Source organism: Papilio machaon, chromosome 24, assembly GCF_912999745.1.
Source record: "Papilio machaon chromosome 24, ilPapMach1.1, whole genome shotgun sequence".
Taxonomy (NCBI): domain Eukaryota; kingdom Metazoa; phylum Arthropoda; class Insecta; order Lepidoptera; family Papilionidae; genus Papilio; species Papilio machaon.
The window spans coordinates 3493625-3725369 of NC_060009.1; the positions used below are offsets into that span (position 1 = coordinate 3493625).

The following is a 231745-nucleotide window of genomic DNA, read 5'->3' on the forward strand; positions in this document are numbered from 1 at the left end:
TGTAAAATAAAACTTTGCAATATTGTGGCAAACATACAATAATTAAGAAACAAATAAGAAATTTATGAATCTCTGGGGAAAAATACGAATTGACTGACTAACTTCAAATTGATAAACTCAACTGGGCTATTATTGATATTACCCTGTAAATGATATGTCTTTCTTGCTCGATAAATGCGTAATAAATCAACTGAATTCAACCGAGAAAAAAAATTACAGTGGTAGATCCCGCAACAACAATATTTGTTGGGTGCACGAATAGTCCTCGCTCAGTGAAATACCACGACCACACAGAAGACAGACGTGAAGTGGAAGCAATTTCGCGTTTCATCTGATGAGTGTGGTACCGAAAGCCTAATGTTAGTCCTCTTTCCCTTCCCACCCTTTTCTTATTAGGAAAGGATAGGAAGAGGAAGTGGATTTGGCGGAAGAGAGGACACATAGGAAGGAGAAATATCATCTTTCTGTGCGTCCCCTTCTCTATTAATTAAAGGTAGGCAACGCATCTGCATTCGCGGATGTCTATGAGCAACGGTCGCCTCGCTATTTCGGCGAATCCAGGTGGCCGTTTGCTCGTTTGCCACCTTATGATATAAAAAAAAACTTAAAGTTGATTAGATTTTACAACAGTGATTTTTCTACGCATCCCCACACGAAGTAGGTACGTGCGAAAATTACAAGTAATCAAGTTTGTGATAATTACAGGGAAAATGTTCAATCAATTTCAACATGATACTGTACAGCAATCAGTTTGTATGGGCGCTATAAAATACCAGAGCTTCATGTTAACCTGTTTAGTTGATGAAGTGTACTTATACTTGTAAATTAACTACACTCGGCGTCAAAAAAATCGCACATCCGAAAAAAATAATTTAAATACTATTTTAACACAACAGGCCAATGGCAATGTTGTGGTTTGAGGGTATCATTCGAAAGGTAATTTCATTAGCTTTCAGGAATTTTAATTAAATTTTACTTTTATAACGAGACGAAAAAGAAATTAAAGAAAAAGACAGGGTATGTACAAATTTGCAAATTAATAATTTAAAAAAAAAACTTAATAAATACAAAAAAAAAAAAAAAAAAAAAAAAAAAAAAAAAAAAAAAAAAAAAAAGTTCTTAAAACCTAGTGTTACCCCCCCTTGCCTTGATAACGGCTTCCATGCGATCTTTCATGGACCTTACAAGGGTCGCAACAGCCTCTTGGGGTATTTGTTCCCACTCTTCAAGTACCGCATCTTGGAGCTCTTGAAGAGTGGTTGGAGCTGGATCTCGAGCTCGCACGCGCCGTTTTAGGTCATCCCAGAGATGTTCTATTGGGTTAAGGTCTGGACTTCGTGCTGGCCAATGCATAACAGGGATATCGACCTCTTGTAAATAATCCCGTACAATAGCCGCGGTGTGGCAACGAGCATTATCATGCATTAACATGAATCCATCACCGATATAACCAGCATACGGGACCACATGTTCCTCCAGGATATCAGTAATGTACCGACCAGCATTTAATGACTCTTGCCCACGGCCACCCCGAGTCCGGGAAACGCACACAAGTTCCGTTTTCCCGTCGACGGAAATGCCGCCCCAAAACATACACGAGCCACCCCCGTATTCGACGGATTCTTCGAAGCAGGGTTGTGTGAACCTCTCCCCCCTGTCTTCTGTAGACCCTTCTACGTCTGTCATTGCAGAAGAGACAGACCCTCGTCTCATCAGAGATGAGTACGGTCCGCCACTGTTCTAGAGTCCACTCGCAATGATTGCGAGCAAACTCTAGGCGATCTCTGCGATGCTGTGCACCAGTCTGCTGAAAACGTTGGAACACCCGTCGAACTGAAAAACGGGACAGGTTCAACTGTCGAGCAATGTCACACTGCCGCATCCCCGACTGCAATAGGGCAATCACTTGAGCGGCTTCTTCAGAGCTGGTGTCCATCTTAACTTGTTCTTACTTGGGTAACTTGTTCACGTGTGTTCACTGCAAAGTCTAAATTACGACTGACCCATATTTCATCCAGATCGACCCTTTTATACCCTTTTTAGGTGGTGTAACTAGCGTCCTTACTAACGAGCATTTGACAATGTTTATTTTTGACGCTCTATAATGATAAATGTTTTAATGATTTCATGATTTTTTTATCAAAAATGAAAAGCTATTCACAAACCCATTTCAAACATACCAATATTTTTATAAATATAATTCGTTTCTAGCCATTACAGCCATTTTTCGCGCAAACTCAAGAGAGGTGCGATTTTTGTGACGCTGAGTGTAGTACTGAGTTAGATTACTGAAAAGTCGGTATTTTTAAGAAAAAAATATATTGATAATTTCAATTTGAATTACCTACTTATACCTAAAGTAACTAATTAGAATTGTCACAGTCGTCTCTCTCTCTCTCTCTCTCTCTCTCTCTAGAGTCGGTCTGACTACGATCCTCAGGTATGAGGATACCTGAGGATCGTGGTCAGCATCAGAATTACAGTCGTCTCTAGTCTAGTATAAACTACGGCACTGATTATAAAACTGGTTTTTACTAAAAAAAAATCTTCAATTTAAAAAGAAGTTCTTTTGTTATTGTTACAATTGAAAAAATATGAAATTGGTATTTTTTTTATTAAACCTGAACCAACCAGTCTTTTAGTGTCATATTCCCATGTTAAAACTACACTAAGAAATTCACGAAAAGACTCGTGAGTTTCCATACAGGTTAGTCTATACAATAGATTTTTACTGACTATTCGTATGAGAAACATTAAATCTCTTTCGTCTATCAGCCCTAAACAAATCAATTTTGCCACACACAATGACACCTACCACAAATAACAACACCCTATAGTTAAGGCGCGATCTATTTGGTCTAAATCATTAACGGAAGTGAATCCCACTACCGCATTATACCGCATGTCTGCGCTTTCGTCCATTAAACATTAACTTTTGAAGCACCGGAATACACGGAATAATTGCAATCGCGTTATGATAATCTAATTCAATACTTTAGTTACGTACTTTTATATAGACTTTGGAAAGTTTTTGAAAACAGTTTAGAGGAGTATCTATCTTTTAACTTTTTGAAAATAATAATAGTATCCACTCATGCCCTTGAGAAAAATCCTGAGAAATTGTGGCGGTTAAAGCTTTTCATTTTACGTGTAGGTATAGGTACTTACCTCACCCTCGCGCTTGTTACGTAGAAAACATTTAAATGCAAAGGTTTACCTGAGTGAAACCAATGAAAAATATGACTTATACAATCTTAATTTTATATTTTCTATTATCCAATCACTTTTGCAATAGTTAGAATTTAAAAATAAGTTTTTTGAATATAGTTATATTAATCATAGTTCAGGGTTGAATGCGTTGTCCGCAACACGAGTGTGTCAACGGACGATAGTCATAATTTCGGGTGCAGTCATTATAACACGTCTCAATTTAGTTTTAACACATAAATTGTAATAAGTAGGAGCGGCGGATGCGGGTGGCCAGGAATTATCGCCTTACATTACTGAAACACGTGGTCATATGTCCAATTTAAGTTTTTTTATCTAATTTTCGAGGTAAAAATCACCTGTTCTTTATCAAAATATGTTTTTAAAGTTAACTACTAACGACTTTATAGAGATTTATGTTAATATAGCAAAGCTCGCTGCACAGCTTCGCTATCAATTGACGTGTGTGAATTAAATTTTAACTGTCATTTAAATTGTAGGTAGGTATATAGTTCTCAATTTTGTCTACACACGTGTACTGTGTCATTTATCAAACATTTCGATAGCATATCAATAGCTTATTTTAAAGCCAAACTTAACTATAAACTAAATATTTTAATGTCCTACAGGAGAGCAGTCATTAACTAAAGTTTCCACGTACTAAATCTGCACTAATGAATCCCTCACTCTCAGACCAAAATCTCTGTATAAAGAATGTCTTCATCCCTGTCAATATCTTTGACAAAACAGAGATGACAATATGTTTTAAACGGAGATTTCGGTCTCATAAACCCACGGTTAATCTCTCACGGACTCTGAGTGGGGCATGTGACTTTAGGTTTATGCCAAAAACAATTACTATTACATCTTCATCAAGAAGCGTTAATTTCGCCCGTTTTTTCTCGTTTTCCATCTAAGGGCGGAAACAAACATCCCGTGGGCGTGTGACGTCATTTGCGAGTGTCCGGGATCAATTCCCTACTGGGTGATTACGTCACGTCTCTATTTGTGATCAACACGTAAGGTGTGTGGTCTATAATAGGTGCTTATTATTTGGGTTATTTTTTGTCGTGCGGTTTGTGGTTTTGATGATATTTTCGTGGATTTAAAAAAACAAAAGTGTGTTCTTGTTGCTTATAATTTTACTGTATAGAGTCGAAATTTACATAGGTTTAACTGAAATGTTTAATTGTTTGGTTGTACTACTTAACCTATTATGGGGAAGGACAAAAATGCAATGCGTGTTCAATGAATTAAAAAAATAAAATAGACAATTTAACAAATAAAATGAGATATAATATCGCCATTATCTCAAAGTTTATTATCCATTTTAAATGATAATCAAAGTAGAGACGTTGATTTTGAAAGGTTTCAATTTAACAACGATATAATGATTAACAATAAAGAAATTTTCTACGTTATATTAAAAAATGCAAATAACTTACATTTGCACTGCGTTTAATACTTATTGAATTTTATTAAATCCTCTTAATTAGTTTACTGTAACAACTGTCCAATAAATAAAGTTATAATTTCATACAAAATAACATAAACAAAACAAAAAATAAATAAAAACAAAATGGCATAGTTAATGGGATCATAACAATTTCAACATATCTATGGAAACCCTAAATTGTCAATGGCGGCGCCGGAAATAGACGATGATTGGTAGATCGCGGCGCGGGAAAGCGCGCAATATGGCGTCAGTTCCGGTCGTAATATTTAATGGGAAATAGTACCGACACTAATAACAGATTAGTTCGCTAATAGCCGATCACAATTGTTTTTTTGATGTGAAACATCTATAGGATCACTTGTAAACCGAATCGTTGAGTTGGCGACGCTTGCCGTGGCGACGGGTCGCCAAGCTATACTGAGGTATACATATATATATTTTATGTGTTTAGTTTAATAATATTGAATATTATTTTTATTATTATTATTATCATTATTATCATTAATATCTAATATCATTATTATCATTAATATCATTAATATCTTTAATATAATTAATAACATTAATATAATTAATGTCATTATTATCATTAATTTCATTATTATCATTATTTTCATTAATATAATTAATGTCATTTTTATCATTATTTTCACTATTTTCATTATTATAATTTTTATCATTATTATCATTATTATCATTAATGTCATTTTTATCATTTTTATCATTATTATCATTTTTACCATTATTATCATTTTTATCATTAATGTAATTTTTATCACTATTATAATTTTTATCATTAATGTCATTATTATCATTAATGTCATTTTTATCATTATTATCATTAATGTCATTTTTATCATTTTTATCATTAATGTAATTTTTATCACTATTATCATTTTTATCATTATTATCATTTTTATCATTAATGTCATTTTTATCATTTTTATCATTAATGTCATTTTTATCATTTTTATCATTAATGTCATTTTTATCATTATTATAATTTTTATCATTAATGTCATTTTTATCATTATTATAATTTTTATCATTAATGTCATTTTTATCATTATTATAATTTTTATCATTAATGTAATTTTTATCACTATTATAATTTTTATCATTAATGTCATTTTTATCATTAATGTCATTTTTATCATTAATGTAATTTTTATCACTATTATAATTTTTATCATTAATGTCATTTTTATCATTAATGTCATTTTTATCATTATTTTCATTATTTTCATTATTATCATTTTTATCATTAATGTCATTTTTATCATTATTATCATTTTTTAATTATTATCATTTTTATCATTAATGTCATTTTTATCATTTTTATCATTATTATAATTTTTATCATTAATGTAATTTTTATCACTATTATAATTTTTATCATTAATGTCATTTTTATCATTTTTATCATTAATGTCATTTTTATCATTAATGTCATTTTTATCATTATTTTCATTATTATTATTTTTATCATTAATGTCATTTTTACCATTATTATCATTTTTATCATTAATGTCATTTTTATCATTTTTATCATTAATGTCATTTTTATCATTATTATAATTTTTATCATTAATGTCATTTTTACCATTATTATCATTTTTATCATTAATGTCATTTTTATCATTTTTATCATTAATGTCATTTTTATCATTTTTATCATTAATGTCATTTTTATCATTTTTATCATTAATGTCATTTTTATCATTATTATAATTTTTATCATTAATGTCATTTTTGTCATTATTATCATTTTTATCATTATTTTCAATATTATCATTATTATCATTTTTATCATTATTATCATTAATGTCATTTTTATCATTTTTATAATTATTATCATTTTTACCATTATTATCATTTTTATCATTAATGTCAATTTTATCATTATTATAATTTTTATCATTAATGTCATTTTTATCATTATTATAATTTTTATCATTAATGTCATTATTTTTATCATTAATGTAATTTTTATCACTATTATAATTTTTATCATTAATGTCATTTTTATCATTTTTATAATTTTTATCATTAATGTCATTTTTATCATTTTTATCACTAACGTCATATTTATCATTATTTTCATTATTATCATTTTTATCATTAATGTCATTTTTATAATTATTATCATTATCATTATCCTCATCTTCATCGTCATCGTCATTGTCATTGTCATCGTCATCGTCATCGTCATCGTCATCATCATCGTCATCGTTATCATTATCATTATCATCATTATTATTTCTTTTATATTAATTCTGTCTCCGCCTGGCTGGTTTTTATATGAAAGATAAAGTAAATAAATAATGGTAAAATATAAACTATATAAATATATTATTATTATTATTATTTATTTAATATTTTATGCATATTACTTGTACACGATGTTTTTTTCTACAACTGTAATTATACAACTTTTTATAATTCTAAATGGCCTGTTATTTTACACACAACCTCATTCCACAGATTATAATCAGATATTATATTTGATTAATTAAGGTTATTAAATGAGTAGCAATTGCCTTTTAGCATATCTCCGTTTCTCAAGACGCATCAAAACCTTAATTACACATGTAAAAACCTCGAAAATATTGATGTGTGATATATACAACTTTTTGGTTTAATGTTTATTATTTTTAGTACTGGCCGTGACTAAGGTATACATGTATATATTTTATGAATAGTTGAGTGAACGGTGTAGCTTCTCACTCAGTTCGACGTTGTTGATTATTACGGTACACATAACCTGCGTTTTATTAAAATTTTGATGTGAAATTTTTTATATTATATTTATTAATTAATTATATTCATATTAATCATATTAGTAATTATATAAATTATATTAAGATTAATAATTATATAAATTATATTAATATTATCTTCAATTAATTATTTTTTATAATTCATGAATGAATGAAGGTATATATATATATATATATATATATATATATATATATATATATATATATATATATATAATTTTAATATTATTTAATATTATTAATTATTATTATTATTATTAATTATTATTATTATTATTATTCATTCATTCATTCATTCATTCATTCATTCATTCGTTCATTCATTCCTGCATTCATTCATTCCTTCATTCCTTCCTTCATTCATTCATTCATTCATTCACTCATTCCTGCATTCATTTATTCCTTCATTCCTTCATTCCTTCCTTCATTCATTCATGCATTCCTTCATTCATTCATTCATTCCTTCATTCATTCATTCATTTGTAATTTATTTATTTATTTAATATTTTATGCATATTACTTGTACACACGATGTTTCACATCTGCCAGGCGTCCCGTGACGGCTCACGTTTTTTTTTTGTTGTATTTAATAGTTTTACGCAATAGATAACTAATATTTACTTTTAATAATAAAACATAAAAGATTGTGACTGATAGGCAATAGCAATTTTTTACGTTTTTTACTGTAATCGGTACTTGGTCGGGCTACTTTTCTATTGACTATTTCATCGTTTATAAATAAAACTTGGTGACGCCTGCGACTCCGTCCGCGCGGAATAAAAAAAACTTCTTTCGTAGCCTATGTGTTCTTCCAAACTATGTTCTACATCAATGCTAAATTTCAGCAAGATCCGTTGAGACGTTCCGGAGATACCTTGAAACAAACATCCATCCATCCATCCAAACATTAGCATTTATGATATTAGTAAGATTAACACATACATACCTCTACATAATATGAAGCAGATTAATTAAAACATTTTAAAAATATTTTATAGCTATAGTAAATCACGTTTCTAATTAACTCATTTCTGTTCTAAATAAAAATCACATTTTTTAAACGTTTTAATAATCAAAAGTAAGCACCACTTCGCGGTTTATTTTGACTATAGAAAAAAGGACTAGGCAGAGTCGTCGTTGTACTAAATAAATTCTGCTACTTTTCGTGGGTGTCGAGGTAAAGATTACAATCACACAGTTATGTCTTTATAGACGCATATAGACGCAAAATTTTACACATATACACAAAAAAAGAACACACAACAAGCGACTTTAGAACTTATTGTTTTCTTTTATATGACAGAGGGTTAGAGGGGAATACGCTCTTGACAGATCCTGTATCTTAAAAGTCAAAGTTTTTTAAAAAGCTATATTGCCACTAGCAGTAATTGTTTTATGCTAATTAATATGGGACATAAATTAATATGAAAAAACACTTAAATTTTTGAAAAAAGAAACTTTTATAGTAAATTAAAATATATTAATAATAATAAATTAAAGTAAGTAGACGATTTTAAGATTAAGTAATTTTAAGACATTAATATGCGCATTAGGTAACTAATTCGTTTAATTACAATTAAATATATGAAAAATAGGTTGAATAGGAATATAATAGTAGGTAAGTTCGTATTTGAAATTGTGGTAAATGGAAATGTCTTACAGAAAATAAACATTGTAACCTATAATAGGTACCTAAGTACATATTTATACAGTATGTACTAAAAAAATTGAGGAAATTCCAATAGTTATAGTATACAGGTACCTACTATATAATTTTATTCCATAATTTTCAGAAAATTTCAAAATTTCTGATAAAATTAAAAATATAATGATGACTGCCACCGCCAAATTTTAGGTTGTTAGTTTACAAAATATCGGGTTCTAGTATTAAACGTATCGTTTCCTTTGCTTTTAGAAACAAACAATAAATGAAAATGCAATGAAAGCTTTGGTGAGAAAGTAAACATAAGGCTTCACCCACCAAACAAGGGGATGATAAATCTAATCACCGAGCCTTGGTCATCAATGACTAACTTTATCATATTTTGCCGCTATTGTTAAAGTACTCCTTTATTAACACATTTTCGGAAAATTTATGAAAGAATGCTTGAAAAAAAAAATCACAAATTATAAGTGATCCAATTTAATAGGTCATATTTGATATCTATTAATTTTAGCTTCTTTATATCCAGATGACCTGCTTAAAACATCGATTATAGTGAATGAATCGATTCGGAATTCAAACATATGCGGAACGGAATTTTTCTTTAGATTTTTTTGTAACATCCTAAGTGTTTAAAAATATAAAGAGTTCAGAAACGCAAAATCGTATCAACGTTCGTTTGACATGATCACAATGTGTAGGTTCCTAATCGAAATTTGAAAAAAGGTAAGCAATTGTGCAGTTCTTAATTCAAAAAAATAAATAAAATTTTATGCCCGCCATCACAAGGTTACGTTGTGTGATTTTGATGAAGTGTCAAATGTGACATATTAAAATGGCCCACCTACTTAAAACATTTTCTAGGTAATTTCTGTTACACTAAAAATCATACACCGTGAAGTTGCACCAAAAGTAAATAACCACAAAATGGCTGACATTCCTAAAGGCATGCACTAATTACATATATTTAAAATAATTCGTATTTTAAAATCTAATCCAATTGAATAAAGTCACAAATACATTTTCAAGTCTGTGAAATGTTGTTAACATAGAAATGAGGGTGACTTTAACTATAGGGGGTGAGAGACGATTTGTAGTTTTTTCTAAAAGGTTTTGTACTATGAAGTAGTAGGTATACCTACCTACTTACTAAAATATTGTTAAGTGAATTATTAAATAAGTTTCTATTAGTAAAACAATGTATTAATTAAACAGTTCCTTGGTGTACTCTATCTTTTATAATATCCTTTAAAAAATAACCAATGAAAAATGCTTTTTACATTAGTTGGTAAATTCCTAAAAAAAATCCTTCAAATTATTATTCAAAATAAAAACCTAAATTCTTTCGATAAATATATCGCACAGGTCCATACCTTCATAATTTTAATAAACTCTATTCAAAATAGTCGAATTCTAATTAATTGATGCGAAAATCAGACGATAATTTACAGACAGACATTTAATCGGTTTAACGCCTCCCACGTCTCGTCGAGCCTTGGCAATTAACTGATGAACTATAAATGAAGGAAAGTGGTACTTCTTGCGGTGACAAACATCGCTCGTAGCGCAGCTAACTGTTGTAGCGCCGTACTTAGACCTGGCGTCTTCATCCCGGTAATTAAACGAAACCCCCGCGACCCCTGTCAGACCCCCCGCCGCCGGCCGGTGCAGAGCTAAATTAATCACACCACGAATCTCGCCCCCCAATCGAGAGGGCCGGATTAAAAAGTTTTATTGGACCGTACGGTGTGACAGGCGGCCGCGCCCCACGTTCCGTCGTCGACCAATCCCCGCCATACCCCCGCACGAGACTGCCTTCCCATTGGTCCATGTTTAAATTTGGAACGCCCTCGAGAGACGCCCGCGGCGTCAACCGTCGCGTCACGTCAGTCGACCGAGACGCGTCGAGTCGTTAGCCGTGTATTGAGTGAACCGCGACCTCCGATAGCGTTGTGACTTTATTGTGATGGATGTGAACTGAACCATGGAAGAGGAGTCGATGTCCGGGCACAGCTGTTCCGAGGACGATATCAGCGTGGGCCGCCCCTCGCCGGCGCCGTCGCGCTCGCCGTCACCTCAAGATTACTTCAGGCCGCTGAAGCGCTTGAAGATGGCTTCGGAGCCGGTGGAGGAGCGACGGGGGGAGGGCGTGAAGAGTTTCTCTATTCTGGACATTTTGTCTCACAGTCCTAGGACTCCGCCTCGTATAGTGCGTCCATGGGACGCGTCTGGTTTGGAGCGGTTGCAGCGGTTGCAGCGGCTAGCGGGCGCGGCACTGCTGGACGGCGAACGGTGGCGGCTGGCAGCGCTGGGCTTGCTGCGGCCACGTGAACCAGACTGTGATTCCGCCTCGGAGCGCTCCTCATCCGCCTCCGACTGCTGCTCGGAGCCGCGCCGACCGCACACCTCCACCGCACCGCACACGCCGCTCGACGCGCTATTCCACATGACCAGCAAAACATTCGAAGCCAACAGTACTGACAACGGAGGTAAGTTCTCACTTGGTTATGTTATTATAAGTTGTTAAGCCTCGTTGAAGCACTATTCAGTTTTTAGGTATCTAATGTTTCTTATTGACCGGAAGAGTTTGTGTCCTTAGTAACGAATATCAAAGTTGAAAATGTGATCAAAGTGGAAGATAAATTAAAAAAAAAATCTAGTATAAAAGCAACATAATGATGAATGTGATGGTTAGTATGAGAGGAAGGTTAATACCAATTTTTAGCTACTCTATAAATTCTATTATTCTCCATCTATCTTATCCTACAAAATATTCTATTTTCACTTATCTTTAAGCAAAAATAAGGAATACAGGACGTATTAGTAAGCTAAATTTTTTTAAACCTTTGTAACCATCTTTTTAAGATATGAATTAGGCATCTAACTAAAATATCTTTAAATATACATATGAAGTATATTGCATACAAAAATATGCGATAATATTGTAGAAAAGTAGGCCTAACATATGTTAATTTGCACTTTGAATTACAATCTTATAAGAAACCCTTTCATCTTGCAAATCATTTTGCAATTTTAGTTCCTTAAAGCTAGACTCTATTACCGAGAAATCCAAACATTACCACGAAGTGAATTAAAAAAAAACAAGAAAAACTTAACATATTTCAAAGTATATTATGTTACAAAGTAAACGGAAATTCATACTTCGAATTCGAACTTCCTAATCATCAAGATTTTTACTGCTGAAACAGTTCAAAAACATTAATTTATTTTAATAATGCCATTTAATAATAAAATTGTTTTTGATTTTGTGTATGTTTGTAATTCGTAGACCGACCACTGAACGTGTTCCTTTGATGTGGCTGCGAGAGGAAGAAAAGATATTTGTAAAGAAAAGTGATTTGTTTGTTTCTTTGTATGGAATAAATAGGCTTCGTTACTACTGAATCAATTTGAAAAATTATTTCACTGTTGGGAAGCTACTCTAACCCGGGAGACATAGGCTACATTTATTACTAGATTTAATTTTAATTCCGTGCGGACGAAGTCGCAGGCAACTACTAGTAAAAAATGTTTTATGCATTTGTTTCGGTGGTGAAAACCTACAACTTTATGAAAAAACCAAAACTTTGATATCCGTTGGCGCCAGTTAATGATGTTCGCTTGTTTGATTTTCGAAGACGTTTTGTTTGTTCCATCATTAGCGGACAACTTTGACTATAGAAAAATGGATTAGGCAGAATTGATTTTGCATTAAATTTTGCCACTTTTCGCGGAGGGTGAGGTAAAGTTGACAATCATACAGGAGCATAATTTGCTGACATACCTATATTAAAACGATTTTATAAAAGCATACTGAATTAAAAATTAACACACTTAGACAAAACAAGCATTTTTATTTGACCGAGTGGAATGCTTGTGCTTGACCGGTCCTGTCTCTTAAAAGTCAAAGGTGGACATGGAGCAATTTAGTGCTCCTCGCAAATCAAATGTTTTTGTTGATGATACGATGATGTTTAGTTCTTGATAGCTCAGTGGTTAAGCTATCTTATATGAAAACTATTTATTGTTCAATTCCATGTTGCATTGAAATTCTGCGGTTACGCACTTGTGAAAATATGTAATATAGTCAAACCTGGATAAGCGAAAGACCATGGTACCGCGATATTTTTCTCGCTTTTTCTCTCTTACCCGAGTTTCTCGTTTATGGAGGTCGACCGTCGGGACCGGTGCCTCGCTTACAGAGGTTTTTCGCAAGACGCTTATCCAGTTCCAGTTACCAAGTTCGACCTACCTATGTACATATATAATGTGTGAAGTATTGCTTTTACGAGTATGACCTGTAAGTTAAATATTACCAATAAAATTGTATTGTATTGTACTGCAATATACTAATCGCTTGTGTTATTTAAACTCTAATCAGATCAAAAAAATTGTAAATTAATGATAATTAATGACTGAAAACTTTTAAATTGTAAAATTGAAGTAAAAGGTTCTTGTCATTAATTCCGTCCGATTAAGAAGAAGAAAAAAATAAATTATGTAATCTTATGGCCAAGTGGAATTGCAGTTAGGTCACTAATTGCTGCTCATCGAAATTACATAATTTATATATATATAAGAAAGTCGTGTTAGTTACACTATTTATAACTCAAGATCGGTCGAAATGATTTAGCTGAAAATTGATGGGGAGGTAGCTAAAACTAGGAGACGGATACCTATAGGAACGTTTTTATCTTGTGTGCATTTTTTTTATTCCGCGCGGACGGAGTCGCAGGTAAAGCTAGTTTTAAATACAATTTGTTAAAGCAATAAACTATAATTGACGAATGACAACGATTGTAGCTACTCAATCAATGTAATAAAGGATCACTTTATAAAACAAAGAAAACATCTGACATTAAATTCAAGATGGCTGACGTTGATCAGTATCATAATCGATATTCGTAATCGAAGACAAAGACATATTAACAGAGATAATGCTCGCTCGTATTCAGAAATTGATGATTAAGTTGTGATTACAGAGCGGCGTCGGACATAATTGAAAGATTTTTGTGAAGCGCCATCTGCGTTGCGCGCGCTGTCATTAAAATGCCCGCCATTTTTTTCTCGTGTCATCGGCGATTTTGATATCGATGAGTATCGATAAAATTATATAACATTATATAGATATTTTTACAAGTACAACGATGCGTGATAAATTATAATTCAATTTTTATTACTTGGACTATAATTTCGACCACCCATGTCGGTGGTCTTTATTTTAAAGTCTATATGTATGTAAAGTTCATACGGAAATACCACTATAATTATTTCTAACTTGCGAAATGATCATTAATATAAAATCTTTCTAAACGTTGTCTCCACCTACTATAGAATGTCTTTGCGTAATTATTAAACATCGTGGGAAAATGTCTATTTATATAGTTGCTATAGCAAATTAACCATTTGTAAATGAACCGTTTGAGCAATCATTTAAACATTTAGAAGTGGTTATTATAATTTAATAGAACCTTTAAACATTTTATAAACCTAATTTAAACGGAGTCTGCAAAAAAGCTATTGTGACTGGCACAATAGAGAAAGAAGACATCAACGTTTAACAATAGCCGTTCCAAATTTGAAGTTACGTCAAAAGGCGGTACCTAATCTATGGCGCATATGTCATAGATTAAAGTATTACAACCAGAACATTCGTCATTGACAGCAAGGCACAAGACCGGTTGATTGAGGAAGTCATTTCTTGTGTTTCTAAACGGAAATAATATATTTTTTCCAACATCCCCCTGTATACACCGCGGGGCATTAGATATTATTGTTGTGGATATCTCTATCATTATTATACGTACATTAGATAAATGAGCGGGGTTTTATATGGACATTTATATCACGATATAATTACGAGAATATGAAAACGTCATTTCCACCGGCAAATTAATACGTCTTTTAATTACAACTAGATGACATGTAATATTATAGTTTATGAATAAAAGTATAAATTGTTTTACTTCATAAAAATATCAATAATGATTTAATATTTAATTAAAAGAAATTTAAGTAAAATCAAATATGTACAAATTAAATAGTAAAAATAACAAGAAGTAACTTGCTTACACATGGAGAATATAATACAACAGATTATAAAAAAAACAACTAGTATATCTTAGATATTTTATGTAATTATGCTGTGTTCATCATGGTATCATATCATTTTAGCAAAACACGGTACAGAAACCAAGGTTACCATAATATTAATCTGTCACAATAATTTCTAGTTGAATATGACATTAAGTTCAGTTAATTCTGATTTTATCTGTGTAATGATTGTACGTGTAATTTATACAGTCTGTGGCACATACAATGTAAGTGACATTAAATATTTTACAAAGAATTGAATCATTGATGGAAACAATGATAGAAATCTCTTTAAATACAGGCAGAAGTCATTTCCTCGTAAATTATTGTTGATATGTTCTAAGAATATGTAGCATATTACGCAACGTCCTTAAATTTATTAATTTATTTATTAGAAATATATATGAAATAGCCTGGACTGTAATGCCTTTTTTGCCATTAGTCCTCAAAATCAGCGCTGGCATACAACTGGCTTAATGTAAACACTAACTGGCTTCAGTGTTGTTTAAAGATTTTTGTGTCAGTTAGACCAAAATAAGTTTTCGCCATCTAAAATATAAAAATTTTCTCATTATTCCTTGCTTCACTATGAAGTTATACGAGCGCGAGGAGCGTTTCAATTCACGCTGAGAATTATTACATTTTATTACCCCACAAATTATTCCTATACAACCTCCTGTGGGGTCCGCAAAGGTGTCAGTCCCAACGCCTTATATTACCCCTGTTATGAAAAAAAAATGGAAAAAAAACGGCGGCAAAAAGCCACCGCCGCTATTATGCCGCATACACACTGAGCTTTTACACGTATAAAGTGAGTTTTTGAACGAATTCGCTGACTAATTGATTGTGAATAGGGTTCTTTATTTAATTGGATATCTATAGGGGAGTTCTCTTCATTGGTTCCCGACTTTTTTTACGGTAAATAATTTAAAACGGTAGATAATGATTTTTTTTAACATTAGTATGTACTATAAGTTTTATGTCAGAGTGAATGTTGAAATGTTTATTTTAGACATTAATACTAACCTTAAAGCGTTTGACAACTATGTTTTTTAAACCTTCAGTTATTGGGTATTAACAGATAAATACGAAAAAAGCGAAAATTTTGTTGATATTTTTAATGAAAATAAGCGAATGAATTAACGTGAAATTTGACACATTAAAAGTAAATGTAGAGAAGAAGTAGGTAGTGAAGGCTAATAAAACATTATGAATTATGGTTGAATAAATTGAAAAATGTATTATAAATGTAAAATTAATACAAATATACGATTACATTCATAAAATTATGGCTTGATTTTCGAACTTCTTGCTCAAAAATATTTTAATGTCCTTTAATACGAAATAGCAATTTGAAGTAGCAAGGTGTCACTCTTGCATCTTGCATCCTTTTCATTTCCAAATCATAAGAAAAGGAACAAGTTACACATTAATTTAATTATAATACTATCCGGACATAATCATTGGATCCTATCGCCTCCATCTGTGATGGCTTGAAGATGGCTTTATTATACGTTCGACTTACAATGCTGCAAGCTTTGGATCGTGATACAAAAGCTTTGGAAAAAAAAGATAAAGAGAGCATTTATTTTAAGTGTTAAAGTCCAAACTAAAATGTATGTTTTAAATATTTTTTATAAATATTACATCTGTGTTAAAAGTTTGTTAAATGTATATGTTTGTCATATATACAAGAAAATTTAAGACATTTAAATTCAGAAAAATTAAGCATTACATGTTCTATAACTTTTTAAAAACAAAAAGAAAACCATAATTAGAGTACAATAATATTCGTCTTAATATATGTTTATTTAAAAATGTATTTAAAAACCCGATTGCACATGTTGTAGGCGTGTAGATAATGCATTACGGCAGAAGCCCCATTATTTAATAACGTCGAATTAGTCCGGACACCCTGGAGCGGAATTATTGGCCTGTTTTTGTAAATAAACCGCCGGCCTTTGTAAAAAAAGATTCTGTTATTTTGACCCAATCGAAGTAAAGAGTTTCATCTTAATAGATCTATGAGAGACGTAACTCTTTTCGTCAAAATGGTTGATCTTAGAGTTAAATGACATTGCAATAATCTTCGAGTTTGTTCCAAAGTTTGATTAAAAGCCGTGTAAGTAATCTTTTATGGAGCTAAAGCTTTCATTTTGTATTCGTATGTTTTATTTCATTTAAATATTTCATTAAGAGCAAGTGCGATTTAAGTATATTTGAACATTTTGATCTGAGTCGATGCAGTAAAGAGGACCGTTCATTGGTAAAATTTTAGTAGACTCTTAGAGTAGATTTCTTGGACGGATCTTGATGAAATTTGTCACTGATGTAGAGCATAGTCAGGAAGAACACATAGGCTACTTAATAAGTTTTTTTAAACAGCGCGAACAGAGTATCGAGCGACAGCTAGTTGTATATATAGTTGTTTTATAAGTCCCTTGTCTGTTGAGAGAATCAACCAACTAGTAAATATTACCTATTACTCTTAGTAATTACTTTTAAGTCTGGAAATTTGTTCTATCTTCAAGAATTGAATTAAATTATCAAAAACATAATTATCAATGAACACATCAAAGACAGTGATACGTTACTTTCGATGATACTGTTTTCAGAGAGTAATTTAAAAACAAAAAAAGACGAAAACAAAAGAACTATTAAACATAAGACATTTCAAGGGCTGTCCCTAGATATTGATTCAGATAACATATCCCCAACCAATTGATTAATTCAATTTTTTTGCTTTTAAATTGTCTGTTGGAAATAATTGTGTACCCCTACCACGGTTTGTCGGTTTTTGTAGACAGATGTGTTTCTTTATAATTGATAGGTTGCATTTGAAATGGGGAGGTTTCATCAGCTTTTATATATAAAGTTAATATAAAGATGGTACTTAGATAAGAAATGCATTTGTTTTTTCTGTTCCTAAAACGTATGTATTAAGCGGTTGATACATCTCCAGTTAGTGAATGGCGAAATTTCTTTTTATATCGTAAGTTTCTAATAACAAATTGTTGTATAAATATATCGTCATCTGTCTCATTATCTATGTCAAAACAGAGAGAAAAATATGTTTTAGAAGAGGATTTTGGTCTCAGAAACCCAAGGTTAATCATTTAAGAAGTTAATTGTAAATTTGAAACTCTTGAGAAGTCGAAACTCTTGTATAAGTATTCACTTTGAGAAATCTGAGATAGCTTATTTTAACAGGTGTTCAACTTAATTGAAACGTATGGATACAATTAATGAAAATGAACATATATTAGGACATTAAATTATGATGTAAATTTTAATAATTAAAATTAAATTAAACGATATAAAATAGTTTCCACTAATCGAAACGTCATTTGCAAAAATTTTGTTCCACATCCGGTTGTTGCGAATAATAATTATTGTTTTTATTATATTCATATTATGTTATGAATAATAAATAAATTGCTTATCAGCTGCTGTTTTCTATAAAATTTGTAAAAATTATTATTTCAATGGGAACACATTTCGAACATATTGCGAAACAATTATGATAATCCAATAAAGTACATCACAAAGGAACTGACTAAAAATTGCGTCTTTTGCAAGTGATTGTATCTCAAAATAAACGCAGTCACGACTTTTTCGTATTTTTTTATTGTAACACGCGATTTCATTCAGTCAAAATATAAAGTCCAAAAATTATTTTTTGAATTGGTTTCGAAAATTATTTCATATTAACATGACAAGGATGGGATGGAGTTATAAAGATATTAAAGAAGAATAAAGATTGTATGAAATATCAATAATAAGTATTGTGCGGTATCGACAGTATAGATTAAGAAATCGTATCATATCTAGGTCAAAACTTAACTAATTACTTATAATTATAGGCTTTTTGATTTATATTCTGTTAAAAATGAAAGGATATTTTTTTATAAATAAAAGACTTTAATAAATAACTTAAAGAACTGAATTGAGAAGTTCATAAAAATCAGCGCTGGCATGCAACTGGCATAATGTAAACACTAACTGGTGTCATTGTGGCCAAAACAGTCGTTGCCAGGCCAGCACTACTGTCCTACTGTACTGGTATAATGAAAACCAGGCACAAATCTAATTATTGACTATAGTGTCTATAATAAGAACTAGGTTTCCCTTGTAGTTTAATAAAAAAAACAAGAGCAACGTCGCAAATAAATGTTAGTAGACTTATTTGTAGGTTAGGTTGTTTTTTTACGCTAAGTTTAAAAGTTATAAAGTAATCTATTAACTTACAATTTCTTACGCGCTATAATTCGAGATAACGTTTAGAAAACAAAGTGAAAACTATTTAATTGAATTATGTTTACATTTTACTAGAACGCACGATAACCACGTCGAGTACTTATCGCTGATTGGTCCGTTTGAATTAAGAACAATGGCGGACGGTTGACATGTCATAGAGCAAAAAAAATTCAAATTTTATGAGATTTATTTGCACAAAGAATAAACTTTTCATATTTAGAAATGTCTGTTCAAAATGTAGAGATATGATTTATAAATGGTTTTTTTTAATTGAAAGATTTTGATAGGTTTTTGATATCTATAAAATTAAATAATAGAATAATATACATTAAACAGTTATAATATTTTGAAAAGTTATCGTGCGTCAAATGAGCGCTACATTAAAAAAGTAATTTACATTGACAGTAAGTCACGAAGACTTACTTTGTAAGAGGCAGCGAACTTTAACAACGTTTAAAATTACTCTGACAAACACAAAAGACGGTTGTGAAATCTGTTTCGGGTGTATTACAACGGTTAAGAGCTTGATGCGGTATGTTAATGTTTTGGTAAAAGGGTGTTTCAAAACGTCTACATTTACTCAGCAATGACAAAATGGAAAATAAAATAGGGATGGAAATAAAAGAATATTATTAGTAACCTATATTTGGCCAAAGGAAGTATGGATGTATTGTGTGAAAGACGATATACGTAAGAAGGTGGTAAATTCAGATATGACGGCAGATACAGATGTATGGAGGAGTAGTACATATTGTGCCGACTCTCCATGGGGATAAGGGCAGGTTGATGATTTGCTAATGGCGCAGTGGTTAGGTGCTTCACTGAACCGGATCAAAACCTATATGTCTAGGTTCCGTTCCTTTTTCGAATTTCATCTGTACATTTTTCCGACATTCTTACAGTGAAGGCAAACATCATGCAACTTGCACATATCTGCGAGACGAAGAAATTAACGATATGTGTGAAGTCAACCAACCCGCACTGGGCTAGCGTGGTTGACTATGGCCTTTTCAGTTCTAACTTGAGTAGGCTAAGAGCCGCCTAGTAAGAGCATGCATGAGCTGACAAGTGACGAATAAACTCAAAACCCTGTACTACCCTGTACTTACTAGCTTTATCCCTGACTAACAGAGGCACCGTATACAGTCAAACCGTGCAATGTCGATACGAACCATTAGTAAAGAAAGTAAATAAATAGTTATGTAATTGATATAAAATATATGAAATCACTTAATATCTTCCAGAAGATACTAATTCATCAAATGTTACATAATTTGAATCAAATATAATGGAGTCTGTTATATGATATTGTAGTAGTTGTAAATTATATATCCAACACAATTATTTACTATGACTTTAAAAGCAAATAACTATTTATTTTAAAGCATCAAGACAAGCGTAATGTACAATAGGTACGTATTAATATCACATTTGAATATAATAAATATATGAAGTACCTACACCAGTCTACTAATTCATGTAGCATGCAACACACCTCGAATAGCTATAATTCAAATCAATGAGCTATTTGTGTCAATAATAAATCGCTAAAACTCGTCTAGAAATAGCCAAGCGTATCCATTATTCGTTGTTGAGTTGTACATTCAGCTGCTGAAGTGTTTTCTGTTACGATATATTGAGTGCGACAAAGTTTTCCGGCCCGGTGAAGCACTGTTATCGTGATTAATTCTGTCAAATATGTCAAGCACACTTTAAGTCAAACATTTCTAGCAGGGTGACAGAGGCGCTACTATTGCGGTTAGTCTTGTCACAAAGTACGACAAAAAAGTTGTGAAACTCTTATGACATTGGCCGGAGTGGCGCTAGTTGTCACAACTTAGTTTAACATTTATGCCCATCGGGTCAAATATCCTTGTCGATCTATAGGCATAGAAAATGACTCACAATGACAGTTACAGTCCAACAATGATCTTGTAGAACTTTATTTGATATTGACAAAGGGCGCCAATGTGTAATTACGTTTTATTTATACCCACCCACTTATGTTCCACTAGACAGGTTTTAAGCGGTGGTATTTTGTGCCTATTTGATTTTTGCTCTTGTGGCACTGGCAGTACCCGTTGGTAACGGTATTAGAAATTTGAAGTAATTATAGATATAGAATTAGCCGACAGTAACTTCAACTGGAGTTTTTGAGTCGGAACGAAGGGAAAGCTTTTCCAAGCAACAACCTATCCAGCGCATATCTTTACAGATCAGTGGGGTCAGATATGTTTGTCGGATTATAACATTTCCGAACGCGATTGTACTTTCGTCTTGACAGAAGCAAGCTTCAATCAATACGCAACAAAATGGCTCCTTTGTAAACGAAGACATCATATTGATTTGAAAGTCATGTAGTGATCGGAAAGCCACTTAAGTTTTTTTTATATCTCAAATTGAATGTAAAGAATTTGGTAGATGATGACAATGCTTGTATTAAATAATGTTATCTCTATGTCATTCAAACAGAATGAAAGGGACAAAAATATAATTTATTGGAACGAAGTTCCTTATCGCGCGTTGTGAAAGGGGGCTAGACGGAAAAATTCTTACGAAAAGTTGTCACGACACTTTTTGCTATATCACCATGGCAACGACGTGACAATATATAACGAAAATTCATAGAAATAAAATGTACTTCTTGTGAAGACTTAAGTTTTTTATGCATAGAATAAACATTGGTTCCTTCACTAATTAATTGAAAGGAACTTCGTTCCATCCGGGTGTCCCTTGACACCTCTCAAGTTTTTTTTTTTCAATTTTAACATACTACTTTTTTGAAAATTATGTTGATTTGTTTAATTAAAAATTTATTCTACTGTTTCTAAACATTTCATTTCAGTCTTAAAAAACAACCAAACTCTTGAACTGCTTAACCGTTTGATTTAAATAAATTCGATAGTGACCATCGAAAGCTTTTGAAATCGTTGCTCCTAAAACTGCCTTCAGCGCTCCCCCTATTTCCATTAATATCAAAGCGTCAATACAGTAGCAAATAAAACAGCCGATTTACGGTCGAAACCTATAATTAATCCTTAAAATCGATCCAAAGATTATTTTTACTTTATATCGGAACGTATACAAAAATGGACCAATTAAACTTTAAACGAAATATCTACTTTTAAAATCATTATTGCGATCTTTATTGCAACACTCATTAGGGTAGATTTTTAGAAAATCTTCACTAAGCACGCCCTTAGTGGCCGATCAGTAACTCTAAGGGAGGTAGTTAAATCAGATAATATTAAAGCAACTGAATTAAAAATTATAGGAATTGATAAAATATCTTAGTAAATCAAAAATCGAGATTGATTATTGGCATCGGCGGTTAGTCGATGGTTGCTGGTCTTAATATAGCCCCCATTGTAATCCAAGTTGACTAATCACTGAGCCGGGGGCGACGTAATGAGCAGTAATAGACCGGCTTTAATTAAACGCGACTGCCATTCTCTGATTGAATTTGACGTACGACTAACCGCCATTTTGTTTCTATGTTACGCTCTTTTGCTCCTGTATTTGATGTATTTCCACGGCCTGTAGCCTTATTAAAGTATATTGTTATATTGTTAACGTTTTTTTTTAAGAGAATGGGATAGCAGTATGATTTAATAGGTTTTTCCAGAAACTATGGTAATGCATTATCTAATACGACCAGTAAAAAATCAAATCTTTTAACATGATAAAAACCAAAAAATAGCACAAATGATGGTCTTAAAAATAATTTAAATCATCATTTCACTTAAAAACATGTCAAAGTGATTTGGTTTGCATTAACGGTGCTTGTTATGTCTATAAATAGCGGTAACCACTTGGCATCAGCAACATTATCTTTTGCCATAAAAATTAAATTACACCTTAATCTTTCAGTTACAGCCAAAAAATATCTATGCCAATCGATACTCTATAATCAAAGTCGTCTAATAAAATTAAAACGCCATCTATCGTTTTTTTAAAGACATTCTGTATGCAATAATCAGGTTAATGCCTCACAATTAGTTCCAACACGAGATGCGACCACCGGCGGCGAATAACATGTGCTCTCTTAAACCGGTTCCAATTGAACTCAATCCGCTCAATAAAAAAGGCATCTCAAAAGACCGCATCTGGTAAAATCTTTTGTAGTCTTTCTTGTAAGAAAAGGGCTACATGATTCATAATGAAATTACTAAAGTGCTATACTGTAGACCGCACTCAGATTTATAATAAAATGGAGAATCATTCGAGAGAGAGAACTCTCACTTAGGGAAGTTGTTACCATATTAAATCAACACTAAGAGACGGCGTTAGAGGCCGCGGACACACTCTGCGTAAAATTTTCGTTTAAAAAAAAAACAGTTTGGAAGGTCTAGAATGAAATCACGACTTTTCTTCTTCTTCTTTCTTAATAATTCAACCTTACTAACATTATAAATGCGAATATTTAGATGGATGTCTGTTTGAAGGTATCTCCAGAACAGTTGTGTGAATTTCGCTGAAATTTGGCATAGATGTAGAACATACTCTGGGTAGAACACATAGGCTACATAAGTTTCTTTTTAATTCCGCGCGGAAGGAGTCGCGGGCAACAGCTAGTATTAATTAAAAGAAAAATTATATTTTTAATTTAAATAACAAACAATTATATTTATAACAATGAGAAATATTCGATTCGTCAAGGTCCTTATAGTTTATGATGTAATGACCGTAATTTGTAGTATGAACTTTGATTTTTGCGAAATAAAAACAATTAACTCGAATACTCTGTGGTTTGATTTTTATAAACGTCCACAGAGTAATTAGGACGACGCTCCTTCTCACCTGTAGCTACTCTATGCAAGTCTAAAAGTGGTAAAGAGGCAAAGAAAGTTATTGGCAGTTTGTTAGACTACCATTTTTGAATTTTATATTTATTTAAAAGTTTTTTTTCCTTAAATGAACCTACAGAAGGAACAAACTCCGTCTTAAATGGAGAAACCGTATTAATTCTTGATCAACGCCTGACAACAATTAATTAAACTAGGTAGTAACATTGCTATAATAATAGGTACTTGATCTTGATTATGCTAAATAGAAGGATTCCCTCAGTCGAGTCTCAACTTCGAATCCTCCATAGCAAGGCTAGTTAGTACCGCACGCAACTGTAGTCGTAATTTTTCTTAAGTAGATGATTACTAGCTTTTACCGTCGTTTGTAGAAATATACAAGGAAGATATAATAATAGTGTTCTTATTTTAAATTACCTCTTAGCTAAGTAGCTTCATGAGAACCGATACTTTAGCAGTTTCAATATTTCTAATGATAAATACAACCTTTGCTATGTTCTTGTGATCGATGCTTATTAACACACTCCGAAAGCCTACTATTTTACTATTATAAATGCGAATGTTTGGATGGATGGATATTTGTTAGAAGGTATCTTCAGAACGGCTGCATGGATTACGATGAAATTTGGTAATGTAGAACAAAACACATAGGTTTCTAATTCAGTTTTGTTTTTATTTCACGCAGACGGAGTCGCGAGCTACAGCTAGTGCTGTCATAGTATAGTGTCCATATTATAATTTGTTATGTTAAATAATAAGTTTCAACGTATAACAGTTCTGTGGTAATTATGTAGTTCTTTGTGTAGTTTTTTTTAAATTAATTAATATAATAATAGATAGCTACTGTATAACGCATAACTCAGTCAAATGGAACCGATAAACTACGCATGATTTTTATGTTATGGCGTGGCAAATCAAATAACATACCAACAACAAAAATTGGCAATAATAACTGGTATCCACTGCCGAAAAATTAATCGAAAAAAAAATTGCTATCTTCTATTCTGTATGTAATATACTGAGATAACAACATGTTTTTGTTAGTGTAAACTCTCGAATTAATAAAATCGCGAATGTCGATGATCGCTAATTTGTCGGTCGCCATATTTTTTTAATATTCAAGGATAAATAAATAATTGAATTAAGGCAAATTTGTAACATAATCGTTCCGACGATTTAGCAATAAATGACTGGCCAATTATAATATTGTTGATTAGGCAAGGTGTTGTTAAATCTTTGTTACAAAGGACAATCTGCCTTAAATGTTTCTTTATAATTAAGTTAATAATCTAGACCGTATTTAGTAATGGTTTTAATTGCCTTAATAGTTAGACATGTGTTATTTTATTGCAACATGACGAGTTGAATGTTGTATTTTATACTTTGATTTTTATTTTTATGTTTTTTTTATTATTAAGCAGACAGCTAATTTTAACAGATCTTAATTTTAGAAACTTTGTTTATAACATACCATTATTTTACTTTGTATTATTGATATTAATTTTGAAGTTATTTAAATTTGTACTGAAAACAAGGTTTTGATACACTTATTATGTGGAAATTATTAGTCATAATTAGATTCTAACATATAAAGTCTTTAATAGGTTATAAAAAAATCAGAACTAAATTATTTATGGGAAAAATCAAGACATTGTCTATGGGCACCCTACGGGAAAGATTAAGCCATTTGATCGAGGCCCGAGGATCGATGGTATCGCGCGGTTGTTGTCTTCGTTTTGTGAGGCCAATCTTATTTTGACGCAACACAACCTCTCATTACAAATTAGAAGCGCCTTGCCTTCTAAACGGTGCCTTAATATGCCTTCAATATGAACACATTCTATTCGAACTTTTACAGCCTAATAATATTTTGAATATAATTGCATTGTTCTAAAATATATATTCTTTCATGTTAAGAAAAAATAGATATAATTGAAATATTTATTCTTGATATCCTGTCAAACAATAACGAGGGAATATTTATTTATAAACTAGCTGTCGCCCACGACTCCGTCCGCTTAGTAATAAACAACTTAATTAGATAGCCTAGGTTTTCTTCCAAAATAAGTTCTGCATCTATGGCCAATTTCAGCGAGACCCCTTAAACCGTTGTAAAGATGCCTTCTAACAAACATCCATCCATACATCCATGTAAACATTAGTATTTATAATATTAGTAAGATGGAATGATATCCGAACTTCGTTTCGGTCGAACCTACTGTTCGTTTTTTCTGGATTAAAAAGTTAAAATTATCTTCCAAATAAATGGAAAATATGTATATAGTGGACTTTCTTAAAGCCTTTAAGGACAATAAAAGTAATCACATTTCATAAAAATTATCAAAATACGCCAATTGTTTTAAGAAACCAGCCTCTATAAGTCGCAAGCCTACAAACTATTGAGTCTACCATTTTATAACTTATTCATTTATACTAATTTATACCTTATTCCGTTGTATTATAGATGTAAGCAGATGCATAAAGGTTGTTTTATCGCTGTATAGAGATGGTGCGAGGCGTAAGAAATTGGTCTTAACGTCAGCACTTCACCGACGGCGGTAACTTAGCGCAGCGTATGCGGCGGGCCCTTTGTGGCTTAAATCTAAGTTATATGCTCTTTGAAGCACCTTTGGTTACGCTGGGGCATACAAAATAAATCAGTTAACTCCCCCGCTATATTGCGTATTGGAATCAATTCCGCCGTGTAGGTTTTATATATTGTGTAAATGCATAAAATAGAAGAAAAATAGAAATTTGCAATAAGCATCATAGCTACGCTGCACCGCGACGTCTCTTTCTGTTACAATAAAAGTATTCAATTGCAAACTATTTTTCTTTTTTGAAGTTGTTTAGGCTAACGTCCATCAGCTAACTTCGTACCGATAGAGCAAGAAACTTTTAATGCAACATAAGTGAGATCTACCTCACTCATTACTTCAAATACATTTTCAGTAGGTTTTCCAACACATCCGCGTGTGGTCCAGCCAGCATCATAGATGTATTTCAATAATCCACAATAGCGAATATCAGACATCAGTGCGGTGTTGTGTAGTGTAGAGGTGTACTAAGTGATCTCACAACAAAGGCTTTAGTAATTGCCGAGAGCCGCGCGGATCTCGCGGTGAAATTAATCAATCCGGCGCGAGTGCCTGCCTAATATAAACGTTGCAGTGTCGGCGCGCTTTGATCCCGGCAAGGCCTCCAATTAGCGCGCGCGCCGACGCCTTTGGCGCTCACCGCCCGCTTTGTACTCACCGCAGCTATCTCTCTCACTCATCTCTTCTCTCTGTCACAAGCTAAGCCTTTTTTAATAGGTTTTTTCATTGAGGTACTATGAACCCTTTAAATGCAAGGTCTATCGTTACATTTGTGATATAGCATGCAATTTTCCTACTTGAACTATTTCATTAGTTTAAGGAAACCTACTTAAATGTTTTCATGATTAAAGTAAAGATGTTGTGGTCTATACAATTTTAAATACAACTATATTTTAAGTAAGATAATTTACTAAAAATCAACACTTCTGTTTGAGTGAAAAGTAACTTTCATTTCAAATTGGGACAAAACCACAAAGCTCTCATATTATATATCATTTTATAATACTCGCAAAAATTGAAAATCCTTCCGAACCTCATAATGCCCACACTCAAACCAATAAATCTCAACAATACGATTCACTTTTATTTTGCATTAAATAAAACTAAATTATATCAGCCCTTTGGATCGTCCGGTAGCCGACGGATAATATTGTAATCGGTAACGAAAATGAATTTAAAAAAAAACAATAAAAAGTAAAAAAAAGGTAGAGTAAAAAAGGTCGGAAATATCAAAGAGTCGGCAGTCACGTACAGTGTTATGACTAACAGCGGGTGCTTCGGACGCTTCTTGGAGATATTAACGAATTATAATACAATTTTCAGATCTTAGACAAGATTTGAATATTAAAAAAAAATTGTTTCTATGATTTTAGAATGAAATGAAAAAAAAAAACAAAAAAAAATACGTGCTCTTTTTAAATGTCAACTATCTTGAATTTCGGATATGAAGAAATTACACATAAAAGTACATTTCAAAAGTTTTTTCATATTTACAGTTAAATTCTGCGTTACTCGAAGTGTCACAAAAAATGATTATTTTGCCAACATCTTTAGATTACATTGAATTGATAAAAAATCAAAAATCATGTATTTTATTCTAATATCAACAAATTGAAAGATATGTTAAGGTATTTTCCGTAGTTCACTAAAGTGCCAACTACGTTATTTGAGCATATTAATTAGAATAGTTAATTTTTCTTAAACGATAAATCAACCTCGTCCATAACTGGGTATCAATCGCCTTCCCACAAATAACCCAACTTCTGAATGAAACACAAAAAGTCATTGAGAGAGACATTCCGGCGTGTGATTAAGGCACGAGCGTTGTAGACACCGACCGCCAAAGAAGTAACTATAATTATATCCTCAACAGGACATCAAAATATGAATCTAATTTCATAACGTACTAAAAGTGAAGTAATAAGGGCAATTGAGTCGTCACCTTAATCTGTTTTTTTGTTATAAGGCTTTGTCGTAGGATATTTTATTTTTAATAGCGCGTATTTTTTTTTGTTAAGTAACTATTATTAAGAAATAAGTTAGATAAAAGTAGGTAGTTTCATATTTTAAGTTTTAATATTAAAAGGTTGACGTATGTAACTTTAAGTAACAAGATATATGATTGTTTTTAATATGGTTCACTAGATACATCTTTTTTTTATATTTGAAGAATGTATTTTATTATTTAAAGTGGTCTTATATGGCAATACAATAAAAAATTCGTTTGAAATACTAAATATATCCTTGTAATGTACAACGCGTGGTCACTGTCGTCGGACTATTTTCTTTATGTTCAAGAAGCTGTACACAAATTGTCTGTGGTCGACACAAATATAATATTTATATAAGATTTTTATAAAGCAAACTATTTTATTATTGTCTATAGTATGAAGACTTGATGCTTGTAAAATATTTTACTTTAACCTTTAAACGGGATTTTGGTCTCAGAAACCAATGGTTAGTGAATCATGGTATCATAGTGAATCAAAATCATAGTAGAACTAATAAGTAAAATTTCACATTATGATTACATTTTAACCCGTTATTTTCACTTGCACTAAAATTCCCGACACATGACAAAACTAGCTTCCGACATTCCGATATCCGACACAACACAAAGCAGTGGAGAAGCGCATCGCCTTTGTAAAACGCCGACGCTATTAAAGTGCGATTAAGCTGGCCCCCGAGACGACCCGGCTCCCACTTTCGATTTTACAACTGTCTAAAATTGAACCCGCCCTATTCCGTCTCTTAACATAGACAATACTGCACTTGTCTCGTTTTAACATAACCATAATGGAAGAGAGAGAAAGATATGGTCAAATATTGTTAATGAACACAGTAATTCCAGAATACTTTTACAGCTTTCTTTAAACATGGATTTCCACAAGAAACAGCTGTACAAAAGCATAATGCTTTCTCTATTTTTCCAAAGAGAATGAGTGGGAGGGCAATATTTTTTGCACAGGTGTATCGGCATAAGAAACCCGAGGTTATTATCGAATTTATTTGTAAAACATGAAAGCGAGAAAAAAAAAACAATTTAAGAAACGGAACGTGTTCCATATTTGAAAATTGGCGCCAAATAAACTAATTACAATTATAGTCATTGAACTTAAAATATAATTTAAAAAAGATAAATATTAATTGGGAGGTGACCTTAATTCCTTTACTTTTTAGGAAAATTAGCATAATATAATATACCTTCAATCAACAACTCTAATTGAAAATATAACCTAAATGTAGGATAGAAACGATAAGGAGATCGATTTCTGAGTATTGGAACAGAAACTTATTTTCCATACTTATTAATATTACTCACAATATTTGTCACAAATAGTGCAAAATAAACGCTACAAAAAGGTCACTACACTCAATTCTCTTTCATTGATACAAACATTACAATTTTTAAACAAAAAAAGACTTTGCTGCATTGAATTTAGAGCTGTATTAGAATGCCGTTTGTTTTATCGACGACCTCGTAAAGTAATTGAAACTGCGAATACTGGGGTTGTCAGTGGCATGCAAATTTAAAACACACGAACGATACTGAACTTCAACCGGTCAATAACCAGTTGATTGTTTTATAACTGCGGGTTTCCATTGTGTAAAAACATGCCTCTTTTTTATGAACAGACTAGCGGTCGCCCGCGACTTCGTCAGCACAAAATTAATTATTAAATTATTTACACGCGTGCATCAGCTACCTTCCCGTCCAAGTCCCGTCAAAATCGCTGCAGTCGTCCTGGACTACTCGGGATAAACGCGGCCTTGCGGATAGACAGACAGACAGCCAAAAATGTTAAAAAATCGTTTTTTTTATATTACGTGTAGACGCTCCAATTTTATTACTATGTATAGATTTGTTTTAATACAAGTTGTCATTACTTTGTATAATTCTTGTAATACAATCGTAAAATAGATGAAGTATGTTAAATAGTAAAAACCTTTTTTGTATGTAAATCAAGAGGTCACCTCGTGCAGTTTTTGTAATTTAACTACGTTGTAGTACATAATATGAATTTAAATTAAAACGTGTATCCAGATAATCCAGACATTTTTATTCTTTAATTATTTACACATTTACTAAATAGAGTAGTAATAACTAAAAAAAAAAGCAGTTATAGTTATACTCGTATAATTGTAGCACAGTTAAGTAGGTAATTATGATTAGGTCCTAAAGTTTGTTAAACCACTAATCAAATTGGGTTATTTAACTTGTCAAATCTATGTAAACATGTTGAAAAAAACTTTTTTCTTTATTTCTAGTCTGAATAAAGCGTGTGGATTTACAATTTTTATGCATAAAATTGTGTAGACCAGTAATATTCAAATTTCTTCTCGTAGATCAATTTCTTATTTATTAGATCATATCTCTGCATAATCTTACTAATATTAAAAATGCGATTGTATAAATGGATGGATGGATGTTTGTTATAAGATATGTCTAGAACCGTTGCATAGATTTCGCTGAAATTTAGCATAATGTTGAATGTAGAAGAACACATGGGTGACTAATTAAGTTTTTTTTTCTTTGAGTCGCGGGTGACAGCTATTACGTATGTACCACGCTAACCTTTTGCGTCACAATCTCCATCACTGGCGCTACTTTCAACCTTCCTCTAATATACCACACTTTTTATTCAATTTACATATTAAGTTGTAATGTTAATGAGTTGTACCTAATGGCAAAATGTCAATACTGTATTAGGCATGAACACTTCGCTGCGGGCGACAAACTGCGTGCAATATTTGCGTCACTTAAACGTGTAGTTTAGCACTACTCGATTGTATGTCTAATTAGATTGTTATTGTTATAGATTAATTTCAAATTTTATCATTATAAGAAATGACTAACACGTCCAGTGCCATCATTTTTGAATTAACTTCAACCAGAAATCGGTGGCATTTAAAGTTTTATTCACACCTTTTAAATTACTTACATGACATAGTTAGTTATATTACCTATTAGAGTTTTTATTTTTAAACCTTAATTAAATGAAAAAGTTGATGTTATTGAATTGAAATGACACGAGAATATTATCTACCTATATATAAATACATAGTACCGATTTCTCGATGATTGAAGAAAATAAAAGTGTTTTAATTCGCACACTAACCGTGACATAGTACCTATGGCAATTACATCGTTAGCTATATAATAGCTTCGGGTCTCGTATCTTGATTTTCAATTACAAGATTATGTCTGTATCAGTTTAATTTAAACTATTCTGTTACTATAATCTTAAGTCAATAGAAATAAGGATCAAATTCCAATAAACTTTCATTGAAGTCTTCTTAATTCGTCAATTTTAAGGTCTACTTCGTACCAATTCTAAGAATGTCATAATTATAATGCACAGATATAACGGGCTTTATAAATATCGTTTAAGATATTCATATAAGGAAATTAAAAACTGATAGGAATTATTATATTAATCATATTTTAATAATTTAACAACATAAGTATCAAGAAGGGTAAGTCTACCTATATACTTAAACATTTATGATAATAATTGGGTTGACGTAGTTTTACTAGTTTAGACCTGTCTAAATTCGAACACAATTCATTTAAATTCAAACTTTAATAGGATTCTTTTGTCAAAGAGTTTGTATAGGAAGGAGTCAAAAACGTTTATTTATAAATTTTACACTTATTAATGATAACCTCAAGTCAACAGCCAAGTTTGTTCCTTATAATAGAATATCATTAATTGAAGTAAAACATACGGAGAGACGGATAACGAGCTTCCTACAATACATTCAAAAACTACCAATTATCATACACGTTGTTTTTAGCTTTATATTGTAGCCAACAGTGCGACTTTTTAAATTTAATTAATTGAAGTGTTTGAAGCAAAATCCGTGCCAAGATGTCGTAAATTATCGTCTAATAAAAACTTAATTATGTAAATTAATAAGTCCAAAGAATTAATGGCCTGCGGTATAGAGTAGTGTGCGCACAGAACTGATATTAGCAAGTGATTGATATAAAATTTATATTGGACGTGATCGAAATATGCGCACTTCGATGATTGCTAATTATTAAGAGACCGTAATATAAATAGTGTAAGACAGAATTTATTATCATCTATTTTCGCTAAGGAAAATTGTATAATTATAAAAATTAATACAGCAGCTTATAAATTTTAGCGCTAAGAATATTAAGATTTTGTTTAGGTTTTTCAAATAGAACAATTATTATCAAGTTAATATTAATATTGATTACTTCATATACACTTAATTTCAGTGTAAAACGAACATCGTTCTTCAAACACCTACAAATATGTTACATTGATAATGGTCTTCCAATTAAAATTGAAACATGCGGTAAGCGATTAATATAAAAGGTAACTATGAGGCGATATTCTAAAATTATCCCATTACAAATGAACGAATCGCCACATCAAATACAATTAAAAATGAATTACTTTAACGTTTCTACGTCAAAGTAATTGGTCGATTACCGAAGCTCGAAGCGATACACGATACCTCTGATTCGGTAACTACTCTGTGGCAGACAGTTATTTTGATAGTAAGAGTAAAGAACTGCGTGGGATATAACTTGTGGTTTAACAAAATCCCCAAATTAAGTATCAAACCCTTTTTATATTAAACTTTTAAGCCTGACAATTGGGTCAGAATTGAAAATGTAATTTCAAGGACGCGTCATATTAAGGACAAGTTTGTTACACGAGAGAAAAGAAAGATACTTATGTAAGTTCATCTCGCTCTTGAAATTGATAAAGCAACAGAGTATGAACCTTACACTAAAGAGCCATTTATCTTTTATATAAACTACCTATTTCTCTTATCGCTGATTTCTGAGACCAAAATCACTTTATAAAACATATTGTTATCTATGTTTTGTTAAAGATAATGAGAGGGATGTCTTTTTCGCACAAAAACACCAATGGATTACATTTTTCCTTCTCCTACCACAACTAATTGTTCTCGAAAACACACCACAAATTCGAGTTGTGAAATGCATATTAACAGTGGGCAATAACAGGGTACAATCGTGTGAACAGCAATAGAAATCACTACCATGTTATGTGTACAACTTAATTAGTAAAAATTAGGTATTTAGTAAGCTAATTACATATTATAATGGTTTCAAATGATGCCAACAAAGATAATACGTGGAAAATATTTCTATTAAAGTTATAAAGACAATATGTAAGGACATTGGTAGGGGAAATTAACGTATGTGAAAATACGATTGTGAATTTTCTACATTACACGTTGAAAAAATTGCATTACATTTATGAGGTTATAAGTTCCCACGAATTAGTTGTAGTGTTACCAGTATAAAAAAGATTTAATAACCAACCAGAAACAAGCTTATAATAATCTAGATTTAATATCTCTAATGTTGTTGAAACATGATAATTACAGAAAAACTAGCTGTCGCCCGCGACTCCGTCCGCGCGCAGTTAAAAAAAATGAAAAATAGATGTAGGCCGATTCTCAGACCTACTGAATATGCTCACAAAATTTCATGAGAATCGGTCAAGCCGTTTCGGAGGAGTACGGTGACGAAAACTGTGACACGAGAATTTTATATATTAGATGTAAATTAAAAAAAAACTAATTATAAACAAAACATCCATGCAAATAGATAAACAACAGCAGATAAAAATGACATACAAAAAAATTTTGACCCAGACATAAAAAAAAAAATTTTTCCTAAGACAATGAGAGGAACTCCACCATCTCCGTAAATAATAAGTATTAAAATTAAACAAAAATCCATATTAACTTATCTCAACTTATAACATTCGTTGCCCCTTAAGGTACACAAGTAAAGTACAAGCCAAACATCTCGAGTTACCAATTACAAGTGTAACGAGCAACAAAGTATCTATTCTAAAATCATTAACCTGAGTTTAAGGATGCGAACCGTGCGAGGGTTATGCATGATTGTGTTACAGCTTCGCTTGAAAATTTAAATAAATATAGCTAAGGTTACTAGTTGATAGAAAAGCTTTTTAGTATTTGACTTTAAGCGGAACAAATAGACAATCAAATAAAAATGTTTTTTGGTAAACATTGGATTGTAGTTTATTTTTGGAAAGGGTAACAGTTTAATGGTCAAGATTTTAGTGTAAACATTTTACATATTATTAATCTTCTATTTTGCAATAGCTAACTAATAATAATTTAACTTAAATACTAACTAACTCAGAGTTATTAAGTGGTAAAGCGCTTCTTATAACCATTTGACGCAGACGAACACACTTCCTTTCCAGTATAAGGTGTACTGTAGATTTTAAATTAACTGGATAGAACATTGTCAACAAACATAAACAACCCTTGTAAAAAAAAGTTGTGAAAACGACCACCATCTGTTAACCGAATTGAAACATATTAAAAAAATTATATAATAGTAGGACAACGCAAAAAATTATTTATTTAAGATGTATGAGTTACGCAATCTGTGTGGTCGTCTTTTGTTAACGATATTCTATTGTTTCAAAATAAATACAAGACGGGTAAAGTATCTTTTGAAGGAATTGACAAATATAAAGTACTTCCGTTAGTTTATTTACTAAACCTCGTTGATTGCCACACTTACCGTTGGTTTCTGAGACGAAAGTCTCTGTATAAAACATACCATCATCCTTGTTTATCTTTGACAATTAACAATGTATTTTGAAAGGGGATTATGGTCTTAGAAACCCAGGATTAGTGATTTAAAGACTACATAAACAGTACCTTAGTGTAGAATTAGATTCAATTAATTTTAAAGAAGGTAATTTTGTAGGTTTAAGTACCTATAGTAGAGTCGTCATAGTTTTAAAAAATAAACATTAAAAAAAAATTTACTTGGTACAAAATACAACAAGTTGATAATTCTACATTCTACGTATAATATTTAAAAGATCGATCCAATCAAGAATATTAGTAATTTAAATGTTAATTAACTGTCAATGACAAAATCAAATGATCATAAATTAGCCGTTATGAATATATCACATTATACGGACGAGTGAAATCTGTCATCGATTAATAAATCGAATAAATTATCGATATCGACATAGCAACATCCTTTATATCAGATTTGGAATATATTTACTTTCCTTTATTAAACTTCTCTAATCATTATAATTTAACTACATAGTTGTGTACTAACTCAAATCACTAGTTTGTTAATAACAGATGTTAAGGTATTATTTTTACTATTATTTCCTGTTTTCTCCATTTTTTGTTAATTGTGAATTGAAGACTTGAATAAAATAAACTAAACAAGCGGACTTTCCACTGCGGAAACACTCCTACAAAAACATAAAATTATCAACTCTTTCGTTCTTGTTGTAAGAAGGGAAATTTGTACGGATGTAATATAATAATTTAATTACTGTAGTAAAATTCGGTATATTTTACAAGAATATCTACAGACGTAGTTAAGATATATATTATTTGAAACCCTTAATAAATAAGTACGTTCTACCATTGCAACATGTATTGCATTCTTCAATCAATTCGTTTGTGGCAGGCGCGGTTCTGATACGAGCCTAAATGCAAAATACGATTTACCCGGCACTAAATCAATAATGGTACATTAAACGTCGATCGAGGAGCGTATGAGTACACTTACCGCAAAAGGTTCTTATCTAAACTCCACTTAGTAACATGTCATAATATTGAAACATGCCCCGGGCCTGTTTAATGTTCCCGGCCTTAGCGTCTTGTCAAAATATTGGCGCCAACTCGAGTACGGGAATACAAAAAACATGGCCGCCACTTTTTCTTTTTTTTTTTTAAAGTCACACACGCGAAATTCAAGGAGCTTGGTTTTTTTAAATAATTAGACATGCATATTATATCTTTTTAAATGATCAACGCTTTATAACCTTAAATAGCTCGAAAGTTGTGAGCCACTGTCACTCCGGAAATAGACGCAAAATTAAAATCAGTGATTTTCATAAAGTTACATAACGAACATCGTCGCGTCAATATATTTAGATATTATTTGAAGGAATTGTTTATATTATTCGTAGCTAGTTTTTCAAGAAGTTTCTATTTATGTTTACAAGACAGGTAATTAGCCTCGGGAATAGTACGTCAATTACTGCGAGCTTCGGAGCTCCACAGATTTGATTCTTCACTTGATTTCTCCAGATTTATTGCCTCACTAATTAGGCCCGGAGCGGCCCTGCCGCTACATAATTTAATTTTAACGCTAGCAATTAGTTAATAACCGTCCCCGTTCATTACGAGCTACCTAATTTCGCTCTGTCATTGTTTTGTTTTACTAAAAGATCATCTCCGTGAATAAATTGGAAATGAATTTCTTCCGAATCATTTTGTATGCGTAGGGTAAAACAAACGTTCATTTCGTTAACGTCGACTCACCGTCGATTGCATTCAATTTTTTTTCGAATTCAGAACATTCGCCGGCGCCATCTCTGTCGCTAATGAAGATTTCGTATGCAGCCGTCCTTTTTTGTCAGCCATGTTCTGTTTGTTTTTGAATCACCATCAATTATTAGCCAGTTTTAAATTAGCCGCTGGCAACACCGGGCAGCTGCCGTCTCGCTCTTGTGTTTACATTGTGTATGTGCGTCCTTGTCACTTTCGTGTCGCTTGAGTTTGTTTTTGTGCGTGACGCGCCACGCCCCCAGTTCTTTGGATCGCAGGCGGCTTATTTGACCGGTAGGTAGTAGCGACTCGTTATCTCTTCTTTTTTCCGTCAGTGTGTCCAGTCTAATATTTGTGTAGGATGAAGAAAAAGCCAATTTGTAGACTGGGACACACTTGCTCGCGTTTATTACTCTACTAATTATAACAGTCTATTTACATTCTTGTGCAACGTAGAAGCGACGTAGTATTGGGTATTTACATAATGTACCTACACATGTGTAAAATTAACACATTAACGTTATCAAAGACAAAGAATTTATAGTAGACACAGTAAATTCCACGTTTTATTACAAATCGGGCAGTAGCATCTACTTTAACACTTACCAAACTCATAGCAATGCATTTAATACGTTGAATGTTTCTCAATAGCAAAATTCTACATTTTGTCGTATCCATACATTGTTTTATTTTAATTAAACGAAAGTACAATTTCCGTAGTTAAATACACTTATAAATAAGTATGAGCAGTATGGTAATCTTAGAATAACTTTAAATATCGTTTATTAGGAATACAAAATGTTTTATTGTTTGTTTTGTATTAAATAACCAATAAGACGGAACTGATTTTGAAATACTTTGACGAACAGAAAACTCTTCTACCATCGTATAATCTCGTATATTTATTTAGTCTCCTAAGCGAGGCCGGGGCAAGACGCTAGTTTCTTGTAAATATTAAACAGGTACAAGTCAGATATTATTGTTCTAGTTTATGCTGTTTTCCGTTGAAATACTACCACTAATGAGGCATAGTTCGTAATTATGGTGATTTGTTGTTAGGTGGCGTGTGCGACGTCTGTCGTCACGCGACCTATGTCGCCTCTTTGGACTATTTCCATGGTAATCGGACATCGTCTAAAAAATTCTGACAATTGAAGTGGCCAGTACTAAAATATTTTTGGTTATCTTAATGGACACGAAAAATGTTTCGGTGGCACTAAATAAGTAATTTCGTTTCGAATGTTGGATATTTAGTAAAAAAAAAATAAGGTAGTGGTGTAATGTGTTGATTAGAGGTAAAAATATATTATACCGCTATACAGTTAATTAAAAAAAGAAGAATGAATATATATTTATCGTCCGATACCTACCTTATATAACATGAGATAACAATAAAATTACATTTTTATAATGTAACCGATATATTATAAATCGATGATTAATATCAATTCATGTTCTATACTTGGTGGTCCTCACTTTCAAATTTAAACTTATAATAAACAATAGATTAATCTGTATTCAAATATTTGTATAAACATAAATTAAAAACTACTTGAATAGAGTACCTACATCTATAAGTAATTTACTAAACGTTCTTTGTGCAAATTTCTTTTGTGGCTGAATGATTGATGGACTGTTGCCTTTTCTACTTAGTAAAAACTTTGTTAAACCACAGACAATTTCTATTATAACGGTTAACGGTAGTTGTTTAGCTAATATTAATCCGTCGTAATTAAATTAGAAGGCATTTGCTTGAATTAATTTTAATCCCCTAAACTACGGTTGAATAAATTTTAATTTTGAGGTTATAATTTTTTTTAACAATTCCATTCACGCGTACAATATAACTGTGTTAAATTAAACATGCATTAAATAAAGTTATAAACAACAAACACCTGCGGACTAAAGCATCTACATATCAATTAGCATGAAAATATATTTAACGGGTGTTTTTAGTTTGTAAATTTAAATAAGACATTTTCTATACTATCAGTTATGTATTGACACGTGAACTTATTGAAAACATGTCGTATTCAATTAAGGTTCTTTAATTAAATGAAAATTTAATGGGTTATTTTGATACTCTTATTTAATAGCGTTAGTTCAGTGTTTTTTTTATATCAAAAGATGGCAAACGAAGCGGTCACCTGAAAAGTGTCAGTATGTTTATTGATTTTGTTCATGTTTCATGTCCAATTTGTGCAAGACGAGAAAGCAAATTGTTTAATACAAATCTAAGCTAAAACCAGATATTTAAAAAAAACTACAATATAATTATATAATTTAACATAACCCAATGGCGTAACAAATAAAAACTAATTAAGATTGCCCAATTCTAATTAGAAATAAAATTTAAAAAGACAAAAAAAACTAAAAAGATTCGTTCAGCCAGTGTTAACATAATATTGGTTTAGAGAATTAATGGAGTCAAACAATGTTAGTAATTTGTTGCTAATGTTTTATTATACTTTGCGAAGGGGAAGAGATTCGCCACGCTACCGGATTACACACATCGACAAATTTAATTTGGTACAAGACGCACCTGAAATAATGGGGTTGTGACTTGTAAAATAAACTTTGATATGATTTATTTATCGGAACTAGTATAAAATTTTATCATTTTTGATAGTGATAAAAATTATTTAATTTCCTTTCGCATTAATTTTATCTCTAGTTTTTATTCAGTTACTGCATTAACTATACCTAAGTTCTAACGAAATAAGTATGTGAAGTCATATTATCATTTGTTTCATTCACTTTGAAAAACAGATTAATATCGTGTTCTTTTACAACTTTTTCGACACTGGCAACTTACGGTATAGCGAACCAAAGATTAAGTCTTTATTCTTTGTGTACAAAAGAGTTGACACAAATTGTCAGTCTGCAATACCATATAAACACAAATTTTAAAACATAAATGTACTTCTGTTGTTAATTTAATTACCACGCAGAATAATACATGTCCCCGTCTAAAGTAGTAGTAGTAGAATTAAACCAATAAAAAAACAAACTAAAAATTCCGAACAATAAAGAGTAGTGTACCGCGTAAAGAATTATCTCTTTTATTAGGGCAAACCAAAGAAATGTGTTTACAGCAATAAAAGGAGCAATATGTCGGCGTAGTGGCTCGGAAAATGACAAAATAACAGTGTTGCCAACACAATGCCGCGATTGTCCGCGAGCGTTCGCGCGTCTAAATGTCATGTAGGGGTGATATCAAATTATTTTTGGCAAAAAATGTGATTTTACATTGTTCAATGTGATTATTTTCTCAAATTTTATATCAATTGATGGATTTGGTTGAATTATAAACATATTTAAAAAAGAAACATGTGAATCAATTACGAAAAAATAGATTAACAAAAATTTTTAAAATTTACTAATTTTATTAAATCTAAATAGTAAAGTACATCTAACTATAGTTTAATTTAAATGTTAAAGCATGTACATTTGAAATGCGTGCGCGGTCAATTAAAAGAAAACGTTTAAAAAGTATTGTCTGTCTAAACATTTATTTAAGTACTTAGTCAAGAGCAGTCAGCGTGAATTCAAAGAGGGAGATAAATCGACGTGCATGTGAAAAAAGCACAAAATGACGCTAATTAAACAGCGGTAGTGGAAATGCGCCAAAGATTTGTACCAAGATGAGTTTAAATCTGGTACTTTAGATGTGATGGCAGATTGTTGAGCCACTAAAACATTTAATATTCCCGTTAAAATCGTACAAAATACGCTCATTGTAAATCTGTTCCTTGACATACGATCCACAGATTAATAAATATAATTTGGAGTCTGAAGAACCAAGAAAACAATTAAGCATTATGTTAAACCATGATAGGTCTAGTCGGTTATAAAATGCAGAACAAAATATGAACAGCAGATAGTCGTTCAAGGGAAAATTCAAGAATAACGAAGTGTGACACGAAGTACAACCTGGCTAAGGAACCTGATGGTTTGGAATGATCAGTAGTTCGCTGTTCAGAGCCGCGGTTGCGAGTTTGACTACCAATTGAGATGATCAGCGACCTTCGCAAGGAGCACTTTAACAAGACGGTTCTGTGAGAACTACTGGTTTAAAATTATTTACAATTCTGTATGGAAAAAATCCTGATCTACTGTTGTTGAATCTCGTATAGTGTTACTACTATCGCTATGAAACGGAATCCACTTGTGAACATAAAAAATCTCGATTTTAAAAAATAATTTCAATAAATCATGTTATTAAACAACCGTGTAATTGTAGAGTGGGTACTACATAATTTTGTATAGGTATGTATATGTGTATATAAGTAGCGTGTACATAAGTAACGCCTCTCAGTCCACGCTCTGCTGAGTTTATGCTAAATCATGATAAATATCAAAATAAAGATGTCGGAAAAGTTCCTTATATTTCAAGACATGTATATTTCAAATTCTATCTGAAGTTTTTTATAACATTTAAAATGGTAGACATATTGTTAGTTGTTTATAGTTTATTTACGTGTGCGATACCAATTTTTTTAAATCAAATAAATAGTTATACAATATTATTTCATTGCCTTATTAAAAGAATACTAAATTATTACTCGACACTTTATCAAATATGGATAGGTATATTATGTAAATGCAAATTTTACTTACGTTTTAATCTTTTACACATGAAAATACACCAGAACCACTTCCTCTCACGATATTTATTATAACTCTTTATTCCTCTATTTTCCTTAAAGCCAGAAAGACACAACCAGTTTAAAAAAACAATCCATTGGAAATTGGAACGCAATGTGACTGAGCATTACGAATCAAGAGAAATGACAACTGATGAAGTTGCGTTCCATTTTCAAATTGTCACAGCCAGCATCGCACAGCGCGGGAATAATCGTTGCGTCCCGCCGGGATTTAAATCGATTCTCTTCTAGCCTAAACATCGATATTTCTTTAAACTCAGATAGACAATTGGTCTCATAATTAAAACCGAAACAATGTAATCACTCTGAATCTTTAAATTTAGTTTTTTTTTTGTTTTAATTATGACCAGACTTTTTCTTTAAAAAAATACATCCGACGGCTGATTTTATTGATTATTTATATGTGTTCAAAATACATAATATCTACGAAATTAGATAGATTTTCATTTTAAATTATTGTTGCTTTAAAACATTTGAACAATGTCAAGTAACTACATGATAAATATGATTCAACAAGATGATTTCTTATACAAAAATATGCGAGACAAATGTTCGATATGTAGTTATCATAGTTATGTCCAATCAAACAAACGAGTTCTTAGAATTGTATAAACAGAGGCACGCGCTCTTCACTGAGCTTAATAGCCTATTCGAGTGGACAATAACAAGGTTTTTTATAGCGTCCGGACGCAAGGTGTTGTTCGCAGTTGTCAATGCGTTATACTCGCTACTAAACGGCTACCGTCGATTCATACAACAAAAAAAGAACCTTTTAATGACAGCAAGCGTAAACCAAACGTTATTTAACTGTCAAAAAATAATTTATAGATCGACAAAGTTATGTGTTACAGTGGGCATAAGTAAAATTACAAATGATGATAGCTCCTGTTAATATCAAAAGTGTTACAAGATCCTTGTCGTACTATAACTGTCTTGTTAGTTTTTCTTTTACGTATTTTTTACAGAAATAACTTTACTATATTGTACTATAAACATGAATTCTATGGCAAAAAATAGGTACAAGCATTTTATTACTTTTTATACACTTAAGTACATCATCCAATCAAATATTTAAATCCAATGAGTTGCCTTTTACATATTGGCTACATTGTTTATTTACAAATGGATTCATTAAAAAAGTATTTAATACCACCGTGTAAACAGTTGCAAGTGTTGTTTAATTACGTACAATCTGCAGTTACCGCGTACGGTAATGACAATGCAATGTTTGTATGCCGACGTCAAATACAAACTAATAATTAAAGTTACATTGTTGCCAATTTAATGCTGACCACCGACGAGCAAAAAGAATGGCAACACAGTAGAATTAATAAAAACGACGATTTCCTTTAGCATTTGTTTATGATGACTGACATTTTGTATTCATCAGGGTGGTATTAAATTATAACTTAGAATTAAAAATAACTCACGCTTATCTAACTGTCACTTTAACATTTATTTTGACGGCTGTCAATTGTAGAAGTTGGTTTCCAAGCTAATAAAATAAATGACGACATAAAATAATTCACAATAAACATTTTGACTGATCAAGTGTAAAGTGAGTGTTCAGTACCTAAGTAGTTTTTCAGTTGTAATAAGAATCAAGTCCATTAGATATTCCACTCAACCGACAACCTGTTAAGCAGTCACGAAAATAGATTACAGCAAAGGCGAGACATCAATGTTAAATCGAATCAATTTGTCGAGATTCCCGCTTGAGGTCGCCCCAATCGGAGTGACAGTTATGACGTGGCGGGCTGCGGGCTAGCGGACTGACGGGCGTGTCTGGGATTGTCCCCGGGCTTCATTTGTCGAACCATTTGCTCTGCGGAATGCGGTGTCATCAGTGGGGAACGGAGCGTGAAATAGAATACGCCCCTACAGTGACAACCCTCGGGTGCCCATCCCCCGTGGACCCCTTAACGTGTTAACGAAAATTCCTCGCATCCACTCGATTAAATATAAGGTTCATGTATTCAAAGAGGCATCGCAAATTACGTAAACGTATATAATTGTAAAAACAATTATGACTTTGTTAAAAATAAAATGCAAATTGCAAATTGAATTAATTCTGCATCTGTTAACAATTCATTTCACATATAACAAAGTAACAAAAGACTTTTTTTTACGATTAACATAAATAAACAAAAATATTGTTTATTCTTTAAAAATTATCATTTTTGGGAAGTTCATCCACAATCAAGGGACTATTACTTGAGCAATCGCCTTAGTCGAACATATAATATACAGAATTAGTGTCTCAGGAACCCGTATGTTCTGTACATGTCCTTTAATTTTCTGAAGAACACTTTTTAAAATATGTAAATATTATTAATAGCCAGTATTCTATGATACTTTTTACATATTTAACTTAAAACACTTACACTAAAACTAGATTGATGTCAATAAAATAATCAGTACACGTCCATAAATTTCAATGTCCCGTTTTCAATCAGTTCAATGTTAGTCTTGGTGTGATTGTAACAAATTGAAAACTCAGTCGAGTGGAGGTGTCCTTTCTAAATCGTCACCCTAATCCTACCGGGGGCGATTTGTTTGCTAAAGGGATCTCGCGGCTTTAGCGACATCTGTACGTGACCCCCAACACAATAAGGTAAGCGTTAACTCGTAATTCGAGAACAGATTTAACTTTAAAAAAATTCTATTTGGACTCCTTTTTTTTAAATTCTAATTTTTTTCTATGGTAGGAGTAAGGAATATTATGTTTGGATAAGAGTTAAAAGCCTCTACAGCTACGGTTACTGTTGAAACTAGGTTTACTTTAGAGTTGCCTTTTTAAGTTAGGGATATCATGTGTTATGGGCAATTTAACACCTTAGCTGCGGCAAGTAAAATCTTAAACCTTCGCCTGGTGCGGCGGCGGGCCAAAGTGTGCCCCCAATGATTTTTCCGCCAGTGCGTGGCAGGCCTTTCTCGACCCACCAGCATAAGGTTAGATTAAATCGCTATAACTTTGCGAAAACATAATATAGGTGTGTACTTTTTGGACTGTTAGAAAAACCTTGAACCCACCTTCTTTAGAGTTGATTCGCCCCGGGATCTGCCAAACAGGAAATGAGAAATGAACCAGGGAAAGTGGCGGGTCGATATCGACCAGCACCGCACTAGAAAGTATTTTTAGTAGTGATGGGGAAGACAAAAATAAGGAGATATCGAAAATAAAATAGAATTGTAGAAAAGAAATGAAAAATAGTTTATTTAATTATTTATTTATGCTTGTCTTTAAAACATTTCGCACAAAGATTTTGTGTGCACATCCTATTTTTTATTTTTCTTGAAGGAAAATATCTATTTTTTTCTTGAAGGAAAATATCTATTTTTTTTCTTGAAGGAAAATATTTCCTCACTGCTGTCCCTATCACTTTTATCTGCCTCGCGAATTAGTTTATTTTCCAAAATTTGTATTTTTCTTTTGTTTCCTGCCATCGTGCGTCGTTAATTTTACGAAAAGAAAAAACGCGACGTACAGTTCAGTGAGATTGCTCAACACTAACTAGCGAAGCGGGGCGCTCCGTGCGGTATCGGGTCGCCAACCGCCTGTTGGGACGGCGGGCCGCGATAGACCCCTGCCGCACCGAGTTGATATTTTTCACCGTCAGTGCGTGGTAGGCCGATAAAGGCCTGCCGTGATTTTTTATGAGATAATCGTTCCGCACCAGTGAGAGGGACATAGTTTTCTTCGTCCGCACCAGCTGAAATTCCGCGGCAGGTCGATCTAGGCCTGATCCGCAGTGAACGTGTTAATATCGTACAGCCACACCTTACGTTCATCATCATTAGAGCGGTCATAGCATTCCCGGCATCATCGTCGTCAGTCGGCTAGTAGCGCGAACTATCATGGCGGCCTAATGTGGCGGGAAACGCATACGTCTCAATTAGTGACGCGCGATAACAAATGGCCGACCGGGAGCGGGATAACGGCATGGGCGCGCCTCGCAAACTATGCTTTTTATTTAAATCCTAAATGATAAATATTAGTAAAAATATAGAGCAATGTAAATTTATGAGTATACTACATTTGTTAAGACCTTTGTTTTAGTTCGTAATAATCTACTATAATACCAAAGGCGAGCATCTTTCTTAAATTTATTGTTTAATTCTAAACTTTATCTTCTATGAAATTCGAATTCTAAGATGTTAAAGTCAATTTAGAATAGACTGCATATCAATAAAATAATTCATTAATATGTTAATAGCTAATATATTTTTTGCTAAGACCACACATCAAGTCGAAATGCCACCCTAGTTAAAACCCATACTTCTCTCACCACGACATCTGCGACTGGCAACAAATTACAAAGTTTACAATGCCGATCCAACATTTTTGGCAAAACTCAAGTGTCATTTTATTTTACGCCTTCAAGAAAAAAAAACTTAGAACAACCTCATAAACACTGGCCGAAAATTGTTACCATTCTGCATTGGCGTTTGACATTTGTTGCTTTGGTGACCTGCTGTCAAAAGTACAACGTCTACGGTATTGGCAAAATTATCTAAGACTCTTATGCACTAGACAATACAGTTTAAATTCGATTACCTCGTCGTTTTTTATGTGTTTAAAGTGTATTTGTTTTGGCGGGGAAGTGATGGTACTAATATATCTGTCAGTGGGGCGTTTTGTTGCGGGCCCCAATGACAACATGTGCAGTGATTTGTTTCGACCGCACACAAAAATGTGGTGCTCTTAATATTGTTATTAGCCGACGATATATTTGTCGCACTTTTAAAATACTTCATTGCTTTTTTTATGTCGTAAAACTATTAGAGTGAAATGGAGTGGTCTCTTGAACGTATTTTTTTTAGTTTAAATTCAAATTGTCAAACTCCTTAGCTGTATAAAGCATAGCACAAGATAAATATGTTTTAAACGGAGATTTTGGTCTCAATAACCCACGGTTAGTCACACAGTTCTCTGTATATAAAGATATATGTCAACTAAAAGTAACAAAAGGTTCACAGTTTTCCCAATTATCTTTCATCAAATAAATAACCATTTACATTATCTCATTTTACTACAACTAATTGAAGTTAGTTAAAACGTGTTTAATTGATATGAACATTTTAAATTAATATAGTTCCGTTTACTTGTTATACCAAAATTTTCGTAAGAAATTTTAATATACATCCGTATTAAAATGGTTCAGTCAAATTAACACAGCTAGTCAATAAATCTAAATGAAGTATCACAGAGCGAGCAGTTAATACAAATTACACTATTAAAAGATCGTCTCTCATTCACTATAAATATCCGTCGGGCGCTCCCTTCGTAGCCACAGTCATATGTCTTTATTCCGTCTAATAACAATTTGGGCAATTATGTGACAAAAGGGAAGTGTTTTCGTCGCGCACATTTCTCAGGGCTTTGCTCCCCCGGGGAAGTCTGCCCACATTATTGCCTCTATCGTGATTTATTTAAAGCTTTGCTACTAGATTTCGCACCGTTTATTCTGCTGTTACTGTTAATATTGGAAGAATATACATTCTTACTTTTACAATTTAGATGTAAGTTTTTTGTGATAAATGACATAAAATCAATCTTTTTAGTTACTAAATAATTAAAATGTAGAGTAACTTGCTACAAAAAAAAATTGTGAAAATACTTGGCGAGGCTGACAGCTTAACCTAACAAATGCATGTCAAAAAAATTGTAAAAAAAGTCGTGTTCACACTCTGGTGAAAAAAGTGTAACTCGTAAAATTCTATTTTGGAATAAAAATAATTTAGATATATGGGAGATTGTAGCAACTAAGTGCTGCTGAATCTGTTCATAATTTAAAGTACAGTCACCATTATTCTAGCTTTTAGAGTTACCAATAGAGGACTGGCACGTACAGTCACGAAAACAAATGTGTTCGGCACACCGCGTGGTTGGAACACGCAAATTGCTTTTGAATTCGATTTATGTCCCGCTGTTTGTGAAATCCTCTAAACAGATTATGTTAATTCCGTTTTTTATTATCCTTCAAAATAACGATTCTATTAAATTACCATCCATATCCATATAAGTAGCCATAAATAACACATATTGTCTCTCGCATTTAGGTACTGTAAAAAACCCTGGCAACCTACGGTAAGAAAAGTATGTTTTGTTAACAAAAAAGAAACCAACTAAATACGAAAGATATAGTACGTTAATATGGAGAAGTGCATAAAGCAATTTTTAATCATTAATACAAAAAATCTTTGATTACAAATTATGTTCGAATTTCGATCAATGGGCGACCACTACTTTTATTAAATTAACTAAGTTAATTTTTAATAAATTAAATTAAACAAACTATGAACAAATAATGTTTTCGTACTTTAATATTAACTAGTGCAGTTTATTTGTAAAACGTGCTATGAATATAAAAGACAAGGTAATTAATTATTTTAAAACAAGAGAACGCATAGACAATAAATTAATTGTTATGAAGAAAACGTGCGAAGTCGGTAGTTATCATAAATTAATATCATTTGCATGACAGCGTCATTGTTAATTATTGCTTCTGTGGTCATAAAATTGACAATTTAAGTACCTTGATTACAAGAACTGCAAAGTTTGTAAATAAGTTAATTAATAACTACAACTTACTTTTAGCCCTAGGTACTGACAAGAGGGTAATTTTTTGTAAAAATAAAATAAAAAAGGTACTGACAAGAGGGTAATTTGTTAAGAGCATTAAATAGTGTGTAATTATATAATTTATTGCAAACCTAAAGATATTTTCTACAATGACTCCCTTAAGTCTCGAAGTAACCAAGAATGTAATATCAAATAACGTAATAATATTAGAAGAAAGCCTTTTTAAGCGACACAAAAATCTTTTATTCTATAAATCACTAGCTGTCGCCCGCGACTCCGTCCGCGCGCAGTTAAAAAAAAATAGATGTTAGCCGATTCTCAGACCTACTGAATATGCTCTCAAAATTTCATGAGAATCGGTCAAGCCGTTTCGGAGGAGTACCTACGGGAACGAAAACTGTGACACGAGAATTTTATATATTAGATTTAGTTGGTTCGGTTATCTCAAATTAATATGAATTGGATCACGTTCATATCAAATGACTTTCACGATTTCCATTCTTACTTTACATTTTTTCTTTGACAAAGTTTTCAGTCCTCTGGCTATTTTATTCTATCTTGTTATCACATATTATTAAATATACAAGTATTTAAAATGCAATCGAAACAATCTCGGAAATAATAAATATACACATAAAACAAAACGACATCTCAAGTGGCATCTTAAAATGGATTCAAACGGTTTGTTGTGACTACTTGGAAGTGAAGAGGCATAAAAAGTTATCAGCCGCACCATATTCAAAGGCGGCGGCGAAAACTCAATGTATACCTCTCTCAACGATAGATATTAAATACTATTTTCATAAAACAATTGAAAATCTATCCAAAAAGGCTGACTGACACGATAAAGATTTTTTCGCTTATCCCTTAAAGGTCTAAAGGCCTTTTCCTTAAGCCGAATAATTAAGCATTCGAAAATTGACTTGTTTTTTTTTTTTAAATTATAAGTTCTTATTTTAAAAAGGAAAGAACAAAAACTTTACTGCCAAACGATTTGACTCCGAACATTATCGCGGCGCCAAACGCTGACATTTTATTTTTTGTGTCTAATAACGTAAGCTTCTAAAATATTGAAGAGCAAAATTCTATGCCATTTATTTTCGTAGTTAACTAATCGTTAATAACTGCCTTATTCATTAAAATACCAAACAAGAAAAACTGTGGCGCCTAAATATAGTTTTGGCGCCAAAACGCATGACATTTTTGTTTTTTCTCCTCTATGACATTTCGGACGTTGTATAAGAATAGTAGGGAACAGAGTTATAAAAACGCACGGTCATAGACAAAAAGGTTGCACGCGTGAAGTATTGCAGTTAGTGCAGAGTCCGTAACGTAGCGACCGATCTTTATCCATAATGATAAAGATCGTCCTAAATAAAACCTACTGTTTATACCACTATAGCAATTTAGTACAGTGCAACAAATTTATCTGGCCCGGTGAGCTGTTATCGCGTTTAGTTCTGTCAGAAAATATGTAAAACCTACTTACGAACATGAAAAGACAGCTACAATACAATAAGCTTTTGACACTTTTCTGACATTGTCAGGAGGTGCTAATGAGGTATTGTATTTTAATTTCACCTTAGCCCACCAGATCAGAAAAAAATGTCGGTCAATAGACACATCTTGATTTCAAAAAGACCGAATTTTGATCTCGTAAACACACTAATCATAAAACTTAAACACATAAAATTATAACAGAAGTTTTAAACTTAAATCTAATCAAAAGCAATTACTGGCCAATTAAATCTTATTGTGTCTCTATTGTTCTGTAATTGTACAGAGGCATAATCGTATCTAAATAATGACAATATAAAGTCAGTACAAAAGCGCCTACGCAGTACAACAATGTTGGATATTTCATACCACTAATTACGTGATATTGTACGATACCGGTTTAACTGGCTTAAATAGACTTGCATAATCGTGACAATACATTTATAAGTCTTATTTGTTATAATTTGTAACATAAATATATATTTTCTTTCCTTCAAGACCTTTCACACTTGGAGGAATACCTCTTGTCGGTTAAAAAGTAACCTATACATAATACTTTGGACCAGTACAATCTTAGTTGTTCTTTAAAAACATCAATATGTTCGTATAAAAAGGCCATACTACTTCATTGCTTCGTCCCGTCAAATGGGAACATGATATCAAATTCTCAGATCAACCACAGATAAAATAAAAACCTCAAACAGTGCGGTGCAATTTCACTGATAAAAAAGTCTACTCCCACTGATCGGTTAACGGGGCGTAAAACCAGAAGTTACGTGCTGATTGCTATTGACCGAATATTTCAGTGTGAATTACTAGATTTGCCCGTGAGAATGTGGTCGAGACAGAGTTTTTTTTTTTTTATTCAATATCTATATCACCTTTTCCCACAGGCTGCCAGTAACCTATCTGTAAGCCTTTGGATTTTTAATTTAAGGAAATTGATAAAGTAACGTAAGTTTTTCCTACACTGAAAATAATAGTCCCTTAGTGTCAATAAGCATAAATGAGCTCTAAATATACAGAATAAAAAATTGAACATGCACCAAAGAAATACGGATCTACCTAATATAACAATACAATAACAAAATATTTCATGGAATCCATTGCTATTAAGACTTCAATTATCATGTGTATAACAAGCTTTTCGCGCCAAAACACTGAGCTGTCAAATTGACAGCACCAGTTTTGGCGCAAGTATGAATTGAATCATCGGACAATGATGGCCGGTTGGGTTTGTTGAGGTTGCGTTCACGTATTGACCGTGGATAATTGTTCGGTGAAGGAACTGGCTTTATTCTTTTTAACAAGAAATGTAAGCCTTTTGTTTTCATTTTAACATTCTTAAAGTTTATTATTTTTTGCAAAATGAATACATTGTTGGAAATTTTTTAAAATAATGAAATTAATCAATTAATACCTAAATAATAAATTATTCAGAAGGACTAGTGAGAATGTGCGTAACTTCACTCTCGGAAGGTTTTATAGGTTATTTTTTTCGGAAGTGAATATGCTGTGAAAACAGTTGGCCATTGCCGCAAGCTAACGCAGAGTCTTTCAAATTTACATAAATTACGATTACAATATTCCAAATTTAAAAATGAAAAAAAAACAAGTCCAACCGGATACTTATCCCTAATTAAGGAGCATAAACAGAAACATTGTCACGGGCCATTATGCGGCGGCTTCTCAAAGTGTTGCCAGCGCGCAGACACACGAGCGCCCTTTGTAAATAGGCCGTGGTGCCAACCGAGCCGTTCAGTCGCGACTGAGAACGTTTGTTTTGATAACACCGCGCTCACGTTTTTTTTCCAAAATACTCTATTTGGTACTTGTCATATGTATGAAGTACCTACAGGGCTGTCAACATGCTGTCAAATAATTATTTGGTTTTGACAACCCTATCGTGTTAGAAGTCACAAATGTACTCTCACAGTCCTCGTGTTTAATTGGAACAAAGGGTTAGACAAACCTTAGTGCAGATATTTACAACTATGTGTTACCATCCTTCGTATGAAGATAAACTACATACGATTTAATGTACCAATGATTTTATTCTCAATAAAAGAATTAAAAAATACTCTACTAACTACTCGCCATAAAAACAAAACGAAAGTTATTACATTAATACAATCAGTTTCATCAAACATAACTAAAGAATTACAGTCATTATTACAAACCTATTCTTATGAACGTAATCAAATAGGCATTCGCATTTTAGTTTCGTATCAATTTTTCGGTCGGTCGACACTCTGTTATTAGTTCTTGTAATGACTACAAATGGTTGAAGTTTGCATATGTAATCATATCAATTGTATTTATCTATGTTCATTATCGAATACAACAATAAATACATTTGTTTCCTAATAATCATAAACAGAAGTTTGTAAATTACTTTCGTCAAAATGTGTTCTTAACTTTTCTATATTTAACTTTAATATCACGGATTTATATCAATTCATTATCTTCTTAATATGTCTTAATGTGTCTTTACAAGACCATAAGTTTGTTACACCTGTTTTATATCAATCAATAATTAATTTTGCTAAATATAGTATCAGTAGGTAGGTACCTACTTTACGAAGTATTGAGATGTATAACTATAGAATCACCTGTGCGCATCAAATGTTTTTAAATACGTGATTAACTAGAACGATTAAAAAAATCAATAGTCAACACGTAAGCTCGCTTTCGCTACGCATTTTTTCCGCCAAACTTTCAATAGACCCGTACGATCTAAGAAAAGAATGTTTTTCTACAAAATTCCATCAATTTAAGCTCCGTAACGAGGTATCCGAAACGTGTCAGGATATTCAATTTGTACTTGTTAGAGACCTGTCCACGTTCATTGTTCGAGACGCACGCACTAAATTACGTTTTGATGCGGTCCCTACACGTACAAGAATTTCTAAAAAAAGGACGTGTGATTCTAAATATTTTAAATCCGAAAAAACAAAAATGCGGGATAAACGTATCTTTACGACTTTATAACTATTATACTCAGACAGCTTAAAATACATGTAGCTCAGAAGGTTATGCATAGACTAAAAATTTGGACCCAAACGACGAAAATGGCTACATCTCATTGTGATTCTTCGTCACATGAAACAATTTCCATTGATGTCACTATTCTCCCACTTTTTCTAAAATCTTCATCCTTTGTGTGCCAAGGAATATGATTGATTTAAGTACTTGTTCTAGAAATAATGTCATTTACTTGTTGTAATTTTATGAATCCTATTTGTTTTAATGAAAATATCTTCATTATTTAAATAATATCTATGATTTTACTTAGCATCTGCTTTAATTGACCACATTCAAAAACATCCTCTTTTGTATTCAAATGAAAAGTACTGGGACAACATAAAACGCGTGATACGTGCGTATCGATCGGAAGACAGGCCCCGCCATTCCATTGACTAAACAGAGCTCAACACTGCCGAGTAACGAGATTCTAGAAATATCGATTTTATTCAACTCTACTTAAGTCAATTCACATTAACACAATTAATGGCTTCTGTGAATTTTATTGTTCCAAAGCATTTTTCAATTGAAGTAATTTTGACTAGACTGAAAGACCTTTTTAAACAAAAATCCTTTTGAGACGACGAAGTTATAGCAATTTACGAGTAAAATTAGGGTCCCTAACAAACGTCATTACAACGAACAAAATTGCCAGCATTGAAAATTTCGAATTCAATACGGTGCGACGACATTTAAATTGTTCTCGTTATTAATATGTCGTTAGAATAATAAAATCTAATGCGATTTAGGCAACACTGTCGCTTGTCAGGTGCGATAACTCCGAGCGTTGCTGATTCGTTATTTTTTGCTGGCTCTTAACGATGTCTTTTGCCTTTTTTTAGCATTTTGCGTGCTTCATACGGTCCTAATTGAGGTACAGATTCGCTAAGGATGCGATTAGGTCATGATTAATACAGCTGTTTTGCCGTTTTGATGCCTTAGGTATTTAAATCGTATATTATAAATTGTTCTCCTTTGTTAATTTTGACTTCTTCGAAAATAAGCATGACGGCCAACGAATGGAATTTAAATTATAATTAATGAAATATATTTTTTTATGATTCACGATTAAATTTGTGTGAAAATAAACGATTGGACAACATTTGCTAGATGTAACAATTGCATTTGACACATAAACATTGTTGCCATCTTCCATAAAAATCATTGCCATCAGGGAAAATGTCAAAAATGAATCATTTTGTAACACATAAACACAACAAAAGCATTTATTATTTCGTGACCAATTGCATATTAATAAAATCGATATGTGAAATACCATAACAAAGAGTTGCATAGGCAGTTTAAATTAACGACAGCGATTTAACTGCGATGGGTGATATTTTAATGTATGAGGCTAACCGCACCCGCTAAGTGCTCGGTCAGTTATCTTCATATGTTCCAGGACGCTCTTTTTAAAAAATTAACATTGCTAGCAGTCACGTTAAAACTTTAAAAATCTAGAGACTAATTTGTGTGACATTTGAATGTCATCTTGTTAAGGGTTAATAATTATGAATCCATTCAATCAATTAATTAAAAATTATACTATCTTGATTAAACAAGCTTTAGTATTATTCAACGCCGTAAATTCAAATAAATATGTCGATTTGTAATCTGAGTTAACAGTTTGACAGACGACAACAATCCATGAAAGGATAAGGAGCTTTAAAAAAATCATTAAAAATTATAACTTCTACATAATACTGTTTGAATAATTTAGTCATTTATGAAACTAAATGAGTTCTATTTTACAATAGTAATGTTAAAAGTTATAACTGAAAACATATTCTTATCGTATAGGAAAAACAATAAAGTTGGAAACGGTTACGTAAACTAAAGCGTTAACTGTAGCCATAAAATAAAACATTAACAAGTTAATTTCAAGAAAACAATTAACTGAACACAATTTTGTTTGGAAATTATGTGCAGATAATGAATATATAGGGCAACAATGAGTTCGTTCCGAAACCACTGCAAAGATTGTGAGAATACTTAAATATGAACCAGAGGACACAGCACCGATAGTAAAAATATTAATCAGCTTAAATGACATTTTTCCCTTGTACTGTATAATGACATTAGACATTTTAAAATTTTACATTAGGCATTTTAGAATTTCTATTCATTGTTAAACAAGGATATCTGGTCCGATTAGAGAGGCGCTGCTATCGCTTAGTCCTGTCAGAAAATATATAAAACGTACAAGGGCATAAAAAAAGTAATGAGATTGAATGTGGATGGCCATAAAGGTAGAGGAAGACCAAAGAAAGTATGGATGGATTGTGTGAAAGAGGATATGCGTAAGAAGGGGGTAAATTCAGATATGACGGCTGATAGAGATGTATGGAGGAGTAGTACATACTGTGCCGACCCTCCATAGGGATAAGGGCAGGTTGATGATGTACAAGGGCATAGAAAATGGCATAAAAATAATGACAAAACAGGTACCGTACAAAAATGACTTGTGACACTTCTTTGACATTAACAGGAGGGCGCTAGGGAGCTATGATTTGTGCCCATTGTGTCAAATATCTTTTTAGTCTATAGAACAATAATAATAAATCAAAATTAAAGCAATATTTAGTTTAGTGACGAATTATAATTACTGACTAATTTCCAACAATGTGTACAACGATTATATTTTTCTTTCAAAGCTTTTAAGAACGGCCCGTATATTATTGAAAGCTCGTTAAAATGTTACGATTGCTGGGTGTGTTTTTATAGTATATTTTATGGCGGGAGAGTTACATTTTAGCGCTGCGGGCTCTTTATTACGGTGTCATAGACTCGAATAATGTTTTAGTGCCTGATAACGAGTCGAAAGTCGGTTCCCCGCCTCTATATACAACACTAATATACTTTATGTCTGTCTATGGTCACTCGATACTACTGTTACGAATAAATTATCATGTTATTGATATGAAATATAGAAAATTCCTAAAATTAAATATTGCTTCATAAATGTGACAATTAGAGAGTTGACAACATCTGTCAATTCAAGTGACATTGCAGTCAAAACCCAAAGCTATGTTAATATTGATATACTATGTATGGTACAACACTAGTTTAAAATGTGACTAAACAAATGTTTTTTAAATTTAGTAAAAGCATTATACGATCAATTCTATCCTCAACGATTTTTAAAAGTGACAAAAATAATAACTTTTGAAAATAAGAGCTTACCAGCTCTGCTCTCTTTTGTTTCCTTTAATTAAAATGTTTTGCTGTTTTTTTAATTATTTCCTACAATGCTATTTTGTTAACAACGTCCTTTGTCATTAGCGATAAATGAAAACTCATTTATTTAGGCTAATGGTTTTGTAGTAACCTGTGCTACATTTTAACATTGTTAATTACTGCAGACTTTAAAATTTCGTTGAATAAAATTAAAAAATCAAAATATTTTTTGCACAACCTTTTCGTACTTACCTACTTAATTTTCCAGATTTTAGATTCGTATTCAATAAAATCATGCACTTTTTCTGTCTAGTCAAATATACAACAATTTGAAGGAAATGTTACTATTATATTAAAAATAATTATTTTTTAATTTGTTTCAGATGGTCAGTCAAATCACCTTAACTTATTCAACTCGAGGCCGCAGCCGAAAAAGAAACGAAAATCGAGAACAGCATTTACTAATCACCAGATATTCGAACTGGAGAAACGATTCCTATATCAGAAATACCTATCTCCCGCGGATAGGGACGAAATAGCCAGCTCTCTCGGCCTATCCAACGCACAAGTCATAACGTGGTTCCAAAACCGACGAGCAAAGTTGAAACGAGATATGGAGGAATTAAAAAAGGACGTCGAGAGCGCTAAAGTCCTATCTGCACATAAAACCTTTTTGGAGAACGTAACAGATTTGGGTATATTGAAGAAGAAAGCAATGAGTATAGGTGCAAGCGAGGAAGCCGCGACCAATCTTGTGGTGAACGCGTCCAAATGAAACGAGGCAGCGCGCTCGATCGCACCCGACAGCTACGATCGAAGCGTGCTCGATTTTTAAATCGATAAAGACTATAAAACGAGTGATCGATTTTAAAACAACAGACTCGAGTGGCGTTATAACTTAAAAAGTTTACCGATACTGGCAGGCATTAAAAAAGAACTAAGTATTAAAAGTGTAAATTGTTTAGTAATTAGTCACGTGTATAATACGTTATAATTTTACCTGAAGTTATCTATCAAGTGAATTTTAGAGAAATAAATATTTAAAGTATTTTCAATTTAAATAGTGACATTAGATGTTTTTATCTTCACTAGTTTAGTCTCGCGTACTTCACTATTTAAAACGTTATAAATAACTATTTGTAAACGTCGACGAAACCGTTGTCGCAACGGAAAATATTTAGAACTGCTAAATATTCATTGCAACAGATATATTGTAAATAAGTCGATATTTTGTACAAATGAGAATGCTTCTTTCGAAATATAAATGTGATAGTTGATTGTATTATTTAAGTACTTATTACATTATAGAAATATTTTAAATTATTTATTACCGTAGCGCTATCACTGATATACGAAACGCAAAAAAACAGCTATAAATTTATAAATAACTATTAACCAGTTAAATGCTATTAGCGTACCATAGTGCAATATAGATACATATCTTTGATTATCAGTGGTAATGCTATTTCTCGAATTATCTTGTAAATATTATAATTGTATAGATTGCTTAGTTATAGAGTATTTTAAAATGTCATTCATATATTTTAACATATCTTACCGTTTCTTCTACTGAATAACCCATGCGGAAAAACATGTTGTCGTCCCTATAATTCGCTCTGTTTTCTTTCAGATGTAGTCGACAGTGAAAACGGTTAATGTGCTATTTATAGTACTAGTGATGTTACATAAATTGAATTAGTAAGAATACTAATTGTGAAATATGTTTAAATGTGTATTTTTACTAATTATCAAATGCAGTAGATAAATGTTAGTAACTTTTCTATTTTAGATTAAAAGCAAGCCTAGAGCAATTGCAATAAACTTTCTGTACTTAATATTGTATTTATATAGAACCTTTAGATAAAAAAAATAAACGTATTTTATTTATAATGTCTTTATTATAAAATATTTATCAACTGACTACTTTTCTTGGTTTTAAATTCTGTATTGCATTCAACTTTAAAATATTGTAAACTCTGCAAAGTTAACAAGATAGTGTTATTATAACTACAACTTTGATTAAAGTAAAACTATGACTTTTTGGACTATTAAATAAAATACATAGAAAAAAGAAAAGATGTAGCGAGATTTATAAAGCACCTTATATTTTTACCGTCTCTTGGTGTGGGGGGATGTAACATAGTTAAGACAGATTCGTAGACCTGTGGCGCCCCCTTCTGTTCAATGTCCTGGGACCTTACGTCAGTATTGTAGATACTCTTAAATGAGATTATTTAAGGTTCTAAGTAAAATTTAAAAGGCAAATCATCAATCTCAATTATACAAATATGTCAAATATTAACTTGATAATATTTCGAGTTGTTCAATTATAATAAACGTGTTATGAAAATCATCTAAGGTTTTTAAAAATTTTACTTTTACAAATATTAATTATACTTTCTCCGTATCCGTATAAATTTAAAACTTGTTAAACAATTAGTAAGTAGTCAGTCTCTCTTCTATGTATGTATTTAAAAATAATATTTCTTTTTAAACCTATTGTCAAAGAAATGTGTGCATTTTTCAGGGCAAACTTAATACAACCTAAATTGGGTAGGCACTTGGAGGGGTCCATGGGGACAAGTCTGACAACAAACAATTATCTTAGAATATACTTATATAAGACCAATATTGACACATTCAATCAAAAAAGATTTTGATTAATTGAAGTGAAAATAATAAAAACTTAATCACGATTTATGAGGAGATGCTATAAAATAATGAAACTATAGTGCAATAAACACAAATGTTGATGATTATCAGTGTACCTAATATTTGATTATATTTCTGTATTATTTGTTTTTATCTTGGAAAAATAATACATTTTATTTCTCTGTCATAAACAACATTATTGGCAGGATTTTTTGCTGTCATCGCTAAGATGATTTCATTATCTGTATATTTTATTGTTTTGAATGTGTCAACATTGGTTTAATGTCAAACGTTCCTACTAAGCTGCAGTTACTTATGTATAATGTTAACAACACTCAATGTGTGCTTCAGCAAATACTGTGAATATTGATTAGTGTAAATAAATAATTACGTGTTCTTTAATAGTTGTTTTTGTATTTCTTTACCCCAGATCACAACTGTACTGATATATACTAGTATTTCTTACATTCTCTTTGTTAATATAGAGACAAGAATATTAGTCGCGCGCAGAAGGATTGCCGATAACTTCGCCTTCCTTTTATACCGTTCTGGTCTTTTCAGTATCTTCATTTAATGCGTGACGTCATGAGGCCATCGGCAAAGCTTATCTGGGCCGGTGAGAGAGGCTATCGCAGTTAGTTCCAAAAATATATAAATCCTTCATAAGCGAACATAAGTCAAGGATTTTGAGACATTTTTTTGACATTGACGTTAGTAAGCTGTCATGATTTAGTTTGACTTGACGGGGTCAAATGACTTTGTCGGTCCATTTATATTAAAACAAGTGACACTGTATTCAAAGCACAGTATTAAAATAATTTCTTTTAACTTAATCTAAACTAGCGGTCGCCCGCGACTTCTGAAGTCCAGAGGTAAACAAAACCCAAAAAAAACTTTATGAGACATTGCTACAATAAAAAAAAAATTGTAACAAGTACAGGCGATGTGTAGTTTATTTTTAGTTTAAGTATCAATCAATAGTCAAGACTAAAACATCAAGAATCATCAAAGACCACACCGATCTAATCGTTTACTTCAAATATCTAGTAAATTAAGCGGAATTAAAATAATCGAATAGCAGAGTAATGAAATGTGGTTTCGAATACTGTAATCGATTCGCTACACATCGATTCTGGCTGTACGAGTGTTGCCTTTGTTTGAATTACAAACGAGAATTGATGACGACGTCGCGTGCCGAACGCATACAGGTTTGTTGCATAGATAATTTTATAATTTTACATATTAAAAAAATATAAAAACACTATTGGGTACGAAAGACAATAGTTAATGTTGTTTTCGATTTTGCATACCTTATCCGTCGTTGTTAAAGTCAAGCTAAGCAAAAATGGTCTACTATCAACTAACCGTCCAATTCCTCGGGCGAAACAGACGTCCCAAAACGTTTGCAATTAAAAAAAGTTTCCGAAAAATCAAGCACAAATATAACTTCACAATTCTATCTGCCAAGGAAATCTTCAATTAACGCGTGCGCAGATTTTTTGTTTTAAATGTTGGACCGCACTTTAAATCCCCGATGTTAAATTACGTAAACAATCCCATTCTTAATTGTTAAAACTGTACGAGAATTTGTTACGGACACGAGTTTGTTATTCTATAATTGGTCGCCCGATAGATTCTAAGTCCATTGTACATAGAACTTATATTCAATACACGATAGATACTACAGGTGGGTTAATATAAGCTGGTTGTGTAGACACGCAGTGTTTCGGCCACTTTTAAATATTCATTGAATGCCGATAAAACGTTAAATATGGTCAGTGTCTTTAGTCGACGTGATGATCCGTAAACAATTAGTAATTGCTTTAATAAAGTCCAAATATAAATTGCTTCTTTCATTTGTATAGCGTACTTCGTAATATTTATTATCCGAATTAATTGAATACCGGAAATGGATTAAGTAGACGAATTAGGCAAAAACGTAAATAAAATAGTTAAAATCCCACGCCCTTAACCCAAAGGGATAAGTACAAATAGCAGATTTCTATTAACTCACCTTTTCCTCTATCACTTTTCACTTCCACTCTCACTGAAGAACCTCTATTAATTGGTTCCATTTAATCTTACTTTTTAATTGTACCAGATGTTGACGGCAAAAGTACCATGTATAATAAATGTAATTTAATTTACGTTATAATTACAGCATTATATCAAAATTATATGGCAAGATATAAATACTCCATCGTAGCAATTTCACAACATTTAAGAAACCAGTAGCACATTAAATAGTAACCGCAAAGAAATTATACTGGCAGTCGATAAACAAAAGAAAAACATACATTGCTTACGAAAACCGATAATAGCATAGCCGTAAGCTGTTAATTACTGTTGCCTTATGTTAAAAATAAATTAAAAAGTTGGCTTCATATTGATTTGTATACATGGAAAGTTTTAATTCAATGGTTCATCATTTCGTCCGTTTCATACCAAATGAATATAGTAATTTTGAGTTCGGCACGTGTTATGCGTTGGTTTATACGAACAATTTTAGTATGCCGCGGGCAATGGTATACATCCTTTCTACGGTTGCCATTTCAAATTCGGCGGCTAATAACTGCCAGTGTTTTACAATGGCTGAATTAAAAACAGTTGTTGAACTCGAATGTACCAAAATAATAACCGAGTACAGTCGTGATGTATAATTATTCAACATTTGTTTTCGGAACCGAGGGCGCTTGTGTGGTGTTGCTAGATGTAATTATTGCTATAAAATATTTAATGCAACTAATTGATATGTGTTGTAATTTAAAAGATTGATACAATATCTATTGAAACAACTAATTAATTTTTTTATGTAATAACGTAGGTAATTTATACTAAAATTATAAAAATAAAAGATTTAATTGTTTGTTTGTTTGCATTGAATAGGCTCAGAAACTACTGAACATATATTTAAAATAATCACAATTGGAAAGCTACACTTAACCCGGGTGACATGGGTTTTACCAGATTTTTTTCTTATCTTTTTTTCGGACAGTCTGGTAATAAAATATAATTTTAAATTAATGTTCTTGAAGGAACGAATGGAGAAATATTTTAGTAATTTAAAAATATCTGTTGCTCATGTTTTTCAATACAAATCTCCTTGTGACTTTTCAATTTCCAATTTGAAATAGAATAATAATAATAATACTTTATTTAAACAAAAAACACTTATACATATTACATCAGTTGTTGGAGCATCCTTTTAAGTATAGAATACTTGTAGCAGGCATGACCATTAAGAAAAAAATTTACACAAAACCTTTACCTATATTTAATAATAAAATTGGAATGACTGTACACATGATGCGTTTGTATAGCTGATAAAGAAAAACCAATTTTTAAAATTTCTGTTGGTCTATTTATCTGCACCTCTGTAGTCCCGCAAGGACGCATTTTTTCCGGGTAAACTCCAAAACGACTGGACCTATTTCGACGGGCCTTGCACGGGAATTTATCTATTGCATGCCGATATTTTTAATTCTGCGCTGACGAAGTTGCGGGCGACCACTAGCTAGTTTATATTAAAACAAAACTATCAAAACTAATTTCGTTTAATCGCATCATTCACAAACCTTCACAACAGCCGTTACATAATTTAGGAACTGAATCTGTCATTATCTGTGGCGTCATTTTGTTTATAATTAAACTGTCATTATAATTAATTTCGACGCGCGCGCGCCGCCCTGGGCGCTGACAGTTGCAGTCGTATTTTTTTTAATCTGCATTTATAAATTTTAAGTCGTACCGTCATTTGATCACTATCATTTCTTGGTTGAAAGTTTGAATAGACATTATCGTTGAATATGTACCTTCCCAATGGCAAATATTACCAGACATTGTAATATCTAAACATCTGACAATTCTTTCAACAAGGATGATTCGTGGACAATTAAAAATTAATATTCTCGACGAAAATTTGGCCACACACCGCTTTTGAAGTACACTCCATATAAATGTCCATTTCAATAGCCATTTTCGCATGTCGAATGTCGATGAACGTAACGCCAATTTAATATCACTCCCGCAATTCATCCTTTTGAATCCCAAATGGCGTTTACGGTAAAGTTTTTTCTCACATTAACCTACCCCTGCGGCAAAGAATTGACCCAAAAATCCAGCCTCCATACTGTAACGAATTAACAAGAGAATTTGGCTGAATGATGAATCGTCATTTCCCTTACGACTGCACTAAAAAAAACAAATACCGACTTTATAACTATTAAAATAGATTCATTTTTAGTCTGCGTTCGAAATTTGCAAATGACATGTCTTTTGAAAGTTGCAAAGAAAATAAACAGGGCTGTCTATGGTTAGTAATTCGGCACAATGACAATTTGATGTGGAGCGAACACGTAACAATGGTTGATAATGAAGTGGTTTTGTCGTGTTTTAGAGCTTTAACGGCGAGTGTGGGTATATTAAGGTACAATTATGTTATAAATGGGGGTTTATTGGACGATTAGCGGCAACGGATCGCTGTGGCGTACGCTGTTGTGAAACTCGCTTTACGAAATCTGTAAAAGTACACTCATCATCACTATCAATATAAAGTCTCATGCTTTGTTTTTTTTTTCTTATTATCTAAATTTGCTTTTTTAAGATCATCACGAATTAGATTTGGATTGAATGTCTTTAATTTGTTATCTAATACATCCTGCCATAGTTTTACCAGTTGATAAATAATCACGCAGCGTAGGATTTGATGATAAACCGGTCACAAAAGGTAGATAATAAATAAATAAAGCAAGTAGACATTTCAAAATATGACCTTGAGTTCATGTTATAAATTTATAGGTTTAAAAGCATGTATCCGTTAAAATTCTTTTCATATTTTGTAATCACTTTTGTTCGTATATGTACCATAAATGATTGTAATAAGTAATAACGTCGTAATAAATTTATGAAAGGAAACGTTTGACGCTACGAGAGACATATTATAATGTCCTAATTGTAATCACATTATTACTTCGGCGATTTACTGGCAAGTATTTCAGTTTGACATTCACTCTTGAACTTAGATATCTATCACATACCGTGGGTTTCCGAGACCAAAATAGCTGTATAAAACATATCGTCATCACTGTTATTATTTTTGACAAAACCGAGATCCATACCCATTTCGGTCTCAGTAACCCACAGATAGAAATGTATCAAAGTGTAAACATTCAAGTTCCAGACAACTTAGTGATTGCCGCAGTAAGTAGCCTCTACAAAAGTTGATCAGGGACATTTGTAGACTATCATGGTTAATTTAAATGTAACCAAAATTTAATTGACATATAGATGACTCTTAGATTGTTTGGTACCGATTTAAAAAAATGTGTTTTTTTACGCAGGTATAGGCAGTACATGTAGATGAAAATTCAAAATTGGAACCAATAAAAAAAAATGTATCATCCTCTGGCTTTATGAGTAAAATACCTTTGCCCTGACATAAGAGGCGGATGTTTTAAAAAGATTTCATTCTATTTACAACTATCAATTTAACGTCACATCGGCTCGTGTATCTCGTACATGTCCGTGATCCCGTGCCGCTTAACAAGGCCCCGAATTATAAAACAAATCAAAGACACCGCTGTATTATTGCCACGGCTCGTTTGCGCCTCTCAATCACACGCGTCCGATCCGACGAGGGATCTTGTCGCATTAAATAATCGCCTCAAATAGGTGCATATCAATTGATTCGTGAGATAAGCACTAATGAGCCAGGGTTCCTTTTGATACCACGTCTATCAAGCGACAGATTTGTATTGCAACTGTTTTTACCTGTACATTCAATTATTTTCAATCTTATTTCAATGTAATAAGGACCCAATATTTTATTTTGAGTTATAACAGTAAGTTTGTAAAACAATAAGCCGATAATAAAATTACTCGGATCTTTTTAACGTCTTTCCCGACATTCGGCTTACATATTACTTTCGGCCACACAGTCTTTTGACATGTATGAAAGCGTGCAATAATATCCCTAATATCAATGCAGTAGGAATCAATTTTATATTTATACATTAACTAGCTGTCGCCCGAGACTCCGTCCGCGTCATAAAAAAATTGTTAAGTAGCCTATATGTCCTTTCAGACTATGTGCTAGATATGTGTCAAATTTCATCAAGGTTTGTTGAGCCGTTCCGGAGATACCTTCTAACAAACATCCATGCATCCATTCATCCATCTAAACTTTCGCATTTATAATATTACTAGCTGTCGTGTCGCCCGCGACTCTGTCCACGCGGCTTTAAAAAAATAGTAGTTAATTAGTATCCTATGTGTTATTCCAAACTATGTTCTATATCTTTACCAAATTTAAATTAAATCAAGATCCGTTAAGCCGTTCTGGAAATACCTTTAAAGAAACAACCATCCACCTAAACATACGCATTTATAATATTAGTAAGAATCAGTAAGATACATACAAACAAGTGACCCTGTGACCCTTAGAGTTCAGAGCTAAATTCAAAAGGGGATTACAAGATTACTAGCAACTGTAATCCTTTTTGAAATAGCAGTTAAATATAAAGACACATCCGATATAAAGACGCGATTACACATTTAGAAAAAAATATATAACGTTATAATAATGTAGCAATGCTTTATAGCCACAAGAAGAGGATGTTTAGAGCAATTAAAACATTTCTAGTTTATTAGACCGAGTACGTCTTATAAAGATAAGAAAACAGTGGTTCTCAAAGTCGAATTGTAGCTTTTTAATATGTAAAAGATAAAAATTAAAAATCATCCGTAACGTATTACTTTTACTCTAGAAATTTTACTATGAATGTGAATGTTTAGATGGATGGATGGATGGATATTCGTTATCTCAAAAAAACTTAACGGAATGAAATTTGTCGTAGATGTAGAATATAATCTGGAAGAACACCTATGTGTTCCTATTTGTGTTGTAGCCTATGCTACTAATCTTTTTTTTATTTCGAGAGACGCGGGCGATAGCTAGTATACTATAAATAAAAGAAATTTTTCAAATAACATTATAAAAACATTATACATAAATAATAATAATAAAGCTTTAATAATTCCTTATAATTTATAAGTTTTACATAGAATACCTACTTATAAAACATTTCATTTTAAATATCGTACATGTGCTATTGCTAAACAGAAAATTAATAACAGTGACTAAACATTATGCCAATATACATAAATATTTTCCTTTAAAAATTAAAAAGAGCTACCATAAATGTAACATTAGATTAGTATATATTATTGATTTACTTTGTTATTAAATACTACAAAATATGGAGAGTCAAAAAAGTTTGAGTACCACTGTCATTGAAAGACTGCGTTCTATCAAATTTTAGTCAGCAGAATCAGTTAGTCCACCGCCCAGCGATGGATTAACAAACAAAAGTCCACATCAAAGGAAGACATAAAATTACGATTATGATATTCCTTTTGATATTAATTACGAGAGCATGTCGAGCTCTGGTCTTTGATAATCGTAAATCATCGCCAGCTTCATGCGATCCTGGTACTGCGTTGTTTTAATGCGATCACCAGTTTCGCTATTTTTAATTCTTTGAGTTCGCACTGTTGAAAACAAAGAGTTATGTTTTCGTATTTAAATTATCCAGCAGGTAATTGTGAAAAAAAAACATAACATTTATCTGCAGTGCAAACTGGTCAACATTTACAAATGTACGAATAGGAAATCTTATTTTTATGACTTTGTCAAATAAAAATGATTGAGTTTTATCTAAATCGGTTTTGATTTTTAGGTATATAAATAAGTTGTCATAGTTCCAATAACGTACTAACAGATGTCTTATTTACAAATTCTTGTGATCATTGCTATTTCCAAATGTTTTTAACAATTTGTGTAAAAACATTCACAATAAAATATAAACTCACGACTATCAGTTAATGAATGAATAAACACAAGTAGTTTTCCATCATTACGATGTCCATTGCTGGTAGTGTATCACAAAAAGAAATAATAAAAAATTATAATTACATTGAGGAGGTTACTTGGCGCCAACACTTAATCTATAGTCGTCTAGTAAGCTGATTGATTCCCATGGTGGTTGCTAGAATTTTTGCAGTTGGAAGACTATTAGTGAGGAACATCCTGACACTTTTTATTATAAGTGGTAAAGAAGCGGAAATAGCGAAGTGAACATTACTCATAGACATTTGCAACATTATAAAAGGTTGCAGATATGTTGAGTTACCTTTAATGGACAGAGGATGGGACGCACAAAAATTTCCCTTCATTCCTCCACAAAATTCAAATCCCGTTCTCATAATTTCCTTATAAGAAAATAATTTAAAGAGGTCCAGGGCCGACGTTAGGATAGGGCGCGCTGGATAGAAAGGGGAGTCACAGGTTTGCGAATTGTAGGTTTCACACAATCATGTTAAATCCCCAGGCATTGTAAAAAAGACAGCACCATTGAGATCTCGCCCAGGGTGTCAGTAGAGCTAGAATCATTACTGAAGAGGTCTTTCCAATCTAAGAGGACCGAAATTACTTCAGTTAAAACAATGGCATACATACATGTATTGCATATATTGCTTGGTAGGTATATGAAAAATACAATATCTATAAATATTTTAAATAATATACACTACTTACATTGGTGATAAGTGTGTAGGCAGACATCCCGATACGCAAATCACTGTCTTGTTGATTTAATAATTAATACCGTCAGCTTGCCACCGAAATAGCCCCTCCTAAAATTTAATACGTATTAAACATTATGCACACATAAAACATAAACAATTATACGACCAGGCTCACAGTGAATTGATCCTAATTATGTCGAAATAGGCGTTAATAGGACACGTAATGGCTGACTTTACGACCCTCAAGGTGCCGCCAAAGAGCGTTCCGTTGTTTTTATTGACCCCCTTTTTTCCATCTCTCTCACACGAGCTAAGTTTTTGGGCAAACATCTCGATTCAGATATCTCGATACTTCAATTTGAACCTCTCTGTTTTATCCTCCGCGGCGGATAATGTAAGTTCTGTTTGCTTTATTTGTGTATTACGACTTATATACGCTTTCCTACCGGATGCTAACTTTAAAAGATTCGATATCACACACTTCTTTAAATTTTGGTAATTAGTAACGGACGTCGAGTTAAAAAAAACGAACATCTATGTATTTTTCGAAGTTTCATTATAGAAGAAGCAAGTGAATTGGTACTTTATAAAAATTACTAGCTGCCGCCCGCGACTCCTTCCGCGCAGAATAAAAAAAAAAACATAATAGGTAGCCTATGTGTTCTTCCAGAAATATCGCTTAACATACCCAAGTCGGGGAGCATCGGTGGCTCAAGGGTTAAGTACTTGACTTGTAATCTGGACGTCCTGGGTTTGAATCCCGCCATGTACCTTGTGTTTTTCGATTTTCGATTCACATATGTACATTTATCCAACGTTCTTACAATGAAGCAAAACATCATGATGCAATCTGCACATATCTGCGAAGAAATTCAAAGATGTGTGTAAAGTCAACCAACCCGCAATGTGCCAGCGTGGTTGACTATGGCCTAGTCACCCCTAACTTGGGGTAGGCTCCGAGTCCCTCAGTGGGGACGTATAATGAGCTGATGATGATACCCAAGTCATACGCTTTTCATATTTATATATTCATGCCATAAATACCTCTTAAAAAGACCTAATATGTTATTTTTCAGTTATAGTTACACTCTGAACTCGTTATATAATAAACAATTACCCATCCCCTTCCTATTCTTTACAATATTGTAAAGGATGGGAAGGGGATGATGATTTGTTGGAGGAGGGGTCGGCTAGGAAGAGGAAATATTCTATTTCTGTGCGTCCCCTTCTCCGTTGATTAGGCAACGCATCATAGAAAGCGGTCGATTCGGCGAATTCTGATGACCGCTTGCTGGTTTGCCACCTTGTTATATAAAAAAAAACCATATCAACTAAATATATAGGTAGACCTTAGTACATTTAAAATATCTATTTAATCAAACAAGCCAGTAGATAGCCTGTTATGACCACCATCAGACTATATCCTAAGAAAATGAATCTGTCAGATAGCTTTTAACCAAACCGAGGCGTCCCAAAGAATAGGTACAATTCCACTATAATTTATAGCGCAGTCGAAGCGAGCTATAACACTATAATAGCCTTTCAGACACCAGGCGAGAGAGAGGGACGGAGTCATCGGAGTGAAGGAGAAAGGCGACCAGAAGCGCCGCTTCACGTCAAAATACGTGCTTCATTCGTTTTATTGCTTTGTAGTGTTGAGAAAGTAAAAGTCGATATCGATGTTTTTGTGAAAATCAGGCTAACTGTCTTTTCTTAGGATTTTCTCCCTTTTGGTAGGTCGCTGTGTATCCAGTTACATTGGTCGCGTTTTATAGATCTATAAAATAAGGCCTATACATTTATTTTATTCGTATTTTAAATTGTTTTTTTTGTCTTAATTAATTTTATTTTATCTATCTTTCATTCAAATTGAGGAAAGTAACCTATTCGTTAGTAAAATACATAGAGTAAGTAACTATGTTCGTCAGATCACAGTAGCCGTTAGTGAACGTTACCTATAAATTTATAACAATCCAAAATTAAGAAGTTAATTTTATCGACATTAATTAATCGATAGCCCTCAGTTGGCGTGGCGCAGCGCAACTTCGAGGGCGGCACCGCGGCAACATCAAAGGAGGCCACCTCTTTGATGTGGCCGGCGGCGCGCGCCTCCAAACGCCGTAAGCGACAAATCCATACGTCATCCCGCTGTCATTATAACGCCTCACAATCGCGCCGGGAATGTGGAATTATTAATGAGACAATATAAATTGACAAGGCGCTTTAATACCGATTACTTGATCTCGAATATTGACGGAACCATGAGCCGTGTGTCACTCGACTTGCTGCTTCAAATGTCACTAATACAAAGTGGTGACATCAATTAGGAACTAATAGTCAATGACACACACATCTGATGTGATTGGATATATCAATTTAAATAGTAAGGACTACGAGAACTCGGGTCATAAGTTGCAAATCAGTTGCTTGGATTTGCAACATAAATGACTTTCGGTAGAAGTAAGGAAATTTTAGCTAAGGAGCTACGAGTGGGTAACCCTTAAAAATTGTAAAGGCCTTGTCAATGTCAAAAACTGTCATTAGATCGTTGTGGGATTATAATGAGATATTATAATTTAGTGTAACTTATGCCTATCGGGTTTATCGATCTTTTGAGGCATCAACTGACTCAATAATATATAAAAGTACTGAACATAGAAACTTGAAATGTTGCACAGAAAATCTTACTAATATAAATGCGAACGTTAAGATGAATGGATGGATGTTTTTGAAGGTATCTCCGGAACGGCTGAACTGATCTTGATGAAATTTGGTACAGATATAGAACATAGTCTGGAAAAACATATAGGCTTATTAAGTTTTTTTTTAATTCCTTGCAGACAGAGTCGCGGGCGACAGCTAGTAATATATAAAACTTGAAATGTTGCACAGATAATATACCAAATATTTCGGAAATTAATACCAACGAAGTTGCGGGTGTCAGCAATGATACGAAGTCTACTGTATGGACTAATTCGCAAAGAACGAAGGAAAAACATAATAACGTAGGTATATATTGTCAAGTATTATGGACACTTGGGTATCTAAAACAAATATTGTGGTGTAAATTGGCAAACAGACATTTTTTTAAGAATTAATTTCAGAATTTACTGGAATTTACTTAACCCTCTTGAAATTATTCACTCTAGTAGACAATTTATGCTATATTTTTTATGACTTTAACACTATCAAACGATACACAAACTATGGTATTTCGTAAAGGAAGTTATTCGTCAGTTATAACACGGTTCAACCAGTTAAACGTAAAGATAACATCTAAAAAGGTAAATATAAAGATGAGATGCAAGACACAAACGTTAGTGTTTTGTTTATGTCTGTTGCCGTGTGTTTCCACTATCATAAAACATTTATTAAAACATTGTTGTGACTGTTTTTTTAGAGAGAATGAGCGGGATGACGATATGTTTTTTTACACGTGTTTCGGCAGTGAAAATAACAACGAATGGTCGCTCATTAGGTTATTCTGAAGTGTTATCGCAGTAACAATAGTTGGAACCAATCTTGAAAGGGAACAAAAAGGTAATTACAGGTTGCTTCGTGCGCATTGTTGCTCAGGATAATTTGGGGTAACCCTGTACATATCACCGAGGTAATACCTATGCTCTCTTTAATACTGTGGCTTCAATTACAAAGACTTTGAAATTGCATTTAAATGTTGCAATACTTTTTAGCTTTTAGTTGTGCCTGATTCTTACAATTTCACGATTCAGAATTCCCACAAAATCTGTGTGGGATTTGGCGTTTGTATGTTTATAAAATTTAGTGTATCATTTCAAATGGGATATTATGGTATAAATGTTGTTGTAAGTAATCCAACATAATCAATGATTGCAAGGTATTTGCCATGGAATTGGTGCTTTATAGAGCTACAAAAATTCACCTTTTTAAAAATTACGTTAATTAGTTCCAAGACCAATTTCTAAGTAGGTATACCTAAGGAATTACATCTGTTATGAATCAGTTTTCTTTTAGCATAAATATGCATAACGACAACATATACGAGTAGTATGTTTCAACTACATGGGTGAGGCTAACGCAAACTCCCTAACACATATGTAATGATTAATTATAATAAACAATTACGGTATTAAAATTTTTACATAACCTAATGAAAAATACTGTGAAAATTTTGGTGATTTATTTACACAAGCCGACTTGACTTGCCTTCACTAAATTTGTATGTGTATTTAGTTTGATGTCGTTTAAAATATTAAATTACCATCCCCTGGGTGTCGTTTGTAGCAATTGATAATAAAACAAAACTAATGGCTATATTCGTTGATATAAACTTTATTTACTTAGATATTTTAGAAGCGTTTAGTAAAACTAATTATCACAAATTGGTCGAAATACAACCATAAATGTTAAAAAGATTTTGTAATTTTCGATTAAAATAGTTTTATACTTCTTCACGTTTTTAAATATGTCAAATTCCATGTTCATTCGTTCGCCCAATTTCCTTAAAAAGGCGTATAATATTTCCGCTTCATGTATTTGAAAACAGATATTAACGAATATCAGAAACGTTTTTATTAGAAACTAGCTTTTTCCCGCGACTCCGTCCGCGCAGAATAAAAAAAAAAAAAAAGAGAAAACGGGGTAAAAATTATCCTATGTCCTATTCCTGGTTCTAAGCTACCTGCCCACCAATTTTCAGTCAAATCGATTCAGCCGTTCTTGAGTTATAAATGGTGTAACTAACACAACTTTCTTTTATATATATAGATACTCTAATAAGAGCACAAGATTTACTTGTTTATAAAATTATAAGCTTTAGCACGCGACTTCCTCCGCGCGACATTAAAAAAATGTCTAGTGCTTTTCTACCTAAATAAATGCATATGGCCTATGTTACTCAGTGATATTGTAACTGTCTAATGGCAATTTTTTTGTAATCGGTTGTAGTTTTTGAATTAAATTGTTATATACAAAAATGCGATTTTTTTTTTCTTTTTAATACCTATTAGTTAAGATAAAATTAATCAACCCTGTTCATAACGTAAAAGATTTTTTTTTTGTGATAATATCCGAGAACGAACCAAACACCTTAAATAACTTTACATTACATTGCCACATTAAAGCTAATTTAATGGTTACTTATGCAATCCCTTAGTGTAATTTCACATACTGAATACACAATAAAGTATCTTAATTAGTGACCATTTAAAACTTTTTTTTTTAATTGTATAAGGTGGTAGACGAGAAATTAACCACTAAGTAAGCCAGTAAATAAGTTAAAGGACATAATTTCCAGATCAAAATACTTTTAATGTGTTTCGATTTAGATGCTAGACAACAGTTGTCCGGACGTAAGGTCTGGTCCGGCGGCCACTCCCCGCTAAGCCGCCAACACGGGCAATTAGCGATCATTTATCTTCGCGCCTCTGTCAAAACTGTGTCGTCCACATACAAAACATTTTACTAAAGCCCGCCATAATTACGGACCTCTTGATTAATTCGAACTGCGGTTGAGCTGAGGTCTTTGTGTGTCAAATTCGGGACTCTTTAACGTGTGAATTAGACGATTTTTCTTGATGATAAAGGTTGACGGATGGAAAATGCACCTTTGTTGTTAATTATGCACGGTTATCTGTTAAATTTATTTAATTATAGCGTCTTGTAGAGGTCGCTGGTGTCGGATGTTGCCTTTTTCGTTGATTGATGAGTTACTCGCGTTAGCAGACCCGTCCGTTTGTGGCTTATAAATCTATCATTATTACACCTACCGCAAAAAGTTTTTGTAGTCTATTGCAAAAGAAACTCTAATATCGGATTCGAATGCTTGTTACTACAAGACTTTATCGTTCGAGTTAAAATCCCAGTAGTGTTGTGTTAAATTGGTACAAAACAGTTAAATGTGTGACCATGGATTTTCTTCCGAAAAAGGTTTGTCACTGACCTCTATATATGGACTGGTTATTAGACGTAGTAATGTGCCTATTTGATTTTCGCCATATTAGCGCTGATGGTAGCGGTCTGTAGTGGTGGTGTGCATTCTAAGTAATAATATAGAAATAATTAACTGTCACGTAACATCAACGGACGTGTTTAAATCGGAACGAAGCAAAAGCTGACATTTCTAAGCAATCGCCTTTCAATTTATATAGATCAGTTGTCTACAGTTCATTTCCTATAAGAAAAATACTTGAGTAATTTTGTTTTGCAATCTGCAGAACTTTGTTTGCAATTCGTTTGCAATTCTAATAATAAATACAATCATAACCAGAAGTTTACAACCGATTTTTATTTAGTTAAGAGACGCAAAAAATCTAACGTAAAGTAACAAGTTCATTAATTTATAAAAATGTGAATTAACTTTTCAACGAATTAAGAACCAAACACTAATAATTACATTAAAATTAACGCAAAAAAAATTGACAAAAAAAATCACAACTCATTCCGACATCTTTAATATTTAAACGTCCTTAAACATTAGAACTGTAGGCAAAGATCATTTTAAATGGTAACACTGTTATCATATTCGCGATCGTGGGAACCTTATCTGCACTTTACTGCATCGTAATATCCGAGATCGCTTCATGACTCAGCAGTATATCTATTAACCAAATACCAATTTAACTTGACCCGTCTTGAAACTTTCGGCTCAGTGGTGTATAGCTCATTTATAATCGGACGTATTACATCTAATGAGTAGTTAGGTTTTCTCCTCTGAGTGAACGTGTCATAGATAATTCGATTTAATGGCGGGTGCCTGTTAATTATCGAATTAGGAACGACCCTTGGATGACTTTAGTCTATAGTTTCTTTTATGAGGAAATTATTCACATATTATATAAAAATTTTACAATTTTATTATTAAAATTTTCGCTAACTATGACGAATAAATAAGACTATGAAATTAAGATTTGTGTTTACATAGCAAGTGGGTACAAGTGCTTAAAAAGCGAAACGCAACAGAAGCGCGCCTTATGCATAAAAGGGCCAAGAACGGAATAATGAAATTCAGATAGTACAAGTGGAGACATATGCTAAGTCTATATTTACATTTATAGTAGAGAAATCTAGCATCTAATCCTAACTTTAAATTGTACCCTTAAAAAAAACGAATCAATCCGAGATGATCTGTCGGACGAAGCGGTCACTCATTTATAAACAATACGTCAGTGACGTAAGCTTCTTTAGCGGCACAGATTTATTGCTAGTGATGTTCCAATTTGAAAAAATTAATCGATTGACATCTAAAATTTCATTAAATTAAACTCGTACCTTATGTTTATTCGCATGTATGCTGGTTGTTGAAATTCAAGACTAAATTTAAAAAGCTAATAAAAATAGTGACCATTTTTTGATGTAATTAACGAGGATCAATTTGTGATTTTATTATGCTATATTATTAACATACCTATGTAATTAACTTAACCCCAAATATGTATTTCTTATAACTTACATTACTACGACCTATGATATCTTCCACGTTACAATTAATGACAGTGGGTACTATTATTACAAGAAACTATCGATATCGATACTTAAATTAACTCAATTAAAAACATCGAAATGTTACACCTCGCATCACTAGCGGCCATTTCCGACACAACTTGATTCAACCCGTTCAAGTTACTACAAACATCTTACAACCATCTCTTTCACACCAGCATCGGGTATCGCGCTCGCACGTCGGCGTGCCTTTGTGACGCGCGCGGCGCCTTTGATGTCGCCAAGCCCCGCCCACAGTCCCTCACCCGCGCCCACAGCGCCCCCCCGTGCCAGCCCGTTGTTAATTCGTCACAAGATAATGACAATGCTTTTTAATTACCATCGGAAACGACGGATTGCTGAATATATTTGCTCGTAAGTTGTTCTGCTAAGCGTCTATTAAGTTAATTAGGTTGGTTTTATACTTAATGAATGTAACTATTAAAGATTTTTATGTGTTTTTTATTCGTTTTTAATAGTTTCAAGTTTAGGCGCCATGATACGTCCTTTTAATTATTTTATAAATATTATACTTTTAAAAATTCAATAATGCATCTCCACTGACTTAATTAATTTTTACACAACATGATATGATAATCATATACTATACAAGTTAATTGTGTTGTGTAAATTCTTAAGGATGTCATTTTTAACCTTTTGCAAGCGATAAAGGCATTTAGATAGCATTTTGTTTACAATTTCCAATAAGAAAGAATTCAAAAACATTGGTTGAAGTTTTAATCAAATGTGATTTTGGTTTACCTGATTCGAACTTATATTTGATTAAATATATGTGTCTGATATGTTAACATACGTAGTGGGCCGATTCGACCGAACGATGCATTCTACACTCGCGCTTACGTAATTACAGGCGGCGACTTCAAAGGGGCCGCCGCGAAGAGCGGTTTCTTTGTAGTCTAATAAACGAGCTTTGATCCCTTTACCAAAACATACCGTATTGTGAAGAAATAAAATAGGTTTTAGTTTGATCTTTCAAAGTTACCTTAACACCTTAGAAGAGTAAAGGGTCATATCGGTTAGGGATTTTGCCACGGATATGTCAAAAAGAGATTTTATTGCGTCTCTAAATGAGGGACCGCACGGAGAGCGAACGAATTGGGTCGTTCAGAGTGCGCCGAGCTTCGGACGCTGTTTTACATTGATTTAAACAGGGTTATGATTATACGCGCAACTTGTGTGAGCATCGGTAGTTGTATGAGCAAAATTACTTTCGGCTTGACGACTTACGAAAACTTAGAATAAACTCACCAAAGACATATTTTACACTTAAGTTCCGGTATTTGAGTAAAAAAGTATTTACACACACATGCCCAAAAAGACTTTGTTATCACAGTTTTTTCAAATACGATTTACGATTAACATTGATTGAAACATTTGTTTAGGTTTTTTTTTTCAAAAGACAAAGGTATTCAAGTTTTTCGGCTTGTATTTGTTTTAGTATTCCTAAGTATCGCGTGCAGAATAAAAATGCGTGTTACGTTCGATCAATTTTTTTTTTTAAATTGACGGTGCACCGGTAAATACGATCGCCGCACACGGAGAGCTCATTATGGCCTTAAAATCACATCGGCCAATTGGCTGGATGATATTACGCGGGAAAAATTTATTATTTTCTTTTAAATATGGTAACTAACAGCTTAATTTCTGACTGATTCTTGTTAACTAAATATTTTAGGTATATTTGTTTTTGATCCTGATATAAATTGCATAATTTGTATATTTTTCAATTCTACAAACATTAAACAATCTCACTTTTATCATGTTATATGGTAATAATAATTATAGTTTCGTATGGTTCAAGTAAGTTTTATGACTAGTAAGGTATAAGAATGAACGATTGAAGAACGGACGATTTTGACAAATACCAACAATCAAATCGAGGTTTATAATTTTCATCGCAAGTAAAACTTGCGTACCTAATAATATTTGTATCGATAAACTTTAGGTAGGTATATTATCATAAAATTAAAGTCTTAATTAAAGGCAGACCTCATACGATATAGAGATAGCTTTAGAACAAATTACTATCCAATCCCGCGCATGCTCACTCAAATAATAGATCATTGTTTGGACCATAGTGATGTATCGAGAAGTTATCGATACTTCTTATCGTTACAAGACAGGAATTACTTAGAAAAAAAATTTGGTGATCTCAAATAGAATTCCAGCTTTGTGTCTGTCGCGACCTACCTTATTGATCTCTTGTAACAGTTTCTCTACTCGGTGCGGCTCTCAGCGACTTACAACGTACTAACCTACTGTTGTACTATTGCTTGGCAACAGAGAGATAATATAGCTACGCTACTGCGAAGCATTTTCCACTACGACATTAGTAAAAATCAACGCTTATGTTTTGTTTATGTCATAAGACATATAAACACGCATTTTTTCTATATTATAAGGTGGTAAACGAGCACGCGGCCGACTGAATACATAGAAATGGCGAAGCAACCGCTGTCCATAGACATGCGCACATGCAGATACCTTGCATACCTTTAATCGATGGAGGATGAGATTCACATATAGAGAATATTCCCTTTTTAAATGCGACCTCTTCTCTATCGAATATTTCCTTATAAAGAAAAGATGGGAAAGACGACTAAAATTAGGCCTCCGGAACACAGAGTCATCATACGGAACGAGGAACGACTTCCACTTCAAGCTAGTCTTCTGTGTGGTCGCGGGATTGCACCGGGCGAGCCGACCCATTTGTGCAACAGATATTGTCGACGTCTACCACTGTTGTGATAGCTAATTGTTAACAACTAGCATAGCTGTGTTGTGTGTGTGTGTGTGCTAGTTGTAGTAACTGTTCTGTGTCATTATCTGTTCACCCTTTACTATAAGGATGTTCGTGTTATCGATATCATGTACATCACTAGCAGTCATTATTGCAGACGGCCGGCCACCCAGCGCGGCTCCATCTTACTCCCACACACGTCGACTGTAACGAGAACTAACAGGGAAAAGCGAATCGACGCCGTATAAAGTACTTACGGATTAATGTAATACATAATTAATAATACTAGACATAAAATTATATGTAAAATAAACCTATAATAGGTAATTTAAAAGCTATAGTTGAACATTTTAGTCCACAAGTTGCAAGTTTAAATTTTCTTTAAATACTGCATTTTTTCGATCTACCATAGACAGACATAATAAAAAAAGTTCCCTAATTTGTAGGACAAGTAGCGCCATCTATTGCAAATAAATATAAATAATGTGACCATTAATATGAAAAAATATTAAGTATGTTTGTTTTTGTTTAACTACATAAAAATAGTCTTTTTAACCGACTTCAAAAAGCAGGAGGTTCTTAATTTGTCTGTATGTTTTTTTAATTCTATAAGCAATGGAAATTTAGATATTTAGTTACAATGAAAAAGCTTACTTAAGTTTAGACTGTAAAGATACGGCTAGACTTCAAAGAATACTCGTAATAAATCGACACCCGCTACGCATAATCGCTGGCGACCGTATTAAAATTGCATTAATTCCGCACACATTCGATATATCGATGTTGTTAACAATTAATCATACGGAGAAGCGGCGAATAATCGGTACGATATCGAAGGCTTGCTTTTGCCTTTTTTTTGTTTTTTTAATGCGCTAAAGTCAAAACAAAATTAGATTTTGATTAGTAGCAACGGTAAATCGTTTCTCACTCTTTTCCCTACGAAGGATCGCTATGTGCTTATCCATACATTTCTATCAGCCGCCATATCTAAATTCACTCCCTTTTTACGTCTTTCCTTTTTTGCACAATCCATCCATCCTTTTTTCGATTTTCCTCTACCTATGTGTGTGCCTGAGACTTAATTTTGGTTCTCTTTCCCTTCCCACCCTTTTTTTTTATAAAGAATGGGTGGTAAGGTGAAGGATTTGAGGGAGAAGGGTACGCATAGGAAGGGGAAACATTCCCTTTCTGTGCCTTTTCATCTTTGGTGTCTATACGCAGCCGTCACTTCGGCGAATTCAGATGATCGCTTGCTTATTGCCATCTTGTAATATGTAAAAAACAATGTTTCTAATCATGGTTCGATGAATACTGATTTCCTTCAGTTATTCTGTTAGTATTTTTTATGAAAACTGCAGTTAAATTGCTAGTAAACTGTCAGCCTAAGCTTTTCCAGAGTGGCAAGACTTTCGCACGCTTTCATCCAAGTTGCGACCTCTGGCGACTGTAATGCGCGGTCACGTTGTCCGCGCGATCAATCATACGTGTCACGTCGTATCAAATTATTGATGGTGAGATTTTTGTTGTCCCGTTAAAATGTTTAGCGCTTGCCCTCGATTACGTTCTCAATCGCGTCACGCTCTGACATATAGTCTTTAAACGTGGGATTTCATTGCCAAAACATATGTGTAAAAAAGCATCTCTGTTTTTCAAAGACAATGAGAGAAATCACTATTATTTTTAATATTATTTTAATCAAAGAAAACCCACATAAACAATAGAAAATCATTAACATTCTGAACCGTTGATTAGTCAGATCTTTAGTGGAGAATGGAGATCTAATATAGTAGAAATTTAATTGTAAATGTGGAAGCATAGGTACATCCGTAGAAGTAAGCTCAGGATGGATTGCGTAAAAGGTAAGATGATTAAGAGTCACTCCTTTATGGAGTCTGAAATGTCGAATGATAAATTAATCACTGGACGCAGGCCATCATAATTTTTTTTTATATTTGTATTATAAATAAGACATTGTTTAAATCTAATTAATTAATTTATTATTGTCGTTTCAACGCCGTTGTATCAAGATTTAAGTATAAGATTATAAATTATTACATAAGTATCAAAATAATTAATTAAAAATATATTATAAAATGATATTTTTTCTGAAAAACATGATAAACATTTCCCATGCATATGAGCAAGAAAGCATCTTGCATCTCTCTCTAATCTTCGGGCGGGGCTTACCCGCGCTTGGCCCACGTATTTAGACCTCTATGTGAGGTCCCGATGGTAATTTATTAACCGGGGCCCCACAAATACTGACTTTCGAAACGCACCATCCATTTCCAACTGATGGCTATATGAAATTATAAGACCTTTTTACCGATACTTTCGTATAACGGTGCGAATTCATGCTAATTAAGACATCACGATGTAGTACTGCTATTAAAGTGAATTGATGGTATTCCATTAATTCATTTGAAAATATCGGCATATATGAAATTGGTTTATTATTTTTAATTCTTAGATCAATAATAATTGATATAAAATATTGATCGAACATTTGTTTTTGGATTTTATGGTTTAAAGTTTATTCTAATTCGAGGCGCTTTTTAATGAAACATTAATTACTGTTTATTATATTATATTTTATATGCTGATTGTTTTCTAAAAAGGTACATAATGCAGGGGTTGATTAATTAATAATTTACTAAAGTAAAAAAGACCTAAAATTATGACTAATCTTATTAGCAATTGAATGTAAATTCAAACGCTACAAAAGAACCTTTTTTAAATATGTGTTTAGGTTTCTACCGTGAGATGGCATATCAGTCGAAAAATAACCGAAAAAGAATCTCAATTGTAATGACTTCTACTCAACATTAGATGGCGCCATCTGGTTATTTTGGCAGACATGCAAATTGAAAAGATTTTCCGGCATTCGATATAAACTGTAAGATAAAGCTTGCCAACACATTCACAAGTCCTAAGTGCGTGAGTTCGTTTACACTTATACTATATAACTAAAAAAAGTTATTAAAACTGTTTTTCTTTCATCTTTGAAATATAAGTTTCCGTTGACGTCGACCGTTGAATTGACAATGACATTGACAGGAAACAAATAATGGTGTTTTAGAGTTTAGAGTAGTATTGAGTAGTATTTGGTATTTGCATTCATTTAATATTATTGATTTAGCTCTCCGTTTAAAAAGTGTAAAACTTGAGGTTCATTGAAACGAAGTGAAATTTAATAATGAATAACCAAATGATAGAAAAAATAAATAAAATAAATAACAACGAGTGCCCAGAATTCACGTTTGATAATCCTTTATTAGATCGAAATGTTACTAACGCATTATCAAAGAGTTTTATTAAATTACTCGATGTGTTAAAAAATCCTAACAGCAATAGCAACCTTCGACTCTCTGTTCTAGAGGTTATTAGAAAAAGTTGTCAAACTGAACCGAGAGATCATTTAAAAATTGATGATAATTTAACAGAAATAATTTCACAATTTCATTGCTCTAATTTGGAACAAAAAACTGCATCAGAGGCAAAAGAAAAAGTGGAAAAGACTTTGGACGCATTTTTACTTCGTAGAATAGAAAACTGTGAAATATCAGCTAAATATGAATCTAAATTAAATCCAGATGTTATCCAATCATTGATCAATCTCAAGCAAGATGGTATTTATGACATACTTTCTAAAGATGTCATAAATTGGAATGTAAAAGATTCCAAACAAAGATGTATTTTGAAAGAAATGTTTTTAAATAATCAAATAACTGATGAAATAAAACTATTGGATGATATTTTCATTAAAATGGCACCAGAAATAGAAAGATTGTTTCTAGAAATTGCCCATTGTTTAATAGAAAATACAACTGATATAGAGACTTTATTTTATAATGATGTAAAAATAAAGCAACTTATTAAAACATGTTCAATTTCTCCAAAAGGCTTTCAAATATGCTGTGCAATTTTAAACTTTATCTTTATAACAAGCAATTATAATTCCAATATACAAAGATTTATTGCAATGTTTGTAAATCACATCAAATTAAACATTACAAATAATTCTTTTTATTCATTATATCCAGTTCATGTAAACCACATTGTCTTACTTTTAGATTTGAACGACGATAACTTATCATCCTCCATAAGAAATATGTTTGTCAAAGAAACTGTTAAGTATTTAAAAATGTTACATAACAATGATGAAAGTAGTTTAATAATGTTGCTATCTCATTTTCCGAGATGGTTTGATTTTATTTTGATTATGAAAATTGTAGAAATTAAATCATAAAAACATAAGACTTTTTGATAATTATTTGCATTACTATCTGGGTATGACTCCAAATAAAATTAACCACTTTTAATTTATGGGTTTTACAAGGAATTAATATTTGGTTAGAGATATAAGTAGAATAATCAACCCACACTGGGCCAGCATGGTTGACTATAGCTTAGTCACCCCTACTTTAGGATAGGCTCTGATCCCCACAGTGGGGATGTATAGTGAGCTGATGATAAGAGTTTTTTTTTTTTTTTGTTGACGCGGGCAATGCATTTACGCACTTCGCCGTCCGTGCTGCGGGGGCAGCAGGGACGGTTTCGTGTGGGACTCGCCGGCCGCAGAAGGCGACCGGAATACCCACTAAACCCCGCGGTGTTCTCCTTCGCCTGACCGGGCCGTGGCATCTACGTTAGTTTATCCACGACCCGGCTAGGGGAGCCCCTTGGTAGGGGCTCGACACGTGTAGGGAGGGGCTGTTTTTAACACCCCCTCCCATCACCCTATGATGCCCTCCCTCGGAACACAGGAGAGAGGGCATCCGCCACATTCGGCGCAGCAGGCCCCCCGGCCTGCCGCGCGTGGCCACCTCAAATTGGTTGAAGGGCCGCGGCGTACCTCGTACGCCGGCGGCCCCTCGCTGGGGCCCTGCGGGGCGGCAGCGTTTCGCTGGCGCGTTCCCGTTCCCGCAGGGCTTCTCTCTTGGCCGCCATCACCTCGCGTGCAAACGAGGCGATGGCGGCCCAGCTCTGCTCGCTGTCGGCCATCGATCTAGCTGATGATAAGATAGGTCATTTGAACTTGTCCATGTTTTTGATTAGCATATATGTATAGATGCCAGAATCTATGTTTTCTGTTATTTCAAATTTTGATCTATTTTTACCTATAAATATTTACTATATTATATATTATAAAACAGTAATTGAGAAATAAAACGCTGAAAGTAACTTTATGCGTGTAATCGGGCAGTAATTCGCCTTAATTAATTTTACAGTAAACGTAATCTAATCTAAATGTTTTTTTTTTTTGTGACTGAGTAGTCACTGTTTGCCTTGAGGAGGCATTTACAGTTTCACCGGGCTTGAGGTGGCCGGGCGCAGATGGCGCTTAGCCTAAACCTCGTTTAAGAGTAACTGGGCTCGAGGGCTCCCTCAGGAGCCTCGGCTCGGGCTGTTACTTCGTTATTATTACCGGATTGGGAGGTCACCGAGCTCTTAGGTCGCTTCGGTGGACGCTCCATGGAGTGACTGGGCGCAAGGGCCCCCGAGAGGGGACCTCGGCTTGGGCTGTCACTCATTACGCGTTTAGCATTCCGATTCAAGGGTGCCCGAGAGGGCCGAACCTCGGCTTGATCGGTTGCTATTATCTGATTGCTATTATTAATACAGCTAACATTACTACCACTTCGGAAAGCGTTAGCGCTGGGAGAAGAAGTGGCGGAAGAAACTCCAGCAACGCTTCTACTATTAATAGGTGAAAACCTGCCTGCTATGAGGCCGTATCGCGAGAATGATTGTCGCAGCCGACAGCGACTGCGGCGTGTGATCTGTTTGTGATGTTTGAGCTTAGCCTGGGCGATAGTAATTGCATCGTCTTGAAAGTCAAGAACGTGCCTAGGTCTACGATAATCCCGACGAAACTTACCGAGCGCGATTGGATTGTAGGTGGCGGCACCTACAACAAGCGGATTAGGATGACCGACGGCAGAGTCAAAATAACGACGCGACGCCAACTTCAGGTGTTGGGCAATGGTGGGCAAGTCCAAATCTATATGAAGATTGCTGTTGCGCATGTACCACGGGGCTCCCGTGGCTCTACGCAAGAATCTATTTTGAATCACCTGAAGTCGATGTATTTGTTTCGGGGCGATGTGCGCGAATACCGGACTAGCATACGTCATGACGGGACGAACTACTGATTTATAGAGTGTCACCTTGTTCCGAAGGGACATTTTACTCTTTCTATTAATCAACGCGGAAAGACGACCTAGTATGAAAGCCGCGCGGTTCCTGACCCGGGTCACGTGAGCGGAGAAGTTAAGTTTAGAGTTAAGTATGACACCTAAGTATTTAACTTGGTCTTCCCAAGGTATTGGGCTGTCCATGAGTTTAATGGACGGAAGAGCAGTACCTTTCTGGCGTGAAAAGTATAGCGCCGCGCTTTTGCTAGGATTAATTTCGATCCTCCATTTCCGAAACCAGGCACCTAACGTGTTGGCAGCGGTTTGGAGACGTCGACATATAGCATCGGGGGAACGTCCAGATGTGTATACGCAGGTGTCATCGGCGAATAGAGCTAGCTCTACACCGTGTATGCGGGGAATGTTTTTGGTGTATAGGGTAAAGAGAACTGGCCCTAACACTGAACCTTGGGGCACCCCGGCTCGAACGGGGTGCAATTGTGAGCACACTCCCTCGACGCGGTAGCGAAACGTGCGATTACTTAGGAAGTCTCGTATTATGCATACGAGACGGTCGGGTACTCCGTACTCATATAGCTTGTATATAAGCCCGTTGTGCCATACTTTATCGAACGCTTTCGCTACATCGAGGAAAATAGCTCCGGTGCAAAGGCCACGTTGGCGTTTGACAAGTATGTGCTCCGTGATGCGGTCGGTGCACTTGATTGGTGCATGAATGTTTGGCGCGAAAGCCAAACTGTTCTGCAATAGGCATGCCTTTTGTGTCCATAAAGGTGCGAAGGCGTGCTAATATTAATCGTTCATAAATCTTCCCAAAGGTTTTGAGAAGGCTTATGGGGCGATAAGACGTGGGATTGGAAGGCGGCTTTGAGGGTTTGAGGAACCCTATGACTTCAGCGTCCTTCCACTCGCTGGGAAAGACGCCTTTGGTCATTGCCGCATTATAAATGGCTACGAGAAGTTGTATTATGGCAACTGGAAATAGTTTCGCCACCCTATTGGTGATGCCATCTGAGCCGGGAGCTTTGCGTGGACGTAGATTTTTAATTAGTTCCTCGACTTCGTCGCTAGTAACCGGAGGAATTGAGTCGAGGAGGGGTTCGTTTTTCTTCCGGTCGACCTCGCTGTCCACCCTCCGTAGGTGGTCAGGGTCGACCGGTAGGCTACTGGGGGAGCACTGGGCCTCGAGGCTGTCTGCAAGACATTCGGCTTTCTCTTCGTCCAGCATAGCTGGTATTGTATTTGGGCGCGACAATGGCGGCATCGTTGAGTACGTGTCGCCTTTAAGTGACTTGGGAAGCTTCCAGAATGCTAAATGTGATGGTTTTATATTTCGAAGCGTTGAATCCCACCGTTCGTTCCGGATGGCAGCTATGCGTGTTTTTACTTCACGCTGTAATTTACGTAGCTGTTTTCGGTTCGATTCAGTGGGATACAAATCGTGAGCTCGGGTAGCCGCGTTCTTGCGTCTTAACAAGTCTCTGGCATCTGGTGGTAGTGCCCAGCGTTGGTTGTCTGACTCTGGCATTTGCCTTGAGCAGTCCTTGATGGCGGTTTGGATATGACTTGTTAGAGAGCCGATCGCGACGCCCATATCGTTATCAGTATTAATTAGGTCGGGGATATCGTTTAGATGTGGGGAGTTAATGTCTTTGAGCCTAGCACTAAGTTTGTGCCAGTCAATGACTGTTTTAATTGGAGGGTCAGCCGGTGCAGAGGGCCCTAGCTGTAACAGAACCGGTCGATGATCCGAGTGAAGCTCATGTATCACCTCAATATTACGTAAGGTTAGGTTAATATTTTTGATGATTGCAATATCAAGCACATCCGGAGAGTGTTCCAGTATGTGGGGGTAGTGAGTGGGCTCTAGTGGCGCTATGATTTCAAAATCAAGTAAGTCCAACAGTGAGTCAAGCTCACGGCCGCGTTTACTGATTCTGGTAGAGTTCCATCGAATGTGCTTGCTATTGAAATCACCAGCAAGGATGGTGGCTCCTCCTATAGATAGAAGCGATTCAAAGTCGGAGCGTATGATGGTTGCGCTTGATCTACAAGGAAGGTAGAACGAAGCTATCGTAATGGGGGCATGGCCAGTCATGGCTAGCTGGCAGATCGAGGCCTCTAAGTGCGTTAACGCGGGCGTGTCAATCGGTACACAGTGCAGGGATTTTTTATAGTAAATGACAGTGCCACCGCCTGGGGCGCCGGTCCTATCATTTCTAACGATATTGTAATTAGAGACTTTCGGGTCCCTCATAGCCGGTTTGAGAAAAGTTTCCTGCACGAGTAACACGTCGACTTGATGATCGCGAAGAAAGTTATGGATTTCGTCGCGTTGTTTCCTAATACCGTTCGAGTTGAAAAAAGCTACGATAATTGAACGCGGTTTGACTCTGCCATTATTATGCGCGAGGGGCGGATTACTACAATTATTTAGCGCGTTTGCAGCCATCGAGGCGCCTTATTATATTCTAGAGCACTTACGATGTGCTTGTACTTCTTAATTAAGTACAGTCGGGTCCCTATATTTCCTGACGCCTTTTCGTATTCGTCGGCGAACGTTAATACTTCCTCCATGTTGAGGCTTGAAAGTTGGTTGAGAGATTCAAAAGGATTCTCTGTCGCTTTAGGTGGCGTAGGCATTGCCGCCGGCTTGACCGGTACCGGTTTAGCAATGTGCGCGGTTAGTACATTGCTCGCGGGTGCGCTAGGAGTGGGTCTGTTAATACCCCATGCGGGGGTGTTTTGTGCGTTCGTTTTCCACGATGGTTGGAGAGGTGGGAATTCGTTGATTGACGGCGGAAGCAGAAGCGGTTGACGTCGCGACGGTCGCTGGGGTTGCGATTGAATTCGCTTTGGTGCCTTAGGGCACCCGTGGTAGTTAGCGGTATGATCACCGCGGCAAAGGACGCATGCAGGCTTCCCGAAAGCCTCTAATAACGATTTATCTTTCGGCCTTGTACAATCCGACGTTCCATGATCGCCTAAGCACTTAACGCACCTAGGGCGGGCGAAGCAGTTGCGGGCCGAATGCCCGTACAACTGGCATTTGTGGCACTGTCCGGGTAGGCCATTCTTGCGTGGTGGTTCAACTATGAGCCCGCTAAGGCCACAGATTGACTTAACGTCAAAAATGGCTTTCCCTTCGGGCGACAGGTCTAGGTGTACCTGTACCAAGTCAATAGGCGATTTTGTACGCCTATTTATCATGCGGAATACGCTTATCACGGGGAATTTTTGTTCTTTGAGGGACTGGACTATGTCCTCTACGGGGATTTCCTCAGGGATGTGTTTGATCACCACTCTAAGGATACGTTCATCGGCGAGCGTGTACGTATGGTAGTATACCTATTTTTCCTGGAGGAAACGAGTTACATATCTGAAGGCCTCGGCGGTCTCCAGCTGCATCCTGATGCCTTGTGCGGTCGCTGAAGCAACGACCTTAAACTTATTAGACATTGCCGATTGGATCATCGGCCATTTGTCCTGGGCTTGAATATAGATTGGCGGTGGCTTTTTATCTAACAGCGCGCGGGCTGCGGGGGGGGACCGGACGGACAGCCGACGGTGGCTGAGTAGCGGGCGTTACGGGAGCAGTTTTGGGCGGCGCGACTGGGATGGTCATAAGGGATGGGATGGGTACCGGCTGTAAGGGTCCGGATTCGACCTGGGAGTGTGGACGCGGTGCCTTCTGAGGCACCGGAGATGGGGAGGATGATGATGCCGACGAAGGTGTGGGGGAGGAGCGCTTCTTGCGCTTTTTCTTGTTTTTCACTTCCGTGAAAAGACCGCCTGCGTCTTCGGGGTTTTCGGGCGATAGAGGAGAGTCAAGCTCCGTGTCTTCGGCGTCACTATTCGATAGTGACGCATCGCTAGACGTCGAGTCTGAAGTGGATGGCCCTGCGTGGGCCTGGGATTCCGCGGCTGTTAACGAGGCATTAAGTGCCATAAATACGTCAGGGAATTTTGTCCTGAGAAAGTCCAGGACAGCTACTAGACTGTGGTCCGCCATTTGAACTTATGGTGGACCGTGCCTATTCTAAATGTAGTCTCCCGGTGGGATGCCGGGGTGTGTATCCCTAGCTCCACATCCTCCCTGCTGGGTTAAGCAGGGAGGATGTGTGCCTACTACGTGTAGCCCTAGTGTGTCCGAGTGCCGATCTTATTGTGCACTCGGGTGTGTACTTAGGTCTAACTAAAGCTACCCGTGGGCTCTAAAGGGCCAAGCCTGGACCAACGTTGACTAGGGCACTACCCAAGGCCAATGATGGAGGTCCCTTCCGAATTACGCGGTTCCCTGAAGGGGAAACGCAGGTGAACGGAGCTGCCTGACTAGCTTCGTTATCACCGTTAGGTATTTTCTCAAAATTGCGGTTATTAAGATATTGTTCAGCGCAGTGAAAACTGCACTTCACAATTTCTTTCACGCAGTTCCCGAAGTCGGAAACAATGACGTCGCTATCCCAAGAAACCAGATGGCTTGCCAGATGGCAGAGCAATAATAGTTCCTTAGCGGAACAATAGACGTTACGACGTTCTACCTAGAAACTAGGATTAGCGCTTACCAGAAGGCGGGCGCAATAAAAATTGCGCCGACACAATCGACTCGCGAACAAAGGACGGCGGCACCTTTTATGGCGCGCGCAGGTGCGGATTGCTCAACGTAATGTCGGGCGGAGCGACAGATGTGCGGCGAGCGAACACGTCCGTTCGCCTCAACAGTCTGTAGCGGAGTGCACCAATGTAGCGGAGTGCACCAATCTAAATGAGCTGCGCATTGGCTTATATAGGCTGGCTACGCTTCCCCCTCCAGGCATGGCAGGTGTCATTGGCGGTGGGAGGATGACGTAGGCTTGCAACTGGCGACATCTATTGGCGTGTTGTTACAATATATTTGTTTTATACATATTTATTTTAATGACAATTTTATCCTTGTTTTAAATAACTATATTTCTGCTACTGGATTTAGTAAAATTTTAATAAAAAATATGAAAAAAGTTTATCTTATCTTAAAATCTAAAGGTAGTTCTAAGTTCTAAGCATCTGTTATTCATTGTAGGTGGTGTCACTCAAGTTGCAGTAGTTCATGGTAGGCTGTCCTGAAACTTATTGTTGAAATTAATCAGGCGACAAGACTTAACTAACAAGCTAATTAGCTTCATAGACATTTCAACTTCTATGCCTTAATTAACTCCTTACATAGATATAACTTTCAATTAAAATATTTTATTTTGTTTCGTTTTTCATCTACCTACCCTTATAAGCTTGTCTTCGAATTAAACTAAATGAAAATAATGGCCTCTATTTAAAAATATAAACATAGACATCAAGTTTAAAAAAGCACAAACTGAATTCCGCGGGCCAAATTCAAACTACTCTCAATAAACTTACTATAACTTATATATTACTATAGACCTACCTACACTTAGAATACAAGTCGACATTACTGTGATATTGCTATAGAAAGCTCCATTATATGAGTAAAGGTGAGGGGATAGCTCACATCACTAGAGTCTAAGCTAGACCTTTTAAAGACTTCTAGAAATTAATTCAAGATGAAAATGTAAAATTGTTGTATTGTTGCACTAGCGCCGTCTAGCGGTATTGACTTCCTACATCAGTATGATAAGAGTACAATACCAAAATTCGCATAAATGAAAACCAGCGCGCATTTTAATTTTAATATACCTTGTTTATCATTTTAATAATTTAACGATTTTATTAATTAGATTCATGCTGTAAGCCAAAATCCTCATATTCTTAATATTTTCAAACAATACTTTCACAAATTACACATGCTTAGCCTTTGACGAATGTTTTCACATACTCTTTGATAAATACCGTAAATGAAGAAATGGCGGTCAAGTAAATGACGCAGTTTTTGGGTTCATAATTTGTTTATTGTGATTAAGATAAATTAGAATTTATTTAATAATGAACGTTCTAATGTAAAATAAGTGCAACGTTTATTAATAAGTGTGTTTTTCATTTGTATTTCGTTTCAAAAGATTACTAACGAAGTGGCGTCTCTGATAGCTTAAAATGAGTAAAAGACGCCGGGCCTCGTCGGTGGCGAGCCGCGGGGCTGATGGTGATGATAGTGATGATGCCGTGGAGCTGAGTAACCCAGGACCTCCACCTTCGCGTAAGAAGAAAAAATTAGAGCCGGTATGTTAGAAGTCGAACATCTTGACATACATACATAGTTGTTTTGTATTTATACCTTACGAAACAAACCTTTTTATCTCTTAGTTAATTCAGTGAAAGTACATAAGTAAGTGTAATATTCTTAGACCGAGACCTAAATTTTATTATGAATTTACTTTACCTCTGAATATAAAGTATTTAACTATAATTATAGACTAAGTAAAGATTAACTATAGTTTTTTTATTTTTATACCTTATGTTTCCAGAGTGAAATATGCCAACAGTTGTATGACACAATTCGGTCATTCAAAAAAGAGGATGGTTCTCTCTTGTGTGACTCATTCATCCGAGCTCCAAAGAGACGGCAGGAGCCACAGTACTATGAAGTTGTTTCACAGCCTATTGATTTACTAAGGGTTAGTATTTATTTATATTTATTTAATCCTCCTTTTATAGGCTGACCAGAACATTGTGATGCCTTCTCATATCTTTAACCCCTTGATATACAAATAAAATGTTTTAATTAAATGCTGTTTTCATTGCGATTCTTGGTGTTTACTTGTTTGCCGATGCGATTTTGTTATTGGTATTGTTGAGAGGGGGAATGTATCCTCAACAGTCTAAAACAAAACAGGATCGATGCACGAACAAAACAGCTAATCTAATAATATACTGCCCGGTGTTAGCCAAAGACAGTTCTTGACATCTCAGAGACGTCAAAGTCTACAGTGGCAAATATAATGAATGATGTTTCAGAGACGTCATTGTATGTCAAGGGGTTAATGAAATCGTTGTTGGGCTCAAGACAACAAATGTCAATGAATATTTTGCATTGAACCTGCCGTTGTCATTATGAAAAATTAGATTCATTAGTATTCTGCGATATAACAAGATTTTTATATATTCCTAGATAGACTATACTTAATTTGCTGGATTTAGTCAAATAGTAAAAATTATATTAAAAGTTAAACTTCAACTTTAATATAGGTGCAACAAAAGCTGAAAACGGACACATATGAGGACATTGAAGAATTATCTGCAGATATAGAGCTACTAGTTAACAATGCAAAGGCATTCTACAAACCTGATTCAGTAGAGTACAGAGATGCAATCGATTTATGGAAACTTTACACGCAGAGCAGACAAACCCTTGAAAATGGTATGTAAAATGTTAAATATTAACATATTGTTGACCGGCAATTTTACTGAAAATGTATTCCGTCATCTTTTTTTTACAACAAAAGATTTTACGGGTCTTATAAGCGAGAGAAACAGCTTGTGGTTATACTGACTAACAATTGCACTGTATGCTCACCAACAGAGAAAACAACAGCGATGCGAAAAAAAAGCGCATCACGAGTTTATTTGTGACCGGTCAGCAACATTCGGCTATAAAAACACGAGTTAACTTGTGACCGGTCAACAATGTGTTAAAAATAAACTTTGTAAACAAATGAATGTTACTATTGTAGTTGTTTTTTTAATTTGTAATAAAAATTTATCAGATATGTAATTTTGTAGTAATTTTCAATATTGTCTAATTCTATATTATGGACTAATTGTAATATGATAGAAGTTTGTTTCTATTTAAGTCTCATTATTATTATAACTACTATTTGTTGCTTTGTTATCTTTTTTTAACTAGCTGTTGATCGTGACATCGTCTGCGCGGAATTAAAAAAAAACTAATTAAGTATCCTATGTGTTCTTCCAGACTATGTTCTACATTTGTGCCAAATTTCTTCAAGATCCATTGTGAGCCGTTCCAGAGATACTTTCAAACATCCATCCATCCAAACATTTGCATTTATAATATTAGTAACATTATAGTAAGATAAGTAAATAAAATCTATATTAAACATTTAACAGGTGAGGAAATAAAAACACCAAAAGTATCCCGCAATGGATCATCAAGTAGAAGATCTGATGTTGCTGAGGATTTATCAGAAACATCTACCAACAATGAAGATGATAACATTTTTGAAGAACTGTTTAGTGCTGTAAGTTGTGCTTTGCTCCATGGTATCAAATGATCTTTTTAGTACATCCAAATCATAAACCCAAGATGGTTAACATCCATTCAGCCTCGTAACGCCCACTGCTGGGCATAGGCCTCCCCCAAAGATGCCCCTAGTGCAACCCGCATCCAGTTAACACCACAAAGTTATTAAATATTTCTGATGCCGGATCTGATACCTTATAGGATTTGACTAAGATAATTCCAAGATAATATCTAAATTTAAATTTGTTTAAAACTAAAATCCAATTTATAAAAAGTTTGTTCAACTCAGTTGGAATTATTTGTTTTTAGGTTATGACAGCTAATGTGGACGGGCGACCTCTTTACCCTCAGTTCCAATTTCTTCCATCAAAACGTCGATATCCAGAATACTATAATGTAATAGATTCACCAATAGACTTGAAGACAATAGCTCAGAAGATACAAGCCGGTGAATATTCAAATCTTACAGAACTGGAGAGAGATCTATTGTTGATGGTCAGAAATGCCTGTCTCTTTAATGAACCTGGAAGTCAGATTTATAAAGATGCAAAGACTTTGAAAAAGGTAATAAAGTTGACTACAGCATTAATTTGAGATACCGTCAACTTTCAGAAATAAGTGTACGCTAACTGTATTTGTAACCTTTTTTTTTTTTTCTTTTTTTTTTTTGTTACAAGTAACTTCCTAATATGTAAAAAATTACATATTTGTTATATATTGTTCTTAATTATTTAATACCTGCTCAGTCAACTCCAGTAAGTGATTGCATTGGTACAGAAAAAATCATAGTAATATTAAATGTGTTACTTCAACCTATTTTTAGATAATACAAGTACGTAAGCAAGAGATCGACCAGCATGGCCGAGGTGGTCCAGCAAAGACGTCAGAACGCATTAGAAGTAAGAGGTCTTCCCGCGTGGGTCCTGTACCCAGCAGTCGCGCTCTAGCTATCATGGACCCACTGGGATCTGAAGCGGAGAGTGAAGTCAAGGTATGTTAATACTTTAAGGGAATTCAAACATGTTAATGGCCTAGAACACAATGTTAGGTCTAGTGATGTGTAAAAGGATGAATTGTTAAAAAAGATTGAAGGATAATGCTAGTTAGTACCAGTATGTATTGTACAATTCAAATTTTATGGCAGCTTATCGCTAGCGGTGAGCAGTATTTATGAAGGCGCACTTTGTGTAAATATTCATTTAAAATAGTATATAATATATCTTTAAAATATAATTAATATTCTTGACTAAATTCTTCTGTTATTATTTGTTCTGTCATCTTATTTATATAATAATAAAAAATTATAAAGTTATCGTTTGTATTTGCAGCACTCTGACGATAGTGGTGGGGACAGTGATGATGATAAAGTTGATAATGAGGACACGCCGCAGTGGAAACTTCTAGAGACCATCCGTAACCACCTTGGACCTAATGGTAAACTATAATAACCTTTGTTTTTCATTATTTAAAAAAAAAAATTACACAATCTACACAGAAAGCCCTTTGTAGACAGTAAGTGTTTATATATGCAACTCATTGCAGATAAATAATTAATTAAAAGGTTGTTTATGATGAGGGCAATGTTTTTACTGTATATTCGTCAAATTGTGGGCTAACCTAAACATTTTGACATATAAGATGTCTTTCTATTCCTATTTTACTATAAAATGTCACAGAGTTTCGGTAAGTCAGACTTAGTCATTTTAAACTAGCTTTTACCCGCGACTCCGTCCGCGCGGAATAAAAAAATAGAAAACGGAGTAAAAATTATCCTATGTCCGTTTCCTGGTTCTAAGCTACCTGCCCACCAATTTTCAGTCAAATCGATTCAGCCGTTCTTGAGTTATAAATAGTGTAACTAACACGACTTTCTTTTATATATATAGATATATAATATATATAGATTAACAATAACTTGTCCTCAGGTACACCAATGGCTGAACCATTCTGGAAGCTTCCATCACGTCGAGAGTATCCTGATTACTACAAGGAGATTAAGAATCCAATGTCATTGAATCAAATCAAGAATAAAATACGTCGCGGTAGCTACGGTACTGTGTCAGAAGTTGCGGGCGATATGAATATCATGTTTGAAAACGCCAAACAATATAATGTACCTAGCTCTAGATTGTATAAGGATGCTGTTAAATTGCAAAGGTAAAATTATTTTATTTTTCATAGAAAGAGAATTGGTTGTTTAGATTTAATGCTATAATTTGTTCAAAATAGGGTATTTACCGTCTCTTTTTTGTAAGGGTTTTTTGGTTATAAAGTGTACTACAGTGTAAATCATCATTTAAAGCAATCCCTTAGTGTAGATTAATTGTATTAATTCAACTAGGTTGTCCTTAGTGATAATTAAATAGAGGAAGCAAAGTACATCACATTTTTTCAATTTCTTTTTCCAGATTAATGCAACAACGTGTTCAAGAACTGTTAGACATCGTGCAGAGTTCCTCGAGTGATGATGAAAGTCTGTCTTCAGTTAAGAATACTCAAACACAAATCGCAACACCCCGACCAAGAGGTAATTATTTATTTATACAAAAAAAAAGATATTAAATAAAAAAAACAAAGATTCTCAATTTTTAATTAGACGCCGTTATTTGTGGTTATTTTATTTAAATTACATCATCATCAGCTCACTATACATCCTCAATATGGGGATCAGAGCCTACCCCAAGTTAGGGGTGACTAGGCCATAGTCAACCACGCTGACCAAGTGCGAGGTGGTTACTTCACACATATCATTGAATTTCTTCCCAGATATGTGCAGTTTGCATCACGATGTTTTCCTTCACTGTAAGAATGTCGGATAAATGTACATATGTAAATCGTAACTCGAAAAACACATTGGTACATGACGGGATTCGAACCCAGGACCAAGTCAAGTACTTAACCCCTGAGCCACCGACGCTTAATTTAAATAAACACTTGTTTCTTATGAGTATTATAATATATTAAAGCTGTATTAATAGTAAAATGTAAGATAAAAATATTTATCCTCACATCCCTAAAATAAAGACATATAGGGATTTTTTAACACCTGTCGAAGTCCATTTTAACTTATTTATTAAATTTCAAATTCTTATAAAAAAAAGCTATTTTAAAAATATATTTGTTACCAGGACGTCCACGTATAAATCCATTGCCATCATCAGTTCAATCACCAGCTCCGAGTTTACCCAAACCAAATATGCCGTTGAAGAAAAAACTACATTATATATCAAAACATTTGGTTGAATTCACATGTTCAGACGGTAGACAACCTATGTTGTTGTTTATGGAGAAACCAAGCAAGAAATTATATCCGGAGTACTATAATGTTATTGAAAGACCTATTGATATGATCACTATTGAAGCTAATATTAAGGTAATACTTTAATGGCTCCTATGTAAATTGTCATAACCCACAATTTTCATATTTGTATAATTTATAATTATATTAATGAATACTGATTTGCAATATAAAAGTGGAAGTATTTTAGATTTCAGTACTTTTTTTATAGCTTTTTATGTCTAGATTGAAAATAAATTTTTTCTTATGCTTGTTTTTTTTTTTTTTTTTTCCAAATAAATGTTTTTCTATTAATTCCTACTGTAAATATTCTTTTTTTTTACAGAATGACCGTTACAACAGTATTGACGAGTTAGTCGCCGACTTTAGTTTGATGTTCTCGAACTGTCGACAGTTCAATGAAGAAGGTTCTATGATATATGAAGACGCGATACTTCTAGAACGTGTTATGAATGAAAAGTTGAAAGAACTGAACTCAGTAAATTACGAGAAGAAAACACCAGTAAAGACATGCAAACCTGTCAAAACTAGACAGCTGTCGCCATTTGAACAGAAATTAAGGACTTTGTATGGTGCTATACGTGATTATAGAGATCCTAAAGGTAATATTTAAATATAGAGTTGAAACTTATTTACATTCATTTACTTTATACGTTATACAAAAATGTAATTTATATTACGAAACAAAGTATCGTAAAATTGTTTGTTGAAAAATTACGATGAAAATATAACCCCGAGCTTTCTTTTGTGTAAATAACTGTAATTTGTGTTTTTATTACAAAGAGTGGATAAGTTGATAATATGTTTTTGTAATATTTTAAGCCGCCTTCAAAAATATGTGATAACTAGCTTGGCACGCGACTTCATCCTCGCTGAATTTAAAAAAAAAGTAGTTGTATGTGTTTTTTAGGACCATGTTCTACATCTGTGCCAAATTTCATCAAAGTCCGTTGAGCCTTTCCGGAGATAACTTTCTAACAAACATCAATCCATCTAAACCAGTGTTTCCCAAAGTGGGCGATAACGGCCCCTTGGGGGCGTTTGAAACCTAGGAGGGGGCGATAAGGGGCCCAAAAAATGGGGGGCATTGAAATTAATTAAAGTAGTGAAATTGTGGTTTTTAAGTTTTAGGGCTGAATAAAAATTAGGGGGGCTCTCAAAGGGGGCGGTGAAAGAAATAAGTTTGACAATCACTGATCTAAACATTCGCATTTATAATATTAGTAAGATTGTTTCCAATTTTATATTTTATTTTGAAACACAGATTCGATAATCAAATTAATTTTTTAGTTTCATTTTTCAGCATATCGACAACTAGCCTTAATATTTATGAAACTGCCAAGTAAAATAGAATATCCGGACTATTACGAATTAATAAAAAACCCAATTGACATGGAAAAGATTGCCCACAAATTGAAACATGGTTCATATAACTCTGTTAATGAATTGGCCTCGGATTTCATATTGATGTTTGACAATGCTTGCAAATATAATGAACCAGATTCACAAATATATAAAGATGCATTGATACTGCAGAGAGTTTGTTTGCAAACTAAACAAATGTTGAGGTAAATATTACCATTAATTTGTCAATTTTAGTAGTGAAAAATATGTTAATTCCTAAATTTAATGGAAAAATTAAATATTATAAAGATATACCTGTTATAGTAAACTATGCTTTTAATTAGAATGGGTCATTCCTATCTGGATGTCGTGGACTCCATTAGCCCAATAGGAAAAAAAATCCCTTTGGGCTAATTGATCAGTAGGCATATCGGCTCAATGGAAAACAACCATTAGAACGTCGCCGATTTCTCCCAAAACCGCATATAATTAAAAATAGCTTGAAAATATTAAATGTCAACAAAAAAAGAAAGCCTTATAAAATATTACTTATAGTTATTGAATGTGAAGTTTTAACTAATATAAAAAACGGCTAAAACACTCGCGTACATTTGCCCGGTGTCGGCACCGACTAGTTTCGAGCTCATCGGTGGCCCTTTATCAGGGTAAGTGGGACTGGTATTATTTCGCGGACGCGGCCCGTCGCTCACTAGTCGGTGCCGACATCGGACATATGTACGTGAGTGTTTTAGCCGTTTTTTATATTTGTTAACGATATTGTGAAGTTTTAGTTTAAAAGTATATATCGGATTAAAAAACAGGTTCAATTTACTACGTCTCTTCGAATTACTTCTTATTTGAAACGCTGAATTTGTATGTTATTCAATTTGGCAGGGAAGATGAGGATGCTGTGCCCGACGTGCCCGCTGCTGTACAAGATCTATTGCTCACTTTGTTCACCTCTGTTTACAATCATCAGGATGAAGAGGGCAGGTAATATACATAGTGTTATTTAGAAACAGAATTTTTATTATAAAATACTCTGAAACTGAAGCAATTTATTTTAATATTTGTATAATTAAAATCTATATATAAAAGAAAGTCGTGTTAGTTACACTATTTATAACTCAAGAACGGCTGAATTGATTTGACTGAAAATTGGTGGGCAGGTAGCTTAGAACCAGGAAAAGGACACAGGATAATTTTTACCCCGTTTTCTATTTTTTATTCCGCGCGAACGGAGTCGCGGGTAAAAGCTAGTTTCATATAAACAAAAAAAGTAATTAGATTGAATGTGGATTGAAGGTAGAGGAAGACCAAAGAAAGTATGGATGGATTGTGTGAAAGCGGATATGTCTGATGGATATAAGCTGATAGAGATGTATGGAGGAATAGTACATACTGTGCCGACCCTTCATAGGGATAAGGACAGGTTGTTGATGATGATGATGATATAATTAAAATTTAATAAAAATACAGCTATGAACTGATTTTAAATGGTTTTAAAAAGTTTAATTGTGCATTAAATTAATTTCCAGATGTTATTCAGACAGTATGGCAGAGTTGCCAGAACATGACGAATCTTCTAACGGTGAGAAAGTGCGCGCCATCTCATTAGACTTAGTGAAGAGACGTCTGGACAAGGGGCTATATAAACGTCTTGATCACTTCCAACAGGATATGTTTGCTGTATTTGAAAGGTAAGAAATAGGTAATTAATTGCGACAAATAATATTAACATAGAAAACAAAGAAAATGTGATAAAAGGTAACAAAATTGACTAATTTTAAAGAATGATCGATACCTATAAAGCCACGTAACTTAAATGATAATAATTGAGTTTGTTGGACTTAAAAGATTACCTAAAGTGACGTTTTTTTTCTTTTTTAAATTATATGTACCTTAACTCGCCGAAATAGCAATGCGAACAATGCCTATCGACAGCCGCAATTTTTAGTTCTTTAATCTTTAGTGGAGGAGACGCACAGAAAAAATATTTCCCCGGCCTATACGTCCCCCCCACTATTAAATCCAAAATTAACTTAATGTGAGCAGTGAAAAAGTTAACAGTAACTTAAGTAATAACAGGTGAAGACAAAGTGTAAGGAAATGTTTTTACTTACACTAACCTTCACATACATTCAATCATCACCAGATCACTATACGTCCCACTGAGGGGCTCGGAACCTCCCCAAGTTAGGGGCGACTAGACCATAGTCAACCACTCTGACCCAGTGTGGGTTGACTTCACACATATCATTGAATTTCTTCTCGGATATGTGCAGCATCACGATGTTTTCCTTCACCCTAAGAATGTAGGATAAATGTACATATGTAAATCGAAAATCGAAAAACACATTGGTACATGGAGGGATTCTAACCCAGGACCTGCAGATTACAAGCCAAGTGTTTAATACCTGAGCCACCAACGCTCTCCCTACGTTCAATAGAAACTATTTATTACGGGTTACCTATGACAGAGTATTTCTATAAAAAAATGTATTTATATTCGCAGAGCTCGTCGTCTTTCTCGCACCGATAGCCAGATCTTCGAGGACTCAGTAGAACTGCAGACGTACTATACGGAACAACGTGACTTGCTGTGTCGCGGCGTGCTGCAGTCTCCCGCACTAGCCTTCACACGAGACGCGATAGCCACCAGCGTTGAGCTGGTGAAGCAGTGCAAGCTGCTGCAGGAGAATGAAGATGAGGATGAGACCAGGTCAGTTCAGATTAGCGCCATCTATCGGAAGACAAGTTGAATTAATTATATCCTATTTGAAATGGAAGTTCAAATCTTAGAAACGAAGAGCGAGGTATTCATTTATTACTAGCTGTCGCCCGCGACTTCGTCTGCGCGGAATTAAAAAAAATAATATGTAGCCTATATGTTCTTACAGACTATGTTTTATGTCTATACCAAATTTCATTAAGATCCATTAAGCCTTTCTGGAGATACCTTCAAACAAACATCATTATCCATCCATCCATCTGGATTCTCTGACAATAACAAACACAACAAAAAAAATGAAATTGGTCCAGCCGTTCACGCGTGATGGCGTGACCAAGGGATATAGGGATTCATTTATATATATCTATATCTAATATATAAAATTCTCGTGTCACAGTTTTCGTTGCCATACTCCTCCGAAATGGCTTGACCGATTCTCATGAGATTTTGTGAGCAAATTTAGTAGGTCTGAGAATCGGCCAACTATCTATTTTTCATTTTTTTTTTAACTGCGCGCGGACGGAGTCGCGGGCAACAGCTAATATATATATATATATTTATATAGATTAGGAAAATTTGGTTATTTTATGAAAATTGTAAAATATCATATAGCAATGTCAGAAATAGAGTTCCTTAATTCTTTGTCAGCTTAACCATTTCTATTTAATTCATATTCCCTGACACAATAATAGGCTTGATTTTTTTTACTTGACCACTTCTTCCCAGGTCCAGTACAGACGATTCGATGCCCGCGGGCGCTGCGCCGCTGAAGACTCAGTACAATAAGGGAGACTTCGTGTACATACAACCTGATAAAGGCAACAAAGAACCCTCCATAGTGCAAGTCGAGAGGGTCTGGACAAATAACGAGGGTGTACCCATGATGTACTGCAACGCTTACTTTAGGTACTTTGAATTTAGTTAATAATCTATATATATAAATAAAATTGAATTATCTGTCTAAATATCAACATGTACTTGACGTATTTACGTTATTTTTAATACGTGTTAATACAACTATCACTGCAGTGGAGTTGAAAGGTTAATTGTTTGTTCAGGCCTCAAGAGACGTTCCACGTGCGCACGCGCAAGTTCCTCCAGCAAGAAGTGTTCAAGACGGAGACTCACCGCGCAGTACCGCTTGATCAAGTCATAGGACGCTGTTACGTCATGAATGTAAAAGAATACTTCAAGTTCAGACCTGAAGGTGACTTGAATCTTGATGAAGTAGACATATCTCTTGTCTGACCCAGCATACAGTCGAACCTGGATACGCGAGAGTACAATAGACCGCGATATTTATCTCATTTATAGAGGTTTCTCTATTATCCAAGTTCAACTGTATATCGCAATAATTCTATAAGCTTGTTAAACCTTAACCTATTTTTTAATTCTATTGTGACTGTGGAGAGACCTATCTTATTCTTTCCCTGAGTGTTATAAGGGTACATTCTAGGGATCAGTTTGTTGTTTTTTTTTAACTATTTACTATTTATAAGTTAATCGATTGAAATTTATATAACCCAGGCTACGCGGACAAAGACGTGTACGTATGCGAGAGTCGCTACAGCACCAGGTACCGCTTGTTCAAGAAGATTAAAGTGTGGGAGGGTGCGGAAAAAGAGGTCACCCTCATACCAAGAGATGTAAGTTTTTTTTTACTAACAATGTTAGTTAATGAGACGAGTAACGCAGTAATTTTTAATCTGAGTAAATAATTTTTATTTGATTAATTTATTATTTATTACCAACATAACTAAAAATATCTTATACTCGTGACATCTTAAAATACAAGGAGTACTCATAAATAGTGGTTTATGGTATAATATACAGTAATTGAAGTTCGGATATCTTTACATTTATGTTTAATTATACTTTACTAGCTGTCGCCCATGACTGCGGTCGCGCGAAATAAAAAAAAAAAATAGTAGCCTATGATAATGATAATTCTTCCAGACTAATTTTTATATTTGTGCCAAATTTTATCAAGGTCTATTGAGCCGTTCTTGAGATACATTCAATCAAACATGCTTCCATTCTTCCATCCATCTAAACATTCGCATTTATAATATTAGTATGATAATGTATTGAATTTGTTTCGTATATTTTTCCTGACCGCACGAATATATCTGCAAAATAATTTACTGCTATTATAATATTTGTGTAACGTGTGCAGGTACCCTTAGAACCAAACAGGACGGTGTCTGTGTTCAGAGAGCGAGTGGAGAAGCACAAAGACGAACTGGCGGAGTTAGAAGTGTTGGAGAATATACAGGAAAAAGATAGACCGGTCAGTAATATATTATTTATAACCAATACGGTTGATGGAGACCTAATTTTAGACCTCTTCTCATTTTTCTCATTAGAAAAGGTAGGAAGGGGAAGTGAACATGGCAGTGTGTAGACTTATAGGAAGGGGAAATATCCTCAACTACATATTTGTAATAAATTTGTTTTATTCCAGGATGTTGTAATGTACAATCCGTTGGGCACTGACGATGAGAACACTTACTACGAGCAGTATAACACTGTGTGCTCCGGTGTGGTCAAGACTGGAGACTATGTGTATGTGGTGACTGATGGCGGCAAGCAGATGATAGCGCAAGTTGACACAATATGGGAGACTGGCGAGTTAGTATACAACTATGTTACTAATCATAGAATTACACTTGTCTAATATATAAAATTCTCGTGTCACGGGGTTCGAACTTGAACTCCTCCGAAACGACTTGACAGATTCTCATGAAATTTTGTGAGCATATTCAGTAGGTCTGAGAATTGGCCAACATCTATTTTTCATAACCCCCCTCCCCATTTAGTTTTTTTTAACTGCGCGCGGATGGAGTCGCGGGCGACAGCTTATATTATTATATATTGTAGTCTATGTTTTGTCATAGAGTAAGTGACAAGACTGTCAAAGAGTGAAATGTATATAAGTGTCACGGCAGAACCCCAGATATGAATGCGAATCTATGGATATTTGTTACCTTGTAACTATATCTGGACTGTATATCTCTGGAACGACACTTGGAGAAATTGTTGTTCCAAAATTCCAAATAACTGTGCTTCCGATTATAAAAAAAACTAGTGAAAATACTATAAACCTTTTTCTGTTGCTAATTGTTGTCGGTTTTATATATTTTTGTTGAAATCTATTATTTGTTCCAGCAATAAATGTTACTTCCGCGGACCTTTCCTCATCTTTCCTGCTGAAGTCGCGAACGTTATAAACAAGGTAATCTTTTTTTTTTTTGTTGTATTCTATTGATAAATGATTTTATTCAATTTATCCCATTAATTTAAAACAATTAAATATAAAATAAAATACCGTATAAGTTATTATTTATTTTCAGCCGTTTTATAAACAAGAGGTATTGTTAACAACTATGCACGACACTAGCCCATTGGTGGGCATCGTGGGCAAGTGCGCCGTACTTGACTACGATGATTACCTCAAATGTAAGATGTTTTTATTAATTTTCATATTACAGTGTGTTTCACTAAAAATTAGATTATACGAATTCAAAAATGTATTATAAGATGATAGTATGCTTTTGGATGGATGGATGGAGTTAAAATTTAATTTGAATTAAGGAACATATTTTTGCCCACTTAGAAGCGAAATATTTTGTTCATGTACTATTGAGACCATAGACTAAACAGCATGGCCGATTTGATTCATAATCCCAGGAGAGTCAAAAGTGTACAGTCCGCAATGTTTCCTGTTTTACTTACCAGAAGAGTCGATGGTCAAATATGTTACCTATTGCTTGTTAAATTAACTATTTATTTGTGTTGCCAGGTCGTCCTACAGAGATAGCGGAGAGTGATGTGTTTGTCTGTGAGTCTGTGTATGATGAATCTAACCGAGTGGCGCGCAAACTGAAGACTGGACTCAGAAAGTTTGAGCACACCAAAGATGTTACTGTCGATGAGGTGATTATAATGATTTTTTTTTAATATTCTGTATTTTTCCTTATATTTGGATTTGAGGTCTTTGTTTAAAAATATTTGATGAATGTTTACTGAAAACGATAGCAAACAGGTCTTTTATGGAGAAGAAAAAAATCTTTTATCAGTTTTAAAATATAATTATTTGATAGTGATCTTTATTAAGTCTAATTGTAGATTTAATATTAAGTCCACTAAGGGTTTATTTAATTAGCATTTAAATATTTATGTGGTTTTCAGATCTACTTCTTCCCGAAGCCGCTGGGTCCGCCGGCGCTCGCCTCAGCGCAGGAGGTGCAGTCCTCGTCTACGGCGTTCACACAGAAGCCCTTTAATCCCAACATTAACATTGACTCCATGGTATGTACTTCATCATCAGCTAATTATACGTCCCCACTGAGGGGCTCGGAGCCTACCCCAAGTAAGGGGTGACTAGGTCATAGTTAACCACTCTGGCCAAGTGCGGGTTGACTTCACACTTATCATTGAATTACTTCTCAGATATGTGCAGCATTACGATGTTTTCCTTCAACGTAAGAATGTCGGATAAATGTACATATGTAAATCGTTACTCGAAAAACACATTGGTACATGGCGGGATTCGAACCCAGGACCTGCAGATTGCAAGTCAAGTACTTAACCTTTGAGCCACCGACGCTATATGTACTATGGTATGGTATGTACTATGTCGGGAAATATTATACGGATATTACTAGGGTTACTCTATCATTATATGTTGCGTTTAAATGGCGGCTGTACATTCGCGATGCACCATAGAATTAGAAGCTTTGTATTTTTTATATTTCAAAATATATTTCAACCACCTTTTCCTAGCGACTTAATTGAAATCTGCTCTTTGGGACTATGTACCAAATATGTGCAAAATTTTATCGAGATGCAGCTGTTCCAGAGATATTTTCTAATAAACATCCATCCATCCGTCCAAACTTTTTGTAAAACGCATATTTTTTATATACGCTTTTATAATATTAGTACGATTTAGAAATTAAATTGATTACAGTTGACAGAAGATTACAAAAAGTTTTTTTTTAATCAAACTTAGCCAATTTGTGGCTCTTTTATTAGACGAGATTTTCAAAAGACTGTGTATCCAGGATGGCAAGCCTCAGTTTACGAACCTCATCAACACAACCATCGGCAGCCAGGATGTGGAGATGATACTGGAGAACTCACTTGACGACTCCTCAATGGCCTCTCCCGCTACACCGCTATCTATTGGTAAATACACCAGTTAAATGAGTCATTAAAGTTGAAAACAGGGTATTTTGGGAAATCTATTATCTATTGTAACCTGTAGCTTGATGTTGATAAAAGACACTAGCCTATAGCCGAATTTAATAGAAATGAGAGATTATATTTATGTACACACATGTCACTGATTGACAATGTCATTTATATTGGAATGTTCCAGTGTTCAAATTGATAATATGAATATGTCTGTTTTAAATAAGTCTGTGATTATAGCCTTATTAAGTTGAAATTTTATAGATAGATTTGTTATATGCCATTTGTAGGATGATGTATAGAAAAAAATATTTTCCATTTCTGTACGTCCTCTCCCACATCAAATACTCTTCCTCCTATATTTTCTTTATTAAAAAAGAAAGTGCGAAGGCGATGGAAATTTGAAAGTTATGTATTTAACATGCTCTCGCACGCGATTCCGCGCTGAATTAAAAAAAAAACATAATAAGTAGCCTATGTGTGATTCCAGACTATGATCTACATCTATGTCAAATTTCATCAAGATCCGTTGAGCCGTTCTGGAGATACCTTTAAACAAACATCCATCCATCAATATAAACATTCGCATTTATAATATTAGTAAGATTCATATTCCAGTACTTATATTGTATGATACTATCCTAGGTGGTAACAGCAACCCGTACAATCCGTCAATGACACCGTCGGCCAGCAACGAGCGCTCCAACCCGGCGAGCACACCCGCCACCAGCAAGAAGAAGAAGGAACAGAAGCAGAAGATTGTCACAGGATACATATTGTATTCGAGTGAGGTCCGCAAAGCTATCGTCGCTAACAACCCAGAGTCTACCTTTGGTAAGATATATAATTTTTTACTCGACTAACAAAAAGGTTTCTCGGGCGTATCTAAGTTTAATATCTTTATTTTAAAATGCTGTCGATAGATGGCGCGATTTCATTTAGACTAAGTTAGTCATTTTTTTTTTAAATTAAGCTTTGGTTATTTCGTTGTGTTTTATCTAACTGACGTTTTTGCAGGTATGTTGGTATAAATTTCCGTCCTATTCTGACTTGAAAAACAAGTCTTCCCCGCTGTGTCAAAAATGCAAACTGCAGCATTGTCTCCTAATTTAGGATAGATACGAGCTATCAATGGTGACGTCATATATCTGATGATGACGTATTTGTATATGTTTGAATGTCAGGCGAGATATCCCGCATAGTGGGCAACGAGTGGCGCTCTCTGCCGGCCGCCACCAAGCAGAGCTGGGAGGAGCGAGCAGCGCGATGCAACGAGGAGACCTCCGCGAGACTCGCTGAAGAGATGAGGGAACTCGCACAACATGTATGTATTTATCATACCAATGAGAAGAAAAAACTTGTGAGCCGTCATGGGACGCCTGCCAGATGTGAAACATCGTGTGTGTACAAGTATAAAATAAAATATTAAATATTATAATTAAATAAATAAATAATGATAATGATAATTATAATAATTATGATAATGACAATAATGATTAAATAATGATAATAATAATGTATACCTCAGTATAGCGTGGCGACCCGTCGCCACACCGTACACTCTACTACACATAAAATATATATATGTATACCTCAGTATTGCTTGGCGACCCGTCGCCACGGCAAGCGTCGCCACGCCAACGATTCGGTTTACAAGTGATCCTATAGATGTTTCACATCAAAAACTGGTAAAACAGTGGTAGACTTGGCAACAACAATATCTGTTGTACGAATTGGCCTCGCTCAGTGAAATACCACGACCACACAGAAGACAGGCCTCAAGTGGAAGCAATTCCAAGCACAGTCTGATGAGTGTAGGCCTAATTTTAGTCCTCTCCCCCTTCACACCCTTTTCTTATTAGGAAAGGATGGGAAGGAGAAGCGGATTTGGTGAAAGAGGAGACGCATAGGAAGGGCAAATATCCTCTTTTTGTGCGTCCCCTTCACCCCTGATTAAAGATAGTCAACGCATCTGAATTTGCAGATGTCTACGGGCAACGGTCGCCTCGCTATTTCGGCGAATCCAGGTGACCGTTTGCTCGTTTGCCACCATTTGATATAAAAAAAAAACTTACCCTTTGCTCACTATAGATGTCATCATGATCAAGAGTGGCAGTATAAGTAAATATGTCATGACATATTAAAAAAACTTTATATATCTACAGTCAAAATCTGTTATAACGACATCGAAGGGACTACTCATATTGAGTCGTAAAAACCGATAGTTGTAACAACCGGTGACAGGTATTAATAGGAAAGATATGTAATAACATTCAGCCAGGACCTTTGATTTTGGTCAATTTAACCGGTATGTTGTTCTAAACGATGTCGCTATAAACGGTTTTGACTGTATATATATAAAAGAAAGTTGTGTTAGTTACACCATTTATAACTCAAGAACGGCTGAATCGATTTGACTGAAAATTGGTGTGCAGGTAGCTTAGAACCAGGAATAGGACATAGGATAATTTTTACCCCGTTTTCTTTTTTTTTTTATTCCGCGCGGACGGAGTCGCGGGAAAAAGCTAGTAATCATATAAATTGTTGTTTTTCAGACCCCCATGGAAATGACATACGAATGTGCATGGGACACTTGCGACTATCAATTCGAAGATCTCGCTGATTGTATGGAGCATTGTATTGGTGATGGAGGAAACAGTATGTATCATACAAGTATTGTATTTTTATATTTCTGTATTGTCCTGGCATTTTTTATTCTCACTAGTGTGTGTTTTAAACTTGATTTTCATCTAAAATAATAGTTCATATTGAATTGCATCGTTATTTTGGTAACACATATTACTTAACTTAGTTCTAGTAATTATTTTTTAATTTAAAAATAACGCCATCTAGCTTTAATAAAATGTTTGTGTTTTGCTTGTTTTTTTTTGTTATTAATGCATTATTGTATTGTTGAATGTTTGACTTGATGTGAATTTTGTTTAATGCTGCCAGTGATTGGGACATTTATTGAGACAAAGAAGAGTAAACTTGAACGTAAGTATAATTTTTATATCATTTGCTATATCAAATTGTTCATTTATTTTATTATTTTTATTTTTTTAAAAATATAATAAGTTATAAATATTTTTATCGACGCGTTATTTCTCGCTTTAAATATCTCAATGACTTAAGAACACTAACAAAGACGGAACATAACTGCTAAATAAAATGTTTTTAATCATTAGTTTTCACACAAGACACAGATTTACAATAAATATTGTTATCTTTGCTGTTTGTGTTTAAATGAGAATGAAAAAGATGCAAGTATTTCGACAGTTGAAATCCTCGGATGATATTTTGACTTGTCCGCGTTAACCTGTCCATATGTCCGCATGTTCGTCAGCGGGTCACGTGCAGCTGCACTACCGCGCACTGGGCAGCGGCGCTAGCGGCGAGTACGCATGCGCGTGGCGCAGCTGCGCGCGAGTGCGCAAGGGACAAGCTCCCTTCCCCAATCTGCCGAGACTGCTGCGCCATGTGAGAGATCTGCACGTCAACAAGGGCAATGGCAGGATCATGGCGGTGCACGAACGGTCCAGGTATACAAACTTTAAATAGAATTTTCCAACTTGGTTTTTTATTAAATACCTTTTTCAAAATGTATTGCTTTTCTTCTTAAATTTGTAAATCCTTTTTCTGCTATCGTACATTAGCTTCAGGCCTTACCTTACCCTGGGTTCCTCATGGACCACTTTGGACACTTTGAAATCCAGAGGGAGTTTTGAATATTAAATGTTGACAATATGTTATTATTTTTAATGTAAAAATTGTGGTGAAATTGTATATGTAAAATTTTTTATATAAACAATTTTCGCTAGCACTATCAAATGCACTGTATGTCACTGTAAAATTGTAATCATCGTTAAATTCTAATCTCACTAACGATTTTTTATTACCACATAGTTTAAATTGTTCTATGACATATATGTTATTTTATTTATTGTACAGGAACTTTGTGCCGTCGAGTAAAAAGCCGGTAAAGACTTTTATGACCAACTTCCGTAGCGGAATCATGTCGCCAGGTACATTTATAATTTTTGGTTTTAAAAATTCACAAAATTACTTTTCCATAGAAATTTAAATGACAAAACTAAAACATCTTAATACTATTATATTGCCTTAAATATCTTTGTATTAATATGAACTTAACATTTTAGCGTCGTTATCCGGCATGTCGCCAATGGCACGCAACAGTCCGTCGCCGGGCGCGGGCGTTGGTATCACTTCAAGCGCAGATGGCGCTGCGAGCGCACGCGCAGGTCCCGAGCCGATATTCGTAGCCGCACCTCCCAGAGCACAACGACTTACCCATTCTGAAGCTTACATAAGGCAAGTATATACTTTGTGCAGTTATTTCCATGTTAAATATAACATAGATCCAAAGATCCTTCGTATAGTAAGCCACAATCTTGCGATTTACCCCCAGTTTTTAAATTCATTTAATAAATATGATACAGAAGTATGTTGTATGTGTAGGAAGAGGATCGGCCATAGTTAAAAAGAATGAAGCTACTTTAAACTTTATAATAGTTTTTAGCAAAATCACAGGACTAATGACAGTTAATTAACCATTAAACTAAACTATGTTCCAAAGTAACAATAAAATAAATTAGCCTTAAATAATAACCGGGTATAATTAGTCTAGGGACCAAATTATAGCACCGAAATAATAATTAATTCGTTTCCACAAATTAACTATCCGAAGCGTCTAGGTTAAGCAAGCGAAGTACAACTAGTGCACCGAGCCACGCCAGAGCCAAGACTGCCTTTCAAATTTTTTTTTATTTGTGACTGAGTAGTCACTGTTTGCCTTGAGAAGGCATTTACAGTTTCGCCGGGCTTGAGGTGGCCGGGCGCGAGGTGGCCGGGCGCAGATGGCGCTTAGCCTAAACCTCGTTTAAGAGTAACTGGGCTCGAGGGCTCCCTCAGGAGCCTCGGCTCGGGCTGTTACTTCGTTATTATTACCGGATTGGGAGGTCACCGAGCTCTTAGGTCGCTTCGGTGGACGCTCCATGGAGTGACTGGGCGCAAGGGCCCCCGAGAGGGGACCACGGCTTGGGCTGTCACTCATTACGCGTTTAGCATTCCGATTCAGGGGTGCCCGAGAGGGCCGAACCTCGGCTTGATCGGTTGCTATTATCTGATTGCTATTATTAATACAGCTAACATTACTACCACTTCGGAAAGCGTTAGCGCTGGGAGAAGAAGTGGCGGAAGAAACTCCAGCAACGCTTCTACTAATAATAGGTGAAAACCTGCCTGCTATGAGGCCGTATCGCGAGAATGATTGTCGCAGCCGACAGCGACTGCGACGTGTGATCTGTCTGTGATGTTTAGTCTTAGTCTGGGCTATAGTTATTGCATCGTCTTGAAAGTCAAGAGCGTGCCTAGGTCTACGATAATCCCGACGAAACTTACCGAGCGCGATTGGATTGTAGGTGGCGGCACCTACAACAAGCGGATTAGGATGACCGACGGCAGAGTCAAAATAACGACGCGACGCCAACTTCAGGTGTTGGGCAATGGTGGGCAAGTCCAAATCTATATGAAGATTGCTGTTGCGCATGTACCACGGGGCTCCCGTGGCTCTACGCAAGAATCTATTTTGAATAACCTGAAGTCGATGTATTTGTTTCGGGGCGATGTGCGCGAATACCGGACTAGCATACGTCATGACGGGACGAACTACTGATTTATAGAGTGTCACCTTGTTCCGAAGGGACATTTTACTCTTTCTATTAATCAACGCGGAAAGACGACCTAGGATGAAAGCCGCGCGGTTCCTGACCCGGGTCACGTGAGCGGAGAAGTTAAGTTTAGAGTCAAGTATGACACCTAAGTATTTAACCTGGTCTTCCCAAGGTATTGGGCTGTCCATGAGTTTAATGGACGGAAGAGCAGTACCTTTCTGGCGTGAAAAGTATAGCGCCGCGCTTTTGCTAGGATTAATTTCGATCCTCCATTTCCGAAACCAGGCACCTAACGTGTTGGCAGCGGTTTGGAGACGTCGACATATTAGCATCGGGGGAACGTCCAGATGTGTATACGCAGGTGTCATCGGCGAAGAGAGCTAGCTCTACACCGTGTACGCGGGGAATGTCATTGGTGTATAGGGTAAAGAGAACTGGCCCTAACACCGAACCTTGGGGCACCCCGGCTCGAACGGGGTGCAATTGTGAGCACACTCCCTCGACGCGGTAGCGAAACGTGCGATTACTTAGGAAGTCTCGTATTATGCATACGAGACGGTCGGGTACTCCGTACTCATATAGCTTGTATATAAGCCCGTTGTGCCATACTTTATCGAACGCTTTCGCTACGTCGAGGAAGATAGCTCCGGTGCTAAGGCCACGTTGGCGTTTGACAAGTATGTGCTCCGTGATGCGGTGCACTTGATTAGCCGCGTACCCACCTAGCGCACAGGCTCACGCGGCAGCCTCGGTGTCCGGATCGCGAGCGATGGCTCCTGCGGCAGCCTCAGTAGTATTGTTCCGCGTGGCCGTGGCCGCCTCGCGAGGCAGGCTGAGCCATCATAAGTCCGCGAGTATTCGTAATGGACAGTCGTGTATTTTCAGCTGCAGCTATTTTCCTAGCTGCTTATTGTTTAAAGAAACGAAAACAGTCACGTATCAAAAAAAACATACTGGACTCCTCCTGACTGCCCATGATATCAAAATTACAGAAGACAAACACGGCAAGAGACAAAACTTGAAGTAGCTTCGCGCGCGAGCCAAAACATAACCGTCCCCACCTAACGCACAGCGCTCACTGAGGCACCTTTGAGCGCGTCAAGTTTACCGACCACAGATGGCTCGGGGCCGAGCCGTGCTCGGTCGAGCAAACGCGCGCCCGAGGCACGTCCACACCAGCCGAGGCATTGGCTCGCGAGGCTGCCGCGCGAGCCTGTGCGTTAGGTGGGTACGCGGCTATTGGTGCATGAATGTTTGGCGCGAAAGCCGAACTGTTCTGCAATAGGCATGCCTTTTGTGTCCATAAAGGTGTGAAGGCGTGCTAATATTAATCGTTCGTAAATCTTCCCAAAGGTTTTGAGAAGGCTTATGGGGCGATAAGACGTGGGATTGGAAGGCGGCTTTGAGGGTTTGAGGAACCCTATGACTTCAGCGTCCTTCCACTCGCTGGGAAAGACGCCTTTGGTCATTGCCGCATTATAAATGGCTACGAGAAGTTGTATAATGGCAACTGGAAATAGTTTCGCCACCCTATTGGTGATGCCATCTGAGCCGGGAGCTTTGCGTGGACGTAGATTTTTAATTAGTTCCTCGACTTCGTCGCTAGTAACCGGAGGAATTGAGTCGAGAAGGGGTTCGTTTTTCCTCCGATCGACCTCGCTGTCCACCCGCCGTAGGTGGTCAGGGTCGACCGGTAGGCTACTGGGGGAGCACTGGGCCTCGAGGCTGTCTGCAAGTGCGTTAACGCGGGCGTGTCAATCGGTACACAATGCAGGGATTTTTTATAGTAAGTGATAGTGCCACCGCCTGGGGCGCCGGTCCTATCATTTCTAACGATATTGTAATTAGAGACTTTCGGGTCCCTCATAGCCGGTTTGAGAAAGGTTTCCTGCACGAGTAACACGTCGACTTGATGATCGCGAAGGAAGTTATGAATTTCGTCGCGTTGTTTTCTAACACCGTTCGAGTTGAAAAAAGCTACGATAATTGAACGCGGTTTGACTCTGCCATTATTATGCGCGAGGGGCGGATGACTACAATTATTTAACGCGTTTGCAGCCATCGGAGAGCCTAATTGTGTTCGAGAGCACTGACGATGTGCTTGTACTTCTTAATCAAGTACAGTCGGGTGCCTATATTTCCTGAAGCCTTTTCGTATTCGTCGGCGAACGTTAAGACTTCCTCCATGTTGAGGCCTGAAAGACGATTGAGGGATTCAAACGGATTCCCTGTCGTTTTAGGTGGCGTAGGCATTGCCACCGGCTTGACCGGTACCGGTTTAGCAATGGGCGCGGTAGATGTATTGTGCGCGGGTGCGCTAGCGGTGGGCCTGTTACTGCCCCATGCGGGGGTGTTAGTTTTCCACGATGGTTGAAGAGGTGGAAATTCGTTGGCTGACGGTATCGGAAGCGTTAGACGTCGCGACGGTCGCTGGGGTTGCGATTGGATTCGCTTTGGTGCCTTCGGGCATCCGTGGTAGTTGGCGGTATGATCACCGCGGCAAAGGACGCATGCAGGCTTCCCGAAAGCCTCTAATAATGATTTGTCTTTCGGCCTTGTACAATCCGATGTGCCATGGTCGCCTAAGCACTTAACGCACCTAGGACGGGCGAAACAGTTGCGGGCCGAATGCCCATACAACTGGCATTTATGACACTGACCGGGTAGGCCATTCTTACGTGGCGGTTCAACTAGTAGCCCGCTTAGGCCACAGATTGACTTAACGTCAAAAATGGCCTTCCCTTCGGGCGACAGGTCTAAGTGGACCTGCACCAGGTCAATGGGCGATTTAGTGCGCCTGTTGGTCATGCGGAAGACGCTAATGACCGGAAATTTTTGTTCTTTAAAAGACCTGACGATATCTTCGACGGGGATTTCCTTAGGGATGCGTTTGATCACCACTCTAAGGATACGCTCGTCGGCGAGCGTGTACGTGTGATAATAAACCTCCTTTTCTTGGAGGAATCGGGTTACGTATCTGAAGGCCTCGGCGGTCTCCAGCTGCATTCTGATCCCCTGGGCTGTCGCTGAAGCGACGACCTTGAACTTGTTGGACAAGGCCGATTGGATCATCGGCCACTTGTCCTGGGCTTGTATATAAATGGGCGGAGGTTTTTTGTCTAGCAGCGCGCGGGCTGCTGGGGGAGCCGAACGGACAGCCGACGGTGGCTGAGTAGCGGGCGTTACGGGCGCAGTTTTGGGCGGCGCGACGGGGATAGTCATGAGGGATGGGATTTGAACCGGCTGGGAAGATCCGGGTTCGAGCTGGGGACATGGGCGCGGCGCCTTCTGAGGCACGGGAGATGGGGACGATGATGACGCCGACGAGGGAGCGGGGGAAGAGCGCTTCTTGCGCTTCTTCTTGTTCCTCACCTCCGTGAATAAGCCGCCTGCATCTTCGGGGTTGTCGGGGGACAAGGGGGAGTCCAACTCCATCTCCTCAGTGTCGGTGGTTGATGGCGTCGAGTCGAGCGATTGGCTTACCAGAAGGCGGGCGCAATAAAAATTGCGCCGACACAATCGGCTCGCGAACAAAGGACGGCGGCACCTTTTATGGCGCGCGCAGGTGCGGATTGCTCAACGTAATGTCGGGCGGAGCGACAGATGTGCGGCGAGCGAACACGTCCGTTCGCCTCAACAGTCTGTAGCGGAGTGTGCCTTTCAAATAATGTTGCACGTCTTTTATAGCGGCAGAGCTAGTAGTGGGGGCATCGAATGACGCAATCGGTGCACGTGTTGTTTACAGTTTCGCTCGAGTGGCGCGCGGGCGCCGACATATGTATGTTGATTATTGACAAACATGATAAAAATAAAATGACATTAAGAATGTGTTCTTTTTTCTATATTTTAAATTCTTCTTTTTTTCTTAATGTCATTACACCAAAAAATATGTAAAATCTCCTTGAACAACCTTTTTCTATAAAATTTCAAATGTAATTTTAGGAAGAACTTGTCTTTGGTAATTGTATGTTCTTGTTTGATGCGACGCGACGTAATGATTTGTATTAATGTTTAAAGTTTTGTCTCGCAAAATTTGCTTTTTACACATACTATAGTTTACATAGGATAAACTGTTAATAGAGGTAATTGCCAAAGAAAAGTACTAAAAGGGAATGGATAGAAATCGTAACATCTTACCTCGGTAATTTGTTAGGTCAATATCTAATTTAATAGTATCTTAAAGCTCCAAAGGAGTAGAAAACAATTTTTATGTACTTGACTTTAGTATGCAACAAACGAAAATTGCCGGTGCCGTATTAATTTCTAACATTCATGGCTCTTGTATACTGAAATATCACTGAGTTGGATGTCTTCTACACTTGAATAGTATACCTTGTTCGTAACATACCTTATCTTAATCATCAGGTACATCGAAGGTCTTCATTCAGAGCAGAAGTACATCACACCTTGGGAGAAGTCTCTAACACCAATGCCATCCAATCCTGACCCTGCTCACTTCAACGTACATAAACTGTCACAATGGATGTCAGAAGATGCTGTCAATGGATATCTAGCATATGACAAAAGTCTCACCGAAAATGACATACAAAAAATGGATCAAAGTACTAAGATAGTGAAAGCTATATGTGTGCTAAGAGATTATATGATGAGAGATGCACTCGCTATATACAAGAATATGTAAATCATTGTTTTAAAGACATATTATTAAAAAAAAATATGACTATATGAATATTGTGTTTTATTAATTACTAGCTGTAGCCCGCGACTCCGTCAGTTCCCGCGCAGTTAAAAAAAATGAAAAATAGATGTTGTTGGCCGATTCTCAGACCTACTGAATATGCTCACAAAATTTCATGAGAAACGGTCAAACCGTTTCGGAGGAGTTCAAGTTCGAACCCCGTGACACGACAATTTTATATATAACATTTTAGGATGTGGTTGAATCGAGAAAACTCAAGACAAATGCTACCGCAGTATTAATACATAGAAAAACAAGGTTTGTGTGCTTACATTTAATAATAAAGTATAAATACAATAGTATATTTTAATTATATGGCATATAGTTGTTAAGGCAATAATTAAACATTTTCCACCTCTTCTTTAAGGATTCGCACCAAGTTGTTAAATTTGCTGCCGTCGAATATAAGAACCTGCAATAAAGTTATTATATTTAGCTTGAACACAGAAATTAGTTCATTTGAGTTGTCAAGTCTCGTGCGATTATTCAACTGTAGATAATTAAGGTATGACTATTATATAAAGAAATTCAACAGATATTATTAGATCCAATAAGAAAACCCAAATCTTGATCTAAAACTTATTACTAGGTAACAAATTTCAAATCAACATGTTCGCATATATTATAAACTAGCTTTTACCCGCGACTCCGTCCGCGCGGAATGAAAAATAGAAAACGGGGTAAAATAATCCTATGTCCGTTTCCTGGTTCTAAGCTGCGTTCAGCGTGCAGCCGTTCTTGAGTTATAAATAGTGTAACTAACACGACTTTCTTTTATATATATAAGATGTTTATTATAACTGCCACCTAGACAAAGTTTACCTTGTCTAAGGAGCTTGATCTATTAGTTTTTATAGACCATTTTCTAATTAAGTTGTAGACCTCATAGAAATCTATTCAGTTATAAAGTTCATACCTTCCTGCAGGGTGTCAATGCACCTCCTTCATAATCCCACTGCGACAGATCAGCCTGTTCCGTCACATCCACTTCAAAACTTGCTAAAGCTTCCTCTAGTAATGGCTTTTCTTCTTGATTGGCAAACAACACTTCTGAACCATCATCTAGAATAAAGAGAAACATTATTAAATAATAATTATATAAAGGTATGTATTTTTACTATGGCATATTTGGCATATATTCGAAAATGAAAAATAGATGTTGGCCGATTCTCAGACCTACTGAATATGCTCACAAAATTTCATGAGAATCGGTCAAGCCGTTTCGGAGGAGTAGGGTGACGAAAACTGTGACACGAGAATTTTATATATTAGATTATCGAAATGTATATTGTACAGTACTGACCTCCAGTATTATATGTTTTACATATCCATATCAGGTATTGGAATGTGTATGGCATATCTCTCTTCACCGCCTTCTCTAGTTCTGACTGCAGTGATGCAAACAGTGGCACACTTATGGCCGCCGGAATGTTTAGAATCCTAAAACAAAGGTACAGTATTTGTTAAAAAAATCTATTAATATAAAAGGAAATTGTTTTTTGGGGTTAACTTAGCTTTTCTGTTATTTCTTATGAATCTCTGTTCTAGATTTCATACAGATTAGTTTAGTACTTATGAAGTGACAGAGAGACAACTATCAATAAATACATGCAAACTTCATTTATAATAGTAAGATTTACCTTTCATTAATGACTAGGCCGACATGACGATCGTCATCCGACAGAATTTTATTAACCAGGGCTTTTGTCTTGTCGTTTGCATTTTCTTCAGCTAGTGTCATCAGCAGAGTCCTTATTTGTTGTATACAGCTTTCATCCTAAGCAAATACAGGCAAGATCACTTTATTTTGAGTTACTACTGTTTCTTTGAAAAAACAAAGATGACAATTTCTTAAGAACAACTGTCACAGTTGTGAAATTTCACAAAAAAATTGTTATAGCTAAAAATATGTTTATTAAACTTACTTTTCGTTTAGTAATATTTATAACAGTGGTGACTCCAAAGACACCATCACTTCCATCATCATCTTCATCATCATCATCCTGTCCATCGTCGAGGCATTGTTTCACTACACTGCCTACATAGTTTTGTGCTGCAAACATTAAAATATGATTATTTTTACTAGTTGGTTATATTTTTGTTAAAAAATTGTGGTTATTTGATGCAGTGAATTAAATTACATTAAAACTGCAACACAAAGGAAATTTGAAAAGCAATAAAAAGCTTTTTTCAATAAGAATTGAATTATACCAAAAACTATTTAATAATTTATTGTAAAGCTTACAAATAATAATCTGCGCCAATTCTCCCAGGTCTACATTGGATTTGAGAAAAAGTTGGCGTAGAAGTTGCTTAATTCCATGGAAGTCACAGTCTTCAGGGTTGCGGCCCTCAAAGTCTGCTTGCAGTTCCTGTCAGCAGCACACAAAGCTATAGTAAGTATTTATACTATACCTGTAACTAGATGTTATTCCTAAGCCTTATCTCCCTTGTTTAGTGACAAAAACAATGGGTATAATTTTCTTCAGATATCTTGGTGGCTCTTAAATTACCACAAAATGCTGAATAGAACACAATTTTAGGTGTAGGTAGCAGGGCAAAATGAGATGCGAAAGAGAGGCCATGAGTTTGGACTGCAAAAATATTTGAAAAGACATATGGGACCACAACTAAACTTTCTTAGCGTGTTTATTGCAACATCTTGTAACATGATATTTATCAAAATATGGTGAAATAATCACGCAATAACACATGTATGCAAGTTATGGACGGTCATGTAACGATTTCAAAGAATAAACGCGGTAACAATAACATTAATCTTTGTTGATAGTTAGCGTTTGTTATGATTTAGAAATACGATAGACAATTGAGAAGAATCAATATATATATGTCTACATAATATATCGATACATTTGCTTAGAATCTTTTCTAACGCAATTCAACGTGTAATTTGATGTTTTTTAATTGCGCCATGTGTTTTTAGGTTACCTTGTCTCCGATGTAATTGCCGTCTGAATCTAAATCCGAATCTCTGTCGCTACCAGAATCGTTTTCATTTTCACTTTCACTATCGTCTACCTCAATTTCTTTGTTCTTTTTGTTAGACATGTTTGTAAGTTCACAAATTTTAGATGTTTTATAAAAGAAAAATAACAGAACGAGTGCTTACTCGCTACCAAGCCGCTACCGCTGCGCTTGCTATTTTGACAATGACAATTTGTTATTTGATAATGGCTGGCTATAGAGCATGAGCAGCAAAGAGTATACAACATTGACATCAATACATGAACAGACCATAAACTGCAGTATTTTGGGCTTATTTGATTTTCGGCCTTTTGGCGCTTACAGTAGGGATAGGGACTGTTAGTGGTGATTTCAACTAATAATAGAGATACAGTTCATTGTACAATTTACTGTCAGGAATATTAAACGTTTAATAGGCGCGTTTAAGTTGAAACGCAGCATAATTATAAATTATTCCCAGCAACAACCTATCCATATAGTATAGATATCAGTGGTATAGGAATAGTTCAAAAACAATTGACAAGTGATGTCCAAAGCAAAGTAAAAAAAAAACTCTACAGATATGTAGATGGACTCCAATGCAATACAATTTTACCTATTCCGGATAAACTTTCATTCACGTCTTTAATTTATTTTAAGGACAGGCTTTTGGATAGATTTGGACAAAAAGGTTTAAAATAACAAACGAAAGGAAAATGAAAAACAACTAATCTCGACAAAGTTAATTTTTTATTTATTTGAAGTATGTTACATTTCATCAGATAACGCAAAGTCATTTATTTCTTAAATACATTGACTAGTAGCATTAGATACGACCACGAAGTTTTCAAAATCTGAAAAGAAAAAATTCCAAATGGAATCAACTGTATAGTTTGTAGTTAATATTTTAAAAAAATAATGAGGTAATTTGCTTACTGTACTATAACTTTCGATTGAAATTACTGAAAATCCGTACGTAGTAACGTACACCTCTTTTTGAGCACTGGAAAAATAACACATAATATTATATTTAAATTGTCTGCGAACATGATCTCTTTGAAAATTCAGTTTTTAAAATTTTTGTCTGTCTGTCTACAATTCCGCTTCTGTTCCATGTAATCTCCGGAACGACTGTCCCGATTTTGACTGGACTTAGGAAGGAATGTAACTGATGCATTTTTTAGCGCTGATAAAGTCACGGGCGACTGCTGTTATAATATTTTAAATATTAATATTACCGGTAAAATATAATAATCAAGAAACTCTTTACGCGTTGCGGTACGTTATACCAGCCACTGCAATAGACGGCATCAGCGATTCCTTGACTCTGAAAACATTTATGCACTTTTATACTAAACTATGCAAACAGTTACTCGGTTGAACTTTTAGTTCCATGTTTTAACAATTATCGAAATCGAATAAAAATTCGATTTAATTTTAGTAATTTTTATAATGTCGATTGTTGGTTAAAAATAGAAAATTATGAATTGGAATTTATTTACTCACGGAGTCTAGAAGTTTTTGTCCATACCAACAAACCAGCCAGATCTGAAGAGTGGCGGTCGTTAAGAAAAATTTGTACGTGATTTCATTCCATTTCTCTACAAACTGTAATTAAAAAAAACATAGACTAAAATTTCTTGTTTATGATAGCTCAATGATCAAACGGTTATTATGATTTCATATACTTTATCTTATTTAACAACGATTGTTTACTTACCATACAACAGAATCCACAGAAGCAAATAATTATAGAGCTATTAATAAAATTTATGAGAAGTGAAAATGTGAATTGTTCCTCCACGACGCCGGACATCCTGTTGAAAGCAAAATAAAAAGTGTATTGATAATAACCATAACTTTACACAGACCAATCAGCTATCAGACATAATAGGTATTCTTATCCCAGTCTTCAAGTGTCTTCAACAGTGGTAGATCCCGCAATAACACCTTTTACACAAATAGGCCGGCTCGAATGTTGAAATACCACGACCACAAAGAAGACAGGCGTCAAGTGGAAGTAATTCCGCTTCTCGTCTGGTGAGAGGACGTGTCGGTGGCCTAATTTTAGTCCTCTTCCTCTTCCCACCATTTCCGATAAAGGAAATGCTGGGAAGAGTAATGGATTTGGCGGGGGAGATTAGGCACAGGTAGGAGAAATATCCTCTGTGCGTTCCTCCTCTGTTGATTAAAAGTAGGCAATGCATCTACAAATGCGGATGTTATCGGGCAGCGGTTACTTCGGTATTTTGGCGTATTCCGGAGGCCGCTTGCTCGTTTGTCACCTTATAGTTACTTAAAAAAGATATAGCTTAGTTTTTAATAAGAGATTTGCTAATATTGCTTTGTACGAGTGTTTGGCAATAGAAACCTATGCTTAGTTGGAGGGTTTTGTTACACGTTTAATTTACTTCTAATGAATACAATTTGAATATTGGATTAAAAACATTAAATACCTGATCAGGGCACGATGTTTCAAAATAACATCGACCAATTTCTTTTGATACACTTTCTCTGTTTCGTTGTTGTTATTCGTATCACATTCCAAGCTGTATTGAGCTAAAGGTTAAAAAAAAATAATTAAAATAATTGGTTACTTTATTTTTGTTCATAAAATTTCTTGAATATTTTAAAAAGATCTCCTTGTTGAAACCTTTGTTTCGAGAACAACCATTTAATTTAATACATCAACAGTTCATTTGATGTGTTTTTTTCACGTAACAAAAATGGCATTTTACCTAGGGGATATTCCGCAATAAGCTGTCTATCTAATGGTACGTAAAACATTTTCTTTAATCTAATAGCAAGCAAGTCGAACTGAGTGGTGATATGACTCAGAAATACCCAGAATAGTGCGTCTGTGGGCAGCATAAAACCTAGCGCGAGGAAACCTGGAAGCAATATAAAAACCAATCTATGTACTGTTTTAAAACAAGACATTCAGGGTCTGTTTCACAATGTCTTGGAACTTATTTATAAAAGGAGGTCGTCGATGTCGTTTCACAATATCTTAAAAAGGTGTGTAACGCAAACTATTTTGACAGGCAGTATTATGTCTGTTAATATATTTGTTAGTTCCAAGCACTTTACTTGGACATGGGCATGTTTAAATTTGTGAATCCTGTCCCGCCGATAGTTCGTTAGTTAGTCGCATATATTTTGCTGGAAAAAGTAGCGTTTTCCCATGATTAAGTCCTTTATCCTAATTAAGATTTAAATACATAATAATGTACTTGATAGATATTTCTTACAGTGCCATGTTTGTATAACCGCTATGACTTCGAAACGGCCTCGTTGGAAAGGGTCAAAGGGAAACCAGTATGAGAATGCTAGTGTTAGCGGCACTTCTTGACCCATCGTGCGCTTTATCATTGCCGTAAATGGTGGTGCCGATAATAATATAAACAGAGCCAATGTGCAGAAGTAGTAACCTGTAAAAGAACATTTAATTTTTAGATTAATTTCGTTATATTTCAGTTGACTAAAATAATCTGCACAACTGTCGTTCCGTTTAAGAATACGAATTACATTGTTTTGGCGTCTGAATCTCCTAGAATAAGACGCAAAAAGATACCAGCGCAAAACATGAGAACATATTTACCTTTGATATTGCGTTTAAGTCTAACAAGTGCTAAGCGCACTATATCGTACTCTTCTTTCGTCACCGCGTCCTGTGGCCACATGTCTCGAAGCTCATTGATTAGGTTCTCATAGACGGGACGGTAGTACAATATTTTATATGATTTCACAAAACCTGAAAGAATATTTTATCAATATCAACCGCCTTGGTTTAGTTGTTATACGGCTTTTTATTAAACGTTATTACGGCAATCACTCTATTTTGACGGATTTTATGTGGTGCTTCATGGACAAAAAAAGACTGCAGCAAGAAAATCTTTTATCTGTTAATGGTCTAATAACTGAATGTAATATACATACATAAAATCTGTAAATTATTTAAACTTTCATGAGACGTTATCATAAAACAAAGCACGTAAGCCAGGGGTCCATCTTTAGGGCGAGTTTTCTTTTCTTTTCTTCGCGGTCGCGCCGCATTTCGCACTAATGATGAACCCCCGATGGGTCCGAAACTAGTTGGCGCCGTTAAAAGACTACCATGTGTTCGTAATTAGTCTTCTGACTTACGTAATTTACTTACTTAAGTCTTAAGTCAAAGAATTCGAAAGATTTGAAATGTAGTTAAAAGGTACGGAAGAATAGATAGAGGTTCTGTTTTTCTATATTTAAGAACGAAACGTGTTATGGAATCTCTCGTTTACACCGGTTTTCTAAAAAATCATACTTAGAAAAACGCCCTTCTCAAGTTATCCCGAAGCGAAAGAAACTAACTAAACTTAACTAAATGTTCTTTTAATCTCATTTAAAAGTAAACTAACAAATTAACAGATAACCGACGCAGGGCATCATAGTGAATAGTTCGATAAAGGATCCGTCGCGAGCTGTTTGCTTCATCTTAATGAGCTCTAGGAACATCGCCAAAAGCACGTTGATAGCCTCAAATAAGTACAAAGCATTCCACAGCAATCTACAATAAACAGATGATAAAAAATTAGTAAAAACTATAATAAAGGAGAGACAAAAAGAGTTATTACCAAAAGACCCAAAAGAAACAGTTAATAAAAAGTTGGTCTTTCAGGCATAAGGTATCTTTTTTGGAAATTTTGTTTAAAATGCGTTGTCTAATTTTAAAGGCCGGGAACGCATCTGCGATTCCTTTGGCGTTGCGGATATCCATGGGCGTCGGATTAAATAATTTTATGCGGTACGTTGCTCGTTTGCCCCCTTCTTCTATAAAAAAAATAGATAACTATATTATTAGTTATTATTTTAAAGTTGAAAGGGCAAAATACCTTGCCAATGGCGGATCATTATGGGTTAATCGAAGACCCACTAATCGAAACATTGTCTTTGCAAGATCGTAAGATGCATCGTATTCATTACTATCAAATTTTAACTCCTGTAAAGAAATAAAAGCAAATTATGAATGGAATTTAATTGAGATTTAATCTACTTGAAACAGTACATAACCAGTAAGTTTTACGGCTCGATAGTTTATTTATTTTATTTATTTATTTATTCTTTAGCACTTTTATAAGTACAAGGAGGACTTAATGCCTAAAGGCATTCTCTACCAGTCATCCGGTATATGAGAGGAAAGTATAATTATGTGCAGGGCAGATATGAATTGAAGATACTATTTTACTAATACAAATATTATGTAATACAGTAATACATTAGAAAAAAAGTAAGTTTAAATTTATAAATATTGTACATGTAAAAGAAAGAGAATAAGATAAATACGAACTCTAGATTAATAAGTACAATAATAGCGAGAAGGCTTCTTATGAATGGAGTCTCATAACATAATGATGCCGAATCAGACGCTTGAAAATATTCTTGGAGGAGGCTGTTTTAATGTTAGGTGAAAGATCGTTCCACAGTCTAACAGCTGTCACAGAGAAGGATTTATCCAAGAAGGACGAGTGATGAATAGGCGTGGATAGTAAAAGATTATCAGAGGACCGAAGAGAAAGCTCGTGATTTTCACACAGGAATTTGAAGAGGTCTTTTAAATAAGTGGGGTAATTTGTATCATTTAATACTGAGTAAAGAGTGCAGAGAATACGAACGTTCCTACGTTCTCTGATGGGCAGCCATTTTAGTTTTGATCGGAAATCCGACACATGATCGAACTTGCGAAGGCCATAAATATATCGTATGCAGTTATTAAGTAGTCTATCAAGCTTATTCAGTAAGTCGGTATTTAGATCAATAAAACAAACGTCGGCATAATCAATAATGGGAAGAAGAAGGGAATTTACTAAAGTAAGCTTTGTTTTGACGGGGAGGAAGTGTTTAAATCGGATGATAGAATGGAGAGATGCATAGAATTTGCGACAAATTTCTTTGACATGGGCTGACCATCGCAGCTCGGAGTCAATAATGACACCCAGATCCTTGACTGTGCTCGTAAACGGGATGACACAACCGTTGAGTGAAAGGGACGGGATGTCATCAGTAATGATTTTAGTTAACTGGCGGGAACTACCTATAATGATTGCTTGGCATTTGTGTGGGTTAATTACGATGCCGTATGCTTCAGACCACTTTTGGAGACGAGATAGATCATTATTCAGTGATAATATAGCAGAATTTAGGTCATTGACTGATGCAGCACTATATAGTTGCAGGTCATCGGCATACATGTGGTAATAAGGCTGTTGTAGTACTGTGACCTTTGCGGAAACCGGACTGGAAGGGATTAAACACTTTGGCATTAGTGAGGAAGTCATTGATTTGAGTGAGGGCAACTGATTCTATGATTTTGGAAAGAAAAGGCAGAATTGATATAGGTCTGTACTCGCTAGGTAGAATGGGGTTAGGTGTTTTAGGGAGTGGTATCACATGGGCTTTACGCCATAGTGCTGGAAAGGTACCAGACGTGAGGGAGAAATTTACGATATGTGTGATGATAGGTAGTACTTGGTCAATAATGTGCGTCAACATGACGCGTCCAATGTCGTCGCATCCCACAGCTTTGGTTTTTAGGGAGTTAAATACTTTTCTAATACAGTCTTCACTAGCTGGCGCAAAATAGAAAGGAGTCGAAATACAAGGGGTTTGTATAGATTTAATTTCATTGAGGGTGTCGAATTTCATTGTTGGGGAAATTTTAGAAATGTTAGTGAAGTGGGAATTTAAAGTATTGGGATCAATATTAATTTTAATATCCGTAGGCAATTGCTGGCCTACTCCGAGGGACTTCAAAAATTTCCACAAAGCAGCGGGAGATGAAGTTTCAATCTGCTGGTTAATATATCGACGTTTAGCGTTACGGATAAGCTTATTGCAAAGATTACGAATAACTTTATAAGAAGACCTCAGTTCGTTCCTTTCGCGTTTGAATATGCGGAAAGCCCGATCTCTTTTCTTCATCACGTTACGTATGGTTTCATTAAACCATGGTGACGGTGGGTGCTTCAATTTGACAGTATGAACTGGCGCATGTTTATCATAAAGTTGAATGATTAATTTGTTAAATTCTCCGACTTTGTCATCGACAGAGGCAGCCGCTTCGACCGCGCTCCAATCAATTTTTTGGGCGTCACAGTGCAACAGATCGGTATTCATCCGAGCAAAGTTGCGTTTCTCTAAGACTAAGGGTTTATGTTTAGGAGATTTCAATTTAAATGAGCAAAAGATGAGGTCGTGATGAGAAAAAGCAGGAGCAGAAAATTGGCCGTAATGTGCAACTAAATCGGTATGTGAGGTTAAAAGTAGGTCGAGAAGAGTGTCTGTGGCACTAGAGTGGTGCGTGGTAGTTAGTTTTAAAATATCCAAATTATTATTTACAGGGGCCTTTAGACTCTACCCTTACTTAGAATGTACTACTTAAAATAAACCTCTACTAATAACAATCTATAGTATTATGTAAATTGTCATTCATACTGTTGCAGAATTATTTATAAAAAATTTAATTCTTAATTACTCGTATATTTCTTAAATAATATAAAAAAAATTGTATAAAGAACATGTGAACATAACTTGTAATTGTATGGAATCTATATAGATTCCATACAATTACATTATATACATTATTACATAGCTTTATATAAAGCTAAATAAATACATAAATAAATATTTCTTAAATAGTAAATTAAATATTCCAAATACCAACTTGATTTTCAGTAAACTTTTCGACGTCATGAAAAGACATCTTTGTGAAAGGTACGCGATAACTTTTGTTTCGTAATAGAAGTTGTCGTATTTATATTGTTTTGACGTGTTCAAAGTATAATTAAATATAAGAAGTTAAGTTACGTTTACAATGTTAATTTTAGGTTTCTTTTTTATTACAAGTTTTTTTGTTATAATAGAAATTTCATGATATAACCTAATTCTCAATTAGAAGACACTTACGTTTCCTCTCAGAGACATTAGGTGGTCTCTAAAAGAGTCACTTAGTGTAAATTTGATTTTATAAAGTGAATTATAAACAACTTATATTTTGGTAAAAGAATTTTCTAATGTAGGTATTTTTCTAAAATAAATTGCGCGTCAAAATTGTAATCCAATTAAATTAAAGTGTCAAATAATGTATTTTCTTTGAAGATAATTAAGTTTGACAAAAAATAATAATAAATGACAATTTTATTTCACAAAATTTTTGTTTTTTAAAATATCAGCAAAAAGTTAAAGAGCGACTGTGTAAATGACGGTCCATTTTTTCTCATAATGGCTCTTTAATTGCTCTCAATTTATTATTTACTTCTGCAATATTATTAATTCAGTTCAAAAATATTGAAATTGCTGGCTTTAGGCGAACGTTCTTTTAAATATTTTCTATGTTTTGTTTAAGTTAATTGTTACTTACAAATAAACATCTGTGGTGTTTCATAACCAACTGAACGAAATTAATTATTTACACGATTGTTAAAATAATACCTTCAATATAAATAATGTATTTCAAATCAGTCGAAAGAGTATAAAATTAAATTTTCCTACTTCTTTTTTTGTAAACGACACACGCTGATTTTTTTTATTAAAACTAACTGCTATTAATTATAACTTAAATATCGTTTTATAACTAAATAAAATTTTACTGGTACCTAATATTGTAATTTTTATGACCTCAATTTTATACCATTGAAACCTAATATGACTAGCGGTTTCCGCGACTTCAGACTTTCAGACTTCAACGCAGAATTTAAATAGTAGTCTGTATTGCCCGCGTGCATCAATCTTTCCGTCCAAGTCCCTTCAAATTCGACCCAGCCGTTCTGAAGATTACACGGAACAAACGTGGCCTTGAAAACAGACATGCAGACAGACAGACAAAAAAGACATTAAAAATAGGTTTTTCGTTATCACCTATGTAAATAAATCATGTTTATATTTTTTTTTTTCGATATGACAGACACTTCAACTTTATTAGTATGTATGTACATGGATTACCTTTCCATACATTTTTATTTCTTCTATTATATTTCTTTTTAAATCAAAACAAGAGAAAAACATCTAAAGGAACCTTGAAATTAATGGCACTTAACGTTACTAGGGTGCCATAAGAATTGAGGAGTTCACTTGGAACATCATTGTTATTGCGAACACGTCGACCGGTCGCTGTGGACGATGGATTTGCGGTGTACCGATGGTGTAGCGATTAACGGTTTGCATTTACATTACTTTAGGTATTACGATAACTGTGGCGTTGGGACATATTGCAATTTAACTCAGAAAAGTCGTCCAGTCGTGGAAAATAAAATTAATAAAGCGGCAAAATCTTTTCGAAATGAGTCCAAATCATTCCTGAATGGCATCTTAGCATAATTTAGACTGAGAAGGTAACTAAGAACAGATTTGTTGCGAAAATCCACTAAACGGGAGTTGCTAAGGACATCTTTGAAAAAGCGATAATGCATATTACAGAATATAATTGGTATCAACACTTTATTTTCAAGAGGTGACTAAACCAGCGTTCTTAATTGTTAGCTATGAAAATGAAACACTTCATAGTTTATGTGGTCAATTAAATAGAATTACTAGAGCATTACATTTTAAGAGAAAAACGGCTGAATCTTTTATCAAGATATTAAGTGATAATAACTCGATTATAGCACTTAAAGGGAAATAAGGTTTAATAATCTCTCTTTCCTGTAGGTAATTTATATAGGTTTTCAGGTGATACATATGTTTTATTATTATAAACTAGCTATCGCCCGCGACTCCGTCTGCGAAGAAACAAAAAAGAAAACTTAATAAATGCGAAAGTTTAGATGGATGGATGGATGGATGTTTGTTCGAATGTATCTCCGGAACGGCTGAACGGATCTTGATGAAATTTGGCACAGATTAACATAGTCTGGAAGAACATATAAACTTAGTACGTTCTTTTATTTCGCGCGGATGGAGTCGCGGGCGACATATAGTATTAAATATATTATAACAAAAACATTTTGGCGTACATCTCGAGACTCTATTAAATTTGGACAAACAAATTACAGGTGAAACGATAACATATTACGTGTATGGTTATGAATGGGTGATACGATGTAAAGTTGATTGTCTTTTGGGCAGTGGGCAGTCGCGTGCGGCCCATTGTCAACTAATATTCGCGCCATAAATATAACAATTGCGTACTCTGCATGCCATTACAGAACAAGGAGACGTTTAATGACTTCTTTGACATTTAAGAGACAGGATCAAGCGCACGCATTTGAACCTGCCAAATAAAACTACTAATAGTTCTAAACTTATTTGTGTGTTTGTTTTATGTGTTAAATTGACCCGATCGTATCATCATACTAATATTTTAATGCAAAGTTTGGATGGATGGATGTTTGTTACTACGTATCTCCAAAACGGCTTAACGGATTTCGATGAAATTTGGCACAGATGTAGAACATTGTCTGGAATAACACATAGGCTACTTACTAAGTTGTTTTTTTAAATTACGCAAGGACAAAGTCGCGGGAATGTCTTATTCCGTGAGCATGATATGCATATGTGAATTTGTTATTTACCTCATTTCCGTCGAAAAGTTGCAGAATTTATTTGGTATAAAGAGCAGCGCGGCGGGCGGCTCTTTGCCTAGTCCCTTTCTCTATACTCAAAGAATGGCTTACATTAAATTATAGTATAGGCTATAGTAGTAGTAGGATATAAGGTTTTGTTGTCACATTTATTGTATTTACTGCCCTTGGTCTTAAACGGATTTTATCAATTATGACACATAACTAAACGATAATTGAAGAAAAAGTAAAAATATATAAGCATAAAAGCTAGCAAAGAGCTTTTATGTGCAATTTTTTTTTTCATTCTTATACTACCTCTCTCACGAGTCCTTGAGTGGTCACTAAGGGCGCCGCTTAGCGTAGATTTAGTATGATAAATCAACACTAAGTGATGTGCGGTGAATAACATTTATAGATTCATAAGATGAACGAAGAAAATACATGCAAAAAGGTATTGATATATTTATAGCTTATGTATACTTTTTCAATTAAAAAAAAAGTTTCCGAGGTCAAGTTGCATCGCGCCTGCGGATCGGCCCCATCCCGCACCATAGAGTAGAGCACAGAGACAGAGACATAGACTCAGTATAGCGCACGGTTCATCGCGCGTCGCACGCCTTTGTGCGTACCTATCAAATATCAAAAAAAAAGCTTGACGCGTCAATTTTCGCGGGAATTTGAATATCTGTCTTCACTTTTCAGTCAATAAAAAGTGTTTTAATTTTTTTTTTCTAATTTTTACGAAAGATGTTTATTTTGTTTTGTCGTGTAAACTAAAGTTGTTTTGTCTAATGTGATATTTATTTATTGTGGCTGTGACATCGTAAAGTTTTATTGGTTATAAAATGGCTTTCAACTAAAGAGAAATTGTCTTCGTGTTTGAAAAATATAGGTTATAAAAGGTAAGTTTTAAATTTATTTTATATTATTTAATCGAAATTGTGTCCTATGTGAATACAAATAGAATGGACATTTATTATTTATATGTAAATATGATGATGGACGAGTGTATTTTTGTTATATTGACTTTACCCTGAACCGTCCATCTCGGGTCGTTTGATCTCTTCAATATATCACTATTGAAATTCTTTGAAGATTTAATATGTTACTCATTTCATTTTAGATGATTGATAGATTTTTACTTTATTGAAAAAAAACGTTACAATCGATTTTATTCGTTATTGAGCCTATTCAGAATAATTTCTCATTAATATCTTCAAGAAAAGATAAAAAAATGACAATTGGGAATATAATCAGTATGATATTGAATTAATGAATTAAATAGCAGGATTAAAAAAAATACAAAGGTATGTGGAAATTAAATTAAATAAATTAAAGTGGAAAATAAAATATACAAATAATTATTAAATGAAAAAAGAGAATACCTTTATTTCGATATATGTTTTTTCTAATAAAGCTTTCATATTTCGTGAGCTTTAAATAAACAATAAAAAATATTTATTATTCCTCAAAATTTACATTAAATATATCTTTAAATAAGATCTGTATACTAATTTATATATGTGTATGTTATGTAGAAATATAAAATTTTTGTTCGTTTGAATATTGTAGTTATGTTGTTTTCGTATTTAATAAAATAATTTTATGTGTAGAAAGTATAAATAAAAAGATCATATGTCATACGTTTATTGTTAATCCGTATATGAGAATTTGTACGTCACTTCCGGTAGCGACAGGTGGCACCAAGGTCAAGTTGTCTACGTGCCGGACATAATCGGCACCTATTTACTTTGGCAATTCGGTCAATAGATAAATTTTAACAGAAAGTGTTTTCTTTATTATAAACCGACCGCGCAAACAAGATACCTTGCTACACTGTAACAATCTCACTGACTGTACAAACGTAATTGACATCCCTATCACTCTTTTAAAAAAAAGAGATAGCAAAAGAACGTGCTACTCAATTAAAGCCCGAAGTATGCAGAATATAAACCAAAATAGAAATTCTAGAAGTTAGAACTGTATAAACGTACTCTCAAAAAAGCGCTCGTAGCGCCCCTGGTGTTTTATTATGTAACGAAAAATGCTTAAAACGAAAAGCTAAAATCTCCATTCGACTACTGGTTACTTTTAAATGAATGATATTTCAAATAGTGCCATTAACTTTGCCGGAATTTGTGAGTTGCCGAATAGTTCATCGTTGCACTGGACATCGTTTGATAAACGATACGAGTTTGCCATTCCTTTGTGGTTGGGGATAATTAAATTTACGAATCGCTTATCTTGTATTTTCACGTTTTTTTCGTGCAACCCATTCTATGCTATCACTAGAATTAGAGTTATGTGGTTTTTTTTTTGCCGACCCTCCTTATAGTAAAGGAAAGAAGATGATAATGTTACTTCAGATACTAATATTGTTACTTAATATTGTTAAAAGAAGTTACAATAGGACTAATTAGTTTTCGAATTTATTTGAATCAAACATATTTCAACTTTCTTTTTCTTCATAGAGATTCGTAAAAAATATACAAGTTATTAACCTTAAAATTTAAAAGACTGTATTCTACAACTTTGTGGTTTTTACAACGAAATACGATACAAGTTTCGAGGCATTAGATGGGCTATTAAACGTATTGGATTCCCATTAAAGTCAATTTGTTTTTAAACTAGAAGCGCTGGCTGTGTTCGGCTTGATTCAACAACTTGTTATTCCCTAGTGTTACTGTATTTAATACTATTGGATACTGAATCAATGAAGTATTATAGCTCGTAGTATTGCTCATATAAAAGCCACGCAAGATTTGTCTTGCGTGGCTTGATTTGATTTGTCACCTAATATTGTGTCGTTGTTTGCAACGACACAATATTAGGTTGTTAAATCAAAGAAACAAAGTAATGTCACAGACTTGAAAGAATACCCGTGGGTTTCTGAAATCTAGTCTCTGTATAAAACATTTCATCATCCCTCAAATGACTCACATGAGTTAAACGGATATTTTGGTTTCATAAACTTATAGTCAGTCAACGAACAATCGTGAATGCCGCCCTTCATAATTTATACAGAATATAATAATTGCAGAAATAAGGCGTAATAGGTTTCATATGAAGCGAATAGATCCTGTTACATCTGTAGGGACTTACATTGATTTAAATAGGGAAAGCTCATTATAAGAATTATTATTAAAAGCTTGTCGCAGCTTAACTAAAATAGAATGAAGGAGAATTTAATACCGTCAAAGCTAAGCCTATCTAATCTCGCGCCTCGATGTAATGAAATAATTTAATTTAATTCCAACATTATTAAAACAATGCCTCGTAAATAATATCTCTTAATAAAGATTAATAGAAATAAAAGAAAATAATTAAATAAAAACATAAAGCCTCACAGATTTCTTAATAACATTCCAAAGAATATCTTTCAAATTATTTTTTTAAGCATTGAAGTGGTCACAATGAAAACAACCTTCATACTTAGATACAAACTTAAATACTTGCGAAAATATTACCGTCTTTAGTCGTATAAACTTATACTCGACAGATTGGATTGTAAGATTGGATTGGAAGTTTGAGACGAGCAAAGGGTCACCATATTATTATGTGACCTTAGTATTATTATTTAAGTTTATTGACGTTGTTTAAGTTGATTTACAAAATTACAAACTAATTATTAGTTGGATGATTTTGATCATGTAATTTGCAATACACACTGAATATAATATAAATAAAATCAGCACTTTATTTTATCTAAATAACACGTGAAAATGCGCTCCAAAATAGAACATAATTTTGTCCATTTAACAACAATTAAAACGTAAAAAGGAACCAAAAAAAAGATATTTTAAATAAAATGTTAAAAAATGATCGATGTACGCATCTATTAAATTTTGATTGCATTATACATCATTTTCTCCGTCGCAAAGCTTTCATATTAGGTACAAATAATTTGCGATAATTAAAATTTACGATCGGATAGTTTCATCCATTAACTTGTCAGACATAATTCGTAATTAGCTTTTAATACGCTTACTAAGTGATTATTTTGAACTGAGTGAAAAAATGTTCATAAAGAGAAAATTAAAAAATTGTAAATGTAGATATATATAATTTACTAGCTGTCGTCCGCGACTACGTCTGCGCGGAATTAAAAAAAAAGAATATTAGTAGCCTATGCGTTCTTTCACATCTATGCCAAATTTCATCAAGATCTGTTGAGTGGTTCCGGAGATACCATCAAATAAACATCCATCCATCCAAATATTCGCATTTATAATATTAGTAAGATTGTAATAAATCAACTATTGATTACTTCATTCAATTGTTCATTCTTTTAGTCATTCTTTGTCAGTCATTGTCAGTGACAAACAAAAGTAAATGATCTGTACCATTAATAAAATTAGAGAGTCGGTATTTAATAGCGAAAGCAAATTTGTAACAAACATGTATTTGCGTTGTTTTTAACGAAAAACCTGATTCTTTTTAAAATTTGTCTGCCTGTCTGTTTGTCTATAAATTAGTCCTTGTTCCGGATAATTTCCGAAACGGCTAAACCGATATTGACAGGAAGGTAGCGTATGTGTGCGGGAGTAACATAGGCTATTTTTAATGACGATTAACCTCCATTAAGTACTGCCATTAGAAAAAGAAGAAAAAACAAAAGAAGATCGTTAATTGCTTTATAAAATACCGGGCGAAAAAATAATTTCTTTTGGAACACAACTCAAAGCTTATAAATCTCACAGGGCAGCCAGCTCAAACTGAACAAAGCCCTAGAATTATTTTTCAGCGCGAGAATTATTTGACTTTCTAATACTTTGAATTTGTATAAAAAGCTCTTTAAAATCTTTCTATTTTTCGTATTTCTTTTACACAATTTCATTTCTTTAACGCGTTTTGCTCGTATGAAAGGAGTATGTGTGAATTGTTTGTTTCTTAGGAATTTTGTGCCAGTAATTTTCTGTTTTTCCGAACTAAAAATATCACTTATTGCGCTTAGAATTTGATCTTGTTGTGTGGTAAATATTTGTTTCAATCTATTGATATTTATTTTGTCTAGATGTTTGTATCGACTGTTTGTTTTTCATAGAACTTTGACGTAATTAGAAATATTATTGTGATGTATTTGTTTTTACGTCTTTTAATTTGATTTTATTTACAATAGTCTGCTCCACCATGATTACTGGATTACACCCGTACAAAAACATAATATGTTATCTCTTTTAAAACAAATGAAAGGAAAACAATTGGTTTCTATAATTTGATTTATTTTATTTTTTTATTTATTTGATTTATTAATTTGAGGAGCAGAAGGTTAGAGTGGTTTGGACATGTTATGCAGAGGGATGATGTTCATATAAATAAAAAAGTCATGTGATTGAATGTGGATGGCTATAAAGGTAGAGGAAGACCAAAGAAAGTATGGATAGATTGTGTGAAAGAGGATATACGTAAGAAGGGGGTAAATTCAGATATGACGGCTGATAGAGATGTATGGAGAAGTAGTACATACTGTGCTGACCCTCCATAGGGATAAGGGCAGAGGTTTGGGCTGCTAAAATCCATGGTGACATCACCTTAAATATAACTAAAAATAAATTATTATCGTAATATCGAATATCACAATTGGAGTGTCTGTATGTAAAATCGTAAAAAAACATATTTCGTACATTTGATTTGCGTTTTTGATAATGGAAAACCAATTTTCGAAATTTATGTCTGTGTGTCTGTCGGCGAGGCCTATTTTGTTCCTGGTAATTTCTAGAACAGCTGGACCGATTTTGTCTTTGAAAGAACATAAATTAGCTGATGCATGCGTATATAGTATAGGCTACTTTTTTAAACCGGCGAAGACGAAGTCGCGGACCCCTAAACATAAAAACAGTTCTTTGGGATGTGATCGCTAATATATTAGATTATTATCGGTTTCTTTAGTAAATTAAATTATTCCATTAAATGAGTAACAACATCGTACTTCCATTAAATGGAAAATTTCACAGTTCGCACGTGCCATCGTAAATTTAACTGATAGATGTAATTGAAAAGTCTTGCTCCACGATACTGTACAAGTGCGAATTATTACTATTATTAATAATATGCAGGACGTGTATTCAATTCTAACGCCGAAAATGCTTTATAATTTAAATTTATCGTTTCATAAATTAATTTAGTTTTCGGTACTTACATTGTGTTATTCAATAAACTGAGATGATAATTAAATTTGTTCATATATAAAGAAGCGTTTCGTGCGTTTTTGCTCTTTGTTTCTAATTACAACTTGTCTGTAATGGAGAGTTGCAATTGCATGTTAGCATTAATCTTATCACAACAATAATGATAAAATGTAATAGTTATATCTGAATATAGCAATTAGTAAAATGGTGAAAACAAAAATGATCGAGAATACTTGGAAAAGTACCTTTAAATTTCTCTAAACTTCTTAACTTATTTAAATTTCCAGATGCCTTATTTAAGAAGTTAATCTTTAAATTTTCCTTTAGTTCTTGAAGCTTTTTTCTCTTGATAAATTTGGTTGCTTTCGCAGTCTTTGCTTTTTTATAAATGCTTTTTATACATTTTCTTTCTTGTGATTAAGATTTTAAGATAAAATAAATTGAAGTTAAATACTGCTAGATTTTTAATACCTAAAAAATCCAAAGCGATAACTTTATTTAAATTCAAGTTAAAATAAAGTTTAAAGAAAAAGGTCAAGGGCTTTTCGACATCTTTTATCCAGTATTAAATATATACTTATATAAAATAAGCTTAATTTAAGTAAACAGTACACATAGCAATCTTAAAACACATTCAATATTGAGAAAACATCATATAAACTTGGGCGGGAAATGAACCGTAGCATATTACTCGTAGCATAATGCTACGTCATGCAATCTGTACAGATATGGTACGGATTTGCGCTGGTTGAATGAACCTGAAAACGGTTAAAGAATTTACAGATAGAAGAATTATACTACAAAAGATATATCGGACTATACTTCGTCATGAAAGAATAAAAAGAAATATACGATGTGGGTCGGTTCAAATGTTGACACACGTATATTGTGCCCTAACCAACCGACAAAAAGCATACACACAACGGAACATTTTAATTTCTTTGCATGTTATTTAAATTGTGTAAGAAGCTCTACTCTTTATTTTAAAACTATCATGCCGTCCCGTCTTCGAGTTGGTGGTTGTTTTTAAACATTTTTACTTCATTAAATATTAGTACTATACTGCTATCGCCCGCGACTCCATCGGCGTGGAATAAACGTAATACATAGCCTATGTGTTCTTAAATGTAAATAAAAATATTAATGTTATTGATAAAATAAAAAACATAATGTAATAAGTATGTCTTCTAACACGTGTAAGAGTTCTACTTCCAAGCTTTTCTGATCTTTATAAATACAAACTTTTCCTCAGGCAGATTTCCTTAAGGACATAATTATATGTTTTATAAAAAACCTGTAACGACTTCCGTATAAATATTTTCTCATAAAATATATCAGGAAAAGTCCCTTATTCGATTTATCCGACGTTCCTTTCAATTAATAGTAATTCTTATTTTTTCACATTGAATGATCTTCTTGGATACGTTACGAAAGAGTGGGTTTTGATCGTAAAGAAATCTTGTTTACAGCTTTTGACTTACTCATTTAAGTCAAAATAATACCATGGGTTTCTGAATTCAAAATCGATGATGTCGATATGTTTTATACAGATATTTTGGTCTCAGAAACTAACGATTAAAAGATCAAGTGTGAAAAGGTTAAAATAAATAGATTTTAATGTCGAAAGATTAAGAAAAAAATCGCATATTTGGATTTCATTGAACGCCTTATATGTAAACAGAGGGACGTCAACTCTTATACATTGGCCATTATTCTAGTTAATTTTTTCAGTTATCTTTGTATAAATCGTGATATTAAGTGATATTGTATAATATGAATAGGTAATGTGTACATAACTAACTACATGTACCAATTATGGGAGTAAAATGTATCTGGAATATTTTTTAATTTAAGAGATTTATCGTAAAATTTGAAAATGAAACGAGTATTTGGATAGTATATTACTTGAAAGGTTTAAAAATGAACATTTACTTAAAAACTTAGACAAATTTAAGTAACAAATCACTTTAGTTATATATAAAGAGATGAGTAGCATGCTAATGTTACCTAGGTAAAGCTAATATTAATTATGAGCCACATTGGTTAGTTTAGTCACCAAAAGCTCGAAAGTTCTGTCGTAAATTTCCAATTTAGTCACACAGATGACTGAATTTGGAGCAAGTTTTACTTCAGAACTCAAGGCGACGTTACTAATTAAATATAATAATTATTTAACATTAGCAAATTGTGAGTAGACTCTGTAATTTTATATTATATTTGTGACAGTATTTTATACATTGTGATTTTTAATCTTAATAATATTATAAATGGTGATGTTTCTTAGCTGGTATCTCCAAAACGGCTCAACAGATCTGAATAAAATTTGTCACAGAGATTATTCTCTTGAATAACGCATAGGCTACTTACTAAAATTTCTTTTAATTCCGCCTTAAAGAAGTCGCGGTCAAAAACTAGTTTTAAATATTTAGACATTAAATAACGTGATATAATGTGGTATATATATAGCATATGTTAAAAATTTTCAGTTTGCTATACTGTAATAAATATTTACCACTAAGGTATCTAGTCATATTACTAGTCATTACACCAGAAGTTCTTGAACTTTTTTGACTACGGAATCCTTTTGGGAAGCGGAGTATTTGAGGGAACTCTAGATTCCCGTCCCTTGTTAATTTCGTCTCCTAACTTTTTATAAATATGCAATGTTAAGCTTTTAACAGATTTTTCTTCTAGAACCTTCAACTTTAGCATTTTATTATTATGATCAATACTTATTTTCATTGACCCTCCTCCACCACCCAGAAAGACTTCGCCCTGGAGTCCCCAGAGCTCCGCAGAATACACTTTGGGAAAAGCTACATTAGACTATCCCCCAATGACTCTCCAAGTGTAAAAAAAGCAACGTACTCTTCAAAGTCGGCCAATTAGGTTACAGGGTGTCATAGTAGTTGGTTTCTACTGTCTTGTTATTTTAATTTGTTCAATATGTTTTCATATAAATTTTAAGACAGTGGAAATACTCACTAATGGAATGATTTTTTTATCATTATAATTGAAATGAATTAATACCACATTCTGAGTTTTTTTGTACATCGAAATTGTTAACAAAGCGTAGGTCGAAAAGTTTTAATAATGTGGTCTGTATAAACTGTTGGCGACAGAAAATGTTCTGACCTCTTTGATAAAAATTTACTTACATTTTAGTTTCTACAAAGTACAAAATTATACTGAATTAATAAAATGTTAAGTGTTTGTTACAAGGTTTTCTTTTTAATTTGATTAAAAATGTAGCAGCCTGTCCGGTTGGTCATTTTATAATAATATTAAACTTTGCCTATTTTACTCTGTGACAAGGGGAACTTTAATTATGAATATGCAGAGGTACACCGGTAGAGACCTATCTCTACCAGTGTACCCCTGCATCTTGGAAGAGATGGATGGTTTGTGTGAAAGGTGAAATGATTAAGAAGTGAGTGACGATCTCAGACGGGAGGTAAATCAGTCTGGGAGGTAGATGCACTGAAAGTAATATTTCCTCTAAGCCACTTACAGGCATTTATTTTTTATTTTATTTTTTATTTATTTAGGGTTGCCAACAAAATATGTTACACACAGTTATACATAATTTAAAACATAAGTTTCATCTTAGCGTAATCTTAAACATATTTCAATTACAGGCAAACACAGCATTCATGTAATCAAAGAGAGTACCACAAAAACAAAACTATAAATAACATCATACTTATACACATCTAAAGAGATCCAAAACAAAGTGCAATGACAATCAGAAAAAAAATAAAAATTTAGTAACATGTAATGAAATATAAGCAAACAGAATAAAATGTATATATTACTTATCCGGTTTTAAGGAAACAGTTGCATTAAGTTTTTTAAGAAAAGATGACACTGAATCAAAGAAAATGTCTATATCCGATAACTTATTAATCGTTTCATTAAATTCACGTGAAATTCTATTGATAGGTGCATTCCTGCCTACATTCGAGCGATAACGGCGAATCATCAACATATCTCTTTTTCTACTATATCTTTTAGACGCATGTCGAGGGACTAGCAACTCAATCTTGCTGATTAAATCTGGAGCTATAGCCATACCATTTATAATTTAGTTTATTAGTTTATTTTTACCATATTTAGTTTTACCTGCTCAGTCGTAACTGAACAGTCCGACTGTTCAGTTAAACTAAGCACTTATTGAAACTGCCTTTTCATACATACTTTAATTAATTTAGTAGATTTTAGTTATTTTTAATCACGAATAATACATTTTATTACTTTATTTAATCATATCTTACTAATATTATAAATGCGAATGTTTAAATGGATGGATGGATGCATGGATCTCGATGAAATGTGACATAAGGGTAGAGCCTAGTCTGGAAGAACACATAGGCTACTTAGGAAGTTTTTTTTTTAATTCCGCGCGGACGTAGTCGCGGGCGACCGCTAGTGGTATATAAATGTTTCTAATAATCTTACTAATATTATAAAAGCAAATGTTTAGATGGATGAATGGATGTTTCTTAGAAGGTATCTCCAAAACGTTCTATATACATTGGCATTTATATAGAACATAATCAGAAACCACACATAGGCTACATATTAAGTTTTTTTTTAATACCGCGCGGACAGAGTCGCAGGCGACAGCTAGTGAGATGTATATCCGAATATATCTTCGTTAAGTCTTATTTCACCAGTTCCTAGCGGCGTCATTTACTTTAGACGTCGTAAAAGTCAAATAAAACCTGGCCGTAACATTTAAATATATAAGTAAGAGAAATAATTCTGAGACTGAGACTTGGGTTATGCAGAATAAGTGTGGTTGTAAAATTATTAAGGTAGAATGCGTCTGAAATATATTAAAAATAGGCTATATGATACATTTATGTTACTAACAAAATATTACCGAAGAGTTCCACTGCTGTGACATCAAATTTCAGTCAAACATAAATGTATTGATACAAGTGTAACGGCAGTGAAATTCCTTATGATGTTTAATTTTATTTATAATGTTCGGTTGTACGGCAAGACAAAATGTAAGGCTTAGAGTGAGATTCATAAATATATCTGTATCACTCCAAAAAATACTGTTAGACACTGTAAATATATATCATCACAATGCTTCCGGTATAAGTACTTCATTATTTATAGTCAGAGCTGGGCATTAACTCGTTAATCCGTTAATCGTTAATTAACGAAGTTAACATTTTGCTTAACGGATTAACTTTTAAGTTAACTTCAAAAAGTGTTAACGCTTTTGTTAACTTCCGTTAAACTCAACTTCCGTTAATAAAAGTCCGTTAATCGTTAAATTAAAAACTTTGAGACGTGCTGTCATTTTGTTTAAATTACGCGCCACGCCACGCTCGTAAGTTCAGCTATGTTGGGCGACTGTCGGCGACTCGAATGGTGAACGAACGAGTTGATAATTGATATAATATGTGAAGTTCGCGTGCAAGTGTGATGCATCAGTACGTCCGGGAAAGCCGTGACCAACAGGACAAAATCAAAAGAAGGTTCGAAGTAGTATATTTCATTACGAGTATATAAAAGCACGAGTATGTAATATCCCACATTCCGAACGCTCTTTGTCCCTGCAATACGCCACTTTTTGAGCAACTGTATTAAAACACTTTTTTACTCGTGCTTTTTCTTTAGCTTTTCTAAACTGAAAAACATTTCTGAACTGTCAAAATAATGTCTGTTAAAAAGAATAACCAACCACGAAGTTTTTACAAGAAAAAAATCATTGAAGTTTTTATGATTCATGCAAATATTTCTAAAAAGAAGCTTCTAATTTGTTACAATATCAGATTTAATGATTTGATTCAATGAATTAGGTTAGTTTTCATTTTATTTCATCTCATTAAATTTAATTTTCATTTCATATCAATAAAAATAATCTACTGAAGACTTGTTTGTTTGGACAGTTCCCATTGCCTACCCAGAATGGGTGAAGAAAACAAAAAAATCTCTGTTTGTATTTTTTACGGTTGGCGCCATTTTCCAAACATTTTAGTTAGTTGAGTTTATTGCGTTTTTATTATTCTATTAAATTGCTTCATTTTTTCGCAACTGTATCAAAAATAGTTGTTTAGTACACGTGCGGAACTGTCATTACAACTTGTTCCAACTGTCAACCCTCACCTTCGGCTGCGCCTCGGCTCGGGGAGACAATTGTTGGAACTCTTTGCAATGACTGGTTTTCCGCACTCGTAATGAAATATACTATAATGCATTCATATTTGTCTCTAATATTAATGTGTACATTCTATATATGTATAGTCAAATTACTATTTTAAACAAGTGTCGCCACATAAGTGTGAAATTAGTATGTATAATTTTGGTATGATTAACTGTTAACGATTAACTTTAACTTGCGTTAAATTTTCGAGAATTTAACGCTTTAACGATTAACGAAGTTAATTTTTTAATTAACGAATTAACGATTAACGAAGTTAACTTTTCGATTAACTGTGCCCACCTGTGTTTATAGTTAAAGATCGCATTTCGCAATCCGCCCAGGGCCCTAGCTAGAGTCACGTTATAAAAGGGTTGACGTTTGTTTAAGCTAAAATTTATATGAAAAACTGTCTTAGTTTTTTATGGTAAGGTTCTATATGTCTTCGATTTCACTATCAGATCAAAATAACATCAACATTCAGATGTTTGTGAACCGTTAATAATAGCCAATGTTAACATGTCTCGTAGCGCGTAGCATTTAACGTAGCTAGAGTCTACGAACGTGCTCTGAATGTTTGAAGCAAGTGTGTTCTACAATCTACAATAGTTTAATTTGTTTTAAAATGGTATTTTTAGGTACTGTTGTAAAATTTTAATGTTAAATTCATTTTTAAAACTCGAACGTTTAAGAATCAAAAAAAAGAAAGTGATTTTATCAAAAAACTAATTTATAGTTGTACTTAATGAAAAATATGTATGCGTTAAATAGAAGGTTTAAATATTTTTGTGAAAATATGTAAAAATGTGAAACATTCTCGAAGGATTGTTCTCAAAAGGGCTATAAAAGTGTATGTTCAATATATTGTTATAAGAAATCGCCAATTAAGGGAAGCCATTTTATCTCACGAAATTGTACTCGACGGGACGGTTTTTTTCATCTTTTCCTTTTCGTAATAAATTTAGGAGAAATCCAACAATTAATTTGGAGATATGCCTTTTAGGGTTTTGGGTCTTAGTGCTGTTTTACATTTTAATATTCACATTAGAAATTGTAGTATGATTTTTTTATCAGCAATTTCAACCCACGGTTTCGTAAACTGAAAGCGAATAAATATTCGCAATGCAAATATAAACAATCCTTTGTAAATTACCCAAAACTGTTTACTTCCGTTCATTAATTCAGTATTTGGTCACAATGCCGGTCGTTAAGGACAATTCGCTTTAATTGGATCCTATAGAAAATATTTTCGATTCCCTTGAGATGTCCATTTTACAATATCAATTTGGACTTCTAAAGAAATTTTAAATTAAATTGTGAAAATCATTTTAATAAAAGTGCTTTACGACACTCCTGGGAAGAATACGATCGGAAAGACACTTCACACTTTAAAGTCGGTAAGGATGTTAAGGCTACAGGTGGTCACAAACACAAAGGAACGATACGATGTATAAATAACATGAGCATAACCGCCCAAAAACACTACCTACATATCAGTCGTGCAAAAAAACAAACATGTGGACCTACTGAACTCTATAAATGGACTGGCTATGAGACGTAGTATTTTGTGCCTATTTGATTTTCATGGCATGACATATTTATTTTTTTTGACATGTAGTAGTGGTGTGGATTCAGACTAATAATAAAGATATAACTGTCATGTAACATCAACAGGTGGGTTTAAATCAGAACGAAGCAAAAGCTGTCATTTCCAAGCAACCGCCTAAGTTAAGACCCGTTTAAGAGATCAGTGTGTGGACAGCATGCTGTAAAAGGCAAGGCTTTTTTCCAGCAGTGGATTGATGATGATGCCTCACGCAAAAGAAATTCAAATATTTTTATTAAAAGCGAGCTATTATTATTTAAATAAAAATATGGTAAGTAAACATGCTTTAAAGAAAGTTCATAACAAGAGAATGTTTAAGGCGAACGTATAAAATTCAGATTCTAGATAATGTTGAGAATTTCACAAAAGGATGAATATTTTCTTGCGTTTCACTAAGGAATAATTCGAAATGTTCAAGTTATTGTCTATTACGAATGGGTTATGATATAAGTTGAAGACAATTTGCCTCGCATTTGCAGACGTTGGAATACTAGTAGAAAAGTTTTTTGAAAATTTTTGTTTTGTATTTTATAAGAAATTTAATATATCCAATCCAATTTACAAACGACTTTTAGTAAAAAGACGTTGTCTTACATACTTATACATTAAAAAACCTAAAAAAACAAGTGTCTATTATTCCACTTATTCCTATAACACTAAGAAGAAGAAGACAAGTTGAACGACACCGCGCTCGTCAGTATAGGTTCAGCTGTTTAGGACCTAGATGGTCACAATGAAGCATTAATTTTAGCCTCTTGGGTACTTAAATCACTAAGAACAATAATGGCCGTAAACACCAAAAGAAATGGCAAGTGGCTGCTCTAGCAAAAGGTAACGCAGCTCAGTCTTGTAAAAAGAAAACAAAAGACGAAGATGTTCTCTTAACCTCAAAATATTTAATACGGCTAGTTATCTTTTCTTCCCTTTGAGTGTGACGACACCGACTGAGCTCGTGTGTTTGTATTGGATCACTTCAAAGCGGGAACGTCATAAAATATTGACTCTCCGTCGATATAAAGCGACGACATACGACACTAATTACTCGACGGTTTAATTTCGCAATTATAACGTTTAATTTCGATACAGGTCAATGACCTTGATGTAAATCATGTCTACACGAGGGATCAAGGCGGACTTTGGCCACAGATTGTTCGATTGAGCTAATATTGATATTGAATACGGTAATTATGAACTTACTTTGTGTTTTCACTGGCGAAACACCCATACAAAAACATATTGTTATCTCAGTTTTTTGTCAGATAATAAGAGAGATGTTATTATAGGAGTGTTTCGGTTAGTGAAAATAACGGTTTTGTATACACACTGAATCTTTGCTTAATCACATGTCCTGGCTATGAATAGAACAATGAAATTTGAATACAACATGGGAACTATTTCACAAATCAGTTAAACTATAAATACCTATTTATTTCATGAATTTTGTATGCTAATTATAGTTATGATTTGTTATTTTGTACCTTGTTATTTTCAAGGATCTTATCTCTGATGTCTGTTTGAAAATATCGTAAATTTATAGCGTTCAAATAATTGCTAGACACACTCACAACTTTATAAGAGGCTTATTGAATAAAATTGTGAAGCAAAAATAACTCCTCTATTAATAATTCTTGAGCAAATCATTGTTCTCTGTTTTCTGTATTTGATACTTTTCACAGCTTGGAAATAATCCCGGCCGAACTTGGTATGGCACGCCGGGATCAAAGATTACCCTCCCTAGGGGCTTCAGACAGCTGAGGGCTACTGTTAGGTACAGGTAAGTATAACTTTTTATTTATAACAAAATGTTTGGTACAGGTAAGTATAACTTTGATTGTTAACATGTATTGCCGTCGCGGCTGTAAGATGCAGTCTGCTGGCACGGGTCCGGCGCCGGGGTGGGGTCGTGACGTCGCCGTGACGTCGCTCAAGATCCGCCAGGTAAGTACAATTCGTATGTGTAAGTGCACCTGTTGTTACTCGCGGTAACATACTCCCCTCTCTTAAAGCCTTGGCTTTAAGCTGCTTCATCATCGAGGAATGGGCAAATCGTGTTGATAGCCCGCCGTATGGTACCCTTGGAGGTCAGGATATCAGCGACTCTGCAGGCTCCATCGGATCCAGGAAAAACTGCTTGAACTCGACCTAATGGCCACTGCAGTGGGGATGTCTTCTCGTCTCTTATCAGCACCAGTTGTCCAATTTTGATATCCGGCTGTCGTTGCTGCCAACGATTACGTTGCTGAAGCTCGCAGATATACTCCTGGCTCCACCTCGCCCAGAAATGCTGACGTGCCTGTTCGATTCTCGCATATCTGTGGATTCGACTGGGATTAACTTCTTGCAGGTCAGGCGCAGGCAGCGAAGTCAGTGGCCTTCCAATGAGGAAGTGCCCCGGGGTGAGAGGAGAAAGATCTTGTGGAGACGAGGACAAAGGATATAAAGGCCGGGAATTCATTATAGCCTCTATCTGTGTGAACAAGGTAGTGAGTTCCTCAAAAGTTAAATGAGTATTGCCAAGGACACGCTTCATGTGATACTTGGCCGATTTTACACCGGACTCGAATAGGCCCCCAAAATTAGGAGCGCTGACTGGAGAAAAATTGAATTTAATTCCGTCATCTACAAACGCATCGGAGACAGAGTTAGACTGAACATTAAGAAATTCACCAAGCTCGCGATTGGCGCCTACAAAATTTCTTCCATTGTCGCTGAATATCTCTCGTGGCTTGCCACGGCGAGATATAAAGCGACGTAATGCTAATATGAAGCCCTCCGTGCACAAAGAACTAACAAGCTCTAAATGTACCGCCTTAACTTTAAAATCTACGAAAATGCAGAGATAGCATTTAGATAATTTTGCTCCGCGTCCTTTCTTATCACTAACCAAAAATGGCCCAGCATAATCGGTACCAACGACTTCAAATGGAAACCCAGGTACAATACGTTGTGACGGCAAATTTCCCATGATTTGCTGGGCAGCTTCACCTTTCATTCGTTTGCAGCGCGTGCAAGAACGAAACGTTTTCCGAGCGAGTACTCTGCCGTTTAAAGGCCAATATTGCTCGCGAACGACTGAAAGGAGAAGCTGCGGCGGCGCGTGTATAAGCTTCAAGTGATAATACCGGAACAACAATATCGTGAAATGATTTTTAATTGACAGAACAATCGGATGCTTCTTTTCAAAATTAAAATTAGAATTATCTAATCTCCCTCCAACACGTATTAAACCTGAGTCGTCAACATAAGGATTCAATTTGCTTAAACCAGGAAACGCTTTATTTTTATCATTATAAAAATCAGAAAGGCTTTCTCTTTGAGAAATATAGGCCAATTTTAATTCCGCCTGTTCAAGCTCATCGACAGTTAGCGACCCAGAAACAGAACCTTTCTGTTTATTTATGTAAGTGTTGATAAACCGACATACATATGCAAAAATTCGTCTTAGTCTCAAAAAACTAGAATAGTTAGACATTTCAATTACTTTACTCGCAGTACTCGGTTTGTCAACACTTATCGTATGCGTGCGTATCTCAGGTAAATCTGTTTGTGTCACTCCGCATTGCTCAGGCCACTGATTGTTATCCTTCAGGAATGAAGGTCCCTCCCACCACAGTGACAACGACGCCAACTCGTCCGGGAACACGCCGCGGGACGCCAAATCAGCGGGATTCTGTGCAGAAGGAACATACATCCATTTCGTATTATGACATATATCATTAATTTCAGCAACTCGGTGTGACACAAACGTGCATAACTTATGCGGAGGTAGGCTCAACCAACCTAAAACTATTCTAGAGTCAGTCCAAAACCAACATTTTACAATGCTACAGCGTAGAGCTTTCAGGACCTTTTTACAGAGGCGTGAGACCAGGAGGGACCCGACCAGCTCTAGCCGAGCTACGGTTATAGCCTTCAAAGGCGCGACTTTGCTTTTAGCACTAAGAAGTCGAACCGTACAGTTGCCTAATTCATCTAATGAGCGCAAATAAATACAACCAGCGTATGCTTTCATGGATGCATCTGAAAATGCATGTATTTCAGTCGTCACTGCATTACTGCAGATTGCATGACGAGGCACAGTTACATTTACCAGGTGGTGCATAGTGTTCACAAATCTGGTCCAGATACAGTTTGGTGCCTGGGGTATTTCGTCATCCCAGTCCATTTTCTATGACCACAAAGACTGCAAAAAGATTTTACAGAGGATAACACATACACTCAAAAGCCCTAAAGGATCGAATATACTCGAAGCTACAGATAGGACGGTCCTTTTCGTGTACTTAACATGGTTACCTATCGCTTGCAACTTTGAACACGTCATTAAAATATTATCAGCATTAGGGTCCCATTCGACACCTAAAGTGTTACTATGCTTTGATATTTTTAAATTATCTTGCGGACCATTATTACTTTGAGTAACACAGTCAAGAAAATCCCGAGAATTACTTTTTAATTTTCGCAAATTAAAGTGCGCTGTGTCTAATGTTTCAGTGACCTTCTGATAGAGGGATATCAGCTGGCTTTCATCATCCAGGCCAGTAATTAAATCGTCTATATAGAAGTCGTGAATAATCACTTCTCCCACCAGATGGTCACTGCATTCCTGTCCTAGTTGGACTAGACACCTCGTACTTAGAAAGGGAGCGCATGATGTCCCGTAGGTAACAGTATTGAGCTGTAAATGCTTCATGCGTTCACTTTCATCAACACGCCAGAGTATCATTTGGAGATGTCTCTGTGAGGGCTCCACAGCAATCTGTCTGTACATCTTTTCTAAGTCGCCTGTAAAAATAAATGTATGTTGACGAAATCGAATAAGAATAGAAAAGATGTCATCTTGCACAGTGGGCCCTACCATGAGAATATCGTTGAGCGAATAACCTGAATCCGATTTAGCAGACCCATCGAAAACCACACGGCATTTCGTCGACTCACTTTGCTCCTTTAGAACCGGATGATGCGGTAAAAAAAATGCATGTTTAGGTTTTGCGCTCTCGGATAAGTGCCCCAACTCTGCGTACTCATTTATAAAATCTACGTACTGTGATTTTACGTCCGGCTGCCTTTTAAAACGTTTCTCTAACGAATCGAAACGCTTTCTCGCTAATCTATAGGAATCGCCTAAAAAATCGGCATTATTATTAAGAGGCAACGTGACACAAAATCTGCCATCAGCTAAGCGTCGTGTGTTCTGCTTGAAATGCTCCTCGCACGCCTCCTCTTCTGGGGACCACACTGGTGTAGAAGGAACCTCTTCCAACTCCCAAAACTTACTTAGCTGATCGCGTATTTCTCTACTGAAACCGCAATGTATTTTTTTTATTGGCGGCGTATTATTAACCATTACAGGGCCTACCATCAACCAACCAAATAACGAATTTTGCAAAATAGGTTTATCTTTGCCGAGTATTAATTTTTCATTTAAAATAATTTCCCAAAAAATGTCCGCTCCCAATAATAAATCAATCTGAGCGGGTTTAAAGTAGTTGGGGTCCGCCAACGCGATGTTTTGGGGAATCGTAAATTCCGAAATGTCTACTTCCTCAGTAGGCAGCGCATTCGTTATCTGCGGAATAATATAAGCGTCAACTTTCTTACACGAGTAGGGCTTGCTACTTGAACGCGGTCCAAATGAAAGTGTGCAACGTTTTAATGCATTAAAAGAGATGTTATTAATCCCCGTAACTCGAACTGTATCGATCAGTTCCCCTTGCAAACCTAATTTTCGCATTAATGCCTCGGTAATAAAAGAAGATTGGCTACCACAATCAAGAAGACAACGCGCTTCGAAAGATTCATTTTTTAAATTATTTCTTACCATAATAATGGCGGTTGACAGCAGCACCTGATTTTCAACGCATGCCGACAGCGAAATAGGCGTAGACACAGACTCCTTACTTCTTTCTACATGACCTTGACCTGGGTTGACTGATAACGTTTTATGCAGAAGTGTATTGTGTCTACGTCTACAAATCGCACACGGACTGGCCTTACACTGATGGGCAAAATGTCCACCACGAAAACAAACTACACACACTCTTAATTTTCTAATACATTCATTTCTTTCATCTACTGACATTTTATTCAACCTTTCACAATTGTAAAGTGCGTGATCACCATTACATATACGACACACTTTTTTATTCGAGACACTCGACGACGTTGTAGGTATAGACTCGCTTGCAGTTGCAACAAAGGCTTTGTGAACTTTATCTATGCGCTTGTACGCTAATTGTTTTTCGTTCTTCTCGCCTGTGCTTGCACTAACCATTTCTAGCACGTCGGCCCTGTGTCTTAAAAAATTATAGAAACACTCAAGTGTCGGGCTATCAGCCAAAGAATTTTTGTGTTCTTCCCATTTAGTTATAGTTAAGCTATCCAATTTACTGGCAAATAAAAAGATTATCAACGTATCCCAGTTATTAGTCTTTTCACCTAAACTATTTAAAGCCCTTAAATGTTTCGAAATGTGATCGATTAGGAAACGCAAAGTATTGTCAGACTCCCTTCCACTAAAAGACACATTAAAAAGTGACTTAAGGTGAGTATGAACCAACTGCCGCTTATTATCGAAGCGTTCGCTAACCAGCTTCCAGGCTACGGCGTAATTCGCCGACGAAATCTCTAGTGCTTCGATAACGGATGCTGCGTTACCTAATAAGGATGCTTTTAAATACTGATATTTACAAATATCAGTTAGGGATTCGTTATTATGCACAATTGACAAATAAATGTCTCGGAACTCCAACCACTTGTTGGGATTTCCGTCAAAAGTGGGCAACTTAATAGTGGGCAAACGCGCGCCCGCACCGGCCGAGCCGGAGGAGCTCGATGCACGCGCCGCTGCAGTCTCAAGGGCATCTTCGAATGAATGGGGTTGATTTGCGCTTATTAACTCCTGAGCCAAACTAATAAGCTGAAAAAATAATCGCTCTGTCTCTTCACGCTCAATAAACTTCCATTCATCCTCTTTGATCCTTGAATTTGCTGATATTTCTATTTTTGTTTGAATTTGATCATATTCCTCAAATAACGACTCAATTTTACCTAACCTTAACTTTAATTCATTAATGCTACTTTGCGATACTTCTTTAAGTTTTTTAAACGATTCTAAATAATTTTTAAACGTAGTTAAGCGTCCCTTAATTGATCCTCTTTTAGCTCGTAACTCTGCCTCCGACATGATGTAAACAACTCGTTAGCCAATAATAATAGGTGCAAATAAATACCTCGCTCAATAAGTTGGTCACCCTATTCGAGTCAGCTGTGTTCGGCTGATAAGTGATAAGCGGATGCGCAGGTTACCGGGCAGGCGGCCGCGGGCGCGGACGCGGGCTGCGGGGCTCCCTGGAATGGTCGGCCGGTCTAATTATTTACTGGTTTAAATATATAATATATAAAATATATATATATATATATATAAATATATATATTTTTTCTCGTAGATGCAAAATAAAACCTCACAAGGATCTTATTAACACTAAGAATATGAAATGAAAAAATGAAATGTGCAAGTCACTGGCAGGCAGAATGATTAAGCAAAACTTACAAAGTAATTAACTATTTTATCACTTGTCTATATTTTTGTAATTAGCGTTTAACATTAAATATAAGCTGTTGTGTATTTAAATATTATATAATTTAGCATGAATATGATTTGCAAGTCATTTGCAATAAAGAAATAAGTACGCATAAAAGCAGGTAGGAAACGAAATAAATTGAATAATACGCTTCTACGCTTCGACTTTTGATAATTAAGCGAATTAATTAATTTTGTTTTATCTGTAAATTAGCCATTTAAACTTAAAATTTTCAATACTAATGATCAATTTGGAATTTTAAAAACCAAAAAAAAATGCGAATGAGAACTGCTCACACAGACGAAACTTTACAGGGCAAACAATGTTAGTAGGATAAGGAACGGGCACACCTCTCGTTTCCGAAGTAGCCAGCAGCATCCACGCCACTAATTCCACATCCAACTTCAATCCAAAGGTCACGCAGCGGTCATGCATGCGTGGTAAGTCTTCTTGTGCAGGTCGTGATACGCGTCCGCGTATCAACAGTGATTACGGTCGCCAAAATGTTAGGTACAGGTAAGTATAACTTTTTATTTATAACAAAATGTTTGGTACAGGTAAGTATAACTTTGATTGTTAACATGTATTGCCGTCGCGGCTGTAAGATGCAGTCTGCTGGCACGGGTCCGGCGCCGGGGTGGGGTCGTGACGTCGCCGTGACGTCGCTCAAGATCCGCCAGGTAAGTACAATTCGTATGTGTAAGTGCACCTGTTGTTACTCGCGGTAACAGCTCAGACAGCTGAGGGCTACTTAGTAACACTTAAGTATTAATAATATTCAATTATGAATATATTTTCTTGTCCTATTTCTCATAAACTCATTAAATCAAATTAAATTCTCGATGAAAACATTGTACAAATACATGTCCTTTAAAAAATAATCGTCGTCGTCAACGCATACGTCCCCAATGTGGTTGACTTCGCAATACGAGTTCATCTTCGAATTTCTTCGCAGATATGTACTAGTTGCATCACGTTATCCTTCACAGTAAGAACGTCGGAAAGAAGAGATGTTTTGTACAAATGTTTCGGCAATGGAAACCCACAGTTAAGATAAAGAGGAAAAACCACTGGACATATTTTAGTTAGTGTTGCTATTCAAATAACTTTGTCATAACACAAAAAGACAGTTATCACTAATGTATAAAACGCGTGTCTGTGGTTCATTTCTCAAACAAATAAACCTCTTTTATTTATGTTTGTTATTAAAGTATCTGGTAACGAATACCAGTAGAATACCAGGTGGAAGGTAAATTCAATTACGACGACTAATTGAAAATGATAGAGATATGCGAAGTTACCTTGATATGAATAACTTTTTTCTCGGAATAATACGGCCTATATTATGTGACCTCTTGTGTTAAATTGTCACTTTTGAAACATTTTGTTCACAAAATAAACCTATTATATAGACACCAAGATGTTAAATGTATCAATATAATATAAAAAAAATATTATATCAAAATTTTTATGAGACTTGTTGGTGTGTTTTACGTTTACGGCGCTTCACAAATTTTAATACAAATTTTGTCAATGACTTTAGGAAAACTTTTTAGTATTCGTGCTAGGCCCTTTGTTCTAGGTTTAATAGTCAAACAGTTGGGCTTAATAGTTTTTTTTTACATATATAAAAAAAATATTTTATATATAATACTTCTTTGTTATTAATATCTTTGCGAATTGTGAATTTTTGGATGGATGTTAGTTAGGAGGTATCTCCAGAACGGCTCAACAGATCTCGATGTAATTTGGCATAGATGTAGATCATAGTTTGGAAGAACACATAAGCTGCTTATTAAGTTTTTTTTAATTCCTCGCAGACGGAATCGAGAACGAAAGCTATAATTTAATAAATACGAATAATAGACGAGTTGTTTTTAGATATTCAATAGTAAAATAACCATCGATTATTATTTTTAATTATGCTTTTATTACACAAATAAAGAAACATAATAGCGAGTGTAGCGTGACAATACCCGACAACATTTTGCACGAAACATTCAATAAAATATATTCCAAAGAAGATCTCTCAGAAAACATTGTTACGTAATTGCGAATTTATTTTTATATCACTAGCGGAGATTTCTTCGTTCATATTACGAAATATATGCCATTGTTAACAAAGTAATAGTAATTGGTTGTATGACATAACATTTAGGTGGATTAACATAAATTTAGTACTTGGTGAGACTGATAATTCGAAACCAAGAAAATAGTCATAAGTTGACAGCGATCTTTTATAACTACTGCACTCATAATATTTGGTGAACAAACTTAACAACTTAGATGTTTATTTTGTATTTACAATATTACTTCTAAGTTACGAAACGTGAAATGTAGTGTAACAACTAGGGACATAAAATTGTATTACTTTCCCAAACATTAGCAAGAACTAATATTACTCCGACCTTGCCAAGTTTGTCGAGTATTTTGTGATACGAAATCAACAAGTGTTACGGGTAAAAATGACAAGGTTAAGTTAGCAAAAAAGTTTAATACAATTTAAGAAATTAAACAAGTATACAAAGGATGGCAAGAGGGGAATCATGGGAAGGGGAAACATCACTTTTTTGTGCGTCCTCTCCTCTGTTCATTGGCCAGTTACTTCGCTCTTTTACCGAAATCAGATGTCTCCTTGAAAAAAAAAATATTAAAAATATGACACATATTATACCAACCCGCACTTGGCCAGCGTGGTTGACTATGGCCTAGTCACCCCTAAAATTGGGGTAGGCTCCGAGCCCCTCGGTGGGGACGTATAGTGAGCTGATGATGATGATGACACATATAATTCTGATAAATGATAAATATTATTGATATTGGCGGATGTCAAAGATTATAAAAATAATGGGAATATGTTTTGGGATCCATTAATTTCACATTAGCGTCGCCGCATTGGTTTTTCCCCTTTAACAGCGAACACAACATGAATTGGTATTACCCGCTTTTAAAATGTTATATCTGATCCTAAATTCAAACATATAACATATAACAATTTGTATTTAACAAATATCATCACATTATGTATAAGTAAATGATATAAATCCGAGCAATTTCTCCTAAACACCGAGAGACATATTTGTTGTTTTTTATTTTGTTTAAAGTTTTATGCAGGTTTAATTAAAAAAAAAAATTATGTCTATTAAATCCCAAAAAGCAACCCCGCGTCAGTGAGATAAGGCTATGACTATGATTTTAAGAACATCTATGAAACATGTTTGTGTTTTTTTATAGTGGAAACAAATGAAAATGTCTTACGGATATAAATTCATATACTAAATCGCTAATATGTCGCAATAAATAAGATTCAGCACCGCAGTATAAAGCTTTTTTTGGAGCAAAATAAAGTAATAAATAGATAAAAAAATTACGCTTTATAACTTAGTGTGATAACTAGAGTCGTCATTTATCTAAAGAGTTCTTTATTATTTATTGTTAAATCCCACTTGAGCTTACATTTAATTAACGTATAAATTAAATTAAATTGAATGAAATGAAGTAATTACATTTAACGTAACTGAGATCGGGATGGTTAACTGTCAAAAACTCGTCTTATTTAAAAAAAAATATATTATAATATTACGTCTACCAACTATGCATTAGAAATTATTGCCTCTCCCGTACGGAGCGACGCGTACGAACTTCGTTAGGGAAGAAGTGCGTAAAGCTAATTTTAATCAAAATCTTTGATTTTAAAATATATTCGATTTAAGACATTATATAACATTTTTTAGCAGTAAATAATTTTAATCGACAACCCTTAGTTGTAACCAATAGTATCTTAATGCATTCTTGGTGCCTTTTAGAATCATATTTAACAAAAATACAGTACGATTAATATTCCCCGGAAATAAGCTCCACTTCCACTCCACGAAGTGGTGTGATAAATCACGTTTTTAGACCAGCCGAGGACAAAGAATAACGTTTCTTTATACGCCTTACATAACACAGAAAAAAGGACGTCATTCAAATGTCCCTAAATATGGACTCGTTTACATTTTTGATGATGTTAATTCAAAGAAAATCAAACGTAATAGTTATTTATATTTAGATGTTAAAAAACTTTATGTTAATTACAATAAAATTTTCTTTATGTTATGTTGACAAAATTCGAACAAATCCTTAAATTAATTAACAATCTGTGCCTTGACTAGTAATAAGGTTTTGTTACCGTCTAGTAAAAATAAAGACTAGTGTATAAAGGTCACATACTATATTCTTTATTCTTCGTGAGTAAATTGAATTTTACGTCAAGCGATTACTTACGTTTTATAGGAAAGGCCTTTGAAGTTTTTCTATCTGACAACATGGAAGGATACATTATGTTCTTATTTTACTGTCTTCCCACATCCTTGTGATAAAGAATTAGATAAAATACAATTCTTACTAAACTGTAAGTTACCATTGACAAAACAACTTTACAAAACATATAATTATCTCCGTTTTATTTGAAAAAGAATGAATGACATGACAATATTTCTGTACGTAACTATCATTAAAAGATACAAGATATTTAACTCAACTTACAGTAAATCAAATAAACACAGGCAAGTTGAATGACCTAATAAAATATATTTTTTTTAATGTTAAAATGTGACAAACGCGCAAACGGCTATCTGAACTCGCCTAAAATAACGAAGCGACAGCTGCCCATAGCCATCCGCAATTGCAGATGCCTACCTTTAATCAACGGAGAAGGGGACGCACAGAAAGAGGATGTTTCCCCTTCCTACGCGTCCCATCTTCCGCCAAATCCACTTCCCATTCCCCAAGAAAAGGATGGGAAGGGATAGAGGACTGAAATTAGGCCTACATCATTGTAATCTCATTCAACATTAAATTACCATATAAGAGGGTGATCTAAAATACGTTCATTGAATGACAGTAATAATGTGTCGTGAGGGAAACATTTTCTATTACCCGATTAAATTGAATTTTTCGACGGTCTTGATTTTTATTGAATAACTTTTTCGTATGTTACATTTTAGACGTGCTTTCTATAATGCAAAGCGTATTTTTCAGTGACAGTATCTTTTTGGGAAGAAATACAGTACAGAGGGTTTAGCACGAATATTTGTGAGAACATTTTCGTAACGTCATCGACAAAATTTGCATTAAAATTTGTGCAGCGCCTCTAGCGGCCGTAAAATACACCAACTAACCTCATAATAATTTTGATAAATTTTTTCGATAACGTTACGAAGGCGCGTGTCGCAAATATTCGTGCTAGGCCCTCCGATGTTAGTGAACTTGATAACAAAACGTATAGGTAGGTAATTAATTTACAAATCTTCTAACCTACTGCTGTTGTCATAATCATTATTTAAGCGATTTTAGCAAGCAAGCCGCTCTCATTTTGCCAATAAACTTGGTATTTTGAAATTATTTACTCTGGAGTTCTCGATTATGGTCGGTGATATCTGGCAGGGTCACAAAACAAAATTTGAGGCAATTGCTGTTTTCCTTTCTAGAATAAAATGCAAACCATTCTCGTCCATTATTATGTCCTGGTAAGAACTAACATCAGGGATAAAAAGGAAAATCTCTCTAATCCCGTAACTTAATCTCGAGCCGGTTCATGCTCATTTGCAAGACGACGACGTGACGGCGATGCCAGATTGAGGTAAATAAGGTCCAACAAGAAAAGTTATATAGTTTCAAAGGTACTTTGATTGAAAGAGACTTTTTTATGAATGACTTAAAGTAGTTGAATAAAGTATACAAGTAAGTTACATATTTAACACAATTCCTGAATCAATCAACTTCGCATAATAGCGACATTCATTTAACTAGTGACATAAGCCAAAACTGTTACGTAATTCTAAAAGCTTCGTTTTCCTAACTATGAATATCACCTAGGATTCTATTACGACGAGTTTAACTCGATTCTAACTTGTGTTGAAAACAGAAATGTCCTTATCCCACCCATTTTAGTTAAGCGCACCATGTTTGTGTTCTCCAGATATATTTATTTTCTGTAATTCTAGTCGTCTTTTTTTTATAACAGAAGGGGGCAAACGAGCGGCGGGAACACCAAGGTGTTCATCGACGCCCATGGACATCTGCAATACCAGAGGAATCGCAGATGCGTTGCCGGCCTTTGAGAAGGTGATACGCTCGCTTCTTCAGTCCCATTCTACCGGCGTACCCCTCCTCATTCATATTTAAAGTTCTCCTCGTCTCATGAGATTCTTCTCTATATATATATATATATTCGATATATATATATATAAACCATAAAATATCCACTGTTTTTATTTACATAGAAAGGTTAACAGGATTTGTTTCATAGATTTATTGCGGACGTAGCTTTGATGCTCGTTTGTTTAGGGTCCGGTTGTTTGGTCACGTAAATCCTTCGGCAATACATTCCGCAACTCTGATTCTAATAAAATAAATTGCGTTAAGTGAAATTACTTCACAAATGTTCATTATGTGAACTTGATCCTTCAAGTAATAATAATATTGGTTAACTCAAAATATTAGCAGAAATATTTGAAATTTAATATTTCTTCTTACCATTTCAAGTATGTAAGCTTTAGGCTTGTATTACGATAGTCTACTCGGAAATCAAACCTTCGACTATTTGATCAGATCTGTATTTGCATCATTAACCATTAGACTATTGTTGTTTGAAATTAATTGCTCGTAGAAATTTATAAATAAATCGATAACCATCTATCGATATTGTGCCTCACTAAGGCTTTAATTGAATATTTAAGTAAGATTACCCCACGTGTACGCAAGAAAAACGATAATGGATACATCACTAATAAATAAAAGATAAAGATTCGATTGAAACAGATATTTGATAGGTGACTTGAATTCAAAGTATGTCGGACATACATTTTATATTGTGTACATAATATAAGATATGTCAATGACTCGAGATCTAATTCTGTGAAGCCCCATACTATTAACATGACCTTCTAATTTAATACTATGTTAAATCTACTAGTGGAGAAGATGTTTCAAGACAGCGTATTTGACGATCTTGGAAGTAAAAATAAAATTAATTTCAAAGTATATAATATATTTATAATATGTCGTCGAACTTCAAGCGAATTAAGAACCTCCTTCTTTAAAAATAGTCTTGTAAACTCATGGTTGTATGTTGTGTATGTAAGGAATTTGGTAAATAAAAATTCTTAATATCTGCCTACCTCTTTTTATTAGTAACGCTAAATTAATTTATACTTATTCATAATTTGTATTTGAGTATGTAAGTAATAAAGCTTTTATACATTAGTTCATTAAATGGGAAGCCGTGATTCAAAGCTTATTTCAAAGCACTGTTTATCAATTTCGACTGATTGGAAACACGTTAATTAATTTCAAATTTAATTAAAACTCCTAATATTTTAATAACGTGACAAAGACAGATGTTTAAATAATGAGGTCACAGAAAATCAGTTTTTTTCATATTTTCCACTAATGAAATTAATTTTGCAAATATTAAAAAACATAATAACATTTAATTATTAATTTATCGTATATGAGAAGAAATAATTGTTTCTTTCTAGTGAACGTATCCTTTGGATGTTGAACTGTACAATTCGAAAGCCAAGTTTTTCGCTTAAGGTGTTCGTAAGTTGGGACCGGACAATAGCTTATAGAGGTTTCTAACTTGTCCAGATTCGACTGCATTTTTTTAAATAACTAACGATGGGTTTCCACTGCAACATTTATAAAAAAACATGTTATCTCTCTTATTTCAAAGATAATGAAAGGGATGACGATATAATTTATACTGTGTTTCAGCAGTGAAAAATGGATTAGGTATTTAAATAATAAGATGTGTTGTAGTGTACGCACGTCGTTTGAACGCATCATAAGGCAGTTGTTCTGATTTGTTTTGTATAAAATATCGTGCCTCGCCGCACGTGTGGCATACCTCCTCAAGGCAATGAGTTATTATGACAGCAATAAACAGAAATAACTAGGTTATCTCCCTATTAACTTAATCGGTGATCGATTAATGACAATTCCTTTTATTGCCGTTAAGATCAGAGGCTGGAAAACTGTTTACACAACACACACGAGTTTAATAAAAACTTATAAAAGCTTTAAGTTATATTACAAGTTATGTTTGGTGTAAATATGTTTTCTAATACAAAGGTATAATAAGGTTCTTGTTATTTTCTATACTTGTCGTCGGAATTGATAATATGAAATCTATTTTCAACTTGGCCCCTGCTAAAATAAAATAGTTAAATTAGTTCTTGGTTTGTAACTGACATTACAGAATGAATTGTTGGGTTGAATAGTTTAATTTACTCCCGAAATGTGTTCATATAATTACAATTCTAATCAGGGATTTCATAACCTCAATCCTAATTACTACACACTGGCAAATTGTTACAAAACAAGTAATTAGTACTTGTATTTAGGTCTCTGTCATAGTTGATAACTCCGTGAGGACCTAACAAATATTTTTTTATCTTTTGCAAATTTAAAAAGGCAAAATATCATTGCTAAATCATTTTCTCGATGTTTTTGGTATATTTTAAACCAAGAAAGTGTTACAAACATTGAAGTTTATTTAGTTTAAATAAAAAAAAATCTTTGTTTTAAAATGCTTTCAATAGATGGCGTTATTTCCTCAGACAGTTATTTTTTGTTAATTAGGAATAAGTTATTTTCTTTATTTAAGATCGATTTCATAAATAACTACAATATACAGCAATAAATATAATGAAATTTTCTTTTATGACCCCAAGTTTGCTAACAAATGTCAGTATTTCTTAGAAAGAAATGAATCCAGTCATACTATGTCGTAGCGTCCTAACATATTGACTTTTAAATCTTACAGAAGTGACACCTCGGATAGATAAAGATAATGAGGTTCTATAAATCTGCTATATGTTCTAGTTCTATGGCTTTGTTTTTCCGCACTTTCAAAGCCATGGATTTCTAACACTTGTGCAAAAATACGTTAACCTTTACTTCTTACTAATTTTATTTCACTTCTTACTAATTATAATATTGAAAGTTTAAGAATGGATGTTTGTTAGAAGGCATCTCCAGAACGGGTCAACGGATCTCGATGATATTTTCTATGGATGTAGAACACAGCCTTGAAGAACACATACAACTAGGTTACCTATGATCGCGGAAATGTGTACGGTTCCCGTGAAATTCGTTTGATTTATATATTTACTCGCAACGGTTCAACATATCTTACTATTTAGATAATTATGTTTAGTTAGATTTTCTAGCAATGGAAATCTGTGGTTATTTAACCTCTGTTTTACTTCCTACTAGCTGTAGCCCGTGGCTCTGTCCGCGCGGCATTAAAAAAACTTATTAAGTAACCTATGTGTTATTCCAGGCTATGTTCTACGTTCCAAATTCCAAATAAACATTCATCCATCTAAACATTTCGCATTTATAATATTGTAATATTAGTAAAATAAATCTAGTAAATGACAAGGTAATTTGAAGCTAATCTCGAAGATGTTATTGGATAAGATATGTTATTGTTTTATTAGGTCAAAATATAATTCAACAGAGGAGATACTTCCATAGGATTATCCGAAATTGGAAAAAAAAAATTCTCTTTTCCGCTGGAATGTATCTACCGTCAAATTTCACTGACGTAAAGCTTTTGTTAAAACATATTGCTGCCTTTATTTTTTTTTTGCGAGAATGTAAGGTTATATGATTTTATACAAGTGTTGCGACTAAACTAGCAGTTATATTTACAATCCTAACACATTACTTTTTTAATCAACTAAATTGCCCTTCAACGAACGTCCATGGTCTTTCCCCATACCTTGAGCTGTCGATAACACGATGTTGTAATCTCCCATTGAATACAAACAGTCAACTTGTTGCTATGTACAATCGAAGACAATTTCCTATTCATTTCGGTGAAATATTCTTTGGCGCTCATAATGCAATTAGGTCGAAAAGTTGTCGAAGCAACATATATATGTGCTAAATTATAACCCTTATGTTCGACAGTTTGCTGCACGATAATCAATCTTAAGTTGGATGTGAATTTAATTCTCGAACTGTACATTCTATGCGATAAGTTTGACGATTTATTTTTAGAACCGACCTCGAATCATCCTGTTTGTTATTCGGCAACACTTTCGCTATTGTCTCAAAAAAGGAACGGCGCGTGACATTTTTTTGCGATAGGGAAGAGAAAAATATTCGCATTTCAGATTGTTTTTTGGGTACCATTGTTGTTTGAGTTACGGTAATTGAATAAACATTTGATTTTGTCATTCTTTTTATTATTATTCTAAACATATGAAGTATGAAAGCAGTACATTGATAGGTTATGTTGTTTGTACTACAGTTTTGTGTCGTCGCGACAGGTTAGGCTATCTAAAGTAAAATGTTAAAAACTAAATAATTTTTGGCCTATCTTTTTTAACTTTGAGGAAAAATAATTTTTTTGATCTCGTACGAGTAAGTTACGAATTCATTTGCTGCAGACATATATCAAATGAAAGCTTTCTTTAATTTTAATGAAAAGTTATATATTTGGCGATAAATTTTATGAATACAAATAAGAATATCAATTTCGTAATAACAAAGTTGTTTTAATATATTTAATTTATGAAAAAGTAATTTTACCAAGCGTTTTTAAGATAAACACAGCCTGTATAAGTCGGTTGCTTCGATAAATATAGCGAAATCAATTCCAATCCAACCCCGGGGACATGGAACCCAATCCGAGAGAAACTTTATATACGACTAAATTTAAATGTAATCTTCATATCTATAACTTGATCTATTAAAACTTTCATGTAAAATTAATCTTTAAGGATCTCTAAATCGTATTTATATTCATCTATACAATTAATAAAATTGAATTGTCTGTATGTAAATATGAAATATTTTCATATTGCTAATAACGAAAAACAAATTTTTAAAACTTTCGTCTTTCTGTGTTGTTCCGCGTAATCTCCCGAACGGCTGCATTAATTTTGATGGTTCTTTTACTAGAAGGTAGTGGATGTATTTGAGAGTAACTTAGCTATTTTTTCTACGATTTTTTTCGCGATATATATAATATTAAAAAGTGTAATTATTATTAAGGAAGTTTAACTGGTTAATGTAAAGACGATGCGACAAAGTGGTCATTAAGGGAGACCCTTAATGTAGGTTTATGATAAATTTGCACGGAGTGACTGTTCAAGTTACCATCAAACTTGAGTACGGAAATAAATTTTGTATCCGAATTTAAATTGCAGTACTGGTTTTTTATTACTCTACATATATTTTAAATATCTGCTACGGTTTTACCTATATTCACTTAAATAAATCTATGTAAATTTATGTGACAGAATTATAAATTTTATTATATACTAGCTGTCGCCCGCGACTCCGTCTGCGCGGAATAAAAAAAAACCTTTATTAGTAGCCTATGTGTTCTTCCAGACTATGCTCTACATCTATGCCATAATTTCATCAAGGTCTGTTGAGCCGTTCAGGCGATAACTCCAAACAAACATCCATCCATCCATCCATTCATCCAAACATTCGCATTTATAATATTATAAAGATAAAAATACAATCACAAACTAATTCAACTTTCTAATAAATCCTATATATACAACAGTAATTTAACTTTATACTTCTAACTTCGGTTATATCTGCATACAAAAGCTTCCTTCCGTCTTCGCTGACAACGAGCTGAAATATTTTAAGTTCTAGATATTTTGTATTAAAGTGAACGCTGCATGCAATATTCCGAATAATGTAGAATATTATTCAAGTTATTTCTGTTTATGTTATATAAGTATAACATATAATTTTATGGCTGATATCAGCAATAAACAATTTGTGTAATTATGTCGAGCTTAAAAATAATATTATATCATTTAACACCACAAACTTCTGAACTCCTGGTACATTGTTTGTGATCAAATGATCAAAATTTTTCTTTTTACTCAAAATAGACAGACGCCTGTTTTCTCTCGTAGTATATATACGTAGATACATATCATCATCATCTCCCGGGCCTTTTCCCACTCAGGTGGGGTCGGCACACAAGGTTTTATAAACCTTAAAGTTTTGGCTTAAGTTTTTACGCCCGGCCACCTGCCTGTCGCCAACCCTACATGGGAGAAACATATACACCAAAATATTTACATACTATCTCTCTCATTCCCAATGAAAATACATGAAAACAATGATGATTTTTTTTCAACCAGTTTCAGCAGTGAAATCTTTCCATTACATACAGACGAACAAATGCATCCGTTAAATATGCAACTGGCATTTATTTGAATTGTTTTAATCTTACTCTTACTAATATTATAAACTAGCTTTTACCCGCGACTCTGTCCGCGCTTAATAAAAAATAGAAAACGGGGTAAAAATTATCCTATGTCCGTTTCCTGATTCTAAGCTACCTGCCCACCAATTTTCAGTCAAATCGATTCAGCCGTTCTTGAGTTATAAGTAGTGTAACTAACACGACTTTCTTATATATATATATAGATGAGTATGTTTAGATAGATGAATGGATGGATGTGTTTGTTTGAAGGTACCTCCGGAACGGATCAACAGATGTTGAACATAGTCCGGAAGGCCACATAGGATAATTATTCAGTTTTTATTTTCGTGCGACGGAGTCGCGGGCGACAGCTAGTAAGTCTATAAATCTTCTAATAATATTGATTCTATGAATACTCCTTGATAATCATTGAATCTTGGTAATTCCTTTTCTTAAGATGCGATACGCGCTTTGTTAATTTCGGATTTAATTAATCCCATTAGGTTGACAATTATAAATGTTTGGAGCGGTATTATCAGACAGAATATAATGGCGAAGTCATGTAATTGGGTCACTAGGGTTTATTTATAAAATAAACTATTTGTTAATAACTTATTGTAAATATTTCAAACAAACTTGCTTATTTCTCTATACTCTAGCTGTCGCTTATTACTTTTTTCGTGTTGAATTTACTATTATAGTTCCTATAGTGCCTGTGCTATTCGAGATTGTAATCTTTTTCATATTTCATTCAGGTATTTTAACCCGTTTCATACTTTCAAAGAATCGGATTTAATGGGAAGAACTTTAAATGTTAGTGTGGAGAGATGTTCCTAAAATATGAATGGATTGCGAGAAGGTGAAATGATTAAGAAGGGAGCGAAAACTGAGATAATAGATTGATCTGAAGGACGACAACTGTTGCGCCGACCTTACGTGATGGAAATAAAGACAGGCACATCGGATGTCTATAAATTTTTGGCGTTTAACCTGTTACTACTATAATAAGTAAGACATAAGACATGACAATGTACAATCTTATTTTACTAAACTAACTCAAGACGAGAAAGAGCAAAATAAACGTACACGGGTACAAGTTATTCGTACAGCATTATGTCTTTGTTGTTACAACTCGTTGCAATGAGTGTAAATATCAATTTAAATACGATGCAAAATAGAACATTAGTCAAAATAAACTGTTACTATTATCATTTAATTTGAAAATTAAATACATTTTACTGTACCAGCGGCGTGTCCTTTGTATGTCCCTTATACGAATGGGATGTTTTTTTTTCAAACAATCCAAAATAGCATTTAAAATTATAGGCTATGTTGCTCAGGGAATGTAGCATTACAATTTCGAATGAGTTACAAGAAGAACAATAAAAGATTCTAATTATTTTTCTTTATTACTAGTGTTGATTTGAAAATAAAATTTAGAGGTTTGTGAGTTCTTACTCTCAGCTCACTATACAACCCCACTGAGAAGCTCGAAGCCTACCCTAAGTTAGGGGTGACTAGGCAATAGTCAACCACGCTGGTCCAGTGCGAGTTTTTTTATATCATAAGCAAACGAGTGAGCGGCCACCTGAATTACTTATATTGCCTACCTCTAATCGACAGAGAAAGGGACGCACAAAATGAGAATATTAAGAATGTCAGATAAATGTACATAATATGTAAATCGCATGTGTTGGTACATGGCGGAGCAGCCATCGACATTCCTGTTCGTAAAAGTAAATTCTTAAAATGGCTGTATTTTTATAACGTTAATTCAAAACAATATAATTTGTAAAATATAACGTAAAAAAATAGAAACTACTAGGTTAAACTAATTTACTTTGCAAATACAAGTTTCAAAGTTAACGTCTATTGTCCTAACGAATTACAACTTCATAAGATTCAATGTATTATTTTTAATTAATTTCGTAAACAAAGCATCCCCTCAACTTAACTTTTCAAGAGTAAGTATAACTTCGGAAACTTTCAACTTTTTGTTGTAAGAAGACTCTTAATTTAAAATAAAATACCTTTATGTTTCCTCTTTTTGGTTATTAAAATTATGGTTGTACAAAAAAATACTCTAAATCTCTATGAAAAATTAATAGAAATTATTCTCCCATTTTCTTAAGATCAGGTCTTTTTTTGCAAAGTTCTACATTTATACGACTAACCGTCGGTTTCTGAGACCTAAGTCCTCGTTAAAAACATATTTTTTATTTCTGTTTTACACAGAGATATTGGTCTCAGAAACCAACAATTAAAAAAGACAAAAAAGTTTTTTTCAATCATTTGTAAAACGAAGAAATTTGTAACGCGTCTCAAATCTTAAAAGTAATATGAGTTCAAAATCCTTTATGTGGTAACTTATTTTTCTAAGTTCAACACACGTCTATTGAATGAGTTGCGTGCATGGAATAATTGGTGGATTAGTCGATAGCTGTCCTTATGTCATGTAACCGTGTATTGGCGCCTATGCAATCGACTAACTGGTAACAACATCTAGTTATGCTATCCTGGTATATTTTTGCAATACGTTTCCGATCTTTCTAGATTTATTTTCTACTTTTACATATTAAAAGGCTTCTGAAACTTTATTAGTAAATAGAATTTTATAGAATTTCTCGAAACTTCTCAACATTGAAGCGTTCATTAATTTTTACCGCTCTCCGTGCGGGTTTCCCATTCAGAACATATTTATGAAACTTCATAAAACGCGGTAGTGCATAAGTGAACAAAGAAATATGTCTTTTACTGCCTTATTATGTACACAGGCGTTCTTAAATCAGGTAATACAAATATTATAATGTATTTTAAGGGTCCTAAATATTATTAATTTAAATTATTATTAATTTTGATTTGCAATCAACATCTTCTCCCTGACCTTGTTCCACACAAACCATGGCTGGTATCGCAATTTGATAGTGATAATTTTGGTTTAAATTAATTAGTTAAAACATTTAAGAATTAAATAAATCTTTTTTTTTCTTTGGTTCAACTAACCGTTTCACCGATAACTTTAAATGTATTTGTAGTCAGATATTAAAAAAAAACACAACTACGTGACCAATCGAATAATAAAGTCGTGTATTATTTTTATGGTCGCCATATTATTACAGCTGTCAAATTTTGTCGCGCCATAATTGACAAAATAGCGTTACAATGTATTGTGTAGCTAATTTTAAATACAAACGCAAAATTATAAACAGTAATAACAATTTTGTTATCATTAATTGTGCGTTATAATGACAGAAAGATAATTAAATATAAAAAAAAATCATTATTCATCTTCACTAAAATATATATAACAAAATCGCCTCGTATCGTGAAAGCCAAAACCACCAAATTAATTGTACTACAAAAGCGAGTGACTTACATAATCTATCACACTCAGAGTCTTTAAAAGATAATTAAAAGAGTCCTTTAATGTTGATTTAGTAAGAGAAATCCACAAGAAGGGGTTTAGTGCATTCAATTGTTTCTTTAATTAAATAAGATACGCTTGACCACGATCCCACCTGAAAAATCTACCTCAATCATAAACTATTGGGAGTTACTGTAACATAGTTGGCTTATAAAATTGAAATGTCGTACTTTGTTACACCTGTTGTGTAAGATTCATGAGACGTAAAGGAAAATATAAAACAAACTGAGGAAATAATCATACAAATATAAGAAAGGAGGACGTTGCATAACGACAGATTAAAAATTCTTGCCGTGAGTTCCCACTGTCGAAACATATCAAAAAGTTGTCTCTTTTATTCTCTCTTTGAATAACTGAGATTACAATATAATTATGTTTAGTTAATTAATTATAGATGTTTTGCTACTGAAAACCAATTAATGAATAAAAATAATCTCTATGAGGAATCAAACACTACAACCGCTATCCTGTAAGGTCAACAAAACGGGTTCGATAAATCTATGAATATATAAGTGACCGCGAACCCCGTCTATTCAATACCTTATAAATCATTTAATGTGTTAGGATTTGCGTCATCTCTTCATATTAGGTTTGTGCAGATCGTGTTCTGTTTCTATAGCACTCAATTTGAAGTTATAATAACTAACAATCAATTAATTAATTGGCTATTATACTTTTAGATTACAAGACATCTTTCACGTCGCCTTTTCACGAAGACGAATTACAGATGTATAAACAAACTAAAAATACCTAAGGTTAGCGTTCTAATAAAATAAATCCAGGTATATTTCTTAAAAGCAAATTATGGTAACAAGCAAGCGATCACTTGTTATAACACAGCATTAAAACAGCTGCCTTTAGAGTCGCAGATTTGGTGTCTATCTTAAATGGGCAGAGGAGATGACTTACAGGAAAAGAATACTTTTCTGTCTCATACATTCCCTTATCTGCTAAATCCAATACCTCTTCCCATCCTTACCTTGTTAGAAAATGGTGGGAAAAAGAACTAGAATTACCTCCGGCGGTAAAGATACCAAAGAAGTGCTAATCATAAATATTTTGTGCACCAGATATCAAGATGTATGGTCTCCTGCTAGAGAACATGGCGGAGTACATCCGACAGACATACGGCGAGGAACGCTGGGAGGACATCCGGCGACAGGCGGGCGTCGAACAGCCCTCGTTCTCCGTGCACCAGGTCTATCCAGAGAACCTCATCGCACGACTGGCAAAGAAGGCGCAGGAGGTATTTGTAAAATCTGTAAATAATTCATATTGTACGCCTTATACATATATTATTCATTTGCCTATATCATTAAATCATTCAATTGTCTTTGTCTCACAACAATCTGTGTTTCGATTGCAGTGACACTTGTTTAAATACATATGTAAGGGACGACAGTATATATTAATACAAGTGTATATTTTCATTAAAACGTTTTATTCGACTCAAGAAATTTAAATTCTTGAGTTCTCGCGAAATTTCTTGCCGCGCACGGCCGCGTTGTGGAATGGTCTGTCCTCGGCGGTATTTCCAAACCAGTACGACTTAGGGTCCTTCAAGAAGCGAGCGTATCACCATCTCAAAGGCCGGCAACACATTTGCGATTCCTCTGGTATTGCAGATGTCTATGGGCGTCGATGAACACCTTGGTGTTTCCGCTGCTCGTTTGCCCCCTTCTCTTATAAAAAACAAGCAAGTCTTTTTGTACCCTTGAGTTTCTAAACAAACTTATTTATTATAATTTTTTTTTTTCATGTCAATAATGTTTTAATATTTATATTTCGGTAGTGAAAACACACAGTAAAATCTCTTACCATCAAAACTTATTAAAACACTAGCTGTAGCTTATGTGTTCTTCCTATGTTCTACATCTATGTTAAATTTCAGCGAGATTCATCCATACATCCAAACATTCGCATTTATATTATTAGTAAGATATGATATTATATTCTTATAATTTCGTTACTAAAACTAATTTTACGTTAATTCAGCGTCGAGTTTAAATAGATTGTCTACTTTTAAAATTCAACGTAAAGTGAAGATCTCATATGAAGATGTATTTATTACATTTTTCATTTAATTTATTCACTCTTCAAACTTCAATTCCCGCCAAATCTAATGATTAAATAGAGACCGAATATCTTCGCTTTTGATAATCTTGTATATTTTAAATAATTTGTACTAACTGTGATAAATAAACTTAAATATTTGTGGGATTTTTTCTTTTCTCGTCCCCCATCCCTTTTGAATTCCTGAAAATTTTATTAGCTATAAATGCCGGCTATTCAAGGCAGATTGCTGCGAAACGATCTTCAAAATGTCGTTAATTTTAAATGGCATATTACAGTCAAAATAGCAAGCACACTTTATTTAATAACCAAGACAATCCGATTTTCCTTTAAGTAAGTAGTCCCAAAAGTAAAAGGTATCACTTTTAATAAATTATTTGTAATGCCGGAAAATTTTGTTATTCCGTTTTACATATGTATAAAAATAAATAAATAATTTATTACACAGCTTTTCACTATTTTGACCGAATTTATTGGTTTAAAATTTTACTCTAGATTTCAATATAACAACTTCACAGTTTCTTTTTAGTTTTAAAATAATAATTTTAAATAATTATAATCTGTGGTTTTAATTTTAATCTGTTAAAACACAAACTCAACAAATAATTATACGAACAATCCTGAAAAAACCTTCATATATATGATTACAAAAGAAAGAATTTACAAAAATTTGATTATTTGTAAATTCTTTCTTGAGATACTTTGAAATTGTTTTATTTGAAAAATAATTTGGTATAAAATTTCTTTCAATGTAATAACGGCCCATTAGCTCAGTTGGTTAGAGCGCGAGCGTCGTGCTAATAACGCGAAGGTCGCGGGTTCGATCCCCTCATGGGCCATGTTTCCTTTTTGCAATTGATTAAAGTATGGTTTTATTTTTGAAAGGTAAATGTTACTACGATAGGTTTCTATTGCACAAATTCATATAAAACACATTTTTATGCTCGTTTTTCATATAGACCACTGACTCATCAGTGGAAGTCCACGGGTACTAAGTACTATTCAATATTGATAAAAACAAAATGTGAAGCAAAATAAAAATTATAACATAAATCAAAATAAAATTCTTTTGAAAAGGAAATTTTCACAAAAATTTAAAAAGCAGAAAAACATTTGGAGGTGCTGGGATTTGAACCCAGGACTTTCAGCATGCGAAGCAGACACTCTACCACTGAGTTACACCCCCGATGACGAAGAACGTTCAAATTATTTATTCGATTGTTAATCATATTTTAAATTGAAATTATTCTTCGGTTTCGCAAGTAAATTTCCAATGATCCGGTGATAATATGATTACGATATGATAAGATGATAATATGATTTACTTAATAAAAACATACCAAAAAGTCACGAAAAGTAAATTGCTTATAAAAATGAGCAGGCGCTTAATTTTATTTCATTGCAGGTCCTGGGCATTTCGGAACGTGAATTCATGGACCAAATGGGAGTGTACTTTGTTGGTTTCGTATCCCAGTACGGCTATGATAGGGTACTGTCAGTTCTTGGACGACATATGAGAGACTTTCTCAACGGTCTTGATAATCTACATGAGTATTTAAAATTCAGTTATCCAAGAATGCGTGCGCCAAGTTTCATTTGTGAAAATGAGACTAGACATGGTCTTACATTGCATTATAGATCTAAACGAAGAGGATTCGTCTTCTACGCGATGGGCCAAATAAGAGAGGTAAGGATTTATTTTAATTCTTCGTTACTTATTTATTTAATTTCTTGTTTTCAAAAAATACAAAGATGACTTTAGGATGTTGTGCTGTTATGTATAAGAAAATTATATTAAGCTACTTTCAATATAGTGTAAGTGTGCCTGAATTCTTTTTAAAATAATGGTTTAACAAAAAAAGAACAAAAGTAATTTGGAGGCGCCGGGTATCGATCCCGGTACCTCTCGCATGCTAAGCGAGCGCTCTACCATCTGAGCTACGCCCCCGATACAAGTATGCTTGAAAGTATAGAATTGGATCAGCAAAAACTTACTTAAATAATATTCTAAAATATAATTTATTAATCTAGCTGTTTACCAAAGTATGAAAGTGTTTAATTTTATTTGTAGGTCGCTCGACATTTTTATCACAAGGAAATGCGAATAGAGTTAGTGCGTGAAGAGTTGCTCTTCGACACAGTACATGTCACCTTCCAGCTGACATTTGACAACAGAGCGTTCACATTGGCTTCACTTGCTATGACACGGGAAGAAAAACATCTCCCAATCAGCGCCTCCGTACTCTTCGAGATATTTCCATTTTGCATCGTCTTTGGGTAAGTTTTTAAATAACTTCTACAACCCATTGCTAGTCATTTAATGTTTTATTTTTTTATTTTATTATTAACTTACTTTCAAAGATAACAAAATGCAGGAAAAAATTGTGTATTTTAATTTTAACTTTTGTGTAGTTTAACATTTTTGTGTTTCTGTAGTTCACTAGATGGCGTTTGTAGACGTAATAAAAGTGAATCCTTCAAACTTGCTCAAGAGATGGCGCTTAAAACAAAAAAATTTGCAAATTTTGATCTACCTTCCACAATAATATTAAGTAATTGTCATTTTAAAACTGATTCGATAAAAATTAGCAGCTTGTAATTTTTTAGCAGCAGATTATAAAGCAATTTATTCGTAATGAATTCAAATCTTGTGTTAACTTTCATGTTTCGAAATCAAGTTAACTATTCTGAAGAGTTTATAAAAACTTTCGTAATAAAATAAATATGCTGAAAAGACAAGGTTTACAGATCAGATATGGTGGTACGTAGTATCGGGAACTCTCTGATGGTGATCCTACCAGATCTAGTGGGGAAGAAAATTACCAATTGGTTTGACCTTGTACGTCCTTTGATAGCGTTCAAATTTGAAACCGTAAGTTGATATTTTATTGTTAATTTTGAATTTAATTATTTCATAGACATAGGCAATTAATTTATATTAAAGTCTCATACTTTGCTTAACTAAAAATAACTAGCGTATATATAAATTTAACTGTCGATACTTTATGTTAAAGATCAATATGTGCTCATCACAATAATAGTAATATATTATGTGGTTTTTATGTAATTTATTTTTTATAAAATGTATTATATATGTAATAAATATAAAAATGTACTTTAATACAAATTACGGCAGTCGAATCAATAGTGGGGCGACTGTCCAGGGCGCTGGGTATAAGGGGGCACCGCAAGCACCAGAGTCGGATATAAAGGGGTGTCTGCGGTACCTCCTAAAATAGTGGTCCCCCTAAAAACCTCGCCCAGGGCGCCAAAAATGCTAAAACTGGCCCTAAGTCGAATTTCACTGTAATATTTAAAATGTATACTTTTGCTTATCCTTCACTGTTATTTATGGTCAACTAGCTATCGCCTGCGACTCCGTCCACGCGGAATTAAAAATATAAGTCTTAATAAGTAACCAGAGCTGGGCATTAACTCGTTAATCCGTTAATCGTTAATTAACGAAGTTAACATTTTGCTTAACGGATTAACTTTTAAGTTAACTTCAAAAAGTGTTAACGCTTTTTTAACTTCCGTTAAACTCAACTTCCGTTAATAAATGTCCGTTAATCGTTAAATTAGAAACTTGGAGACGTGCTGTCATTTTGTTTTAATTACGCGCCACGCCACGCTCGTAAGTTCAGCTATGTTGGGCGACTGTCGGCGACTCGAATAGTGAACGAACTAGTTGATAATTGATATATGTGAAGTTCGCGTGCAAGTGTGATGTATCAGAGCGTCTGGAAAGACGTGACCAACAGGACGAAATCAAAAGAAGGTTCGAAATATGTAGTATATTTCGTTATGAGTATATAAACCAAGAGTATGTAATAGCCCACATTCCGAACTCTCTTAGTCCCTGCAATACGACACTTTTTGAGCAACTGTATTAAATCACTTTTTTACTCGTGCTTTTTCTCTAGCTTTTCCAAACTCGTGCGTTCTCTTTCCCAACTGTCAAAATAAGATCTATTAAAAGAAAAAACCAACCACGAAAATTTACAAAAAAAAAAATCATTGAAGTTTTTATGATTCATGCAAATATTGCTAAAAAGAAGCTCCTAATTTGTTACAATGTCAGATTTAATGATCTTATTCAATGAATTAGGTTAGGTTTCATTTTATGAAATAAATCATCTCATTAAATTTCATTTTCATTTCATATCAATAAAAATAATCTATTGAAGACTTGGCCGTTTGGGCATAGTTCCCTTTGCCTACCTACAATGGGTGGAGAAAACAAAAAAAAATCTCTGTATTCTTTTACGGTTGGCGCCATTTTTCAAACATTTTAGTTAGTTGAGTTTATTGTGTTTTTATTATTATATTAAAATGCTTCATTTTTTCGCAACTGTATTAAAAATAGTAGTTCAGTGCACGTGCGAAGCTGTCATTAGAACTTGTTCCATCTGTCAACCCTCACCTTCGGCTGCGCCTCGGCTCGGGTAGACATTTGTCGGAACTCTTTGCAACGACAGACTTTCCGCACTCGTAATAAAATATACTATAATGCATTCATACTTGTCTCTAATACTAATGTGTTATAGAATGTATAGTCAAATTACTATTTTAAACAAGTGTCGCCACAAAAGTGTAAAATTAGTATGTATAACTTTGGTATGGTTAACTGTTAACGATTAACTTTAACTTGCGTTAAATTTTCGAAATTTTAACGCTTTAACGATTAACGAAGTTAATTTTTTAATTAACGTATTAACGATTAACGAAGTTAACTTTTCGATTAACTGTGCCCACCTGTGTAAGTAACCTATGTGTTCTTCCAGACTATGTTCTACATGTGTCAAATTTCACAAGAAGAGATATCTTCTAATAAACATTCATCCATCCAAACATTAGTAAAAAAATAACATGTTTTCATTTGTAATTTATGTTTTTTTTCTTGTTCTTGTTATTTCTAGATATTGAATCGTACAAACAATATTTTTGAATTAGTGACTGTGGAAGCAGTAATGCATGAAAAGGCACCGGACAAAAGGAATGAATTACTGCGACTTTCTGACGAATCTGACGGTACTACGGAAAAGAATCTAAGACTAAAAGGTATGTTTTACGCTTTATAACTAGTAAAATTTACCTCACTTCGGCGGGGGCACAGCCATGCCCACCTCCTTCTATATACCAGTTACCCATTTAAGTTTTTTGGGAGTTTATTGAGAACAAAGCATAAAAATTTGTAAAAATCTAATTTTTTATTATTTAATTATTTATCAATACATTGTTTAATTATTGCTTCACGTTTTTCAATCGTAACGTATGATAGGTTAACGTAAATTAATATTTATTAAGTATAACTAACGAAACAATCACATCAAAACAGTTTACAACATTCTCTTTGGATAAAACTGTTTTCATTCGTGTAATTTTATCCTCAATTATTCTTACGAAAGGTCAACGAAGTATCACAAAACAACTACTAACACGTGGAAATAAAAATATATTGAACAAGATTTACCTTCAAAAAACGAACAAATTGGAAAAATACACTGATATTTTCATTTATTACGCTATAAATTAGTTGTATAAATATTAAACGAAGCAATCATGTTGAAAAACCAAAAATGAAAATCATACAATAAATAAAATTCGGGTGTCTGTATGTATAATACAGAAAATCATATTCGTGAACATGACATATTTGTGATGCTTATATGATTTTTTTTTTAATTTTTGTCTGCCTGTCTACAAATCAACATCTATTCCGATATAGCTGGATCGATTTTAGACAGGATATTTACTGTAGGGCAGGTTATGTGTGCGGAAGTAACTTAGTCTAATTGTTTTTAATTCTGCTGTGACAAAGTCGTGGGCATATATTAGTCAACAATGTATTTGTTAATGTTAACACAAAAAAATGTAGAAATTACCCTTGATTGCTGCAGGGGAGGACTTGTGAAGTCATAAGTTGTCTTTACCTTAGAATTGGATTTTGAATCACAAAGAGTATTCCGTTTTTAGCCGACTTAAAAGAAGGAGGTTATCAATTCGACTGTATTTTTTATGTATGTTACCGCGAAACTCCGCCCCTGGTGCTCCGATTTTGATAAAAAATATTTTAATCGAAAGGCAGTGCTTGCAGATGGGTACCATTTTTTTATTATTATTTATATTAAAAAGAAAAATAACCTTCAAGGGTTAAAAATATGCATCCAATTTTCAGGCCCTACATCAAAAAAACGATATGCTTACGACGGAAGACGCTTACCTGATGTTATTAACTTACAACTTAAAGGTAGCCTTCTAAAGGCACAAAAAACTTCATTACCATTTTACAGTTCAACTTTGAGCACCGGCTTCGCAATTTGCATATAAAATGGCACCTATTTTAATTTCTGCTAATCGCTAGAAAGTTGTAGAAATACTATATCAGAAGATTTAGATAATTTTAGAATTCAATTATTGGAAAGCACAAATATGTAGATCATTTTTTACACTAGGTATTTTCGAAGGTTTTGTAAGTAGATTAGTACAGTTCTAAATATTGGATTTCTAGATAGATTCTCTTCTTTCGAATATCAATCGAAATAGTGAAAAGGTAATTTCACTGCAATTACGACACTGTACACTGTTTCATATAACTTTTTTATCTACGTAAGTTTTAAGAAAATCTTCTGGAAGGTAATACATCCTGTATTTTCATCACATTGGTTTTATAACACGTAACCATTGGTTTCCATGGAAACAAGATTAATTTCGGTGTTTAATTGAATAATACATCCTATATACCAATCTTCCCAACAAATTTGGAACTTCGGTCTATTGAATATAGTTTAAATTTCGGTTGTACCAGGTCAGATGATCTACATGGATAATTGGCGCATGATGATGTACCTAGGCACACCCGTGATGCCCGACCTCGCGGCTCTCGTCTCCACTGGATTGTATATCAACGACTTGTCTATGCACGACTTTAGCAGGTAATCATTGACTACTACTTTCGAAATACTTTTTTTTTTTAAATGAATACGCCTAAAAAGTGATGCGACCGCTGCCCATAGACATCCGCAATTGCAGAAGCCTACCTTTAATTTCACATTCTCACATTTTCACAGAGACCTAATGTTGGCTGGTACACAACAATCAGTTGAACTGAAACTGGCGCTAGATCAAGAACAGCAGAAGAGTAAGAAGTTGGAAGAGTCTATGAGGAAACTGGACGAGGAGATGAAGAGGACCGACGAACTGTTGTACCAAATGATACCAAAACAAGTAGCTGATAGACTTAGGAATGGGGAAAATCCAATCGATACTTGCGAGGTTAGATATTTACTTTTAAATGTCACACCCAAAGCTCTCAATGGTTAATACACAATGAAGCTCTGAATACTTGCTTTGTCAGGTTTATCTTGATACAATTTTAGTGAATTCACGTAACGGTTTAATACATGATTTGTTCATATTTTTAAAACTGTCTTTTTTAGTAATTTTTCACACAAAAAGTTCAACATTTAAACTATTTATCTGAGACTTTTGAGTTTACATTTTCTTTCTTATAACAATTTAAAGTCTAGACTTGTATTAATTAGATGTCAAAAGTTTTATATTAATATTTTTTTTTCATTTAGTTTCATTCATATTCTTCGATCAAATATTTCTCAAAAACTTTCCATTTTTATGATTAAGTCATAAAAGATCCTAGTCTAATCCTAGTCTAGATCAATCAAAATTCAATCACCAAACGCGGATCCAGCATTATACTACGAAAGTCCTGACCACATTTTTGGTGGTCTTTTTTAAGGTTCAAATTTTAGTAAGCAAACTTAGAACCTTTCATCATTTTGCAGACAAAGTAAACATTACTTAGTTTCCTGAAACTGTTTTATGAAACTTAGCCTAAATTCAACAGTGGATTGACTTTTGATGTTTTCCTTCAGTGTGTCTTTCATGTGAATCTTTCCCCTGCAGATGTTCGACAGCGTGTCCATCCTCTTCTCCGATGTTGTCACCTTTACGGAGATCTGTTCCCGCATCACACCGATGGAGGTGGTGTCAATGCTCAACGCAATGTATTCCATTTTTGACACACTCACTGAAAGAAACCGGGTTTATAAGGTGAGATGTGCAATTTAAAATTTTCCAGTTTTCATTTAAGAAACTTTACGTAGTTAAGAAAGCAAAGAAGATGAAGGTACTTCTCAAAGTGGTCTAGACACCCTGAGGTCCACAAAGGATAGAGTGAGGTCGTACGATGGCGCAAAATATAGTTGAGAGTTCACAAATTGTAGTAATTCTACGAACCCAGTTAAATTGTTAAAGGGGTTGTCTATAAAAAAAAAGTTTGAAAATCTCTGGTCTATAACTTCACTAAATATATTTGTAGCAACGAATTAGTTTTCAAAGCGTATACTAAAATCAATCAGATTAAGTACAAATTCAAGTTGACATTTCAAAGGTTAATCTTTGAAATGTTAACTTGACAACTTTTGAACTTTGTTATTGAAACTTTACAACTTCGATAAACTTCGACATTTACTTGCCGCTTACCAAATAAATTATTACTTTTTTGCAAAAGTAACTTCGTTTCTTTGTTTATTAGTGGTTAACCAATAACCTGTTAACAAACATAAATAAAACCGTTTTTTATGCAACGTTAATCTAGTTCACAACATACAGATAGCATAGAAATTAGAACATAAATTCAATTACGTATCGTACATTCCCAGGAGTGTCTGAACAATTACAATAAGTGTTCAATATACATTGCTTACAGATAGTCCGTTAATTTAATAGTCTAGGCTAGAAATTCCCAAAGTAGTCAATATCGGTTTCCTAGGGGTCGACATAAATGAAAACTGATTTTGGGGGTCGACCAGGTCTAAAAATCGACATCTATAACTTAAAGCATTACTAATTCTTACTCTGTCTTCTTCTGTTGACCTAAGTCAGAATGAAAAATAACACTCTGTTTTAAGTTACCGGCCTTAATGAATAAGGGGGATTGATCTTAAAGGTAGATAATTTGGCCTTGGGTGTCGGAGGTAACAGTTCATTTTGGAAAAGGAGGTCATTTGTCCAAAATAGTTTGATAATCTAGGCGATTTAATTTATAGACGTGTAGATAACATCTAGATAAGTGGCCATGACAATATTATTTACATGTAGGATAGAAAAAAGATTCAGAAAAGATCGAGATTTTCCTAATTCAGGTAGAAGTTTCACGTTTGGCACAGCTTTAGAGTGAAGCTTCCATTTTGAGAACTAAGTGTTCTGATTATGAAGTCATATTAAAAATTGTTTTGAAAAGGAAACGCTTAGATGTGTTGGACACGTTAAATTATGAATAAAAGTCGATTAACAAAGGAAACTTTATAGCGCGATAGTGACATTGTTGGTCCATATTGATGTAATACCCAAGAAAGACGGTATTAAAAAAACACACAAAGGAATGAATGTAGAAGAAGCCAGAGACGTTTGGTAGGACCGTTCCTAATCTGAGATCTGTGGTCTCTGCCTACTCCTTTGGGATACGGGCGTGAGTTATTCACATTGACATTGACATTGTGTGATGATTTTGTTTTTTTTTCATAACTTTTTATATTTATGAAATTAAATAACATTTAGGTGGAAACAATAGGAGATGCCTACATGGTGGTATCTGGAGCTCCAGAGAAGGAAGACAACCATGCAGAGAAAGTGTGCGACATGGCTCTTGATATGGTGGACGCTATTACTGATCTTAAGGACCCGAGCACAGGTAATATAATTTTTTTTTATTTAAGGTGACAACCTAGCAAGCTGCCGCTTGAATTCGCCGAAATGGCGAAGCGACCGCTGCCTATACGTATTTGAAATTGTAGCTTTTAAAAAGAGAAATGTGTTTTATCAGGAAATATGTTTTGGAATTAAAGATTTTCACAGATTGATTACATTTTCACACCCATTGTTATATTTGAAATGCACTATATTCCCAGGTTCCCATCTCTCTATACGAGTGGGGGTACACTCAGGTGCGGTGGTGGCAGGTATAGTTGGTCTGAAGATGCCCCGCTACTGTCTGTTCGGAGATTCAGTGAACACAGCATCCCGTATGGAGTCAACTTCCGAAGCTATGAGGATACACATCTCACAGACCACGCAGGAGTTACTCTCGCCATCGTATAAAGTTGTTGAAAGAGGAGAGATACAGGTTAAAGGGAAAGGTGAGTGCTATTTTAATCTTTACATATGTTGTTAGAATAGGACATAGGAAAATAATCTGAATTCATATTTAAACAAGCATTCGCCTGCGACTTCATCCGCGTGGACTTAAAATAAAATAATTAAGTTACTTATATGTTCTATAATCTGTGTCAATTTTCATCAAGATCCATTGAGCCGTTCCGGAGATACCTTCAAACAATCATCCATCCAAACATTCGTATTTGTAATATTAGTAAGATATATTAAAGTCTAAATGTTTATTTTGTTTTTTTAGGTGCAATGAAGACATTTTGGTTGGACGGAAGAGAGTCTCGACCGTCTCTTACAAAAATGATATCACAATTACAACCCGTCACAGAACTAGAGTGGGAACGAGCCGCTGACGTCAGAGATAGCATCGCAGAACACTCCGCACAGCAACACACAAACAAAGAATACAATGCAATCAATTCTGCACCCAATTCTCTAACCGTTAACGTCGGGAATACTTTGAACTTAAACAAAGATTACCATCTACCGAACGCAATCAATTCTCCACCTAATTCACTAGTCAATAGCGTCGGGAATCCCTTACAGCCTGCGACACCGAGGAACCAGGCTCCAACTGTGACGTCACCTGTGGAAGAGAGACGGATGTATTCCCCTGTCACGTTCCAGGACGTAGCGAGGCGCAGTATTGCCAATTCACCGAACAGAGTTGAAAGAGAACGAGGAGAGTTCTTGGAGCAATACCAAAATAAACAATACAATCAAACAGTAAAAGGTATTTATTAACTTTTATTATCTTCTCATTTCTCTATATTTTATATATTTCTTGTAAAAGTATGTTCTCAATCCCTTATTAAATAAGGATAAATGCGAAAGTCTCTGTCTGTGTGTCGCGCTTTCACGCCAAAAGTACTGAACCGATTTAAATGATTTTTTGTACACAGATAGTCTAGAGCTTCAGAAAGGACATAGGCTATTTTTTAATGTGAAAAAAGGGTTGTAAGGAGTTGAAAGGAGGGATGAAAAGTTGTATGGAAGTATCAGTTACAGCTGGAAGATTGAAACTTCTTTTTAAGGCTCTTAATTTGATATAAACATATATGTTTGTTCAAGTTTTATTCAAATAAATATTTTAAAATGCTACCAAAGGACAGTATTTCACGGGGAAGAAGTCGCGGTCTTTCCTTCTGACTGACTGGAATTATACTTATGACTGGAATCATGTGGATAAAAAAATTAACTTATTAGCTTTTGCCCCCGACTCTATCCACGCGGAATTTAAAAGAAAACATAATCTTTCAGACTAAATTATAGTCTGAAAGATTATGTTTTCTTTTAAATTCTTCATCTGTGACAAATTTCATCAAGTTCCTTTGAGCGGTTCCGGAGATATCTTCTAACAAACATCCATCCATCTAAATAATCACATTTATATAACTAAGATTTCTAGATTGGTAACAAATTTATCTAGTTATGAAAGAGTGATAGTTTAACCTAACAATTTCCAGAGTCAAGATCAACATCAGCCAGTGTGGGAGGCATTTGGACAGACGCGGAGTCATTGGACCCCCCAACTACATTGGACAGCTTGAATTCCTCATTCTGGTAACTTTTTACACAGCATTTACACCAGGGTTCCTCAAACTATTTTGGATAAGTGACCCATTTTTCAAAATGAACTGTTACTTCAGACCCCCCCATGGCCAAATTACCTACTTTTAAGATTAATTATTATTTTTATTATTATTTTTCATTCTTACTTAAGTTAATAAGAAGACAGAGTGAGAATTAGCAATACTTTAAGTTCGAAACACTTTGAGAATCCCTGCTTTTACACAATTGAAGTCAAAGTAACTTATATACAGAAGAGATTTGAATTTCACGTGAACGTCTCAAAGTTGAATAAAAAAGTTTACGTGTAACAAACTAACAAATAATAATGAGTTTACTTTTTAACTATAGTATACTAGCTTTTACCCGCGACTCCGTCCGCGCGGAATAAAAAATAGAAAACGGGGTAAAAATTATCCTATGTCCGTTTCCTGGTTCTAAGCTACCTGCCCACCAATTTTCAGTCAAATCGATTCAGCCTTTCTTGAGTTATAAATAGTGTAACTAACACGACTTTCTTTTATATATATAGATAGATTTACTGGTTGTTTTCATTTCATTTCGTTTTGAACTTTAATGCTTCCCGTTGGGCCGTTCAGCTTATCGGCTCAATGGTAAACACCACTTTATTTGATGTTTACTTTATTGTTCTTAAAGCTTATAAATTGACTTTTTGTGTTTAGTATTGTGATGTTCAATCTTAAGTTACAGTACGACGTCAGCTTGTAGAGCGGCCGCGCCCACGCCTAAAGACAGGGAACAAGACAACTGCCTCCTCGAGACCAGGGTAAATACAAATTATAAACACCATTCTAATGATTGGATAGTTGAAAACCAAAATTAAAAAATACACTAATCCTTTTTTCGAATGCTATAAAAGACGCGGACGTAAAAACAAAATTGGTTAAATTTTTACTTTGTTTTAAAAGTTCACTTAATTTTAAACCATGTTTGTATTCGATTAATTTATGTTTTTTTTTTCTGTGCACAGATGTAATTATATTGTTTTTTTTATAACAGTGTGCAGGCAATGTAACACCCGAGCAAGCAACCACTGACTCCTGTCCCGCGATACGAGCTGACTCCACGCAGACTCCGAACAGAGAAGATGAAATCGGTATTTGATATTTCCTTTTCATAATTATGTAGTCGAAATGATTTCTTTTTTATGGTTTTTTTTATTTTTTATTGAATTTCCTTACAGAAACCGACACAGAATACGTAGATGCGAACACTGACTCGGGTCATGTTTGTACAATATCAGAAAACGTGGAGACAAATCTGCCAAAGCAAGGGAAAGTGGGTCGTTTTAAAGCGCGGATAGCGCCCGGACATCACAAACTGTGCACTTCTAAAGTGAAACAGGAGTCAATTAAAGACAAGAACCCACCAGCGCCCTCCAGCGTGCTGCCTCACGGACATCACCACACCAAGAACGTCAACCACCACCAGTGCTGCGGCGCCTTCGGGAACCCACACGTGAGACACAAAGCCAGTAACTCTAGTTGTCATCTTATTTAATTTTGTCCATAGAGGTTTTAATGTTCTATGCTACTGGCATATTAGAAAAATATCGTTTTTTTTTAAATAAGTCAATTCGTGTCAAAACTCTTATTTCAATTCGTGAAGGTTTTAATGTTTTATGCAACTGGCATGTAAGAAAAATATACTTATTTTTTTTAAAGGACGTCACATGTCGAAAAAAAAAATCGATTCAAAACTAAATGCATCAAATGGAATCGATATTTGAAATTATCACTTTTTATCAAATCTATGTCAACAAATTTTACTTAAATAAATTATAGTGTCTGCAATACTCATATATATAAAATATATTCCATTATTTTTATATTAATTGGCTTATTTTATAACATAATCGAATTATTAATTTTACAGATTTAACTACCTAATGTTACATAAAATAAAATAAATAAATAAAAATTAATTAGTGAAATCCTTATGTTTATAAATTCCACTTTATGTTTAATGATAATCATTTGTATTTGAAATCTAAGTCCCATTTCATGTGTCTATTATGTTACGTTATTTTTTTTCGTCTTGAATTTTTATACAACGAAAGAATATTTTATAACTTTGGAGTGATATTGTTAACTTTAAGATGTAATTGTTTAATTTAATAGACATATTTCTATATAAATAGATGTTTATTCAAGAGTACAATGGCAGTATGACAAATAATTATATTTTAGGTTATGTTTTTTATTTCGTAATTTTATAAGAAAATGTTGTTAGTTTGAATAGTTAAAGTATCGTATAATAATTCATCTAGATTGAGATAAGGCTTTTTTTGTTCTTTGCTTTTTCATATAATAGACAAATATTTACATCCTAGGTCGTGTTAAATCTCAGGAGTGTCGGGTTCGATTCCCGGTACTGGAAAGTTCAGTTTGAGATTTCCGGTACGTAAGTTGGAGATCCCGGAACCCTCTTCTATTGAACTTGAGTTTGACCACCATGAGGGTTTTGTACACATAACCCTATCTTCCCACCTGAAAGCAGGGTTTTTTCCAATCTTTGGAAGATTCCCCCCCCCCCTCCGACATCAAAAGAAAAGTCTCGTAATATGGTTGACATTGTTTTAAATATTAAAAAGTTCAATTATATAACTGATTTGTTATACATGTTATCTTTCTATTTGAAACATGGTCATTTTATAATCAGACTAGTTTTATAACATGTCAGAAAATTGTGAACAGCGTGCCTTGCGTGAATATTTATAATTAAATTTTTGCTATTGGTCGTAAAGTATAGATAAAATCTCTTAGTAATTTCGATATCGATGGGTGTTACGAAAGCTATTGTCACAAATATTCGTGTTAGGTCCATTAGACGAAACATTCACACTTTGACTTATATGTATGTCATTACTTGATATTATATTCATTTCCGACGTCCAATAGTCATACTGTAAATTGGTTTAAATTAAATTGAAGAACGATTAGTGTTTATTTTTTTTTACAAATGAAATACAGATAAAGTTTAGATATTTTTATTGTAAAAGGTCACATGATAGGTCAATTTGCTAATGACACGTTTAGTTCGTAATTTGCTTACAATTTTATAATACTAGTCCGATTTCAAAATGACCAAGTTCACAATCTGCCGGCGACCGCTACATTTACGACCTATAAGTGTCTATCAAAATACATTTTATTTTAAAATCTAATTATTGTAGTAGCCAGTGTATTTTTGTATAAATTAAAATAGCTTTAGGCACATTTTCGAACTAGGTCTATATTAAGAACTTTACTAGTGTAAATTGTGTAAAAAACGAACACTTTAAGTAAGTGTTTATTGTTTTGTCCTTTTAAGGCATAAAATTATCCACTAGTCACCTTATTTTTTTTTTGTTTTTTTTTGTATTTAAGTTATTATTTATTTCAGATCTCAGATAAGTTCACGACATGCCAAAAAGAAATTCCAAAGAATACTGTAATGGAGAAGATTAAGTCGCAATTTAAAATGAGCTTTACTCGTTGACAATAGAAGATATATTTCAATGAAAAATATTAAACGATTACATAATAGCTAAAATGACATTGTATGACGGTGTCATTTTTCATTTAAAATGTAAAGTACGACAAACTTATCTGGCCCGAGTAACACAAGTGAAACTAAATGTGTCATTTTCTATATCTAGATAAGAGACGTTTTATAATTACTTAAGTAATCACTTAGTGTGGATTTAGTTAACCTACACTAAATATAGCTTTAAGTAACCGTTAAACGTCTCTCTGTGCTGACAGTTATAAGATTTTTTGACGGAACTAATCTCGACAATAACGTGCCATTCTCATCGGGTCAAGAGGGTCTATCATGAATATTTGCGACATCCGTTTTCGTAACTTCATCGAAAAAAAATTATCATAATTAATATCAGAATGAACAGAAATCAGAATAATGAATATCAGAATAAACCATAATAAGTGTACTTTATAAATTAAAAATGTCGTTACGTATACTATTTCGCAAATTTACCTGCTAAGCCCTCAGATAAGTTTGTAGATTTAACCAAATTGACAAATTATTTTGATTTAATACAAAGTAAATATTGTTATATTAGATGTTTATATAACCTATGTATTATTCAAACTTTCGTGAGACATTATCATTAACTAATATAAAAAACGGTTAAAACACTCACTTACATATATCCGGTGTCGGCACCGACTAGTTTCGAGCCCATCGGTGGCCCTTCATCAGGGAGAGTGGGACTAGTATTATTTCGCGAACGCGGCCCGTCCCTTACTAGTCGGTGCCGTCACCGGACATACGTACGTGAGTGTTTTAGCCGTTTCTATATAAGTTAACCTACTTATTATTTATTTGAAATATTAAGCATTACTTAGTAATGTACTTACTTTAACATATATATATGTGTTGAATTCTTTTTAATTAATGATGTTATACTGAAATTTTATTAGTTTATACTTTTCATTTATGGATTGTTGATTTAAACAACAAAAACTTTACGATATTTTAAAGAGAGTTTACTATATTTTTAACATATCAAAAAAATAAGTAAAAAATTATTCATATTTGGGACACGCTGTTTCTCTAATACCGTAAGTTTCCACTGTTGATATATGTATATAAAAACATATCTCAATTTATTTATTTTTTACAGAGAGATAAACTGTCGTTTCGTCTATAACGTGTTTTTTATTATTCTGTAATAAAACCCTAAAAACACTATCTCTTTTATAAATAAAATAATCAATTCAGTTTACTAAATAAATAGTTAAATGTTTTAAGTCAATTATGAAATTAAAATCTAGTCGTTTTGAGATTAAATGTTTTTAATTTTATTATTTACAAAGATATTTATGCATAATTCAAACATTATAGTGATTTTTTTAATTATTTTTATATTTTATAACGATTTTGTTTTTTCTTTAAATAATCAACATTTTGTAAAAACAATTATTCACAAGCTAAACTATATTTACAATTTCTGTAATTTTGTAAATTATGCGATTTTGTATAATTTTAAAACGAAATCTTGTTTTTTTTTAATAATTAAAATTTACAAATAATGGATAAAAAAAATATAAATATTTATTATTTTTACTCCGCTTAAATACGTTTTTTGTAAATGAATCTTAATCATAAATGAATAATAAACTAAATTATTTACGTAAAATAAAATGTTTCATTATTATTTTGTGATCAGAATGTTTACGTTATTATTATTATTAAGTTATTTTATAATTTCAGAAAATGCTTCTATAGATGAAATTATATTTCAGTCAGTATTGTTGTTCTCAATATTGTGGAAATAAATTGACATTTGAAATTAAATATTATTTTGTTTTCATTAAATTTCCAGAAGAAATACAAAGAAATGGTACGTTAATATTTTATATAGACTTATCATTATGAATTATTTTTAGCAGGTGAAACTAAAACGGCTAATTAAATCTGGATAAAATTCGGCACAGAGATACATTACTATCTGGAATAACGCATTGGTTAATAAGTTTTTTTAACTCTGCGCATTTTTATTTTTAAAGTTTTTCAATAACATCAGTAACAATTTTTTTTTCTATATTTCAAAGACGAGTGGTATTGCAAATTTTATATATGTTTTGGTCAATCGAAAAACATCTTAATAAATTTGCTGCTACATTGTAAACAACTTAAATATACTTTATCATATTTTAGATAAATTAAGAAGTTTTCATAAAAATAAAACAGCCATTAAAGACAAAAATTAATTTATTCAAAACACAGATGATACAAAAATAGACGCGTATTTGAAAATAGAAAAAGAATTTTCTTTTATAAATATTATTCGAAACTTAACTCGGTCCCTTTCAGATGTCTTTCAGCCCAATCATCGAATCTTCGAGATAAATCTTCAGACATATAATTCTTCCAATCACCTATCTCACCTTTTCTTATAAACCTCAGATCAGTTTGTTCCAGATAATTTCGCCCGAATGATTTCTCTAATATGGCTTCGAGATTCACAGCTCTATTGGTCTTCATGTTTTGGAAGGACAGATGGTCGCAGAGTTTGAAGACTTGCTCATCAGACATTGTCTTGCCGAGGAAGGCGGCTGTCTTTTTCACCACTGAAGGTAAGTCTCGCTTCATTTCTTCGAACTTGATGAAGAGTAGGTTTGGATCGTGACGTCTGTTCCAGAAACCTGTGATTTTATAGTCTTTTAATTTATTTGTTACAGTTCATAGTCTTTTCATTGCTAAATTACTTTATTTAAAAACGGCTAAATATAATATTTCAAACTAAGAATTAAAATAATTTTCAACTGCCCCACATTATGACGTCATAGTTCTTGAAATGTTTTTAATTTTTTTAAGTTGAAATAAAATAATATTTAAGCATTTTTTTTGTTAAAATCTATAGTTTTCTAGTGTTGTAAGATGTAAAAAACAGGCTGAGATTAAAGAACCCTTACGATCTTATTTATGTGTTATAGATATGAAAGTGGATCACTTACCCAGTATATGATTCCATACAGGCCCAAACGGTGCGCGGTCCCTCATGAAAATGTCGCAGAACTCCTCGAAGGTGCCCTTGAGACCATGCACCAGTATGCAATAATGGTAGTACGATACCACCATGTCTTTAGGATTACGTGACGTGTAAATCACCTGTCAAATGTTAGAATTTACTGCAATAAAGACTGCATACACGGGGAGCTTTATGTTGGTAAACTGTGGTCCGTGTATGGCGAATTTACACTGCTAATCTTACCTTTATTTGCAAACAAACTTTACTAACAAATGCGGTAAGGGAGGTAAGTTATATGTTTTTTTTTGTATGCATGATATGTGTGACAATAAATGTTTTTTCTTTCTTTCCTTCTGAGCCAATTTGAATGTTAAAAAATGGAGGTACTTGGTCGAAACAATTAGATGTTAAATAAGGAATAAAAGCGTTAAAAAATTGTATATCTGGAACAGCGTACCTTGGGTTTGGCGGAACCGTCATCTCTCTGTATATCAAGAGGCAGAAGGTCCCAGGGCAGGTGGCTACGGATGTACCGGGGATGCGCCAGCCGATGCTTCACCAAATCCACCGAGGTACCCCGCACTGACTCTTCATGCCACTGCGCGTGCCCGTCCACCATGATGCAAGACAACTCTACTAGTGGACAACGAATCTAAAATCGGGAATTTTTAATTTAGAGATTGACAAACTTTGAACCCCTGCCATCGTATAACTCCGCCTGTTGCTTGGAACCCATGAGGTCCTGGAGCACTAATTTATCTGTAAGTTTTCACTGCGGTAACTAGCGCCATATTGTGACCTTACATTTCTCAAATCGAAAAAAAAAAATAAGGTCATGAAAAATATTTTTATTACAATAATAAGTAATAAAATTAATTTTAAATTCTTTTTTACTAAATACTCAATTTTTGTATGGATTTTTTGACAGATTAAGGCCATTGTTATTCATTTTATTATTAGAAGCGCATTGTAATGATTATTAATAGACTAACTGGTAACCGTGTGCAGTGAACGTAAAGTGAATAAACGAGTCTCTACAACTTGGTTGCAATTTCTCCGGAAATGCAAGTTCATTATGCATCTAGTTTATTGATCCCGTATTTCCTTATCGTGCGTTTCCACTACAAAAAAAAATGTACAAAATATTGTCATCCATTCAGGAATAAATGCTTTTTACAACCAGTGGAAGCTCACACTTATTTTATTTTGAAGAACTTTTAAACAAATTATGATTTACTCACTTGTTGCAGCGACTTGGCTCCTTCGTAGTCCAAATCGTGACCAATGAGCCAAACCATCTCCTGAGCCCATGTTGATCCTTAAAATTATTATTTAATTATCATAACATAGAAAATAAATTCCCCTTGATAGACTTGATAAACCTCTATAAGTAGATAGGTTGCTTGGAAATGATATGGTTGCTTTTGTTTCGTTCCGAATTAAACGCGCCTGTCGAGTTCATGACAGTCACTTCTATCTCTATTATTAGTTCGAATCCTTACCACGCTTCCAACAGCAACCATCAACGCCAAAATGGCGAAAATCAAATAGGCACAAAATATCACGGTCTATCCCCTGTCCATGTATGAAAAAGTCAGTGCGATAAACTCAAAAATTATATAATCCTTAGTGTTTAAATTACTAAAAAACTTATGTTTTCTAAATACGTTTATTTTGTACTTACCTGTCCTTGGGTATGAACACATCCAAACATCGTCCTCCAGCACTTCCATATCCAGTATATCTTGACCTATGCTCATATAGTCAGCTGGTAATATCACCCGACCCGGATTAATTTCGACCATACAATCTTTTTTCTCGAACATTCTGTCCAGCATTTCTCCAGTCTCCTCGTCCAACTTCGAAAAGGTTAAAACCGGTTTCGTTTTCATTTTAAAATTTGATTAAAACCTCTGTGGAATCTATTCACATTTGTTTTTTTAAATTAAAATAGCAAAGGACTAGTGTTACGGCCAGCACTGGTCACTGTAATGTTAGATTGCGTGCCTGCTTAGAACGTTCGTGTTTCCCGCTAACTCTCACAAATAGGAGTGTTCACTTTCGAATGTTTCTCACTAATATAACTTTTCATTTACTTTAATACATAATGTAATACTGGTTAAGCATTGCTTTAGTACTAGTGGTCACCTATTAGTTGAAATACGACCATAATTCATAACCAAAGATATTTTAACGAATCAACGAACAGACAGGGTAATCCGTGGTCATGATTATGTTCAGATTTTTCGGTTGAATACTTATTGAGACATATCCAGAGTTCATAAGATAATGTTTTATATTATTTATTTATATTCTTTCTTCTTACATATCACAATTTATCCACGGTTCTAGTAGATTAGTTCTTTCTAGCCATTTCAAGTTTCTATCTCCAATTTCTTATACGAAAGGTATACCAGAAAATTAAAATTTATTTATACAAGATACTCCAATAAGAAACTTTGACCAAAATTATAGAAATATTTGTTGTATATTATTAAAACAGCCTGTATACATGATACAGTTAATTCCGCATTCTCTTCCTTGTAGATTGCTTTCCAACCACCTAGTTGTAGGGGGGTTCTAGGCGTCATACAGCTTTAATTTTCTGTAACTTATCCAGTCATTAAGATGCATCCTTGCGCAATACAACTGATCAATTATAAATAGATAGATAGACAATTATAGATAGATTCACACATATAGAGTTAAGGCGGTGCCTTAATGTATATATAGTAAGAGATATCTATCCTTTTCAGTGTTTAAGCACCCATTTTTCTAAATGAGGCAGCAGCAAAATTCATAAAATACTTATTTATACGTAAAAATTTCATCTACGTTCGAACGTGTATAATTAAAATATTAATTAATAAAAATCAAATCAATGTTTTGACAAAACTATATTAAATAAGAGTAAAATTTTTGTAACACAATTTTACCAAATACATTTCTGGTCGTAATAAAATAAATACTAATGTAATGGGTGTTTCCTGTTGGGCTGATCAGTGGGTGATCGTTGGATGAAACACCGATCGGCCCAACGAGAAACACCCAGTATAATAAACAATTTTAATATAATAAATTAACATGATCAAATCTAACAATAATAAATACACTCATAAAATTATTTTATTCTAGAACTGTATAGTTCTATTCAAACTTTATGGAGGCTTGAAATCGCCAGACAACAATTTTAAAATCATGCAGGGCGCTGCGCAAGCTTTCTTCGACAAAGGGTACAAAGACGTACTCGCAACTTATCACGAGCGGCCATAAAGTTTGAATCTTATATCAGTCAACAGGGTTCTGAACAACTATTAATATAAATTCTTTATCAGGAGCCACCAAGACTTCGCTTTTTTTACTTCTGATACGAAGAAACGTTAAATCATTTGTTGGATCAAGGTCTCTGACAACAGCTTTCGCTTTATCCACTAACGCGGACAAGAGGCCTGCATACTGCACGGATACGTGATTGTCCAAAGTTGTTTTGATGGGTATACCTTCCCCATTGACAACAATCACGCCTGCGACACCTTTGTGCATTGACAATTTACGTACGGTTTCTTCAGCTTCGTTTGCCATTTTGATTTTACAAATATATTATTTTGATTCGAGTTTATTTGATTGACAGTTAGACGTCAATTCAAAATTTGAATGGAATGTTTTATGTTACCATACATTGTTACAATTTTAATTATGTTATTTTTTTATTATTTTCTCCTAACATTATTTTTGAAATTTAATTTTTTAATGTCTATTCGTTTTGGGGGTTACTCCATACCAAGGTAAGTTCCTTCTTCACGTCTTTCTTCTTTTTTTGTGACTTCACCGAGCTTGAGGTGGCCAGGCGCAGGTGGCGCTTAGTCTAAGCCTCGTTTAAGAGTAATTAGGCTCGAGGGCTCTTTAAGGAGCCTCAGCTCGGGCTGTTACTTCGTCATTATTACCGGATTGGTGTCTTTCTTCTACAATAAAACGCTTTTTAAGCAAGATCAATATGTTACCGGCACTTTTTATATTTTAACCGACATTTAGAAAGGAAAAACCAAGCAACCTGAGATTAGCGACATCTCGCAGCACGAAACTGGCAGGCAAGAGGCAATAGAGTTAAAACGCCATCTATATACGTTTTAATGACTTAATATCTTAAAAGTCAACTAAATGTCTTCTTTGATATTTTTATCGTTGCCTTTGCAAAAAATATAATATTAGTTAAAACATTAGTATTTATAATATAATATTAATCAGTTACTTTTAAATATTAAACTTGCAGTATCTAGACAACAAAAGCCTTTGTGACGTAAATATGTGTGTACTTCAACGTGCGAATAGAGTTCAATAAATGTACCTGCGTACCTAGACTACCATTATCGATTATTGCGAGGGCTAAGGGATTCCCTCCCCCTCCTGGTTTCATTCCTCTGACCTAGTTCATCTCAAATAGAATTGCGTGTGAATCGAATAAATATGTAATTGATTTATTAATTCACATTTGTATTTCAAAGTGATATTTGATGTTGTATAACTTCTGTAGATAACTTTAACTGCTTGTGATTTTTTATAAGAATAAATTATGTAAAATTTGGTTTGTTCCTTTTTCAGTTTACAACTGTTCTACTATTTGCAGGCGCAAACAAATCCTTTTAAAACATTAACCGTAGATTTCCATTGTCAAAACTACGTAAAATTGTATAGTCATTATCATTAGTCATGTACTAGTTTGTATTCTTAAGAAGCTAAATAAAAGTTTATAAAAAATTGTCGATTTTTGTTTTTTTTTATTTATAATTAAAACGTTAAGTCTTCAAATTAAATAAAACACATTTTTAGAGTGAATAATATATATATTAAACGTCATTGAAGTGGGTTTGGAATAGGATGAAAAGTTGGGGTAAGGTGAAGTTAAGTTAGGGACATGACGTTCAAGTGCCTACTCCACACGGCGATGTTTCTTGACGCGTCTCCATTGTCCTGTGAGGAAGTTCATCTCGAAGTGCTCCTCTTCGAACAGCTGGATGTTAGTGTTGTCAAATTGTGTGTAATTACGAAGGTGTGATGACAACTTAATCGACGCCAGGTGACCGTAAGCAGGGCATGGATTGTCTGCAAATGAAATATTTATTATTTACAGTCAATGTTGAACTGAAAACGACTTATATCGATGGCTCCTACGAATAAGGGCCAATGTGTAAATTGACAACTTTTCAGAAGAGGTTCTCAAAGTTTCAACCATATATGAAAAGAGCACACATAGACCCTTTTACTTCAGCAAAAAATACACATTTACACCTGTAAATGTGTATATATTTTTAGTGCATGTTGTTTACTAAACTAAGAGGTAGCTTTTAAAATAAAAAATTAAAAATCATCAATTTGTTACTTTGATCCTAATACGTAGGAGCCGATATTTGAGAATTCTAACTCTGTGGTACATAAGAGGGGAACCTTGCACTTGAATAAACAATTTAATTTTAACAATAGCTGGTTTATCTATAGTTTAAGTTAACTTACGCCTATTGCCGGTGATGAACTTGACGATCATAGCGCGCTCCGGGCGAGTGACGCAGTTCGCGTCGCGGAACAACTCCTGCACCAGCTGTCTCACCTCCAGCTGTAAACAAATGTCGCGGTGAGCTTTCACCGACGGAACACATTTACAAGACATATTATGTTTTCTCAAAAAGAAAATAAAAATGTGTGTTTCGATGACCACAAACAAATGCAACGTAAATTTTTAATGAACCGAAGGCATTTCCAAATTTTTATAACATACGAGTAAACAATATCTTTTAATAGAAATTTAAAACAGTGGTACTTTACGGTAAAATTTTATAAAACAAACTTTTGCTTGATTATTGTTATGTATGCGCATTCATTTTTTCTGCGTAGTATAGTGTAACAACGTTATCTGACCCGGTGAAAAAGGCGCTACCACCGCTATCAGTTCTTACAAAAATTATGTAAATCTAGTTAGGCATAGAAAATAACTTAAATAAAAAGCATGACATGACAACACAGTACGGGAAAGATCACTTGAAACTTTTGACATTGATAGGGGACTACTTAAGTGTTGTAAGTTAGTGACATTTTTACCCACCGGGTCAGGTAAGTATGTCGGTCCATACGTCTAGGCATACGTCAATAACGTCTGCGCCAACAAGTCTGCACTAATAAGTGTTATTTTCGTTTCTCCCATTGATCTCTTTAAATGGATATAGGTCATCGCTTGGAAAAAACAACATTTGCTTTGTTCCAACTTAAACGCGCTTGTTGATGTTACTGAACATACTGATAGTTAATTATCTATTAGTTCGAATCCTCACCACCGCTAGTAACCGCAACCATCAGCGCCAAAATAACGAAAATCAAATAGGCACGAAATACCATGATTTATAACCATCTATAGAGTGGACTGTTAAAATTAAGTTAGGTTCACTCACAGTGAGATCGATGGGTTCCTGTGGAGGAGGCATATTCATGAAGGCGATAGATAGGCGCCAAGGCGCAGCGGTGCCCAGCGTAGGCTCCGCGTTCAACAGATCCGCGGGGAGAGGCGTCGACAACACCGGCATGATGATTCTGTGAGAAAAAAAATAAGTATATTTCCATAGTTAAAATTTCTAACAGTTAAAGAAAACATCGTTTTTGCAATCTGCAAAGCCATGCAAGAATTTCAAAGATGTGTGTGAAGTCAAGAAATCCGTAGTGTTCCAACGTAGCTAACCAAGGCCTAATAAACACTAACTTGGGGTAGATTCAAGTCGCTGGGGCTGTATTTCGACTATTAGTAGTACTACTAGTATTATTACAAAACTACAAATTACAATTACTAGTTTGAAAGTTAATAGTGAACGAAAGAAAAAAATTGTAACGAATCTTACAAATTATAGGAATTGGTCTTATTATAATGTTTTTTAAATTTGGTGACAACCAATTTTACGATATCTAGTTTTTTTTTTCGAAAAAACCCTTCAATTAAATTTTTCATAACAAATTCAGACAAATATACTGTTTGTTAAACGAAATATATGAAATGTATGAACGAAATGAATTAAAAATGAGAAATGAAAAAAGTTTTTTGTAGAACTTTACTTGAACCGGAACTTGTAAGAGAAAAGTAATATTTTATTGCCATGTGTTGAGTTTCTTAATTCAAAATACCCGTTTAAACAAAATATTGTTAGATCTGTTTTGTCAAAGATATGTTTTATACAGAGATTTTGGTCTTCGACAACAACGGATAGCTACAACGGAACCTTTAACGCTTGTATTCAGAATATTTTTACATATAAACTCATATTATACAATGAATCAGCCACTAGAATTGGTAATCTTATGTCAGTGATGTACAAATTTCATTTTTAAATATTTTCGCTAAGAAAAAAATATATAATTTGAAACACCATAACACTACAAAACCATAGATTAGTAGTAGTATATTGCAAAAAAAGTTTCACTTTTAGAAAACTAATTTTATGGTTGTACGAAATCAAACAAATAAGCAATTAATAAACTAAATTAGTATCGAAGACGAATAATCTTTGTAGGAAGCAACAAGTAAATTGCAAAAGCTTCTAAAAGAAAAAGGGTGAAGGTGAACATGCGAAAATATTTTCTCTAATAATTAAACGGTAATTATTTTAAAAATAAAATGTACATATGCAAAAATACGTCAACAGAAAACCTAAGAAAATTATATTAAGCTCATCTTTCCACTAAACGGGTGGGCAGTAACAATGGATTTTCCGTCGCACCGTCCTGACATACCTATTCAGTGGTTTAAAACTATAAATAAAAATATGAACGAAAAAAAATTGCACTTCAAATACTGACAGCTTTTAACATTTTTATGTAAAAATTATACTCACAGTTAGTAGCACTCCGAGACGTCCGAAACGGCAGCTCCCAGAGCGGCAACTGACGCCTCAAAATGCATTACTTGGGCGTTTGCAGCAAAGGCTGGTGCAGAGGGCGCCCCTTTACACCCCCCAAAAGCTGTAAGCGCTTCAAAGCTTTCCCTATATTACCTAGGTTCTTGAAACTGAAGTCCTGTGTAAGCGCTTTCTGAATGCGCGTAATATTGCGTCTCATTGACAGGAAATTCAATAAATATTTAGGTAATGTAGAATACAGTAAATATATAGCAAAGAGAATAATAGAAAGAAATAAGTCATAAAACGAATCTAGTCATCCTAATCCCATTAGTATTAAATATTTTATGTTTTTAAACTAGTTTAGAAAATTGTCTTAATTTATTTATTTTATTTTATGTAGCAACTAAGTATAGTAATAAAGGATAAAATCAGCAACAAAAATGTATTAGTAAAAGTAAATAATGAGCAAAAATTGTAAATTTCCTTTTAAGAAATAAAGATTAATAAAGTCTCTGACCTACCCACGCCAGGGGAAAACGAGAGGTCGGCATAGCGCCGCTCATAAAAAAAAATATTTAGGTAAAAATCATAATTAAATAATTAAGACATGTTACAACTTGTAATAAATTTAAATTTAAAGTTAAATATTGAAAATTATTTTCAATTTGTAAAATAAAAGTTTTGTAAAATAACGCCATCTATTAACAAGTTTCTGAAATTGTGTATATTTTTCTTTGTGATAGAATTGGGAAACATTGACTTATAATTTTGCAGTTCGCAGCGACATCTCGCATAAGTGAAACAGATCATAATATAAATACTAACGACCTTTACCATTACCGTAAGTGTATCTTACTCTATTAAAATACAAAGATATTTAAATAGGATTTTCTGTGAAGGTTTAACAACAGATTAACAGTGGAAACGTACCGTAACAATACACATCTAGACCCCTTTTTCTCTAAGTGACGTTGTCATTGTGGAAAATCTTACTCGCATACTTAACCGCACTAGGCCATTATAGTTGACTATGGCCTAGTCACCCCTAACTTAGGTAGCTTTTCAGTGGGGGGAAGTATAGTGAACTGATGATGATGATACTCTACTAAAAATAATTTTATTTACTCTGAAACAATAAACAACATAGGTAAAGCAAATTTAAATTAGTGGTTAACCAAACAGGAATAAATTTAATCTTACTCGTTTGTTTAAATAAATAAAAAAAAACTTACGTTCTTGATTTGCCTTTCATTTTGATATATTTAGAGAAATTTTGTATTAAAACTGTTGATTTTCGAAGCGTATTTAAAAAAAGCAAGAAATATTGACTTTTATTATCAAGTTCTATTTTCAGCAAGCATTTCGAATATCAGACTCCCATTTCCAGGTTTTCCTGGAAATAAGATCAAAAAATTCCACAATATATGTCATAAATTAAATACCTTACGACATTATGAAAAGTAAATCCTATTCACTAATTACTTTAAGCAGATAATAAACAATCAAAATCTATAAAGAGGGTAGCTGCTAATTCGATCATAGACAATTTAAAAAAAAAAAGTTACTAGTTAAAAAAAAAAAATGTGAAAATTACAGATTATATTATATAATACAATAGATAATAATAGATAATTTTTAATAATTAAAACGTACTTACGATATTTGCTGATTTTTGAACATCAAAGACTCGCAACTGAACTGAAAAGTGTACCACCTTTCAAGATGTCTACACTGTGACGTCATCTCTAACAGTAGCTCTATCTGACATTGTTCGTTTAATCCGTTCCTTTCATTTAATCAAGATTTTGTTTTAATTTATGAAATTATTCAATATATTTTTTTTAAATTTCATCATTCACCGTAACTTTTTAAAGCTACATTTGTAAATATTATTTATATAAAATAATTAAACGAAATTATTGATTTAAAATTGAATAGAGTTTAAAATGTTTCGACTTTTTTATAATGTAAAATTAAATTGCCTTTTTAAAGAAAATTTAAAATTGTCAGAAATAATATAATGAATAAACATATATAATACATTTTTTACGACTACGATAAGTATTAAACTTGTATATAACAAGTTATATATAATATGAAGTTTAAAAACATAGTACAATCAGCTGCATAAATCTTACTAATATTATAAATGCGAATTTTTAGATGGACGTCTGAACGGATCTTGATGAAATTTAGCACAGATGTAGAACATAGGTTACTTAATAAGTTTTTTATTCGTCGCGGACGGAGTCGCGAGTGACAGCTAGTATCTATATACATTTTAAAAATTTAGAAACTTGTACACGACTTCAGTTTCAAAAATACATAAGCACCTATGTATTAGAATGTTTCCGATTTATTGACGAATATGTGCAAACTTATGTTTAAAAACCCAAGGCAAAACACAACAAGGATTGATTGGTTTAGGAAGGAATGATTTGATTTAATGATGACAGAAGAGCGCTAATGAATTACCATAATTCAGTATAAATTAGTTTAATTATTTATAAAGTAAATATATAACCATAAATAGTTTGATTAATTTGAACTGCCATTTTGATTAGACGCGACGACGGAGTCCTCCTGTATCTTCTGCGGGACAGCACCAGCCAGCGGCCGGTATTTCTTAAAACGGAGCCACTGCCCGTTGGCGTAATTCAATTGAATATGAATCTCCGCCAACATCGTGATGTATGTATCTTCAGATTGTTTAACATTCTCCTTGAATTCAGCTAGTTTTATCGTTACTATGTGACCGAAGGTAGGGTTAGGATGCTCTGTGGAAATTTTATATTTTAAACCTTAGTTAAAATAATTTTAATAATTCATATCGTGGTAGTTATAATTTACATTTAACAGTGGTAGATCCCGCAACAATAATATTTGTTGGGTGCACGAATTGGCCGGATCGACTCGTGAAATACCACGACCACACATAAGACAGGCGTGAAGTGGAAGCAATTCCGCGTTTCGTCTGGTGAGTGTGGTACCGGAGGCCTAATTTTAGTTCTCTTTCCCTGGGAAAGGATGGGAAGGGGAAGTGGATTTGGCGGAGGAGAGGACGCATAGGAAGGAGAAATATCCTCTTTCTGTGCGTCCCCTTCTCCGTTAATTAAAGATCTGTCAACAAAAAAGTCAACGCATCTGCATTTACGGATGTCTATGGGCAACGGTCGCCTCGCTATTGCAGCGAATCCAGGTGGCCGTTTGCTCGTTTTCCACCTTATGGTATAAAAAATAACAGTCTCCTATCATCTATAAGATATCTTAATATAAGAGGAACTTTCGCCGGCAAATGTGTCGCGCGTTAGCGAGTTACGAGATGGCAATACTTAGCGTTCAAAAACATCACACGAATTCAAAATACGCATGTAAACGATGCACTCGTCAGACTGGCGCGGAATTCATTACATTATACATGTTTTGTGAATTCGTTCCTAAATGCATGAGCGTTGGTACGCTCCTTCTAGACAAGGTCTTTTGATATCTTATAAGAGATGTAACACTTTTCCTCGGGTCGTTATATCAAAATGGGATGAAAAGAAGAAAGGTTAATAAGATATATGAAAGTGTGGGGTAACCCGATTGCAATACGAAACTAATATATTAGAGGAAGTCTAAAAGTACCAGTGATTTAGAAATTAAAATATATGAAGCCGTAGAGGTTAGTATGGTATGGGCATGTTATAAGGGTTAGGCCTAAGGGAGGGATGGAATGCCTGAAGATAGATCGAATGTGGGACGAACACCTGATGCACTTAGCTACATAGAGTGGAATAGGGACAAAGCGATGATGATGAATGGTGGAAATTGTTTAAATTCTCACCTCTAAAGCCCGCCATGAAGCATAGTATGAAGTGCTTCTCCGGCGGCGTGACGCAATTTGCGTTGTGGAACATTATACGAGCCTGTCGCATTAGTTCTCGCTGAAAACATTTTATTTACAAACATAATAAAGACAGGAATATTTTATATATAAAATAATTTGTAAAGATATTCTTATCGACTTCAAGGACCAAGATTGAGATTTATGAAAATATATTCTAAAAGTCTAGTCTTTCAGGGATATTTATTTTAAAATACATTTTTCATATGTTACAAACTTAATGTACGGAGTAAACAATCAAAAGTAATACAATAGAAGTTTTTTTTCTGAATTCTTGTTTTTTTTATGAATTTAACAAATTCCATAAAAAATTACTTTCCGAACCAGGCATTTGGTAATAGTTTAAAATAGTCACTGCATCAATTTTGGTTTTAAGGTCACTAAGGGAACCGATTAATGTGAGAAATCTGTGTACTAATCTCAGAATAACGGAATTGCTTTAATGAACATAATGCCTGCGTGTGCAGTTAGTGTCAAGTTTCAGTTTTATCTGGGGGCGCGGCAGTGCCACCGCCAAAATAAATACTAAACAAAAATAAATCTCGCTCACCGTAAGCCAGTATCCACTACGAGGCGCTGCGGGCTCAGCAGCTTGCGCTTCGGGCACGTTGGGCTCCGCGGTGGGCTCGGCGGGCTGCTCGGGAGACAGCACTTCGGGCAGCGCTTCGGGCACAGCGAACTGCGCGAGGGGTGCGGCGGCCTGCACGGGGTTCACGGCGAACACTTCGGGCTGCGCGGCGGGCACAAGGAACTGCGCGGGAGGCGTGTCAGGCTGCGCAGTAGACACGGCAGGCAGTTCGAGATGCGCAGCGGGCATAGCAAGCTGCGCAGTTGACACGGCAGGCAGTTCGGGATGCGCAGCGGGCATAGTAGGCTGCGCAGTAGACACGGCAGGCAGTTCGGGATGCGCAGCGGGCATAGCAAGCTGCGCAGTAGATACGGCAGGCAGTTCGGGATGCGCAGCGGGCATAGCAGGCTGCGCAGTTGGCACGGCAGGCACATCGGGCGGCGCTGATTGACCCGTGCTCGACATTTTGATCTGTTTGTACAATGTAAGATTATTCTCACAATATAACGTATTATTATGATTTAAAAAATTGTAATTGGGTTTTACAGACTTCCTTTATTGTCATACTAGCGGTCGCCAACAACTTCGTTTGCGCAGAAATAAAAAAAATATATACCTACGTGTATCAAATTCCTGTCAAAATCGGTCCAGTCGATCCGGACATTACCCGGAACAAACGCGGCCTTGCTCACTTAGAGACAGACAAAATTTCAAATATTTTTTTTTTTGTAATCAGCAAAGCAGACATTTTTTCAGACACTAAAATTTTTACGATCAAAGTTATATCATATGAAAACTACAAGATATTCTTATCCTTTCTTCTTAGCCATTTCAGTTCATTTTTTTTACAGAAAAAGCAAGAGGAATTAAATTTTTAGGTTTAATTATTTTTCAAGCATGACGCGAATGAAATTAATCCTCAATAAAACACTCATTTTATTGTTTTTATGTGAGTTACATCAACAAAAAAAAAATCAATGTAAACAAAACTATAATTTAGGCACACACGAACAGTCGAAAATCTATATTTTACAACATACTAACTAGCTTAAAGGATAGCTTTGAGGTCTACAAAGCTTTTTATTTATCGCTTAAAAAACATCCTGTATAGCCTTTTATAAACTACCATTGTGATGAACATCGTAGGCCAATGATTAAAGTCAGGATAAAAATATGGAATTAATAAATTTGAAAACTAAATTAGTATCGGATTACTGGAGACGAAAAATGTTAGTAGGAAGCAACAAGTGAAGTTCAAAAGCTCCTTAAAGTTAGCGTGGGAGGGAACTTGCGCGCAATATGTTACACAAATAATTTTATAAACGAATATTTTTAAACAAATATAAATGGTAAACATCAAAACTTCTTACACAAATAGGGTGGACAGTAGTAATGAATTTTGCGTCTATCACCCATATAACATAATAAAACATATAAATCGTTAAAATAATATTATACATAAGTGTAAGTAAACTCTATTTATGCCAAAAATTAGACTTAAAACTTTCACAAGATTTAACATTTTTATGAAAATAAATAAAAAATAATACTCACAGTTAGTAGACGTCCGAAACGGCGATCCACAGAGCGGCAACTGACGCCTAAAAATGCATTGCCTGGGCGTTTGCAGTTTGCAGCAAAGGATGGTGCAGAGGGCGCTCGTTACAGCTGTTTTCAGCAAGTAGCGCTTCAAAGCTAGCTCTCTTACTACCTAGGTTATCTAGACTGAGCGCTCACTTAGTAAGCGCTTTCTGTTTCAATTTATTCAATATACTACATTTACTGTAAAATACAAATTAAATAATATATACAATAATAACTCTGCTTGTAAGAAACGTCCAAATGGTTAGTTAACGTTATTTTACGACTAGTGTTTTAATTACAAAGTTAAATTATTGTTAACGTTTTCGAAAATATCGCCATCTATTAACATGTTACTATAAATGGACATATTTTTTTATTTATGAGGTTGGAAAAATTACTTTATTAAGGCAGCGGCATCTCGCTTATCAGGCGAAATACAAATATATGTACTTTCACCATTGATCTTGTACTTCATTAGACTAACTATAAATAAGGAACTATGCATTTCAATTTCGTGCCTACCTGATTGTCGCCGTTTTGGCGCTGAAGTTAGCGATTGGTAGCGGTGGTGTGGATTAGAACTAATAAGATTCCGTTCACAAACAGTCGCGAAGAGAGCAGACTATATGTCAAATAAAATTGAGCTTTATACAATTGAAACAAGGTTTAATTTTACTTTTCATGTCTGCTTAGTGTTAAACAAGAAAAGCCCACCGGGTGTTCTTGATGCTGTGTATTTCTACTATGTTCTGCCTTCTTCACATGAGATACCTTCAAACATTCATCCCTCCATATATCCATCCAAACTTTCACATTTATAATATTACTAAGATAGTGACTTACACCTTTCCCCTCTTAGTTTTCACTAACTGGTAATAAATAAAGTAGCAGAAATCTTTCCTTTTTAAAGGGTTATAGTTATAGGTAATAAGCCCGAATGTGTTGTTTTGAGTCACTGGGTTCATATACATGCCCATGTACCTGGTGCCTCGAAACGACGCAGATTTATGAATTAAATGTTTTAATAAGTTTGTTAAATTTTAGTTTTTATGATTTAATAATTTTGTTAATTTTCACTTTTAATTTAATTTTTAATCTTAACTTTACTAACATAGTTATAAGTATTACTCTACTAACAATGTATGGACTTATAATGGTCTGAATTAAATGATTTTATTTATTTAAAGATTTATATTACCTGAAATAAGAAACATGGGAGTAAAAAAAAAATAATTAAAACCCATAAATGTAATAGCATTTCTTTTTATGTTTAATATTTTTGTACTATCTACTATATACAAAGTGGACTTTAAATATCTAAAGAAAAACATAGTACAACAAAACTCGTATTACTAAATCAAATACTAGAATGTAGATAACATTAATTTTAAATTAAAAAAAAAAACAGGATTTCCAAAACGCGATATCATTTAGTGTCCGGCAAAAATAGAAAAAATAAACAATTCTTTGAAAAAATTATTAATTATCTTCACATATGTAAAAAAAAGATTTACGGACAGATTTTTTGGTCAAATATATTAAAAACTTGTCAAAATGTTGTATTTTTTTACATTTGTCAAACATTTTCCAACTTTCGTTTAATCCTCCAGGGACTTAAAAATCACCAAAAAAAAACACAATCTTCTAATACTTTTGCCGGACACTAAAAAATTTAATATGATAAACCAATTAAATTTACTTTTATCAAATTTTATCTGAACTATTACAAATTATGTCTAAAAAAAAAATTAAAACAAATATTTCTTGTGAAGCATGCATTTTGTTTCAAATTTCCACTGCCGAAGCAATCACATGAAACCATATTATATATCTATGGTCGAAATCAATGGAAATGAGAAATTATAGTCAAACAAGTATATCTGACCCGGTGTGAGGGGCGCTAGTGTCGCGATTAGTATCAGAAAATATATAAAGATACTAGCTGTCGCCCGCGACTTCGTCCGCGCGCAGTTAAAAAAAAATGAAAAATAAATGTTGGCCGATTCTCAGACCTACTGAATATGCTCACAAAATTTCATGAGAATCGGTCAAGCCGTTTCGGAGGAGTACGGTGACGAAAACTGTGACACGAGAATTTTATATATTTCATAATTTTTTTTATTATGAAACGGGCAACTAATCCCATGAATACGTCTAAATAACAAAGTGTCCGTTGCCCATAGACATCCGCACTTGTAAATGCGTTGTCTACCTTTAAGCGACAAAGGAGAGAATATTTTCCCTTCTTATACGTCCCCTCAACTGCCAAATCCACTTCCCTTTCCATCCTTACCTTATAAGAAAACGGTGAAGGTAAAAATGACTAAAATTAGGCCTAATTTCACTTATTCCGGTTCAGATAGACTTGTAAGTCTATAATTTTTAATTAATAAAGTCTGTGATAACAACCTTATAAAGATTTAAACAGATTTATTATATATCCATTAAATTCGAGTATAGATAAAATGCAAGACAGTGGAAAGTTAATTTACAAAAAAAAAATTACTATGAGACTGAAAATTACTTGAAAAAAATATAAGAGCTCAAATTACAGCCCATTCAATATATTAACAACTAGAATAACTTATGTATATATGAAGGCGCTTCAGGCATAAGTATTTACGCGTCATATAAATATTTAACATCGTTTAGTTGCAAATTAAACCCTTTTACGACCATATCATTTGAAGATCAGACAATTCAATAGTTATATGTCTCCAATCGTAACATATATTACAAATATATTGCCATCTTTCATACATATGTAGTATTACGATAGTTTAAATTCACTTTTACCACATATCGGAGTAAGTTAGACAAATTTTTGCTTTTAATAGTCAAATTTGATTTAGTTATATATAAAATAGATATATTTATCATTTTGTTTTTTATATATTAGTGTGTGTACTTGAAAATATCGTTATAATGCGTTCAAATTTTGGCACTATAAAATATATTGGATATAATCAACTAAGAACTCTGAAGTGAGATCAACCGCTAAGCAACACTTAGAGCTTGTTTAATTAGTCTAGGTCGATCCTTAGTGTCGACTTAAGTGAGAAATCTAACACTAAGGGAATGCCTAACCATTCAAAAACTCTGTTATAATAAAACTCATCACTCACTGACTAAAACTAAACATCTTGTAAAACAATCTGAAAGTAATTCACCATCTTCATATTGTCTGCAAATGAAAATCTTCACTTTGTGAGAAATAAAATTAAAACTCTAAAAGCCAATTCTCCGATAGTCGAATTGATAAAAACAAATCTTAACATTCTTTAGTCCTAAAAAAAAAGTGACAGCGATAGCAACACTTGGCATTTCAACATTTGACAGCTGTCAGTTTGACAAGTCCCATCAAAATGACAATTGCACAACAGTGTATAAATATATAAGATATTGGTAAAGCAATAACCGTCAACAGTTTAGTTTAGTTTTAACTGCCATTTTGGTTAGTTAAGGTAACTATTGACTGGTTGTTGGGTGCTATGATGGAGGAGCCGGGTAATATCTTCTGTGGTACAGCGCCATCTAGCGGCCGATACTTCTTGAGTCGAGTCCACTGACCGTTGTTGTAATTCATTTGGAAGTGCATTTCAGCCACCATTGTTACGAATGTGTCATCAGATTGTATCACATTCTCGTAGTTTTCTGATAACTTTATAGTTACTATGTTACCCAAGTTAGGGCATGGATTATCTGCGGAACAAATATGTACAAGTTACAAAATTTTACACATCAATACATATGTCTAGAAAATATGTCTTGTTTTCCCTTTTACTTAGTCTTAATTACATTCAAACATCGCAAATTACTAAGTCACTGATACAGTACAATCTCACTAATCCGGTACTTCGATAGATCGGCACGTCCAATAATCCGGCACCTTCCGCCCACGCCTCCCTTTCCCTTTGCGCTTTGGTCGCACAGGTATAGAGGGGAAAGGGAGGCGTGGGCGGAAGGTGCCTGTGATTATTTCAAAACTAGTTAATTACATATGTGCCTACATGTTAATTCAATTGTTCCATGATACATTACATACATTTATTCTCTCTATGAAATGCTTTATTTTATTTATTACCGATGACTTTTTCAGTATAACCCAGTAATCCGAACATTCCAATAATCCGGCACCCTCCGGTTTTTAATAGTGCCGGATTAGTGAGATTACACTGTATTTGTATTCTGAAACTAGTATGTATTTATTAAATGATTGGTTTGTTTTATAATGTAAGTAACAACTCACCCCTGGAGCCGGCCATGAAGCCAAGTATAAGCGCCTTCTCCGGTCTTGTGACGCGGTTTGCGTTGCGGAACATGTCTTGTGCCTCCAGCATTTGTTCACGCTGAAAATATTACAAACATACTAATATTATAAATACGAATGTTTAAATGGATGGATGGATAAATAAATTATATCTCTCGATGAAATTTGGCACTGATGTAGAACATAGTCTGGAAGAACACATTGGTTAGAATTAAGTTTTTTTTTAATTGCGCACAAATATTAAACAAAAAAGGGATAACTTTCAGAAACATCGTGTTCTCTAAATTTTGGGGAGATTTTTACAAGGACTTTTTATACATTTGAAGTAAAAAAATCTTCTACGATTCATTATATCATATACATGTGCTGTTTTCTTTACTTTACCTTACTTACCGTAGTTTTCTGATACCAAAAATCTCTGTATAAAACATATCGTCATCGCTGTCATTACCTCTCACAAAATAGAGATAACAATATCTTTTAATCAGATATTTCGGTCTCAGAAACCCACGGTTACAACGTAAAACCAATTTTAATTTTTTCTGTCTGTTTTTTATTTATTTATTTTAGGATGCCAAAATATTACATGAAAGATTACAATCTAATAAAAAAAGGTTTATATCACATTACATGACATGACAAAATGTACTTTATTTTATGTAATACACTTAAAGGCTAACAATAACAATTAACAAAATTATAATACAAAAAAAAAACAAACAGAAAAACATAAACTACTCTCTACTCTGTCCGCGTTTGTCCCAGGTAATCTCTAAAGCAACACTTAGAGCTTAATTAGTCTAGGTTGATCCTTAGTATCGACTAAAGTAAGAAACCTAACACTAAGGGAATGCCTAATCATTCAAAAAACTCTGTTGCAATAGTTTGTCCCGGGTAATCTCCCAAACGGCTGAACGGATTTTAACGCAATTTTTACTGAAAGGTAGATCTTTTATAAGGGAGTAACATCGACTTATTTTTGATGTGAAACATCTATAGTATCACTTGTAAACCGAATCGTTGGCGTGGCGACGCTTGCCGTGGCGACGGGTCGCCAAGCTATACTGAGGTATACATTATTATTATTATTATCATTATTGTTTATTTAATTATAATATTTAATATTTTATGCATATTACTTGTACACACACGATGTTTCACATCTGCCAGGCGTCCCATGACGGCTCACAAGTTTTTTTTATTTTACGCTAACGAAATTAATTCAACAGTAAATATTACCGTAAGCGAGAGTCCCCTGCGTTGTACCAGCGTCTGTTGCGGCGGTGCGGGTTGCTGTATCTGTATCTGCTGGTCTTCCTGCTGGTCGCGGTCAGAGTGCGGCAGTGACTGTACATTGACGGGTGCGGTGGGCGCGGCGGGCACGGAGGGTTGGACAGGGGGTGCGGTGGGCGCGGGGGGCGCCGAGTGTACGCCGCCCACCGGCAACTGCGTCGACTGTACCGTGCCCGGCATCTGCATCTGTAAAAGTAATTATAATTTTGTATAGCGATGTATGTATTTTTGTCAGGTTTATTTGAAAATCCAATTGAAAAGCGATCCCATATGGAAAATAAAACCATAGAAAACTGTATATACATTACTTTGAAGCAGTAAATTTTCTATATTTACTTTATGGCCTAGAGCAGTGTTTCCCAAAGTGGGCGATAACGTCCCCTTGGGGGCGTTTGAAACCTAGGAGGGGGCGATAAGGGGCCCAAAAAATGAGGGGCATTGAAATTAATTAAAGTAATGAAATTGTGGGTTTTTAAGTTTTAGGGCTGAATAAAAATTTAAAAAAGGCTCTGAAATATTGATTTTCAAAGGGGGCGGTGAAAGAAATAAGTTTGACAATCACTGGCCTAGAGGTAAAAATTCTTGTTTGGAATTCTAAAAACTTATTCAAACTTATCCAATTTATCTCAGATAAGTTTTTGCGTATACATTTAAATATAAATGAACAAAACTCACAATGGGCTGAGCAATCTGTTGCACGACTCTCGCTGTGGTGTGACCGGCAGGCGTTAGCTGTTAAATACAAATTTAATTATATTTATCAGGTAAATAACTTTTTTTTTTAATAATAGATTATACATCAGCTGTATGTCTGTCTAACAGATGACTTTGTGAACGTGAAATGTGGCTTATTCACCATTGATTAGGTGAATTATTATTGAATTGATGTGCAATGTGCAATGTCTTGGTGGCTTAATAAAATATGCAATGTGACGGGTGGCTTGAAAAATGTGTACCGTGGCTTACTAACTCACTGGTGGCTTATTGACTTACTTACTTACTGGCTTGATGAATATGCAAGTGACTTACTGACTAGTAAAGCTTGGTGTATGTGCACAGTGGCTTACTGACTTACTGACAAATGAGTCTTACCGGCTTGATATTCTGCAGAACGACCGTCTTGCCACCACCCTGCAATATGGTGACTGCTGAGGAGTTGAGTAGATTTTGTGTAGACAACAGAACTGACTTGCCTCCAGCCTGACTTATTAGTAACTTGGGCTGCTGACCTATCACTATTGGTTTTGCCGCTGGTTGCTGAAATTTTATTATATAAAAATTAATATTAAATACATATATTCCTGTTATAACATGTACAAGCCTGTTGCTTTTTTTTATTTATAGTTTTTGTGTTTTTCCCTCCCTTCAGCATGTTTGTTATTTTTTTTATATTACATTATTATTGTTTACTTTCCAATTATTGTTTGCTTTCTGAATGGATTAAATGAGTTTATTATTATTATATTGAAATTAACTTGTTATTTAGTTAATTCTTAATAACTTTAAAACTTTAAATTATAATGGATCCTATGCATAATATGACGTAATTTGGACATTTATACATCATCATCATCTCCGTGGCTTTATCTCAATCAAGTGGAGTCAGCGCACAAGGAATATCTTAAAATTAAATATAGTATAAACTAAATAATTATAGGTAAATAATTCAAATTATTTCTAAAAATACAGAACAAAGTTAAGCTATCGCTAGGTAGAGACATTCACACAATGTTAAATTCTTTTTTTTTTAAATTATCTTTATATTGTATTATTACTTATATTTCAAACTATAATAAAAAAATGTAAGAATTTCAGATTTACATCTTAATATCTTACTAATATTGTAAAGGCAAAAGTTTAGATGGATGGATGTTTGTTTGAAGATATCTCTGGAAAGCTGAACGGATCTTGACAAATATGATCAGGAAGAATACATAAGCTACTTATTAAGTTTTTTTTTAATTCCGCGCGGACGGAATTGCGGGCGGCAGCTAGTATATATATATCATCGATGTATAAAGTTATAAGTTAGATAATAATTTAGAAAGAAAACATACCTGTAAGAGAATGGTGTTAGGTTCTGAAGTGGGCGGCTCCGGAGGTGTGCTGTTGTTAACTTCTGTCTCTGATTGTACTGTTGTTTCCATATTATTCGCTGCAATTAAAAAAAAAAACATTTAACAACCTTTGCTTGTTATGTATACATGGTTATTTTTATTTATCGGAAAAAAGTTACCTCTTGCCGATATTAATCATATTTATAAATAAAAAATTTGCAAATCAATATTGCCTACTCCCTGCACACTCAATTTATTATTAATTTTATCATAGTTGAGTAAAAAAAAATAATGACTACTTATACGATATCTTATGAATTCAATATTACCTTTTTTTTTTCTCTGGTATTTTTAAAAATAACGGTGTACAAATGTAATGAACGGAATCATCAACTATTTGAACTTACTAATATTATAAATGCGACAACTAGTTTCTTAAGGCTTAGTTTGACTACTAACCTGAAGTCAGTGTTTCGCTGCTGGTCTGGTCATCTGCTTTGGGCATCTGATAGTTGAGCCCCTTGGCATAGTCAGGAGGTGGAGACGGTGGCGCTGCCGGTGGCTGCTTCTTAGCTCCTTCCTCAATTTCTATATAAATAGATATATTAACGTAAATGATAGGAAATAAAGGTTTATAATAATGTACACTCCAATGTGGATAAGCGATAGTCCAAGGGACAGCGATATTTTTCTCGCTTATACAGGTTTCTCTCTAACAAGAGCTAATGGAGACTGTCCACTGGGAAGGCACAATGACTCTCGCTTATACAGGTTTCTGGTTTATACAAGTTTCACTGTAATAAACGCTAGAAATCTTAAACCTTAGAAAGTACCAAACCATATTGAAAAAATATGACGGCTAATTATTTGTCCCATATGCATTCCTAAACCAATTGATAAATTTTAAAGAAATTTTGTTAAATTATTCTTAGGACTGCAGAGAAGATGTTCCCTTAATATAAAAAAAAAAACGATTTTAATGAAACACATTATTTTGAATCTATTGAAATCGTTTGACATTATCTTTGTAATAACAAACTCCAATTTCAAGTAATTATCTATAACTGTTATTAACCACTTTTTATTTCTTTTAGAAGAAACTCACCAAGTTTCCTTCTCTTCTTGATCTGTGCATGAGTTGCCGGCTGCTCATTGATATCTAAAAGCTTGATGCCGGAGCGTGGAGGTGGCCGAGATATAGGCGCTAGTACTCTGGATCCAGTACGTGCAGCCCAGCGAGTGGGTAGACCTTTCAGGGGCGCTGGATACGCAAAACATTGTTTAAGCATACAGGATACGAAAAGAATAAGTTAATTCAAAGTAAGATTTCTCTACATTTAATAGGTAACAGATAGTTTGTCCGAGGTTTTTATGAGAGAAAATACCTTGAGGTATATGGAAACTACATACAGTGTGTTTGGCTCAAGCCCATACCAACTAGTACTATTGTTAAGTTTTACTTTGTATTTGATTTCAAAAATCTTTGCTTGTCACTTCTGTCTGTGTGATACTCAGTTCTTTAATGGTTACTGTAGCAATCCATATGTGTAGATTTCTCTAACTAAATTTACATATCTAAGGAACACCTTGGCAACCAATAGACAACTAATTAGACTAAAATGTATTTCTTTTCTTTTAAAACTGTTGTATTTAACATTACAGGTATATCAGAGTTTTTTTTTATATATATAATAAAGTGCGTTGCCCACTTTTAATCACACATGAAGAGATTATTTCACTTCTCTAAACATCCTCTCCTTTGACAAATACACTTCCCTTTACCATATTTTCCTCATAAAGGTAGGAAGGGAAAGAGGACTAAAATTAAGTCTCCAGCATGTACACTTATCATGAAATGACTTCTACATGATGCCTATCTTCTAGTTTCATGCAATAATAGTTGTTGCTGGCTCTACCAGTGTTAAAAAATTCCTGTAACTCACTTGTGTCTGTCATTTTCCTAGGCATTCCTCTAGATCTGACGGGAACTGTGGGAGCTTGTGCTTTCTTCTGATTAGCTTGGATCTCCGCAGCTTTAGCAAGTAACTCACTCCTTAAAGCAACTGATTTCGGTTTGCGTTTCAATGTAAAATGTTTAACAGGATTCGGTTGTTGACCAACCTGGAATATAGATAATATTATAGACAAATTAATATTGTTAATCAGATATGTAAATACTTATTTAGTCAAGTTTAGCTCAGCTTTTAAAAATCAAGCTGCAAATAATTATATTAATAAAAAAATCATCATCATCTCCCTGGTCTTTTCCCACTCATGTTGGGTTGGCACACAAGGTGTATACCTTAAAATTTTGGCTTAAGTTTTTATGGCCGGCCGCCTGCCTGTCGCCAACCCTACTTGGGAATTTATTAATAAATAAACATTCAAGCATAATATTTACTGAGTAGCAATTTTGAAAAAAAATTTAACAAAACATCAATGAAAGAAAAAATAATTAAAACTTACCACAGATACTAAGGCATTTTTATTTAAATATAGGCACTCTAATGGCAATAGATTAAGATCTGAATGTTTGGCCAGTTCCCTCCTCAGTTCTCCTATCATGTCACTGAAGATAGGTCTGGTCTCATCAAACTCCGCTATCTCTGTATTAAGTGTGCCAGTTGCTGGGAATGTCTTAAGGACTTCAGCCAGCATCGCAACCCAGAGATCAGAGTCCACCGCTGCAACTTCAATGATCTCCTCCAATTCATTTCTCCACTGAAAATACAATCAATTCTAAATAAGTAATAGTATTCTGGGAAATTAGACCTCTTGAAGGCTCTTTACACCTTACAAATATTACAGAGAACTCAATTTTTGGTATAAAGGGAAGGTGAAGTGTAGATGACCTTGATCTACCAAAAAGATTTAGACAAATAATACCAACTTAGTGTAGTACTTAAGTAGTTGGGTACATATATGAACTTTTCACAAATAATACTATAAATTAGACAATTGAAAAAGTACTTATATCCTCCAAATACTCTAATGTTTAGAAGTACAGACTATTGTCTTGTGGAAGTTTTATTCCTTTTATTTAATTATTTTCTTAGACTTATGAAGAAGTTCAAGATATGAAGTCTAAATTTGAAATGCTGAGTATTTGAGGGTACAGCAGAAAGAAATGGCTCCTTTTGTCTTACTGAAGATACTGACTTAACAAAGTTGGAATAATAGATTTTTACAAAATTTTCAATATTATTCTAATAATTTATAATAAAAAATATAAGTTATATTTTACCCACTAAAATATATAATTAATAAAACCTCACTTTTTAAAATAATTGGAGGCATTTAATAAATAATAAATATTAAATATTGTTGGTATAATATAATAAATATAGTAGGTGTAATATTTCATCTCCTTCGTTTTTGTAAATAAGAAATATTTCCCTCTATTTTAATTTATTTTGGATAAATTAAAAGTTTATTGAGTAAAACAAAAGTTATGTTAAACTTTTCTGTGTTTTACTTTATTATCTCACTTTTTTTCTATATAGGCAGGGAACAATTGAAATAGTTGTGAAATTGCTGCCTAATAGAATGTTTCAAACTACACAGTACAGTAACAAAATACTTATATAGTGTACACAACTTGAAGCAATAACAAACTTTGGAATAAACATAGGAAAAGAAGTTTATTTTCCATCCAATAGGCTGACAGTATTAATTATAAAAGGCGCTAAGATCATAATAGATTGAAAACACGATGAATTTGTCATTATTGTGCATTATTTTCATGTTATTTTTAATGACAACAAATAAAGTACAAAATAATTTATCCTGCTCTATCCCGTTCAATTAATTTGTCAAAGAAAGAGATATCAAACACAAAACAGTTATGCAAAACCATAGAATATGAGAAAAGTTACCTCTTCAACATTTCTGCGCGGGATATGAAAGAAACTTAGCAATAATTTTAGCTTCACTTGTGTTTGCAAATCTGGAAAACAATCTTTAATATTTTTCAGCACTTCCGCGTTTAATTGAGAACAAATTGAGCCACTTGTCCACGAATCATTCGATATTCCGAGTTTATTGTGAAGCCACAAGGATGTATCACTATCCCGAACGTTCGCCATCTTGCAACTGAAGTTGTGACGTTTTATCAATGTGTTATGCGTACATGTGGTGACAGACGCGCACATTTTGTGTTCTTTGGTGTCTTCGTGAGTTATAATTTAAAAGAATTAATTTGAACTTTGATTATGAGAAATAGAAATAAACAAATAAAAAAATAAATATACATCTTTTTCAAGTAAAATTAACAAAATAAAAATGTTAAATTAACAACTTAAAACATTACATCCAAATAATTTAGTCTATGGTTTTAAGGTAAAGTTTAAGTTTATTCAAATAATTAGGCTTTTAAACCTATCCTTAACTTATTATTCTGACATAATTTTCATCTGAATCTGTTATATTTAAATTTGAATAAACTAAACTAAACTTTGTGAAAAAATAAATCAAAGAATGACAAGGCATGAGACAGCAACGGTAACAAGGATTATTTATCGACAAAACGTTTTGCTAAAACAAACACTCAATAGAGAAAAGTATTAATATACAGAAATACAACATGGGTGATAATTCTATTTGTTCATTATCCTTCAATTTGTATGAAGAACAAGACGATAAGGAAATGACATTGGATATATCCAACCAAGGCTTATCGATTTTACCAAAAATTGAAAACAAAATGCTATGCGTAAATATTGTGTCCTGGACGTATTAATTTGTAGCTCTAGATATAATGCATTAATTTCTTTGTATGTTTTTAGATACTTTATCTACAAAATAACAAAATTCAAGATCTACCCGATGATTTCTTTGAATGTTTGCCGTACCTGACTTGGTTTGATATGAGAGACAATGAACTAAGTTGTATTCCAAAATCAATTAAAAATCATCAAAATCTAAGTCATTTATTGCTCCAGAATAACAAATTATCGACATTGCCAAATGAATTAGGCACTGTAATTAATTTGAAAGTACTTCAAATAAGTGGCAATCCTTTGACATATCCACCGAAAGAGATTATAAATGCTGGGACTGGAAAAATAGTTCAATTTCTATTTAAGAAATTTACTGATGAACAAGATTCACAATTGCGTTCAGCATCTATTGCAGATGAGAATTCAAGTCTTAACACCAAACTCCTATCAGAAAGTGACCTCAAAAGCTACAATTCAGTATATGAAGAAAATTTGAAAGGCCGTCAGTATCTTTCAGTACTATTAAGCGAAAAAGATGTGTCCGAGTCAGAAATAGAATTTTATAGTAAAAATAAAGGAAAGTGCCCAAAGTTAGCCACCAGTAGAAAGAAAACGTCGCCATGTCATACTCAAAGTTCAAAATACCTTAAGCCGGTGTACGCACGCAGCAAAGAAAAACAAGATGCTAAAATCACGCAAACCTATTTAAGTGAGAGAGCGCTGAAGAAACAAAAAGATTTGATGGCTAGTAAAGATAAAATCCTGCAGAGCAGAAAGTAAGTAAACTAACTTACAAGTGCTAAGACTATTTAACGCGGCGTATCAATTTCGCTTTAAATAAGTTATTATTAATCCTTAATTACCAGTTCTTAAAATCTCTTTTAGGAACTTGGAACTTTTGAAGAACTTTCGTAAAACTTATAGGACGAACCAATTGTCTATGGCAAGGGGAAGTACACATTATAAGCGCACCGCGAATGACTATCCGTACGACACTAATCCTGAATATATGACTCTTTTGACTAGAGACGATATAGAAAAGGATCTACCGGATAAGTATAAAAAGAGACTATGGCGTAGACCCAAGCCTACCGTACCACGGAAGAAAAACGGCGATGTGCATTTAGCAATGAAAATCAAAAAGTTATTTGAAACTTTGGAAGCTATAGATTTGAATAAACGGGAAATGACACCGAGGACAGAGCAGAAAATGCTCTTAAATGAGATCCACAAGGTAATACAGATAAAATATTGTCTTAATGTTTTGACAGTAAAAACCAACTGTCATAATTACAGACCATAGACAATTGTAACTTTTATATTAAAAGGCATTTGCTAGTAATAAATGATTATTATTATATATTATAGATAATATTTAGATTATTAAAACAAACACTCCACTTAATAATTTTTTTTAAATTTTCAGATAACGGAAATTAAACAAAAACTAATGGAACTGCAAGCGAACAATTCAAAATCAGTGGAGAACGATAAGCTTCCAATCTCATAGAAATTCTACAAAAACATGATTTATTTATTCAAAGTAATGAATTGTTACAGAAAAATAATTTATTTAACTATTATAAAATTGTAGGTAACAGAAAAATTTCCTCAACAACTTTGTCAACCATTTGTGTAATCAGTATTTTCTATAGTTTTGGCCACTTATAGTTTAGTTTATATTTTATTTTTATAAAATGTTTTCTTTGTTAGAATAGATTAAATATCTGATGTACAAAAACACACAATTTCGATTGTATATCTTTTATTTCATATACATACATATGCTTGTGTTAAACATAGAACGGAAATTTACAATATTGGTTATTAAAATAAGCACATAAAAAATAAGTTAAATAAAAAAGGTGATTCTTATCTAGCACATTTCGTAATGTCGATAAAATACCATTTTTTTCCTATGTATACAAAATGTTTTTTGACAGGTCGAAATTGAATTTCAATGCGTCTTGATTTATAATTATCCCGTAAATAAAAAATCTGGAGATCTGTCGCGACTAAACAATAATTATGAATTAATAATTGCGTTTAAAACAATGATTGATATATCTATGTCTATACTTATATATATTAGTAGTTCCATCCTGGCTATAACTATAAAAATTAAATGCAAATTCGCAAGTATCTAACCTACCCACAAAGCAGAGAAAGTGTAATCCTCAAAGATAACGACAGACCTCTTTTTCAACAGACTATAAATAGTTGTTTAAAAACTTGACATTGACAGATTCGGTATTTTTTGTCTATGGATACACAGATAAAATTAAACACCACAGCTAACACATTTTCTACATTCCTTTGACTATCAAAATACACCATCATCCTATAATTCTTCCCAATTACTCAGTCTTTACACCTTTAGTAGGTGATCTTGTCCAATATCATGCAAAAACTCCATTAAACTTACATTTACATACAAAAAATACACTGCTATAACATATAAAGTGAAAATAATAGTTTCATTCATACAAATGCCGCGACAAAACCAATATATACATAATTGCCAAATAAATTGCTTTGATATTTTTGTGAACATAGACTACAAGTCCAGTAAATTATCCAATTTGTAAAAATTAAAATAAAACCTACAGATATATTGCATTTAAATTGTTAAAAAAAGTCCAATAAATAATTTTAAAAGCTGTTGTTTTCACGTAGCATTTATATTAAATATTCATAACTTACTTATACAATAAAATTAACACTGCCAGAGTCCGGTCTGGTGCATCTAAGGCTCTTTGTACACAAGCCCACATAAATATTCGATACCCGGTGATTTTAATCGCTAAGCGATTTATACAACACAATGTCATTGAGGTTTTTTCCAAAGACAGTCGCTCGCAACTTATTTGTCAAGATCGTAGTGACTAAAGTTGCTGCGATTTTCAAGATGGCGGTGTAAATCTATACAGTTGACATATAGTCACTATGCCTTTATTGACCGAATAGACGACTGGCGTCAAAGATTTATGTTGCCTAGTGTACAAAGAGGCTTAGTGTACATTTCTTTCACTAAATCTACAGTATGAGATATTTTTACTGCTATTATTGGAAGAGTTGTTTAAAATGGAGAAAGCTTCATACTATATACTATATCTTAACAATGTATGATCATAAAATTTCACTGCAGTGACTACATACGTTGTCATCCCTCACTCTATTTGACAAAAAAAAGACCAAAATATGTTCAAGTGTCACGGTAATGAAATTCTACGGCAAGAAATAAACTCACGATATTATCTCATGGGTTTCCTAAATTCAATTCAAAGTTATTAGATACTAGTTTTTACCCCCGATTTCGTTCGTGGAATTAAAAAAAAAAACCTTAGGTAAGTGTTCTTCCATAAAATGTTTTAAACCTGTACCAAATTTCATCTAGATCCATGAAGTCGTTCCATAGATACTTTTTGATAAATATCCATCCATCCATTTATCAAAACATCCGCATTTATAAAATTAGTAAGAGAACACGTTTATAACTTTTTATGTTACACATAATAAAGCTGCATTAGAAACATTTATCAACAAACACTTTAATTGTAGTTATAATCCGACAAAGTTGTCTGACCCAGTGGGCATAAGTCAAACAAAATTATGACGGCACACTAGCGCCATTCTGTCAACGTCAAAAAAGTTCCACAAGATCTTTGTACAGTAAATGTTTTGTAATTTTTTTTTCTTTAATGACATTCATCAAAACGGGCCAGATATTCTTGTTCGACTATAACAGTTGTACAAACAATTACAGCAAATAAATGCCATATGACATGCGGGAAACTAAACTTGTTAGTGGAAAAAAATTCCCAATTAAGATAAAATTGAGAGCTTATTTCTTTATATATTTTAATACTTATTCATAAGTAATAATTAATTAAGATATAACCTATATATCTAGAGACTTTTATTCTATTATCATACATAAATTCCCAATTTTTTCCACCCATTTAGGATTTAAGAGTGGGAAATACAATAGAGTTATTAATATCATACAAAATTATAGAACAATATAATCTGTTTTAAATTTAAATAGATGCATAATAAATAATACGCCAGCATTTTAAATATCAATCATGTTCTAAAAAATCTGCTTATGAAATAAAGGTCATAGCTTATTTACCAAATCGGAACATTCTCTTTAAAATATGAAAAAAAAATGTTGAGTACATACTCATTTTACATATATAAAAGACATATCTTACGGCATATCAACAAAATCGGAACATTTACTAAAAATGATGTTTTTGGGAAGACAAAAAATTGTTTTTTTCCCCCTTGTTTTATGGATACTAGAAAAAAAACCTGATTTGTTTAACTTCTTAATATTTCAAACTAGCTGTCGACCGCGACTCCGTCCGCACGGAATTACAAAAAACTTAATTAGTAGCCTATGTGTTCTTCCAGACTATGCTCAACATCTATGTCAAATTTCATCGAGATCCATGCAGTCGTTCCGGAGATACATTCAAACATCCATCCATCCATCCAAACATTCGCATTTATAATATTAGTAAGATTGTATAGAAATAAATCATAACATCACAACAAAGCTATAAAGTAAAAAAAAAAATGATTCGAATAATAATTATTTTTTGTATTTTCCTGACTTTTTTGTAGCATATCTTAAAAAAGCTTTAATGAGATTTTAAATTAAATTATTTTCACTAAACAAAAAAAAATAAAGTAAACAAAAACTATAAATGATGAATCTATTTTATGTTTAGAAAAAATGTAAAAATAAAAACATAATTTATTGTACATTTTTTAAAACTTGTTATATAATTTGATATAGATTAAGCAACAACGCGAATGTTTATTTTTAAAATGAAAAAAAAAAATTGAATTAATTTCTTACAAAAAAAAATTCAAACTCTTATCCGCCTTGTTTTATTGCAAATAAACGGTGTTTCCACTGTCATGACACTTGTATAATAACATATAATTGTCTCTATTAAAGTAAAGAGAATGTGAGATGACATGTTTCTGTACAAGTTTGTTGACAGTGGAAACTCATGTAATGCTTTATTAGTTATCAGTATGTTGTGGGCGGATTTTAACTTTATACTTATGATTAGGTTGTTACAAATATATAGGGTGTGCAAAAATGCATAAATAAAATGTGTCATAGAGTTAAATAAAGTGTCAGTGTTATATAATAAGGGGAAAAACATACTATTGACATTAATTGTGTGTTAATTATACACAAAATGTGTCGTAATCATGTGTCATTATAGCGGGTGATTTATTCTGTCAGAAAAGTATAAGATTAAAAGGGTCTGTCAGAATAAATAGTTGCCATAAGCTAAACGAAATGCGTCAGATTAGAAATCAGAAACTATCACTAATCCCTTACGTACATTGACACAGCTTTGCGTCAAATTACAGTCAGACACTCTGAATGCCGACATTCAGAAAGGCTGACTGCACACACGGTACGCTCATTTACATTAATTAGATCTAATTGTCAGAATAAATCTAATTTTGTCAGTTTAGAGTTAGTACTAAGTGCAATCAAATTATATCACATTGCAGTGAACGCTGACTATAGCTAGTGCTGACTGTAGTCGGTGCTGACTGTAGTCGGTGCTGACTGTAGTCGGTGCTGACTGCAGGCGGTGCTGACTGTAGTCGGTGCTGACTGTAGTCGGTGCTGACTGCAGTCGGTGCTGACTGTAGTCGGTGCTGAATGTAGTCGGAGCTGACTGTAGTCGGTGCTGACTGCAGTCGGTGCTGACGGTAGTCGGTGCTGACTGTAGTCGGTGCTGACTGCAGTGTGGGTTGTTGCAGTCAATGCGGTCGTCGTCGTCGCCTGTGCGGCGGCTTGTGGTGCGAGCGCTAGAACGCGCGCGCTAGGAACACGCTGCCGCCCTCTCGCGCCAGTTCAACAAAACCGAGCTTCGTGTAAAACTGATGCAGGTATTGGTCCGACTGGTCAATACACGCGTGTACACCTGTCACACCTGGATACATGCATTATGGATTAATATACTAAAATAATTAAGAAATGTGAACATATTTACAAAATAAATAATAAAAATAAATTATTTTCCCAAGAAGTTAGTAACAAACATTCAAGGATTTGATCGTTTGACTTATTTAAGTCAGTGTCGTTAATAAGTCTTCCTAGTTTTTTTTTTTTATATCATAAGATGTAATAACAACCTGTATTTGTCAATAAAGCGAAGTTTTCGCTGTGCACAGATATCTGCAATTTTTGTTGCGTTGCCTACCTTTATTCTACAGAGATGATGCACAGAAACGGATTCTTAGGTTCCTTCTCTTTTAATATCCTCTTCACCTTCCTATCCTTCTCTTATTAAAAAGGGCATAAAGGACTAAAATTAGATCACCAACTCATTAAACGAAATTGCTTCCACTTCACTATCCCTTGTGTGATCTATACTTATTTCGCCATAAGTCTTCATTTGATGATTGAAGTAATAAAGTAGTATTATTTACCATTAGCTCTGAGTGCTGCCAGTAGACATGTGATGAGACGTGGAGGTGCGAGGGGGTCGCGCACGCCGGGCACACAGCATGCCAGCAGCGCGGGGTGCGCTCGCCACACAGACTCCGGCGCACGCGGCATGTTGCTGAACTCATGGAAGTGTTTGATACATTCCTGGAAATTGTACAAAGAACTTAACATCTCATTTTGTAACTTGCAGTCGTTCAAGACTTCATCATTGCGGAATCTATATATATAAAAGAAAGTCGTGTTAGTTACACTATTTATAACTCAAGTACGGCTGAATCGATTTGACTGAAAATTGGTGGGCAGGTAGCTTAGAACCAGGAAACGGACATAGGATAATTTTTACCCCGTTTTTTTTTATTTTTTTTTATTCCACGCGGACGGAGTCGCGGGTAAAAGCTAGTTTAAAATAATCTAGTAATAAATATAGCTTATATCACCCTAGGATAGTGTCAGTACCAACAGTGAGAGAATTTTTCAAATCAATTTGACAAATTCTCGCTTATCCAAGTTCGACTGTACATTACTTATAAACAACATAACATTTTAGATTATCCGTTATTACAACGCACTATCGGTTACTTCGTCATTATAACCGGTTCATTGTAGTTCCAACTGACCTTTGCTACGGGACTGAGGTCATCTCTCTGCAGCAGTTCCCGAGGATACTTCTGACACATCTCAGGTATCCAGGCTATCTCCAGCTTTCTATAGAACTCTTTAGCGTTCAGCGCCGCGCACGCGTAACCAACTATCTCCGGTTTTATACCTGCAATAAAAAAACTTTTAACTCCTTGCAAGAATGATGAAGCTGTGATAAAAAAAAAATTTAAACAAAACAAAAAAAATATTTGAAAACTGATGACTTAATGAATAGAAAAAATATTGTATATTAACAAAAAATGTTTATAATTTTAAAAATACATTATTATAGAAAAAAAAATAAAGTGAGGAAATCATAAATGGCATCGTATGTGGTAATGTACAATTCCACTGCTACGACACTTGTATCCCTTTCATTATTTTTGACAAAACAGAGACAGCAATATGATAATACAAGTAGTCAAATTACAGCAGTCGAAAACCGCACTTAAATATATTAAAATTATAACATACATATACATACATACATGTTTAATAGGTGAAAATAATGTAAATGTTCAATTTAACATGCTAGCTTTATCCCGCGGCTTGATTCACGTATAATTTAAAAAAAAAATGAGTCGTGTAAAGTAGCCTATGTGTTATTCCAAACTTCATCGAGATCCGTTAACCTGTTTGGAGATAATTAGTAACAAACATACATCCATCCAAACTTTCACATTGATGACATTAGTATGAGTAATTAATACGAAGCGTTATAATCAATACTGTCAATGAGTTTAGATACATTCTTAAAGAAAAAACCTCTTATCAGCCAAAAAAACAAACCATTCAATTTGACTTCAGCGATGCTCTCAGACTTGTCTTCCGAGTCATCAACATCAACTTCTGTGTCTATCTCGTGCTGGATGCAGCCTGAGTCATCTTCTATCACCATGCACAACTCAGGACATAGCGTCAGAAATGATGCCACCAGTCTGTCAAAAAAAAAAGTTTTTTCATATGTTCCCATCGATGGATTCAGAACCTACCCCTATATTAGGGGTAGCTGTCTTAGTCTATCACCCTGATCTATTTACATTGGTATATGTCAAATATATCTTTGAATTTATTTTTTTTCCTTACCTATCCGCAGGTAGATTTTGTAGATCACTTGGAAACAGATCTGCACAGTCAGCGCTGTCTCGACACATTTTGTTACATATCATTGTCACCTGAAAATATAAATGAAATTTAATCAGTAATGAAGATTAATACAATATTGTTAAACAATTTTTGAATGTTAATAAATGTTTCTTAACGATGATCTGTCAAACGGATAAAGAAAAAAAAAGCTTCTTCTGATTTTTAATGGCGGCTCGAAAAGCTGTGTTTCATTTAAAAGAACCAGCAAACTAGAAAAATATCAAGGGAAACCCTTAGAAAAATTCGCCATTTTAGCGAAGTTATGTCGCTTAGTCGTTTATTATTAAAAAAATACTAACCGCCTCTTCATCTGCAGTGGTGTAAGGGCGTACAGTGAGCGGCAGACCGTCCGGTATTATCTGAGGTCTTAGTACATCTCCGCTGCACTCAATGGGCAGCAATCTGCGAAGATCCGCAGTCAGTCCACCTCTGAACACCCAAGGCTCCTGCGCGCCGCTCTCGAACGCCTCACGCCAGCCTTTAGAGAACCCTGAAATTGAGGTAGATGTGAACAATTGAAGGTCTTTATATATGGATAAAGACGTACTAGTACACCTCCTATAAGATAGTGAAACATTTTTTTCTATTGTATTTATAACATACTAGCTTTTACACGCGACTCCGTCCGCGCGGTATAAAAAAATAGAAAACGGGGTAAAAACTATCCTATGTCCGTTTCCTGGTTCTAAGCTACCTGCTCACCAATTTTCAGTCAAATCGATTCAGCCGTTCTTGAGTTATAGTGTAACTAACACGACTTTCTTTTATATATATAGATTAATGAAGATATATGAAATGGTAAATACTTACATGTGTAACTCGCTTGTGTATTTGATGTTATATTTTGTGGGAATTTTCCGAGCTCTGAAATAAAAAAAGATAAACAAATTTATCACATTATTCATCAATTTTTCTAACAAACTAACTTAATATTAGCTTCACATGTGCAATAGTTCACACATAATAATATGCAGGATGTACATTTGTAGCAAATCCTACTGAATCTGGAAGAGATCTTATAGCGATAAAATGGCCCTTTCTCGATTACCTATGTAAAAAAAGATAGTTATTTTTTGTATATTTGTTATAAGAGCAGTAATCTTACTAATAATATAAATACTAATGAATTATAAGGTATCTCTAATTCATCTCAACGGATCTTGGTGAACAGATATAGAACATAGTCTGGAAGAACACATTGACTACTTATTAAGTTTTTTAATAATTCTGCGCGGACAGTCACGGGCGATACCTAGTAATTAAATAAATAAAAGTAGTGTCAATACCTAACCAGCGCAGGAAAGCAGTGAGCAGAGCCAGCACTGCGCACAGCTCCCACACGTAGGGCTGCAGCTCGGCGTGCAGCTCGCGGTTTGCGGCCGCGCCCAGTCTCCGCCCCAGTCTCCGCGCGCGCCCCGCCCACCATGAGAAACGACGCAAACGACGACGCCATTCACCAGTCTACATAACAAACTGTTTTAATACTCTCGCAGATTGTTAAATGGCGTTGTTATTTACTATCATTTCATTTTATAATTAGCACTAGACCACAGTTGCCTAGGAGCATCGGTGGCTCAGGGGTTAAATACTTGACTTGCAATCTACAGGTCCTGGGAATCCCGCCATGTACCAATATGTTTTTCGATTTACATATATACATTTATCCGACGTTCTTATGGTTAAGGAAAACATCGTGATACAACCTGCACAGATCTGAGAAGAAATTCAATGGTATGTGTAAAGTCAACCAACCCGCACTGGGCCAGCATGGTTGACTATGTCCTAGTCACCCCTAACTTAGGGTAGGCTTCGAGCCCCTCAGTGGGGACGTAGAGTGAGCTAATAATGAAGACCACATTTCAAGTTTTAAGAAACAGAAAGGTTTAATATAGAAGTTGTCAGATATCTTGACGGCTCGGAAAATCGCACGAGTCGCTAAACAAAACACAATAGGTGCAGCTGGATTGCATTTCGCGATCAACCGCCAAAATATTTGAAACGGCTTGTAACAACTTATAAACTCAAGTGGGTTGTAAATTAAATTCTTCGTCTATACCTCCGACTTGTTCCCTCTGGGCAGCACGCTGGCCGCGTGCGTCAACAACCAGTTGAAGTCGTGCAGCAGACGCAGTCCGCGCGCGCCATGCTCGAACGGCAAGTAGAATAAATCACACAACAGCATCAGATCATCCGTCGTCAGTGCACTCGCTTCTATCGCTGGCTCATCTAAACCACTGTAAGATTTTTATTTTTAATTTTCTATAATAACTTTCATACTAACTCTCTATAGGGTAACTCTACCGCATAGACCGGACGGATTATACACTTGGAGCCGACTCTAACGTTTCTCATAGCTCTGCTGGAAGATCCTGATTAAGATGATAAGTTTGGATTCGAACAGATCCGTTTGGCAAGTGGAACCAGTCGGAGCCAATTGACTGCGTGAGAAGACTTGAAAAGTAAAATTAAACCTTATTTCAATCCCATAAAGCTCAATATTACTTGACACAAAAATCTGCTCGCCTCACCGCCCCGGTCTATACGAACGGGCACTTGGAGTAGATTTAGTATTGACATATCTACAATAAAGTTCTTTCATAACGACTTTACAACAGTAACATTTATTTAATTGTTGATTGGATAATTACTTAAATCATTAAACACATACTGTGACCGTAGACATCAATATTAACAATTCTTAGGTACTTTACATATTTAGAACTTAACATATATATAGACATATGTATCCTTATAACAAAATTATTAAATACAAAAAAAATACTAGAAAAATTGCTTAAATACTTAGACTTGGAATTAAATCGACTACCATTATTCTGATAGTCGTATCGGTGAATGGACTGATTGCAAAGAACTTGGACCAACATCTTAAGAAGGTCTCGCTACAGTTGGATTAAGGACCTGATACAAAAGGCAGTTATTTTAGAAACTACTGGTTGCTTGAGTCATTGGATTCTGCAGCCGGTGGTATATTATTTTTTATATAATATATTTTGTTATTTTTATATAAAATGTATATCTATATATATAAAAGAAAGTCGTGTGAGTTACACTATTTATAACTCAAGAACGGCTGAATCGATTTGACTGATAATTGGTGGGCAGGTAGCTTAGAACCAGGAAACGGACATAGGACATTTTTACCCCGTTTTCTATTTTTTATTCCGCGCGGACGGAGTCGCGGGTAAAAGCTAGTAGATAATAAATTAATAAATGAATATACGAGTAGGTTGAAAGATATACTTACTCATCAGTGGGTTCGGTCAATTCCGTGGGTTCAACCATCATGTCGCCGCTCAATGGACTATTGCTGGGTTCTACTTGCATAGAGCCATTCTGTTAATATTTATACTTTTAAGACAATGTTCTAAATTAAACTAGAATCGTGTCACATTACAAAATTCAAGAAGAAGAAGAAGAAGATAAGGAAGGAAGTATTGGAAAGAAGTATTTTATTTACATTTTAACGCGATGTAGTATATTTTGTTTGCGCGTAATTTTATTATTTCTATATCCTCTAAAGTATTAGACAGAATGATATAGTTTCAAGACTAGATATAGAGTAGATAGTTATACTTTTATTTAGCACATTTATAGAGCTACAATTCTTCAATACATCATCTTTATGTAGGTCCGATAGCTTAGCCTACGTAAGCGATGAAAGCAAAGTCGCTAATTTTTTCAACGCATTTTGAAGCTAAACTCTAAATCCACTAGTCTTCTAGTTATTTTAAAAAAAGTAATAAAAAAATGGTACCCATCTGCAAGCACTACCTTTCCATTAAAATATTTTTTATCAAAATCGGAGCACCAGGGGCGGAGCTTCGCGGTAATAAACATAAAAAAATACAGTCGAATTGATAACCTCCTTCTTTTTTAAGTCGATTAAAAATGTATAATTGCAGTATAATAACCTCACTGAGACCATCATTCATGACGACGTCAGAGTCAGCGGCGGTGGATGGCGGGTCTACATCCAGCGGCTCCAGGGCCGGCTCCGGGTTGCTGAGCCGAGTGGGGCTCAGCGTCTGCGGCGTGTCTGTTGAACAACACTGTGAGTCTCCACTGACGAAACATGTATACAAAAATATATTACCATCTCTCTCATACCCCTCGAAACAACTGAGATAACCACATGTTTCAGAAATGGTGGTTACATTAAATGTGGATTGTCGGAAAAAAAAATCTATAAAACACATTTTAACATTTTTTTAAATATTGATGCCACTGGTTATGAACCATAAACTAGACCATATTTTTACTCTTTTACAAAAAAAAATAGTTTTCGTTCCTATTAATAAAATGTCAATGTTCGTAAAATTAAATGGGAAAATGTTTATTATTATTTTGATTTCTATAAATCTTTTTAAATAATCCAGCTGCATCAGAATAAAGATTATAAATTAAAAATTAAATCATATTTTATTTAAAAAAAACAAAATCAATTATCTTACCTCCAATACTCATTTCTCCATTCTTATGCATTTCCACTTGTGATTCAACATCATCTACTATTATTGTATCATCTTCTTTATCCTTCTTCATTTCTTCTATAAAGCTAGAAGTTTCTAGAACACTATCATTACTCGCTGTATCATTGACATCTATTTTATCCATATTCTGATCTTTAGCATTATGACCTTCTAAAGCTTTTAAACCCAAAATGGGTACGGGTAATGTAGAAACTGGTATTTCTGAAGGTAACGCCATATTGGAGCTCGCGATGGGTATAATTGGATTGGGTATGGATTCGTTTAATATAACTTTTGTTGGTGACACAAGTGAATTCATTACTGGGTTTGCAACTGGATTGAATGTTTCAATTGGTGATACCTGAAATTATCAAATGCACCATTTATTAATATTTTTAATTGGCAATCCCATTTTCTTTTTCTTACATTTTATCTTACAAATAAAAAAAATATTTCTCTACCTCAAAAAAAAAAAAAAATCTTAGAAACAGTTACAATTCTTACAATTTTAACAATAAAACAATCAAAAATTTATTTTGTACAAACCTTGCAAAAAAAAATCTTATTAATAAAAAAAAAATGATATGCACCTAATACCTTTGCAAATAAGTATACAAACTTCTACATAGATAGTTAAAATTACAAAAAAAAAATCTCATAAATATAAAAATGTAATGTGGGACCCAATAAATTTGCAATTCAGTGTACAGAAGTTCTCCACTCACCCCAGTAGACAGTATGGGCCTGTCCGGTGTAGCTGAGCAGACATCTGCGAGGGCCTGCAGCTGGCTGGTGTTGATGGTGGGGATGCTGGGCACTGGCGCGGACATGTCTGCGGTGCTGGTGGTGTGCGTGGTGCTGGTGGCAGTCATCAGAGACATGCACGTGTTCACTGACGGTAGGATCGGGATGATCGGTACTGGAGGCACTGGAATACGTGTTTACATTGAGGAAACATGTTTTATGTTTATACTAGCTCGCGACTTTGTAAGCGCAGAAAATAGTAGCCTAAAATATGCCTGCATGCACCAGCTATCTTCCCGTCAAAGTCTGTTCAGCCGTTCCGAAAATTATCCGGAAAAAACGCGGCCTTGCGGACAAACAGACAGTCAAGAATTTTAAAAATTGTTACTTCGTAATCAGCTACGCAAATATGTAAGAAATCATCCCATCATCAGAAATCATTATTTTTTTAATTTGAAATTCAAAAATTATTTCTTATGTATTTTTTTTCGATATTACATATAGACACACCAATTTTATATATATGGTATTGCATAGCTATATATATACAAAATATTTATAACTCCTAGTTTCTAGATCTACATAAAAGTTGTCACCTGTCACGGGAGGTTGAGGTTTTATAACTGGTCCTTGAGCTGTCTTCGGTATGGAGAACTCTGGCAGCCATTCGTTTATTGCTTGTCTAAAGATAAAATTAATCCAATAAAATACAAAAACAATAATAAAAACATAACTCATCCTATTTTAAATTATATACCCATATATTATTTAAAAAAGGAAATATAAAATACATTGAAATCAAATTCCTTTTCAACTAAGCGACTAAAATTTGTTATTGAATGCAATATTCTACACAAACGTAGCATTTCTTTTGCAATAAAGTGTACCTGCACAATAACTGTCATACTACTTTCATGTCTTAACTGTACTTTAGAAATTCTATGTAGAACAATCTAGAAATGTAATATTTACCTTAACGCTTGTCTATGGTGATATACATGCTTGCCTAGAGTAAGAGGGGGTTCATCCTCACACACACCTTGTTCACTCTCTCGTTCCAACTTGATGTCCCATGAGACAGCTTCCACTGAACATAGATCATATTAATAAGACAATTTATGAAAATAAGTTCGTAATTACTTAACTAGATACTTTGACAGAGTTTATAACTTACTATGCGCAGGCGCATCCAAGCTACAACTAGCCCAATGAGCTAGAGTCCATATCGGGATCATGTTAGCATTGTATTCGCAGTTAGGGTTGCTCAGAACGCCACGGAGCAATGGAATTAGTTCAGGAGATCTACCACAGTATGGACCTGATGGAACAAAACTTAAAGTTAAGATTTTTTTTATATGAGAAGGGGCAAAGAAGCAGCAAGTACATCAAGGTGCTCATCGACGCTGATGGACATCTGCAACACCAGAGGAATCGCAGATGCGTTGCCAGTCTTTGAGATGGTGATACGCTTGCTTCTTGAAGGACCCCAATGTTATAGAAATGTGTGCCAAGCGTTTAAGACTAATTTATTTTAAGTGTTAACACAAAATAAATATAGTGGATTTTTACATCTTTGAATAATTGGTTGTGATTGTTATATATTATAGAGAATGTGATTATTTGAAGATTTATTCGATATAAAGTATGACGTTGTTCCTTTTTTTAATTAAAATATTATTTATTACCTTTAAAAATAAAAGTACCATAGATGTTATAGAAAACTTTAGAAAGCAATTTATTATTGAATAGGATAAATTAAAATGAACCTTATATCTTACCAAGAAAGATTCGTTTCTGATCGTAGTCGTTGGCGTGCAGATTGTCCCATATAACAGGCGGTCGACGTAACACTTGCGTGATCTCTTCTATACATTCAGTTGTTAACGTCTTTGATATGACTTTGGGACCTGGAAAAAGTACTTATTAGAACCATAATTCTAATCTTATTATATTTAAAACTTACAAGCTACTAGGATATTTTGTATGAAAATTTACTCGATAGGAGGGACTGAAGAGGTAAAGATAAAATTGTCCACAATCTTACTAATGTTAAGATGAATGGATGGATATTTGTTTGTAGGTATCTCCAGAACCTCTGAACAGATCTTGATGAAATTTGGCATATATGTAGAACATAGTCTGGAAGAACATATAGGCTACTTATTACTTTTTTTTAATTCCGCGCGGACGGAGTCGCGGACGACAGCTAGTGTTAAGCATAGCTTAAGTTACTCAGAAACAATCATTGTAATGGTTAGAGATTTTTTTTAAACACTATGATTCAGAACTGAAACGAATACCAAACGTGACTAGTAATATAAACACTAGGCAATAAGGTAGTCAGAAATAATTCAAACATCAAAACTGTTATATATACAAAAACAGTCATTTCAAAAGGCAAGTTAGCAACAGTATTTAAATACGATAATTGCCGATCAAGGTTATATTACGGTGTTACGATAAGTATAAATTTTTCCATTCATACTCCACGAAGTTTTTATTGGATGTTTGTTTGGATATCCTTTTATGACATTAAAACCGCTATTACTTGTTAAAAGCTTATTTTGTATGCGTGAAATGTTGCGAATCACGTGAACAACTAATGGTTCCCTCTACTTGTTTGCGTAAAATAAATACTTCATGGACTATTAGCTTTTTAAGTTTCATTTTCTTCTACAGAAAATAAATATAAATAAAAAAAAATAACTCAGAGCTTACTCTAAGTTAAGGGTGACTAGTCAATTATGTTGGCCCAGTGTGGGTTTTGGTCGACTTCACACAAATCTTAGTACGCCGCAGAAATGTCTGCTCTTACTTGATATATGAAATTATCGTTTACTTTTCATATTTACATAATTTCACTTATGAAAAATTGTATTACTTAACATAGACTTATGTGGTTTTTTCGTAAACTTCATAATTCTAAGTTCTAAGCTCATCAAATAAACAAAGGTGACTTGAGTATTCTCTACTGACTGAAGATATTGTGCTATGACGCATTAATATTCTACAAACGAAAGTTGACGTCGGAAAGTTTATCAACCTTTATTATATTGTCATTTATCATTTTACGTCAAAGTTATGGTTCAACAACCTCATATTTTTAATACAATTTGTATAGAGTATGAAAATCCTTATTGTCTTTCAAAAAACCAAAAACTAGAAGAATATTCATCATCAGCTCACTACATGTCCCCAATGATGGGTTTGGGGCCTACAAAAGTTATGGCTGACAAGGCCATAGTCAACCACGCTGGTCCAGTGTGGGTTGGTAAAACGAAAATAAGTACATAGCAGTATTTACAGCCAGTATTTGTATGATTAAATAGAAAAACTTAACCCCTGACCCAAGAACGGTCCCCTTGACATATATGTTTATCTTTTTAAAGACAGTGAAAAAGATGTCAATAATCCTTTCTTTTCAAAAAACAATTTTATAAAAAGAACTTTAAAGTTAGTAAGATTTTAATTGTAACTTTTAGACACATAACATATTGTTATTTTAAATTTTTCAGAGACTGAGAAGCATTAAAATATTTCTCTGTAGTTTTCCAGTGGAAGCTCATGGTAATAATTTGATAATGATGTTTATAAGTATTATTTTTTACAAATATCTTGATGGCTTGGAAATTGTGCAAGTCTACCCAGAGGACAATATTAAGTGTAGGCATAAAGGGTTATAGAGAAACTGCAGCTGACCTTGAGCCACGGAAAAGATTAAAATGGTCACTTACCAGTCCACATGATATCAATCTGTTGCGAGAGCTTAGTCCCCAATGTGATAAGATACTCCGAGCTGTTAACAGTTGGCACAGCTCTTGTGGAACAGTACTGAGTGGGGCAGAGGAGGAAGCGTGGACAGCCGAGATGTTGATGGATTTCATTGGTCACTGACACCTTTACATAACAAAACATGTATTAAAAGCTATGTCCAACTCTATACTTAGCTACCAATATATTACATTATCTTATTAATTATAAATAGCTAATATGGAAGTTAACTGAGAATGTTTTATTGCAAATTTTTTGTGAATTACAAGTTGTATGTTAAAATGTATAGTTTATCTGTGATTGAATGAAATTAAATCAACATTAACAATAAATATTTTAAATTATAAGTCTTTATCTAACTACACTTAACATTGTTGACCAGCAATTTTACTGAAAATCAGATAAAGAATCTATGGATAATTCATTGAAAGATTCTTCATTACATTCCATCATCATTTTTTTAATTTATTATTATTATTAAATATTTTTACAACGAAAGATTTGGCGGGTCTTATAAGCGAGAGAAACAGCTTGTGTTATACTAACAATTGCACTGTATGCTCGCCAACAGAGAAAACAACAGCAATGCGAAAAAAAAGCGCATCACGAGTTTATTTGTGGCTGGTCAGCAACGTTTGGCTATAAAAACACGAGTTAACGTGTGACCGGTCAACAAAGTTTTAATAAGAATACTTACTTGTGCATGAGCAAAACTTTGGAATATCTGTTTGTCAGCTTCACTCATCTCCGGTTCTATGTCATCAAACAGTAGAGCAAAACAAGTGCAACCAAATTGAGACACCTGCAATAATTTATGAGTCATCAGCATTAATTTATTAGGTAGAGATGCTAATTGTTGTTTCCAGATAAAATCCGGTATTGGCTCTATTTTCTAAATTCTTTTGTCAAAGAAGAAAGTCACAATAAAACTCTATGGATTTGGTATAAAAACCTGTTCTAGCTTCCTCTTTAATGTTGTTATCTCTTTCTGACTGCTGTAAGTAATATCAAGGCCGGGTGAGAGAGCATAACAGAATGTGATGCCTTGTGATTTGGCCGCACATATCAAAGAAGTCAGATGTTCAGCCTCTTCCACTGTGTATAGTTCCCTCCAGTATGCTCTATGCTTGTAATCATCTTTAGGTGCATAAACATACATATCCATCCCCCATTTCTTTAATCTGAAATTGTATTTACATACATTTATATCATTAGTTTTGTGTTCATTTACCAAAGTTGAATTAGTAATCTCTACAAAAAAATGTCTGCAAATATACTTGAAATAAGCTATAATATCTTGACTCATCTTGACGAAATTCTAATTATATAAAGAAAATTGATTAAATATGTTTAAGCATTTCATATATTATAAATTATGGTATCAAATTGTAAATATTGAGAATGCAAAATTATTATACTTACTTGTGAAATAAATCTTTTCTCTGTTCTGTTGTCCATGGACGTCCGTAAAAGCCTGCAATATACAATCGTAGGTCATTCACTCTAACGCAACTATTCTAGTTTATACACATTTATGTATAAGTATTGGACCATTATAGAACTATGTATTACAATATCCAAAAATAAATCTAACTGTACCTTCAACTACACCGCAAATGAAGTCTTTACGTCTGGAACTTGACTCGTCCGGTGAACTTTCAGTCATTTTAAAAGCCGATTAAAAAAAGTCACAGCACAATTTTGTTGTCATAAATTAAGTCAACTAGGACAGATTTCTTTCGTACGATAAAACACTCGATTCGCAAATCACTGACATATGAAAGCAAGGATAAGCAAGTTATTAATTAAACTTCAAAACACCGGTTTAATAGTTTAGGAGTTTTTTATTCAATTATGTCCCGAAATGGAAAACGGGGAAATCAAATATGATGTGTCAAATCAAGCTGATCAAGGAAGGAATAGACAATATTATGTATAGTGACCATTGACCAGGAATGACAATAAAGAAAAAAATGTTTCTGGTGTGTTGCCACAATTTTATCAGAAATCACTTTCATTTAAAGACTTTAGACAATAACAATGATATAGAAATTCACTTTATAAGTTTGTTTGATCTTCTAATAGCTCGTATTGAATCCTGACCACAGGTACAAAAATCCTCTCTAAAATCTATGGTTTCTTTTAATGGCAACTCTTTGGTCACTTTGAACAAAGTCTTTGATTTTATTGTTAAAACAAAATGAATTTTTCATTATTTGTTAGATTTCTTGATAATTATATGTGTTAAAATGCCGAAAACTATTATAAAACTAATGTAGCGATGCGCTGTTATCGCGGTTAGACCGATCAGAAAATATATAAGGCGATGGGCATGGGAAAGAAACAAACAGAGCT

General features: G+C 34.1%; 12 protein-coding genes and 3 non-coding genes across 15 annotated transcripts; 5 read left to right on the forward strand and 10 right to left on the reverse strand.

Moving 5' to 3' along the window:
- The first annotated feature begins 11012 nt into the window (after positions 1-11012).
- On the forward strand, positions 11013-57094 carry LOC106720501 (barH-like 1 homeobox protein). Its single transcript, XM_014515218.2, has 2 exons — positions 11013-11595; positions 56558-57094. The coding sequence occupies exons 1-2, from the start codon at positions 11091-11093 to the stop codon at positions 56947-56949; spliced, it is 897 nt and encodes a 298-aa protein (XP_014370704.1). The 5' UTR covers positions 11013-11090; the 3' UTR covers positions 56950-57094.
- A 32641-nt stretch (positions 57095-89735) lies between these two features.
- LOC106720506 (protein polybromo-1) lies at positions 89736-114878 on the forward strand. The gene is made up of 33 exons (XM_045684057.1): positions 89736-89954; positions 90200-90349; positions 90921-91092; positions 91803-91933; positions 92245-92499; positions 92759-92926; positions 93264-93369; positions 93861-94092; positions 94344-94462; positions 95064-95308; positions 95559-95835; positions 96537-96801; positions 97472-97570; positions 98116-98277; positions 99093-99299; positions 100035-100214; positions 100367-100515; positions 100836-100954; positions 101485-101598; positions 101773-101939; positions 102477-102543; positions 102662-102767; positions 103111-103244; positions 103500-103619; positions 104375-104498; positions 105150-105338; positions 105689-105828; positions 107060-107162; positions 107460-107501; positions 107851-108046; positions 108456-108529; positions 108665-108836; positions 114563-114878. Exons 1-33 carry the CDS (start codon positions 89829-89831, stop codon positions 114837-114839), a joined length of 5187 nt encoding a protein of 1728 aa, XP_045540013.1. The 5' UTR covers positions 89736-89828; the 3' UTR covers positions 114840-114878.
- Positions 114879-115192: 314 nt separating this feature from the next.
- LOC106720494 (protein BCCIP homolog) lies at positions 115193-118014 on the reverse strand. Its single transcript, XM_045684058.1, has 7 exons — positions 117846-118014; positions 117142-117268; positions 116822-116949; positions 116537-116673; positions 116200-116336; positions 115813-115958; positions 115193-115308 (listed from the first exon to the last, which is right to left on the reverse strand). Exons 1-7 carry the CDS (start codon positions 117963-117965, stop codon positions 115237-115239), a joined length of 867 nt encoding a protein of 288 aa, XP_045540014.1. The 5' UTR covers positions 117966-118014; the 3' UTR covers positions 115193-115236.
- A 643-nt stretch (positions 118015-118657) lies between these two features.
- LOC106720469 (odorant receptor 85b) lies at positions 118658-122348 on the reverse strand. Its single transcript, XM_045684056.1, has 10 exons — positions 122258-122348; positions 121462-121614; positions 121112-121291; positions 120599-120751; positions 120317-120419; positions 119581-119677; positions 119367-119468; positions 119099-119187; positions 118797-118863; positions 118658-118714 (listed from the first exon to the last, which is right to left on the reverse strand). The coding sequence occupies exons 1-10, from the start codon at positions 122331-122333 to the stop codon at positions 118658-118660; spliced, it is 1077 nt and encodes a 358-aa protein (XP_045540012.1). The 5' UTR covers positions 122334-122348.
- A 6803-nt stretch (positions 122349-129151) lies between these two features.
- LOC106720468 (soluble guanylate cyclase 88E) lies at positions 129152-183207 on the forward strand. Its single transcript, XM_045684068.1, has 17 exons — positions 129152-129297; positions 166602-166777; positions 169010-169291; positions 169676-169881; positions 170353-170476; positions 172524-172665; positions 174413-174539; positions 174675-174879; positions 175528-175674; positions 177184-177316; positions 177534-177761; positions 178037-178525; positions 179259-179355; positions 180067-180148; positions 180382-180478; positions 180566-180840; positions 182767-183207. Exons 2-17 carry the CDS (start codon positions 166610-166612, stop codon positions 182860-182862), a joined length of 2898 nt encoding a protein of 965 aa, XP_045540024.1. The 5' UTR covers positions 129152-129297; positions 166602-166609; the 3' UTR covers positions 182863-183207.
- Positions 168364-168443, forward strand: Trnai-aau. The gene has a single exon. It is a non-coding gene; the product is annotated as a tRNA-Ile (tRNA).
- Trnaa-cgc lies at positions 168719-168790 on the reverse strand. The gene has a single exon. It is a non-coding gene; the product is annotated as a tRNA-Ala (tRNA).
- On the reverse strand, positions 169480-169552 carry Trnaa-agc. The gene has a single exon. It is a non-coding gene; the product is annotated as a tRNA-Ala (tRNA).
- Positions 183208-185135: 1928 nt separating the features above from the next.
- LOC106720503 (luciferin sulfotransferase) lies at positions 185136-187917 on the reverse strand. The gene is made up of 5 exons (XM_045684069.1): positions 187545-187917; positions 187102-187178; positions 186318-186512; positions 185847-186000; positions 185136-185534 (listed from the first exon to the last, which is right to left on the reverse strand). Exons 1-5 carry the CDS (start codon positions 187750-187752, stop codon positions 185173-185175), a joined length of 996 nt encoding a protein of 331 aa, XP_045540025.1. The 5' UTR covers positions 187753-187917; the 3' UTR covers positions 185136-185172.
- Positions 187918-189148: 1231 nt separating this feature from the next.
- LOC106720504 (dynein light chain roadblock-type 2) lies at positions 189149-189452 on the reverse strand. The gene has a single exon (XM_014515221.2). The coding sequence runs from the start codon at positions 189440-189442 to the stop codon at positions 189149-189151; it is 294 nt and encodes a 97-aa protein (XP_014370707.1). The 5' UTR covers positions 189443-189452.
- A 1237-nt stretch (positions 189453-190689) lies between these two features.
- Positions 190690-193812, reverse strand: LOC123722383 (negative elongation factor A-like). The gene is made up of 4 exons (XM_045684054.1): positions 193726-193812; positions 192298-192436; positions 191369-191468; positions 190690-190960 (listed from the first exon to the last, which is right to left on the reverse strand). Exons 2-4 carry the CDS (start codon positions 192427-192429, stop codon positions 190788-190790), a joined length of 405 nt encoding a protein of 134 aa, XP_045540010.1. The 5' UTR covers positions 192430-192436; positions 193726-193812; the 3' UTR covers positions 190690-190787.
- Positions 193813-196269: 2457 nt separating this feature from the next.
- Positions 196270-199807, reverse strand: LOC106720467 (negative elongation factor A-like). Its single transcript, XM_045683900.1, has 4 exons — positions 199740-199807; positions 198168-198656; positions 197558-197657; positions 196270-196508 (listed from the first exon to the last, which is right to left on the reverse strand). Exons 2-4 carry the CDS (start codon positions 198648-198650, stop codon positions 196270-196272), a joined length of 822 nt encoding a protein of 273 aa, XP_045539856.1. The 5' UTR covers positions 198651-198656; positions 199740-199807.
- Positions 199808-203160: 3353 nt separating this feature from the next.
- LOC106720486 (negative elongation factor A) lies at positions 203161-211477 on the reverse strand. Its single transcript, XM_045683990.1, has 11 exons — positions 211265-211477; positions 209856-210110; positions 209333-209510; positions 208495-208650; positions 207849-207977; positions 207390-207487; positions 206425-206589; positions 206008-206064; positions 205279-205518; positions 204019-204118; positions 203161-203471 (listed from the first exon to the last, which is right to left on the reverse strand). The coding sequence occupies exons 1-11, from the start codon at positions 211472-211474 to the stop codon at positions 203209-203211; spliced, it is 1851 nt and encodes a 616-aa protein (XP_045539946.1). The 5' UTR covers positions 211475-211477; the 3' UTR covers positions 203161-203208.
- Positions 211478-211869: 392 nt separating this feature from the next.
- LOC106720465 (leucine-rich repeat protein soc-2 homolog) lies at positions 211870-213617 on the forward strand. The gene is made up of 4 exons (XM_014515179.2): positions 211870-212100; positions 212174-212883; positions 212993-213341; positions 213534-213617. The coding sequence occupies exons 1-4, from the start codon at positions 211972-211974 to the stop codon at positions 213615-213617; spliced, it is 1272 nt and encodes a 423-aa protein (XP_014370665.2). The 5' UTR covers positions 211870-211971.
- Positions 213618-217095: 3478 nt separating this feature from the next.
- On the reverse strand, positions 217096-231290 carry LOC106719051 (protein O-GlcNAcase). The gene is made up of 22 exons (XM_045683924.1): positions 230990-231290; positions 230813-230864; positions 230343-230571; positions 230088-230192; positions 229354-229516; positions 227398-227526; positions 226794-226937; positions 226592-226706; positions 226216-226301; positions 225601-225803; positions 224858-225236; positions 224318-224442; positions 223651-223739; positions 222442-222619; positions 221672-221846; positions 221196-221249; positions 220685-220875; positions 220326-220414; positions 220029-220177; positions 219218-219366; positions 218582-218744; positions 217096-218082 (listed from the first exon to the last, which is right to left on the reverse strand). Exons 1-22 carry the CDS (start codon positions 231054-231056, stop codon positions 217958-217960), a joined length of 3159 nt encoding a protein of 1052 aa, XP_045539880.1. The 5' UTR covers positions 231057-231290; the 3' UTR covers positions 217096-217957.
- Between the last annotated feature and the right edge of the window lie 455 nt (positions 231291-231745).

Coding starts and splice junctions, on each gene's coding strand:
- LOC106720501 (XM_014515218.2), top strand. CDS start 11,091: ATGGAAGAGGAGTCGATGTCCGGGCACAGCTGTTCCGAGGACGATATC. Junction 11,596..56,557: donor CAACAGTACTGACAACGGAG/GTAAGTTCTCAC, acceptor AATTTGTTTCAG/ATGGTCAGTCAAATCACCTT.
- LOC106720506 (XM_045684057.1), top strand. CDS start 89,829: ATGAGTAAAAGACGCCGGGCCTCGTCGGTGGCGAGCCGCGGGGCTGAT. Junction 91,093..91,802: donor CAGACAAACCCTTGAAAATG/GTATGTAAAATG, acceptor AACATTTAACAG/GTGAGGAAATAAAAACACCA. Junction 93,370..93,860: donor TAACCACCTTGGACCTAATG/GTAAACTATAAT, acceptor ACTTGTCCTCAG/GTACACCAATGGCTGAACCA.
- LOC106720494 (XM_045684058.1), bottom strand. CDS start 117,965: ATGTCTAACAAAAAGAACAAAGAAATTGAGGTAGACGATAGTGAAAGT. Junction 117,269..117,845: donor GCAATTACATCGGAGACAAG/GTAACCTAAAAA, acceptor TGCTGCTGACAG/GAACTGCAAGCAGACTTTGA. Junction 116,674..116,821: donor TAAATATTACTAAACGAAAA/GTAAGTTTAATA, acceptor GTATTTGCTTAG/GATGAAAGCTGTATACAACA.
- LOC106720469 (XM_045684056.1), bottom strand. CDS start 122,333: ATGAAGCAAACAGCTCGCGACGGATCCTTTATCGAACTATTCACTATG. Junction 121,615..122,257: donor CGTCGGTTATCTGTTAATTT/GTTAGTTTACTT, acceptor ATATTCTTTCAG/GTTTTGTGAAATCATATAAA. Junction 118,864..119,098: donor TTGATTATTATATTTTACCG/GTAATATTAATA, acceptor TTATTTTTCCAG/TGCTCAAAAAGAGGTGTACG.
- LOC106720468 (XM_045684068.1), top strand. CDS start 166,610: ATGTATGGTCTCCTGCTAGAGAACATGGCGGAGTACATCCGACAGACA. Junction 174,880..175,527: donor ATCCAATCGATACTTGCGAG/GTTAGATATTTA, acceptor TTTCCCCTGCAG/ATGTTCGACAGCGTGTCCAT. Junction 178,526..179,258: donor ATACAATCAAACAGTAAAAG/GTATTTATTAAC, acceptor AACAATTTCCAG/AGTCAAGATCAACATCAGCC.
- LOC106720503 (XM_045684069.1), bottom strand. CDS start 187,752: ATGAAAACGAAACCGGTTTTAACCTTTTCGAAGTTGGACGAGGAGACT. Junction 186,513..187,101: donor GAGCCAAGTCGCTGCAACAA/GTGAGTAAATCA, acceptor TCCCGATTTTAG/ATTCGTTGTCCACTAGTAGA. Junction 185,535..185,846: donor TGTATGGAATCATATACTGG/GTAAGTGATCCA, acceptor ATAAAATCACAG/GTTTCTGGAACAGACGTCAC.
- LOC106720504 (XM_014515221.2), bottom strand. CDS start 189,442: ATGGCAAACGAAGCTGAAGAAACCGTACGTAAATTGTCAATGCACAAA.
- LOC123722383 (XM_045684054.1), bottom strand. CDS start 192,429: ATGCCGGTGTTGTCGACGCCTCTCCCCGCGGATCTGTTGAACGCGGAG. Junction 191,469..192,297: donor AGGAACCCATCGATCTCACT/GTGAGTGAACCT, acceptor ATTTGTTTACAG/CTGGAGGTGAGACAGCTGGT. Junction 190,961..191,368: donor GTTCATCACCGGCAATAGGC/GTAAGTTAACTT, acceptor TTTCATTTGCAG/ACAATCCATGCCCTGCTTAC.
- LOC106720467 (XM_045683900.1), bottom strand. CDS start 198,650: ATGTCGAGCACGGGTCAATCAGCGCCGCCCGATGTGCCTGCCGTGCCA. Junction 197,658..198,167: donor GTAGTGGATACTGGCTTACG/GTGAGCGAGATT, acceptor AAATGTTTTCAG/CGAGAACTAATGCGACAGGC. Junction 196,509..197,557: donor CTTCATGGCGGGCTTTAGAG/GTGAGAATTTAA, acceptor AAATTTCCACAG/AGCATCCTAACCCTACCTTC.
- LOC106720486 (XM_045683990.1), bottom strand. CDS start 211,474: ATGGCGAACGTTCGGGATAGTGATACATCCTTGTGGCTTCACAATAAA. Junction 206,590..207,389: donor CTAACACCATTCTCTTACAG/GTATGTTTTCTT, acceptor ATAAAATTTCAG/CAACCAGCGGCAAAACCAAT. Junction 206,065..206,424: donor TTCTGCAGAATATCAAGCCG/GTAAGACTCATT, acceptor TGTATTTAACAG/CTAACGCCTGCCGGTCACAC.
- LOC106720465 (XM_014515179.2), top strand. CDS start 211,972: ATGGGTGATAATTCTATTTGTTCATTATCCTTCAATTTGTATGAAGAA. Junction 212,101..212,173: donor TTGAAAACAAAATGCTATGC/GTAAATATTGTG, acceptor GTATGTTTTTAG/ATACTTTATCTACAAAATAA. Junction 213,342..213,533: donor TCTTAAATGAGATCCACAAG/GTAATACAGATA, acceptor TTAAATTTTCAG/ATAACGGAAATTAAACAAAA.
- LOC106719051 (XM_045683924.1), bottom strand. CDS start 231,056: ATGACTGAAAGTTCACCGGACGAGTCAAGTTCCAGACGTAAAGACTTC. Junction 222,620..223,650: donor TTGACCGAACCCACTGATGA/GTAAGTATATCT, acceptor AAAATCTTACAG/TGGTTTAGATGAGCCAGCGA. Junction 219,367..220,028: donor CGCTGAAGTCAAATTGAATG/GTTTGTTTTTTT, acceptor TTTTTATTGCAG/GTATAAAACCGGAGATAGTT.